A 288,358-nucleotide genomic window follows, 5' to 3' on the forward strand; every position below is an offset into this window, starting at 1 on the left:
ATTTGCATATTTTAGCATTTCTTTTTTAAAATCTTGGTAATATGGCATACATAATATGCTCATGCTGGAGTATTATAGTATCAGTGATAGTTCAGTAATTTCTGTGGTATAAGACAAACTGTATAGACATTAGCAAAGGGCCTTGGAAGGGAGTTGGGATGGGCTGGCACACCACCACACTTCATCATTTTCTATTTTCTCTTTCACAGTGGCTGAATGTTGATCTCACTGAGTGTTCAAGCAATCATCAGTTCTACCTACATCTAACGAGGTTTTAAACCAGTAGTTCTCAACCTGTGGGTCCCCAGATGTTTTGGCCTTCAACTCCCAGTAAACTGGCTGGGATTTCTGGGAGTTGTAGGCTAAAACATCTGGGGGACCCACAGGTTGAGAACCACTGTTTTAAACCAATTTGGGTTATGATAACACCTGGCATTATACACTTCTTCTGCTATTAATGAAAATCCAGACTCAACCTACAGATAAGGCAGGAAGATAAATTATTATTATTAACTTCATTTCTATCCCACTCTTCTCACCCTGCAGGGGACTCAGAGCAGCGTACAACATACATTTAGGCAAAAATTCAATGCCACATAATACAAAGCAAATAAAACATAACATAAAATCAATAGAAACAACCAACATATAAATATAATTTAAAACCATTAACATTAAGATATGAACAAATAAAAACAGCATCTAGATATACCCTACTAGCCCCCCGCCCCCACCCCATCATGATTTAAATGATGTTTGAACTGAAGGAATAGATTCAGAGGATCCTGGCATCACAGTATTCATCTGAGCATTGGTGGAGTGCAGTGATCTAGATGAGGGCTTCTTAAACTGTGGGTCCCAATCCCAAATGGAGTCCTCATTGCTCATGGTGAGGTCTTGAAAAATTTGGCATGTCACCCAGTGGCTGTTTAAGACTTTTACATAAATCTCTTCTGCAGTGTTCACAGTGGACTCTACAGAAGATGTTTCAGTCATTTCATAAAAAACAAAAACAGCCTGTTTAGCAAGCCTGGTAGATGTTGGTTCATTATCAGTAAATATTTTAATTTTTTTGACCTATTTTATATATCTATATACCCAGGGTCATGTAAAAAATTCTGGGACCAAATAGGGTTACAAGTGGAATGACATCATGCACTGAAATTGCCAACTATGGCCAGACGCAGCTGTACCTGATGAGAGAAGAATTCTCAAAACAATCACCAAAGGTGGGGAAGCAAGACAACTGAGGAGGTGAAAGTCATCCTTGTGTTGGGGATAGGTGGTGAGTTTTGATAGTGTGGCACTTCTTGTCTCCTGCCAATGTCTTGGCAGAAAGCAAAAAGTGTTGGTCTGGGAAGACCCAACAGCCAAATGGAGACAGAATGGAATAAATTATAGTGAAATTATTAAAGAATATCAAAAGCAAGCCTAAGGACAAAAAAGATAAGAATCTCTCATGTATATTCAAGATGCCTAAGAGTGAGTTCCCAATGAAGCTGCTAACATGGCAGATGGAAAAGCACTCAGGCAATTAGAAAGGATGATACCAGGAGCCTATCCGTACCCTGTAATAGAAAATATTTCTGGTAGTCAACAAGTCACACACCTCTGGTTCAAAATGTATTTACACATCAGCTAATAAACTCTATCCACGTAAGTACAACAGAAGGTTTAGTGAAAACTGATCAGTTTATTGCTTATTTAAATAATGGGCTATGTATTCATGGCTGTTTTTTTTAATATTGTTTAAAAAAACACTTATGGCTTTTAAAATTTAGCTACCAAATTGTCATGTGGACTGTCCACTATAAACTGCAAACCGTTGCCATATAGGATTCATTTCTTTGGATGCAGTGTTTGCCTCTTAAACGTACACAGAACATAACTGCCACACAGTATGAACAGGAAAAAAATAATCAAGGTAGTTGACAATCTTTATTTATTTTGTCCATATAAACCATAAGCATGTTTAAAGGTATCCTTATAATCAATCTGTCATTTCTGTGGAAAAATCTTGCTGTACCATTTGGAAATACCCGAAATGATGTACATTTTTTGAAATGATTCATTTGTACAAACTATCGAAACATGTGCAATTTATGAAATAGTCAACATTCCAAATTAGGAAAAATGTAGCCTTTTAGCTGCCACTGAAATTAGTTATAACTAACCTGAACTTGAAGAAATACCACAGTATGCCACTTCGTAGGCTAAAAACGGGCAAGGCAATGGCTGCATGAATACAGTCTCAGGTCCAATATTCAGGCAGCAAGATGGAAAATACCACTTCGCCCACTGCCTTGAAAAGTGGATGCTAGTTAAGAACATGACTGAATCAGTGCTGTAACATGCTATTCTTATCATGGTGCTTTCAGCCTCCATCAACCCAATGTGTGCAATAACTTGGATATTGGGTGGAGATTATGATAGTTGGAGGGCACCAAGTAGAGAAATGTTGCACTAGTAAATATTGACAATTGAGAGACTCTACCCCTGCTTTTGAGAACACAGGAAGAAGACAGTGTTTTAGGAGTGATGGTGATATTCTGAGATTTCTTCAATGGTGAAATAGCCTGCATAGCAGTTCCCTGTACTCTCTTAATCCTTTCCTTGAAGTTGACATGGAAATTGGTATTTCTTTCTAAAGGCTTTTTACATTTTGTGTCTGTTCTAAATCACAGGTGCTGAGGCTCAACACAAACTGGTTAAGGAGGGCATATTTCATATTCTTGAAGGCCACAGAGTTGACTCAAGTAAAAAAAGGCTTGGAATTCTGGAAATACATTAATTCTTTCAGTGGTTTAACTATTCCATTGTTCATCACATAAAATGGCAATACAGATAAATGTTGATGTGTAACAGAACAGAACAGAACATGCAGTGTACTTTATTTTAACAAACATTAGTGCTATTCTAGAATAGAAGTTTTTCTTTTAATACTTTTAGAGGGCCCCAAAATCACAAACTTCCCTTTTGTAAACTATAGCCATCAACACATTTTATGAATCAAGCAAGGTCCTGATGCATCCGTTTTAGAAAAAATGCTCATATTATTACAGAATGAATGTGGCATCCTTGATTTATTATAGCTTGATGCTACATTAGAGAAATCTTCTGAGCAAACAATAACGTACCATTATCATATAGTCTCTGATGAGATATACCGTAATAGTCTTCGTCTAACAAATCACTGCTCATTGGTTTAAAAACCTATACAGCTAAAATAGCCATCTTTTGCCTTTCCCCTGGGTTTATTAAACTCTCGTTATCTTTTGTATCCCTATCAATGAGCATTAAATAGAAACCTGGAGGACTTTTTGTTTGGAGTCCAATAAAGCATTACAGTAGGCCCTCCGCTTTCCTGGGGATCAGAAGCACGGGACTCTCTCCCAAGCCTCCAGCAACCAAAGTAGAAGAACAAGTTTTTTTTTCAAAAAAAGAAACCTTTTTAAATGTGAGACACCTCTTTGGGAATCTCTAGGTACTCCAATGCAACTCTATGGTTAATGTCCAATGGAGGTTGACAATAGAATTATACTTAGACGTGTTCTGTCTAGGAATCTCTATGTCTTTCAACACGACTGAACATATTAATCAAATCTGCAAAAGTTAAACCTGTAAATGTGGAGAGCCAGCTGTATTTTTATCCTGTCAAAACCTGGCCTTCACTTATTGCAAATAGAAAAAATACTCTTTTAGGAAAGAACCACTTTTTCCTATGGACCAAGAAAGCATTGTGATTCACCTGCAGTATGGGCATTTTCCTAAAAACTACACAGACAAGTATTGGTGGAGAAAAGGAATTGTGATTTACAGATATTTTATAAAATGTCTGTCTGTCAAAGAGCAGCTATACGGGAAAAATACTATCTACTATTGTCAATATTTCAGATACAGTATAAAATAAATCACAAAATACAAGATTTTTTGTAGAAGAAATTACCAATTTCTAAAATATTTCAGATCAGTACTATAGTAAGGCACCCACACTTTACAGCTGTTAAACAAATAGCAAATCTCTCCCAAAATATATAATTTGAATTCATGTAAACAAAGTTTACTCCTATTACTTCCTTTCATTTAGGGAAGGGGAGCAACCCCCATAAGTAGTATCCATACAGAACAAAGTGTCATCTTGGTGATCAGGTAGTTTTTAAAAAACTGGGCTATATACATATAATCTAAAACACATAGAAAATTCAAGAACATGTTGCTTTCCAGAAAGTCAGTATCTGAATTAGTTATCTTGGGCAATGCAAGGGAATGAGTTTAGAAGTACGTATAATGCTTGATTTTATTACACCAAATGGAGAAAGCATTATGTCAAACATTCATTATTCTCCCTCCCTCTCAATAATAAATACAAAGTCAGTTGTGTTGACATCCTGCAGTGAAAGAAATATTCTACCCCCTTGATCTTTAAACATTCAATCAGTAGTTTTCATACTTCATTCCTCATTGAGGCTTCTATCTTCTACCTTGTCAGCTGTCCAACAACTTTTAAGAGTGTCTTATTTTCTTGCTTTAATTGCTCATTTTCATCTTCTATATCATCTAGATCCTTTGAGAGAAAACACAAAAAGGTGTAAAATTTTGTCTGATTAAAATGACCTGAACTGTAATACATTATGTATGAGAGCCAAGTAATGGTAGGCTATACAGTCAGAAGTCTGGAAAACATGTTTGGGGTATGCAATAGTCACTGTATTTCAAATTTACACACTGTAAAATCATTTCCATTTTGACTGAGTTTTTTGACCCTATAAAACACATATGTAAATTTTGGTATATAATTAAATAGACCAGAGATAGCCAAATTTGAAAAATGTCTCTTATACTTCAAAAGAACCTGATTTCTAACTACTCCGAAGAGAGAAAATGTATGTGAAAATGATATTATTTGAGTTGCTATTGAACAATGCTTAGGACCACACACCTATTCTGTGATTGGGGGAATAACCTATTCAGTTTTATTTCACATCGAGGGGTACCTCATCTTCATTTTTGATAACACTGTTGAATATCACTGGAGTGATTTTTAGTCTTAAAAGGACTTTTTTTAAAATGCACAATAAGCTATTTGAGCCATCAGCATGCAAATGATACCTATTCCTTTCTACCTGAATCCAGGGGAACTGTTTCTGTCCTAAACTGCTATTTGTTGTCAGCCATTGACTGGATATGACTGACCAAATTGAAACTTAGTGCAAACAAAACTAAAATGTTACTGATCAGTCAAAAAGTAGATCAGGGAACAGGGAATCAGCCTGTGCAGGTTGGGGCTATGCTCTGCTTGAAGATGCAGATCTGCAGCTTGTTCTCACTCCAGGATTCAGCCTTGAGCTTGGAAGCTCAGCTGCTAGTGATGGCCAGGAGAACATTTGCTGAGTCAAAGCTTGTGCCAATAATGCCCATTCCTTTAAACATCGGACTTGATCGTGGTGACACATGCCTTAACAATATCTCATTTAGTTTACCATAATGTGATTTACACAAGGCTTCCTTTGATCAGTGGCTACAGGGAACACACAGTAATCTTGTTACAACAGCTTCATTTGCTGCCGATCTATTTTCAGGAACAATTCAAAGTGTTAATGATGCTTTATGAATCCCATGTCATTTGAAGGATTATATTCAGCCATATGAACCTGCCTGTGTTTTGAGATCTTCTGGGGAGGCCCTTTTCTCTGTTCCATCATCCTCCAATTTAGGGTAAACATCCAGAGTTCCCTTCCAAGAGTGATTAGATCAAGGTAAAGGTTTTCTCCTGACATTAAGTCTAGTCGTGTCCGACTCTGGGGTTTGGTGCTCATCTCCATTTCTTAGCCAAAGATCCAGCGTTGTTCATAGACACCTCCAAGTTCATGTGGCCAGCATGACTGCATGGAGCGCTGTTACCTTCCCGCTGGAATGGTAGTTATTGAGCTACTCACATTTGCACGCTTTCGAACTGCTAGGTTGGCAGAATCTGGGGCTAACAGTGAGAGCTCACCCCGCTCCTCGGGTTCGAACCACCAACCTTTTGGTCAGCAAGTTCAGCAGCTCAGTGGTTTGACCCACTGTGCCACTGATGGCTCCAGAGGTTAGATTAACACTCCGTTATTCCAGCAGGTTTTGGAGAATTGATTTTCTAGGGAAAACAGGTCTTATATAATGTGCTGGATTTTTATTTGTTGTTTATGTTTTCATCTGGTTTACATTTTTTTATAATTTAATTGCCTCAAACTTCTGTATGCTGAGAAGTTTTAACTTTTTAAACTATTGTAAACTGCCTTGTGTCTCAAACATAATAAATACATAAATGTATGCATACAAAAATACCTAAATAGATTTTATTCTGCTATTAGCAACAGAATAACTCCATCATATAATATGTAATGGCTTGAGGGCTGGGATGGTATAGGATAAGGGGTGTTACAAGCATGGCTTTATTTTCATCTGTAAAACACTGAGGAATACAACTTAAGGAAGCCCTGGCCATGTTGGTGACAATGATCTGCATTTTGGAGTAGGGTTTTGAAGCACCAACATAAATTAAATATTAAGTCAAAAAGATAGGTGATATCTCTTCTGAGAAACCACATTCAGTTGCAATGTTTTCTCTTGAGTCTCACAGAAAGTGGTTAGCAAAACTATTTTATAAAATAATATGAATGGCTTATATTTGAAGAACACAGTAACACTGCAAAGATGATGGCTGGGGTTAGCAACTATTTCTATGCTATATCTAGATAAAGCACAGGCTGTATTCATGACATACTTTTAAAAAGTTGTACATAGTAGGAAACAAAAAGGAATGTAATCATCTTTTCGTTATAACAAGTCTTCCCTGCCTTCTTTTTCACTGGCTAGCTTGAGTCAGACATACAGTATCAAGATGGGTGGCAGAGATACAGTTAAGAACAATAACTTTAAGGACTGCAGACAGAAATTCTTAAAATTCACCCAGAAATTATATATATAGACTCTGTGGAATGTTTATGTGTAATAATAACATTCCAAAAATGACTGGAAGCATGAGCTACTTGGATGTGGCCCAACCACAACAACTGCCTGGAATTTAAATACTCAAATCAAAAGAAAGGAAAGTAGTCAGTCATATACAGCATTTGTTTCTCACTAAATTGAAAGTGGTTATGTCTGGTTTTAAAATGAATACAGTGGGCCCTCTGGATCCATAGGATCCCGATCTGTGATTTCTAGTGAAACCTACAGGTAGAGGTTGCTGCCATGCCATTTTAATAACATGGAGTGTAATCAACCATGGTTTTTTGTATCCTTGAACTAAACCCCCTTTGCAATGGCTATTTAAAGGAACATCAGCATGGATGTAAGTTCCAGGCTCAATAAAGGAAGAATCGGCCATGTACTGCAATGGTTCCAAGCTGATCAGAAGAAACTATTACACAAAAGTTCCAAAAAAAACCCACCAACAATTGCAGCATAGGTCTTATGATTCAATGTTTTCAGAATACCATCAAGAGATTGATAGTGAGCCTCAGCTTTCAACCATCTTATTTTTTGTCAGTGATTAAATTACCTATTTTCAAAGCACATTTACTTGTTATGGTGAATTCTAAAATAAAAATGGGCTGATACAACATTTACCTGTATGCATGTGATGGTAAAAGCACCATCATTTCTATGGAGATTGAAAAAATAAGTTTGATTCCCACTGAGTGAATGGTTCAGCCAGTGTTTTAAAACGTGACCTGTGAACTCACTATACAGATAATTCTGGATTTGCCCACTGCTTCAAGTTGAACACGAGCTCTGCTGATGTTTGACTATACTCTGTTGCAGGAAGAGTAACAGTAAAATCTAGAGTGGATTTCACTTCCCCAAACTTCCAACCTGCATGATCATTAGGAAGCACCAAATAGCAACTTTCCCAAGCCCTGCTCTATTGCTATCCAAAACACATTTATGAGCTACCTTTCTGGGAATTATCCCCTGGAAAGCAGTATGATATAGAGTGGTTAGTATTGGTTTCAGTTCAGGAAAATAACATTCTTGTTTGACCAGAGAACTAATTAAGTAATATTTAATCAGTCGCATATTTGTAGGCTAGCCTAGCTCTCAGTAGTGTTGCAAGGAAAAATCACAGCTGTGGAATTTTACTTTTTAGTGGAATTTCCAAGATTCTACTGCCAATATGGCCAGTGGTTATGCTGACTGGGGGATTCAGGGAGATGTAGTCCAAAAAAGGTAACTTTCCCAAGCTCTATGTAAAACATATCATGAGCACCAAGGTCAAGATCCTATTGATGAGCATAACTGTGTACAACTATAGAGGGAAGCATCATGCCACCTGAACTTTTTGAAAGATGAGAGGGACAAAAATATAACAAAAATATATAAGTAAACATGCTGCCACTGAAATTATTCCCAGAACTATCCAATGACAGTAGGAACTGGTCCTAAAACCATAAAGCATGTTTATTTTCTCATCTTTGCACAACAAATAAGTACTTACCCTGTTTAATAAATCAATTTCTTCCTTCAGCTTCCCAATCAGCTCTTCTTTGTCTTGTGCTATTCTTACAAGCCTTAGGTTTTCTTGTCTCTCCTTTGCTAGTTCCTTCAGAGAACAGAATGTACAACACTTAATTTAAGAATAATGAACACAACACTTTGTCCTACTGAAATGAATGTGATTCCCTCTCTAATATATATGCTCAATAACCTAGTTAGGTAAAGGGAAAGGTTTTCCCCTGACATTAAGTCCAGTCATGTCTGACTCTGGGTTGTTGCTCATCTCCATTTCTAAGCTGAAGAGCCAGCATTGTCCGTAGACACCTCCAAGGTCATGTGGCTGGCATGACTGCATGGAGTGCTGTCACCTTCCCACCGGAGTGGTACCTACTGATCTACTCACATTTGCATGCTTTCGAACTGCTAGGTTGGCAGAAGCTGGAGCTAACAGTGGGCGCTCACTCCGCTCCCGGGATTTGAACCTGGGACCTTTCGGTCTGGTAGTTCAGCAGCTCAGCAGTTTAACCCGCTGTGCCACTGGGGACTCCAGTGTAACCTAGTTACATCACTGCGATACACAACATACAGGATAGCATAGGAAGACTATTTATAGAAATGAATAAATTCTATGTTAAAAATTGATCTATAATATCCAAACAATCTGGAACCTGGTTTGCTCAAGGACCAGCTCCTTCTGGACTAATGCTTTTAATGTAAGCCACTTTGAATCTCCTTGTGGATAGAAAAAGTGGTGTATAAATTAAAAACCATCATCATCATTCACCTGAGATTTTTGCTGTAGGCCTAGCTATGGTTATTTTCACTTCTTCAGGTGGATATAAAAACAAAGGACTCAGTGATAGCTTTGGTTATGCCCTTTTCTAAAAAGTCATAGAAAACATCTGAAAAAAGCATCCCTAGGTAACTATTGACAGACAGCCATTTAGGGGCAAAATGGGCAGAGGGGACACATGAGATTATAAATTGATGAATCATACTGTGATCATTACCTTTTCAAGATCTTCAATCTTCTTTTCCAAAGAGTTGTTCGGTATGATGTTCCCAGAGGAATTTGTATCTCTGTTATATCTGTTATATCCTGTTCTGTCTGCTGCCCGTGAATATCTACTAGAAACATCATCATCTGATGCGTTTGTTATGCTGTGTAAAAATACAAGTTAGAATATAAAATCCTGATGGAATGAAAATCAGCAAATATAATATTACGCTTCCTTCTCTTTTTGGTAGTGGCCATTATCCAAAGCAAAGGAAGCATAAAAACACTGACTTTAAGCCCTCTTTCTCAAACAAGATATGCAAGCAAAAGAAAAAGTCATTTCCCTGTTTCATTTTCTTTTAAAAAGAACCAACTGTGCAGAAGAGAAATTTCCCATTTTCCCAGGACCTTTTTTTTCTTGAACCTTGGAAAACTATATATAACTGCTTTTAATAGGGCAAATGAAATCTGATGTGCATACACAATAATCCCAGTCTTGAAAAAACACATTGAAAAGAAAGGGCAACAATTATACTTGATTTGTTAAGTCACATGGCTATCTCTCACATAGGTCTCAGGCCCTTGGCATTGTTATTGTGATTGCTTCTGTCTGATACTAGCCTCCATCTCTAATTTGCTTTATAACTGTTAAGGCACAGTGCTGTTGCTGAGCCAGTCTTGTCCCTCATAAAATAAGGATGGGGAACATTTCGGCCTACTAATATTACCAGACTGCAGTTCCCATCAGCCATGGCCAATATAATACAAGCTATAGGATGATAAGAGTTGTTGTTCAACAGCATCTAGAAAGCCACACATTGCACATCCCTATCCTATCAAAAAGAGGTTGCTTTAGGGCACACTCTTACCAGGGACATGGGCCACAAAAATTCATTACAATAGACTCTCAGTTGGCCAGCATCAAGGAGTTTGGTAGTAAAAATGTAGTTTCTGGTTGCTTGAGAGTTAGCTACTATTAAAAATAGGCCTAAATAATGTCTCATACCCCATATTATACCATACCATAAACTCTGTATTGATATGATTATTAAAACACAATAATTAAAAGCTAATGAAGACAAAGACAAATGTAACTTAATGTAACACAGTTATGTGGTATTATTTCTTTGACTGTTTATCTAGTTGTTTGACAATTACAGTTTTATGAGTTCTGGTTAACTAAGAGTCTATTGTATTTACAATTTTACCTAGCATATGAGGACAGAAGGAGCACCTGTTGATATTCTCCTCTGCGTCACTGCATGACAAACAGAAAACCAACAAATACATCCGCCATCCGCAAATGCTAGCAGATAAAGATCCAGACCTACTTTAAAATGAATGTGTTTTAAATCAAGAATCTATAGGGTTACTTAAATGTGGTATGCTCCCCCCCCCCTCTCTCTCTCTCTCTCTCTATATATATATATTAGGCTTGATCGATCCATGAAAAATTTGATTCTAAACTCGTTTCAAAACTAGAGGGGGCAGTTTTTTCGTTTTTGTTGCTAATAACGAATTTGGCCCCCAAAATTTTTCGAAATTAACGAAAATTCGTTATTTTCTAAATTAATTCGTTAATGGCGGACGCGCATGCGCGGTGGCCCAAAAACAGCCCGAAGGGGGGGGGACTTAGGGGGCTCTCCCGCCCTCATTTTTTGAGTGATCTTCTTCAAACTTGGTACAGTGGTAGAACACATTTAACACTGATAGCTCACCAAAATGTGGAACGTTTCCCTTATCCTCTGATTTTTGGCAAATTTTCATAGCTTTTATAATAAACCTTTTTTTAATAATTGCAGTAATCTGTTCCTGGTTTGAAAGTCTTATTTCCTGTTAAATTGGGTTGTCTTTACTGTGAAAGTCATTGTTCTACTTCAGAAACTTTGTTTTTGTGGCTGAAACTTTGTTAAATTGGTGTGTGTGTGATATATGGACAGGTTGCTCACCTGTAACCATGTTTCTTCGAGTGTACTCTGTGAATTCACACTAATGGAGAAGCTGCGCCTGCGCAGGTTCCGACGGAAACTCTTCCAAGCTGAAGTTCAAATTTTGGCGGTAACCACGCCCCCCTTCCCAAGGGGCATATAAGGCAGCCCCAGGCGCGCGCTCCCCAGTTCCTACGCCGCCAAGGCAACGAGAAAGGGAGAGGTTTGCCAGAGGGGAAGGAAGGGCGGGTTTGTGTGAATTCACAGAGTACACTCGAAGAAACATGGTTACAGGTGAGCAACCTGTCCTTTTTCTTCGTGTACTCTGTGAATGCACACTAATGGAGACTGACACGCTAAGGTCCCGGATGGTGGGACAAGGCAAAACTCAACAATTTAGTGAATGTCCAAACACATATTTATTAGGACATAATGAGATAACAGTCTCAAGAGACCAGTGCAATCAATTGTCCGAAAGGACCAGTGCAATGCAAACATGAGCATAGTAGAAGAGGAAAGCATAACATAGAAAATTTTCCAATAAACATGGTAGAAAAAAACCATTCAATTGCATAGTGCATATAAACGCTCTCCCAGGGGGAGAGGGACAAACACATCATATCCGCCTGGATAAATAAGGCGGTACCAGGTAATAGAGCGACTGCTCAACACAATCAGGGAAAAACACATCCCTAGAGGTAGGTATGGGGAAAAATGACCGGCCGAAAACTTGAAGGAGAGGTATAGAGAGTCACCTACGGGTGAATATAAGGAGAAAAAACGTTCGAGAGTCAGGAGAGGCAAGATGAGAGTACTGATCTTGCAAAGGCCGAGTCCTTTAAGGCTTTATTGTCCAGTCTGTAGTGAGAAACAAACGTAAGAGGGTTTGACCAGATAGCCGCTTTACATATGGAGTCAAGCGGAATACCCCGAAGGAAGGCGGTCGAAGCCGAGAGGCCCCTAGTCGACCTCGGGCGGATGGATGGAGGAGGAGGTCGCTTGGCTAGTTCGTAGGCCAACTCAATGGCCTGAGCAATCCAGTGGGACAGTCTTTGGGAAGAAATGGGATTACCCAACTTGTCCTGGGCATAAGCGACAAAGAGCCTTTGCGTCTTACGGATGTCTTTGGTACGGTCCCTGTAGAAGAGAAGTGCCCTTCGAACGTCGAGAAGGTGCAGTTTTTGTTCTAGAGGAGAGGAGGGGTTAGAGAAGAAAGCTGGTAGGACAATGTCTTGATTGAGGTGGAAAGCTGACACCACCTTAGGAAGAAAGGTAATGTCCGGGCGAAGAACAGCGCGGTCATGGTGAAAGCGTAGATAAGGCTCGTCGACCCTGAGAGCAGCAAGCTCGGATGGCCGTCGTGCCGACGTGATCGCCACTAGAAAGGCCAACTTCCAGGAGAGCAGACGGAGATCGGTCGAGGCAAGCGGTTCGAAGGGAGCCGAAGTGAGTTGAGAAAGTACAAGTTCGAGATTCCAACCCGGCGTAGGTGGTAGCGACGGCGGGCAGATGTTATTGTAGCCTCGGAGAAAGGTTTTGATCAAGTGATGAGAAAAGAGAGATGGCTGACCGTGGCGTTGAAACGACCAGGAAAGAGCTGCGAGATAGGCTTTAACAGAGGCGAGAGAGAGTTTCTTCTCGACGAGAGTCATCAGGAAGTCGAGGACCACCGATACCGAGGTCGGAAAGGTGTCGACGCCACGGGATCGAAGAAAAGCGTGAAAGCGAGAGAGTTTATATGAATAAGCCTTGGTAGTAGACGGCTTATGGGCTGCCCGAAGGACGTCTTGCAGGCTCTGCGGAAGGGAGGCTAGGTAAGAATCCTCCATGCAGTGAGATGAAGGGAAGGGAGGTCCGGGTGAAGAATTTTGCCGTCCTCCCTTGAGAGAAGGTGCGGCGAGGGAGGCAGAGGGCGAAACGTTCCTCTGGAGAGACGAAGAAGGGCCGGATACCACGGTTGGTGGGGCCAGGCCGGAGCTATGAGAATCGCTGTGACCGAGATCGAGAGAAGTCTTTCGAGGACTTTCGGTATGAGAGGAATCGGTGGAAAAAGATAAAGCATCTCCGCTGACCAGTCCAGCAGAAAGGCATCTCCCAGACAGCCGGGGAAGGAGTTCGGGGGAAGTCTCGCCCCGTAGCGGGGTAGCTGAGCGTTGTGGGGAGACGCGAAGAGATCCAGAGTAGGGCGTCCCCAGTGGAGGAACAGACCGTCGAGGATCTCGGGATCGAGCTTCCACTCGTGGGAGGAAGATGTCATCCTGCTGAGGGCATCTGCTAGGTCGTTTTGGGCGCCCGGCAGGTGGATTGCCGAGACCTGTACATCGTGGGCTATGCACCAAACCCAGAGACGGGAGGAGAGGAGCATTAGTTTCCTCGAACCCGTACCGCCCTGTTTGTTGATGTAGAATACTGCTACGAGGTTGTCCGATTGAATGAGAATGGACTTGTGACGGATGAGGCGGGAGAATGCTTTCAGGGCTTTGAGAATGGCGAGAAGCTCGAGAAAGTTTATGTGGTTGGCCCTCTCTGATGGGGACCAAAGATCTTGAACCGTTAGACCGTTCATGTGGGCTCCCCAAGCGTAAGTGGAGGAGTCCGTGGTTATGGTTAGCGACGGCGGGGCTGGATGAAATGGGAGGCCCCTGCACACGTTTTGGCGAGACGTCCACCAGGAGAGGGACCGGCGGACGAACATCGGTATCGACAGGTATCTGGAGTTGTGGTGGTAGGACGGCTTGAAAGTGTCTATAAACCACCTTTGTAGGACCCGAAGGCGCAGCCTGGCAAACGGGGTCGTGAGGACCGTGGAGGCCATGTGGCCCAGAAGGACTTGGATGGCACGGGCTTTGACTCTCCGGGCAGATCGACAAAGGGCGATGTGGTGGCGGAGAGCTAGGAATCTGTCGAACGGAAGTGAAACAGTCTCTGTGACGGAGTCGAAGAGGGCCCCGATGAACCGGATTCGGGTCGACGGGGAGAGATTTGACTTCTCGGAGTTGAGTTGGAGGCCGAGAGATTTTAGAAGACGCAGCGTGAAGGAGACGTGGTTTTCGAGAAGAACCGGATCTGGCCCGACGAGAAGCCAATCGTCCAGATAAGGAAAGACCGTGATGCCATGTAGCCTTAGGTGGGCCGCTACGGTGGCGACGACCTTGGTAAAGACCCTCGGGGCCGTAACGAGCCCGAAGGGTAAAACGGTAAATTGGTAGGTTTGGTTGAGCACTTTGAAACAGAGGAAGCGTCTGTGCGCCTCCCGTATCGCCACGTGGAAGTAGGCGTCTCGTAAGTCTATGGAGGCAAAGTAGTCTCCCCGCTGCAGCATCGGGAGGATAGAGGCAATAGAGACCATCCTGAATTTGGAAGGGCGAATGAATATATTGAGGGCCCTTAAGTCCAGAATGGGGCGTAGCCCGCCTCCTCTCTTCGGGACTGTAAAGTATCTGGAGAAAAAACTTAAAGGGTCCAGTTCGGGAGGGGAGGGACGGATGGCGCCCTTGGCTAGTAACGCCTCGACTTCGGCCAGTATCTCTGGGGAAGGAGTTGAGTGGAGAATGCGACCTGTAGGTGGAAGGTCCGCGAACTCTAAGGCGTAGCCGTCTTGGACAATGCGAAGAACCCATGCATCTGAAGTAATAGAGTCCCAGTGATTGTAGAAGGGGGCTAGGCGGTCTGCAAAGGCGCCGGAGGGTCGAGGCAGCGTGGGCTCTGCATCGGTAGCGGGCGAGGAGTCTTGGCAGGGGTTGGCGTCAGGTACGCCGGTTAGCCTGCGGAGGAGCGGGGGTGGTTCGACCGCGTTGCTTTTGCGGATGAGGTCCCCGACGAGGTTGGTGATGGGTTTGATTATTCGAGCCCGATGGCCGCCTGAAAGAGTGGTGTCTGAAAGATTGCGGCGGGAAGCGGCGGGAGCGGTGCGGGAACCAGCGGGTGCGCTGAGGTTGCGGTTGGTCGCCACATTTAGACGCAAGAATTTTAAAGTCATGATTAGACTTGAGTTTGTCATCGGTACCGGAGTTAAATAGTCCGAGCGCGTCAAAGGGAAGGTCTTCAATGACCTGTCTGGAAGATGAGGAGAGGCCCGAAGACCTGAGCCAGGCGTGGCGGCGGATGGATATCGCGTGGGCAATCATCTTGCCCGCAGTATCACCTGTATGCTTCGCCATTTGTATTTGGTGGTGAGCAAGCGAGTCTGCTTCCTGTTGGAGGGTAGTGAGGACGGAGCGGTCTTCGTCCGACATCTTAGCGAAGAAGGGCTGTGCCTTCTCCCAGATAATCTGCTGGTAGGCACCCATGCAGGCTCCATAGTTCGCCATGCGGCAAAGCAAAAGGGCTCCGGAGTAAAGTTTTCGACCCACAGCGTCGAAGCGCTTCCCCTCTCTGTCGGCCGGAGTGTTCGACTGACGACCTGAGGATTGAGAGGCCTTAACGACCAGGGAGTTGGGGTCGGGGTGGTGTTTGAGCCATTCCAAGGTATCATCGTCGGTACGGTACCAAGTCTCGATCCTCTTCGAGGTCGGAGGAATGGAGGAAGGGGTTTTCCAGGAGGCCTGGATAACGTCCAAGAGATAAGGTAGAAAAGGGAGTAGCGTGGCCGGCGGAGCTTGGGCCTGTACCCTTTTGAAAACTGGATCAGACACTGCTTTGGAAGTCTGCTTGATCTCCAAACCCAGGGCGTCGGCCATTCTGACCATTTGATCAGAGAAAGCACGAATATTGTCAGTAGGAGAAGGCGGGTCCGCCTCATACGCGTCGTGGGGAGGAGAGAGGTCGAGACCGAGAGAGACCACCGAGGCCGAGAGGACAGAGTCTGGGCGGTCAACATCAACCTCTTCCTCCTCAGCCCCTTGGGGGGACTGAGGGGGAGAAGAAAGCACAGTCTCGGGAGGAGGCATGGCCTCACGGGAAGAGAGGGTCGGGAGCCGAGGATCCTTGGAGGCTGAGGCCTGAGCTGCTCGAGCCAGGCGAGCCGTTTGTCTGCCACGCTCCGGTGTCGAGGTGGGAGGGAAAAGCTGTTGGCGCGACGAGTGAGGCGGCGCAAGGGGCTCCGGCAGCGGCACCCTGACCACCGTTTGGGTAGAGTGGTGGGGTGAGTCCTGCAGCTCCCCGTCAGACAGGGGGTGCAATGGAGATTGAGAAACATCTCTAGGCCTCTGTGCTGGTACAATTGGAGAGGATCTTCTCGAGGAGGTTGCCGAGGAAGATGGCTGGCCTCTCCTTGAGGAGGCCGAGGAAGAGGAGCGCTGAGTCAGCCGTTTCTTTGTCGGCGGTTGTTTGGATGCAACCCTCAAGGACTTGCCAGGTGTGGGAGGAACCACAGCTGAGTCAGATTGCGCTCGACGAGACTCCTCGTGAGCCCTCTTAAAGGCTATCTTGATAGCAGAGGAGGACGGAGGGGAGCCGATACGCGAACGGATCGAGGTCACCGAAGCCAAAGAGCTCGACGTCGAGGAAGGCCCCACCTTTCCGGAGCGGGTCGATACGGTAGCCGTCGTCACCGTACACGGTGGCTTGACCGGCTTAGCGGCCCTGGAGGTTTTGGACGCTCTGGACGAGACCGAGGAGGCTTTAGCTGACGGAGGCTTAGCTGGCGGCGCCGACATGGCTCTTAAAGCTGAAGACGACGACGCACCCGACGTCGACGGGGCCGGTTCTGGCGCGAGAGATTTCTCGTAAAGTGCCGCTCTAAGCCTAGCGGCTCTGTTCTTTCTGGCCTGAGCTGTGAGAGCTAGGCAGAAACGGCAGGTACTGACCACATGAGCCTCGCCAAGACAGAAGAGGCACTTGGCGTGGCCGTCCGAGTCAGGAATCTTAGCAGCACACTGCGTGCAACGCTTGAAGCGAGTAGTAGACATACGAAGAGTCCGAAGTGAACCTTGCGGCGGAAAAAAAGGAACTGGGGAGCGCGCGCCTGGGGCTGCCTTATATGCCCCTTGGGAAGGGGGGCGTGGTTACCGCCAAAATTTGAACTTCAGCTTGGAAGAGTTTCCGTCGGAACCTGCGCAGGCGCAGCTTCTCCATTAGTGTGCATTCACAGAGTACACGAAGAAAAAATTGTGTATATATAATATATATATAGTCCCTGCTTGTGTGTGTGTGTGTGTGTGTGTGTGTGTGTGTAGGTAAAGGTAAAGGTATCCCTTGACGTTAAGTTCAGTCATGTCTGACTCTGGGGGTTGGTGCTCATCTCCATTTCTAAGCCCAAGAGCCAGTGTTGTCCATAGACACCTCCAAGGTCATGTGGCCGGCATGACTACATGGAGTGCCATTACCTTCCCAGAAACACCCAGAAAATAGGAATTCCAGACAGGAAACAATCAGGGCCAGCTAATACCTCCCAACAAAGGATTCCCCCAGGTAGGAAGCAGCCAGGCTTTGAAGCTGCAAGGCTATTCAATGCTAATCAAGGTGACCAATTGCAACATTCACACTTGCCTCCCACAGACAAGAGTTCTTTCTCCCACCCTGGACATTATTCCACAGGTCTATAAACCCCACTTGCCTAGCTTCGCACAGACGTCAAAACCTCTATGTCTGCCACAGATATGGGTGAAACGTCAGGAGAGAATGCTTCTGGCACATGGCCATAGAGCCCGGAATACATACCACAACAGTGTGATCCCGGCCATGAAAGCTTTCGACAACACAACCACAGTATCCATTCAAGTTCATGTAGCGTGGTATGGACTGGAGACCTGTATTGGGGGGAGGGAGGGTGCGAATCTGGGCCCCTGGGAGCAGCCGAGGACGGGCCTGGCCCACGCCCCCTCGCATCCCGGGCCTCTTCCTTCCTCTTCCTTTTGTTATTTAAACTATATATTGTGAAATTATGGTGTGTTTTTTTTCATGCGTGTTCTGTGTTCAAGATAGGGAGACCAAAGAGGAAAAGCAAGGGAGGGACGGAGGCCCCAACACTTCCGGCTCCCATGCGAACTCCCCCCTTGTGTGCCTTGGAGGGTGGAGCATGCGCACTGGCTCTCCCTTTCTCTATGGCTCTTTTCAGGTCGCTTGGGAACCCGAAGTGCCTCCTCCCTTTCCCTTTGTGTCCAAGAAGGAGAGAAGGACGTTGCAAGGTTTGCATTGAGTGTGTTTCTCTGGTGGGTTTGGCTTGGAAGGGGGCTCATTAAGGCCCAATTAATTAATGCACTGAGCTGAGGCGAGGCGGCGGCGGCCATTTCCCCCCTCCGTCTTCCTCCTCCTCCTCGGCCTCCTTCCCCCTCGCCCCCTCCCATTGGCTGAGCCTCCCATTGGCTGAGGGGCAAAAGGAAAGGAGTTTGGGTGCTTTGCAAAAGCTTTTTTTTCTTTTCGAAAAAAACGAAGAAATAAGAAAAAACGGCCTCTCGCGATTCGAAACCGCGATATCCAGACGTGTGGACAACCAAGGTTCGATATTGTTTCAAAACAATTGAAAAAAACGAATCAATAACGGTAAACGGGGAAAACGAATTATTTGAGCAAGCCTAATATATATATATACACACACACACACACACACACACACACACACACACATACATACGCATACTGAAGCTGGTTGATGATGTATACACCACAATCCTTCAAGTTTTGGAAATACCTTCTTGGCAGTCATTTTTAGAATCATTATCTACTAGGCCACTCATGTCATCCTTATTATTCTGCCCAGCATCACTGCCTTTTGTATTATGATATGGTTTTAATTGTTCTAAATTGTATTTTCAATGTCTTTAACTTACTGTTTTTGGATGTCGCCTTGGGTACCACTCTGGGAGAAAGGTGCCAGATAAATTAAATAAATTATTATTGGAATATGCAGTTGTATTCCGTTTGCGTAATGTGACTAAATACAAACTCCCATGTTAAGACTGTAAATTCCAGTATGTAGATCTAATCTAACATAGGCAGTCCCTGAGTTACAAACATCTGACTTACAAATTTACTCATAGTTAAGAATGGGGGTGAGACAACAGGAAGTAAGAAAAATCTACCCCTAGGAAGGCAAATTCACTCCTGAAAGATTTATCATGGGGAAAAGGGATCTCCAATGAATCTTTAGCACCAATCCTTGTTTCCACAACAAGCCAAATCTTTCTAAATCCAATTGTCACAGGAACATAAAGCAAGGTGAAATCCTCTGAACAGGGCACAGACTGAAAAACATACACCATAGGGATGTTAGCCCTTCCCTATGATATCCAAAATGTGTATATGTGTGGCTGTGTTTGTGTGCATGTGCATACACACACATACATGTATACATACATATGGCTGGAGTTACACTGAAAAATGTACCTGTTCTGACTTACATAGAAATTTAATTTAAGTACAAACCTACAAAACCTATCGTGTCCGTAACTTGGGGACTATCTACATGTAAACATGTGCATCAAATTAAATTCAGCCAACTCTATAGCATGTTTTCATGTAGTGTTTTAACCTGAAAATATATTTAAGAATATTATATAGAATTGTATATTTCATATGAAAAGAAATCTAGGACCAATAAACCATGAGCTACAGTATAAAAGAAAAACTTTCAAGCCATAATGACATAATTGTAAGGAATTCTGCAGCTTAACACTATTACCATATTTGGCACTACCTAATCTAGTATGACTTTTGCAAAAAAGAAAAAGAAAGAAAGAAATCTTTCCAAAAAACAGGATATGCATGTTGCAACACAACAGAAACTTTGTAATGTAATCCTCTGAAGCCACTCCATTTGAACAGTGTAAAAAAAAAATAGCTCAAATTTTCATTTAAAAAAAAACTTATCCCCCTCCCCCAAAGCAATTACACATTTGCAGAATAGGAACATTCTTAATTTGTTCTGATTGGATTTGCAAGGGACATTAAACAAGCTTGAATGAAAGAGACCAGATTGTCCAAGTTTAGTATTTTTAAAGGGATAATGATATATTTTAACGGTATGTATATGGACTCATTTTAATAAGTAGTAAAAATGAATCCCTAATTCTTCCTACAAAAAATGTCTTTACTTGGCCAGGGTAAACATAAAAGAGATAACGTGAAATGTGAGGTATCCTGGTATTAAATAAGAATCAGAGAGCATTCAAACAAAAATGAAAACATCATGGTAGTTGAATTATTACAGAAAAGTAAACGATCATTCTAGTTATATACATGTGATTAATATCTCCACTGAAGACATTTGGAGATCACTAACAAAATAAGAAGTAATCAAATTAAAACAATTAGCTGTTAGTGATATGATCAAAAGGATAAGAATGGGAAAAGTTCAAAGGTCTAGATTAGTGGTTCTCAACCTATGGGTCCTCAGGTGTTTTGGCCTGATACAGATAACAGTATGTAGCACTGTTTGGATTCTGGATTTACATAGTGTGTAGATACAGCAATATAGATCAATTTATGGGATTTTACTTGACTTATCTTTCCCAATTTCTGATTAGAAAATAAGGGTACCATAAAATTAGTGGCTATCTTCATTCCAAGTTCCAAATGAACTGAAGTTCAATGTGGATTTACAGAAGACAGGGGTTAATTAGCACAAGCTGCCTGCTCATTTGTGCATAAGTTAACTGTGATCTTTCAAAACTATTTCAGCCAAATATTGAATATGCTACCCACATTTTACATGGCATTTTTATTTGAAAAAGCTCAATATGAATTATTTCTATGATGCAAGATTATAAACTTATGTGAAATATTTAGTAAGATATACTTTGAAATACTGAAACTGATCAGACAGGTCCCCCTTTTCTTATGCAATGTAAATATCAATGTTCCAATATGTATATCTAATATAGTTTAAAGACTTCACTAATACCCTAATTATTTGAATAGAAGACTTTGAGGAGACCTTCATACAATGTTTCATTAGGTATAATTGTATTTTCTTTTTAACACATGCCTGTGGCAGATCTAGAGCAATAACTATGCTTATCTAGAATTTTTGTTTTGGTCTTTTGTATATTGCATTGTAAGATAGATGAAGAATATAAATATTAGCCTGATTCAGGTGTGACTGTAAGTCATGGTATTAGAAAAGCCATTACTTTTCATTTCATTGCTTTAAAAACAGGGATGGCGATGGATTGCTGAGGGAAAGATAAAGAGGTAAAAAAACTAATTTTGGGTAAAAACACAGCTAGGAAGTATGGTTGTATGCATTAATGCTGTCCTCTCGCCCCTAATGACCTCTAAACAGAAATAATATTTATAATAGCACTCTGACATTACTGCTTTTTGGAAAAATGACCACATGTCATTTTCAGAAAAAAAAATAGCCCTCAGACCCTGCACACATTAACATCCCTGGTGTATATATTTCATTAGTAAATGATATACCAAGCAGACTTACCTTTTACATCTGTTTGAAATTGTCCTAGAGGTGTCCTATAAAATATTGTAAAAATACAAGTTAGTTTCTTATTTAATACACTCAAATGGCATTTTAAAACATTGGTAATGGGGAAATAAAACCAGAATCCAAATGGTGCAAACTAAACTTCTTCCCATTTCTATTTCTCCAGCAGAAATGGCATACATGTTTTTAGTATGCATATAAGCATTTCAATGTTCTAGCTTGGCAATCCATTCAAAAAGGTTCCAGTCTACTAATTTCTGTTGTTTATTTCTTTCAGTGAACTCAAGAACTTCTTCTCTTCTCCACTTGTATCCTCATAATAACCCTGTCACAAATGTCAAACCAGGAGAGAATGATTGATCCAATGTTGCCTAATGAGTTTAATGGTTTACTGCAGGCACGGGCAAACTTTCTAACTTGGAGGCCGCATAGCAGGCTGGAGCTGGGTGAGGGGGCCAGGAGGAAGGGAGTTCTCCCCAAGGCCCCTTCCTACCCTTTCCTCCCTTTCCTCTTCTCTTTTGGAGGCAGAAAGTGAAGGAAAGACAGGAAACGTTTTGATCCCAAAAGGGTTGGCCTTGGTCAGGATGAGATGGTGGATGGGTGGGAAAAGATGTATCAATTAATCCTCATATGGCCTACTCCCGATATAGAATCCTAGAATTGGAAGAGACCCCAAGGGACATCCAGTCCAACCCTCTCCCATGCAAGAAGACACAATCAAAGCCTCTGCAAAAAAAAAAAAGCCTCCAGAGAAGGAGACCCCACCACACTCTGAGCCAACCTATGCCAATCTTCAGAAGTTCTTCATAATATTTTCAGTTGAATCTCTTTCCCTGCCATTTGAACCAATTGCTCCCTTGTGCCCTGGTTTCTAGAGCAGCAGAAAATCAGTTTCCCCCCCCCCCCCCTCCTCAATGGGACACACTTTTAAATCTTGAAACGTGGTTCTCATGTTCCCTTTCAACCGTCTAAAAGAGATGGAAGGTGGAAAGGGTGGAAGATAATGGAGGGAGGAAATGGAGAAAGAAAGAAAGACAATAGGGAAGGAAGGAAGGAAGGAAGGAAGGAAGGAAGGAAGGAAGGAAGGAAGGAAGGAAGGAAGGAAGGAAGGAAGGAAGGAAGGAAGGAAGGAAGGACGGGAGGAGAAAGAAGGAGAGAGGGAAGGAGAAAGGAAATAGGGAAGGAAGGATGAAAAGGAAGGGAAGGAAGGATGGAAGAAGAAAAAGGTGAGATGGAGGGAAGGAGGAAGGAAAGAGAGAAGGAAGGAATAATAAGATTGGTGTGAGAGAGGAAGACCTGAGAAAGGAACTCAAGGGGCCACATTTGGCCCCCAGACCTATGTTTTCCCAGTTGTTTAGTGGGAACAAGAACCGTGTATTTCCTGGGCCCTGATCCAGCTCTTTAACCATCACACCACATGCACCTGTGATTCTTTAACAGGTGTTCCCTACAAAAGAAGCTGTATAGTCCAATGCAAATCCTCAGGGACTACACACTACAAGTTCATCTATGCCACTCTGCAGCATCTACTTGCACATAAATGAGGAATCTGCATGGTCGAATAGCGGGGGAAGGGGGCAAGCCCAGGACATGCAAGAATCTAGCATATTAAAAAATTAAAACAAAATGCCTGGAGCTGTTAGTTTCTCAATAAGAAATGGCTTCCCATTTTTAAACAAAGAAATAAGATATTTTTCAAAATGTATGTAGTGTCACCCCCTTATCTGAGCAGAAGACATTCCTGGACTTTGCATAATTATTTGGAATTACAGATAAGAGTGAACTCCATTGATATGAAGAACCTGTGGCCCACAATACCATAAAGTTATCCTGGAAGATTGAGGTCTAGCCAGGACATATTTTGTTGGGCATGGATAAATGAACCTGCGGGTACAGGTCCTGGGGGATATATATTGCCTTGGTTTTGGTATAACAAAAAGATGGGATACAGTATAATAAACTATACAGTATGATATAATATGCATATTATATTGAAAGAATAAAAGTTAAATAGTGTAAGTTAACATTACAATGTTTACCAGTGCTGCAAGAAACCTAATGAAAGTGTAAAAACAAGCCTATCCCCAAAAATGCCCACAAAACTGCATGTTCATAACCAGGAATCAAGAACACAGAGAAAGGAGAACACAAAGAATTGGGAAGTATAAAGGAAATGTTATGGCACTAGCTATTATCAATGTATAAAAAGAATAAACCAGCTTTAGAAAGCTTATTATCTCACAATGAACAAAATCTTTTGAGGGAGAGATATGTCCAATAATAGTCTACCATAGCTTCCCAATTTTAGCCCTGTCAAGCTCCACAGCATGATGAGATCATGAAGCCCAAACATTATCAGCCACTGCAACTAAGCCATGATGGTAAGACTGTCACTGTCTCTCTTTTTAGACATGCACGGACTTATTTTATGAAACAATCTTCTGAACACCTTTTATGCATCAGTAATTTGAGTTTTTAATTATTTGCCCACACACACACATACAAACTAAAGCCATATGAAAAGCAAGGCGTATATTTTGTATGTTTTATTTCACAAATGCCATTTCCTTGCAGTTTGTTTGGAAGAAACTTTTGGCAATTAGCATGCAACTACAAAGCTCCAGGGAAACTGGTGTCAGGAAGGCTTTGAGCTCTGTTTACTAATGGGAACTCATACCGATACATCAAAACTCGGCATTCCCACACAATTAAATAGTCACTGGAGGCTTTTAGATACTAAATTAGTTTTACTTACTGCCTTTCACATTGTTGGAACACTTTCTACTGAATGTTCCATTACCAACAACACACAATAGCTTCCAAATAGAGATACACACATGTTTTGTAAAGATAACTATGCCCGACTCTACTGCATCTTCAGATTTTAATAGAATTCCTATGTAAGCTGGAGGCAGTATTATAAGACTAAAGTGAAATTACAATGGACAGGATAGAGAGGGACAGCTTTTGGAAGCAATTTTCAGCACCAAACAATTAACACCATCAAACACTTATGGTATGTGGAGTAGTTCCAAGTGATGAGGTGTGAGAGCAAAGAGATAAGGCCTAGCTCAAAGGAGCTTTGATTGATTAATCAATTATTATAGTTGGGCAACAGAAGAAAGCCTAGCAGCAGGAGTTTCTATATAAGGAGGAAAACCTTCAATTTGCCCTACCCTGCTCACATGAACATTTATCTTAAATCATAGGGATTTTGAAGTACTATTGATGGTATTCCGATTCTTTAGTGTCTTCCATTTCTTTGAAAGCACAAAACAGGAAGCCCCCTCTCCACACAGAAATTGAGCCAAAATTGCCTCCTTGCCTGTATGTAAGCAGGCCTGGAGCTAGGCTGCAGGCATGCTCCCATATATACACTCTCGGAGAGTGTGGCAGAGCATGTCTGGTGGTTACTGGGGCCTACAGGCACGCTCTGGGCCTGCCTGCAGGCCCTGCCACACACGCACTCTTGGAGAGTGTGGTGGGGAATGTTTGGCAGATGGCGGGGCCTGCAGGCACGCTTCAGGCTTGTTTGCAGGCCCTGCCACCCACGCACACTCTCGGAGAATGTGGCAGGGTGTGTGTGGCAGCTGGTGAGGTGTTCAGGCAGACCCAGAGCGTGCCTTCAGCTGAGCGTCTCTTACTCCAAAGGAGCAATAGCAGGTGCCAGGTAAGGGGAGCCAGTGGGTGGGATGCCTCCCCCATAATGGTCTGAATTTTGGTGCCCCAATCCGAAAAAATTCTCCCCAATTTCGGGAGGCTCTCGAAAATGGATCAGAGCCCCAACAATTTGTGTTTTGGGACACAAAACAGGGCAAAGTTTACCCTGAAAGCACAAGATTACTATATACCATTCATTGTGGCTGGGCTTGAAAATGCATCTCTGTAAATGCTTTCTTCATCAGTAGAAAAGGCAAATATTGTTTTCACTTAAAATGCTGTAGCCTTAGCTCATATGTGGACCATGGTGTTGTCTCAATTAAGGTATGTGCCATGCATAGTTTTTTGCTGTGCTGAAGTAGAAGACTAAGTTTGTCTGTACTTCGCACTGGTATTGCTTCCAGTGAACAACCACAAAATCACAAACCCTTTCCCTCTGTGTGAACCCTGTTTTCACTCAAAACAATATGCAATTCATTCCAATCAAATGTTTATCAAACCCCCTTAAATTAAAAGTGCCTGAAGGTTTAGCATATATTCAAGCAAAAAAATCTTTCAGTGATTATTTTAAAGCTTATGACAATTGACAGTAATTCTAAGTGTTTTTTAACATCTGTTTAGAAGAGCCTATAATCTCTTCCTGCTTATTAAATAAAACTATGATGTCATATTAAGCAATATAAATATGTAATAAACTTGATTTATATACCGCCCCCTCTCCCCAAAGGGACTTGGGGCAGCTCACAAAGTAGCCCTTCACCACATTTTCCTATGAATATGCTGTGGACCTTTTCATAGACAAGAAATATTTATATATTTGTATATATTTCTCTCACACATACACATTGTGGAATACTCTTCTAGAAGTAACTATTTAAAACTAAGGCTCAACTTGGATATTTCCAAATAGTTAAAGAGGAAACAAGGAATTAATCTACGCAACATTCTGATATTATTGAATTTCTCAAGAGTTACATTCTTACACACAGGATTGCTAAAGCAGTGTAATCTAAAAAGGCAACAGAGTGGAAGAGATAAAAGCCTTTTAATTTACATGCCAAGTGACAAGTCCAAAATGTAAATTACTTATTCCTAGAAGCAACACCAAAATTGGTCTAGTAAAGTCTACCCTAATGACGGAAGAGCTCCAAAAAATTTGCTCACTATACTTTGTAAAAAGAAAAAAAAAATATGGTAGATAAATATCTGAGCCCTTCAGGGATAATAATCATTTCAAAATCTTGGAGAAGGTGTATTAAAACCGGATGGCTTGTTTTAATAATATATAAGTCATCTAATACAGAATTAAAGAAACCCAGAAGAAGAACCTCTAATTAAAATAATAACAGCTTGGGACTATGCTATCTGGAGCACTGGATCCTCATATATGATCTTGCCCAAAATTTCAGATATTCAAAAGAAACTGTCCACCACCAGGAGAAACTAGGTTGGTGAGGAGACAAGGCAGAGCTTCTGGCAAATAATATAACTATTATTCTACCAGGTCACTGGATTTTTGAAATGAGCATTTACAAATGTATTAGATCTTTTCAAAATAACTTTAACACATTCTATTGTATTAAAGTCCCCAGTAGACAGAGAAATAATAATAATAACAACAATAACATATGGAAAATTAATCTGTGGAAGTGACTTAAAATAATTTCATTGTCATGGATGGATAATTTTTGGTCAAGCTAAAATGAACATTTACCCCGACCAGACTCTGTACCCGATAGTTTTCATCAGTGCCTCGAAGCCGTTACTGGATGGTTGCGTACCAGCAGGTTGAGGGTGAATCCAGTAAAGACGGAGATCCTATGGCTGGATCAACCGGGCAGTGTGGATATCCAGTTGTCTACCCTGGATGGCGAAGCGCTATGCCCATCTTCACTGGTAAAGAGTCTGGGAGTCCTTTTGGACCCTCTGCTGACGATGGAGGCCCAGGTCTCCGCCATTAGCAAAACTGCCTTTTTTCATCTTCGGCAGACTAGACATCTGGCCCCCTATCTGTCTAGGGACGACCTAGCTATGGTGATCCAGGCTACGGTCATCTCAAGATTGGACTACTGTAACACCCTCTACATTGGCCTTCCTGTGTCGGTGATCCGGAAGCTCAAATTGGTACAAAATGCAGCTGCTCGGATTCTTGCGGGAGTCCCGATGAGATGCCACATAACACCAATCTTACTGCAGCTGCACTGGTTACCAATTGAGCACCGGATCACTTTCAAAGTGATGGTACTTACCTTTAAGATCTTACATGGTCTGGGGCCGATGTACCTGAGGGACCGCCTCACCCCCTACCAACCCTAGAGATCCCTTCGTTCTGAGGACCAAGATCTATTGGAAGTTCCCAGTTTCAAGACCTTGCATCTAACAACAACTAGATGCAGAGCCTTTACAGCAGTGGCGCCATCACTCTGGAACACTCTGCCAAGTGAAGTCTGTGCCTTACGGGACTTATCAGCCTTTCACAGGGCATGTAAGACACACCTGTTTCGGCAGGCTTTTGATTTCTGTCACTGCTATTTTTAAATTGTCTTAGATTTTAGCCTGTTCTTGTAAGCCGCTCCGAGCCCTAGGGGAGTGGCGGCATATACGTTTGAATAATAATAAATAAATAAATATTCCTTCCAGGGATAGTGGGGCAAATGTTAATTTTTCTTCTCAGAAGAATCTGGATGGTTTCTAAGCTCCTTTAGGTCAACTGCTGCTGTTTTAGATTGACATTGTGCCAAAGAAATCTCTACCTGGAATTATTTCGGTCCTTGATATGTTACCTCTTAAGTGTCCTTAATGCTAGGGGAAGGTTGTCTTAGTATTGTGAGGACCTGGGAGTTATAAAGCAGCTGAGTCAACAATCAGAGCACAGGCGGTAAAAAACAAAAAAAAAACTCACAACAAACACGATCATACAATCAAACCTTTTCAGGATCACTCTTTTTAGGTCTTACTCTAAAATAATATTTTATGATTTATGATTATGATCCTAGTATGTAAAGTGCCTGTACTGAGATGGCTAGTTGTTTCTGAATGGATTGTGTATAAATATTTAAAGAAAATGAGTGGTTATCTATATTTATACAGAAATAGAATAACTACAAATTAGTTCAAAAACATTAACATTAACAAGTTGTATGGCTATATAATAATACATGAAGGGCCAGGTGAAGACTCTTTTCATATTACTGCCCATTACTTGCAGTGGAAATATCTGAATATAATTGGCTGGAGCCTGAAATAAAGACAACTTCGCCGAAACCCCCATCTACGGTGTCATGAAAATGAACAGAGCTGAAGCCTAATCAGGAAGTTATACTAGCCTATAACTCCATTCACTGCCTCCTGAACAGAAACTGAATGTTGGAATCTGAAAAACAGGGGCAAATCTTTGTTATTTGGAAACAAATTGATTACTTAATAGAATTAGCGAACATCAGTAATGTTTGAGTTCTAACTAGTATACTCCTCAACCCTGAGTTAGCTAACTGCCAGATTAGAGAGAAGGATGACAGGCAGTACAATGAGTGGGAAGGAGAATAAATACATTATAAAGTAAATTATTGGTTGGATCCAGAGCCATACAAACCAACTGAAGTGTCATAACAAGTTACTTTTGACCAATTTTAGTCTGAACTGATTTCTATGAAACAAAGCATATAAAATGGCAGCTGGTGGTTTCCATGTTAGTGAGTTGGGGAGTCCACTCCGGGATTTCAGGGAACTATACAAGATTCTCATCCTATCCTCTCTCAGCCTATCCAAATTAGTCCAATGTCTTCAATTACCCCCAGAAACCTCAAGCTAGAAACCAGATCAGTACTAAGGTAGAAAAGTATCAGCCAACAACACAAACTCAAAAAGATGTTGCTTGACTTCAACTCCTGTCACCCCCAACCAGCATGGCCAATGGTGAGGAGAGTTGTAATCCAACAATCATAGAATCATAGAATCATAGAATAGTAGAGTTGGAAGAGACCACATGGGCCATCTAGTCCAACCCCCTGCTAAGAAGCAGGAAATCGCATTCAAAGCACCCCCGACAGATGGCCATCCAGCCTCTGCTTAAAAGCCTCCAAGGAAGGACAGCTCTCACAGTGAGGAAGTTCTTCCTGATGTTCAGGTGGAATCTCCTTTCCTGTAGTTTGAAGCCATTGTTCCGTGTCCTAGTCTGCAGGGCAGCAGAACAACTTAACAACATCTAGAAAGCCACAGGTTGCCACCTCTCTTTCATAGTCCAGCATTCAAATCACTACATGGTGATTTTTTCCCATATTGTTACAAGCCACACCCAGAGATCTATAAAACTAGTGTGATGTCTCATGGGCCTTGTAGTCCCGTTCCTAGTACTATTGTGACAGACGAGGAGGAAAACAGCTTGAATCGGAGCCTCTCCACCTGGAGGATGTTTGTCCTCAGGAAGTTAACCAAACAAGCCTTGGGCAGAATTCTCCCCCGTTTTCCCAAAAGGACAATTATAATAGAGATAGAGGAGTCAGGGAGGCTAATCGCCGGAGTCTCAGAATCGCTGCCAAACAACTAGCTGATTAGGTCTGCTTCCCTTGAGAAATTCTAAGGAGTCATGCATCTGGACAGAGTTGAGTTTCGCTCCTTGTTCTCCAGGGAAAGTGTTCTGTTGGCGGGAAAACAAGACCCTATATAGGGGTTTTGCCGCAAGGGAAACCTTGCGGAGTCAATTGTTCAGCTTGAGGAGAGAGATCGTGTGTGGACTTCGTAACCCCAGTTCCTTGTTTCCCGGATCAAGTTTCCAGCCTTGCCTTGTTTCACGGACTTCCTTGGACTTTATTCATGCTTCGTGTTTGCCTCGTTCAAGTCTTTGATCTAGCCAAGAATCAAGTTTATTTTTCAGCCTTGTTGTCAAGCTACCTTGGACTTTAAAGACTGTCATTTCCCCACACTTTGCTTGGCAAAGTGTGTGTTTCGGTCAAGTGGATTAAAACTTTGAACTCTAATATCTGATATTGGACAATACATTTCTGGACTAATTTTGACCTCATCTGAAAGGTCTGCTTCTGAACTATATTCTTCACTTGTTTTTATTGACTTTATATATTTCTATAATAAAGATATTAGATAGATTCTGGCCTCCGTGTAAGGTTATTGGTGCTCTGCAGCCTGGGTCCTGACAGTTTGACTCCGCCACCTTAAGCACCAAACAACCTAAGGCCAGAATGTCTACAGGAACCGGAGCAGAGGCTCAACCGGCCAGTTATACCATTTCCCAAGAAGAATTCAATAGAATCCGTGATACTCTCCGAACGCAGGAGGGTGTAATAATGGGCTTGAAGGAACGCGGAGTGCGTCTTCCTGCCCTAGCGCTACCAACCAAGTTTTCCGGAGAAGCTTCCAAGGTTCATGTTTTCTGTCGCCAGTGTCAGGCATACTTAGAAGCCCGCCAAGCCGAATTTGCCCAAGAAGATGTCAAGGTGGCGTGGATCTACAGTCTCCTAGATGGGCCTGCGGCCAATTGGGCGATGGCGCTGTTTGATGCGGGTTCCACACACCTAAGCTCTGCGCAAAGTTTCCTGAACCACCTTAGAAAGACCTGGGGGATCGAAGACGACGAGGAGGCGGCCGGCCATAAACTCCGGCGTCTCTTCCAAGGGGACAGGCCATTGTCCCGGTACATAGCCGAGTTCCGGGTGCTGGCTCAGAACACCGGCTGGAACGATATAGCCCTTAGAGGACAGTTTCGCGAGGGCCTCAACTTCGAGATGCAGAGATCTCTAAGGTGGATCCTCCAGGGACTCTTGAGAGACTCATCAGCCAGTGTCTACGTGCCGAAGCCCTGATAGCCAACAAAAAACAGTGGCTCCGAGGCCAGAGTGGGAGAGCCGGAGTGAAACCCCCCGCTTCTGCCAGTGTTCAGCCACGTCCAGCATGGAGAGTTGCACCGCCAGCCCCAAACCCCATGGGTAGCGAGGAGGAGCCGATGCAGTTGGGCAACGTCCGCCCCAGACTGGATGTTGGCGAAAAGGCCCGCCGCCAACGTTTGAATCTGTGTTGGTACTGCGGGAATGGGGGCCACTTCGCCAGAGAATGTCCAGCCAAAAGGAAGCCCGCCGCCCGCCTGGCGGCGGCGTCCTCCGTGGAGCCGGAAACGGCTGAGGCGGCTGGAGCCAAGCCGGCGGGGGAAGCCAGCGACCGGGCATAGAGAGGCTCGCCAACCCGGTCAAAAACCCCACTCAAGAGCCGCAAACCGGGGTCCTATTTATCCTGGTGGTCACGCTGTGGTCAGTGAAAAAAGGACCCGTCATGATCCATGCCATGATAGATTCAGGGGCAACAAACAACTTCATCGATAGAGAGTATGCCGACTCTCTGGGATTACAATATCGTGATTTCAAGAATGCCCGGGTGGTGCAAGCCAAAGACAGGTCCAGTAAACCAATGGACTGAACCCACCAGGATGTGGATAAGGGAACACATGGAAGAAATTTCCTTCTTCGTTACCGAGGTTCCCCACTTCCCTGTGATTTTGGGGATTCCATGGCTGACACTCCACGACCCAAATATCTCCTGGTCCAACAGAGAACTGCAGTTTGCCTCAAGATATTGCCAAAACCATTGTCTAGTAGCCAAGGTCTGTCATGCCACGGACGCTGAGCCCATCATCACCTTGCCTAAGAAATATTCGGACTTTTGGGATGTTTTCAATGAAAAGGAAGCCGAGAAACTACCCCCACATAGACCCTACGACTGTGCCATTGACTTGGTGGAGGGGCCCCCGATTCCGCGAGGACACCTCTACTCCCTGACTGAACCAGAGCAAGAAGCTCTCAGGGAGTTTATAGAGTCAAACCTTCGCAAGGGGTTCATCAGACCCTCTCAATCCCCAGCTGCTTCCCCAGTGATGTTTGTAAAGAAGAAGTCAGGGGACCTACGCTTGGTTGTGGACTATAGAGCATTGAACAATATCACGAAGCGGAATCGCTACCCCCTGCCTTTGATCTCAGACCTATTAGACCGGCTCCGAGGGGCCAAGGTTTACACCAAGCTGGATCTCCGGGGGGCTTATAATCTAGTTCGCATCAGAGAAGGGGACGAATGGAAAACCGCTTTCCAGGCCAAATTCGGATTATTTGAGTCCCTGGTCATGAATTACGGATTATCCGGAGCTCCCGCAACATTCCAGCATTTTGTCAACGATATCTTCCAGGATTATCTAGATCGGTTCTTGATCATATATTTGGACGATTTTTTGGTGTTTTCTAGATCACAATCGGAACACGAGCAACACGTCAGAATGGTGCTACAACGATTGCGGGATCATGGACTATATGCCAAGTTAGAAAAATGCGCCTTTGATCTACAAGAGGTAGACTTCCTGGGATACCGCGTCTCGCCACTAGGGCTCTCCATGGACCCGGCAAAGGTTTCAGCAGTATTGGAATGGCGGGCGCCAACCAACAAGAAGGAAGTGCAACGCTTCTTGGGGTTTGCAAACTACTACCGCAAATTCATCCCAGACTTCGCCCGCTGGTCTGACCCAATCACCAGCTGCATCCGTGGGAAACAGCCTTTTCGCTGGACGGAGCAAGCAGAGAAAGGGTTCCAGCAACTAAAGAAGTTATTCACGACCCAGCCAATTCTACAGCACCCTGATCCTAAAACCCCTTTTGTTGTGCAGGCTGACGCCTCTGATGTGGCAATTGGGGCTATACTCATGCAACCAGTGGGAGAACATCTTCATCCTTGTGCCTATTACTCCCGTCAACTAACAGCCCCAGAGAGAAATTACACTATTTGGGAGAAAGAACTTTTGGCCATAAAGGCAGCCTTTGAAAATTGGAGACATTGGTTAGAAGGGGCTAAATTTCCCATTGAGGTTCATACTGATCATCGAAATTTGGAACACCTAAGGACCACACGAAAGCTAAATCAAAGGCAGCAGCGCTGGGCTTTATTCTTTGAATGTTTTGACTTCCAGATCCATTATGTAACCCCGGCTCAGACCAAGCAAGCAGATGCTCTATCACGGAAACCAGAGTATGCTGCAGGACGCAGAGAGACCTCCGAATCTCGATTGCTGCAGCCCGAAAACTTTGCCACGCTCACAGTGGGAAACACCAAATCCACTTCAATTGAACCAACTCCCTCTAACCCAGAACCCCTTTGCGCTCAAGAAATTAGAGCCAGTCAGCAAGCAGATGCCTGGGCTCAAGAACAGATTCGCCAAGGACTACGTTTCCCTTTCTCATTTAAGGATGGGCTACTATGCTACAGGAATCATGTTTACATCCCTCCAGGTCCAGGCAGAGAAAAGGCACTTCATCTGTGTCATGACTGCAAGCCAGCAGGGCATTTTGGACTTTTTAAAACCATGCACTTGATCCTACGAGATTTCTGGTGGCCCAAGATCCGCAAGGATGTGGAGAAATATGTCAATACCTGCCCGGTTTGTCAGCGTTCCAAGACAAGAAGAGAGAAGCCGTCAGGGCTACTGCATCCCCTTCCTACTCCATCTCGCCTATGGGAGATAATTTCCGCGGATTTTATCACTGACCTACCACCCTCCCTTGGATTTACCACGGTACTAGTGGTGGTAGACCTTTTTACCAAGTTGGCCCATTTCATTCCCTGCGATGGTCTCCCCATGGCCAAAGAGACTGCAGATTTATTCATCCAACATGTTTTCCGACTACACGGATTGCCCATGAGTTTAGTCACTGACCGTGGATCTCAATTCACCTCTCGTTTCTGGAAAGCACTACAGAAACTATTGGGCATAGACTCTCGTTTATCTTCAGCTCACCATCCCCAAACAGATGGGCAAACTGAGCGCACCAATGCCACTTTGGAACAATACCTTCGCTGTTATGTAAACTATCAACAGGACAATTGGGCTTCCCTATTACCTCTATCGGAGTTTGCTTACAATAATGGTGTCCAGGCTTCAACTAAGGAAACCCCGTTCTTTGCAAACTACGGCTTCCATCCGCGTTTCTTCCCTTCTGTCATTGAATCTTCAGAAGTCCCTGCAGCGGAGGACTGGCTGCAAGAACTCACAGCAGTGCAACAACTCTTGCACCAACAACTGGATCAAGCCAAGGAGGACTATAAATGCCACGCTGACGGCCATCGCCAGCCAGGCCCTGAGATCAAGGTAGGAGATCGGGTTCTGTTGTCCACTCGCTTTTTGCCCTCCCACCGTCCCTGCCGGAAGTTAGATGACCGTTTCATTGGTCCCTACCCAGTGGTGGCGCAACTTAACCCCGTGACTTTCAAACTTCAACTTCCGCGCTCCATGCGCATTCATCCGGTGTTTCATCATTCCCTGCTCCTTCCGGCGGATGGGGTACGCCCCGATGTGGACCGGCCGGCCCCCGCCCGTTTTGGTGGACGGGGAGGAGGAATTCGAGGTTCAGGACATTTTGGATTCTCGCTTTCATCGCCGCCGCCTTCAATATCTCATTGACTGGGTGGGTTTTGGCCCCGAAGAACGCTCTTGGGAAGACGCTTCCACGGTCCATGCCCCCGATTTAGTTCGCCGCTTCCACCAGGCCTACCCTGCCAAGCCGCGGCCCCGCGACTCGAGGAGAGGGACCATGTTGGAGAGGGGCCTTGAGGAGGGGGATAGTGTGATGTCTCATGGGCCTTGTAGTCCCGTTCCTAGTACTATTGTGACAGACGAGGAGGAAAACATGGGTTTTCCACCATTTCAGCTTGAATCGGAGCCTCTCCACCTGGAGGATGTTTGTCCTCAGGAAGTTAACCAAACAAGCCTTGGGCAGAATTCTCCCCCGTTTTCCCAAAAGGACAATTATAATAGAGATAGAGGAGTCAGGGAGGCTAATCGCCGGAGTCTCAGAATCGCTGCCAAACAACTAGCTGATTAGGTCTGCTTCCCTTTAGAAATTCTAAGGAGTCATGCATCTGGACAGAGTTGAGTTTCACTCCTTGTTCTCCAGGGAAAGTGTTCTGTTGGTGGGAAAACAAGACCCTATATAGGGGTTTTGCCGCAAGGGAAACCTTGCGGAGTCAATTGTTCAGCTTGAGGAGAGAGATCGTGTGTGGACTTCGTAACCCCAGTTCCTTGTTTCCCGGATCAAGTTTCCAGCCTTGCCTTGTTTCACGGACTTCCTTGGACTTTATTCATGCTTCGTGTTTGCCTCGTTCAAGTCTTTGATCTAGCCAAGAATCAAGTTTATTTTCCAGCCTTGTTGTCAAGCTACCTTGGACTTTAAAGACTGTCATTTCCCCACACTTTGCTTGGCAAAGTGTGTGTTTCGGTCAAGTGGATTAAAACTTTGAACTCTAATATCTGATATTGGACAATACATTTCTGGACTAATTTTGACCTCATCTGAAAGGTCTGCTTCTGAACTATATTCTTCACTTGTTTTTATTGACTTTATATATTTCTATAATATATGGATCCTTGTCCCTCTTGGCTGGTCAAGCTGGCCAAAGATGGGTTGTTGGATTGGTTTGTGACCATAATAAATGCTTCTTTGGTTCAGGGGTCGGTGCCATCCTACTTTAAGCAGGCGGTAGTAAAACCACTACTAAAAAAGCCTTCGCTTGACCCATCTATTTGTAACAACTACAGACCAATCTCCAACCTCCCGTTTTTGGGCAAGGTTCTGGAGCGGGTGGTTGCCACGCAGCTCCAGGAATTTCTCGATGACACTGATTTTCTGGACCGCTCGCAGTCTGGCTTCAGGCCTGGGTACAGTACCGAGACGGCTCTGGTCGCCTTGGTGGATGACCTCCGCAGGGAGCTGGACAGGGGGAGTGTGACCCTGCTGGTTCTCTTGGACATCTCAGCGGCTTTCGATACCATCGACCATGGTATCCTTCTGGGGAGGCTCGCCGGGATGGGGCTCGGTGGCACGGTTCTGCAGTGGCTCCGGTCCTTCCTGGAGGGTCGTTCCCAGATGGTGAAGCTGGGGGACACCTGCTCGGACCCCTGGCCATTGACCTGTGGGGTCCCGCAAGGGTCTATTTTATCCCCCATGCTATTTAACATCTACATGAAACCGTTGGGAGAGGTCATCCGGAGTTTTGGAGGGTGTTGCCATCTCTACGCAGATGACACGCAAATCCACTACTCATTTCCATCTAACTCCAAGGAAGCCCCTCGGATTCTGAACCAGTGCCTGGCCGCTGTGGCGGACTGGATGAGGAGGAACAAGCTGAGGATCAATCCTGACAAGACAGAGGCCCTCCTGGTCAGTCGCCCATCTGATCGGGGTATTGGGTGGCAACCTGTGTTGCACTCCCCCTGAAATCACAGGTCCGCAGTTTGGGGGTCCTCCTGGATTCAGCGTTGACGCTTGAGGCTCAGGTGTCGGCGGTGGCCGGGAGGGCTTTCGCACAACTCAAACTTGTGCGCCAACTGCGACCATACCTCGTGAAGTCTGACTTGACCACGGTGGTGCATGCCTTAGTTACCTCTAGACTGGACTACTGTAATGCGCTCTACGTGGGGCTTCCCTTGAAGACGGCCCGGAAACTACAATTGGTCCAGCGCTCGGCTGCCAGATTAATAACAGGGGCGAGCTACAGGGAACGATCTACTCCCCTGTTTAAAGAGCTCCACTGGCTGCCGTTCACTTTCCGGTCCCAATTCAAGGTGCAGACCATCATCTATAAAGCCCTAAACGGTTTGGGACCCACCTACCTTAGGGACCGTATCTCCTACCATAAACCTGCTCGTTCCCTTCGTTCATCCGGGGAGGCCTTCCTTTCGCCACTGCCTCTGTCCCAGGCCCGTCTTGTGGGAACGAGGGAGAGGGCTTTTTCTGCTGTGGCCCCCCGACTGTGGAATTCATTGCCCACTGAGATTAGGCAAGCCCCCACCTTGTTAGCCTTTAAGAAAGATCTAAAAACATGGCTTTTCCGATGTGCCTTTGGGGAGTAAATGTAATATATTGCTCTGGCCATTCCCCTTGGTTTTTATCCTTTAGACTGCTCCACCATTTTATTTCCCTGTTTCCCCCTATTCCTATGTCTCTCTCTCCCGAGTTTTTAATTAAGTGTTCATGTGGCCCGCCCTGTTTTTTACTGTTTTCTCTGATTTGTGCTGTAATGTATATGATTATTTTTGCACTGTTATATTGTGTTATGATATGTTGTTTTATTTTGTTATATTGTATGGTGTCTGGGCATGGCCCCATGTAAGCCGCCCCGAGTCCCCGTTGGGGAGATGGTGGCGGGGTATAAATAAAGTTTTATTATTATTATTATTATATTAGATAGATTCTGGCCTCCGTGTAAGGTTATTGGTGCTCTGCAGCCTGGGTCCTGACAACTAGGTAGCAAGGAAAATGGAAACAAAACATTTACAAACTCAAAAGGTTATATGGGTTCATTTCATTCAACATAACTAAACATCATACACATAAAGCTATTTTACTGTATATGCACAGTTCCATTGTAGAGTCATGGAATTAATGTATTAGCATTTCAGGTATTTTCTTTTTAGTTTGAACCATTCTAACATAAGTAATGGTAACGATGATTATTGCATCATGGTAATATGTCATCAGGATCATCTCTTGATTAAGCAGAACTTTTACTTCAAAGTCTTTTCCAATGGACATGATGAGGAAAGGTAGTTACAGTTTTCAAGTTGATTTCCTAGATTAGCCTCATAATTTGTATCTCATTTAAAACATCCAAACAGGACCTCCCAGAAAAAAGAGTGGTCAAATAAATAAATTAAATCTGGAATTAATTTCGATAAGTATGTGACAAACAGAGATACACTATAGAATAAACAATATTCAAACCTACAGACTACAGTGCTGCCCCCTTCTGTATTTTAGTGTGTTACTGTTGGCTAACAATGCTGTAACCCCACAGGAAATTTTTCAGGCATGCAGTTTGCACAAACCACAGGGCTGTTTTTAAAAAGTCATTACATGATTATTACCAAGAAAACCCAAAATGGAAAACAATCATCGATACTGGATGCATAACATCTGGAAATGCAATTGTTCCTACTTTTAAAGACAGCATTACCAACTGTGCAAAATATAAAGGAAAACCTAAGCTATATCATTTGAATATTTAAATTTGAAGAGTATTTTGAAAGGTTATTGCAAACCTACTTATAAAACCCACAAAAGACATATACACCTCAAACGTGCTGGTTTTGACCTAAAAAGCCCTATATGGCTTTGGTCCAGGTTATCTGAAAAACTGTACATCTTTATATGAACCTAGTAGACATCTATGTTCTACTGGGGAGGGCCTTCTCTAGATTCCACCACCTGCTCAAGCATGTTTTGTTGGACACATGGGAGAAAACCTTTTTGGTGGCTGCTCCTAGGCTGTGGAACTCTATCCCAAGAGAGACCAGAATGGCCCCATCCCTGTTGGCTTTCTGCAAGCAGGTCAAGACTTTTTTCTGTGGGCAGGCATTCGGAGAAAGATAATGCTGGGGAGGTTGTGAGTGGGATTTTTGAGGGACAGTTTGGACAAACCTGTAGCCCTAATAAAACCCCGTTTGATAAAAAGACTTGTTGAACGGATAATACAGATTAAGTATTGTGTGTGTTGATAAATATTATAGCAACCAGCATTATGCTGTTGTGGCTACATATCTGGAAATGTACTGAAATTACTCAGATGCAAGATGTTTTTTAAAAGTCTGCAAATTTCTATACAGATTCTACAATAAGAAACAAGATTTTGAGGCTAAACAGAGAGAGAGTGGAAAAACCTCTTACCTGTAATATGTATGAGGCACTTGAGTCGGCACTGCCTGACTCATTCTGCATTGTATTCTGCTGGGTGATTGCATCTTCCCTTTTACGTTCCTTCTGTCCTGCTTCATCATCATCATATTCATCCAAGCTCTAAAATAAAAAAAAATTAAAAACGTCTTTTGCTTATCTTACTTGCACAAGTTCAAAGTATCACACACGCATCCATTGCCAAGGCCATCAAATATTTGTTTAGTGAAATAGATTGTTACATTTGGAGGCTAGAGCAGAATATTAAACATGAGCTAGATATATCAGTGATCTGGATTTGACATGAGGCAACTGGGGACTTTCAGGACAGCTCTCCTTCTGGCATTGGTGGGCAAAATGTGGCCCATAGAGTAGAAAGTGGCAAAATTGTCTTTAAGCTTACCCCATTCTAAATTGTTTTTAGATTGAAAAGGTGACATCTGAATCTACATGGCAGCTGAAACTATAGAAATTTGCAAAAAACATAACTCTCCTATAGGAGCCTTTAAAGACTATGTGAGTAAATTTGGGATTACATAGGACAGTCCCCTCTCAAACCATCTAGTGGTGATACTCTTCTTCCATCAGAACACTTGACAACATGTGAATGGGTCCTATATTCACAGGATATTCCATGGCATATATACAATGTGAAGAAAGGATCTTGGTTCAAATAGAGATTCTCCCATATGGAGAAACACTTGGACCACATGGATGTGACTGCAAAGTACATTATCATATGAGGTTAACATTCTTTCAGTGGGTGTGTGGTCATAGGCCACCCTGAACCAGCTGTCTCACAACTCCTTCCACTGATTTTCATCACAAGTAGAAGGTTAACCATTCAGTGGTTTTCTAAAATCTTTAGATTGCTTCATATTTTATCAACAGCACAATCAGCAAGTAAACAACAATTAGACATATTACTGCTGACTTCCATTATTTCATGGTGAATTCTAGTAATTTTTCAACTGCAGTATACATAAAGAAAATTAAAATGAGGAAAGCTGCCACTCTGCTACCGAGTACAATTCAAAATGCTGGCTTTAGTGTATAAAGCCCTAAACGGTTCTGGTCCAGCTTACCTGTCTGAACGTATCTCCCTCTATGATCTACCTCAGAGGCTAAAATTGTCGAAGAAGCCCTGCTCTTGATCCCACCTCCTCCTCAGGTGAGGTTGGTGAGGATGAGAGACAGTGGTGGTCCCTCGTCTATGGAACTCCCTTCCCAGTGAGATTAGATCAGCCCCCTCCCTCCTGGCCTTCAGGAAAAAGCTAAAAATGTGGTTTTGGGACCAAGTCTTTGGTCAGTAACTTTGAACAGTGCAATAAGAATTATGAAATGACACAATGATGAATAGAATGGCCCTGGAGTATGATCTGGATTGCATGATTTTAACTGATGTTTTAATATTGATATCTTTTTAACTTGGCTTGTCCTTGAAGGAACTGGGGGTGGCAACGGCTGACAGGGAGCTCTGGCCTGGACTGGTCCATGAGGTCACAAAGAATCGAAAACGACTGAACGAGTGAGATGAAGATTATCTTTTTAACTGTTTGGTTTTTAATGTGCTATTTATTTACCGATATGTATATGTGTGACATTGAATCATTGCCTTTGTAAGGCCGCTCTGAGTCCCCTTCTGGGTGAGAAGGGCGGCGTATATGTGGCAAATAAATAAATTAACAAGATCGCTTTCACTTTATGTGTGGCTTGACTAGAATGCATTGGTTGTGCTTGAATACTCTAATAACTACTATGAATCTCATTTTTGGAGCAAGGTATGATTTTTTAAAAAAAGCAAGTAAAGTAAGTAAATAAATAAATATAATAGGATTTGAAGCTAAGCTTGACATTCTAGTATAAAAGTAATGTGGGTGTGTGGGTGTAAAGAACTTAAAGAATTATGGTTTGTTAAACTATGATCTGAGAATAAGTCAGGATAATAATAATAATAATAATAATAATAATAATAATAATAATAATAATAATTTATTTATAATCTGCCCTCTCTCCTTGAAGGGACTCAGGGCAGTTACCAACATCCCATCCATGGGAAAAAGTGGGATATAAATGAATAAATAAGAATAAGAATAATAATTGTTGTTATTGTTATTATTAATATTATTATACCTAAGTTTAGACATCACAGAGAACAGTGTTTAGTTTAAATGTGAAATCCCATTGGCTATATAAAGACGTGAAGAAGGGGGAGACCATGCAAATCCAAAATTGGGTCTGCTCACTGTCACAACAGGAAACCATTGTTTTCTGTTATATCTAAATCAGGGCATGTCTTGTCATCATTGTGATGTTTCTAAGAGTTTCAATGTGTCCAAGGTTTAAGAGGTAATTTGTGTGCTATAGCCATTTAAACTACTACTTTTCCTTGAATTCCATTATATTACCTTTACTCCTTATGCTGTTTTCCAAAGTCTGAGACTCTTAAATATAAATATTGGAATTGCCATACTATGATTTTATATTTTCAAAATGCTGTTAATTTCCATAGTACTTTAACAAAATATTTAAACTACATCGGTTCTCCATATCCACAGAATTCAGTATATACAGATTAAACCATTCATTGCTTTGAACTATTCCCCCTTTTAAAAAAAATCAATTTTACTATGCTATTGTATTTGAGGGGACTGGAGCGTCCAGATTTTGGTATCCACAGATGGTTCTGGAACCAAACCCCAATAGATACCAAGGGCCCACTGTAGGTAGGTTCAGAAACAGACATATTTTATGGAGGCAGGGATACAGTTGTACATCTGGACTCAATACAAAGAACCGACTACATTCTGTTCTAGGTTTAACAAATGTTGGAAAGTGCAGTAATCATATTTTCTTTTAAATGCTGTTGTGGAAATTAGAATAATAAAAAATAGTTATATAAATCATGGTTTACAAAGATTGTTGTAAGCTCCCAGTTTAACTATATATTGCCAGTTGCATCTAACCCGCAAGAGTTACTGACAGTTTAAAATATTCAGAAGACCACAGGAATACCTTTTATTAATAAAAATATATCTTGATCTTTTCCTGGATTCAATAACTCTAAAATCTGTTGAATGCCTATTTCAAAATTCAATCACTTCAATTTGTACTTGAAAAAGGTCTTTTGAGTCTCAGCGATCTGATCCTTAATGCAGACCTGTTTGAGTCTTTACAAATCCCTTTATGATGAATTTCATTCTTTTCATAAAATACCTTGAGCAGAGTTATTCAAAGCTGAGTAGTCCAATCACTGCAGTTTTATGGGTTTCATTTATTTCATCTTATTGGATGCTTTGCCATAGGGGTTATAAAACTAAGAAGCTGAACAATGGCATACAATGTGACTTGGAAGAGCAAGATGTTCAAAAATCTTGCAACCTTTCAGGTGATAATTAGCCATTTTCCTAATGTGAGCATTCCTCACATTACTAACATTCCTCAACAGCCATTTTACTTCCGAAATACCAACACAGCCATTCAATTAGTGGCACAGTGCCAATTTCCCTTCTTAGCTCTTTCCGATCTCCTTTCCTTTCACCTTGTTCCCACTGCCCAGTCCCCCACAACATTCTTTCTTCATCTGAAGATGCTCAATACTATTCCTCCTATAAAGAAATAATGTGTCCCATGGCACTTGCTTGTAGTCTGAAAGATCAAGGTTTATGACTCATCCTTAAAAGACCACTGACAATGCCGAACCAATTCCATAACACTGCAGGAAATAACACCAAGGGAGACAATAAAAGAGAGAATGGAAAGCCTGCCCTGATCCTATTTTTCCTAGGTACTTAAGCAGTGGCAAAAGCCACTCTATCTGCTTCTAGAACAGTGACAGTAAGCACCTTCTAATTTATTAGGGAACAGAACTTTCAACATTTATTAGTGTGCCGTATATCAAGGATAAGAAACTTCCAGAAGTGCAAGGAATACATTCACCCCTGGGACCCTGAAGGATTATGTTTATCATGCTGAACTACAGGGCATCCTGTAGGGAAGTAATGTTTACATTTGACCTTTTGTTCTATCAAGAAATCCTGGGTATCTAGTTCATGTAAGGCAGTGGTTCTCAACCTGCGGGTCTCCAAGATGTTTTTGGCCTTTATCTCCCAGAAATCCTAAGAGCTGGTAAACTGGCTGGGATTTTTGGCCAAAACACCTGAGGATCCATAGGTTGAGAACCACTGATCTAAGGAATATGTGGATGAAGAGCACAATGAACAAAAAGCAACAAAATACAGTAGAGTCCCGGTTATTCGACATAAACGGGCGGGCCGAATGTCGAATAACTGGATCTGACGGATAATAGGGAGGCCCTATTATCCAGCAAGCCGGTTGAAGGAAGTGTCCCGTGCACATTGCTAGGTAGATAGGCGCTTCGCTAAGCCGAGTGCTCACCGCTCCACCCCTTGGGAAGCGCCTGTGCGCGTTGCTAGGTAGCTTGCTATCTACCTAGCAATGCGCACAGGCACCTCCCAAGGGGCAGAGCAGCGAGCACTCGGCTTAGCGAAGCGCCTGTGCGCGTTGCTAGGTAGCTTGCTATCTACCTAGCAACGCGCATGGGCGCTTCTCTGCTCGCCGCCCTGCCTCTTGGGAGGTGCCTGTGCGCGTTGCTAGGAAGATAGCAAGCTACCTACCTAGCAACGTGCATGAGCGCCTCCCAAGGGGCCTGGGACGTCGGATAATACGGAGTGTCGGTTAACCGGAAGTCGGTTAACTCTACTGTACAGGCATTTGTGGATGGCAACCCATTTCATTTGAGAAATAACTCACAAATAACTCAAGTTAGCGCTTGGTCTGCCGTGAAGCTCCTAAGATTGAGGAACACTGGTTTTAATCTTTCTAGACTTATATCAAATATTTTCTATAAAAATACTTCTAACTTTCTTTTATACAGAGTTTGTTACAGAAAACTTTTGGGTATTTCACCACACTACAAAGCTCAGAATTCCACAGGGTAAAGCAGTAACACTTAGCGGTACCACACTACCATAATATATAGTTTACATACATTTTTTTCTAATTCCAAAGTAAAGGTGTTTAAAAATGACTTTAAAGAAAGGAACTGTTTTTTGAAAGTCCGAATTTTAAAGTTTTTAATCTACCTTTTGCAAGATGGTACCTGCTGTAACACAAAACTAAACTGAGATAAAAGTAACCTTCTATGGTTGGTTGCTTGAATTTTCCCTTATCCCTTGCATGCATAGTTGTAGAAGTGTGGTTGAAGTACTTCCTACAAACCAGAATAGCGAGCTGTGCTTTGATTAGGAAACAACTCAATCACATTTCCCAATTTGGATATTAAAGGTAAACTATCTTTTAAACAAAACAGAATGTCTCTTCTGACACAGAAGGGAGAAGGAAGAAGGATGCACTTAAGTTTACCCCATTCTAGATCACAATTGTTGTTAGACTGGTAACGTTACATCTGAAACAGGCCAGAAAATGTTGCCATTCAAGTTTAATTAGGCCTTAGGATGGCTGCACATCACCATTTGTTCCAAGCATACAGCTATGACACTTCTTTGTACAATCAAACAAAGATGACTTGTTTTGTGAAAAAAAAAACCAAACAGAAACCCTCTCACCACTATTGTATGTTAAATTAAATATGTTATTTAAATCAATACACTTTTCTTCATGATTTCTAATAAGATGAATATGAAAGTAGACACTACAAAATACAGCGTTGGTAACAACAATAGGTCTTTACATAAAACTGAAAGTGTAAAATCAGACTATTTGGGTGTTTCTCAAGCTAGCTGCAATAAAAACCGTAAGGTCACCAATTTCCTCTCCACTCCCCAAGCTGTTCCTTTTGAGGACTCTGCAGCACCAGTTAAACATAGCATGCAAAAATATGCTGAGTGCCCACTATTGATACTGCTTCCATGTAGGCCTCCCCTTGAGCGAGATATGGTAAAGTGTGTTGTGGAACTGCATTATATGGCAGCATAGATGGGGTTGTGGATGGTTAAAAGTCACATATTCTGCTCTGCAAAATGCATTAAAATTGTTACTTTATTTGTACTTCTTAATCTCATAGAATCACAGAGCTGGAAGAGACCACAAGGGCCATCAGCTCCATAAGGCGTTCCTCATAGTATTTGGCTTGCAGATCTTTTACCATTTTGGTCGCCCATCTGATTAGCAAGAAAGGCTCTTCAAAAATGCTCAAGATAATGCTTGCTAAACCTTGCATCCACAGATATGTATACAAGTGAGAGATCACCATTCTCTTGCTATTGTATCTCTCTCGCCACAACATCATCTAAGCAGCCAAATTCCATGGTGTGGACAAACAGATTAAGTTGATGCTAAGGGATCATGAGAGTTGTAGTTTGGTGGCGCACCAGCACTCTTGGGCAGAAAAGGCAAAATACCTTGTAAAACGAAAACTTCCATGAGTCCATAACATGAGGGATATCACACTGCATAATTTATACTATGGAGATGGGATCCAAGTCTAACCACAAAATACACTTACCGTATAGACTCGAGTAAAAGCCGACCCAAATATAAGCCGAGGCACCTAATTTTACCACAAAAAACTAGGAAAACTTATTGACTCGAGTATAAGCCGAGGGTGGGAAATGCAGCAGCTACTGGTAAATTTCAAAATAAAAATAGATACCAATAAAATTACATTAACTGAGGCATAAGTGGGGTAAATGTTTTTTGAATATTTACCGTATTTCAAAGAAAAACAGTAAGCTAACTCTGTAAGTGCATAAGTAGGGTCAACAAAAACAATATGGTATCAACAATAACTTTATAATAATAATCATCATCATTATTATCATCAATAACAATAACAACAACTTCCTTTGTATCCTGCTCTATCTATCTCCCCATGGCGACTCAGGCCGGCTTCCAACATAGTAACAGGCAAACATTCAATGCCTATATAATCAATACAGAGCTAGATAGAGCTCTATCATTATATATACTAATTTCACATTTGCATTTCCCCACTGAAAAGTTTGCAAATCCTCTGTGCATTTCCCTCCTGCAATATTTGCAAGTCCCATTTATCTATGTTTACATCTATCTAGGGGAAAATCTATATATTGTAGGGGGAAATCTATATATTATTTACAAGCTTTGGGGCATGCATTTGCCCAAGGAAGAAATGCAAGCAAAGCCCTCCTAAAAACAACTTTGGCCTCTTTTCTCCTCCCCTTTCCCACCTCTTTTATTTATCCCTTTTCAAACTCTAAAAGTGGCCAGAAAAGGCTTTTTAAAACTTCCCTTCCTCTCCCAAAAAAACCACCCCATTTTTGTTTCCTTAGGAATAAAAAGAAATGCACACCTTCTGTTGCTCTTTTTTCCCTCCTTCCCTCCCTATTGACTCAAACGTTCTTGCAATAATAGTAATAATAATAAATCCTGCAAATTTGCAAGAGTCTCTCTTTTTCTTCCCCTTACACCCATGCAATATTTTTCTTCTTCCTGGCTTGCAAGAGGCTCTCACTCACTCTCCTTTTGCTTTTGAAAACATTCTCTTGTCTCTCTCTCTCTCTCTCAAAAAATAAGATAACTCCAGCCTGGGAGGAGAAGCGGAGAAGGGAGGTTTTGGAAAAGAAAACATACTGTAGTCTCCAGGCTCCGCTGCCTGGCTTGACCTTGACCCAATTATAAGCCGGGGGAGGCTTTTTCATCCCCCAAAAAGAGATTTAAAAACTCGGCTTATCTTCGAGTATATACGTTATGTTTCATATACACTTTGTATACATAACCTGAAGAAAATTTTATACACAATATTTTAATAGTTGTGTACACTAAACCATTAAACAGCAAAGGTGTTTCTATCTCAGCCACCCATGTGGACAATTCTGGATTTTGGAATATTTTGTTTTTTTAGATAAGGGGGACTCACCCTATACCAGTGGTTTTCAACCTGTGGGCCATGGCATAGCAGTGGGCCGCAAGAATGAAAATCTGGTCCGTGAACCTCCTTCCTCTTTTTTATTTTATTTTATTTATTTCCACTCCTTTTCTCAGAGCTGACCACTGCATTGAATAGACCACATCAGTTCTAGATTATCAAATATGGTTTTCTGTGGACGAGCAGATTGCGACTACTGGATGGCATATGTTTTGTATCAGAAACTAGAGCTGATGTGATCTATCCAATGCAATTTTCTAAATCAGCACTCCAAAAAAAAAACTTAATCTAAAGTTGACCAAAAACAGATTCGTAACCCTTTTGATACTAATGTTGGAGAGTGGTCCCTAGTCAAAGTGGGCCCTGGTCAAGTGGACCCTGATCAAAAAAGGTTGTGAACCACTGCTGTATACCTACATTTCCATAGCACTGGTTTTGGATCTTTCAGAGAAATCCCTGAATAGTCCTGGGGTTAATTTTAGCACAGAGCCCACAAAAACTTGACCTAAGTACAGAATTACACAACAGTAGTTGTGGTGTTAAGTTTCTATGAGGAAAGGATGATATAGTTCCCTGGCCAACCCTGAACCCTGGGGAATTCAGACCTTAGTCTAACTTTCATCACAGGGCTACTGAAAAGATAACATGAGATAGCTACTCTGACCTCCTTGGAGAAAGAATTCAACTTAAGCATGTATGGTGGAACACTGGGTTGCTTAATCTGTAAGAAATAATAAATTATTAATAATTTTACCCATAAAGGCATGAATATGTGTACAGAGAAATTATCCTTCTTTTGATATACAATACGTTTACAGGTTAAAAAAACAAGAAGTCCCAGGATACAAATGGTGAACTTTATATAGGCTGTGTAGGTGAGCATAAGCTACAACTCAGAGTTGATATGTTGCCCTCATGCCTATTTTGTGAAAATCGTGAACCCAATGTGCTCTGCGGACCTTTTACACTCTACAACTATAACACAATGATTCCACTTTAACAGACATGACAACATCCAATGGGATTCTAAGATGGCAGTTTAGGTAGAGGTATTTACAATTCTCAGCCAGGGATTTCTAGTGTCTCACCAAACTATAAACCCAGGATATCATAACATGCAACCATAGCAGTTAAAGTGGAATCATGGTACTATAATTATAAAATGTGGAAGGGGACCAAACCACTCTTCTACACAGCCTAGCAAATGTATGTGTGGGTAGATGGTTTCCCTGTCTCCTGAAATGTCTATTTTCTATTACTAATAACACCAAGAAAATAATGGTTTTGGTGAGATCACTGGTGACTGGAAGATAACAATGTTTTGGGAGAATCCTTCTTTCCTGAATCCTATTACCACCAGGAACCCATACCTATGACGTGTAGATTTGACTAGGCGCAACAAAGTGATGATGATTATTATATCACATTCCTCTCTTTAAACATGTCAATCTCGTTTTGACAAAGGACAACATCATATTGGTTGTAAAAATATTTAAATAACCAGACTAAACACACCCACTGTTTTGTACTGGACAATTTTTTTGACCCATTACTTTTTGATGTCCTTTTTGGGATGACACACTTGAAGTACCAGTTCTTAATCATCAATATTAAAATAAGATTGCAAAAAATGAAACTTGTTACTTTTTTTAAAAAAGTGAACATCTACCTAATTCCGAAACTCAACTTATTGACTACACAAATAATTTTTATTTTCAAGGGGTTAATCTGCATCTCTGGTTCAATACATTACAGATCAATTCACGATAAATTCAACTGTTGAGTTTGGTTCAACCTGAAGACTGGTTTGTTTTGTTAAGCATTTGCAGCACCCACACATCTGCAAAAAATGTGTGGTTTATGCAAAAAGCTTTTAGGATCAACACTGCAACAGCACTGGAGCAACAAATTCCATAGTGAGGGGGAGGAGAAGGATGGAAGTCAGATGCTATTGTCCACAATATTAAAATGTGCAGCTAATTTTTCCTACTGCATGGTAAAGCTGGTGATAGTCACTTAGACAACAGACAGCTGAATGAACATCTGAGGGTGAAAAGGAATGTTTTCACAGGCGCAGTTAGTAAATACCGTTGGTTGTAGCAGACATTCTTCCTTAAATGGAAGCTAACACTGATTTAGCGAAAACATTCTGGTACAATAGATGTGACAGCCAAGCTATTAACCTTTGCAATACCTTCAGCCAGAAAGCTTGCAAACTAAGCCCTTCAGCATAGACCAATGATGGGCAACCTTTTGCACTTGGTGTGTCAAAATTCACCAAAAAAACCTAGCATGACTTGGGTGGTGTGTCACTTTGAGGAAAAAAAAAACCATAATTTCGCAATATGTATAGTTTAAATAACAAAAATATATAATTGTAATATATAACTGTATTTAACAAATAAAAAACTATTTACTACCATTATTTACATGTACAACAATCTATGGCTTGCAGTTTCCACGCTGATTTCTCTCTATTGTAGTTTCAATGTAGTCATGAATAATGAATAATATAATAATAATATAATAGTAATAATAATAATAATATAATATATTACAATAATAATAGAATAATAGAATAAATGTAATGTGCATAATTCCCATGGAGTAAACAACAAAACCACTGGACCAAATCACACCAAATTTGGCTACAAAAGACATTAGTCATCCAATCAATCTGCATGCGGCAGCGTTTCAGCAAAAATGGCTAGGCGTGTCAGTGCTGACACGCGTGTCATAGGTTGGCCATCACTGGCATAGACTATTACTTTTAAATTCATTTGCCATTTTATTCTTTAAATCTCATAAAGTTCTCCATGTCAAATCTGATTTTTATAAAAGGATCACAAAGGGGGGAAACAACTATTTCTCTATACTTATAAAAAGTATCATGAAGAACAAAAATAATCATTGGGGCAGATTGTATAGAGGTACTATAAACTACCAAAACTAAGGAATTAAGGCATTTCCTAGGGACTAAGGACATTTGTATGGACTAAGGACATTAAGGCATTTCCTAGGGAGATGAGAAAATTTAAAGAATGCAGCTTGTCTACAAGGGCCAGATGCATTATAAAATAGGGCTTCAGAGAACTCAAACAGAATTAAAATATGAAAACACATATGGTCCTTCAGGACATTCATCTTCTAAAACTAGTCTATACATTTTACAGCAGCAGTGGGTGACTTTCGTGAATTAGGAAGCTACAGATTCCCTTTCCTTTTGGAAGGCTGTCCTGTGGAAAAAAGTACCCTCAAGGCTGAAAGGGCAAATTCCTCCACATTTTTAGTCTTTCTCAAAGTGGTCTCAAAATTGTCTCTTGTAAAGATGAAAGTCTTGGTTTTCTGATATATTTTATGTACATAGCCTGAGGCCAATTGTAAACATCATATATTTAATAATTTTCTGCATGAAACAAAGTTTGGGTACACTGAACCAGCAGAAAGTAAAAGTGTAACTATCTGAGCCAGTCATGCTTACAATTTTGGAGTATTCTGGATTTCAGAGTTCCAGATAAGAGATGCTCAACAATATACAAATGATTAGTTGTTGTTTTTAAGCCTATGCTATATAATTTTATAGATTTCTTCTTTCTTTGGATTAGTTTTAAATTTTGGCAAAGATATAAATAAAGATGACAGCTCTTCCTAGAAAATGGTCTGAAAGCAGTATCACATGGTACAGTTATTTCTGGATTTTATCCAGTGTTGTCCCTTTGCTGATAGAAAACTTCTTGTTCCAGTGTCCTTCTATGTTCCTGCTCTAAGTTGCATTTGGAACTAAATCCAAGAAGGAAGTTAGCTTCCCTGTTTTTATGTACTCTGTCTTCCAGCATGGCTATGAAGGCAGCTAAACTTCCTATTTTAGAATCACAGAGTTGAAAGGGATCTTGAAGTACATCAAGTCCAATCTCCTGCCAGTTAAGGAATCTGCCCTGTAATTGCTACTCATAACACTGCACAATGCATTGATTCAGTTGCAAGGCTTTAATTTCTTTAACTAATCTTGAAATGGGTTCACACAATCATTGTATGAGCCAAACAAACAAGGGAAATGAAGCATTACATTCTTATACTTTCCACATTGAAACTGAAAATGCTGTTTAAAAAGTGATCATGCTGGAGTTCGGTAAGAGGAACTGGCATAGCCTAGCAGCTAAGTAGCAAGATGGACATGCAAAGATGCGGAAGAAAAGACATCAACTTGTCAATTCCCAGACATCATTACAATAATGTATTTGAAAGCAGCAGTGAGTATTCATCTGTCTGCTGCCCCGCCTCTAACTTTTTCTTCCTGTGGCGGAACAGTTGTTTACAAGGACAATGTACTCTCAGCAAGAGTTAATGATTGGTACAACAAGAAAAGAAAAGCCTGACTTTGTTCTCTACGTTCCATTAAAGAAGCTTCTTCTAAAATAGGAGAAAAGGAGGAGAACAATGTCCGTTGACCCAGAAATCTAGTCATGCTACAAACCACAAATTAAAGGCTAAAAGAACAAGGAGGATGGCAATTGGTAGTCATGGCGTGTCACATTAAAAACATTATACACAACATGCATTCTATTGTGTTATCACTATTTTAACTTGGCCATCATTTTCTGCTTGAAAACTAGCATGTCTGAATACTTAATATAAATGTAAGCATTTTGAGCATTGCTTACAAATCATATATTCCTGAAAATTGAAACACGTTGATTTTCTTCAGTAACTTTGAAGAGAAAAGTGTTAATGTGTATTTTTATGGGATGAAATATAACTTATTCAGACAACAAGTTGTTCTAGCTTAGAGGAAGAGCACAACTAGGCCCATGTAGTTTATATAGTTTAATCACACCAGAAAACATCTGAAACAGACTTTTCTATTATATATTACAGCTGCAACAGAAATCCCATACCCATAAACTAAACTTAATATAATGTATGTCTTCTTGGAAATATATACAATTCTGTTTAAATGACTTTTTAAGAAGGAATCTAAGGTTATGTAGGAGCAACAGTCATGTGGCACATCTATTTGAAGTACATGAAACCCTGTGCTAAGAGGAGCTTCTCGGTCCTCAAATTAGCATTAAACTATTTTTCTTGCTGCAACAAGCTAGCATGGCCTTCTCCCTGGAAATGTTAGGTAAGAATACCTGCATTCCATACTTCTGTGACAGGCATCTATTAAGTTACAGAGCTGAAAAACAGGTTGGTGTTACAGGCTATGCTCTATTTGATTGGAAGTTCAATGAGTCCTTCTGCAGGTTCTGCAGGTGTTCTATATACACGAAATAACACAAGATAATAATGCAAAATCAACTGACAAATTAGACCATACCACAATATGGATATCCAAACAATCCAAATATAGTATCAGCCCATATTTAAGAATGTATACTTTTTATAATAAAAACCAATGAAAAAGAGCAAGCATCAGCAGGCAAAAGGGCAGGTGTGCCGACAAGCTTGTAATGACAAGACCACTAAGGATAACGCTGCATCTCTCATGCCAATGTGATGAATCCATGACAATCTTGGTGAAGGACAAAAACCAGGTAGTGGCATGTCAGAACAAGATTCTTGCCATATTATAGTTGCATAACATGTAGAGTTTAGGCACAAATGAATGGGCATAACGAAATGAAGAAAGCTACATGTTGTTTTCACTTAATTCCAGAAACTGAAATTAAATTAAATTAAAAGAAGGCAAGTTGAAAAGGTTTTAGTATTTTTTAAAAAAACCACTACTCTTATTTTGCCTTCTAGCATCAGACCAATGCATTTTGAAACAAGCAGTGTGCACTGATTACAACCATGTTTCTAACACAGTGTGTTATATGCTGCCACTGTTAATACTGCATTAAGTGGGAGGTATACAAAATAATTGTCTTCCCTTGGCAATGTGTTTTCTTTGGGAGTCTTCTCTATACCAACAGTAAGGGGTGAACTTCTCTGCTGCTTTTTTGCCTTTCAATAAAATTAAGATAGTTGCAGATTTATATTCTGAGGATCTCAGAAAAAAATATGAAATACTGGAAATAGCTTTCTAAATGGTATAACTTAGCAAGTTTGTGAAACATCTGGAAGCAAATTCCCCAGCACTAAAAATCCTATCTATAAACCTAGTCTGCTTTCTTCTTAAACTTTAGTTTTTGTTTGTTGGTGATACCCTGTTTCCCCGAAAATAAGACAGGGTCTTATATTAATTTTTGCTCCCAAAGATGCACTAGGTCTTATTTTCAGGGGATGTCTTATTTTTCCATGAAGAAGAGCTCACATTTATTGTTGAACAACAAAATGAACATTTATTATATACTGTAAAGTAGTTGTCATCACAAACCAGCATAACCAGACAAACTATGAATCCTATCAAGAATTTCTTGTTACTACCATTATTTACATGTGCAACAATCTATGGTACCTCTTGCAGTTTAGGTTTCACAAGGTTTCCATGCTGATTTCTCTCTATTCTAGTTTCAATGTAGTCATGAATGATGAATAATATAATATACTATAATAATAATATGATAATATAATAATAATAATAATATAATGATATACAATATATTAATGAGATAATATAATAATAGGATATAAAAATAACAGTATATGATAATAATATGGTATTAATAGGATAATATAATAATGGGATATAATAACAGAATAGCATAATAATATAATAATAATAGAATAATATAATAGAATAATAGAATGGAATAGAATGATATAAAATATATTAATAGGATAATATAATATGGAATATAATAATAAAACAGAATATGCTAATAATAATAAAATAATAATATGATAATATAATAGAATAATAGTATAGAATATAATGATATAAAATATATTAATAGGATAATATAAAATAGAATATAATAATAACAGAATAATATAATAATATGAAAATATAATAGAATAATAATAGAATAATAATATAATGATATAATAATAATAATAGAAAAAATATAATATAATGATATAAAATATATTAATAGGATAATATAATAATGGGATATAATAATAGTAACAGATATGATGATAATAATATGGTAATAGAATAATAGTATAAAATAATCAGTTTCATGGCATAAGATTGGAATAAGGATGAGAGGAGAATCCCTATGCGTCCTGTACCTTTAAGAAACAGAAAGAGCAGGAAAGCCCTCTTCCTTCCTTCCCTCCCACCCTCCCTTGCCCTGGCTCCAGGAGCCAATCAGAAGCCTTGGGGGCGAAGCGAGCATGGCCAGGAAGCATGGCCTTGTCTCCGGAGGAAGAAACGGCAGCGCAGCAGCAGCCACGGAGGCTGGGGGACAGGCAAGGCAAGCAAGCACTTTCTCTCCCTCCCTCCCTCCCTCCGGTGTGTATGCGGAGTGCTGCTTTAGTCCTGCAGCCATGCTTCCCAATGGAACTCTGCTGCAGCCTTAATTGCTAGGTCTTACTTTCAGGGGAGGCCTTATATTTGGCAATCCCCCCAAACCCCTGCTAGGTCTTATTCTTTGGGGAGGTCTTATTTTCGGGGAAACACGGTAGCTCCTTAGCATTCCAAGGCTCTAATTTTTTTCCAGTTGTCTCCTGTTGCCTTTTCTATTCAATATCCTTTTGATTCATTTCTTAGACTTTGTATAGGGTTCTTTAATAGCATCTAGTTCTTCAAGTGAAAGGAATGACAGGAAAAAAGCACATAGTTTCACCCATCTAAAACTCAACAAACTCAGAAGGTATTTTAGTGTGGGGAATGAAGCACAAGAAGGAACAACTCATTTGGTAAACAAAGTTTTAAACTAAGTTGGTATATGAATTTACTTCTAATAGCAGCTGGTGAACAGCTGCTGCCACAAGAGAGGTAGATCAAAACACTCAAAATCCAAACTGGATGAAAGCTATTGAATCAGGAGGAAAATTCTTTCTGACTTCCAGTTGGACACTTAGTTGACTTATGTAATACAAGTGAGAATTAAAATGGAATCAAATTTATGTACTACTAGGAGAAGGTTATCATCTGTTTCTTCTCCATTTAATTCTTTAAAAAGTTGGGAAAATTGCCTTAGAAAATAAAAATCAGTTCAAAGTATACACTGAGAGCTTGGGGAATAGTTGTCCAAGTAGCAGTTAAGTGCTACTTCCCAAATTAACACGGGATGGTCACATTGGCAGATGCAACAACACAACCTGTGGGTTTCTGAAGGATGAGTATGGTATATTTTAAGAATATCTTCAGTTTCACAGTTTTCCTGAAAATGAACAACTTTGAATACACTATAGTTTATGCCTCCTAAAAAGATTAAGCTGCAGTATTTCATGAAGTAACAGATACCATGTTTATGGTTTATTCTATGAAATTTAACTTAAAACAAATTCAGACATCAAACTTAAATGGGGGATCTCCAGTCTGCTGTAGTGGTTTCAGCACTGGACTATGACTCTGGAGACAAGAATGTAAATCCCTCCTCAGGCATGGAAATCCATCAAGTGGATGGATTTAGGTAAATTGAACCTGCCTCTTACCAAACAAACTCTGTGATAGGTTACTCTGAGAATCGCCATAAGTAGAAAACGACTTGAGGGCGTACAACAACAAACTATGTAAACCTCACTGAACAAAGAGGAACTTATTTCCAAGGAATTGTGTACAGGGTTATGAAGTACAAACAACAAACCTGACAACATCAAATACTTCCAGACATACAGTAGAGTCTCGCTTATCCAACATAAACGGGCCGGCAGAATATTGGATAAGTGAAAATGTTGGATAATAATGAGGGATTAAGGAAAAGCCTATTAAATGTCAAATTACGTTATGATTTTACAAATTTAGCACCAAAACATCATGTTTTACAACAAAATGACAGAAAAAGCAGTTGAATACATGGTAACGTTATGTAGTAATTACTGCATTTACGAATTTAGCACTAAAACATCGCAATGTATTGAAAACATTGGCTACAAAAGCATTGACTACTAAGTGGCAAATTGCATTGGATAATACAGAATGTTGGATAAGTGGAGGTTGGATAAGCGAGACTCTACTGTACTACAAGAACCATATTCGTAAAGGGATGTATTATAAAGGAAATGCAGTGAATGGTCCAAGAATACCAACTACTTAAGTCTTGTTGGATCTGTTTAATAATTTGGACAAGAAAACACTTGAAGCCTCATGAAAGAAGAGGATATAGTAACCTTAATAATTTAAAAATATGAAATATTTTTCCCCACCAGGATTTATGCCTCGCATCTCTACACACACAGATCTTCAAACAGCTTAACATACTCTGCAGCACAACATACTTTGTTCTTATTTTTTGGCTTCAAGTTGTTTCAAATTTATGACAACCCTACATTGAACGTATCCTGAGGCATTCTTGGCAAGATTGTCCAGAAGGGGTTTGTCATTGCCTTCATCTGAGGTTGAGATAGAGCTTGGGATCATTATTTCAGGGTCAAACGATTTCCTTCTTAGATATAAATGCAAGAAAGCTCTGCCACCACTGTATCATATTTCCATCCATTTTTGCCTAAGGATGAAGAAAAGATACTAGAGCAGTGTAAGCCATAACTTTTCTTCTTGAATCTTCATCCTTCTTCATCCTGATTGATGAAAGTCAATCAATAAAGGCAGGGCAGCCTTATTAGCATGGCAATTAAGGCTTCTTTCTCAGAAGGACACATTCCTGGCACCATGAAGGATTTATTCAGTGGGATTCTTTCAAGGTCTAATACTGTATAATCTCTCATGCTGTGTGAAAGAGGAAGGGCTGTAGCTTAGTGGTAGAATGTACACACTACATTAGTAGAGCACATACATACATACATACATACAAGGTTAAGGTCCTTATAACTCCAAGTTAAGTCAGAAAAGACCTTGAAGAACTATATTTAGTCAGATTAAACCAGGGCTGGAAAGTGTTGTTCTTCAGGTGTTTCTAAAATACAACTTCCATCACTTTTGTCTAATATACACAAGTTGTGAGGAAAATGGGAGCTGCAAACCCAGAGAGTCATAATGGCTACGTATGTTGAAGGTAATACAAAGTAAATACACTGTCATACTGTCCTTGAGAAAAAAAATCTGCAATTTTGAAAAAGTAAAATGTAGTCAGTTGTGGACATTGCTAGGGAACTCTTGTTGATATTCATCTTGGCTTTCAAGTTATTCTTAGATGCAAACACAATTCTGGTCAGATTTGGGTCAAATTAACAACATCATAAAGGTAAAGGTTTCCTCTGACATTAAGACTAGTCGTGCCCGACTCTGGGAGTGGTACTCATCTTCATTTCTAAGCCAAAGAGCCAGCATTGTCCGCAGACACTTCCAAGGTCATGTGGCTGGCATGACTGCATGGAGCACCGTTAGCTTCCCACAGGAGTGGTACCTACTGATCTACTCACATTTGCATGTTTTCAAACTGCTAAGTTGGCAGAAGCTGGAGCTAACAGCAGGAACTCACCCCGCTCCCTGGATTTGAACCATCAATCATTCAGTCAGCAAGTTCAGCAGCTCAGCGGTGTAACCTCCTGTGCCACCGGGGGATCAACAATATACTAACCAACAAAACACTTTGGGTGCACAAGGCAACAAACCATACTTTCTCATTTTTCGTCCATAAGCACTGAACAAACCGAGTTCTCTCCCTTCAGCTGTTCTGGAGGGGAAAATCTGGAGGGGAAAACCTTTTCTGATCACATGTGTTTCTGTGATTCACGGGATGTCAAATCAGTGATCCCCTCCCCCTTTTAACTGCCTTTATAACCATGATAGCAGAAAAATCTTGAATGAAACTGCCTTAATTAATTATCCAGGCAACTCAGATTCTTTTTATGCTCTCCTCCTTTTTCTGACATAAATCAATCAGTTACTTTTAATGTTGTTAAATTTTGTGCTCCTACATAAACTGTTAGGTCTGGATTCAACACATCACACGCACATCCTCATTTGGAAATGTAATCTGTTCTGTTTTATGCTCAAAAGTTCAATTCTTTTCCCCCTTTTTATTATTCTTTATACGATTAATCATAGACTGAAAGATTTTATTTTATTTAAATATATTTTAAATGGGACTTGATAACTTTAATGGTTCTGGGGCCAATTGTCACTTTGGAACCCACTTTGATTTGTGCTTAATGTTTCTGAATGTTGGCAGCAAACAGGAAGAGGGAAGTCCTTTTTAAAAAGCAGGATGTGTTTTCAATAGGTTTTCCTTGTTTCTACTTGCATGTCAATGGCATGGGCTGGGCTGCACCTTGCAGAAACAGCCTGGGGTGCCACCAGGAGGCTACGTGTTGCCCACTCCTACGCTTTGGTAATGGCAGTATCCTATGTTATTGAAAGACAATTAGAGATGATAATGTTAGGTCTGCTGACGAAATCCAGCTCTATGTCTCTATTTCATCACATGTAGGTGAAATTGTTAGGTCTCCACCCACAGTAAATAATGGACTAGATGAGGATGTAAAAAAAAAAAAGGTCAGAGCAAAACAGAGCTAATCCAGATGACAAGTAATTACAGAAGACTATAATCAATTAGTCTTCTAATTGGGATATGATTGTTTTTTGGATAGAGTTATGACTGCCTGAAAATATCAAACTATGAGATCTCTGGCAGCCATGCTCTTGGGACTCTTCACTGGTGTTTATGATCTGCGTGCTATTATTACAGTTTCAGATATATAGGCTGCACCTGATGCTGGGTCTTTGCATCCATAATTTGTTGATCTCCAAATTAAAGTGTTCTAAGTATGAAAGACATCTTCAAAAGACAGTATGGACATCTCATTGTAGTTGTCCACCTTTTAATAGGTGTAGCCTACAGTTTTACTTATAAGCTGTTTAGAGCAAGTGCTCTGACAGCCAATTTTCATCATCCTGAGTCTAAGGGTACTTTTTCTTCTGTAGATGGCTACTCCTCAGGTCACAAGAACTTCTTATAAGGACATGATCTAAATTTTATCTGAGAAAAACTACTTAGCATAGTCAGGATAAAAACATACCTAGTACTAAACATCTTTACAATAAAAATAAAAATATGATCCATATATAGCCCCAGTTCCTGGAGCTCAGTTAACAGAAGCTCAGTTAATAGGGGTTTTTTTTTTTTGGCATGTCAACAAGGAATGTTTTGCATGGACGTTTAATAGGATAGTTTTGAGGGGGAGACCCCCAAGTTCTGTTTCAATGCCAACTTAAGACTAATGAGTGTGAACAGTGAGGGAGCTGCTGCAGAGCATTTGAGAAAATGTGACAGAGAAGTAGCAGAACCAGGGATCATTCTGTGAGTTTGAGCTACAGAATCGATAGATGCTCTTTCCCTTATAACTGATGATGAGGAACAGGAACAAGAGGAACTGTGTCAGCCCTCAGAGAACCTACAGGTGACCTTGGAAAATACAGCTGAGGGAATGGCCCATGCCAATTCCCAGAGGAGAACATGTGTTGCAGGTAGGGACTGCTGCCTATGGAGAGAAACAGAAGCAGTGGTTTGCACAGTTGACAGGATAGGAGGTGATCTGTTAAGAGTGCTTGGATTGTCTTTTCCAAACCCTATGATTCTGATTCTACACAGCATTGGGTACCAAAGATTGTTGATCTCCCTATACACCCACAAAATCTAGAACTACATATCACAGAGTAGTTATCTATGTGTTAAAAGAGCTCATCATAGTAGCCCTTAGGAAGAGCAGGGCATCCTCTTTATATTTTTCTCAATTTTCTGAGAATTTTCAAAGATGTTGATTGGTCCTTGTCCTGCTCTAAACCAGATTTCAACTGTCGCTGTTCCATTATTGACCAGTTTTATTTTAATTTACAGTATATTGTTTTATGTTTAATTTTAATCACCTCTCCAAAATATTAGTTGTCCAGTTCTGGGGAAACAGCAGTACAGAAATAATTCAAAATAATACTTTCCAGATGTATTCTTCAAAGAATTTCCAAAAAAAAGAAATTCCACTACAAGTGGCCCTTTTCAATTAGGTGATAATACCTATTTAAGAGCACATTTCCTTATTTTTCTGCTTGAAGGAAGCTGATAATAAACCGAATCAACATTGGCACCTTTGATCTGAAGCCAGGAATGCTCAAAGATTTTGTATTCAGGCTCAGTCCAATTTTCAATAATAACCTGATACTTGGTGATCAATAGAGACATTTACTTTGCAGACCTTTTGTGCTATAGGCTGTTGAAAGCACCATTCTGTCACATTTTCAGCAACCAATTTGACATCACTGCCCTCATTAAACTGAAGGCTGTGAATTCCTGACATTCATTTTCTTCGTTATCTACTTATGTAACTTGAGAAGAGAGCAAACATTTGACCTTTTCCTCATCTGTACCTGGGATAGAAATAGCAAGGCTTGAAATGCTGGCAGCCAGAGTTTCAGACAATGGTTTTCAGGTCAAGAGCTTTCCTGTACTATATTCTAATAGCAAATGCATTTTCTAAAACACCACCATCCATACACAAGATGGAGGGAACAACAAGTTTAGGGACTCCAAAGGTCTGCAGGAATACAAAAGAAAAAAATTGATAGATGGAATTAAGTTGGGGAGTAACAAAGTAAGATGGTCATAGTGACCGTGGAATGCTGAGTAAATATTTGAGGGAAGGAGGAAACAGAAAATTGTGCTGAGAGGAAAGGGACAGCTAATGGAAAGTTGTACATAGATAATTCATGTTCTGAGAATTCATATTTATACCCTTGTCATAGTAGTATGATAAGTTTCATTAGGGCTTTGCGATCATTGATGTTTCATTTGTTCTTCTAATACAAGCCTAGGTCGTGTGATTATAGGGAAATATTCAGGTCCAAACATAATTATGAAGAAAGGGGATTTGAAATTTACTACTTTTTTGAAGCATTCATATGCTGAAAAGGGCATATTCTTTAGAGGCACTTTAAAAAGAAAAACTGACATGATGCAAAGTATGGCATGTTTTGGGAAATATGATACTGTTTGTAATATTTCTTTTATTTATTTTGTAAGCTGCTCTAAACTCAAATTGCAGGAAAAGAAGAAGACAACTTTGGTCTGGGGACCAACTTCTGGACTGGTCAAAATATAAACTGCCAAAATATAAACAACTTAAAGAATAAACCTATTAAATCAGAAGTGGTTGGAAGTCTACTTCCTGATTTGCCTATGCAGTTCCAATTAATTTTCTGTTGTCCTACTTTTGCATCTGCTTTGAAAATGTTTGTCCCCCATCCCACTTCCACTTTCCCCCATTCTGTTGAGCTTACTTCAACAGCTGCAAATTAAGTTCAAAGTGCAAAAGTAGTTTGCATCCAATTAGGTCAGCCAAGAGAAGAGGAAAGGGCAGATTCTTGCCCTTCCCTGTAGATTCAGACAAAAGCAAACTACCACAGCCTCTGCTAAGCATATCTGTTTACCCTCACTTTCCATTTTGACCACACTCTGATGTTGCTGCACCATATATATTGCAGTTTTCATCTGTAAAATATTGGTGGGTGCTCTGCTTTTAGATTAGAGGAACCTGCAACTTATTTATAGTTGTATTCTGAAGCAATTTCACCTTCTTATTTTGCCAGGAAAAGTGCTGTTGGTGGGAGCACAATAGCCTTGGGGAACACTCTTGTTTCCAAACAGAAGTATTATTAGCGGCAGCAACTTGGCCAAATGCCATAAAAAACAGAAAGAGGGAGATTTTAAAAAATGTTCTGACAAAAATGAATTTGAAATGAGATAGCTTAAAGAAACATCCTTAGATATTCCTTTGGGAATGTATTACATCAGTTTCTAAGTAGTTTTACTATTTCAATATATACACCTCTTACTGTTTTTGTTGCTACTGCCAGTAAAATAAGATGCTCCAGGCAGTCTTCCCTTATTTGCTAGTAGGGGAAGATAGGCATCCCCAGCCCAACTTCTTTGGAGGACACCAGTTTAAGAGCTTCTTACCTTGTTTCTGTTGTTGATCATTTCAACAAGATCTGAATCTCAGCTATACTTCTATGGCAGAACTACAAACACTGGGTTTTTTAAGATTGGTTGGAGTCCCTACTGTGGTTGGAAGAGCATCCAATTGTCTTGCACTTAAAATAGTAGGAGCATACTACTGCACAGAAAGAAATCTACCTAGCCTCTGAAAATGGAGCAAGACAAATGAAAGAGACAAACCAACCTAATTCTTCATCAGCTAAGCTACTGGTTCTTTTAAAATAAACTAAATACCGGTAATTATTGAGGCATTTATATATTTAAGGAAAGATGCAATTCTATATAGTGAGAAATAGAAATTAGAGTAATCATGCCACTTTGTTTGGATGTCAAATGCACTATCCATTAGGTGTTTACATTATTTTCAAAACCATTTTCGACACCATAATTTAAGTCATATTAATTCTACCATTAGAGAAACAATAATTTTTGTTCACTCTACATATAAGCTAGATGCAAAACGAAATAATTTGTTGCACTGTGAATCTGAGGGTGCTACCACTGCTATTAAATTGTTTTCATTGTGGGTGATTCACCCTTTAATCCATTTGAGGAACAAGATTTATTATACAGCAAGTCTCTTTTATTAGAGTGGGATCAGGCTATCATGTATCATTACCTCAAATGACCTTATTAGGACGTTTAGGCCTTTTCAGTCTTTCCTCATTAGGTACACAAGGGGTTCTGTCACTATCTTGCACTGCCAGATTTTTGATGGCGACACGACAGTGGCATTTAAATAAAAGACATGCAAACAAAGGTTCAGTGGTTTTGCAGACTGTTTTCCTGGCTAACTGCACTTCCCTTCTAACTTGTACATGTATTTTACATATAATTATGCTAGGACTAAACATGCAATTTTGAAAACTCAAGTTTTCAGTAGATCCTGCAGCTAAAGGAAGTGCTTTATTTTATTTAACACAGATGTAGCTCTTTTTTGCTGCTTTCCTCACCAATGGCAGGTGATAATTTGCAGCTTCTTTGTTTTGACATCTGCTAATGTAAATCAGCACCAGGTGAATTAGCCATACTAATGAAATAAGACAGGCATGGTGATTGGGGGGCATTTGTCATTCCTGGTATATTTTAAAATCTAGACAATTTTTTTGAAACCAAAAAAACCCACATTGCAGTACAGATGAAAAGAATCCAAACATATAAATAATGACTACTGAAATGCAATGACAATTAAATAAGGATTTTTAAATTTGATGAAAACTGTTTTTTGATGTGTATGTTTATATTGTAAGCCGCCCTGAGTCCCCTGATGGGTGAGAAGGGCGGGGTAGAAGTGATATAATAAATAAATAAATAAGTTAGCAAACTCTGAAAGTTTCCTTTTTTATTTGTCTCCTACTACATTAGAAGAAGGACCTGAATACGCCAAAGGCAATAGATCCCATCTGATCTTGAAAGTTATGCAGAACCAGCCCTAGTTGGTACTTAGATGGGAGTTATCAATGAATACAAGGTGTTATAGGGTATATTTCAAAGGAAGGAACAAAGCCACCTGTGTGCTTTCTCTAACAATACCCAAATGATTTTAATGTAGTCACCATATGTCAACAGGCAAATTAAAAGTACATGCAAACACACATACATACATATGCACACACTGGAAAGATATGTTCAAGGGAGAAAACCACAGCTGCCTAGCCTAGTTTAAAGCCATATAAACACAGATATACAGAAATAGCTTAATAAAGAGTTGCATAAGTTCATTCACACTGTTGCAGGTCATATTTTGCTATTCTATAGGAATTGGTTCTGAGAGTAAAAAGGACAATTTAAGTCACTGCTGATTCCTTGAGCGTTGAAATCCTCACCCAATTTGAGTAAAAACACATCATTCTATGTGAACATAAAAGCCTATATTTTTAAATTTGGAAATTTTCCTTGATTTGAATAAATAAATTGATGGAAACAAGCAAGCAATGCCTGTTTTGTCTTGACAATTTTAAGATACTTCAAATCTAAACATGAACAAAGGATAAATAAAAATCATAAACATTTGCTATAACTTTGAATGAAGGGAGCAAATCCCAATCTCCACCCCCAATCCTTTTTCTGTAAACACAGATCTAGCAGCTGGTTAAACACAAAACCTTATGAAATACAAAATACACCATTTTACATGGACTACTGTGCATTCCATCACTTTTTTGTCTTCTCCAGATCTTTATTACTGGTTTATTTCATCGTGACAGCTTGCTGAGGCCTGCTTTGTTTCAAACAGATTTGGTTTGGAGACCTTTACTAAAAATGCAGATAGTTGGACTTTCCAAAAACATGATATAGCAGAACACAATTATCTGCCTACGCTATCTCTTATTTTTATTTTTAGCATTCATGTCAGAGGCCACTTGCTTGAAAGCATATCTCTGAGAAAAGAAGGTAAATAGAAGGTCTTTCACACAATCTGAAATATTTGTTGGGGATGAGCAGAATAAATATGTGCAAAAGTTTAAATGGAGACATCGTCTGCTGTATGCCCTCCATTTGTTCTGCACTGGTGGTACTTGATACACGCTTGAGCTAATTAATTCTCTTACATTCTCTATAGTGCTGTTGATGGCTTAATTTTCATACACAAAATTAACAATTTCATGTTGTGCAGTAATGTACACAATGCTGTCAAAATTGCTAACAGCATTTCTCACCATGAAGAGACTTGCTAATGAGCTCTTAAAAGCCTAACTGCCTCTCTGCTTGTTCATCCTTTCCTTTGTCCCAAAAGCTCCCAGGACACAGGAATCATTTTGTGGGTATTTTTTGCAGGTATTCGAGACAAAACAAAGACAAAAAGACTTTACCTGGGAATTAATTATATGCTTTCTATCTTCATTATTTGAATCCATCTACCCTGACTTTTAAAGTTAGGAAAAGGGAAAATAGAGAATGAATAGATGAGTTGTTTCTGGTTTCAAGTGTCAGTTCTCATGCATTCCTTTATTTTTAAAAAAACCCTTTTCATTCCTTCTCTGTTCCAATCTGCCATTTTAATGCAATTTTTTAGACATTTCATCCCAAAATTAACCATATTAGGAAATAGAGCAGAGCTTTCCAAACGGTGTGTTGTGACACATCAGTGTGCCACCTACAGTGTGTCGGTGTGTCAGCAAACGTAGGAATTAACCTTTAAGTCTATGTGAAATAAGCAATAAATCATGTATTTCTAAAAATATAAATCAAAGGTTTTCATGAGATATGCTGTGTCCCCATACATTTTATTATTGCAATTATCAATGCCTCCATTTATAAAGGGTTGGTTTTACCACCAGTTTGCTAGCAAAACTGAATTACTATGTTGCAAAATGATGCACGTCTAAAGCATGTGTCAGCAACATGAAATGCTAGGAAAACTTTGAAATGGAAGATTAAACAGAAATGGCAATTATATCACAGCCTCCATATTCTTTGGGGCAGAAACATGTAATAATCTGTAACATATGAGTACTTAGAAAACTCATCCAGTATGTTGTTGGATTCTATGCAAGGATGCTGATAGAACAATCCACTGCACCATTTATATAGGAGCTCTGGCTATATCATTCCATTACTTTTCAGGATAAGAATGGCATGCATTTCTTCAAGATTTTTCCTTGCATTATATAAAAATAATCAAAAGGTAAATAAATGCTTACTTGATTTTAACTAAGAATGTGGAGTTGACAGTTCAATCATTGTTACTACTTTATCACTTAAACCTAAGCCTTTTCCACCATGGTACTCTCCAGATTATTTTGATTATATCTGCTAATAGACCAAGACTGGATGGCCAAATCTGAAAAAATTAGAGAACACCAGATTAGCTATTCTTCTTCAGTGACAAACATTTTGCAATCCCATGTGGATTTCCAGAATCAGAAAATACTGCTCATCTTGAGAAGTGTTTTTCAACTTGTAGCCAGTCTTTTCTCTCAAACTCGACCTCATCAGATGGGCTCCTTTCCCCGTTGTATGCCACTTGCTCTCCTCTTTTCTGATGAAGCCAATTGCACGATGCATATGTACTTCCAGCCAGGCTCCTCTGACAAAAGGGGAGAAAGCAGCGTATGCTGCCGCAGTGGCAACACAGAAGCCTTGCCATGTTGTCTTCAAGACAATTTTGGGGGGGGGGGGGGGGAGCCAGGTGGCTAGTAAGTCGTGCAATGTGGGACATGGAGCGACAGGTTCTCCACACCCACTGCCGGAACCTAATGGATTTGCCACAGTTGTGTGGAGAATCCATGGACCTTTGTGATGAGGTTCTTAGAGACTTCTTGTTCAGTAAAGGGAAGACTACAAATATGCTATAACAGGTTTGGTTCATTTAAAACAAAACAAAACAAAACAAAATCTGGAAAGAATTCTACTGCTTGGTACCAGAAATCTGACTCAAGAAACTGTTCAACATAAGAGAGTGACTGGATTGTATTATTTCCAAAATTACATGGTGCAAATTAATTAAATCCTGAGAGAGATGTCCAGAACAGAATGTCATTTTCTTGAAAAATATAAGATTTGACTTGACAAGGGAAGCTAAATTTAAGCAAACTAAATTCCACAGGCAGCTTAACTGAACAGGTGTAGGGCTCTATTTCTACAATTAAAACTAAGTCCTCAATTGGGACCGATTCTAATGACTTCAGGCACTGTGGTCGCTGATGCTGACAAAGCTTTCTAGCCACTCACAGGTGGCCATGTCCAAATAAATGAGACATAAAAAACACTATGCATGTTGCAAGTGCTGAACTGGTGATAAACATAAGTACAAGCCTTCAACCTACAGGTTTTAGCCTAAAAACAGTTCTTGTTAATCATTCTATATAATGATTCGCTCATTGTATAAAAAAAAGAAGAGGAATGTTTGCTGGGAATCAAATCTCCTATAAAAAGACTGTCTTTTTATAAGGTTAATATTTTCTGTGGAGAGTTCTGATTTGTTTTTGTTTTTTAAGTTTGATATACACAGGTTAGGTGTTGATAATTTGCATATTAGAAGTTACAGCTTTATTTTACTAAGTTCTCCCTTTTTCTCTTCACTACCTCCCCCTTGCCCCAATGATTTAAAAATTGCAGGGATATACTGAGCCTTTTTGATCTTTGGGGATTTTATTATTGCTTTCCATTAAAGTTGTGTGGGCACCGCAGTTGAAGGGAGATGTTGACAAGCTGGAAAGCATCCAGATGAGGGCGACTAAAATGATCAAGGGTCTGGAGAACAAGCCCTACGAGGAGCGGCTTAAAGAACTGGGTATGTTTAGCCTGCAGAAGAGAAGGCTGAGAGGAGACATGATAGCCATGTACAAATATGTGAGGGGAAGTCATAGAGAGGAGGGAGCAAGTTTGTTTGCTGCTGCCCATGCGGAACAATGGCTTCAAACTATAGGAAAAGAGATTCCACCTGAACATCAGGAAGAACTTCCTCACTGTGAGAGCTGTTCGGCAGTGGAACTCTCTCACCCAGACAGTGGTGGAGGCTCCTTCTTTGGAGGTTTTTAAGCAGAGGCTGGATGACCACCTGTCGGGGGTGCTTTGAATGAGATTTTCCTGCTTCTTGGCAGGGGGTTGGACTGGATAGCCCGCAAGGTCTCTTCCAACTCTACGATTCTATGATTTTATGAAGATATTTTTATTAAGGTTTAACTCTGATTACATGTGTGCATGTGAAAACGAAAGTGTCTTGCATTATTTAAACGGCAAGCCTGCCTGTTTTTAATATTATGAAACTAAATTAACAATAAGAGGAAAGTATAGGGTAAGCATTACATGCCTTATAATTGTCTTCTATAGCTGTATGTCACATCCCCTTGAAAAAGGAGTCATCTCCAAAGCATGTTGGGTCAAAAAAAAGCACTTCTTGTTATTTGAGCCAGAAGCTGAAACTAAAGCCACAGCTTTATCAGGTAACAGGACGCTCTCTGCTTGAAACCTCTCAACCTCATTTGCATTACTGCAATGCTACCTTCCAGTGAGCACAAATATTGCAGCCCCAGAAAATGACTGAAGAAAAATGGGTAAGTTTAAAATTGTGTATTTTTAAAAGCACTTTTCACATTAACAACCACAAAAGAAAAAATATGGAAAGTTATCATCTTATAAGTCTACATAAATATTTTAACCCTCCAAGATTTCTGAAATACGGCTGCATGTTATGATATATTGAGAGCTAATATGGTTTGAGGATTGGACCACAACACTGGAAAACAGGATTTGAATCCCCACTTGACTATGGAAACCCAGTGGGTGATTTTGGGCAATTCATACCATTTTAGCTTCAGATGAACTCTCTCCGAACTGCATCATCAAACTGGACCATGAATCCATTTTAAATCAGTTTTCTGCCTCCTGCAGAATTCTAGAGTTTGAAGTTTGTTGTGGCCCAGGACCTGTCTGGTTTAAAGCCCCCTTCCTAAAGTGGATTTAAAGTGGATCCAAGCTCTAGTGTGAAGAGGTCCCAAGAAAACCCTGCTTTGCTTAGGATCACCATAAGTCTCAAATAACTTGAAGGCACAGTATCAACAATATGCTATATTTTATTCCCTTTCTCCAGGATTTTTAGCATGTAGGTGGGCCTCATTTGAGGAGGACCAATCCATTAAGGGAAACAGCACCTCATGCCCAATTCTCTGCATTTGTTCCATTCTACTTTGATGCATTCTTTTATATATGCGACACTTCCGCAGTACTGCCTTATTTGGAAAAAAAGTTTTAAAGAGGCCAAATAATTTCAGCACCTTCATTCATAATTGCATTTCTGCACTGCAGAATACCATCAACACAAATAGCAATGCGTATTTTGTATGAGATGCCTGTAAGGAAAGGATTTGGAGGTACAAGCCTTCCTGACAGGTCAAGCAAGAAAACTATGTACCCTGCTGCAAAGAAAACAAAGAAACCTGACTTGTGATGTGCTGGAATTGTGGTTTTTACCAATGTCAGAGGTCAGTCTTCTCTTACAACACACTCTCACGAACTTCAGTGGAAACTGCATTCTTTCCATCTGGAATAGCAGCATTGTAATGAGGTCAGCAGATTGCGTACTTGTAGTGATTTGGTTTCAAAGTTTACTCCAAGACCGGTCAGTCATTGCAGATAGCTTCAGGTTTTGTTTCTTTAAAAAACCTATATTACCTAGTTTTCAAAGTTGTTAATGCCAGTGTTTGGAATAAGTCAAAATACCTGAATTATTTTTTTAAAAGAAGATCAAACTGGCAGGACCTTTCACACAAATATGCACAGCAATAAAATAGTTTCAAGTGAAACAAGTATGTGTCTGATGATGCTAAAAATAGAAAAGGTGATTGGTCTGCTATTTAGCAAGAAGCCTGTCTCATATCAGAACTCACTTCAATCCTTATGAAAACACTGTTTCATTACTGAAATTTCTTTCTATACAATTCATTTCATTTGGGCCATTTCTTTAGCGCCTCTCAACCAAAATGGTTGTCAGGGCATGTTTACAAACAAAATACAAAAACAAAATTTTAACACAATGTTACTATGAAAAACAGCAGCTAAAATTGTATGCTTGGATTTAGACTGGTTGAAAGCTTAAAACTTCTCTGAAGACAAGTCATATCTTATTTTGGGATGACAACTCAAAGAATGACACAGATTATGTAAATGCATTTAGAGTGTGACATGATAACAGAGAGTGGAATTGATAGATCTGTGTCTGATAAAAGTTCAGGAATATATACAGAAATAAATTGAAACATAATACACCATTCATCCAGCTTTATTGGTTTCTCTCCTTCTAGTCCAATTTTTACATGTGCTCATCTTAGGCCTTTACATCCTAAATTAAGGGGCTCTTAGGTTTTGGTTCTTCTGGTGTTTTTGACTTGGGTTTCCATAAACTCTGACCATTTACCATGCCATCTGGAGTGTCTGGGAACTGAAATCCAAAACATTCGAGTAGCCAAATTTTGGCTATCCTCTTCAAGAAGGCTCTGGGCTCAGACCAATCTTAGGGGAAATACTTTCTGGGTAGGCTAAAATGGGAAAAATCCATTTTGTTTCAAAGATCTGTTGTTGTTTTTTTACAAGAAATTTGTATGAAAATCAGCAACTATGGAATTATTTGTAAGTGGTGAACACCTTAACAATACAGCCATTTTTCTCTTAGCACACCATATTCTGAATAACATGATTAGTATCTATGTAATCAGGATTGTATTGTATTTATTTTAATGTGTTAATTACTTTTAGTTCCCAATATGGGTAAAGGTATAGTGCAAATAACAACATTAGGAATTGTTGAAGGAAAAAGTATACAAGGTCTCTTAAGTCCACACCTTGAAAACTAAGTGTAACAACAACCAAATAGTAAAGCTGATAATCTAAAGCATCAAAGAGGAAATTTAGAGCCCCAACTAAGGGGTGCACCTATACTGAAGAATTAATGCAGTTTGACACCACTTTAACTGCCATGGATCAGTGGTATGGAATCCTGGGACTTATAGTTTGGAGGAACTAGCACTCTTTAACAGAGAAGGTTAAAGACTTTGTGAAACTGAAGCTCCCATGATTCCTGAATTGAGGTTGAAGTGGCATCAAATTGCATTAATTCTACAGTGTAGATGTACCTTAGGTTGAGCATATTATAATTTATATAGCAAAGTCTACGTGAAATAAATTAAGAGAAATACAGTTCCTGGCATTTCAATGATTTAAAGTTACACTGTAAGGTTTGCATGATTAATTTGTCAATTGCCAAAGAGCAAATATCTCACAGAATGAGGAAAAGAGGAGGCTGTTTTTCAAAAAACAAAACAGTCTGCCCACAAAACATTACTATGCTGGTTCTGTGTAGAAAGTCATCAGACTAAGTAATTTTGTTTTAGCATTCTTTACAAGTGACTACAGCTTGAATATGCTTTTGTTTAAATAAACAGTCCCAACTGTAATAATAATGTCTAAGTACTCCTTTAAAGTAATGTTTTGTTTCATGTTTGAAAGATAAATATATCTAAAAAGAAAGCCACCTGACTGCTACACTCCAAATTTCATGTTTACTTTAAAATACTGGTTTTTGTAGACTGCTATTTAGATAAGCATCAACTATAAGTTAAAGTCAACTTGATGGCAGTTAACAACAAAGAGAAAAAGAAAGTCCAGATTTGGTGAGTAGATCCTTGCCCTGTTTAATTTTCTTTTCAATTTCCCTGTTTCTGTAAAAAAAAAAATACTTGTTGCATTTGAATCAACATCTTTATTGTTGCTGTTGGGTTTCTTAAAGTTGTTTTCAACTTACAATGGCTGAGAGGGTGTGATCTGCCTAAGGCCACCCATGGGGTTTCCATGACTAATGGGGAATTGAACACTGGTCTCCAAAGTAGCAGTTCAATGCTCAAACCACTGTATCTATCTATCTATTTCCTTGTTACGAAATGAAAGAAAAGGGAACAGAAGCACACCAAATTATGCCATTATGAGAAAGTTTGTTGTCGATTTATTCCAGATAGCAGTGAAAGATTGAGAAATACAAGTAAGATTTTCATGAAATATATTTTTGTTTACTAATTTTTAAAAAAATGGTCAATCACTTAATCATCACATTTACTGAAATTATTTGGAATGCATAAATCTGGTATGTAATGTATAAATCTCTTCAGTGTAATTCAGTACAATGGGTAAGAAAGTTTCACAGGTGTTCCTCTAGTTTATTGGGTAATGGGAGATCACTGGGCGTGTAAATATCTTGTTTCTATTCAATGCTCTCAGTAGGCAAAGATTCAAGTAGACTTATTTAAAATAATGCGTTTGTTTTACTCATAGCTTCATGTATTTCAATATACAGGGACATTTCTTGTCAGGCTAAACTTTTAAAACATTTCAGTTTGTATCTTTAACATATAATCTTTAACAGTCTCTTCAAAACTATATTGCTTTGTACAGCTCTCTTTAATAACAGTCTACTTCCAAAGAAACTCAAGCCTCAACTGACTTCTAATTTCTAACACTGGCTTCTGTACTCAAAGAGACTCATGCCTCAATGTCTTCTAACTCCTAACACTGGCTTCTGCACTCTTAACAGACTCAAGCCTCAACGTCTTCTAACTGTCATCTTTTAAAAACTGAACATTCCAAACAGCCACTGAACCAGTCACATGGTCTGCAGCCCCTCCCACTGCTTTAAGTACATAGAACTAAGAAAACTACAAACCAAAGAAGATATACACTTCAGGAAATAAACTGACACATTATAAACAGACAAAACATTGGATAGAGGAGGCTTGAGAAGGTTGCTATCTCCAACATTCCAGCTGAAGTGGGGGTTATGTTCCAGGATCACCCGCAATAAGTGAAAATCCGTGAAGTAGGGACACTATATTTATTTTAATATTTATACATTATTTTAGTAGTTATACACTATTTTAAGTCTTTATCAACCAATCGTGTGTTGATAAATCACCTCCTTCTCTTCCCATTGCTGCTTGGGCTCCTTTTCTCTCCCTTTGGCTTCTCCTTCCTCCCTTCCTTAGGCTGTAAATTGTAATTTTTTATGATTTATAGTATTATTTTAGAGCTTATTGAAAAACCGCAAGACAGCGAATCCGCGAAAAGCGAACCACAAAGTAGTGAGGGAACACTGTATACTCAAAATATGGGCCCCAGGGTTTCAGGTATCCATAGATGTCTTGGAGCATATCCCCTGTGGATGTGGGAGTTGTCGTGTATTACAGCCAAGGGGCACAGACTTTGGCTTGTGCATCTACTTTGCTTTTCATTAGAAGACTGAAGAATGATCCAGCTATTACAGCCAAGTATAAAACAGTGCCTCAAATTTTGAGGCATAAAAATTAGAGATTAGGTGCCTCTAAGTAAAATGTATCATCAAGGAATTCACTATCAGTGCCAGAAGAGAGCCACAGTTACTTCATACAAAAGCCATTCCTTGTACCTCCCTAACCTTTATTTCCCAAGAACCAGACTCAAGAAAACTGGGAAAGCTTTCTTGCTGATGCTAACAGAAACTCTTGACAGTGTACTGTAAATCATACAGAAAACCTTACCTATTTTGTATCAGAAGATCCTACTCTAACTGCCACCCATCCTGGTATGACAGTAGTATTATCCCGTCTTTCCATGCACATGGATAGGATACTTTAATGTGGAAAAACACGTTACCAACGGAGATTACAAAATGGTTCCCAGATGATCTGATAGTGGTTTAGTTCCCACCATTCCTTCATAATAGTTATAAAAATCCATTAGGCACGGTTAAGATTGTGTCAGTACTTAATGCCAAAGGTCTATAGTATTATCAAGAGCCAGTAAACCACAGCTCTAGATTAAAGTGGAGAGGGAGCAGGAGAAGAAAGACTGCATCAAAGTAAAATTGTTGATTCTGCCATCCTTTCGGACAGTTAGAATGGAAAACAAATGACTTCTAATGCCACTTTATCCAGGATTTGTACACGTTATAAAAAGCACGCCTACTATATTCCATTTTTAACACATATTTGCTTTGCATTTGCCTTTTTCCTTTTTTTATAAACAAGTAACCTGAAGAAGACCAGGAACACCTTCTCCACAAAGACATTACATAGATATAGTGAAAGGAAAAATTCTATTTTGGATATTTGGTCCACATGTTATTCACAAGGATGGATTTGGTATCATCTGAAAATTTAACTGACCATAGTGGAGGACAGCTATGAAAAATTCCTTTAAATAAAAATTTCCCTTGATCTGTTACATTAGCAAAAATAGGAGAATTATCGACCTGCCATCTCACTTATACTTTTTTGGCAGGGAGGAATCATGATGCAATCTGTCTTCATTTGTTTGGACTATATGTAAAATACTGAAACAAATGTTTGCCAAGGTTTTCTAAATGTTCCACTTGCCCAAAAAAGGTATTTTAAGTATTAGCAGACAGGCTATTAAACTAATAGGCTAGCAATGTTATAATTTTTGTTACAAGCCTACAGTTGGCTCAATTACCAAAGTTGTGGAAGCAGGACAGATTCATCTGATAAATGCATAATCAAATTTATTAGGAAAGCACTGCATTTAATGCATTTTATTTATTAGAAGTACTTCTGTATCGCCTGCTAGGACTCCCAAGGAGATGAACAAATAAAAACATTTTTAAACGCATTAAAATATTTTTATAAACTCCTAAAAGCAGTGTAAAAATAGTCCTAGAATCTAGTTTTAAAACAGTTTATGCAGCAATTTCAAACACTGTTTTGGCTGCCACTGGAAGCTTTAATAAAAGATGAGGCCAGTCTAGAATCCTTGGGTAGGGAGTTTCAGAGTTGACACACGGCTACATGGAAAGCCATATTATTCTGTTTCCCTGAAAATAAGACATACCCATAAAATAGCCATAGCAGGATTTCTAAACTTTTGCGCAATATAAACCAGAGCCTGAAAATAAGACATAGTGATAGGCGTGGCTATGCAGAATACAAGGTTGGCTCCCCCTGTCAGGTCCCGGTCATTCTGTGCATGCTGCAAGCTGAGGCATAGAGGGAGACATAGAAAGTGAAAGGAAAAGTCTCCTCAGTGAAGTGAGGAGCAAGGCGCTCTTCTTTAGGTATTGTTTGTACTCAGGGGGGAGAAATAAAGCTGTGGCTGCCATTTTACTCAGCACTGTGGGTCCCTCTCACCCAGTATCAACCAGCAACAGTCTGTGGGTCTCTCCCACCCCACACAAACACCAAGGGCATAGGGAAAAACTTCAGAAAGCAGTCTGCTACTGAACCCAGAGAGATTATTCCATAGATGCAGACTGTTGTACCATACTTAACAAAAATAAGGCATCACCTGAAAACAAGCCGTAGTGTGTCTTCTTGAGGAAAAATAAATATAAGACAGTGTCTTATTTTTGGAGAAACACGGTACGTGTGTATCCACCAACCTAACTTCACAAGGTATTGGAATATGAGGGCCTCATCTGAAGACAGTCAATTTCTGGCAGGAATGTATGGGAGAAGGCATCTTTCAGATATACTGGTCAAGTCATTTTGGACTTCATAGGTCAACACCAGCATCTTGAACTGAGCTTGGAAGAAAACTGGAAGCCAATGCAGTTTTTGCTAGACTATATGGTGTCTAAAATGCATACTTGACACTAGTTTAGCTGCTGCAATTTGCACCAACTGCAGTTTTTGAAAACTTTCAAAGAGCAGAGCCACATAAAGTACATTACAGTTGCCTAACTAGGAGGTAACTATGGCATGAACCACTATGGACATATCTGACATAAGCCAAAGCTAGGCAAAGGCTCTCATGTCCACCACAGTAACCTGGATTTTCAAGAGCAGCACTGAGTCCAAGAGCATCCTCAAGGTACACACTTGATTTTTCCAAAGAGATGAAGCTCCATCCCAATCTCAGGTTAGCTTTCCTATTAACCAGCAACTCTTCCATCTAGTCAAGACTGACAACAACTGACTGAATGACTTGCAGAATTACAACTGCATATGAAAAATAAACTTTCTATAAACATAGTTATTAATATAAAATAATGTCTTAAAATGACACCTACCTAAGAACAAACAAAAACAGTGAGAAAAGAAGGAGAAGAACAAATGCAGCAGAATGAGCAAAATCTAATGTAGCACTGAGCACGGAAACATTGTTATTAGCAGCATGAGGATGTTCTATACCAATGATGGGCAATCTTTTGCGCTTGGTGTGTCAAAATTCACCAAAAAACCTAGCATGGCTTGGGTGGTGTGTCACTTCGAGAGAGAAAAAAAACATAATTTCACAATATATATAGTTTAAATAACAAAAATATATAATTGTAATATATAACTGTATTTAATAAATCAAAACCTATTTACTACAATTATTTCCATGTACAACAATCTATGGTACCTCTTTCAGTTTCCATGCTGATTTCTCTCTATTGTAGTTTCAATGTAGTCATGAATAATGAATAATATAATAATAATATAATAGGAATAATATAATAATATACTACAATAATAATAGAATAATAATAGTATATATATGTAATGTGCATAATTCCCATGGAGTAAACAACAAAACCACTGGACTAAATCACACCAAATTTGACCACAAAAGACATTAGTCATCCAATCAATCTGCATGCGGCAGCGTGTCAGCAAAAATGGCTAGGCGTGTCAGTGCTGACACGCGTGTCATAGGTTGGCCATCACTGATCTATACTCTCTTGTTATTCCAGACTATGTAGATGGATTGGATCAATGAGATTTATCTATGTCAACACTGAATGACTCTATTCTAATTGAGAATACTCAACAGGATGCCAAGATGTATTCATTAATTACACCACCATCGAAAACACGAAGGAGGGATACAATCGTGCATAAACTGAGCTACATTAATGTAATATGGTTATTATCACAAATTGAGCATTTTGGGTATGATCACAGTTGTAAAAGGTTGTTAGGTGGAATTCAATAGGACAAAGCTGTAGCTAAGCAAGGAACAAAAAACCACAACCATCCAAAGATGACTTATTGCCATTCCTACCATCCTCTACCAGATATGCTGTTTACTCTTGATATAAAGAGAGGCTTCTAAAAACATCTGGAGAGCCACACATCATCTGCCACAACAGTAGGTAAAGTTTTCTTTCTGAATTATTTATTTTATATATCTAAGAAACCAAAACTATAAAACAAAATGTATTAATCAGTTACATAAAATTATTTAAAGCCATTGTACAAAACTCTTCTCAGTAAACATACTAATAAATGGGTTGTGAATCATGTAGCCTCTCAGATACTGCTGAACTACAACTCTCATCAGTGCTAGTCACTGTGAGCCATGATGAGAAAAATTTTTGGTGGGTCACCTATTCTCTGCTCTAAAAGAAGGTTCACCTCTACTCTATTACAATACAGCACCTATGAATGAAAGTGGGGAAGAAATAAACAGATTGCTGCTGTGTACCTTTAATCATTTCCAACTAACGTTGACCCTAAGGCAAACCTATCATGGGTTTTGGGTGATGAAATTGTGTGACTTGCCCAAGGTTTCGATGGTTGAGCAAGTAATTGAACCCTGATCTCCAAAATCATAGTCTAATGCTCAAACCACTATATCATGTTGGCTCTCAATAAACAGAACTTTCTCTTTAATTCCGGCTGATAACACTTTTTGGCAAAGGATTCACAGATTGGCTTTTCGTATTCATTTAACCAGGTGGAAAAACTGGCCTCATTTGTACATCACAGAAAGCTACAATTTTGTGGAAACCCTGGCCTATCATGTATAAACAGGGACTGAATGGACACAATGACTGCTGCCTGATTGCTTCTATTTTTGTTCTTCATAATCTGCAAGCAGCAAACCAGGTTTTGGCTTGTTTCCTCAACTCAGAAAAACAAGCTTTATTATGAACTCTAGATTCTATCTCTGGCTTGTTAGAAGAAAGAAGCCAGAGTACTATCACTTGCCTGGTTTGGACCTCACACTAAACAAACCACAGAATAAAGTGTGTGGTTTCTTTAGCTGATCCTTTTTCAAGTAAGAGTGTGGCTAGTGGGAGTTAGCATGCTGGCTCATCCCTGATAAGCCAGAGTTCCATACAATCCTAGGTTCTTACTACATCTGAAAACATCCTGTAAGTGTAGGCTGGATCCAAGTCATTCAAGACTCAGAAAAAGAGTCATAGTCAAGGAACTGCTCTAAAATATTCAGTGCACATGGATAGCACCATGTGTATTGTTTTTACTAGCAAGCTGCCACTTGCAACTAGAAGGTTGGTGAGCTATAAAATTTCACAGATTAGCCTTTCTGCACAGTTTAATTGTATTTGTATATTGGTTTACAAATACTGCATTTGAAATAAGCTATTACTCACCAAAAAAAGTTGCCAGAGAACACAAGAGTAAGAAAGGATTTTAGTAATCCTTTTGAAATGAATTAATAATTTAGGATTACTGTTGAAGTCACACCTGAGGGAGTGGTATAAACAGCTCAATTTGACTAAAGCTAAATTAGCCTATTAGTAGGTAACGTTTAACCTAGTTATTTCAAAATGAGGTAGTTCTGTTGTTCTTCCTGTTTCAAAATAAGATCCCATGCCTATGCAGAAGAATTAATAAAAATCAATCAGGAACTACTGCTACAAGGTTATAATCCATACATTAGCCAAATCACTAGCATGAATATGAGCTCGATATTACAGTTCTCTAAAAACATTTAATTCATCATAAGAACAGAAGCACCTTATGTGAGCTATGCAATGCTAGACACCCAATGGCAAAATAGAGGATGATGGAGAATCGATGGAGGCAATCCCCCCCACCCCCCCTTTTTCCAGGTAGCCACAAACCATCTCTGGAAGACTAGAAAACCTTTCTCAGATAGATTTTGTGACACAGAAAGGTTTTCAAAGGGGTGGGGGAGAAAATGAGAACTGCCTGCAGAACCCTGGATTTAGTCCAAAACGATTAGTCAATTGACTAAGTGAAGAAAAGTGGTGGTAGTGGAATGCAGTACAGATGAACATGAAATATAGTTGAACTGAGTACATTTCGCTCACTTATATATGAAAAGGATGAAGACAAACACAGATTGCCTTCTAGTTGTGGCCAATTCAAACTAGTATCATTTCTGGGATTATACAATCTTGTAATCTGGTCTGTAATAAACATTAGATTTAGCTAGAAATATGTCTCAATTGTATCACAAGAATGCTATATAGAAGATTAATGACTCTGAACATAAGGAGTGGAAATCAATATTTTTACCAATTTGTAAATGCCAATGTACGCAGTATTTTAGCCAACCTGTTATGAGATTTATTCCAGTAGAGACAAGTTCACTAGTACTTCTCAATGGAGCCGGAGCAGCAAAATCATAGATCTCTCCTTTTAAAAAGAACAATTTAAAAATGTATACAAGAAATAGAATAGAAGTTGAAAGAAGAGCAATCTTTCCCATATGCTTCCTGAAACATCGAGCATTAACCTTAACCAGAAAGTGTCCATAATGAACTCTCTACACATTTTGCATACCAGTGGTATCAATCTTTTCATGAACATACATACACCTCAGTTCTATAGGAAGCAAGAGCTGCTCATACATCCAGATGTGAATGTAAAGATAAATGCATCTTCAACCACATAATAAGTTGCATCCGTATCCTATTTGGCTTACTATGTGTGTATTATTCCACTAAAAATAGTACTGATTCCAGCATTACTACCTGATGACACGTATAGAAACTCAAAAACTACATATTGTTTTAGGATCTGGAAAGGAAAGGACAGCAAAAAGGGTGTCAGTTGTTTTCCTTGACTTCTAATTCTAAAACAAGGGTCTTGATAATAAATCACACTTTAATCCTGGCTCTTCGCAATAAACCATTGTTGTTATTGTTTATTCATTCAGTCCTTCCAACTCATGGACCAGCCCTGTCGGCCATCCCACCCCCAGCTCCTTCAAGGTCAAGTCAGTCTCTTCAAGGATACCATCCATCCATCTTGCCCTTGGTCAGCCCCTCTTCCTATTTCCTTCTACCGTGTTTCCCCGAAAATAAGACAGTGTCTTATATTAATTTTTGCTCCCAAAGATGTGCTAGGTCTTATTTTCAGGGGATGTCTTATTTTTCCAGGAAGAAGAATTCACATTTATTGTTGAACAAAAAAATGAACATTTATTATATACTGTACAGTAGTTGTAATCATAAACCAGCATAACCAGACAAACTGAATCCTATCAAGAATTTCTTGTTACTGCCACTATTTCCATGTACAACAATCTATGGTACTTACATTTACTGATCCTGCATGCCCTGGTGTTCTGTTCATTGGGCATGCTTCCAAACAAAAACTTTGCTAGGTATTACTTTCAGGGGAGGCCTTATATTTAGCAATTCAGCAAAATCTCTACTAGGTCTTATTTTCCAGGGATGTCTTATTTTCGGGGAAACAGGGTATTTTCCCCAGCATCATTATCTTCTCCAAACTTTCCTGTCTTCTTATTATGTGGTCAACGTATTTCATCTTTGCCCCTAATATCCTTCTCTCCAGTGAGAAGTAGGGCATTAACCATTGTAAACCATATACCATTGTATAACATACTAATTAAAAATGAATCTTCAATTCAACTGTTAAGTCTTTTTAAAGACACCTACAGAATTAAAGTTAAAAAAGAAAGGATACCTCTCTCATCTGCCCTTGAATTATTCCGAAGCTATAAAAACAGATTGTGCAGATTCATGCAAATATATTCTCACACATTCTTCTAATTGTCCTAAGAACAATAATACATTAATATGGACTTTGAAATGCAGCCCTTCTATAGGCAGAGTTAATATTTATGAAGCTACTAGGCTGGACAAGCTATCATTGTCTTATTAAGCTACTTTAAAAAAAGAAAATATGGATAATATCACATAGATGAATCTGTCAACACCTATTAACCACATGTTATATGAAACAGATTTACAGTAGAGTCTCACTTATCCAACATAAATGGGCCGGCAGAACACTGGATAAGCGAATATGTTGGATAATAAGGAGGGATTAAGGAAAAGCTTATTAAACATCAAATTAGGTTATGATTTTACAAATTCAGCATCAAAACATCATGTTATACAACACATTTGACAGAAAAAGTAGTTCAATACGCAGTAATGCTATGTAGTAATTACTGTATTTACGAATTTAGCACCAAAATATCACGATGTATTGAAAACATGGACTACAAAAATGCGTTGGATAATCCAGAATGTTGGATAAACGAGACTCTACTGTACTAAAGAAATGTACATTTATGTGCCAAATTTTGAGAGATATGGAGAAATAGGCAGATACACTTTCCAAAAGTATCCAGAATAATGAATAAAATGACATCTTAGCTAGTAGGTCAGTTATAGTTTAACTATGCCTCTGAAGAAGCTCTACTAAAATATTCTGCTTTCTGACCATTGCTAAAATATAACCTTGTAACTGAAAAAATGGGAACAGCTCACTCACGTCCAATACTTATTACTGGGGAAATAGTGTGTTTTAATAAGTAGGATCAGGAATACAAAGCTCTTAACAAGAATACTTGGTATTAAAGAAGTTTTATGAAAATTTTAATAACAGGTCTCAATGTTTATCATTACTGTTTATTGACTTGAAATATTCAGACTGAATAGAGAGGTAATATTCCTGGTATGATACAGGGCACAAGTGGTTTTGTTTTTTATAAACAGCATAAAAATGTGGTGGGGAAAGTCATAATTATTTTACTTAAAGTAAGTCTGGAAAAACCTGTTCCTTAAAGGTAAAGGAAAGTTTTGCTTCAGTCAGTGAGTTCAACTGAGTTCATGATCTGGAGATGAGAATGAAAATATGAATCTGATGAAACAGCTAAGAATCCGGAACTTTGAATGTATATTTTCCTGTATGAGCCTGTCTGTAAAATTTGGGATCTTCATGAAGTGATCTTGCATTATCTCCGCACCCCAAGGGGGTACTTTGGTGAGTATACAAAACAGATATTTCTTTATATCTGCAACTCTATTGTGGACCTCCCTCTCAAAAGAGTCAGGCTAGTCCCACCCTTGTTCAGCTTCCAGTAGACAGTCAAAACTTTATTATTCCATATGTTTGGCTTTTTAAATTATTTTTTATGTTCTTAAAGATTGCATGTATATACCATACTGTACATCAGTTTGGGAACCCTAACAAAAAACCCAATAAATATACATTTTTATAATAAATGAAGTATGGCACTGTTCACAAAGTTTTATACTTTGTCCTTTATCCTTATTTTCTGCAATAAATTGAGAGTGGTACCATGAAGGAGAGGCATTAGCATACCTGCCTTTTAGTTTCCATATCAGTACATGAAAAACAGAAGCAGTAACACAATATAGAAAGACCCAGGTGATATTCTGGAAGATGCATATAAAAAAGAAAAGAGGTAGCATAAGAATGTAATTTTTTCATAGGATGGAAAGTCAAAGTACCATCACAATAATATTGGCATTCCAGAATCTGAAACATTAGGACTGAGAGAGTTGTGGAAACACATTAATGCCCTTTTGGGTTTGTCATCCAGAAGCTCAAAGTCATAACAGCAACAGTGGTAGCCAGGGTAATAAAACCACACCCTGGGAGGTAAAAAGACCTGGCTGTTTCAGCAGGCACTCCCTGGATAGGGATATTTACTTCAGAACTTGCTCTGGGTCTGACATTCAACAGCAGAGCAAAAGCTATAAGACTGGAGAACTAGGGTGGATATGTTGTATGATTTGCACACAACTTTGTCTTCTCCAATTGACACTTGCCCATTGTATTGCATTTAAAATATCATATAAATGACACTGTGAACTTTTGTTAACAGGCCAGGTACTCAAAATAAATAAAATAAAAGACCCCCTAGCTAGCTCTTCCTTCTCTTACAGAGGATTAATTTTCCTTAGCACTTTTAATATACATTGGGTTTCTTAATTTAAAATGATTTAGATTTATTTATTTATTTCATATCAAAAGCATTGCATAAATTAGTATGAAACTGACAGAAGGAGCACAAGTGGCTAAAAGTGGCCAAAAGCATTACTTTTAAATTATTTATAAAGAACACTACATTTGAAGATAAAGACTCATTTTAAAACAGTATATATCCACTACAGCAGGCATCCTAAAACTGCGGCCCTCCAGCTGTTTGGGCATGCTGACTAGGGATTCTGGGAGTTGAAGGCTCAAACAGCTTGAGGGCAGTAGTTTGAGGGTGCCTGTACTAAAGGCTTAAATACATTATGCTTGCTCCATGATTTCATACAAGAAGCAAGTATATATACTTGCAATATAGTTTATTCTAATGGGGTTTTCTTTGTGCTGCAGGAATACAATTTCATGGTGCAAAAAATAAAACAAAACAAAAGAATATGTGGGAGAAAAAGTGTTGCAAGGGCAAATCTGGTGCATACCGATTTGACTGAGTGTTATATTCACTATTGAGACATCAGATAATGCAAGAAACCTCCCTCCTCACTTTCGTAACCTGATCTGCCCCTCTTCTCCCACCTCCAAAATATCTCACAAAGATTGGAGGTTCTTATGGGGCTGCCGTGAGTAGAGTGGAATTGCCTGAAATCAGGTTTAAAAACCTTGCATAAAGAGAACTTGCCCTGGTAGAAGGTTCCTCACTTGGAAATGAAGGATTCTCCTTCCCACATTCTCATATGACTGGCTGCATCCTGCAATGTTGGATACAACCCATTTGAACTGTGGAGCTGTAGGCCCAGAACTGTGTCAAAGCACACTGTAAATTGGATTTGTTAGTCTTTCTGTCAACAAGCACTTCCTGCTGTTGTCTCACTGTTTTTACTCCAAATAAACACTGCTATAAAATCCAGCTCCCTATAGCCCTTGCCCCAGTGTTTGGAAAATCGTGCCTTATACTATTGGACTTTATTATCTTTTGCTGGCTAAGGCTGATGGGAATGTGCAGTTACACCATAAAATATCTAGCCATGTTCTGCTCTATGTCCCATTGCTGAGATCACATTGAAGCAATTTGCAAGATATAGGAAGATAGTAAGCAGAAACTGTGGATTTCCCTATACATTTCCTTTTGATTCTCTTAGTAGAAATTCTACAAGCAAATAAACAGAATTGATTTTTCTTCAAAGTTGACAATTTTCCTGTATGACAAAAAGTGAAGGCAACAGGGGTTATGGAAAAACAGGTTAAACTTCTACTAAAAATAGGCTATACAGCAAGAAGATACATGCAAGTGCATTCAAGATTTTGTAGGAATCCACTTTACCCAGGATCTTGTAGAGTAAGCTGTAAGTCAAACTAGATAATATTGGGCTGACTGTACAAATCGCCTCAAACAAGAAACCATTCCTCTCCTGAGCATGACTCTAACACTGCAGAAATGTAAAATGTTTACACAACCACGAAAGGAAATATTAGGTGGGTTAAAGTTAGGATGAATGCTTCAAGCTTTCTTATACTACAAAGGAAGATAAAATGATTGATTTAGTAGTCCCTTTTGTCATATTTTATTGGACTCCTGAAAGGAAGTCTCGTGATGACCTGTACTAGATTTTTTTTCCAAAATATTCCTCTCTCAGCTTGAAAACACCAAAGATATTATTATCATGCTTTTACATTCCTTTAAGAGCCTTTTAAACCAATGCCAGATTTTTATGCTAGGAGAAAACCACAGAAGACAGCTGTATTGGCTAACAAAAATATCTTCCTCTCCCTTCTTCAAACCACTGCATTTTTCCAATGGAGGAAGGGGGAGAGCATGCTTTGGATTTAGAAGCAGATTACATTGACACCTAAAGGGACACCTCAGTTTCCTTTCTTTGCTATTTTAATCCAATAAGACCTTAAGGAATCTTTTTAACGGATAGCAGAAGTATCTCCAACACACATGGGAAAGGAAGAAATTTTAAGACCCATTCCAGTATTCATACAGATGTAATTTTTGCCCTGATCATATTACTCATATTACTTTTATTTCCCTTAGGCTTCTCCTTGCATTTTGGTTTCAGTCAAGTGATCCATAAAACGAGAAGACAAGTGTGTGACAGGCTGTCATTACATCCATGCTTTCTCAGAATAAATCCATTTAGTTTCATGGAAACTTACTCCTCTATACAAGGACAGATAGGGCCATTTTTGCAAGAAATATTACAATTGCTTTTATTTAGCAGTATTAAAATCCCACAGAACTATAACCTTGTTTTCAATTTTCAAAAAAAAACCCCACATAGTTAGCTTATATGAGTCAGGAGGTGCATCTACACTGAATTAATGCAGACCACTTTGACTGGAATGGGCCAATGCTATGGGATTTATAGTTTAGTAAGGCATCAGAACTCTTGGGCAGAGAGAGCTTAAAATCTTGTAAAACTACAATTCCTAGGATTCCATAACATTGCACCATGGCAGTTCAAGTGATGTCAAACTTCATTAATTCTACAGTGCAGAACCATCCAGGATCTCAAATATCAGAAGTGATGCTTGCCTCTCTGAAAGCACCTGTGTAAGAACTGTACATGATTATTTATTGTATTGTTTAATTGTATTATAATATGTTGTTTTTATATTTTGCTATATTGTACTGTTCTGGGCATGGCCCCATGTAAGCCGCCCGAGTCCCCGTTGGGGAGATGGTGGCGGGGTATAAATAAAGTTTTATTATTATTATTATGATTATAACCTGCAGAAGTCATGTGTTAGAACTACCAGCATAATTTCCCTATAATATATATAAATCAATGACCATTTCAATAACTGGTGACTTTCATAACCAAAAAGATTACCTCAAACACACATGGTTTTGGGCTGTGGTTCATAAGCCACTGGCTCTGGAGCAGCCCTGGATGGGAGTGACTTGTGGTTGGTGACTTTAGGGCATATCTGCACTGACCACTGAATGCAAAACATTGGTAGTATATTCAGGGGGACCTTCAGGTACATTTAACAGGTGAGCCAATCAGGGGGAGCTTCAGGTGAAGCTGAGGAGACATGGAAAACCCCATCCTTCTTCCTCTCACTTTGAGATGGGGTGGAATACAAGAATAAAGTTATTATTATTATTATTCCTCCCTTCTAACTTTTGTCTTCCCACCATTTGCTGGCCTCTTCCTCCTCCTCTCACTTTGGTGGTGTGTTGTTTAGGGGGATCTTCAGGTAAACCATGGGGTGAATGTATCATGCGGCCCTTCAGATGAAGCTGAGGAGGCATGAAAACCCTTTCTTTTCTTTCTTTCTTTCTTTCTTTCTTTCTTTCTTTCTTTCTTTCTTTCTTTCTTTCTTTCTTTCTTTCTTTCTTTCTTTCTTTCTTTCTTCCTCCCTTCCTCTCCAGCCTCTCCTTTGCCATCCCACCCTTTGTGCATCTTCTCTCTCTGCTCACATCATTGGTAGGATATTCAAGGATATTCGAGGTACATTTCCCTGGTGAGCCAACCAGGGGGACCTTCAGCTGAAGCGGAGGGGGCATGGGAAAGCCAATCCTTCTTCCTCCCTTCTAATTTTTGCCTTCCTGCCCTTTGTATGTCTCCACTTCCTTTCACTTTGGTGGTGAGATGTTCAGGGAGACCTTCTGGTAAACTTATCAGGTGAACCTATTGGGAGACCATCAGGTGAAGCTAAGGAGGGAAACCCCTCTCCTTCCTTCTCCCATCTCTCCTTTGCCTTCGGGCCCTTGACAGGCTTTCAGATGAAACCGCAAGTCTCTTCTGGTTGTGAAATAATATAATACAAAAGCTAACTGGCACAACCTGGGGATCACAATCAGACACAGTGAAGACATCTGCCCTTGTGGTTTGCTACTCTACTACTGAATACGAATGCCCAGTGTGGAACACATCTCACCACGTTAAAACAGTGGATGTGGACATGAGACATGCAGCATTATCTCAGGATGCCTATGCCCCACACCACTGAAGAAATTAATAAATAAATAAAGTTTTGTATACTGTTCCATGTGTATTAATGCTTAATGTAAATTGTTTTTTTAACTTTATATTTTTACTGTATTGTTGCTTTTATCAGCATTGAATTTTTGCCAGATCTTAAGCCACCTTGAGTCCCTTCGGGTGAGAAAGGCAGGATAGAAATGACGTAAATAAATTATACTGTTTAGCCACATGATATCCACCAGGAAGTAGCAGCCAACAATGAAAGGACCAAGGCAATGACATCTCTGGCCCATCCTCTGTTCAGATATCAGCCAGCCCGCCCGCCAATGCCTTAAATCAAGAAATAGTTTTCTAAGATCTACAGAGATACACGCAGGAACACTTCAGCAAGCAGGAGTCCAAAAGTGGCAGGTTAAAACTCGGAACCTCAAGCCACAGCTGATACCGAATGAGACATTCCCTTCCTGCGAACACAGAAGATTGGGTGACTTGGAAAGCACTTAACAGACTGCACTCTGGCACCATGAGATGCAGAGCCAACCTGAAGAAATGGGGCCACAAAGTGGAGCCCACAACATGCAAGTGTGGAGAAGAGAAAACCCCAGAACACTTACTACAATGCAGTCTGAGCCCTGCCACATGCACAATGGAGGACCTTTTTTATAGCAACACCATACGCACCCAAGTGGCCTTTTACCAGTCAAAGGACATTTGCTGTAATGCCAAATTTTTACCTATGTGTTTTTAAATACATTACATCTGTACCCTTGGTTCACTTCTTACATCTATCTATACACATAATAAAAGTGAAAAATGTGTAAGTGTAGTACCTTCACTGATACTGTTAACCCCACCAACAATGGACTGGGGCCACACTTGGCACAGAGAGGCCCCATGACCAACCAAACATACTGCAGGGGTTAGTGAGAATGGACTTTGATTTTGGGAGTTATAGTTCACCTGCATCCAGATAAACTTGTGACCCCCACCAACAATGGACTGGGACCAAACTTGACACAGCTAAGTCCCTTGACCAACTGAACATACTGCAGGGATTAGTTTGAACAGACCTTGATTTTGGGAGTTACAGTTCACCTGCATCCAGAAAGCACTGAACCCAGGTGACGTCAGATCTGGACCAAACTTGGCACACAGACCCAATATGGCCAACTGTGCATGCAGGCCTGGTTTGGGGGTGATCGACCCCAGATCTGGGAGTTGTAATTCACCCTTATCCAGAGAGCCCTGAACCCTGCCAACAATGGATCTGGACAAAACTTAGCAAACAGACCTAACATGGCCAACTGCAAATACTGACAGAGTTTGGAAGTGACTGCCCTGGGAATTTGGGAGTTGTAGTTCACCCTTATCCAGAGAGCACTGCACCCAGACAAGGACGGATCTGTACCAAACTTCAGTGATACAGTAGTCTCACTTATCCAATGTTCTGGATTATCCAACACATTTTTGTAGTCAATGTTTTCAATGCATTGTGATATTTTGGTGCTAAATTCATAAATACAGTAATTACTACATACCATTAATGTGTAATGAACTACTTTTTCTGTCAAATGTGTTGTATAACATGATGTTTTGGTGCTTAATTTGTAAAATCATAACCTATTTTGATGTGTAATAGGCTTTTCCTTAATCTCTCCTTATTATCCAACATATTCGCTTATCCAACGTTCTGCCGGCCCGTTTATGTTGGAGAAGTGAGACTCTACTGTATTACCTAACACCCCAAAACAAACAATGCTTCCTTCTAATAACCTGAGGTCCCCAAGCTAGTGACAAATAAATATGATGAAGCTGAGGCGACATGGAAACCCTTCCTTCTCCGCTTTGTGTGGCTCTTCCTCTCAGTGGTGGGGTGCTGAGGTAAACTTAATCAGGTGACTGTGTCAAGGGGCCCTTTAGGTGAAGTTGAGGTGCCCTGGAAACCCCTTCCTTCTTTCTCCCTCTTCCCAGCCTTGCCTTGGCCTTCCCGCCCAGGCGTGCGCTCACCTCAGTGGCGGGGATGTTGACCACACCTGTGGAGCGCCTCTTCTCCCGCAGCTTCCTCTTCTCGATCTGCCCTTTCCCTTTGCGGGCGCTGGGACCGGAGGGGCCCTTGCCTTTGGCGGCTTTCTCCTCCTCCTTCTTCTCCTCCTTCTCCTCGGGGGGCGCGCTTTTGCCCGCGGGGGGCTCTAGGGGCGCTCCGCCTGCTCCACTGTTATTGTTCACCTCGGCAGCCGGGGCTGAGGCGGGGGCGCCCGGGGCTTTGGGCTCCGGCGGCGGGGGAGCCTGCTTGGCCCGCATCTTCTCCCGCTTGGCTTTCCACTCCTCCAAGAAGTCCGTGGTGGTGGAGGTGGGGTTCGGGGTGGAGGAGGCGGCCCGGTAGCCCCCGGTGGCCATCTTCCCCGGCTTGCCTCGCCAAGAGTACACACACACTGCTCGAGAGAAAGAGAGAGGCGCCGAAGGGAAGAAGAAGGGAGGCTGTGGGGACAAAAGGCGGCCAGTGAGGCGGGCGCTCCGTCGCCAAGGAGCCCTCCTTTTCTTCTCTTCTTCTTCCCATGCTCTCAATCCCCCCCCCCCCTTAATTCTCTCCGCACTCAGCTCCCGCTTCCAACCCGCCTCGAAAACTCCAGCCAGGAATCCCACAGATAAATAAGTTTGCTGAGTTTTCCAATATAATACCTCACAGCCTCTGGTGATACCTGCCACAGATGTGGGCGAAACGTCAGGAGAGAATGCTTCTGGAACATGGCCATACAGACCAGAAAATGCACAACAATCCTGCGACCAGTGTGTCGAAGGCTCACTGGGTTGGTGTGAATTTGTCCGGGCTGTATGGCCATGTTCCAGAAGCATTCTCTCCTGACGTTTCGCCCACACCTATGGCAGGCATCCTCAGAGGTTGTGAGGTCTTCTGGAAACTAGGCAAGGGAGGTTTATATATCTGTGGAAGGTCCAGGGTGGGAGAAAGAACTCTTGTCTGTTTAAGGCCAGTGTGAACGTTGCAATTAATCATCTTGATTAGCATTTGATAGCCTTGCAGCTTCAAGGCCTGGCTGATTCCTGCCATTGTTGGGATGTGTTCGCTGGCCCTGGTTGTTTCCTGTCCGGAATGCCCCTGTTTTCAGAGTGTTGTTCTTTATTTACTGTCCTGATTTTAGAGTTTTTCAAATACTGGTAGCCAGATTCTGTTCATTTTCATGGTTTCCTCCTTTCTGTTGAAATTGCTCACATGCTCGTGGATTTCAATGTCTTCTCCATGTAGTCTGACTGGGTGGTTGTTAGAGTGGTCCAGCATTTCTCAAATAACATGCTGTGTCCAGATAGGTTCATCAAGTGCTCTGCTAAGGCTGATTCCTCTGGTTGAAGTAGTCTGCAGTAGTCAACCAAAGAAGTCAGCCATAGCTGAGCACTTGATGAACCAACCTGGACACAGCGTATTATCTGAGAACACAGAAATGCTGGACCACTCCAACAACCCCCATGTCAGACAGACACAGAGAAGCCATTAAAATCCACAAGCATGTGGACAATATCAACAGAAAGGAGAAAACCATAAAAACGATAAAATCTGGCTACCAGTATTTAAAAAAAACCTCTAAATAAAGAACAACACTCAGAAAACAGGAGAATTCCAGTCATGGGCCAGCTAACACCTCCCAACAAAGGATTTTCCCCAGACAGGAAGCAGCCAGGCCTTGAGGCTGCAAGGCTATTCAATGCTAATCAAGGTGATTAATTGCCATCATTCACACTTCCCTCTAAGAGGCAAGAGTTCTTTCTCCCACCCTTGGACCTTGTATATAATCCTCACTAGCCTAGTTTCCAATATATCTCACAATCTCTGGGGATGCCTGCCATAGATGTAGGCGAAACGTCAGGAGAGAATGCTTCCGGACCGCTTCCTCCACCCTCCGCCGCCTCTTCCCAGGCACTTTGACCCGCATTGGGCATCTACACTGTAGAAGCGACGTAGTCTGACACCACTTGCTATGGAGAGCTTTCTCTGCCAACAAACCCTAGGATTTCATAGCAAACTTCATGGGCAAAGTTGGGACCTTCGGGTGTTTTGGACTTCAACTCCCACCATTCCTCACAGCCTCAGGCCCCTTCCTTTTCACCCTCAGCCGCTTAAGCGGCTGAGGGTGAAAAGGAAAGGGCCTGAGGCTGTGAGGAATGGTGGGAGTTGAAGTCCAAAACACCCGAAGGTCCCAACTTGGCACGCAAACGGGGGAGAAAGGAGATCAGCAATAGCAACAACCCCTTGGCTTCTTCTTTGGCGCGATGGTGGCGCATCCAATCCCGCTTCTGCGTGGATGTCCCCACTCCCGTGAGGTGGCTCTTACCCTGAAGCCGAAGTGGAGGGCTGCGCTTCTCCTCTTCCTTCCTCCAGGTGAGACGCGCGGAATTCCCGGAAGACTCAGCGGCGAAGCTCCCGGAGCTCTCTCTTCCCCAGTTGCCTTCTCCCGAGGGGGCGGAGGGAGGGCCCGGCGGAAGGAGCCGAGGCGGGGCGGAAAGTGCCGAGTGACCCTGACAATGGGCCAGGGGCGGGGAGGATCCTCCCAGGGAAACCCGATCCCGGCAGCGCTCCTCGCGGCCGCCCAGGTGATAGGGACGCAGGCGCGCCTACCTGGCCTCCCTCCGCCCCTCCCTCCCTCCGCCCCTCGGACGCACTCAGGGCTACGCAGGAAGCCAGGGAGCCTTGGCAGGTTTGTGGTGCAGAGGTCTGAGCGTCGGACTACACTTAGATTTAAGTAAAGGTAAAGGTTTCCCCTGACGTTAAGCCCAGTCGTGACCGACTCTAGGGGTTGGTGCTCATCTCCATTTCTAAACCGAAGAGCCGGCGTTGTCCGTAGACACCTCCAAGGTCATTTGGCCGGCATGACCGCATGGAGCGCCGTTACCTTCCCGCCGGAGCGGTACCTATTGATCTACCCACATTGGCATGTTTTCGAACTGCTAGGTTGGCAGGAGCTGGAGCTAACAGCGGGCGCTCACTCCGCTCCCCGGATTTGAACCTGGGACCTTTTCAGTCTGGTAGTTCAGCAGCTCAGTGCTTTAACACACTTCGCCACCGGGGCTCCGTGTATTAAAGTTAAGAAGGCAGCCTTGTATTTAAGTTAAGGGTGGGTCACACTACAACCTAAATATAGGGGTGTCCCTCTTAACCTAACTACAAGGGTGTCCCCCCCTAACCTAAATACAAGGGTGAACCTCTTAACTTAAATGTAAGTGTTACCCCATTAACTTTAATACAAGGCTGACCTCTTAACCTAACTACACTACACTACTATTTAAACATAGTTATAACTATTACAATCCTTTTGAAAATACATTATTATTATTATTATTGTTGTTGTTGTTTATGCTGCCTTTTCTCTCTAAACACAATATAAAACCTAAAGACTATACACTAAAATAGAATTAAACCATGCACTATTCAGACATAGTTATAACCATTACTTTGGTAATGGTAATGGGCCGCAGTGGCACATTGTGTTAAACTCTTAAGCTGCAGACTTGATTGGAAGGTTGACAATTTGAATCCACAAATGGGGTGAGCTCCCATTGTTAGCCCCAGCTTCTGCCAACCTAGCAGTTCAAATCAAGCAAATGTGAGTAGATCAATAGGTGGGAAGGTTTTTTTTCCGTGTCAGGAGCAACTGGAGTTGCTTCTGGAGTGAGAGAATTGGCCGTCTGCAAGGACGTTGCCCAGGGGACGCCCGGATGTTTTGATGTTTTGACCATCCTTGTGGGAGGCTTCTCTCATGTCCCCGCATGGAGCTGGAGCTGATAGATTGAGCTCATCCGTGCTCTCCCCGGGTGGGATTCGAACCTGGCAGCTTTCAGGTCAGCAACCCAACCCTCAAGTCACAAGGCTTTTATCCCCTAGGCCACCGGAGGCTCCAGGTGGGAAGGTAACGGCACTCCATGCAGTCATGCCAACCACATGACCTTGGAGACGTCTACGGACAACACCGACTCTTCGGTTTAGAAATGGAGATGAGCACCACCCCCTGGAGCCAGACTTGACTAGACTTAATGTCAAGGGGAAACCTTTACCTTTTTACAACCATTACAACATTAAAACTTCTTGTAAATACATTATTGTTGTTGTTGTTGTTGTTGTATATGCCACTTTTTCTCTCTTAATCGAGACTCAAAAGCAGCAAACAGTGCTAAACATAATACAATATAAAACCTAAAGACTGTAAACACTAAAATAGAATTAAACCAAGCACTATTTAAATTGTCACAACTATTAAAACCATTAAAATACATAAAACACCACACAACCCCTCTTGACTTGGTTCTTTAAAAACCCCTTTAAAAACCTGTCTACAAAGAAAGGTTTTAGCCTACCATGGGAAGAAAACCCCGTTTTAGGTTATAGCACTCAAGAAGGCATTATCTTTCTGTGATCAAAACTATTTCATATTTATAATTTATAAATTTATAAAATTTATAAATTTATAGAAGGCTCGGGCAGCCTTCTCTGGGGCAAAAAAATCTAGTACCAATATATAAAATAGTCATTTCTGTCCTGCTTCTGTTGTTGTCATCATTTCTGACCTAAAGTCATTTCTGACCTAAGATTACCCTAAAATGAACCTATCACAGGTTTTTGTTGTCAAAACTGGCCCAGACAGGGTTTGTCACTGTGTTTCTGAAAAAGATATCAGCAGTCCTGGATAATAGAAAAGCTTGAATTTAAAAACCTTTGGTGGAGGACCCTTCCCCACTCACCAAAGTGTAATGTTATGATATGCTTAATAACTGTAGCACTGACTTAATCTATACGAAGATGGAATTAATGCCTTCAAAGAAAGTGGCTGGAGCCCTAACGAGAGACATTCGATATGCAACATTTCTTGTAGGAATCACTTGTTCATAGTAACTACAGTAGAGTCTTGCTTATCCAACATAAACGGGCCAGCAGAAGGTTGGATAAGCGAAAATGTTGGATAATAAGGAGGGATTAAGGAAAAGACTATTAAATATCAAATTACATTATGATTTTACAAATTAAGCACCAAAACTTCATGTTTTACAACAAATCGACAGAAAAAGCAGTTCAATACATGGTAGGTAACGTTATGTAGTAATTACTTATTTACTAATTTAGCACCAAAACATTGCAATTTATTGAAAACATTGACTCCAAAAACATTGACTACTAAAAGGCAGACTGCGTTGGCTATTCCAGAACGCTGGATAAGCGAAGGTTGGATAAGTGAGACTACTGTAGTAATTTCAATAGACTTCAATGGAGTCAGGTTATTATCCATTCTACATCGTGTTTTCTACAGAGTGCCTGATTTTGTTTAAAAATAAGACGTGTTATTTGTTGTATATTGAGATATATTTGTTGATATTGCGATATATTGGCAACAATGCTGGACCAAGATTGTGGAGATGCTACAAAGCTAATAGAGACTAACATATCTCAGTTTTGTTGCAGTAGGTAGAAATCGAAGGTACACCACTGAGGAAAAATCCTTGGAAAAATGGTGCCATAAAAACATAATTAATTGTAATTCCTGGCTCATCTTCTACTAAAATTAGAGTAGCAAAGCATTTGAAGACAGAAATAACAAATGTACACCTCATGTCCCGCCTCTTAATTATGCCGATGGGTGAGATTAATTTCAGAAAAAATAGCTAGACAGCTGTTTATCACATGTAATTAGGATTAAGGTATTTTCTTGAAACGGAGCCAGATTAAAAAGTGCTAAACATTTTGGATTTTGTATAACTTTAGAGACCTGTCCTTACATGACTTTGTGCAAGGGATCTGTATTTTATCTCTATAACCAAGTCTTTAATAGGAGTAAATAATCTTTTATCTGAAAAGAACCACATTTCACAGTGAGCAGGGCTGAAACCTATGATGGAAGGGTCCAGAACCAAAGGAACATGAATCCCATTTCGTTCTCTTTCTCCTCCCATGTCTTTCTCACTCTCTTCTTTCACTTTCTCCTCACTTGTGGTCTGTTAAGGATGGGACAGGCTGCTTTTGGAAAAGCCTGAGCTGATCAGTTGGAGGGGCTGAAGGCTGGTTAGACAAAGGGATCTCTCCCCAGTTAATACTTACACGGTCCAACAACAAAAATTCTCCTTGGCATCTTGGTTTTTAGGCCTGTTCCTGGAAAACTGCATTGGATAGACCAGATCAGCTCAACTTTCTTAGATCTGGTGATCATGATGTTCTATGGCAGTGGTTGTCAACCTGGGGCCCCCAAATGTTTTTGGCCTTCAACACCCAGAAATCCTACCAGCTGGTAAACTGGCTGGGATTTCTGGGAGTTGTAGGCCAAACACATCGGGGGACCCCAGACTGAGAACCACTGTTCCATGGGCAAGCAGGTGGCAACTGGTAGATAGCATATGTTCTGTATTTCAAAAACTAGAGCTGGTAAGGTAAAACGGACGTCGTTTTTGGAATCAGCAAGTCAAATATACTCCGAAACAGGCCTAATGTTTGAGGCACCAAAATGAGTGTTGAACAGTGTAATTAAAGAGGGTGTGTCTCTTAAAATTATAGAATCAGAATTGGAAGAGACCTCATGCAACATCCAGTCCAACCCTCTCCCAAGAAGCAGGAAATCGCATTCAAAGCACCCCCGAGAGATGGCCATCCAGCCTCTGCTTAAAAGTCTCCAAAGAAGGAGCTTCCACCTTGGCAGAGAGTTCCACTGCTGAACAGCTCTCACAGTTAGGAAGTTCTTCTTAATGTTCAGGTGGAATCTCCTTTCCTGTAGTTTGAAGCCATTGTTCTGTGTCCTACTCTCCAGGTCAGCAGAAAACAAGCTTTTCAGAAGGATAGCTCCCAAATTGTGATGCTTAGCAAACATTCTAAGCATATCCAGGAAATGTCCATCTGAGGGGGTGGGTGGTTTTAAAAATAAAATATCCAGATGTTCAAAGTCTACAGTACTAACTTTGTATACCAGCCTGTAGTTTTTCATTGAAGGTGCAGAATCTCTAGATACTCTAGTATGACACTATGGTCTGCTTCTTCAAGTCATGCTGGAGGGCCTAAAGATTTCTAAAGAAAACGTCTCTCTAGGAATCTTTGTCTTCCAGTGCAATACTGTGCTCAACTACCAATGGAAGTTAGTTATAGAGTCATTCTGGAAGGCCTAGAAACTCCTAGAGAGGCATTCTCTTAAGTTAAAAAAATAACAATTTTCTTATTTGTATTTTTTCATGTTCCTGGGGCTCCTGTGCCCCTAATTCCAATAAATGTGAAGGGATGACTATTTCTTTTTATCTGTATCTGATGTGAGCTGATCCCAGTTCTGGAAGAAAGATTCAAATAAGTAGCAATGTTTATTTAGGCATAGCTAAGATGAATAATGAAAGTGTTGAAATGTATAGCGGATGGGATGATTCCTTCCAGGTGCAAAAACTGATGCACAGACATGCACACACATACTCAGAGAGCTATGTTGTTTGGAATGAATTTCTAAAACGTTTCATTTGAAGTTGTTCATTTGCCCATGTATTCCTTTGCGTGTGTTGAAATTAATGAGCAGGATGGTACTGTCTACACCGAAATTAATTTTATATCAGACAGCTGCCTCATTTTAATGCAGTCGTGAAGGAGACTTGTTTCCTTATAATAACTAGAATCCCTACAACAAAGGAATTATGAGGTAGCCAGAGGTTTTTGAGTCAAGAAAATCTAATGTTATTAGTTTGACGATGTTGTATTAGACTAGCTAAGAGGAAGAACTTGGCTGAACACTTTTTAGGCTCTTTGGAAAGGAAACTTGTGGTCACTGCTTAAGAAAACAAGATGAAAAAATAAATATAATAGCTATGTACTATATGCTAATGTTATAACTGAAGACAGATTTATGACAAACCAGTGGATTCTGCTAGCAATTAAGTGTCCACATTCTGAAACCTTTTGAGTGAGCCTTTTTTGAAGGGATCACATTTTCACAGTCACTTAGCACTTAGATGGGGTCCTCTTCATCCAGAACTAGCTAGTGCGTTCCCACTACTACAATTAGGATGGATTGATTTCGGGAAGCAAGAACACATTTGCACATTGTGTAATTAATATAATTCCTGAGCAAGCATGCATACCAGTTGGTTAGTATAACTATTGAAACATTGCTTTGGTGCTACATTGTGCTCTATACAATTGAGGAGAATTGTACTGGGTTGCGGTGAGTATTTTGGGCTGTATAGCCATATTCCAGAAGCATTGTCTCCTGACGTTTTGCCCACATCAATGGCAGGCATCCACAGAAGCTGTGAGGTATGTTGGAAACTAGGCAAGGGAGCTTTATATATCTGTGGAAATCTTTAGATCCAAAATCTTTAGACATGTAATCAGAGGCGGTTCAACCACCAGGCCAACTAGGCAGTTGCCTGTGGTGCCATCTTGTTGGGGGCACCATCGAGGCAACTCCTGTCTCCTGCGACCTGCCTCCGCAAGGTATTGAACTGCTTTTTCTGTTGATTTGTTGTAAAACATGATGTTTTAGTGATTAATTTGTAAAATCTTAATGTAATTTGATGTTTAATAGGCTTTTCCTTAATCCCTCCTTATTATCAAATATTTTTGCTTATCCAACGCTTTTATTTTTCAGTGATTGGTTTTGGGGGGGGGGCGCCAAAATTCTGTTCGCCTACACTTGAAAAATACCTAGGGCCGGCTCTGCATGTAATCCACATACCTTTTGCAGAATAGCATTGTCTATTTACAGATGAGTCAGACCATTGTAAAATTATCATATTTCTGCTCGGTTCTCTCTGTACCCACACAAGAACACAAGATGGTTTAGCCCATAATTAAATGCCCATAAATAGGAACGTATTGGACAGAGCAGTGTTTATATGATTTGGAAAGCAAGGATATAATCTTGCTTAGGTTCACCATTTTAACACCCACTGCTATTTATTGGGAAAGTGAAATACAGGCCTAATTCTTTCTCTTTGAAGTTAACAAGTCTCAAGATTGCTTAATTGTGCTCTATATGTAAGTGATGTTTCATTATAAATACTCGTAATTGACCACAGCCTCAGAAGAATGAGATTCTACTAGAGCAGTGGTTCTCAATCTGGGGTTCCCAGATGTTTTTGGCCTTCAACTCCCAGAAATCGTAACAGCTGGAAATCTGGCTCAGTTTTCTGGGAGTTGTAGGCCAAAAACATCTGGGGACCCCCAGGTTGAGAACCACTGTATTAGAGGAACAGTAGACTTGCAGGGAACTGAACATTTAACAATCTCTGAATGCAGCCACTCCTCCATACATGTCTAACACTATCTTTGGGAAGTTGGGACTTTTTTCAGAGACAACTTTGGGGCCATGTAGAGGGCTGCAGTAGGAGAAAGACCTGCAAATAGTTTCTTTAGTTATTATCTGCAGGCCCTTTTCTTCCTTTGCAGCCCTATATATTGTCCCCAATAGTTGGATTTAGCTCATTGTGCTCTATTTTAAATACAACCATTAAGTACAACCTTTAAGTCACATTTTCCCATTATTTTGTTTTGACATAGGAAAGTGTATAGTCCTTCACTGTAGTCCTTCAAGGAGCAGCATGAAATCAAGTTTAAAAGGTCAAGTATAGACTTCAAAGGGTGGGAATTGAATTATGCATATTCCTTCTTTCTTTTGTGGCTCCCAATCTTTTACAAATTTATTCACAAGTCTCTCTTTAATCAATGTAGACAGTTTATCCATCTCTGCAATCTCAGGGATTTTTACAATTTATTCTTCTTTTGGGTTTTTGTGTGTTTTCTAGGCTGTATGGCCATGTTCCAGAAGCATTCTCACAACCTCAGAGGATGCCTGCCATAGATGTGGGCGAAGCGTCAGGAGAGAATGCTTCTGGAACATGGCCATACAGCTCGGAAAACAAACAACCCTATGATTCCAGCCATGAAAACCTTCAACAAACAACACATTCTTCTTTTGTTGGGAGACCAGCTTTTTCCCATTTTTGTCGCTGCCAAAAAGTACAATAGTTCATCTCTTAATTTGGTCATTTGCAAGTTGCAATAGAAATAGTTCTGGATGCAAATTAATTCTAGTTTTAAAAATATCTTGCATCAGTGTCTGTATCAGCTTCTAATACTTCTACGCTTTTTTTGCAGGTTGACCAATTTAAACAATTTTTAACATCAAGGAAGAGCTCAATATTTTTAAATGTGCTTAAAACTGCAATCTTTTGTACACCTTTTTTTAGTGTTAGGCCAGTTCAGTTGTATTTTCTTCCTCATAATTAAGAGTAGGATTAAGTTGTACGATTTGTATATTGAATTAGAACTGTAGCTCCATCCATTATTGTTAGTAGATGTTTCCCAATCTTTACAAAGTTATATTTTAAATACCAAAAATGTTCAGTGACCCCATGATCTGTCGTTGATTAACTCCAGTTGTGTTGTGGTGAAGTTGGTTTAGTGCCCAATGCAAAAAATGCTGACTTAAGATGTTAGCATCTTAATAGTGGTATCTTTCATTGGGAGCTTTTTAGGGATAAAGTTCTAAATAAATGCTAAGTATCATTTTGCATGTTTTCTCCACCCACATTTGGGAACAGACTGGGTTTTTCTAATACAGTAGAGTCTCACTTATCCAAGCTAAACGGGCCGGCAGAAGCTTGGATAAGCAAATATCTTGGATAACAAGGAGGGATTAAGGAAAAGCCTATTACACATCAAATAAGGTTATGATTTTACAAATTAAGCACCCAAACATCATGTTATACAACAAATTTGACAGAAAAAGTAGTTCAATGCGCAGTAATGTTATGTTGTAATTACTGTATTTACGAATTTAGCATCAAAATATCATGATATTTTGAAAACATTGACTACAAAAATGGCTTGGATAATACAGAAGCTTGGATAAGCGAGGCTTGGATAAGTGAGACTCTACTGTAGTTCTGTTTATTTTATGTCTTCTAATATTTAAACAAAGGGGTTTGTTATTTTTCCCCAACATTTCCTGTTACCCTAGCTTATGGCAGTTTCACTTTACATGTTTTCTGCAGGGAGAGAAACTGTGTAGAAGAGAAGAAAAGTGTCTGAAATGAACTTGCTTTCCCTGTTGACATGAGTTTGAACGTCAGTGATGCTGTTATGGTAACATACACATATATTTTCAAACAGAATGATGGATCCAGTTCCCTTTCCAGAAAAAAGGAAGTCATGTAAGAAAAATGCTACATGTTAACTTCTCTATTTAAATTGAAATGCCACCCTTCCAAATGTTTCTAAACATTAAAGGCTGTGCCATCAAAACAGAAGCCCATCAAGGATTTTGCAAGGGTTCAGTTACATAAATTCATAACAAAGCACACAATGCTCTCATGGATTGACAGTAGACTCTCAGTTAACTGGCACCCAAGAGGAATGGTAGAAGCTGGATAAATATAGTTTCAGGTTGCTTGAGAGTAACTATTAAAATAGGTCTCACTAATACTATACCTCCTACTATTTTGTACCATAAACTCTTTATTGACTTGATATTGATATTGAAATGCAGTAATTCAAAGCAAATAATGACAAATTTAACTCAACATAACACGGTAGGCTGTGTTACTGTTTAATAAAAACAGGATTTTTTTATTTAAAGTGTTATTTCTTCGATTTTTTGCTGGTTGCTTGAGTGTTCAGGAAGTGACACTGGTTGCCTGCGTTCCTGACAGTCTACTACAGAGCTTTCCAAACTTTTCATGTTGGTGAAACTTTTTAGACATGTATCATTTTGCAACACAGTAATTCAGTTTAACTAGCAAACCAGAGGTTAAACAAACGCCTATAACAGTGGGTCTCAACCTGTAAGGTCCCCAAATGTTTTGGCCTTCAACTCCCAGAAATCTTAACAGCTAGTAAACTGGCTGGGATTTCTGGGAGTTGTAGGCCAAAACACCCGAGGACCCATAGGTTAAGAACCACTGCTCTATAAGAAATGTGGACACATACTGGACACATTCTTATGTTGTAATAACAAAATTTAAGTTGTAATAACAAAATGTATGGGAATACAACATATCTCATGAAAACCTTTCATTTATATTTTTAAAACAGGTAGACTCAGAGGTTTCTACTTATGTTCACACCTACACACTGTAGACAACACAGTAATATGTTGCGACACAAATTGGAAAGCTTTGGCCTACTGTATATGGTTAATGCAGATGGCAGATTTCACCTAGGAATATTTCAGAAAACTCTGTGAAATATGGTAGCTCATCTGTTCAGATTCCACTTCCCATGCCTATACTCAGAAACCCCTTTGGACAGAATCCACTTGCTACACTAAATTAGCAGTTTGACTTTTTCCAGGGTTGCCCAGCATTGGAAGGGAATGCAGATAAAAATCTAATTCCAAGTAGGCTAATTTTCCATTGTCTTATTTCCTGCATGTCTGCTGCCTTCTTCCTCTACTACAGCTTACACTGGCCTACTTAGGCCAATGTAGTACACCCACAGAACTCTGCTTACAATTTATAATTTCTCCTAGAAAAGCATTTTCCTCTCTTTTATCTTTTTCTGTGGTTAGGAAGTAATCTGTGATTGTAATCCATTAACTGTTGGTTAAAATTGATCTTTTCCCACTAATAAAATAAGAAGGCAACACTTTTTGGAAGTAGGTTTCATTGACACTGTAGGATTTACTGTTACATGAAAGTTTATTCATTGATCTATCTATTAAAGCTGATTAAAGGCTGCAGCTCTGTAATTAATAGAAGCAACCAAAATAAACCGAACAAGTAATTTAATCTACCAGTTTAAGAACTTCTGTTTTTAAAAGTAAACATTATCACCTGCATTTTTATTCTCCTATATGTGATCTTTCCCCACTTTTATGACAATAGTCTTTAAGACTGGGTCAAAAAAAACTGCCCCAAGTGAAATTCATAGTTGAAAGGACAAAGGAAACAAAATCAGGAAATAAAATAAATGTGAATTTGTGAAATTAAACTTGGGGTGGAGGTTAGGCTGGAAAATTTATTTTACTGATGCATTACAGATTCATATATACTATCTAGGCCTGTTTGTGGTGCAATAAGGAAGGGAAAGCCTAGATACTGCAACGTTTGTGCAGCCAATATAATTATGAGCTTTGACTGTACATAAAAGGAATACACTATCGTAATTCAGTGCGGGGAAAATATGACTTTTAATTTGTAGATTGGAATAGGTTTAAAATGCAAACTACCTTGCTCTCTAAACCTCTCAGACAATATGGCCCCAAAAGAGTATGACTTCTGTATTGCAATCGTCAAAAGAAATTGAGAGAAATACTAAATAAAGGTAAAGGTTTTTCCCTGACATTAAGTCTAATTGTGTCTGACTTTGGAGGTTGGTGCTCATCTTAATTTCTTAGCCAAATAGCCGGCGTTGTCTATAGACACCTCCAAGGTCATGTGGCCGGCATGATCGCATGAAACACCGTTACCTTCCTGCTGGAACGATGCCTATTAATCTATTTACATTTGCATGTTTTTGAACTGCTAGGTTGGCAGAAGCTGGGGCTAACAGTGGGAGCTCACCCTGCTCCCTGGATTCGAACCGCCGACCTTTTGGTCAGAAAGTTCAGCATGCACCACCGGGGGCTCCAATACTTTAAAATAGTAGTTTAAATAAACGAATTTGGATAATACAGTAAAACAAGTTTTATAATACAGTAAAATGTGGTACATCAAGTTGAATTTGTCTTTGTTTTAATTCACTTTTAATTACTGTATTTCAATATTAATCAGTACATAGTTAATGGTATGGTATAGTACATGTACCAATTCCCATAGGTGCCGGTCAACTGAGAGTTTTGTGTATTTCTAAATGACTGGGAGCATGAGTTCCTCATGCACAGTTATAATAATAATAATTTCATTTTTGTACCCCACCTCCATATCCCCAAAGGGACTCGGGGCAGCTTACACGGGGATGAGCCCAATCAACATAGTTCAAATATCAAATATGAACATACTAAGTACACACATAGTACATAGAAGTGCATAAACAATAACATAAAAACAGAAAACAGGAACATTAGAACAAAAATAAATCAACCCTCAAACAACCACTAAAGTTGAAATAGCTGTCAGTTCCTAGGCATGGATGAATAGGCTAGTGCTAATCAATTTTGAAGATAAGGCTGACGGATAAAGTGCAAAATCAGACAACAGGGATTAGGGGTGGAAAACAATGTAAAGTAGAGCATAATAGAGAATACTAGCAAAGTGCAAGAGTGAGATTTTATGTCCTAGTTGGGGTCGAGGCACAGTGGAACATCCACGTTTTTAGATTTTTCCGGAAAATTGATAAGGTGGGTGCTAGCCTAATTTCCCTGGGGACGGAGTTCCAGAGGCGAGGGGCAACCTCCGAGAAGGCCTTCTCTCTCATCCCCAGCAACCTCCCCAGAGGATCTTAGGGACTGTGCAGGTTCATGCGGTCACGAAGGTAGGCAGGTCCCGAACCATTCAGGTCTTTATAGGTGATAACTTGCACCTTGAATTGGTTAATTTTTTAATTTTATATTGTGATGGCCATGGCATTACTGTGAATCTAATAATGTATGATATTTGCTTCTGTAACTTATAATGCTCAGTCAGTCTGCATATTTGTAAATTAAATAGATCATTGTCCAATATGCTTATCAGAAAGAAATGTACTGTACTGTATAAAATCTGAACAGCAAATCATTCCAGAACATTTGGCCATTCAGGAAATTCATAACAAAGGCCTTAGCACTAGAAGCTTATTTCAAATTCCTAATATTAATGACAGTATTTTAGAAAGCAAGCCCTGCAGACTGGATATATTTAAAAATAAATATTCATCAGTATCAACAGTATCTCTATGCAGGGAAAATCAGGTGTCGACAGATTAATTTATCTGTTAGGGAGATCTTGCACTATGTAGTGTAATGAGTTTGCATCTCATGATAATTTTGCTCAGACAGTGAGATTTTACAGACAAGAAAACTTGATCCACCTGGTCTCTTCCCCCAAAACATTAATGCCCTGCACTTTCCTTGGGGTGACACGGCTAGAACTATATGAAGAATCTCCCAGACTGTCTGCCACGAGAGAGATTGGAATGCAGCGGTCACAGTTTGAAGAGCAGACATTCCTAGAACAAGGCAAAGGAAACATTTGATTGCACATTTTGTTTTTTTACTAGCTGCTGCTTTGGAGGTCCTTTTAGGGCAGAAAAGTGACCTTCTGATATGAAAAATACATATAACATGCATTATAAAATGTCAATATAAACAAAAGAAGATAAATTCCAGTTCCTAGATATTTCAGTAAAACAGTCAGTTTGTGATAATAGTGTGATTATCAGCAAATTTCAATTCATATAGATCCTGATCAGTCAGATAGATCTGAGCAAGGGTGCATCTGCATTGCAGAATTAATGCAGTTTGACAGCACTTTAACAGCCATGTCTACATGCTATGTAATGGGAGTTGTAGTTTTACAAGGTCTTTAGTCATTTCTGCCAAAAGTGGGTTGATGCCTCACCAAACTACAGATCTTAGGATTCCAGAGTATTGAGCCATGACACTTAAAGTGGTGCCAAGCTGCATTCATTCTACAGTGCAGATGCAGCTCAAGAGCCGTTTACCATTGCATTATGTGCCTCCACAGGAGGAACACAGCCTTAAATATACAAATAAAAGGTAGGTTGGGAAAATATCTTAAAAGCACTCAATCTCATCAGATCTTATGAGCTAAGCAGAGTAAACTCAGGTTAGTGCTTGGATGGGAGACTACCAATGAATACCTAGTGCTCTAGGTTATATTTCAGAGGAAGAATTTGCCAAAATCACCTCTGGATACTTCTTGTCTAAGAAAACCCTATGAAATTCATGGACTTGTCATAGGTCAACAGATAATTTGAAGGTACACACACCTTGCACTGCCAGCATGTTTCCCAAGCTGGTAAATGCCTGATATATTAGCAATGAAACATAGGACCAAGGGTAAGAAGATGCATAAACAAGAAGAAATGTACACATTTGTTGGAAACTATGTAAGATCAGAATGTTAAAAAAAACTTAACCTCTAGGAAAGGAAATTTATTTCCACATATAAAAGTGTAGAAAGGGATGCATTACTAATCTGGCAGCAAACTATTATTTTGTAGAACAAAGGTGCCTTGATTGGTTTTATTGGGCCTCCATGTCAGCATCTTGTACATTGTCTTCCTTGCTGCTCAGTGCCAATTCTTAGTACAGGGCCCAACAAAATACCATTGGAATTGGACAGCTGTAGACTTTTCGTATTTGTCATAAAGACTGTGCCTTATGGAAGAGTTCATTTGCATCTGTTGCAAACATACGAGCCATTATTGGTCTGTGTTCTAACTTGTTTTAATTGACTCAATCATAGACACAGCATTCCAGCTGTTGCCACCTTACGGCTTCAAAGGGGAAAATATTCAGGATATTAATGTCCAATCTAACAGTTACTGGCTCATTGTCAGCTTCAATCTAAATCATGTTTTTACTAGTTGCCATACTCGCTTTTACTTTTCTCTCTTCTTCTGTTTTTTTCTTTACTTGGCTGCTTTGTAGTAATCTGTTGGGAGGGTTGCTGAGACCATTTTTTTGCTCTGTGCTGCAAACATGTAATGCTCATTTGACTTCAGCTACTACTTAAAACCTAATCTATTCTCTCATGCTTAAATGCTTGACATTTCAAGCAAGATATGGCTAAAAATAAAACCAGGTTAAACTTTTAAGAATAATCTTAGCAATCCAATGTGATGAAGAAGTTTCTGTGCAGTAAGCTTTAGAAATTTGCTATGATCAAGTCTACAGATCATTAACAAATAAAAAGCTTCTCGAGAGATTTGGAAGCTGATTATTAGTTGATAGGAAATTTTGTTCTAATTTACAAAAATCATGGAAGGCCTAATTAGATTAGGAGCTGGCTTCTGTAGTACCTGCAATTGTGGCAATATTGAGAGATGGAAAATGCAACATTCTGGTTAGGTGTGTGGAGGATGGTTTTGCCAACACATTTTTTTGTTTTATTTTCAACCAGAGATTATACGTAACACATATCAGTCACTGCCCCTTTTCAGTCCCTGAAAACTCTAGTTTAGTGCCACTGCTTGATATAAACACAGAGTTAAATTTTTCAGCTTCACCAAGAATAGGGAGCTTAGCAGGAAGAAAGTGTTCCTGGGCTTGTGATGTAAATTGAATCTGATGTAAATGGGGTGAGCAAGTTCCATAGGCAATCATTAGAGATCAAGGGAACATGTTCTGACAGATCTGAAGTAGCCCCAAAGTTAGTGACTTTACTCAACCCACCACAAATTTTAAATAACCACTGACTTTAAAGTATAAAACATCAGAGCTTACAGCTAGAACCTAAAGAAATGAGTGGATGCTCTCGAGAAGTGGCAACATCTCCTGATTCCAAGGGGATTTATAGTGAGCAAACAGAGGTGCAAACAAAGCAATCGGTAAGAGCCGTATTATTTTGCTGGGCCTTTTCCAAAGTGAGGGGAAAAGGTCGGCTGTGCTTCTCAAGCAGTCTCCAGTTACTCACCTGAACAAGCAGAAGAAACCTATTTGAGAAGTACCTAAACTCCGAGATTCCAGTTTCTTCCTTCCCCACTTCCAAAGCAGGCAAAGGAAGCTCCTTCCTTCACACAATAGCAAAAGTTTTCTTCCCCTTCCAAACAAGCAAAGGAAGCTTTTTCTTCATAGTAAGATGATTGCTGTTGCTTTTTCATTTTTCTAACACCTTAAGCCTAGGTGGATAAAAGCAAACCAGTCGTCACCATTTCTTACCACTCAAAATTCCGCACCACAACTAAAGTAACTCCTGTCTCTCAACTTACCCTCCTTGCTCTCCTGTCTCAATCAAATTGCACAGGCATGCTGGGAGAATATGTATTTATTTCTGGAGAAAACTTAAAATGTTATAAACTGGGGATTACACAAATTGACTCACATGTACTCACTCATACTTCTTAGAGAAAAAAAGAAAAAAAAACTCCCTAGGATTTATGTATCATTTTGAATAAGGGGCAGGAATGTGTGAGGCCTCTTCTATTGGTAATATGGAAACCAGTAGCACCTTTCAGCCTTGGCTATATTGACTAGGGGTGATGGGATTTACAATGTAAGAAAATTAGAAGGGCCATGTTTCCTCACAGATTTCAGCATACCTCCTTACTAATAATGAATAGTTTTCTATTACGTTTTCCTTTTAATTAGCTTGACTATTCATCAGCTACCAAGCTGTTGCTTTTCACTGGTGACTGACCCTGTATGTAATGCAAATCCTTTTCTGTTTTTTCTTTGACATCACTATTTACTTTAAAATCATTGCCACGGTCGTATAATTTTTAATTATGATGTAAAATTGGCTTAATATTGCTTTTTTTTTTTAGATCTTTGTTAAATGAGATGGAGAAATATTCCTGCAAAGGATATGTTTTGAGCTAACAGCAGATCCAATTGTATTGTAGAGGGCAGGCTTTGCACAGAAGCAACCCAAGGTTCAAAACATAACATCGGTCCTCAGGCTAATGACCCACCTGAAACCCTGTGATCCACTACGAATTAGGGTAACCCCAGATGGGAAGCGTTAGCTGTTCATATGTTAACTTATCACCCTTTTATTTGGAGTGATTCCATCCTGGTAAAGGCAGCAGAGAGCTAAACAGAGCAATGGTCTAACTCAGTGCAATGCAGTTGCTTTTGGGGAGAAGCAAAACAGAACAGTGACATTGCCTTTCAACCATTAGCAGGATCATAAAGAAAGGGCAAGGAGGAGATTTCTAAGCTTCTGTGATTACCTTGATAAGAAATAAGACCAGAGAGCTAGTGAAAATGGAAGGATTGAGTATGTTACTTTGGAGAGCTTCAAATGAAAACAGTAATGGAAGTTGTGCAAGTAGTGAAACTGGAATGTTAACTATGTAAAGAAGGCATTAAGAGGTTGGAGACCCTCAACTAATTAGTGACCTGGGAGGAAAAGAGCCACTCCTCCAAAGGAGAGATGCAAGGATAACTGGCCACAAGCAACAAAACTCTTACGAAGCCTCTTGGCAGACATGATATAAAAGAAGAAATACAAAGTACTATATTGAATCTATATTTAGTGTTCAGTAAATTAATGTATTATCACATATTCCTATAACTGCTTTGAAAGCCTAAATGCTCTAAAATGGAAATCTATCCCTAAAATAAGCTATTAAAATACTACCGTGTTTCCCCGAAAATAAGACAGTGTCTTATATTATTTTTTACTCCCAAAGATGCACTAGGTCTTATTTTCAGGGGATGTCTTATTTTTCCATGAAGAAAAATTCACATTTATTGTTGAACAAAAAAATGAATATTTATTCTATACTGTACAGTAGTTGTCATCACAAACCAACATAACCAAATCAGACAAAATGTGACTTCTGTCAAGAATTTCTTGTTACTACCATTATTTCCATATATAACTGGTATGTACATTTACCAATCCTGCATGCTATGGTGTATTGTTTGGTGGGCGCTGGGCATGCTTCCAAACAAAACTTTGCTAGGTCTTACTTTTGGGGGAGGCCTTATATTTAGCAATTCAGCAAAACCTCTACTAGGTCTTTTTTTTTGGGGATGTCTTATTTTAGGGGAAACAGGGTAGATGATAATATTTGCTTTAAGTAGCACTTAGTATCACTGCTTTTAGTGATATAAAACTATTTGGCCAGAAAAAGCTCATTCATGCCATCTGCTGGCAAAAATTAGAATTTATTTCAAAGCTTACCGGAAGCCTGGTCTAACAAAATATCTTTTGCAATATTTGTGCTCCATCTGTCCTAAAGTTTGAAGCTAAAATAGGTTTTTCCTTCACTAAGAACTACCAGGAGCTGTTATCTTTTCACATACATTTAAAAGTATATAGTTGTAGGATGTACACATACCAGAAGTCAAAGTTAATAGGAAAAATGCAAGGTCTCCTATTCCACAGAAAACAACTCTGAGATATATTGGTCCAGTCAAAACTGAACCAAGCACAACTGTCTATTTAAAGCTGAGTGCCCTCCTATGTGACGGAGTAGCACAAAAAGACAAGGATACTCCAGTCAGTGTAACTTGACAGAATATTAAACACCCCATATTTTAAAACAGTGATACTTGGAACATAGGGAAAGTGGGCACCAGAACTTGGAGAAATATATCACATCAGGAGCGATTTCTTTTAAAGAAATACACAATCAGGATGCACAGCAGGTTAAGGTAAGGAAGAAATTCCACATCACAAAGTGAGATAAAAGCAGCATCCTAGGCTTCCTATAGAACTAGAAGTGGGCGATCTACATAGATCCTGAGATGGCGGCATACAGGAAAGAAGTCAATTTTCTCCTTTATACAGAAAGGAATATAACTCTTTTAGTTCAGGAAGGCAAAAACTGATACTTCAATCCTGACTAGGCCCATTTAAACCAGTAGAATTTCAATGTTATGGCAGGATGCTGTTCAAACACAAACTCAATTGAAAGCCAACCATTTACAACTGATGTCTATGGGATTAAAAAGAATTATACTACAGTAGAGTCTCACTTATCCAATATAAGCGGGCCGGTTGGATAAGTGAAAATGTTGGATAATAAGGAGGGATTAAGGAAAAGCCTATTAAACATTAAATTACATTATGATTTTACAAATTAAGCAACAAAACATGTTTTACAACAAATCAACAGAAAAAGCAGTTCAATACACTGTAACGTAATGTAGTAATTACTGTATTTACGAATTTAGCACCAAAATATCGTAATGTATTGAAAACGCGAACTACAAAAACATTGACTACTAAGACCGACTACGTTGGATAATACAGAACGTTGGATAAGTAGAGGTTGGATAAGCGAAACTCTACTGTACCTTATTTTTCCCATGTGCAAGGAATTTAAATGATCATTTTCTGAATGGTAGAGAGATTCCACATTATGATTATTACTCATTAAGTGCAATTTATGACTGTCCTGTCAAACACAGTTGAATTGTAGAAGATACAAAAGTAGTAGTATGATATGTTAATACTTTAGTTTATGGCCTTTTCACAGCAACAAGGGGCTCCAGCTTCTTAGACTCTAGTTTCTATAATCTTTTATTAATGGCAATACTGGCTATGAAGAGCTAAAGGTTTCATACCTGTGATTTAGTCTAACTTACTTCAAGACATAACTGATTTGAAATTCTATTCCCTTGTTTGTATTTAAGATTTTTTTACCATATTTAATAAATAATGTCAGTAATCAGAACTTAGTTGTGAAAGGAATTGATTACAGTATATTCAGCAATCTGTTCATTTAGTTGTTTTCAATATATTCCAATATATCGAAAATAATTTATCTTAAGCAAGTGGCCTTGCTTATCTATACTTTAATGAGAAAAAGTACAATGGATAGTATTTATTTTGTTCAGCCTTTCCTCATAAGTCTGACATCTGGAAGACTGGCATTAACTTAGGAATGTCATTCCTTTTCCTACTTAGAATTAGCTATACAACAAATGTACTAAAACAATCCAACATGTGGCAAGACAAAAGTAGGAAATGAATGCTTTTTCTAAAGAATGTACTATTTTCTTATCAGCACTTAAAATGCAGGTATAATTAGCTTAAAATGCAGAAATGACTACATAATCAGTTGATTCAGCAGTTGACTAGCAATTTGGTTTTTTAACATACATAGAAATAGCTTGAATTTCTGTGTGTGTCTCTACATATTCCTACATTATGCATGTAGTATGAGTTCAATGCTACTTTATTGTGAAGTCAGACTGCCTCTGCTCCAGAAAAAGTTAAAGGCGAACTCTCTCCACAAATGTTAACAAAAAAAACCCTTGAAGTCAGAAATGTCTTAAAGGCACACCATATTATGACAGTGCAAATGAGTGTAAACAGAACTACTGAGAAAAACTGAGCTTTTAAAAGACATTTGAAATGCAAGTGAAGTTGCTTTCCTTGAGAATGACAGTGCAAATACTATTTTGTATCTCTATTGTGATGGTTTTAAAAGCATAATTTTTACCACACAAGTGTTGCTATACTGGTTTTAATTTATCCAGTGCTCACAGCTCTGCACTGTGTTTTCTTTCCTACATAAGGGCAAGAGCTTTCCTCCCAAGGAACAGTTTATGACCTTATGTTCTGAGCATTACATTTATCAGCAGGCAAACTGCCCAACACAACATTTCCACACCACACAGCGCTTCAAGAGATTTCTTGTCCACTTCTGTTCCACTTGAATATGTGTTTCAGTTTGCAAGAAAATCTGGCCCTTTCCAATGCTGAAGAATGTGGCTCTAGCTCTACAAACTAATGTAGCACATTATGAAAGGGCACTTCCTTCAAGCAAATCAGCCTCAAATGTATTTGAATATTTCCATTGTTTCAGTGTTCTGTTTATTCACATACAGTAACATCCCAACTATTTTTATGTTTATTATTGTTGAGCTCCAGGAAAAGATAACAGTTGTCCATTATAGGACCACACTATTTATGAATAAGGTTTCTCTTGTTTAACTAAATCTCTTGTCTAATTTTTCACTCACATTCTGGCAAAGAGAGAAAAAGTTTATTTTCAGCAGAGAACTTGATAAACATCTGTATTTAATATAAAAAGATCTTCTGGGGGTGTAGGGAGGAATTGTTAATATAGCTAAGGAAATTTATATATAAATCTCTGGTATATTCAGCTACAAAATATTCTAGTGGCTTCAGCAACCATTTAAGATTAAACATTTTTACCATGGCAAAACACATAAAAAACTGGTTCCCATATAATTTCTACGTGCAGACAAGTTTATGTAAAATATATAAACATTTTTTCAGTTTGTTACAGATTGCATAAATACGGCATTTTACTCTTGCATTTACAGATGTGCAAACACAATTCGATTACAATCTCTGAAAAGTACTTTCCATCCAAAATGAAAAAAATGCCCAAGGAATTTAAATACCAAACTCACAGGTTTAAAATGTCTTTTTTTCAGTAAAATCCACACATTTAAAATAGTTTTATTCATTTTATTTGTATATGTCAAAATACATTTTTTGCAAAATAGTGGGTTTTGCAAGTAGTTTCATGCAGATGCAAGGTCTGCTCAATACTACCAATGAAATCAACGCAACACAGTAGCCAGTTTTAAAGAATAAATAACCTATATATAAAACACTAAAATATTAGATACACATTTAATCATTCACAGGCATCCAAAACTTTTACCAAATATAATCCACAGTATGCCTAACCATCTTACAACACAACTTGGTGTGTTGCAGCCATTCAGATGGATCAATTCTCTGCTTGGTTTCTGTAGTAGCTAAAGCGCATGAAAGCTGTCCATCTTAATTAAATATTTTGACTCATACAGACCTACTGCAACAAGAGATCCCAGAACTATCCTTGTACCTTTAGAATCAAGAATCCTGAGCTTGGTAGTAAGAGCAAAACCTTACATCTTCAAAAAACCTCCCCGCTCAAAGGGAAACTGTGAACATCTTCTCCCAGCGAGTCCTTCTCCATTTCCCTTCCCAAAATGAAGCAAGTCCCACTCCCCAAGAATTAGGCAGTAGAACACAATGACCTTTTTAAAATGAAGGGGTACAAATTCACATTTAATATAGTATACAACATCATCAATAATACAATAGCTACTACAAGCTTTACAATGTACAATCTGTTTTAATGGCTGAACTGTCCAGTGGTTTTTATAGGCAATCTTCTGTAGGCCAGTAAGATGGTTATATTTAGTAGGTTTTAGTGAAAATAGAAAAGCCATTTTTGTTTTTTGTTTTTTCTAACAAAAGCTATCTTCACTGGAGTACTTTTTAAAAGGCCACTGAAATGTATAAAATGGTCAGATGGGATGGTGTTATCGGTGTAGATGCCTCTTCACATGGCAATAGCAATACACGAATATGAAAAACAGGTTAGGGCTTTCAAATGACTTAAAGATTACTTTGGCTAGCACAACAGTTTTGGACAGCACTCAAATATAGATATGTGAAATGCAGTGAAGTTATACTTAATTTTTTCATATGGGTGAATACTACTCAAATGAAATATGGGAGAGAATGACTAAGGGCTGTTTTAAAAAATAGTTTGTAGACATTCTGTGGCTCCATAAAATTTTTAATTTAAACCATTAAAAAGTAATGGATTTTATTAAACATTTATTTTGGAGCAGCCTAATTTGCTTTAACACACATTTGCCATAGGGAAATATATTCAAGCATGTCATGTGGGGCTGAAAAAATCCAAACAAATATACACGAATATATACAGTTTCACTCAGTACCGGCTAAAATGAAGGTGAAGGTTACAGGATCTAACATCTTGCACTACAACCCTTGTTCTTTTCTTTTTAAAAAGTGACCAATAAAGGCAAAAGAGAGAAGTTTAATATAATTAATCTACTTTCAACTGACTTTTAAAGCATCTTTTATAGGAAATTAATGCATATTGCACAACAGTGAAAGCAAAGGTCTCACAAAATGTTTCTGTTTTGCGGCAGTGGGCTGGAAAATAAAAGCTTAGTTAGCTACCTGTTGTATTTTTAAAGGGCGTGAACATCTCTGTAAATGTAAAGCTGTGAAAATACTGTACAAGGAAAAATTCTGGTACAAGAATAATTAGAAGGTCACACACACAAATTCAAACTGGAAAAATTGGCAGGATAAGAAAAAAAAAAAACCCAGGAACTGTGACACAACAACAAAATAAAGTAATTGTCTGTGAGAGCCGAAAGCTTTTTCGATGCATGTGTTTATGTACAACTAAGGCTTACTGGTTAAATATCTGAGGCTTATCTGGCCTTAAACACTTTCCTTATAGCAGTAGCTGTAAACAAGATTTCTCAGTCATTATGTCTTCTCAGCAGCTGCTTTTACACATGAAACAATGATCTTTGTTTAAAAAACACACACACCCAGGTAAGGGCATTTGGCAGAATATCTGAAAATGACAGTCTCCAAGAAATCTTCCCAGGCTTCCAGTGACTTCCATGCTGTGGTCCACTGGAGTTACTAATTATGTGCAATCTGATGACTTGCAGCTGGAGTAAACAATTTTATTTGGAAAGCTTGCTGATAACTCTGATCAAGGCCCCATTTTCATCTTTTAACCTCTGGTTGTCTGCCTTCAGGTCTGGTAGCATCTGCCAGATAGGGGAAAAAGTATAGATATGTGATATCTGAAAAAGAACAGAATTATAAATACCAGTCCAAAGACAATTAGCCTCCTTTTCCTGCAAATACCACCCAACATCCAACTAATAGCTCAGAAGGCAAGGCTTATCTGCACTAGCAAATTATTGAATTTGCAATATACATGTATACTAAGAATATTACTGCAAACTAGAGCTTTAAATAAAATAATCCTCTACAGATTTAGCCAGTCCTGCTCAAGCATGCAGAAAGCTGTTTACATGGAGCAATGGGAGGAATTTCAGGGAATTCATAGCATGCTATCCATTTCAATCCTAAAAAGAACAGAATTGCACACAAAACATAATGCTTCATAAATTGAGATACGTTACACGATATACCTGTTAATGTCATTTCCTATCCACTTAAGTAAACCAGTCTTGAACATTCACTTAATCATCTTTCTTCAATTATATGGCCACTGCTTTGTTCTAAGTAACATAACAATCCCATACAGGTTTAATCAAGTTTCCATACTCTCAAAAGCAGGGGAAAATGAAAGTTTAACGAGTTTTAGAAGGAAATCATCATCAACATTTCACCATTTCAGCAGGCATCTGACATAAACACGCAGAAAAAAACCCTGTCTTTCAAGAACACAACAGCTCTACTATTATATTCTTCTTGGCTTTATATTCATCCAGAGAGTTTTACCGAAACAGAAGAAGCACAAACCTGGGCCAAATATAGAATTTCCTAGCCCTGACATTACAGCATAGATTCTGCTACAAGTACCTGTCCTGGACAAGCAGTGTCTAGCAAGAGAAAGCCATCCTAAGATGGAAGGTCACCTTTGCCTAACTAAACTTCTGTCCACCTAATATTTGCCAGGAAGTCAAAGGTAGATATTTTCAGCACATCTAACAAGAGCTCATTTATTATGTATGTGTTTAAAACCTGCTACAGCAATGTTCAATACAACATCAAAAGGCTCTCAATGTGATTTTTAAAAACTTTTAAATATTTATTAAAATAGACATACATTTGTAAGTGTTTGTTGATTTTAAAAAGATCAATGGTTAAACTTTACCAACTCACAGAATTATATGGTTTTAAGTATGTACTAATATAAATAGGCAGGCTTCCCATTAACCATTTAAAATTATTGGAATCACACACTAATTTGGCTTCTTCTGAAAACAGAAAAAAACTCACATACATTTGAGATGCTAGTGTTATGACAAAATCTATTGAGATAGTAATATTGAGGCTCCATCAAGTCAATATCCTGAAGATACTTCAGAGACTGTACAATATGAAAATGGTTGTACTCCTAGAAGGAATGAGGCCCACTATATGTGTAAACAATATTCTTTCAGCAAAAGATAAGGCATGGAGGTGATAAATGCCTCACTGAGTGTCCTCACTCAAGCGGTAAGCCTCTCCTAAAGAAACCACCTTTGGCATCTTATGTTACAGAGTGTGATCAAACAGTGTTAGATTTTCTTGAATAATTACCAGTTTTCCAATTTTGCTACTTGGTTGAAACTGTCTTTGTCAACTGAACCATGACCCTGTTGATTCTTCTGAACCTCTTAGTGGCTTTCAGCACTATCAACTACTACAACTTTCTGGCTTTGAGAGTACTTTTCCAACAATGGCTCTGATCTTTCCTGGAGAACAGGGCCCAGATGGTGCTAGGGGACTGCTGATCCATGCAGGGGGCTTTGATTTCCAAAATTTCAAAAGCCTACATCTTGTTTTCCATGCTTTGGTCATAAAACCTTATGTTTTTCCAGGGCTGATTACTGGAACACATTTTGTTTTTATTCTTTTTTATCTCAAAGCCATCTTTTACTGTGTTGCTTTTTTTTTAAAAGAATGGAGGATATGCATTGTAAACGAAATAAATAAAATAAAAACGGAGTTCTTGCCAGCCCTTAAAAAACATTACAACACATTTAACAATATATTACACTAGCTGATAATCTGACAATGTACTGGGTATCAAAAATGATCTAACATCTTTATCTTAAATAAAAGTTTAATTTAAAATATGCTATTATATCTGTGTGTTCATTCCGGATTAGATGCTGAAATAGCTATAGACTTTGCTAAACTAGAGACTGCTTGACATGAAGCAAATGCATAGAAGCAGTTTTCTCATTTGGTATTTTAGAGCATACATGCACAACCACAGAGTATTAGCATAGCAAAGTAGCTGTATCCACCCCATCTAATTTATGACTTCTGCGTATGTACACAGTGGAGCGGTTTACATATGAACACCACAACTTGACCACATGACTGATTTTACAACCTGTGTACAAACATACTTTTTATTCACGTTTGCTAACCTCCTGGGAGAACTATGGTAACCTGGATATCAAAATCCTACACTCTATGGAAGAGAGACAAAGGTACATTCCTATGTTCCATATCTCTTGGTTCCATATCTCTTGAAATTATCTGAGGAAATGCATGAGGTTTCTCCAATGAAGAGACAGACAAAACATCTAAGACCTTCCTACTCAAGAAGACAGAGGTGTAAATTGGAAGAACTAACTGAAATAATTCATGTAAAACACAAAATGCTTCTGGTATTGAAACCATCACAAGTCTTTACGACTACCAAATTTAACTCAAGTCAGGCATATATCTATATAGTTATAGTGACAAAAGGACAGATTCCACTTAATGCATTTACAGTCAATGTAAGATAATAGGATTGAAGCATTTCCTATCACTAGTCTTTTCTTCTTACATGCATTGCCTCCAGTGAAAGGACAATTGAGAACACACGATCAAGATTAAAAGTTCAGTTCCTCACTGTTTTTATGTACATCTGAAGGAAAGAATATTACTAGATTATATTAACTCCCATTTTCAAATTAACCTCCCTAGTACCTGTAGGCTGATGTTCACAAAATTTAATATAAAGACAAACTGCCAATATAAGATGTACTAGCTATAACTTAACAAATCTAAAAGACCAATTTCCTAAACTAAACTCTAGTATCAAGATGTTTGGAATCAGGCAGGTCTAAAATGCTGGAAACCAAGAATGAAAGACAAAGTTTCTTATTTCTTAAGCAATAAGCCAGTCTTCAGTCACATAAGCATAATTAGCAAGAGCTGTAAGCCATGACACTAGCAGAAGTTTAACATGTGCCTGGCTACAAAAAGAAAGGAAAAGGAAAATTACAAGTCCACAGAATGTAGGTGCCTGCAGCTTGATAACCACTCTGGTCAAGGCCCTATTCTCAGTCAGCAGTCGGTCATTTAAATGCCCCAAAGTCTGAACTTGCTTTACTTGATATTGTTTCTGTAGAAATCAAAGAAACAGGAACCAAGATGAGAGGAATTCAATGAGCATACTGAAAATGTATCAGTGGTGAAGATAACTAAAAGAAAAAAGAAAAAGATGTAAAGAGAACTCTTTTTTTAGCTGAAAGTAATTCCATGTAAAACATAGATAAGATACTCAAAGGATACTTTAAGAACAACTAGGGATGACACACAGTTTTCCAAGGAATTTCATTGCACCACTGAACTGGTTTATTTCTGTATGAGGTCATACAATTATGTGTTCTTAGTTAACCAACCAAACAAAAACCAACCAAACAAAAAATGAAAGTGGACATTAATATATCACACTTGAAGAGCCATATAATGCAAATTATCTAACTTGAATACATGTTCATTCTCCACTTGTCCACTCAAAAAGGATCAGGTCTACAGTTCTCCAAGTATTCCAAGATGCTCAAGGAACATTCATTGTCAGATGTGGACCAACTACCTTTGTTCTATTGAACTGTGGCCTGATTGTTGTATGTTTTGGAAATATTTTTATTTAAATTACTTTTGAAAAGAAATGTATTACACTTATCATATCTATATTGGGACCCAGTTAGTTACTAGATATTACCCTAAGTGCTGTTGCTAGACTTTAAAGCCCTGAACAGTCTTCACCCTGGCACCTATTCTGCTATGATGGCTTACTTACTTAGGTGATCCCTCGTAGGTCGAGGACGATTGTCTTCCATTTCTGGTGTCTTGGGGGTGTGTCCATAGGTGGCTGAAGAGACCTATTCTTGACCCGCATGTTCTCCCGCAGTGAGGACATTGGTTTCCAGGTGGAAGGTGGTCCCAGTCAGGGTTGGCTTGACGCTCCTTCCTCTTGACATGTTTCTTCCTTAAGCCCTCCATTCATGCCTCTTCAAACTCCGCAGCACTGCTGGTCACAGCTGACCCCCAATTAGAGCGCTCAAGGGCCAGGGCTTCCCAGTTCTCAGTGTCTATGCCACAGTTTTAAAGGTTGGCTTTAAGCCCATCTTTAAATCTCTTTTCCTGCCCACCAACATTCCATTTTCCATTCTTGAGTTGGGAGTAGAGTAACTGCTTTGGGAGACGGTGATCGGGCATTCGGACAACGTGGCCAGTCCAGTTGAGTTGATGGCGTAGGAGCGCTTCAATGCTGGTGGTCTTTGCTTCTTCCAGCACGCTGACATTTGTCTGCCTGTCTTCCCAAGAGATTTGCAAGATTTTTCTGAGGCAATGCTGATGGAAACACTCCAGGAGTTGAGTGTGACATCTGTAGACCATTCACGTTTCGCAGGCGTAGAGCAGGGCTGGGAGGACAATGGCTTTATAAATGAGCACCTTGGTATCTCTACGGATGTCCCGATCATCAAACACTCTCTGCTTCATTCGGAAAAATGCTGCACTCGCAGAGCTCAGGCGGTGTTGTATTTCGGTGTCGATGTTGACTTTTGTGGAGAGGTGGCTGCCAAGGTAGCGGAAGTGGTCAATGTTTTCTAACGTTACACCATTAAGCTGTATTTCTGGCATTGCAGCGGGGTTAGCTGGTGCCTGTTGGAAGAGCACTTTGGTTTTCTCGATGTTCAGTGAGAGGCCGAGCTTCTCGTATGCTTCTGCGAAGGTGTTTAGAGTGGCTTGTAGGTCTTCTTCTGAATGCACACAGACTATGTTGTCATCGGCATATTGGAGTTCTATAACAGATGTTGTGGTGACCTTGGATTTGGCTTTCAGTCTGCTGAGGTTAAATAGCTTGCCATCTGTCCAATAGATGATTTCCACACCAGTGGGAAGCTTCCCATCAACAAGGTGAAGTATCATAGCAATGAAGATGGAAAATAAGGTAGAGGCAATAACACATCCCTGCTTGACATCCGATTCCACCTTAAATGGGTCACTTTGGGAGCCGTTGCTGTCCAAGACTGTTGCCATCATGTCATCAAGGCATGGTGAGATCTCCAAAGAGCTGCCTTCTCCACACACCAGAGATCTCTGAGGTTAATGCAATGGCCATGAAGAACACAGCTTTGAGGTAACAACATTCTCATTATAGATTTGAACAGATTGTTTTAATTTTTGGTGGACTGCTAACTCATGGGGGAATTAGTAAACTTATTTGCTGCAGCTACTTTATTGTAGCTGTTGATCGCTGTGTTTTTTTAATGGATTTAAAACTACCATGTTTATTGTCCTCAAAGATCCTGTTGAGCAGAAAATCGAAAATGGACCCGATGAACCAGATGGAGCAGGTTGGCATCATTGGATTTCTCTGGATTTAACAGAAGGTGAAGTGTGAAGTAAATGTTCTCCTGGAGGCATACCAAAGACCGAGAAACTAGGAGCCAGTTGTCGAGGTAGGAGTACACAATGACATTGTTGGTTCTGAGGTAGGCTGCTACCTCTGCCATTATCTTTATGAAAACCATCAGGGCAGTTGACAGTCTAAATGGTAAGGCACGGAACCAGTATAGGTAGCTCCTGATGCAGAAGGCCAGAAATCTTTGGTAGGTGGGATGTATATATGTCTTAATTGTTTAAAGTCTTATATTTATATAACTGATGTCTATAAGTTGTAAGTTTATTGGATTTTATCTTTATTTATTGTGATCTGTCTTTGATTTGTTCGTTTGTTTTAATTTTATGAGTGTAACTGTGATTGATAACATGTATCTTGTTTTCTCATGTTGTAAGCTGTCCCGAGTCCCTTTGGGGAGAGGGGGTGGGATATAAATAAAGCATTATTATTATTATTATTATCATCATCATCATCATCCCAAAGTGGAAGTACGCGTCTTTTAAGCCCAACATTGCGAACCAATTGCTATATCGGAGCAGGGGTAATGTGGATGGTATCAATACCATTCCAAACCGCTTTGCCTTTATTAAAGTGTCCACAAAGCATAGATCTGAGATCGGACCAAGGTCTGTCCCTCTTTGGCATGATAAAGTAATGGGAAAAACAAGCCTGTGTGAAGTCCTTTTTGTGGAGTGATGCTATGGATCCTCCAGCACCGGTGGGGAAGGTGGAGTTCGGAGGATCGTTCCCATTGGGGGTAAAGAATCAAACTTGACAGTATAGCCAAATTTGAGCATGTTGAGCACCCAGCAGTTGCTGGTGATGCTGGATCAGGTAGGAAGGAATTGGGAGAGATGATCTCTGAAAACGTGTCACATTGAGACTTTGAGACAGCAGCGAAGGGTTGGCTACCACAGCGAGGATGGTATCCTCTAGGGACCAATGAGAGTCAGTCCTTTCAAAGCTGAGGGTTTGCCAACTGTAACGCTGCTGGTACCACTGGTTAGGGACTAACTATTTGCACTGATTGAAGGGTTGTTTGCAAAAGGAAGAATGACTCTTTGACTCTGAAAGGGAGGTGCTGAGCGGCTCTGGGCTTGCTGGGAACCATGCCATTAGTTTCGAAAGGAGGAGTATGATAGAGGATTGAAGCCATAATTTTCTGGCCAATGACCTCATTACTTGGTTGTTCTTCAGCTTAGAATCTGGATTCGTTGAACAGACCAGCATTATTAAAAGGAAAGTCTTCAATGACGGTCATAGCAGCCAAGGTGAGGCTTCAGGAGCGAAGCCAAGTATGGTGATGAATTGCCACGGTGTGGGCCAGCATTTTACCAGCAGTGTGTTTTGACAGTTGCCTTTTCAATACTCTTCCCCTCCTCTGCAACTTACAACATGAGAAAACAACATGCAATATACATGATATCAATATACATAAAAATGTTGTCTCAAACACGACCGAGTCTCGTCCACTATGATGGAATTTGGCGTCAGGTGGTGAGACAGCCAAGGCAAGTTGGAGTAATCAATTCAGTACCCAGTTTCCACTTTTCTTGAGGTAGGTGGCTAGGACAGGGAGTTGGACCAGGGGGATTTCATTACTTGCAACAAATAGGGAAGAAAAGATAAGTACATGGCAGAGGAGGCAGCCCACTGGGTATCTTGGAACAAAAGATCATCAACAAGCTGTGTTGACTGTTTGACTCTGAAGCCCAAAGCTGTGGCTGTCTACAGGAACTGGCCAGTAAACAGCCTTAAATCATTGGTAGGAGATGGGGCATCAATGATTGAGACCCTCAGTTCCGGTGAGCGATCAGGTAAGCAGTGGCCCAACAAAGTGCAAGAATCAATCCCAGACCATAGAAGTGAATGGGGTTCATAATTGTAATTGGAAAAATTCCCATTGATGGAATGGACTGATCTTGCTGGGAAATTGTACCCACTGGAAGCATATAGAGACGTCTGCCTGAGAGGAAGCATTGGGGGCTTTGGAGGTCTAGGCTCTCAAGCACTTTTTTCATGGTGTCAAGGAACCGTCAAAGACTCCTGGCACATCAGCGGCACCAAGGGGCTTCTGCTTGAACAGGCTGGTCTGCCGAAACAGAATGCAACCTTGGTTGAGACATGGACCCGATTTGTACCAGCCCAATCTCATAGTCAGAGGCGTAGGTGGGTGATCTTCAATCAATTCCACGGGAGCTTCAACCACCCTCAGAGTGTGGGTCACCAGTGTCAGGCCTTCTTTCCAGAGACAAGGTGGGAGGAATCGCTTCAGGGGTAACCCTTTCAGCATAATTCAGCGGTTAGGACTGGTGGTTAGGCATGAGATACCTGAGGTTTGCCTTTTTTCATCATTTTCTTGCCCTTTTTTCTTTCTGGCCTCCTTGTAAGACTCCCCCGGTGTTGGGGGTTTCTCTGGTGAAGGGGTGGGGTCCATGGACTTTGCCTTTTTTAAATGAAAAGCAGTTGCTTCTGCCAAATATTCTATGACATAATTCATTGAAGATGTTGAAAGAGGAACAGGTTTTCCCAAAGTGGATGCGGGTACCGATTTAGAGAAGCCCACGCCTGACTGCTTAAACCAAGGAGGAATGAAGCTTCACCTCCCAATTCTTCCTTGTTTGAGGCGTAAAGGCCTGGCAATGAATGCACGAGTCGACGGAATGTCCTTCACCTAAGCAAAGAAGGCACTTAGAATGCCCATCTGTGTCAGGGAGTTAACCCAAACACTGCTCACACTGCTTGAAGTGACTAGTAGAGGCCATACTGAACTAGGCCGTAAGCACCATACTCTTGGAGTGAAATGGCTCGAAAGCGGAAGCTGTCGCAACCCAAGGTTGAAATGGAAGCTCTTGTCAGAAAATAAAGCAGTTCAAATAGTAGAACAACTGGCAAAGTCCGAAGAACAAATGAGCTCAAGTAGTCAAGGTTCCTGAACTAGCTGTAGTGCAGACAAAAGGAACTGAGGGGTTTTGGCAGCTACTGGGCCTTATATTTTCTCAGGATAGTGGGAGGAGTTACCACCAAAACTTTTTCTGCTTAGTGATTCTAGAAAGCTTCAAACAATACTCTGGGCCTGCACAGATTACCCAATTGTGTGATTCACAGAGACCATGAAGAAAGAATTAACTTCAGCTGAACTGTCTGAAAAATCTCTTTACAGAAGCAGCCATCGTGCTCCAGCTAAACTCACAAAGTGCTGAAAAATCAGTGTATTGTTAGAACCCCTTTTCTCTCCCTTGCCTTATTTAATCTCTTTCAGAAGTTGTTGAACCCTATGCCCTGGGGCCTTCCCAAGTAAATGAAACCAACCTATTACAGTCCATTTCGATCATACATGACTGAAACCTTGTTTCTTAAGCCCCACAGCAAACCAACTCTATACAGACGTCTGAATCACAGATTTTAATTCTATCCTTTTAATTCTGTTTTGTGCTCCTGCTGAGCATAGGACTGCCCAATGTACAAGAGCTAATTAATTCATTACAATCTTACCTAATTCCTGACATTTGACCACTGTGGTATTTTCACTCCTCTAGGCTAAATAAAGCATTCATGAGAAACATTCTGTCATTGAGTTGGAATTACTGGGACAAGTAAAATAAGGTATGTTGCCAAGATTGAAAAATAATCTACCTATGTGTACATCAGAACACCACAGGTTTATATACATGTCTAGAGAGGACTCTCATCAATCGGTGGTGGATAACTTACTTTGAGTTCCTCTTCCATTTCAGATATTCGCCTTTCTAGAGCTCTTCGTTCCTATAGAAAAGTAGTTGCATTAAAAACAAAACAGTACAAAGTAGGTATATAGATAAAATAAAGTGAACATAGTGCACTCTCAGATTTAGAGATCAAACATTCATAAGCACAGTGAGGACAAGGACTTGCGAGGCCAGTGATGTGTAAAACAATACTTTCAATTTAAAAAAAGACAACAAAACTACAATTGGTCAAATTCTACAAATTCAAACCATCATTCATATAAACCTGAACAGGCAACAGGTTTTTGTCACTTCTGCCTGATACTACTCTCTTAGTTAGATTTGGTGGAAGTTCAATGTAACATAGGTAAGGTAAAGGTTTTCCCCTGACGTTAAGTCCAGTCATGTCTGACTCTGGGGCTTGGTGCCCATCTCCATTTCTAAGCCGAAGAGACGGCGTTGTCTGTAGACACCTCCAAGGTCATGTGGCCGGCATGACTGCATGGAGCGCCGTTACCTTCCCGCCTATTGATCTACTCACATTGGCATGTTTTCGAACTGCTAGGTTGGCAGGAGCTGGAGCTAACAGCGACCGCTCATGCCGCTCCCGGGGATTGAACCTGGGACCTTTCGGTCTCCAGCTCAGTGCTATAACGCATTTCGCCACCGGGGCTCCTTCAATGTAACATACAAGGAAATCAAGTAAAATATCCTAGCTCTTTTTAAAAAGAAGCACAAAGCATGTGTTACCACAGACAAGCAAATGTTAGTTTGCGTTCTGTACTATACCCAAGTAGTGCTAATATTGCACATATTCTGTTATCAGTCATACAATGGACAAGGTTGGGTTTTTTCACAGCTTGAGTTTTGCCTCAGGTTAAGAAAATGCAGTGAGTCTCATTTTTTAAAGAAAGCTTCTCTACCCAGGATTTAACATTAAAGTATTTCCAATACGTGAAAGACAAAAGCAGATTACTGCAAAGTGTATGTGAACATCTGCATTCAAGTGTTATGCAAAAGAAGAGCATCAGCTGAGGTGTGTAAAACTCTGGTTAGATCATACCGCCCCGTTGATACTGACTCTTGTCGGTCACCTTTCAGATACAAACCATTTGAATTCAGTTTAATCATACTTAAGTGAATCACTAGGCAAAAATTCTTGAATGTAAGCAATTAAGTTTAGTAAAGTAACAGTTTACTGTGGTCAACTTCTAATTTATTTAATTCTCTCTGACAATAACTGAGTTTCTGATAAATTTTTCACTTGTAGCAGTGCTCAGTTAAGTAACCGTGAGTTGTTAACTGACAATAAGCCTTTTAAAAGTTGAAAGATAGTTTTGGGAAACAAAACATATATTCCATTAGTACACTGAATACACCCATTCTGCTGAAACTGCCACAGAACTACAGTGTAATGGGAAAGCAAGATACAAGTAGTCTCTAAACTAGTTTCATATACAAAAAAGCACCACCAGTCAGCTGTACTGTACTTTACACACTTTGTAGGTCTTTTGACGTCTTCAAATTAAAACTGGTACATGCTGTATCATTCTTATGCAACTGATATGACTACACAAAACATAACAACCACATTCACATCCCTATGTGGAGATGTCATTTGAGGCCCTGTACGGTGTATCCTAACTTTAAGTGTGGTTCCTGGGTGCCTACCACTTGGTAGGAGTGGTGTTCTTCAATCAACATCCACTATAAAATGAGTTGTCTAACACTTGAGAATGTGTGCAAACATAAGATTCTGAACCAATCAGGAACTCTACCATGTAAGAAGATACTTCAGAAGATACACAAGGAATCTTTTCCAGATTAGTCCACAATCTAAAGTTTTAAGACAAGACATCCCCAACTCCTATACAGCCCAACATTAGTTATAACTAACCATGGCTTTGGGGACTGAAGTCCAAAACATCTGGATGGAGAAACCTAGCTTAAACTATGCTTACTTAGAACTCTGAAAAATGAGAAACAGGCCAGAGCTTGCCAGGACTGACCTATTCTTGCTACATTTACATAAACAGGATAGGCATATTCTTTTATTGTTTTCACTTTTAACAACTTATTAACTTAAACTTTTCTGGAACCAAAGGAGGAACACTTACCCTTTTTTCCATTTCTAGTAGAGACCTATCAGTAAATCTTTCCTGCCGCTGAAACAGATAAGTAATATCATGCAGAGTCATCCACAACAGAGACATAGTGGGAAAATATAATCCAGATAAATGCATTTGCTCTGTTAATAATATTTATTCATTTTCTGTACATAATGCCAGAATTCCAAAAACTTCTGGAACCTCTGATGCTAATGGCCACTTTTCTATCTGTTTCACTGACAGCCAGTATGCTGGAATTGTAAAGAATGATGGACTGGGACTTGGGAAATCTGAGTTTTAGCCTCAGTTGACCCATGAAACTCATTTGTGGATGCCTTGAGCACTCTCTTTCATCTGTCCTATCTCAAGGGGCTACTGGAAAGGGGAGAGGAGGCCTTGACGGGATACAAATGCAATCCAACAATCAGTCAATGGAAAATGGGAAATGGAAAAATGGAAAAGATACAGAAAACTATGTGACAAACACCAGATGCTTAACTAAAGCTGCTTAACAATACAAGCCACTGTTTTGCCAGATTCTTTCTAATAAAATATGGCATGACAAATATAGAATTGTATTTTTAATCCTTTCATTTCACATTTACAACAAAAAAACACTAAATTGCTGAATGAGAAGATCCCATGAAATACGACATTACTACAAGTACATGCCAAACAAATTCTTACATCCTTAGTGCTGCACATTTGATCAAAAGTATGGAAATACAAACCTGAGTTGCCTTTTCTAACTGCAGCTTAAGATCCGTCAGTTCCATGTTGGTATCATGCAACTGTGCTTTCAATTTTTCATTTTCAGCTACAATCTGTTCATAAAGCTGGCAAACATGAAAGACATTTTTGAGAATCATTCAGTTACCCAAATCTGCAATATGGTTAAGCCTAAACTATAAATCCCAATCCAAAACCTTTGTCATGTGAATTCAAATATCACATTGTAGTGTGCAAACTGTGAATGTTTTGAACTCTACAAAGGTCTGAGGTAAATATGACAAAAAGGCATTTATTATTTCTTTTTAACTTTAAAAAAATATTTACAAAGAATTAAGGACTTTGTTTTGAGAAAAAAATATCAAGTTCACCATATCTTCTATGCTGTTCCTCAAAGCAGCCAGACAAAAGCCTTGAGAATATGTATCAACATGAAAGCATTAATCATCTTTTTCTTTTTTTTGTCCAATAACATACACTTTGTAAAATAATGCTTCTGAATATACAAGTTTCATATGACAAGATTAAGTGAAAGCCAAATGATAGATCTATTATTTGGTCAAAGACAGCATCTGTAGCATAGATAACGAATTTCTGGAACATGAAGCAAAAATTATTTTGCTATGCTAACCTACCTGGCAATGTGAGGCCTAAGGCAAATCAACCTTTCTTCAAAGCCCTGTCCCTTCAAAAGTGAGAGGGAGCAAGGAAAAACCCAGAAGGAAGAGGAACAATGTTGGCTCAGGACTCACACAAAGTCTTGAAAAGTACTCTCCAAGGCTGTGGGTGAGCCTATTTTGCTCCTCTATACTGCCTTCCCTTATCAAAAGCACATAATTAATCTATCTGGCTCAGGAATCAGTTGGCATTTAAGGAGTGGCTCCTCCAGGTGCTACCCCTTAGCTCACCCCTTGTTGTCCCAAATGGGGACAGCAAGTTCCAAGTAAATTTGTTAGCTGCCTACAGGAAATGCTTCTCTGAACACCAGCAGAGTGTCTTACTGTAAGAAGGGCAAAATAAAACAGTGTTAGATGACATCAGGAGCAGGGTTTCTGGTGAAAGGTTATTCTATGACTCTATCCAACTCATAGGATTGATCTTCCAGCTCCTGAGACCTATCTGATTTCCCAACTCTTGTACAGACCATTGTGACTTAAGTCAGTTCACTATACTCTACGTTACTATGGGTTACACAGTTCTTCAGAGTTTCCTATGATATAATTGGCATTAATGAGTGGAATGTAGAGAGGGGCAGTGAAAGTAGCATGGTAATGGGAAAGAAGAGACATGCACCAACACTAGAAAGGAGTGAATAAATAAAATATCATATGAAGAGACCTAAGCACAATAGAAGAAGCTAACAGATGAAAGTGATATTTAAGATTTGAGGGAATGTCAGTCTATATGTGATTAACTGAAAACAGCTGCAGGCAATGGCAAAGCTACAGCCTAAATGACAGAATGCATGAAATTGATAAACACCAAAGTATAACACATTTTGGATCATGAAAAAAAAAAACAGAAGACACAGACAGTTTTGGAAGAATCAGAATCAGCAACTGAGAGAACAATCTAGACTCTATCTAGGGAAGTATATTGCTGAGCAGGAGGCCAAGGACAAAAGCAAGAAGCTTAGCAAAAAGCTTTACTCTATTTATGCATTTTGTGGGCTAAATTATCTCAGTCCTGCACAAGGTATATACTGAGAAAACACAGTCACTGATAATTATGTGACAGAAATAATAAGTTATAATATAAAACTTATAGTTAATGACAGTTACCTTTTTAAAATCTGCTGTATCTTCTTTTTCTGATTTACTGGAATACGATTTACGGTCTTCCAAGTAACTGTAACCAGTCCGTCCTAGTATAGAATCATAGCGATCTCCTGAGGACCCCGTCTCATATCTTTAACAAACAAATATATTGTAAAAAATTGAAAGTATTTTCACAATTCAGTTCAGACATTATGCCCTGGATTAATGAAACTAATTTAGGAACTAAGCAATCATATTTCCAGGACATAGTTGACACTGCTTCCTCACCTACCTCCCACACTATGAATATTAAAATGACATCCCAAGATACTTTTGGTTATTTGACTGCGAGTAAGAAAAAACATAGCTGCTCTACTGTTGTCAAGCAATGACTCTAATAGCTGAAGATTTTCTTCCTTTGTCCTGAATTGTCCAGCACATTCTTTTATCTATGCACATTGTGCTAAGGAGTTCCTCTGCTGGGGAGTACTTTTAAAAGTAAAATGGCAGAACACACTTCCAATTTAAAAAGGTATATGAGAGAAGAACACATTGCAGAGCATTTGAAAGAAATGAGGGACCATGGTACTGGATGAAAAGATTTGCAGGTTGTATCTGTGCACAACCTCCCTCATAATGTTTCAAGAATAATCCAATCCAAGATCTCCATTGTCCTTGTCTTAACTGGTGTGGGGATAATGTGTAGAATTTAAAATGTTGTTCAGTTACTACACTCATAATCCCTCATCACTACCCACAAATAATACAGGTGAAGGCAACTCTAGTTCAAAAACATATGGTGGACCACACATTCCATAGTTGCAGTTGGGAAATATTTCTCCTAATTTGGATGAGGAACGTATTTCATAGCCAGGGACAGAGTGATCCTGCCTGTGGTTTGGCAGGATTGAACCACAAGGTATACTGGCTGAAGCATGAGCAACAGGTCTTTATTTTTGTTTCTGCCCATTCTGAACTTTCATATTGTGGCACATTGGCTTCAAGAGGCAGAGCAACAGCTATAATCATGATTTCTCAATCTTAACATCAATATAGCATATGCTGACTCAAATCTTTTTGAAATCATGGTCATCACTCTCAAACCATGTTTTGTCAATTTGTACATAATAACAAATCAATGTCAAGTATAAAAAGTTGTTTAGCATGGTATCTGATGATAGAATTTCAGCAATACTGAAAATGCTATGCAAAAGCAAACAACAAAATAACACAATGTTCACCTCCCCTCAATATGAAGATAGCTAAAAATGAATTAAAATAATTGTGTCTGATCAATTATCTCCAATATTAAGCAATTGGTGAAAAGTTTAATATTTTATAAAGTTTGCCAGTTTCATAAAACATTGATTTTAGTTTATAGTGATACTTTTACTTTCCATTTATAGCTAGTGGATCATATTGATTGGAACAAATTGAATGTGTATTTTTGTATTCCCATAAAGGATTATGGTGGTGCTCTGTAGATTTGATAACATAAAAGTACTGGCATTGGAAAATTACAAAAAATTATAAACTTCTACAGGTTTTGTAATGATTGAGGGCTATCCTATATACTTTCCCAAATCTTTCAAATCATTGTAAGTATTGTACAATTAAGAACTGTATACTAATAAACAGAACAAAGCAGACAAAACACACATACCTTGAAAGGCTATCACTCTGGAAAAAAAAAGAGACGGCGCCATTTTAGAAGACTTGGACAAACAAATGATTCAGAATACAACAGTAATAAAAGTTAGAAAATGAAACTATTCTATGGATTCTGGTTGTCATGTACTTCTTGCTTACGAGCAAGAATAAAATGGATAAATAAATGTACTTAGGCATCAATCAACTAATTAATTAGCATCAGCGACTTAAAGATGCCAGTGGGATTTTCAACTCCTCTCTATGAATAACAACAGGAAGTGGTTTTCAGAGATGTCTCATTTTCTGAACCAGCTTGCTATAGAACTGGGCTGAAGCCACTATTAGAGCTATGCAGGACAAAATTCTCCCCGAGCACACAATTTACAAAATCTTTGTATGACCTCAGAGACAAAATGCAAGTTGATTCAAATGAAAGTTTAATATAAAGTAAACAAAGCATAAATAGCTTAATGTGACATGACCATGATAGAATGTACTATTTCACTATTCATAACTATTCATAGCAATACAGAGAATAAAGAGGGTATACTTCTACAATATTTAAATTTCAAAGTCATAATCTAATTAAATGGCTATTTATAAGTAATTTATTTCACTGTGGTCACTTGGAACAATGGGGACAATGAAGAGAATCATATTGGTCAGATTATGGTGATTACATTAAATTCAGAATGAATTGCCATGCATTTTCTGTCCATGAACACATTTTGTGTTTAGGCTATATAGCAGAGGACAGTTTTTCCTTCACAGAAACTCAAAGCATAGTCTTGCAGAAAATCAAAATTACCTGTACTTCTTTTTTATTTGTTCCTTCTTCTGAATCAGATTGATGATCCTGTTCATTTTCATCACTCTGAGGGGAGAAACCTCATTTAAATTAGTGTTGTATCCGTCAGATTTACAAAAACAGTTTTTAAAATCTGCCTTTAAAATTTGCCTGTACTGTTCAGGCAATATTGTATTTATAATTAGTAAAAATACTTTGTTTCATCTAGGTTAAAACCTCTTGTTCTCACCTTACCTGGTGACCTAATGCCCTTTCTTATTTCCCCAACTACCCATTCCTTTTCTTTTCATGCTTTTCTCTCTCTCTTCAGTCTGGTATTAGTTTGGCCTGTGCCAGCTTTACCTTAGACTGCAAAATCATGTGGCATCATCGCCAAAGCTCAGTATTCACTGAGCCTTCTATCTCCTAACCTTTTTCTACACTCTTAGCAAATATGCCATTTTCTAGTCACCAAAATCTAGACAATTAGACTTCCATAGGACTGATTTTTGAGTCAATTTGGAGTTTTTTAAACCTCAAATCGCCTGTCATGCTGACATAGTCCAAAATGAAGTGAGAGATACTGCTAGAAGAAGAAACACTCAATCGCCAACTAGGTAAGAAAATGGAAAGTACGAATAACACTGTTTAATTACACAATTGGATTGGAGCCCAAATGACGTTTCATTTCTGGCATACTCAGATGTACAGGAAAAGTCTTAAGCTGCACAATTAATGTAGTAGGAACACAGAAGAGAAAATGCAGTGACATCAATTGAAGCAAAGCAGTCAGGGCAAAGATCACCAGCATTGAAGCAATGCTCCTTTGCCATCAATTCCGCTGGACTGGCCACATTGTCCGAATGCCCAATCACCATCTCCCAATGCAGTCACTCTACTCCCAACTCAAGAATGGAAAACGTAATGTTGGTGGACAGAAGAGATTTAAAGATGGGCTTAAAGCCAACCTTAAAAACTGTGGCATAGACACTGAGAACTGGGAAGCCCTGGCCCTTGAGCACTCTAGCTGGAGGTCAGCTGTGATCAGCAGTGCAGTGGAATTTGAAGAGGCACAAATGGAGGGCAAAAGGGAGAAACGTGCCAAGAGGAAGGCGCGTCAAGCCAACCCTGATCAGGACTGTGTTCCATCTGGAAGCCGATGCCCTCACTGTGGAAGAACATGTGGGTCAAGAATAGGACTCCACAGTCACCTACGTATCCGCCGCCAAGACACTACACTTGGAGGACCGTCATACTTGGATAACAAGGGATTGTCTAAGTAAGAATTTCAATTTTATGTTCCAACTACAGAGGTAGAAGAGAAAGAAACCAAAAGATTTTATGGTGGCATTCAGAAGAAGGTTGATTATAGATCTGAACAGGGTTTTTCGATAATCATAGGCAATAGGAATGGAAAAGGAAGAAAATGAGCTAAATGAAATCCTCTTAGAGAATTTGGCCTAGGATCAAGAAAAAAAGAAGTGAAATAATTTTTTCACTGTAAACACATTCTGCAAGCAACAAAACAAATGTATATTTCATATCATTGGTGGCCATGTCAAATCGGATTTCACTTAGTCTCAGGAAGTACAGTCTACAAAAGTTAATGCCACTTCTTTCTCTGAAAAGTGCTGAAAAGAATGATGATAATTTCTAAAGGACTCTTTAATTATTAACTGTATCAGAAATATGAATTGGCAATATGAAAGTTACAATCAAATTTACAGCTTGTTCAGTCAACGAAGCTGAATAATTTAATAATTCACTACCATGCCCATGCATAGTTGACTGAATTAGTCCTAAACTGTTTCCAACCACAGATCTATGGATAACTTTAATGGGTTTTTTACTTACATCTTGAGTCCAATAAGACACTCCAGTAGATCTTCGTTTTTCTCTTGGCCGTCGTCTTTCTCTTATTGATTTTGACTGGGATTTATCTTCTTCTTTTTCTTCTTCTTTCTTTCCTGATTCTATTTAAATAGTAATGGTTTAATATTTAAATCAAGTTCACAACTGATTCTGATAGTATAACACGCAACACTACTACTGTGGCTTCTGAAAAGACACTCTCACCACTGAATATTGCAAAACAGGATCTTGACATGTTTGAGAATATGGAACATGATATACTCTAATGCACCATAATTCTCTTTATACACCATTCTTAGCTGTAACTCAGTCAAACAAGAGTATTTCAACATAGTATTATACAGACTTTAACCTTAAGAATCAAAGCCTAACTTATCTGCATACATTGTAACACATTTACAAACACATATTGATCAAAGCATTCAGAGCACATATATTCAGATAAGTATTTGTTTAGCCAGAAGCATCAAGAATTCAACGTGCAACAGATCCTTTTGGAGAGAGCTTGATGTTCAAACTAGCTAGATTTATTTTTCTTTGTATTGTAATACATTTAATACAATCCAGCAATTTTCAGATCATAAAGACCTCTTACTGTAACTTTAAAGTATCATGTCAGCAAGATCAATTTGATGTTCAGCTCCAAAATGCTTATTATTAACTTTTACAAGATTAAGGCTGTACAAGCATATAACATTCCTTTGCTATCATGCACTTAATCTGTGTGTTTACCCTTGAATTTACATAAGAAATCACAAACATCCGGGTACTTGTTTATTGCACTGCTCCAGTCTTCAGGGCTGAAAAATGAATCTATATTAAGGTGACACAATACTCAGCTATGCTTCAAATAGCATTTTTTAAAACAGTAAATCCATCACAATGCAACAGCAAAATGTAGAGCCTAAATCCAATGTCAACTTAGACTTCTCTCCACATATGGAACATGTGCAGAGGGTTGTAAAAGTAGCTAGAATTACTCCATCTTCCCATTTTGCAAAGAGAAGCTGTTCCTTTAGGGAAGAGGACAACTGGGCATAACTCATGGGCACTGTGCAAAGTCAAGTTCTGGTTTAGGCTTGCCATATGGAAGGGACTTTAGCAATACGACTCCTAAAAAAACTCAGAAAATATGGATCCAAAGGAGTGATGCTGCAGGGCATTCCGTATCTGTTCTACCAATTACTCATTCAGAACTCCCGTATTCTCTTGACAGGGCAATGGTTTCATAGATACTGAAAGCAAAAGAGAGTGAAGGATAACACAGAAGACCTACCTCTCTCAGTTTCCTTTGCTCCACTTCTGGAATAAGCAGAGGTTATACCTATAATGCTATTTGGTCTGTTTAACTGGCCTGAAGAACTAGAAGACGTGGCGACTGAAGAAGCTGTAGAAGTAGTTGAAGATGTAGTTCTATAGCGATGATATGGCTAGTCAATAAGAAAAAGTTCAAATCAATTTTGAAATATTAAGATGTACACAAATGCAGGTTAAAATAGATCAGATAAGCTTTTTCCTACATTTTCTGATCCACCACCTAAGAAATCCAAGTCCATGTCATTAAAAAAAGAAAATCACAAAATACCTCATCTATGGTTCGTGCATATCTTTGCCTATAATCATCATCTTTACTTTCTGATTCCTTCTTTTCCTCCTGTTTTTCCTTATCTTGTTTTTCCTTTTCCTCTTTCTCTTTTTCTTCATTTTCTTGTTCTCTGGTTCGTGTTGGTCGACTTCTACCAATAGTTTTTTCAGCTTCTTGGAGATCAGTTAATGTTACACCCTGTAGAATATTATTAAATAATTATTTTTGGACTTGAATAGTATTTTAAATGTTCAGAGTACTAATTAAGAGTTCTGAGACAACTGAAATCAGGAACACATTGTTTTGCAATCAGGTCAAGATATGGAGGGTGATAGTAGCTACAGCAGTCCAGAACATATGTGTAAAAACACAAAGGAGGATCAGATTAAGCCATTATTTGTGTATTAAGCATAACAAAATTATTAAACTATTCTATCTCAGTTTCATGCTAATTATATATTTTATACCTGAGCCTTCGGAAATCATAATAAAATTAAATGTACTTTTTTGCCCAGTTTAATTGAAAACAACACAACTTGAATACTCAATTGTATTTAGTTGTACCTCATGAATAATAATAATAATCATCATCATCATCATCATCATCATCCCCCCGCAGGTGCCACCTTGACGTGGTGGGGGGGCTTAACCATTCCGAGGACGCTGAGGGCTGTGCTGGCGGTAGTGTAACTACCGGCAGGTCCAACCAAGCCAGAGAGGCCTCAGCTGAGGAATGGAACCAAGAGCACCTAACCCACTAGCATTATGGAGAATCAAACCAAAACGGAGGCTATACTGGCTCAATCGTCGCCCAGGATAAAAAGGACCACGGTGGATGCTGCTGATTCTGGACATCCATCGACAAGTGGGCTACGGAATCATCAAAATCCAAATGAACAGTCACAGAAGCGGCAGAAATATACAATGCTAGAAAACCGCAGAGTTATGAAATGCTATTACAACTCTGAACCTGAAAAGCGCGGCTACCAAAAGAGGATGCATCAACTATGGAAACAAGAGTACCCTGACTCACAGATAACAGAAACCCGACTGGCTGACCAACGAAGATTCATAATCAGAAACAAAGTATTCAGTGAAGTTGAACTCGAAGAAATCCAGAAAATCTGCAAAGCAAATTACCATCAGACCACAGCACAGACAGCAGCAGAGACTCCAGCAACACTTGGAATGGTGGAACAGATAGAACCAGAAGAAAGTGTGGCACTTTTGCAAGAATTTGATGAACCAGCACTTGAAACACCTGTTGAACCACCAGGAACCTTGACAGCAAGACAACAAGAGCTCAAGGATAAGATCATGGCTCTTGCTCCAGCAAATGCAATAAGAAAGCGGCTCCCAACTCTAAAAGCAGTGCCCAAGAGACACCTGGTGCCTCTCATGAAAGATGTGAATACAGTACTCTCCACTGTCCAAATAACATCAATTGAACAAATAAACCAGTATGCCTACAGTGCAGCAGTGATAGTAACAGAAGAGCTTGGGCTCCTACAACCAAGGCAGCCCCAAAGAAAATCGACTGGAAAACCAAAGTGGAAGGTCAGACTAGAGCTGAAAATCAAGAAACTTAGATCAGATGCAAGTAACCTCAAAAATATGAAAGAGAAGAAACTGAAGAATGACAAAATCAAGCAATACCTGATCAGAAAGTACTGGCTGAACACCAGAAAAATTGAAGAAGCTTTGGAGATCGTGAAAGAACAAGCAACAGCCAGAAAAATTGAAAGATATGAAGCCAGAATCATCCAGTACAGACAAAATCAACTGTTTCAATTAGACCAAAGACAGTTCTACCAGAGTCTGAATCAAACAACAGACACAGTAACCATAAAGCCAGAGAAAACTGCAACAACAAAGTTCTGGACAGAGCTTTGGGAAAATAATAAGAACTACAACAAAAACGCTGGGTGGATAAAGGAGTTTAAAGGAAACAAAATGGGACAGATGGAAATAACAACTGAAATGATCAGCAAACGAGTGCAAAAAGTCAAGAACTGGACATCGCCTGGTAGTGATCAACTTCATGGATTTTGGCTCAAACATCTGATTAGTTTACATGGAAAAATGGCCCAACAATTCAATGAGATGCTGCAGAAAGGAAGTATCAGTGAATAGCTAACAACTGGAAGAACATACCTGATACAAAAGGATCCAGCAAAAGGAGCAGCACCAGGAAACTATAGGCCAATAACGTGTCTGCCCACTATGTTTAAACTACTGACTGGCATCATAGCTGACAGAATTCAAGACTATCTTGAAGAAAAAAAACATCTTGCCAGATGAACAGAAAGGCAACAAATGGAAAAGCAGGGGCACAAAAGACCAGTTATTAATTGACAAAATGATTCTGGAGAACTGTAAAAGCCGAAAAGCTAATCTTCACATGACGTGGATTGACTACAAAAAGGCCTTGACTCACTCCCACACAGCTGGATCATCAAGTGCCTGGACACCATTGGGATTAGTAAAAACGTTGGCACCTTTATTGAAAACATGATGGGGCACTGGAAAACTGAACTGTTTGTTGGAAATGAAAGCTATGGACTTGTCAACATCAGAAGAGGAATTTTCCAGGGAGACTCATTGTCCCCTCTGCTTTTCATTACTGCCATGATCCCTCTGTCAACAATCTTACAAAAAACAAATCTCGGCTATCAAACATCTAAGAAATCTCACAAAATTTCACATCTGATGTACATGGATGATCTGAAGCTGTATGGGAAAACGGAAACTGAAATCCAGTCTCTGACTAACACTGTCCGAATTTTTAGCACTGATATCAGCATGGAGTTTGGCTTGGACAAATGTTCGACAGTGGCATTGAAGAAGGGAAAAATCATTGAAAGTGAGGGCGTAAATATGCCTAATGGCCAAACAATAAAGTGTCACCAGCCAGAGGCCTATAAATATCTAGGCATATTACAGCAGGACAACACCAAGCATGAACATGTTTAAACTCTGTTCAGCAAAGAATACAAACAAAGGGTCAGAAAAAATCTCAAAAGCAAGCTCAATGGAGGCAACACCATCAAGGCCATAAACACCTGGGCCATACCTGTCATAAGATACACTGCTGGCATCATAAACTGGACCCAGATGGAACTGGACAATTTGGACAGAAAAACAAGAAAACTCATGACCATTCATCATTCACTGCACCCTCACAGTGATGTTGACCGGCTATATCTGCCTAGAAGATCAGGGGGCAGAGGACTCTTACAAGTAAAACAAGCAGTCAAAGAAGAAGAACATGCCCTGGCAGAATATGTAAAGCAAAGTGAAGAACCTGCTTTGATTGAAGTCAAAAATCAGAAACTCCTCAAAGCACAGCAGACAAAAAACCAGTACAAGAAAACCACACTACAAACTAGAGCTGACAGCTGGCACAACATTGCAGCTTTCCACATTGCATGGAAAGTTCCTTGAAGGAAAAGCTGACAAGGAAACGACCTGGCTCTGGCTCACAAATGGGACACTGAAGGAGGAGACAGAAGGCCTGATCCTTGCAGCCCAGGAGCAAGCCATGAGGACAAATGTAATTAAGGCCAAGATCGACAAATCAGCTGATGACCCAAAATGCAGACTGTGCAAGGAAACCAACGAAACCATCTTCCTCAGCTGCTGTAAGAAAATCGCACAGACAGACTACAAACAGAGGCACAACTATGAGGCCCAAATGATTCATGGAACTTATGCCTTAAGTACCACCTCCCAGCAGCAAAGAATTGGTGGGATCACAAACCTGCAAAAGTATTGGAAAATGAGCATGCAAAGATACTGTGGGACTTTTGAATCCAGATTGTCAAAGTTCTGGAACACAACACACCAGACATCACAGTTATGGAAAAAAAAAAGGTTTGGATCATTGATGTCGCCATCCCAAGTGACAGTCGCATTGATGAAAAACAACAGGAAAAACTCAGCCGCTATCAGGACCTCAAAATTGAACTTCAAAGACTCTGGCAGAAACCAGTGCAGGTGGTCCCGGTGGTGATCGGCACACTGGGTGCCGTGCCAAAAGATCTCAGCCGGTATTTGGAAACAATAGACATTGACAAAATTACGATCTACCAACTGCAAAAGGCCACCCTACTGAGATCTGCACACATCATCTGAAAATACATCACACAGTCCTAGACACTTAGGAAGTGTTCAACTTGTGATTTTGTGATATGAAATCCAGCATATCTATCTTGTTTGCTGTGTCATAATAAATAATAATAATTATAATTATTATATTTCTTGTCCACCTCTCCTCATGGCGGGTTACATCACTAAAAACACACAATCATCTAAAAACATTCTACAAAATACACATATCAAAACATATTTCTACAAATACATATTAGATTAAAGATTAAACAAAATGCAGTTTAAAATTTATGATTAACACTGGCTGGGTAGGCCTGCCGAAAGCCATAGATTTTTACATGGTTTTTAAAATTCTGACAACTTGTTTAACTTTCAACTGGATTATATTGTGTGTTTATTAAATTAGCACCCCACTATTTACTAAGAAGACTAAATGTAGATAATAGGAAAATACAGATAAAATTATCATGAAAGCATTTTTAAAAATCATCAAGTGGACTTCAATTAAAATGAATAGTGAATGTGGACCACTGTCTATCGGATGGACAAATGTTTATCCTATCCAACAAGAACAACATTCAGTACAACAGATTTAAATTACATAAATTACAGAGGATTCTTCTAGGCATAGAAGAGGGTAACTTTTAGTCCAAGGGCACAATTCATTTTCAGACTAATTCATTTCAGACAAATTCAAAACCACAGACAATATATGTGCTTCTTGATGAGTCACCAGCTATACCAATACAATGTCCTCTCCTTTAGTCTCTCAAATGCACTGTGATTATTCACTAAAGTAATGGCGGTGGTTATGTTCCATCTTCAGACCAAGGTCCAGATCTTTCCCTATCTCAACAACTGACTGGCCAAAACCTTAACAGACAACTCCCACTGACCCATACTTCTGACACAATCCTTCCTTCAGCTGAATGCCAAAAAATCCTAACTCACCCCCTTCCTAAACACCTTGTTTATTGGAGCCATCAATTCCACCTCTGCTTGAGCATTCGATTTAGAATTGGTCCCAGATCCCAGAAAGGCTTTAATAAGAATTAATAAAAACATGCAACACCTCTGGAATCCCTGCAAGAACACCCAATACTCTCCTCTCAGATTTATAATATAAGGAGTTAATGAAATCAGAGTACCTCTTTTCTTTTAATAAAGGCTAGTCAGCTAGTCCGTTCATAGTTATCCGATCACATTTGATATCTGAAATGTCCTACACGTTTTAGTGTGTAGGACTAAAATATGATACACTGCCTTAATGGGAACTTAGTAAGTCAACCCTTAAGTAAATTCTGTTGATTCAATAGTCCCTGCTCAGGGGAGACTATGCCCTTGTGAGTCTGGCCATATCGAAACAATCAAGCACGTGCTCCTCCAGTGTATGTTTTATAGATATTAGAATCAATTTCATCACTCCTTGGCTTTTAAAACATCCAGGTCGCACTGAAAGATACTACACCTCTCTGCTGCTCTCGGACTTCTGTTCTGCAATAACCTATAGTGTCACCAGGTTCTGTGCGGCAGCAAACTCCATCAGACAGAAGATGACTGACCCTGCAGGGCTTGTAGCCAGAGCAATTTGTTATAACTGAAATTCTGCAAATGCTCCCTCTGTCCCCCTCCAGAGCCTCTTAGTGATCAATATTTACTATTAGCCAACCCTGCTAATAGTCTGCTTTTAATTTGTTTTATTATAACATGTTTTTAATTTGTCCTTCTATTTGACTTTTATGGGAACTGCAATTCCCCTTTTCGGGCACCTGTGCCCATTTTCAGATATGCTGGTCATAGACTATAATAAATTGTTGAATTGAACTGAATAGTCCTATTCTTCATGGAATTGACAATCTGATTTAGTCAATGTTGTCTAAACACAGAACCACTGTACCTGTGTTGATCTTCTAGACTGCCTTGCTTGCCTTGATCTGGCTTTTCTTTGGGATTCAGATTCTTCATCCCGAACTGGGGTGAGGTATGACCTGGAGTTAAGATTATCAGACAGGAATAACTGTTAAATTGAACTTTCTGTAAATATTATAAAAATTATAAGCTAAGGCTTCCCAATGCTGTCACTGATTGAAAAAAAGGCAACTGATAATTCAACTTAATGGCAGACAAAAAGGTTTTATCACAACAACATGGTTTACAATGGTTACAAGATTGCAACTCATATTTTGCCATACTATACCTACAAGTATATTCAAACTTGCTATATTTTGATTATCTACAATAGAGCCTAGAATCTTTGTTCGAGCTATGAAAATGTAAAGTATCAGGGAAAAGTGGACCTAATTATTAAATTATCTTATATTATCCCTAAGCAGTTAACAAACTCAAATGATCGGCGACCTTCCAGTACCAAATAATTTGAAATTAATGTGATTTTATATGAGTGTGATTATCAAGGTCAAATTGGGTGATGTAAGGACAACACGATTCAATAATTAAGATGATTCAGATGGGTATAAATGCAAATGTGATACTTCATCTTGTGCAACACACATACAACTTCTTTAAACACGGGTGAGAGTGAATGACAAATTCAGTGCCTGCATTCTAAATGTAACTTGCTTTTTTTTCAATATCCTCTTGGTATCTGGATATAAATGAGCTTCATCTACCTTATACTATGTGGAAAGCTACTGCCATACTGCTTTGTAAATCAAATTGTTTTGAAAATGTTTTAAAACCTGATGAATTCTTTACTGTCCAGTTTCACACCTTACTTTTTCATATTGTAAGGTATGATACCTTTCATGTATCATCAATCTTAAATAACAGAATTAAGAACCCAGCCTTCATATCAAGCCTCTTCCAGTTCTACAGCATCAATTAAATAGGTTTGTGGAATACATTTTCAGTTACCCACATCTTCTCGTGTAAGAAAGAGGTCAACATGTATATAAACTTTTGATAGGAATCAAAGTGGGGGAATTCGCAGATTCCTTCCAACTTTAGAATCTTCTCCTTTCCTTCCTATCACCTTCTGTCACTGGAATTTTTTAGGGAGTGGAATCTGCAAACAGGCATGATATTGTTGGTTTTTTGGCAAATCTATTTACAGCAGGATCACCACTTTTGCAGGTGCTAGAGCTGCATTATCTCTGTGAAAATGGGAAACCTGTGAAGCTTGTTCCATCATCCTCCCAATGCAGATGTTACTAAAACATCCAGCTAGAGAAAGGATTAGGAGGAAAGAGGGACTGAGTGGAGTGGAAATAAAAAACATTTGCAAAAAAGGACCTTCTCCATCAGAGGCCTTGTTAATTGAGATATGACTGTATTTTCTAACACACTTTGTGTATACTTGCTACTTTCTTTAGCCATCTCATATGTCTAATGAAATCAGTCTTTCAAGATATCCTAACAGTTTTTGTCTCAGTGCTCAAGCTGCCATGTTAATTTGGAGGTTTATGAACAATCTAAATTTGTTTTAAAGTATGTTTATAATATATTTCAATATACAACACATTGCTGTTATTCTGTTACAAGAATTTTTGAAAACTGATGTTCACATTTGTAGCTGAGAGATGAGATAAAACAGCAAATTAAAACCATGACACTTTCCTTCAGACACAAAATCATCTGGGAGGCAAGATGACAGCAGGAAGTTGTCAACAGGAAACAAGCACGTTTCCACAGGAAAACATATACATAACATATATGGCAAAGCAGAAGAAAAGGTGATTGTAAGCATTCACCATTCACCATTTAAAGTGTGACTCTGAAATGTGTGTTTAAAGATATATCATGGTTTAACAATGACTCTGTTTGAAAACGCTTCAACCGCTGTAATAGCTAATTTTTGTTTTTGTTTGCTCAATTAAGAACAATAAAAAAAATCCTCAGATCTATAAGATAGTAAGGGCTGGAAATATGGAGCTAACTGAATATGTACAAAATCCTGTACCTGGCATTTTTTTTAAAAAAATCAAGAGTATCCACAATGGGAAACAGATACTTGCTACTTATAAGCTTTTCATCTCCTCCATCTCTTAACACGCACACACACAAAAGAGCAAAGCTTTAATGCATTTACCCCTGCATCAGTGCACATTTCATGAACAAGAAATGTGTTCACCTCATACTAACTGATATGCAGAAAAACAAATATTAATCTCAGAACTTTACACACCTGCGTCTCTCCCTGACCTCTGAAGTTGAGGACACAGTGCCAGAAGTAGTTGTAGTCAAGGTTGTGGTAGTGGTTGCGGTATTTACAACTGATGGCGCAACAGGAACAGTCACTGCTGTGGGAACATTGTCTTTGTCTCTCTCAGTACTATCCTCAGCCCATAAACGATTTGAGGTACTATGGCATCATAGGAGCAACACAAAAAGAGAAAAGGAAATAGCTAAACAACAACAGCACTTTACTAAACAGTGTGATACAAAGGGATGGATTTTTTTAAACATGTGAATTTGAGGTCTACATTACAGAAATATCTATACAGCTTCAGATGAGCTTTGTTAGAAATGATATGCTTATTAAGCCAGAACTATGTTTTATTTTTAAGTATTGGTTTTACTGCCATGCACAGCTATTATCGTATAGTGCATCTTCATTTTGAGCCAAATTACATACAGACTAATGTAATGGAAAAATGGAAAAAAAATCCAGAACCCAGTACCGTCTACACAAAAAGGCATGCACATACATAAAGCAGACAATGGACTCAATTATAAAACACACTAATGTTCTCACCTGCTTGGTATGCCTGCTGTTGATGAACCCGTTGTAACCTTTGTAGCGGAGCTTGCACTAGAAAGCAGGCTTTTTTGAAGACCAGCTGGGGAGGTAACTGTTGTTACGGATGTAACACTTGGAATACTACAACTAATCAGATCATCTTGTCTTCTACCGAAGGACCCACTGAAAAATCATTTGAATTATGAAAATAAACACCGTATTTATCAAGCAGTTAAGGTGATGTTGCTACTCATATTACCAAACCCCAATTTCTATCCACCAAATAGCTCCACAAACTACATTTATTCAAACAGCATCCTTACTGAAACTTAATATTCTCCTTTCCACAAATAACTACCCAAATTTGAAACTTAACTTTAAGACGAAATGTAGGCATATCTGCCTTTTTCACATTATGTTGTTAATGGAAATAAATTTTATTGCCATTGTTACCACTTAATATACATATGTGAAGGTGCAAAATTTCCATTGTGACACAAAATCTTCCTGAACAAAACCAAACTGGCACTTGTGGGTTGCAATCCCCTCCAAGTCAATATTCGGTAGTACCTTTGGCATCAATTACAGATATAAGTCTTCTTGGGTAAGTCTCTATCAGCATTACCTAATGTTTTTGCCCAGTCCTGACAGAATTGCTTCAGCTGGATGCAGATCACTGGCAAATATTAAAAATCTTGTCATACATTCTCTGTTGAATCAAGACTGCAATAGGTTTTCTTTTACAATTGCCCTTTATTTGGCTCCACCCACTCATCCACCCATCTCTGATCATTTTCCCACACTCTCTTAAGGAAAAGCAATCACACTTTAATGTGCTGGTTCACTGTGTGAGTGGTCTTAGATTTCTGCAACATACAGAATTTACAGGCAAGGCCAAAAAGTCCAGTTCTTTTCCCATACGTCTCTTCCATGTCTTTTTATAAAATTCAGAATATCCTCATATTGGTTTCACCAATGACTTTCATGCTGCCATTTTTTCTACCAAGCCTACTTTGTGGAATGTATGAGTGATAGATGTCTCACACATTATTTAGCTCATCTCACTGTGGCAACCACTGTCCACTCCTTTACTTCTTGAATGTCCTCCTTACTTAGTCACTGAGTTCTGAAGGACATTTTTCTTCTTTCACAAGTGCATATGTTCTGCACACAGATGAACTCTATTCAACTACCCATATGACTTCTGGAAGAGGGGGACTGTTTATTTAGGTAAGTCAAAGGGGAGGGCGGGGCTAAATATTTGGACAATCAACTGCCAATTACTAAACTTTTGAACAACTATACAAATATTTTTGTAGTATCACAGTGTTCAGTATTTTGTGTATTTCAAATGGTAACAGTGCCAATTAAACCCATTGCAATTGAAGATTGTAACACGACAACATGTGTAAAGGTTAGGAGAGAAAGATGGAATACTTCTGCAAGGCACCATATCACAATGTATTGCTTTTGCACCAAAATACTAAGTCTAAGTGCTGATGTAAATTTCCTTAAACATCACACAATGGTCATAAATGAAATCTTTAATAATGCACATTTCATTAGTTTAAATCCCAAGTTGCCATATTTTGACTGCCAAGCAACAGCATAAGGAACAAGACCAAAAATTCAAAAGTATCTTCCTGCTTCTATAGATGTAATAGTATAACATGTATTAGATATAACTCCCATCATGGAAAAGCTTCAATGATGACTCTACTAATATGCTTGTTTAGCCGTAATTCAAAAACAAAAACAATGAAATGTAACCAACTGCAACAGAAACTGTGTTGGTCCTTACAATGGAAGGAGAAACCCTTTGACACAACTTGGCCTTCAGAGATAATCATGAATTGTTGCTGTTGCCCTTGTCAGCATAACTGCACTTTCTGAAAATCAGATGCTAAAGCCGATGTAGCAGTGACTGAGATGGAGAAAGAGGCATCTTCTCCCTTTGGCCCTCCCCAAAGCCACAGCTATTTAGCCATCAATGAATTTAAGCAACACAAATAGTGAAATATAATATTTTCATTATCAGACAACTGATAAGCTACACCTAACATTCCAGTAGAATAATGCTTTAAAAATAATTTACTTGAAAATGTTTATATTCCTTAAACTACACATACACTATATAGCTCAATGAAAACAGGCGAATTTTTCCTTTACATTTTTGCTATCTACTAATAAATTTCAAAATATAATCTTCCGATTAAAATTTATTTACCTTCTCTGATAGCTCGTATTTAGTGATGAAGATCCTTCATTTGATATATTCTTCTTTGCGTCTTCTTCCCATTTTCGTCTGGTATAAGAACCACTACCACGTATTAAACTAGCTGATGTATCCCTGTTCTCTTTCTCCTCGATGTCAGATGTACTGGCCAGCCGTCTTGGTATGGTAGGTGCAACATATGCAAGTCTAGTTGATTTTGTATCTTTCTCCTAAAAACAAACAAATGAACAGGGATGGTTTCAATTTGTGTTTCAGAATAGCTAGCTTAAATTTCAATTATTAGGAAAGATAACTCTATAATGTATAAGGGCTAAACATGATCCTAATTATTATTATGTTTCTTCCTGTTATCTTTTGTGTAAAGCCTTGCAATTTGATTCAATTAATTCAAGCACAGCATAACATTAAAATCAGTGCACCATTGAAAAGGGACACATTTAACATTTTTTCATCTATTTTTTATATTTTGGCTTAGGATGAAAGACTATTTTTGCTTTTGTTGTTTTTCAGTGCCAGATTCCCTTGGTTCCCCATACTGACAGTGAGCAAAGCCAGAACAAAAGCAGGTGGTACTATTTCTTTCTGCCATCTGTTCTTTTCTATGAATTACAATTGATTCTCTGCACCCTTTTCTTTCCTGCTCATTCGATTAGCAGGGAAGGGACAGAGTACTGTTGCCAAAGGCTCAAACTATTTGGACATCCGAAATTAGTATAGGGTCAATAAATTGCCCACCCCCGTTTTAGAATTTCTGGTTGATGTTAGAATCATCCAGCAATGGTGCTGATGCTGTGCACATTTCACTGTAAAGAAAATCAAACAAAACTTCTGGTATTCAAGTAAATAAGTAGGTAGTTATCAAATGTGAACCAAATTATACAGAGACCAATCAACATGCTTGGTAATTGTACAGAATTATGCTTCCAAGACAAGGTGTTAGGGAAATCAGGATGTGCCATGTTCCCACTGTTGACCCCAAAAAGACAAAGAAAGCCATAAAAGTCTAGTATTTATAGTAGCCACACTAAAAAGATTATCCAATGTGGTAAATGGGGAAAATGCACCATTCTTGATTCTTAAGAACTAGGATAAGGACAGAAAGATACATACAGGTCACTGAAATTTTGTCCGATTCCTGAAGTCTCTCATCTGCACATTTCTAAAAACAGCGTGAGCCTCTAAGACTTCATCAAGCTGTAGGTGTATCTGTTCAAGACTGCCCTAATAGCTTTCAAAGATAGAGACTTTATTTCATGATCTGCGACAATTTGACATTGAATTCAGTACATTTTAAAATGTAATCCTATTCTTAACCCTCCACCAACCATAACTTGGTATTGTATGTTGTGTGCTTTGAAAAAAAATTACCTTGTCTTTGTTGTCTAATGAAGAGGACAATCTAGGGCTTGAAGCTGAACGCATAACTCCTGTTGAGTCCTTCTCTTTCTGAGTTTCTTTGCTAGCTGTAATCTCTGCCAGTGCCCCATAACTGCCAGTCTTTCGAAGACCTAATCTCCATGAAGCAGGAGACTCATCCTTTCTCTCTTCTTCTTTGGGAGAAACCTTAGTTGAACTTGGGAACTGTAAAACACAGGGTTGCTTTTCTGTAAGTCTTATTCTCCACGTGTCCTCTGTGCAGTCAAACCTTTGGGAGTGTGCATGCACAGGTCACAATCTGAAAAATCCTAAAACCTTGAAAGGAGTTGCCTTTGCCCTTCTCATTGACATGTGTGCATGAAACAGGGGGATTGTGTCTTTATTCTGTTTCCTTAATGCCATCACTAGTCACTAACCAAAGAGTTTTCAGAACAAATTGCATTTCTCTGGCAGATAAAGGCAGCAGGATGTGTAACTGCACAGAGGACACTTGGAGAACAGCAGTTACAGGCAAGCAACCTGTTTTCTCCTTCGTGGTCTTTGTGAAGTCCCACATTTGGGAGGCTAGCATATTAATTTATCTAACTTCTTCATCCAACACCGACTCTAGATATAGGGAGCACATGATGGGTCTAGGCATTGTGCAAGCCCTTCACATTAAATCCTTCCAGTACCCCGGATTCATTGCCATATTTAATGTTTTAGGTGCTGGCAAACAATGCAAGTCATTACAAGTTACCTCTTTCTATCTAACTTAATTTGTAGACCCAACACAGTGGCTATTGTGGAGCATGTTTCAAAGCTGATTTCTGTGTCTCCCTCTACATAGCCACTGTAGTGAAATCTTACATAGCTACAAATCTTCCTGCTTAGCTGCCATATGGCCTATTCAGGAATAGTTAATGCTCTTTTGCAGAGTTGCACTCTGACCCATTAAGCTCAATTCTAGCAAGCCTCTTTAATGAATTCCCTTCAAAACATGTCAGTTCCCACATTATGATCTCCCCAAAAATTTATGTATGAAAAAACTCCCAAAGGTATTTTTTAATGTACATCCCAAAGGTCATGTTTCCTAAAAGAGAGGGGGACTGAAAAGTTACCAGAAATAATATGTATGCACAACCCAAACAATTTAAACTGTTGCATGAAGACAGCTGGGTACCTCAATTCTGGGGACCAGAATTGTGAAGATAATATTGATATATACAGTCTCTGAGAAAGCGAAGAATAACTAGCCTACAACTGCACTTTGTGGAAGTAAAAGACATTGACCCAGTCTCAAATTCTGCATGTAAGGGCAACCATGGCTGCCAAGGAGGGGGCACAAGCAAACACTGCTCCTGTAAAACACAAGAGTTTCTATATGGTGATATATTCTTCTTCATATCTGAATGCGAAACTACACAAAGATCACAGAATGATGTTTATCATGTTTATTCTAGAATTCCATGCACCACGGAATATTTCTGAATTCTTTTTCTATAGATTTTTTTTGTACATCTGGAAAAGGAAGCAAAATCTCACACAATTTCCTTAGCAAGTTAATGACCTTATTCTAAAAAAATCCCATATTGGTAAAAATAATAAAATTTTCAAAGGTTAGCTTTAAACATTGCACTACACAAAGACAATGAGATGCAAAAAAAGGCACACTGTTGAAAATCATGCAATAGCGGTGTTAACTTCTGAATTCACTTGTTATTTAGCAGTTGTAAGGGAGGGGAAATCACACATACAAAGCCCTCACCAGAGACTTTTCACCTTTACTGGGCACTAGAACAATCCCAGTTTTACGTAAGCCCTGCCTCCATGATGTAGGGTTTACAGAGTCCGCCACAGGCATGATAGGAGGAAGAAAGTCATACTAAAGCCAGTTGGGACAAGACATATAAAAAAGATACAAAGATTGAAAGGAAGCAAACACTAGTCTTTTGTTGTCAGTTCAATTCACAAACGTCACATGTTCACAGAATTAAAAACATATGTATGTGGAGATGTGAATTGAATGTGGTGCTAACCTTCAGGATTGAAGCAGGAAGTTAACATGGGATTCAGCTCATTTTTTTCATGAGGCAACACCACCATATCCAGGCACCAAATGAAAGAGGGGAGGGGACACAACAAAAATGGAAAGCCAGAATTTAAAAGATGTGGGAAGAAAGAGTCAAGTGACAGATACTTGGTTTCACTTTCACACACACTGCAGGCATTAGCAACTTTAGATTATCAAATTTAAGGGGGAATGGGCAATTAAAATATGAAAATAGTGGAATGGTGCAGCTTGATTCAGTGCTTGAAAGATGTGAAAAAAGTGTTTATGTTGGAACAGAATAGCACAAATCTGTTCAGATACTGCTTATCTTGTTGCCTATCTAGAAAAAAAATTGTATGAAATTGGAGAGTCGGTTGTGCAATTATTTTGTTGCATATTTCTAATGGATTTTCTCTTTAGTTCTTTTTAAGGCTGCAGATAGGTCAATGAAGGCTAAATATGATAGTAATTTTGTGCAAGTGATAACAATTTTGTATATAAGCCACTTACCTCTTCTCTGATCTTAATAGTTATGCTTTGTTCATCTGCACACAGGACAGAGTAGCTCAGATAACAGCACAATTTGTAACACATCAAGCTAAGTGCAGCCAATCAGCCACATACATACAGGCCTTGACAAAACCACCAGCAAAAGTAATATGGTAGCAAGGCTGCTGTTTTTGATGAAGGAATGCCATTTTAGTGAGACTTTAACATTTTTTTGTTCTAATGACAAATTAACTGTACATTAAAAGGTGGAAAGACAAGGAAACAGAAGAAATTACACTGTAACTTTCTCTGTTGATAAGCCATTGGAAGAAGAGAATCTGGAGCACTTGGCTCTTATTTTTCAGCCCCCTTGGATCCCATATTTGGAAAAAGTTGGGATATAAATTTAATAATTCATCAGATAAATAAGAGATAGGCCTTGTGGAGAGCAGCATTTTCTCTCTTGGCTTGGAATCCTTTGCACTCACTGAGAAATGTTAAAACTAGAATTGCCCCCCACCCAAACTTATGGAAGCAAAACACACAAAAATGAACTAATAGAAATAAAAGAGCAAGTGGGATAAGTATAACATTTATGACACTGATATTTGGAAACCCATTTAGGCAAAAAGTGGAATCTAGAGAAAAACTAATTCAAATTGACACAAATCAGGACGAGTTGATAGTGCATCCAGTTCTGAAACTATTCTGGCTAATAATACAGGCACAAGGAAAACCATTTTATATGTCATAAATGTCAAATTCCCTCAATGGCACAAATAGAGACGTGGTAAGTCTATTCAGGACAGAAAGCTATGCACAGTACAAGAAGATGCCAACGTTGCGCCTCTAAAAAAAATCTTCTCATGTGCAGATGAGCTGATAATGAGCTTTTGTGACTCTTTAACACCACAGATAATTCTGAACCTGACATTTAAACGTATTTGGGTTTAGTCCTTTCCTTAAAACATTCTGTAAAACATGTAGTATATGTCCACAATCTCCAAATTCACATCTCTAAACCAGATTTCAAATACTTTCCATGTTTTTTCATAAATATTTTTTGTTGATTCCTTCCTGGATGACATTATTGTGTCTATAACCACAAACATGTAAAGTTGTAAATTTAGTGCTATCCTATCAAATTTCATGTTCTTAAATTTAATCAAGTTGGGTTCTGATGTTGAAAGGCCCTTGACTCAATAGATCCTCTCTGCTGAAATAATCTCTTTGGTGGGAACAATACTAATTTTAGTAGTGAATGAAACCATGGTCATCTTGGCCAATACAGTGTTATTAACAACACATGTGTTCCCTCCTGTTGCAACTTTTGAACTATTTTCTGGAATATTTGTATCAGGGAAAGGTATACAAAGATCCAGCCAACCAGAGCATTGCCAAAGCATCAAATTCTTTTGCATCTTTGCTGTCATCAATAGAACAGTATCTTTTTAACTTTAAATTTCTATTGCAAAGGGACCATAAATTTGATCTAATAAGCAGAAACATATCCCCATTCAACATTCACTCCCCAGAATGAGCCATATTCTTGTTCAAATAGTCCATTTTTTTTTTAATTTCCTCTTCAAATAGGTAAAAGGAAAAGGTTTTCTTCGACATTAAGTCTTGACGTGTCCAACTCTGGGGGTTGGTGCTTATTTCCATTTCTAAGCTGAAGAGCCGGTGTTGTCTGTAGACACCTTCAAGGTCATGTGGCCAGCATGACTGCATGGAGTGCCATTACTTTCCCGCTGGAGCAGTACCAACTGATCTCCTCACATTTACATGTTTTCGAATTTCTAGGTTGGCAGAAGCTGGGGCTAACAGCAGGAGCTCACTCCGCTCCCAGGATTCGAACCGCCGACCTTTTCATCAGCAAATTCAGCAGCTCAGCGGTTTAACCCACTACGCCACCGGGGGCTCCTCTTTAAATACACTACTGATATTGATCTTAGAATTTTTTTGACCCAGCAAAACAACTTTTCGGATTCACAGATTAAACTATGTAACACGATTTTTGTTCCTGGTATATAAGTGTCATTTCCTAATTGGTTCTATCATAAAAACATTTATTAAATTCCAAAAACTTTGTTTTTGCAGGACATCCTACAGCACATTTTGCTATAGTTTTTCAATGAATATCTCACACAGTCGCAACCAATTCAACATAGCTTGTGGCCACAAAAACGACGTTTCTGGGTGTATAACAACTACTTTCAAAGTAAGTACTTCACAATTAAACAGGAAATAACATTTTCCAACCAGGAACAGAATTTATTTCAAATTTTGTTGTAGTATTATCAGTGGGATTGATCTCAAACTTCTTTGACTTGACACACATGCTCTCACTGTCATGTTGTATGTTCTTAATTGGACATGGCTCCCTTTCACTATTGTTAATAATCTCATAACTGCTAGTCTTACTGCCTTCAATACAAGAACGTTGATATTGTAACTCCTGTCTTTGTTGTTCCAACTCACTTGTACCTTTACTTGGCCAAAGTGAGACTTAACAGGTTAGATTTCCATCCATAGTTATTGTTATCTGTTCCTTTCATGAGAGCTGATATCAAAATTCTTGTCAACCAACCACTACCTTAGATCCTTTATCAACTGTTGTAGAATACATATTAAATGGTTCTTCTTTCCTTTTACTGGTATTTGATAAGGATATAGTGGTCTCTTGAATAAAAGCATCCCCAGGATACTACCTGTACGGCTGATATTAGCAGGCCTATCATCCTAACCAATTTCACTAAATGTGCTGATTCTGATATCAGTATGGATATTTGTCTACAATTTCTCTTTCCTCTCCTTTGAAAAAGTTAAGTTTCCCTTCATGGTGTTGATCTGAGCTCGCTTCTAAATGTGTTAAATAAATATGATAATAATAAATTAAGCACCTAGTTGGAGTCAAACAGCTCTTTTTGTAATTTATCAAAATTCCATAATTCTTAAAAACTTCTGTGTGTCTATAGTTTTGATTTTGACTCCTATTTCACTAGAATGTCTAAATATGGAAACATCTGTATCCCTTTCTGACTTAGCAATACTATCGATGGGTTTGATAGTGTTATTATCAATATTTTCATGAATATCATTGGCACCAATTAGAAGCTGCAACATCAAACACTGAACTGGTAGTTAGCTTGCTGATAACTGAATCTGAGTCTCTGGCAGTCTTTTGCCAGTGGTATATAGAGATAAGTTTCCTTCAAGTCTATAGAGATCATGAAATATTCTTCTCACATGTTCCCCTTTACTGTTTCCATTTTGAATTTGAGATACCTCAAAAACACTGAAGTATCTCAGATTTGACACTGGACGATATGTCCCATTGCTTTTGGCACTGTGAAGAACACACAGATAGATACCTCCTATCTGTTTTAGATGTTGAATTTCCTGTACCTCACAAAAACATTGAGGCAACTCAGATTCAACGCTAGATTATGTCCAGGCGATTAAATGGGAAATCTTGTATCCAGATTGGGACAAGATAGTGATTACACAATCCACTGAGGCTAGCGTCAAACCAGTTTCAGGATATAGTATAATATATGGTAGAGTAATAATACCAGATTCCTGGCACTGGTATACCTATTCCTCTGACTTTTGGTTTACTATTCCCACTTCTCAACCTGCTTTGGTTTTGTAAATAATGTTTTTTCTCAAATACTAAAGCAGTTTCAAAAACTTAAGTTCGGTGAGTTTTAAAATTTTTGTTGTTGTTAAGTGATGAAAATAAAGTTACTGCACTCCAAAAAGTAAGCTAGTACAGCTAAAGTGCCATCTCTCAGCTCCATGCTGCTTGAACCTTCCCCAACAACCAGTGTGGTGCAAACGTTGGGGCTGTACAAAATGAAAGTTATCATATACATTTAAACACAGCCTCCTTCCATTCCATACAGATAACTTACAAAGCACAGTATCAGTATCTACTTTGCATTGTTTCTTTAGCACTTTAAAAGAAGGGTATGTATAGCAGCTAACACAGTTGTCCCTGTAAAGAACATCTTGGGAAAACACATTTTAAGGGTCTTTCCTGAACAAATCATTTCAATACACTTTCTGAGCACTGGTATGACTTGTTTCTCTGTAGAACACATACATTTGCCTCTCAGTTTACATACAGGAAAGAGATTGAAATAGTCCAGAGAATTCATGACAATGGACTTAAATCCAAACCTTCCATCTATTAGACAAGGTTGGTTGATGCAAATCCATTTGGTACATTGAAGCACAAGCTTGGAAAGAGTGCTATTCCTTCTCAGAACAACTTAAAGTCTTTTATCAATTCACTGGAGAGCTGTTTAACCAGATTTACAAACATTCAAAGAAGCATGAAATAATTGTATTAAAATGGCATAAAATTGACCATATGGCATTGCTTTCAATAGTACAAGAGATATAATGGTAATACACATATAACTAACCCCTTACACTGTAAAAATGGAAACAAGCTATATCTTACCTTTTTAACAGGAGATGTAGGTGTCACTTGACCAGTAGGAACAGATGCCGTTGTCACAGCTATAGGAGCAGCTTGCACATTGGTGATATTGGTATTATTTGTTGTAGGTTTATTTTTTTCTGTAAATAAGCCACACAGATGTTAAACTAATTTATAATTTCTTTCTGAAAACAACATAAAGGCATCAGCTCTCATTTGATCTTCGAACCTAAGCAGGAATATCTCATGCTATAGGCTATATTCAGAGGAATGTAATGGCAAGTGTATTCCTTGCATATGAAAAAAATTATAACATTCATGGGTTCAGCATAAGTCAACATGTAACTTTAGTATTACATACACTGCCTGTATCAAACTGCACACAAAACATAATCAATGTTTAACAGCACATTAAAATGTTTACTATTGTTCTACTATTAGAAACAACTCTGTATAACTTAAACATCAAAGAGAAATCACTGGGATACTAAAACTGTATTATACTATCCATATTTTAAAATACAAAGGATGGACAACACGTAAAACGCCATGTACACTGATGAACTATATAAATAAATAGATATTGAAGAGAATGAAAATGTAATATCTACTACCAGTGTATAGCCCAACTACAGTGTGTGGCTCTCTTGTTTCTCCATCTAGTGTAATGAAGAAAAGGCTGAAACAGGGCTTTGAACATACAGTAGAGTCTCACTTATCCAAGCTAAACGGATTGGCAGAACCTTGGATAAGCAAATATCTTGGATAATAAGGAGGGATTAAGGAAAAGCCTATTAAACATCAAATTAGGTTATGATTTTACAAATTAAGCACCAAAACATCATGTTATACAACAAATTTGACAGAAAAAGTAGTTCAATACGCAGTAATGTTATGTTGTAATTACTGTATTTACAAATTTAGCACCAAAATATCATGATATATTGAAAACATTGACTACAAAAATGCCTTGGATAATCCAGAACCTTGGCTAAGCGAGTCTTGGATAAGTGAGACTCCACTGTACTTATTAACATGATTAAAAGTTCATTTTCTCATCTGAATATGATTCACGCACTGCACATGGTGTGAAATCTCTTGTTTTTAAAAGTTGCATTAAATAAAGTGCACTGGCTGGGCTGAAAGATGAGAGTAAATTACAATCAGCAAATATTCTATCATTTGTTACTCATCTCCAAAAGGCTAAAGAGTAGTAAATGTTCAAATCTAGACTCAGTTAACTGTAAAACAACAGTAAGGCAGGATATTATGACCTAAATTACATTTTTAGCCCCCAAAACAGTTTATATCAACTGAATCAATCAGAATGTGGTTAAGACAATTCAAGTTCAATTAATTCAATAGATCCACTCTAGTTAGTAGACTTGTGTATGGATTCGTTTTAGCCATTTTCCTTTGGCTTCTTCAGACTCCCATAACGGCAAAGGCTCTGTTACCATGTTTTTTTCAACATAGCCGGACCATGTGGCTGCCTGTTGCAGCACCTTATGCTCTATTTGGGAACATGTGGCAGGCAGAGAGGCTGCCGAGTGCTTACACGGGGTTTCCCTGTGAGTCCTGCCTGTTGGGCCAATCAGAATAGAAGAAAGCCATGACATGTCTTACGCAAGCTGTGTCTATTTAATGGTTGCATCTTGACTCTAGAGAGACACCTCTCTCTTCAGTCTGATTGCCTTGTCACTAGCTCTCTCTTCTAACATTGAATCTTTTTGATTTTCCTTTATTTTCTTGTTTCTTTATTTAGTGGCACTGGGAGTTGGAAAGTGCGGGTAGGTGGATGCGTAGTGTTTGGGGACTTATGGGTGGGTGTGCTTTTCTTATAGGGTGGCTTTGAGCTTTGAGTCACCCTTTAGCATCTACTAAAGCCTTTAGCTTTTTTCTTCTCTCTCCTCCCTCCTATCTTTCATCAAAGTAGTACTTTTAAAATATTATTGTTATTTATAATTATAGGAATCCAGAAAACCACAAAACTATTTACAGATAAACTACCTATCTACCTAAACTTACCACTAATACCAAATAATTTCTGGATCATACAGGAGTGTTTTTCTAAGCAGGGACATGCTGCTTCCTTGCTTATGGATGGTGGTGGGCTGCTGGCCTCTTCCAGGATGTTGTGAGAACAAGAAATGCAAATTGAAGAAGCTTTGGAAGAAGTTGCTGTTGTTTTTTTATTAGTAAAGAAAGTATAATCGTGGGTGGGCTGTGGAGTGTGGAAGTGCATCTTTGACATTTGGGAGTAAGGAATGGTGACTTGCTGCTGTTCTGGAAAAGTCACAGGCCAGTGGGAGATACCTTTTTTGGGAATTTTCTAAAGGAGATATTATTTCTAAAAAGAAAAAAAATCCTAAAAATCAGGGGACAACCCAAACACTATGAAACTTGGTGGGCTAGCAGTGGTAGAAGTGTCTTTCAAGTGTGGTCATTTTAATCCCAATAGCCCTGAAAATAAATGGAAGAGGTGCCGATAAAGCCCCCCCCCTCTCCAACTGCTGCCAATGGGCTAGATCTAGCCACATTTTCCAGCTATGGCCCCAAAACGCCCAAGCATGATATCATAGTGTAAGAACATGAGCCCTATAAAAAACAAGTTTTTGTCTTGGATTTATCCACTGTATTGGACACCTGGGTAAGAGTTACAGATGATGTTCATTGAGTTTTTAGGAACACAAAATCTGCTTACAAAATCCCGTGTCACCTTCAAACGTGATATGCATTGAATAGCCAGTCTGTAAACCTACACACTGTTCTGCATATGTATTTTGATCAAATGCTATTTACCCTACCTTTCTATTAAATAGGGGAGAAGATGAAAATGGAGAGTGATGAATCATCTCCACTGTATACTTGAAAAGGATGTTCTGAGGTGCACTTTAATAACTGTACTAACACAACTTTCAAAGAAACTAAACAATGAGCTGTAGGCTCCTTGACATTTCTTCTCTGGGAAAAGGAAAATAAATGAAGCCTCAAGTATTTCTCAATTCACTCAAACTTGCTTTCACTAAAATCTGAAACTTTATGCTGCACTAGCATGCACCACAGCAAGCCTAACTAAGTTAGAATCTTTTTTCCCGAAGTGTCAAATATTTAATTGTGAATCCACCTTAAAACAAGCAGTGGGAAAATTTGGAACACTGAGATTCAGCTCTAGGGAAAAGCCTATGTTCCCTAGCATGCCAAATAAAGTATGATGAAAGCCTTGTTGATATTTAAAAACCTCCAAGTTTACATAAATTAATTCTTGTGTCACAGTCATATTTTCCTGGCGCAAGACTACATAGTAGCAACAAAGGAAACACAGTAACAGGAGTCATGTAACTCAAGACATTCTGAAATGAAAAGTCTGAAACTTTAAGCCATTAGTGGAAATCACTGGGATATAATAAAGCATGACCCTCCGGCTTACTGTATGCTCTTTTAAGTAAGATCAGTGTACATCCTTTTGAGTCATTATTTTAAAATTAACATTCAATGTGTACTACTATCAAAAGATAAGAGTGTGCAATTTCCTTGTTGCTACCAAATCAGTTTCCCAGTGAAGAATTTCAGAATTCTCCAGGGTCAATTCAATTACTATATTTTCTTCTTGAGTATCTTCCAGATATGAACACATACATACACACATATATACGTGATTTATATGTATTGTAATAAATGTCATACATCTACAGTAGAGTCTCACTTATTCAACCTTCGCTTATCCAACATTCTGTATTATCCAACACAGTCTGCCTTTTAGTAGTCAGTATTTTTGTAGTCAATGATTTCAATACATTGCACTATTTTAGTGCTAAATTCATAAATACAGTAATTACTACATAATGTTACTGTGTATTGAACTGCTTTTTCTGTCGATTTGTTATAAAACATGATGTTTGGGTGCTTAATTTGTAAAATCATAACATAATTTCAAGTTTAATAGGCTTTTCCTTAATCCCCTCTTATTATCCAACATTTTTGCTTATCCAACTTTCTGCTGGCCCGTTTATGTAGGATAAGCGAGACTCTACTATATTTCTTTCACAGTGGATTAAAAATCCCTTCCAAGCACATATGCCCCTTCTCTGATCAACCTCATCAATACATTCAACACAAGAATTTCTAAAGCAGCACCATCACTGAATTTCTATATTGGACTCTTAAGTGATTATGATTTAAATCCTAAGAAAATTACACAAATTAAGCATAAGGAAGGAGAAAACAAGTGAGAAGTAGTTAATTAAATGAACAATTTAATTAACTATGGTTAATTAAACTAAGAGCGGTAAACTGAAATACACGTTCTACATTACCTGTTTCTGCTTCAGATTCTGAGTCCTCCTCATCTTCTTCTTCACTAGAACAGCTGGATTCATCTTTCTTTCCTTCCTCCTCTTCATCAGCCTTTTCTTCTTCTAGACACTCAATGTTTGATGCATTCTTCTCTTGCTCAATGATTAAAGTTTCCTTGCTGTAACAATATGTTTTTTAAAACATTAGATATTTAATTACTAACTTTCGAAAATGAAGAGGTATCTAAGCAGACTGAAGTAGTGGCAACAAATATGGACTCAGGTGTGGTTATACCTCTATCTTCTCCTTTCTAGTATTTCCACAAGAGCACACCAATTCGACTTTTTACAATTTCAGACCAGCCCATCAACTCATACCATGTTTATGTTAGCTCCTCTACTCACTTTTTAAATGGTTTTTGAGACTGATTATTATCCATGTTGGCTGTTGATTCAATCAGGGGAGATTTCTTCTCTTTTTTTTCACTATGAAGCTTTAAGAGAAATTAAAAGATTCATTTAATGCAAGCACCAGACACATCCAAAACAAGAAAAATTTAGAGTCCTTGCAATTCAGAACTTGTCCCTATATATATATATATTAAAAAAAGCTTTCAGCTTTCAACACTGATATTACTTTTAAGGCATGACCAACAAGAATGTGGTTCAGTTGGTGAACATTTCTACATTAAAAGGATTACAGATCAAGTGAAGCATAATTAGTACTGCACAAATGCCACAGGTGAGACTCAAGCCCAAGGCAAACATTCCCATTTCAATCATCTCAATATATATGGCAACTCAGAAGCAAAACAGAGGAGGACAATTTCATATACCAGACTTACAATCAAGAGTTATTGTGGCTCTAATTTGGTACATATTTCAGGCTCCCACAAGTTTCCTATAAGTGGAAATGTCTAATGAGGAAGAGGGTGTGAGAGAGGAAAGAGTAGATTTTTTTTGTGACTGGGCAGCTTTAGGTTTCAACCACGAATTACACTTAGTTGTTTTGTGGAAATGCCTTGAGAGAATATATGAGAGCCTAATGTTAGTTTGCTTTGGCATCAGGAGCAACTCTTAAGGTCTCTATGGCTCCAAAAACTGATAAATACCACTAAATGGAACATGGTAGTTCAGTACCAGTTGCACAGTGGGTTACAGATATCAAATTCCTATCCATTACATGCAGCTGCACTGAGTCTCTCATGACATGAATCAAAGTGTTCTATCATTTTCTTTCTTGTGTAGCTGGTATAAAATGAACTCAACCCCCTTATTCGCAATCCACAATAAAAGGTTACAAGTTCTCCCAAGTAGCCAAGCAAGACAGATGGGGAAGAGGGCTGATCTCGTTGACAGTATTGCCACTTTTCTCCTCCCGAAACAGAAGGGAATGCATGTCTCCCCAGATGTTGCTATGACTCTCATCAGCCGTTTGCCAACTCATCAGCTTAGTTGGCAAAGATGACACAACTCTGGACAATTGGTCCAAAGAGTCCTATCATCTAAGTCCAACATCCCTTCTCTATCTGAAAGAATAGGGCACTAGTTTATAAATAGGAAAGGTTTAATGGCGTGCCTAAAGCACTACTCAAACAAAGAGAAAAAGAGGGGGGATGTTAAAAATTACTGGAAGACTTCTGTTATGGTTGAGCCTTATGGCTCCGATACTGGGAGACGTGGTCGTAAGACTCCTCGGGAGTCAGACTCTCTTGAGGAGCGAGAAAGGAAGCGGCTGCGGGACTTATTTGCAGAACCAACAGACGAAGACTCCTTTGAGGGTTTTACCGAGGGTATGGAGGAAGAGATGGTTAGCTCAGAGGAGGATGACATGGAATGGACTCGTGTGAGGGAGGATTTGGGTACCACCGGCAATAATAGTGTGGAAGGCAACTGGGGGATTTCAGGATTAGACCCGTGGACGAGCTGGAGGGATGGAACGGGATCCACAGCTGGGGATGCTGTGGGGCGTAGTCAAAGGTGTGTTAGCTCTGATGAGGAGGATGATGATGAGGCACCTGGAATTAGGGTAACAGCTGACAGCGATGAGGAGTTGTAAACTGGCATAAAATGGGGTTTGGAATCCAGGGCTAATTGCGTTGGGCAAGGTAATCTGGACGGACGCTTGGGATCTTGTTGGGAAATTCCTGAAGACGGGTGTGTTTCGTTTGCTGAATACCTTGGACCTCCGTCGTCTTCTTGACGGACACTAATTGTCGACTCTGGACTGACTGACTGACTGACTGACTGACTACGACTTCGGACTACTCTTCCTGTGGCTATCGTTGGAACTGGTGAATTAAAGGCATCTGCACCTGGCTTTCGACCTTCGGACCGGATTGAGACCCCGCTGACCGCTGCTGCCCTGTTTGAAGTGTTTGAACCCGGAGTTCGCTTGCTGCTTGGAGGAGTAACTTCTTAGTTACTCAATTACAGCTTTTGGTAGCAGAGAAGTATCTGCTGCCAGTTACTTGTGTTTCTTTGAACCTTGTTTACCAGCTTTTGTTTGTTTATAATGCCAGGCTGAAGTAAGCATTTTTGGTTTAACCCGGATTAAACTCCGGTTTAATCCGGTTTATCTTTTGAACGTTTTTTAGTATCTTTTTTCCTTGAAGGCCAGTGTTTGCCTAGCCCTTTGTCTTTTACGGGCATTTTTGGTTCTGTATCTTTAATAAACTGTGTTGAATCTTATCTGGTGGCGTTCTGTCTGTGACAACTTCTCCATAACTTTGGAACTCATATTTGTGGTTTCACTTCCTTGCAATCAGGGGAAAATGGTCCTAGGAATCTGCTAGGTTTTCTACACAGTTCTATGGTATGCTTCCTCCACAAGTGGGCACAAAGCTGCCCTGGTGGTCCTAGCAATTTCCTAGAGGGAATGCCTCTCTAGGAATTCCTTACTGAGAAAGACAGAAAAAAATGAACCTGGCCAAAATGCCAAGTTGGGAAGTGTATTACTTTAATAAACCTCAAAAATGTCTACAAATACACATGTACTTCTTTGCTTGCAATGCAGCAGGTTTCATCCTCTTACTGCATTTATTTGTACTGTGTTGATAAACTGATTAATTTGGGTTGAATTTTCTATCACAGTTAGAAGGAAAATATCCAAAGCCTCAAAAAAGTGAGATTCTACTTTTATTCTGAGATGAAATTTGGTATTAGTCCAAACATGCAAGCTACAGCAACCCATAATTTGAAAAACAACTTGGAGTTACTAAGCTACAACTTTCATAACTGGAACATCTGAGATGTTGTAATCTATAAAATTAACAGATTCTGATCTGAAATGATGATATGGTGGGGGATGGATTGCAGAGTTTTGTAATAACATTAGTGCAACTTCAAAATCATTGTAGGATATTGTAAGAAGCCAACATTTTGGCTGAAAATCCATTTCCAAGAAGATTTCTGATATACTGGGCTTCATTCATCATAACACAGCAACAAAATTATTAAATGTCTAAATAAGTAAATAGCAATCATAACATGCTGTCAAATAAGAATTACTTAAAATATTTATTGATCATTTTTCAGACTACCAGAGCCCTCAAAATAATGTACTTTTGTGTAATTTTTTTTAAAATTAAAAAGTCAATTGTTAAAAGCCAAAGGTCAGACCAATTAGTATAGAATTCTGAATTAACATAGAACTGTATGAACATTTTACAAGATGCAACTTGTGAACTCCAAAAAAATATCTCTGGAAGGAGACTCAGCATGTATGTGTCCCACTTTTATGAATGAAAGCATATGAAGGGTTCAATCGAGCATTGTACTGAGTCACCACCAGACTTTCCACACAGGGACTGTTTCAGAAATGGCCATTCAAGTGTATTGTAATTGCTGTATACACTGGAAATATCCCTAGAAATCTGAGTAAAAAAAACAAAGCCCAAAAAAATCTGGGAGAAAGGATCCACATGTTAATGTATTTTCCTTAACTCTATAAAACCATCCTCTTCTTTGAATACAGTGGTGGAAGGTAGCACTTAGTCTGTCCTAAGAAGCACTAGCCAATCCAACCTCTACTCTCTTTGCTGCAGCACTGCTTCTGACCTTTCTGAATGCTGGGAAAATGTCAGCAACCATAGAAGTGGCTCTTTGGTACTTCCCCTCAAAGGAATGTCAAGAAAGTACAAAGGATCGGTGCCTCTTTTATATCCGTTCATCATTCTGCTCAGAGAAGACAGTGATTGCTGTTTTTGATAAAGAGTTAATAATATCCCTTAACTTTAATAATAAAAAGCAACCACACCCTTCTCTGAACTGAGTGACAGAAAGCCTTTTTGAATGTCCAGGGAGGGGAATCAGGCAGCCCTGGAACTTTCTCCGCTCCACAGAATGACTCTTGACTAATCAGAGATCATATCAAAATTCGTAACTCAAACTTATTCTCAACTTTTATGCGAGGCCAACTTATACATGAGAATACATGACAACAGCTTGTGTAAGGGTTTGTCTTCGAGGGAAACCAACTGCTAGATTTGGAAAATGTAGAGCTCTTTGCCATTATTTTTCAATGTGTTGTTTTTATGCAAGCAATGAAATTCTACAATACTAGTTACTGTATCACATAATACAATGTAGCAGAAACTGAGATAATGTTTTGCATGCAGAGGATTCAAGCTGCAATTCCTAATATTTCCCATTGAAGAGCTATAGCTTGTAATGCTACATAGCTAATGTGAGTAAGGAACAAATACAGTCAGGTCCCTTCATTGTAAGTTTAGGAGCCCAGGACTCCTGGGAAAGTTGAAAAATGTAAATGTGATAATGTACACCCTACAGACTTTTTTTCACACCAACAGCACTGCCTGCACTTCCTTTCCTACCTTTCTAACACGAAGCCTCAGATAACATTTTAAATGCTTTTCCCGACTGCTTCATACTTCCTTGCTTCACACATCCACAGCCAAAATTTAAATACCTTTCCTAAGGATCAACTTCTTCACCTCATACCTTCCACTGCCAGTGTAAACATCTTTCCTGACATCCCACTTCCTCACCTCACACCTTTTGCTGCTATGGTTTGCCCAGAAAGGGGATTAAAATCTGGCAGTAGAAGATGTAAAGCAAGAAGGTCAAGCAGTAGCTAAAACTTGTACAAAATCAAATCTGCGAAAGAGAACCCCCAAATGTGAAGAGGTGACTATACTAAGCCAGTAGACTAATACTGTTATTTAGCTTAAGGAACTTTCATAAATTAACTCAAAGAAGCTTTTTTTGTGCTGAAAAGCCTTACCATATTTTGCTTCTTTTGAAGTTCTTCTAAATATCCTAAAATGTCTTCATCAGCTACATCAAATGCAGTCTGACCCTGAAGAAGTAATAAACAACAAATTAGGCTATGGCAGAGTTAACCTGATCATACAATCATAAAGGGAATAAATATCTCCAACGGATTATTTAATGGCCAGATCTAATGCTGTGAATACAGCATCATCATTTTGTAAATGTACATTGTTCATGGGAAGGGGACATTGAAATGTAAGCTGTCTTGTATTACACCATTGCAAAGTTTAACAAAACTAAATGATTTCTGAACATTCTCCTGGCACTTACTGTAGGTTAAGTGATCTCACTACATGGAACTAATATAAACATAATGGCTTCTGTTTTCAAAAACCTTCATTTTCTCATGGTCTTACACTACAGTTTCAAGGTTAAACTAAACATTTTATTCTAAATTATTCAGAATAGGCAATCCCTTTATACATGTTGGATAGATCTATATGGGTGCTATCTATTAAACTATAGTTTCCCTCTGAGTGTACTTAAATGAACACTAAGAATAAAAACAGTATTGAGTTCTTTAGATTTATAAGGACTTATTTAAGTAAACACACACACATTAATCATTCCTTATAAAAAATTAAAAAGTCTTAACTACCTTCATAATTCATACTCAACTCCTTACATGCTTTCTTTCAAAATAAAGGGAGTTCACTAATTATGGATTGCAATATTGGATTGTTGTGACTTTTCTGGGCTGTATGGCCACGTTCCAGAAGCATTCACTCCTGACATTTCACTCACATCTATGGAAGGAATCCTCAGAGGTTGAGGGGTCTGCTAAAAACTAAGTAAGTGAGGTTTATATATCTGTGGAATATCCAGGGTGGGGAAAAGAACTCGTCTGCTTGAGGTACGTGTGAATGTTGCAATTTGCCACCTTGATTAGCATTTTATTTATTTATTTATTTACAACATTTTTACCCCGCCTTTCTCACCCGAGGGGACTCAAAGTGGCTTACAACACCCGGCAAACTTCAATGCCAAACAAATCAGTAAAAAATTAACAGCACATTAAAAACCATTAACAATAATCGATAAGAATACATTATACAAGCATTAAAAACATATAAATTACTTAATTCCATCCGTCTAAGAACCGTGCACATAGACCTTAGTTCAGACCGTGTCAATATAATGCTTACTCTTTGAATGCTTACACACAAAGCCATGTCTTTACGTTCTTCCTGAAGCCTAGAAGGGTCGGGGCCTGCCGGATGTCAAAATTCTTAAAGGAGCAAATTACCCTAACTACATTAGTCAACGTGGTAAAATCGCCTTTACCCATCACATATGTCTTGGGTAATAATTTTCAATGATTTATATAACTCATCATTGCTCTGGGATTGGTAATTAGAATGTGAAAACTGGTCATTTTCATTGCCTTCTCAAGATCCTACTGGCATCTTTTCCTACTTTACATTCACATCAAGCTGCTAGATCTGTCCTCCCACTAAGGACATAATACTTATTTTGGCACGCTTTTTAAAAAGTACTTATATCATGTTTTCTTAATTTTTCACTGCTTTCAGTATACATTTACAAGAGTTCTTATATAGGGATACCTAATATTTCAATTTCTTAGACATATTCTATTATAACTTCTCTCTCATGTCTCTCTCATGTATTCTCTCTCTCATACGTGCTATTATATAGTTTTTAATTTGGTCTTCTCAAAAAACAATTTGTAGATGGATGCACACAGTTGACTGTATCATTAGATAAATTTGAAAAACCAGCTACCACAAATAACCATGGAAAGAATCCTCAGCTGGCAATGGCAACAATCAGCAAACATAATTTTTTTCCCAGTGGGTATTCATTTGGATGAACTGCTTAAGTGGTTTTAGACTGCTGAGTATTTTTTTCAAGACAAAACACCCATTGCAAACTGCACAAAGAAATAGTTACAAAATCACAGATATGGCACATAAGATATCTGCGCAAAACAAATATATTTTTAAAAACTAGGTGTATACAAACACCCAGTCTGGTTTCTTAGCATTTATAAGTAAATTTAACTATATGGTTGGAGCTTTCAGATTAAAGTAATATCCTAAATGAAAAGATTAAGCAATCCAAAGACTCAGAGTAGCACACTTTCCACGGAATCCAACTCCTCTCAGTGCAATGAGACTATTTTAAGTTTGTTGCAGGATAAGCAATCAACTTTTAATATCTTTCAAAATGTTTAAGACGTGAATGTTTATTAGCAGCTCAAAAATACTCATTTCCAAAGACATCCTTAGGATTTGGAAATGAGAAAGCATACGTGCCAATGGAGTCAGAATGGTTAAACAGAAGAGACAGAGGACAGAGAACTCTGGGAATGATAACTGCCATGATTGGACATGTTACCTTAACTGCGTCAAACTCTAGCTCCACTATAGGACTTCAGCCAATAAGTATTTTCCTTTAACAATATTAGCCCTTCTTCTGTGATCTAAATCATGATTTGAATATAAAACAAGCAAAAAAAGTGTGTGTATTATCTTTTTAAAAACTTAAAATTTGCAAGAAAACCAATTTTTTTCTTTTATCTTTTTTCCTAATTTTCTTTACCTAAAATGTTCCCCCACTCTTTATGTAGTGAATTTTTTCTTTATAATAAAAATATACATAAAAAAGAAAAGAAAACCAAATCAAGAGAATACAAAGAATATTACCTGATTTATGCAGTTATTTTCTGATTAACAATATGTGTAATAGAGCATTAGAGGAACTATGTTTTAATGAAGGAAGGAGAAGTGCAGTCCAGAAGCCCTCCCACCATTTCCAAAAAAAAATCAGCACCCACAAGTCTGTGAAAAAGTGTAATTTTCCCATTTAAATGCTCTGGAGACATTTTGGTACCCAAAATGGTAACCCTTTTCTTCTTCCAAAACTAGCATTAACCAAAAAATCACTTCCAGGTTGGATTTTAAAAATGACCAGAATTGGCCCACAGTAGTCTGAAAGGATGGAAAATGGGGCAAGTATTTATTTATTTATTTCTGATATTTCTACCCCGCCCTTGTCCCTGAGGGGACTCAGGGTGGCTTACACAACTGGCAGGATCACATGTACAAACCCAAGGTACTGCTACATTAGTGTCTGTGTGTGTGTCTTTTATGTCTTCAAATCTTGTGGCCTTTCTTAAGGAAATTTCAGAGGGTGATTTGTCAGTTCCTTCATCTGAAATATAGCCTATAGTGTCTGGTATCTCTTACCCACTACTAACTAGAGCTGTTTCTGCTTATCTTCCAAGATCATAGAGGACGTAATGCCTTTAGAATATTTAGTAGTTGTGCTTAAATGACTTGGGTACTTGTCTTCAAAGTGCAATTGCATTCAATCATGCTGATCTGCTCACAGAAGCAGAAATGGTAGTATCACCTGAAAAGGCAAGTTGTGCCCTGAGAGAGACACTGTGGATATTGTTTATGACTTGCCGAAATATCTGAGGACATCTGGCCATGATCAAGTGTTACAGTTAAGAGCAGTTAGCTAACTCCTTCACACAATATTATGTGCTATTTAAATATATGAAATACAACCAGCTGTTCTGTAGGGATTCTGAGCACTGCATCCTATATACATTTCCCTACACTGATTCAGATAAAAGGATATACCGTATATGGTGTGTGCATCTCACAATACATATATGCATTAGGAAGCAGCTACAGGTTCCTGACACACATAGCTAAAGACATACATATGGTGAAGTAGCAATATTATCCTAATATCTCAAGAAAAAAATAGTGCTACCAAAGTTGCTCTCTCAGGTGTTCCTAAAAGCTTTATGACCATGATGAACACAATTCTGCCATGACTAAAACAGGATAGAGTACAAATGCGAACCAAATGAAGTAATTACAAAGATATCACTATATCAAATTACAGGATGATTTAGCCATGTTATTAAACAAGTAAATAGTAGCAAACCAAAGAGTTGGTTTGGTGAATAGGTGAAATTATTATAAATTGTAATGCAAACTGGTTCAAATGTCTATGCCAGTATTGTGTTTTAGACATAGAGATGAGAAAATATGAAATTACAAGATTCTGTAATAAGCAATCCGACAGCTAAGATTACTCTAGCTGTTTTATTTATATGATAAATCTGTGGTTAACATTTAAAACAGTGTGCCAAGGCATCAATTACAAATTTGGCACATTTATTTCCTAATGTTTTTCAGCCCATACACAATTTATTTTACATTTTGACAATAATTCCACAAAATTCCTACCACTTTGTTGACCGTCTCCATATCACACAGATTTTCCACTAATATTCGACAGGCTTCTTCTTTACCCCAATGAGCTGCTGCATGAAGTGGTGTCCAGCCATCATAATCTTTAATATTTACATCATAGCCAGCCTGTATTAAAAGCCTGAAGAAATTAGATCAGTGAGATTAATTAGTTTTTAAACAAAAATAAAGAGCTGTGGAACTGTATATTGTACGTTTTGAAACCTTGCTTACAGACAAGCATGTTTAGAGCTTACTAAGCTTAGAAACTGAACTGCTTCATCACATCAATTACTATTATTTATACTGCTAAATGTTACCAGAAGAACTATGTTTTTACTTTCAGGTGATGTTTGAAACTACCCTGTTTCCCCAAAAATAAGACATCCCCCGAAAGTAAGACCTAGTAAAGTTTTTGTTTGGAAGCAGACCCGCCAAACAAACACCAGAGCATATAGGATTGGTAAATGTACGTACCATAGATTGTTGTACATGGAAATAATGGTAGTAACAAGACATTCTTGATAGGATTCACAGTTTGTCTGATTATGCTGGTTTGTGATGACAACATTTTTTGTTCAACAATAAATGTGAATTCTTCTTCATGCAAAAATAAGACATCCCCTGAAAATAAGACCTAGCGCATCTTTGGGAGCAAAAATTAATGTAAGACACTGTCTTATTTTCAGGGAAACTCGGTAGCAGAAAATGTTTTATCAATTTCTACATCTTTTTTTAAGAAAAAACATTTTCACCAGCTTTCTATAGAAAATAGTATTTGTATAGCATACAACTGTATTAGAAACTGATGTGAAATTAGAAAAAAAATCTCCTGCACGTTAATCAGGCTGCTCATCCCTCCATTTCCAATTTTGAAAGACTCAATTAATAATATGAACAGTTTGGGTTAAGCATGGGTCAGTTCTGTTAGGCTCCAACAAATTATACACTTTAATCCTTCTATCATGATTAGAAGGTCTCAAACATTTGAAACTCACAAAATTTACATGGCATCAGTAAGTAAATCAAAGACCTATGGATTGCACAGCTTTCTAAAACCATATTTCAAATCTGCATTAAAATATATATTTACTTTAAGACTTCTGTATATCCTTTGGCAGCAGCTACATGGAGTGCAGTACCACCAGATTTTGCATGTCGAACATCATTTATATGACCGCTGTTAAGCCACTGTCTTGCATCTCTAAGCATTATTCTTTCTTCTTCTTTCCGAGCTGCCTCGATATCAACCCCTGAAAAAGAAAAGAAGCTTGTATTTTAAATTCCTCATATTATTAATGATGCTCTTGCAAGTATCTTTACAAAGCATAAGAAGAATCAACTATTTGAAGTAGAATACAGAATCAGAATTTGTTAGCGTGCATCAGCATGAATTTCAACATGGCAGGATGCTGGTGTAATATTACAAAAGAAACTCAGGTCAAATCAACCAACTACTTCCCTACACTGTGAGTATTGTGTCAGAGGTAGAGATATTCCAATGGCAACAATAGTTCATACTATGTACTGATGAAAACAGCATTATTCTCAAAGGGGTAGATCTCTGTGTACTAGGATCTGGACCTCTGACTGAAATGCAAGAATGTCAACAGCTACAAGAAAATGTCTGATCCAAATTTCATATAGTTAAGGGTGCATCAAAGTGTGTTTTAAATATAGTCACATTTAAAGCTGCTTGGAATTGAAAAGCTACATTCAAAGTAATTTGAAGTACATGATAATTAAATTGTAGGATACAGATTAAAGGTGGATAGAGAAAGATAAATGAAATTCAATGCCTCACTGTAACATTAATTCCATAGGAAAATGTATAAAATAAGAAACATTCTTGTGATGTTCTCTTCTTTAAAAAATAGATTAAAATCTTATAAACAAACATTGATATTAACCAAGAGAGAAAGAACCGGTCCACAGGTAGCAATGAAATAACTGTAGTTTGATATTTCAACTCCTTTCAAAAAAGTTATTTAAAGTTTATTTTGTTAAAATGCTTTTGGAAATACTCTTTTAAAATAATAAGAAATGTTTGAGTATCCACACAGAGACCGACTGGTTACATTATAAGGTAATCAGCAGAAAGGTTTCAGTTTAACATTAAAACAGTATGCTAAGCAGCCATTTTATAACATTTTAAACAAACCTAATTCTCAGCATTTTGGCACGCATACACTTCTAGCTATGTCAAAGTTATGCATTGGGTAATTAACAAATTAAAGACAACTCCTCCTTACTGCTAAAGAATTATGGAAGCAATCTGGATACTAGCCAATGCCCTCTAATTGTTTCAATTGCAGCAAAATGTTGTGATGACTTATCAGTCAAAATATAACAAGTAGTCACAATGGTATTTAATTTAAAATGAATCTTAAATCTCATTATCTCTAATTTTCAATTGCCCAGATAATCACTCAATGTTTGCTCCTTCCTTTTCTAAGTATGACACTCTCTCACACTCTCTCATTGCACAAGGAATTTTTAGTTACAAAACTACCAGATATTTCCTTGGCAAATAGTACTTACACCTCTAGCAAACCACATCTGTCTGCAGATGGCATGTTTTATCATTCAGTTTAAAGCTTGGGACTATTCCAGTAAAGTTATCATTTCTTTTTTGAAAAGGCTTTTGAAAGAAAATCACAAACTTACAAGTGGGTCCTGCCATCCTGTTGTGGACAGCTTGGAAAGCAAGGATGAGAACATGCTCATTGAGCTGGAGCCCAGCAGGACTCAGCAGCTCCCTCAGCCAAGCTTTGAAGCATCACCCATGGACAAAGCTACTACTTCTCAGCCTGCAGAACAAATACAGGCAAGTACTCTGAGCAGGCTGAGGAAGAGTTAACTGTTCCAGCTTTTATGGACCAGTATGGGTTTCAAAGACCAGCAGTGTAGATTCTTGAGATTAGCTAAGAAGTGAGCCAGCAACAGGTAACACACCTATGGTTTTAGGATTTAAGTAACTCAATGATGGTACCTTGTTGCTCAGTGCAGCATCAGCTGTAGAAGCTACAAATTCTGGCCTGACTCCTGGAACTTGGCTTACAGATTCTGATTCAACCTTGTACTCTGTACTCTCTGATATACAGCTTACGACCCTGGAACAGACACTCGGACAGACACTCGGTTACTCTGCTGTCTTATCCTGCTGTTGGTTGCCTCTTTGTTGGACTATCAGCTTGACCTTGGGACTGCGTATTAATGCTCTGCTGGTATTTGAGGGTCAAGGCTTCTGACACATCCTTACAAAGTAGCACGTGTGATGGAACATTTCAATTTGTCACTTAAACATAATTCTATTGGATATTTACACATTCCACTTCTTTAATATTTCATTGTAGAATAAGTCTTCCTATTTCAGATTCACATCTTATAAAGATACGACTTGATCTATGCACCCTTCTCCTTTCCTTTGGGATATGGATGGTGGGCAACTGAATTTAGTCAAATATTTTTAAACTTCAGAAAGTGGTCCACTGCTTAGGCAGCAACCTTGCTCTCATCTGACTGAATCTTGATCTCATGGGATAAGCCTAACAGGATGATGTCCTTATTCTTCAAGGCTTGATGCTTAAAATGATGCACACTTTCAGTGTAATTCTGTCCTTGTGTCCACTAGCCAGATTAAGACTGTGGTTTGGGTGTTGGACTAAGACTTTGGGAGACCTGGCTTCAAATTCCCACTTATCCATGGAAGCCCACTGAGTGACCTTGTGCAAATTATATTTTCTTAGTCTCAAGGGAAGGCAATGGCAAATCCTCTCTGAACAAATCTTGTCAAGTAAACCCCATGACGAGTTCAGTGTAAGATTGTCATAAGTCAAAAATAACTTGAAGACACACACCAACAGCAAATTTCTTGTGCTCAGGGATAGATAAATATGGAAAAGGATGATTTATCTCTGTTCCAAGATTTTGGAGCTCTAACTGCACAGCATGCAGAGAAGAAGGCTGCCTCCCTGCAGGACTAGGAAGAAGGAGAAGAAACAGATTGGCTGGCCTCTAAATTATTCCTCTTCTGTCCAAGTATTTAATAAGTGGCATTAATGTTATGAGAGGCTAGAATAGCAGAATCAGGCACCTTGGCCTTCTCCAAGAACCAGAGATGCACAAGTGCTAAGATGACATTCCAAATGGATAGATTGAGAAACTGAGAAATTACTTAAGAAAAGCACTGTCAGGGGACTTGTTATTATAGAAAAAGATGGAAATTTCAGAAAAAAGAAAGGCTTTGCTCACTTCTGCTTCTGTTCGATGATATGATGAGGCACTTGGCAAAAGATGATGATGATGAGGATGATGATGATGATGATGATGATGATAATAATAATAATAATAATAACAATTTTATTTCTTATCCGCCTATCCTCATGGCTCAAGGAGGGTAAAAGAATAATTACGCTGCAAAAACGCTACAAATACACATATTAAAATATATTTCTATAAAAACTACATATTAAAATGTATCTCTCATATATATATATATATATATATATATATATATATATATATATATATATATGAGTGATGGCATCACGGCAATTCACAAAACAACAAAAGTACAGGCCCCCCAACCTCAAAATTTGACAACACAACCCATCATCCACGCCTCAAGGTTGATATAACAAAAAGAAAAGAAAAATAAAGTCCTAATTAGAGGGAGAGCAATAATTTTTTTATCCAATTGCTGCCAGTTTAGAGGGCTAATCTCTGCCCACTTGGTTGCCTAGCAACCAAGGGACAGCCAGGTTTCAGTTAGGCTACAGGCAGATTTAGGCCTCACTTAGGTCTCTTCCACGGATTATCTAATTTGCACTGGATTAAATGGCAGTGTAGACTCAAGGCCCTTCCACACAGCTATATTACCCATTTATAATCTTATATTATCTGCTTTGCACTGGATTATCTTGACTCCACACTGCCATATAATCCACTTCAGTGTGCATTTTATACAGCTGTGAAGAAGGGGCCTCATATAATCCAGTTCTAAGCAGATAATTTAAGATTATCAATATACAGTAGAGTCTCACTTATCCAACGTAAACAGGCCGGCAGGATAAGTGAATATGTTGGATAATAAGAAGGGATTCAGGAAAAGCCAATTAAACATCAAATTAGGTAATCGTTATACAAATTAAGCACCAAAACATCATATTATACAACAAATTTGACAGAAAAGGTAGTTTCATGCGCAGTAATTATATGTAGTATTTACAGTAGAGTCTCACTTATCCAACACTCGCTTATCCAACGTTCTGGATTATCCAACGCATTTTTGTAGTCAATGCTTTCAATATATCGTGATATTTTTGTGCTAAATTCATAAATACAGTAATTACTATATAGCATTACTGCGTGTTGAACTACTTTTTCTGACAAATTTGTTGTCTAACATGATGTTTTGGTGCTTAATTTGTAAAATCATAACTTAATTTGATGTTTAATAGGGTTATCCTTAATTCCTCATTATCCAACATATTCGCTTATCCAACGTTCTGCCGGCCCGTTTATGTTGGATAAGTGAGACTCTACTGTACTGTATTTACAAATTTACCACTAAAATATCACAATGAATTTAAAACACTGACTACAAAAACATTGATTATGAAAAGGCAGACTGCGTTGGATAATCCAGAACATTGTATAAGCGAATGTTGGATAAGTGAGATTCTTCTTTAATATGAAATAATTACTGGGATAGAATAATGCAGAAAAATATAATCTCTAAAACCAGGACAGTAAATAAACAGGGGAATGCCACACAGGAAACAATCAGGGCCAGCTAACACCTCCCAACAAAGTATTCCCATCATCAAAGTCTGGCAAATCCTGTTTTCTCAGGGCCACAGACAGTAGAAGCACATAAAATATCGCAAACAACATCACTCTGAAAACAAGGGTATTCCAGACAGGAAACAATCAGGACCAGCTAACACCTCCCAACAAAGAATTCACTCAGGGAGGAAACAGCCAGGCTTTAAAGCTGCAAGGCTATTACATCCTAATCATTTTTCCTAATTGCAGCATTCATACTTGCCTCCAACAAACAAAAAAAACCAATCAGAAATATTGTATATTCACAACCTTTAGGAAATAATATCCCCTGATGGTGCAGCGTGTTAAAGCGCTGAGCTGCTGAACTTCTGGACCGAAAGGCCACAGGTTTGAATTGGGGGAGCGGAGAGAGCCCCCACTGTTAGCCCCAGCTTCTGCCAACCCAGAAGTTCGAAAACATGCAAATGTGAGTGCATCAAGAGGTACTGCTCCGGCGGGAAGGTAACACCGCTCCATGTAGTCATCCCACATGACCTTGGAGGAGTCTACGGACAACGCTGGCTCTTCGGCTTAGAAATGGAGATGAGCACCAACCTCCAGAGTCATTGGACACGACTGGACTTAATGTCTGAGGAAAATCTTTTCCCTTGACCTTAACTACCACCAATTCCTCAATACTTTATTTCCCATACCACCAGACTTCGCCACAGCAACGCGTGGCCGGGCACAGCTAGTATATATATAAATAAAAGAGTGATGGCATCAGGGCAGCGGACAAAACAACAAAACTACAGGCCCCCCAACCTCGAAATTTGACAACACAACCCATCATTCATGGCTCTAGGTTGATACAACAAAAAGAAAAGAAAAATAAAGTCCTACCCTGTTTCCCCTAAAATAAGACATCCCCAGAAAATAAGACCTAGTAGAGGTTTTGCTGAATTGCTAAATATAAGGCCTCCCCCGAAAGTAAGACCTAGCAAAGTTTTTGTTTGGAAGCATGCCCAACGAACAGAACACCAGAGCATGCACAATTGGTAAATGTACATACCATAGAGTATTGTACATGGAAATAATGGTAGTAACATTATAGGATTCACAGTTGTCTGATTATGCTGGTTTGTGATGACAACTACTGTAGAGTATATAATAAATGTTCATTTTTTGTTCAACAATAAATGTGAATTCTTCTTCATGGAAAAATAAGACATCCCCTGAAAATAAGACCTAAAGCATCTTTGGGAGCAAAAATTAATATAAGACACTGCCTTATTTTCGGGGAAACACGGTAATTACAGGGAGAGGAATAATAGTTTTTATCCAATTGCTGCCAGTTTGAAGGCTAAGCTCTACCCACCTGGTCTCCTAGCAACTTACTCAGTCCAGGGGACAGGCACAGTTAGGCCTCACTTATGCCTCTTCCACAGATTATCAGATTTTAACTGGATTATATGGCAGTGTAGACTCAAGGCCCTTCCACACAGCTATATAACCCATTTAGAATCTTATATTATCTGAACTGGATTATCTTGACTCCACACTGCCATAAACTTCAGTGTGTATACTAAACACAAAGACAACCATACAACAGCTCACCACTACCTCAACAATTTCTCACCAACACCACCAGACGACGCCACAGCAACGCGTGGCCGGGCACAGCTAGTATCTATCTATCTATCTATCTATCTATCTATCTATCTATCTATCTATCTATCTATCTCCATAATAAAAGTGAAAACCCGTATGTGTGTATGTGGCACGGGTGTCCGTTCACACAGACAGCCTCCGGCCTCCACAAACAGGCTACAGTTCCCAGTGCTGAGGAGACAGCAAGTCACTCTTTTCCACTGACATTGCGGTTATAGAGAGCTCCATGAACTTTAGCCCAAACCCTGCCAATGTCCTCCCCAAACACTACGGCCCACCACCCAAGGAATGCTTTCCTTTGGGGCCATTTCATCCTAGATTTTGCATTGTCCTCCACCACAGGCAGGCATCCCAGGGTTCTCCATTGCTGTAAAATTTGCATGACCCTGCCTACTGCCCTTCCCTTTCAAATCTGTCTGCAGAACAAACACAACACAACTACACTTCCTGGAGGAGTTTGGGGGATTGACTCCACATGGTGGAAGTTGTAGTTCACCCTGCATCAAGTCAAGAGTGCTGTGACTCCTACTGGGGAATGTAGAGGAGTTGTAGTTCACCTACACCCAGAATGCTATGAACCCAAACAATGATGGCTCTGGGCCAAACTTGCCATGCATACCTGATATGCCCAGATTTGAATACTGGTGGGTTTTGAGTGGAATTGGCCTGGACATTTGGGAGTAGCAGGTACTGGGATTTATAGTTCACCCGGAATGAATGACCACTCCAGACCCCTCCAACGATGGACCAGGACCAAACTTGGCACACAGAGTCCCCATAACCAAAAGAATATGTTGGACAAGTTTGGGGCAAAGGGAGTTATAGTTCACCAGCATCCAGAGAAACAGTGACCCCCCCCCCCCCACCGACAATGGACCGGGACCAAACTTTGCACAGAGATGCCTCATGACCAACTGAACAGACTGCAGGGGTTTGTGGGAATGGGCTTTGATTTTGGGAGTTGTAGTTCACCTGCATACAAAAAGCACTGAACCCAGCAACGACGGATCTGGATCACACTTGGCACACAGACTCAACATAGCCTGCTGTGGATACTGACAGATGTTTTGGGACAACTGCCCCTGGAATCTGGGAGTTGTAGCAGTTCACCCCCATGGAGAGAGCACTGCAGCCAGGCGATGACCAGCCAACGACAGATCTGGATCACACTTGGTACACAGACCCAAAATGGCCAACTTTGAATACTGCCAGGGTTTGGGGAGGATTGACCCACGATTCTGGGAATTGTAGTTCACCCACTCCAAACTGAGAATACCTAACAATCAAAGACAAATAATGCCTTTATCAAATAACCCAGGTTCCCAAGCTAGTATTAAAATACACAAAATAGAGATTAAACAATGGACACACATTTAACATTCATGCTTAGAGACTGTCTGGGTAAGATTCGCCATACACTGGTCTAATCAAATCAGAATCAAATGCCTGTTGCCCTCAATATGAGTACTACCTTTATTTTTTTGGAACAGTATCCATACCAGTGTAGTGAAATATTTAGAATACTCCAGACAGGAAGCAAAATGTTGTAATACATATTTTTGTTTTCAAAATGGCTTTAACCTTAAAAGGCTTGTAGAAAACTCTGGACTATGTATATAAGGAAGCATTATTTTATTATTGGGTTGTTATTTTATCAGCCTAGTCGGGGGTTAGCCTTCAAACTGGCTTTGGGGGGTTTTATTTACAATAGGCAAGGTTGCCTTTGCTTTGAGAATAAAGTTACCCTTTCCATTATTACATACTAAGTACTACTCATCATGTTTAAAAATTGGGGAGGAATTGAACATTTCAGTTCCTTCTGCCCCACTTGAAGGTCTTGAGTGTGTCTGTCTTAGAGTGAATTGCCGGCACAGATTAGGGATCATCTTAGTGTACCAGCCACCTCACTGCCCAACAACCTCCCTACTTGAGCTAGCAAGGTTAATCTCAGGGCTTATGCCGGGGGTTGTCAACATTCACACTGAGGGCTCCCTGGTAGGCACAACTCAAGACTTCATGACCGCCATGACTACCATGGGACTGGCCTTATTCATAGAGCAGGTCACGCTCTTGACCTCTTTGTCATAAAGGGCGGGGGGGGGGGATCATGATCTGATGGTGGAGGAACTAGACTACCCTCTGTGGAGGGTAGGAGTCTGGGTGAGTCTAAACCTGACCAAGAAATGATCTGACCATAACACAGGAACTAGACATAGTTCCTGTGTTATGGTCAGATCATTTCTTGGTCAGGTTTAGACTCACCCGGACTCCTACCCTCCACAGAGGTAGTGGACCCATTAAGATGGTCTACCCCAGGAGACTTATGGATTCAAATGGATTCCTATAAAGGAATGGTGCTGACACCAAATATAAAGGAAATGAATGAGCGGGGAGCCCAGAGAGGCTCCTTCAGGCAGGGGAGAATCTTTTTATCCTACCGCTACCATCAATATAAAGGAATGAGGCAGGGCGGAAATCTTTTAATCCCACTGCTGCCACCAATATAATAGAATGAGCGGAGAGGCTAATATAACAGATTGCGCAGACACCTAATATAATGGACACCTCTCCACTCTACACTCTCACACGCAAGCACATGTATGTGAGAGGCGAGGGAATACCGTTTGATTTTAGATTTTCTTTTAAAATGGTAGCTGCCACCAACCTAAAATGTCTTTAGGATTTTTGTTGTTAAATGTGTCTGAGATAAGTTTATCCCATTCCCTGCCCACACTGCTTCTACCCCTGGCTCCCAAACTGATGTTCACTATGAGGCTTTTCTGTGGTATGTTTATTGTTGTTTTGCTGGAACTTTTATAAAGGTTTCTTAACAGAAATATTCACCGTGGAGGCTTTTGAAAGTTGAAAATAGAATAAAAATTTATTTTCTTAAAACAGGCAAATGATTACTTCAGAGAGGTACATTAGCGTAAACGGTTACAGACATTCTTCAACTTAACTTAGTTGTATGTTTCGGATTACTTCACTTAGTTTCAAACATTTTCAACCAACCAATCTATCTATTGGTCACAAAAACCCTCGCTCTATTTGCTAAGAATAGTCACGAGTTCCCCTGTGTTGTTAATTAATTCTAACCTAGAGTCTTTCTATTAACCAGCTCAGTAGTGAGAGTCAATCCCTTGAGTTATCTTCCTCCCAAGAGATCCAAACTGCCTGACCTAGCCTGTCAGTTTTCACAGCTTTCAGTTCTCTCACACACACCCTCCAAACTCCAAACTGCTCTTTCCTTTCCAAACTCCAAAACCGAACTCCCTGGAACTCTTTTTTTTCTCTGCACTCTAAGACTTGGCTCCTCCCATCTGCTCTGGTTGGCCAATCCTAGGAGTCTCTCTCTAAGCTCCTCCCCCTTTCTAACCACATTCAAAATGGCTGCCTGGCATTTCCTCTAAAAAATGGAGGTCTGCCTCACTCACTGTTACCCAGGCTTCATTCCCGGCCTAAGGTTCACTACAATTCCTAATGTCCCTTGTGGAATTTTCAGCCACCAGGAAAGGTGATCCTATTGACACCCTGATGAAACTCTGGAATACGGAGGCAGCCAAGGCTATCAATACGATTGCTCCGAAGCATCTGTTCCCTGATGTGGAGCTAAACTGGCTCTCTGGTTTTCCAGCGAGCTGTTAGCAATGAAACAAGAAAGGAGACTAGAGCACAAGTGGCGAAAAACTCAGATCGAATCCAATTTGAAGAAAATCAACGACCACTGCAGACTGTATGAACTGGCTACAGAGGCAGCAAAAAAAAATATCTATATATTCTGGTTCGATAGATGCTGAGAAGAATAGAGCTGCAGAGTTGTTCAGAGTAGTTTGAAGTTTGGTAAAAACCAACATAGATGATCTTCCATTCCACCCAACAGCTCACTGCTAAGACTTCACATCCTACTTCACCACCAAAATTAGTCGGATTCACTCTTTGGACACCACGATTGCTACAGCTCCTGTGAATGTAACCAAAGCACCATCTGGTCCCCTTTTTATGGATAATTTTTAGTGATCCTCTTTTTATGGATCACTTTCAAGGATGCTGCCAAGATCCTTGGAGAAGTCAGGGCCACTACTTGTATCCTGTACCCATGTCCACCCTGTCTTGTTAAACAAGCTAAGGGGTATATGCCTTGGATAAGGGAACTCATCAATGCCTCACTCCAATAAGGCAAGGTTCCCACAGCTCTAAAAGTAGTGGTGAGACCGACATTGAAAAAACAATCACTTAATCCGACCATGCTTGAGAACTATAGACTGGCGTCCAATTTGCCATACATCAGCAACATTCTGGAACAGGTAGTGGCCAGACAACTCCAGGGGTTCTTGGATGAAGCTGATTTTCTAGATCCATTTCAATCTGGCTTCAGGTCGGTGACCTTGGTGGATGATCTACATGGAGAACTAGATAAGGGGAGTGTGACCTATTTGGTTCTCCTTGACCTCTCAGTGGCTTTTGATATCATCGACATAGTATCCTTCTGAAGCGACTGATGGGAATAGGGCCGAGAGGCACTGTTCTGCAGTGGTTCCAGTACTTTCTCTCAGATCGCAGCCAGGTGGTGGTGTTGGGGGGGGGGGTCCTGCTCGACTCCATGGCAATTTGACTGTGCAGTCCCACAGGGCTCATCACGTTCCCTGATGTTATTTAACATCTACATGAAACAGCTAGAAGATATCATCTGGAGTTTTGGATTCGGTATCACCTGTACGAAGATGATGCCCAACTCTACTACTCCTCTTCACCAGATAATGTCAATGAATCCATGCTGCGCCTGAACCAATGTCTGGAGGCAGTAATGGGCTGGGTGACAGTAAACAAATTGAAACAGAATCCAGATAAGATGGAAGTACTACTGGTCTCACATAGGATGGATCTGGGAATAGGGGTACAACTGTAGCTGGATGGGATTACACTCCCCTGAACGCTCAGGTTCACAGTTTGGGGGTGATTCTTGATTCCTCTTTAAACCTGGAAGTCCAGGTGGTGGAGGTTTGCACAATTTAAACTGCTGCGCGTACTGTGACCGTTCCTGGGAAAATCTGACCTGGTACATGCCTTGGTTACATCCCGCCTGGACTACTGTAATGTGCTCTATGTGGGGCTGCATTTGAAAACAAATTGCAAACTTCAATTTGCTCAAAGATTGGCAGCTAGACTATTAAAGGGAGTGGATATAAGGGAACATACTATTCCGCTCCTGAAACAGCTGCATTGTCTCCCAATTGGTTTCCAGGCCCAATTCAAAGTGCTGGTTTTGACCTTTAAAGCCCTTCACGGCATTGGTCCAGATTACCTGAGACATCAGGTTCCTTTGTACACACCAGGTGGGGAAATGCTGGTGTCTTCAAGGATTCGTGACATTTGAAGATCATTAGAGAGGAGTTCTTCTCGGGAGTGGCTCCCTCTTTTTTGAATGTCCTCCCAGGGGAGGTTAGATCTGCACCCTCTTTGTTGGCATTCAGGAAGAGCCTAAAAACCTTCCTTTTCAAAGAAGTCTTCAGAAAAAACTGATGATATTGGAAGGCTAGAAAGGCCCTTTGACTTTGTTACGTATTATCAGGGTGGTTTTTAATGTATTTTATTGGGGTTTTAATTAGTGTTTCACAGCATTTGCTAATATTTATGGTATTAACTTGTTTTTAATTTTATATTGTATGTTTTTACTGGCTGTAAGCCACCTTGAGCCCTTGACTAGGGAAAGGCAGGGTATAAATTTAATAAATAAATAAATAATAAGCTTTGTTTTTTTCATTCACCCCCTTTTCCTTCACACCCTATCCACAAACATACCTAGTATTCTTAAGATAAGGAATGTATACTAGCATACCCTTAATTACTAACTGCACAAAAGGCTTTAAAAACACCTGACAGTAGGTGAAAGTAGGTTCAGTGGTGAACGGAATAAGGCAGAAGGCTCTAACAATTTGTATGACCTCCAGAGTCACACTGATGGTCTTGTGAGTTTCAATTACAATGAAGAAAATCAAATAACTACAAAGGTTTTCACGCCAAAATGCAGATAATGTGTTTAAAATTTGCAATCACACTTAAAAGTGGCACACTTAAAAGTTCATTCAACTCCACTACAGAGTTTTATGTCCACCACTTAGTGTTTTTTAAAAAATTAATACAATTGTTAATTGTGTGATTCCTATTGTATCTACTTTGGCGTTCAATCAAGTAATGCAGAGTAATGCAAAGTAACATGCAGTTAGCCACGCAGTACTTCCACGCTGCAAAAATACTAACAACATAGTTAATCCCATTGGAGGAATTAATACTTAGAGATAAATTAAATACTAAATTGAATTTGGCTGAAGTATCCCAACAATACAGAGGAATATCAGCCTTTATAAATATTAATCCAAAAAAGCTTAGAATTTGCATTTTATAATTATATTTTATCTACTTGGGGAATTTTTACAATATTTTTGCTCATTTTGTGATAATTTTAATGTCCTACAAGGAAGATTATGTAACCTATTTGGGGTTAATTTTTATGGTTTATTTTATATTGTATGTTTTACTGCTATTGTAAACTGCCTTGAGTTTATGGGAGAAAAGTGATATAGAAATTTCCCAAATAAATAAATAACAAAATCTGAAAACTGAGATCAAGAAAATTTGTTTAAAAGGGGAGCAGTTTGTAAGCTTATGCCCACTTTCCACTAAGTCCAATACAATAGTATGACCAACTGAATTTCCATGTTGACAAGCTAAATCTTGCTTTCTTATATGCAGAATGAGACTGTTGCTTTTTACATTGTAAAATGTAGCATTTTAAACCTTAAAAATTACCTTGTCGATTCACTTCATTTTGAAGCAGTTCTTCCATTGCCTCTTCTTCAGCAATATCTAATGGTGTATCTCCTTCACTATTTACAGCTCCTACATGTGCTCCTTGACTAATTAAATATCTGTGGACAAAAGAAAAATACAATTAATGTTGTTTTGCTCCAATTACTTTATTAATTATTATTATTAATTCAGTGAAAAAGACTAAGAAGCACATATATTCCGAGCATATACTTATACTCTTTGACATCTAATCAACAAGAAATGTGTAGTTCCTTTCAGATTATAAGATGAGTATCTCTGTTCCTTGAAGCACCTCTGGCTTGTATAAATTACACTTTAATTTGTTCACTCTCGGCCAGTCTATTACTGACAGCAGACGTTGGCATCAAAATAGCTTCCTTGGATTTAGATGGAAAACCTAATTAAGTATCATTGGCATACTGATGGCACTGAACAACAAAAGTGCAAACAGCTTCAACAGCCTCATTTGTATGTTGAACAGCATGAAGTACAAAACCAAGTGCTGTAGAACCCCACAGGTCCACTAGCAGGGAGTTGAATAGGAATCTTCCAGTATTAATATCTGAGTTCACTCCTCCAAGGACTGGCATCAGTATTGAACAGTGTCAGACAGGTCCAGAAAACTAATTGGGGCACATTCCTCTTGTCCAGCTCCCAGCATAGGTTATACCCCATGTCTCTATCCCATAAACAAAAACTACATCAAAATGTATCGAGATTACTTATCTCATCTAGGAACATGAACTGAATGCTACAGGATGTTACCTTAAACAGGAATATTGGAGGCTGGCTGGTAGTAGACAATATATCTTCAGGAAGAACTTTTACAGGAAACAAAAAACTTATCACAATCTCTTTTAGGCAAACTGGTGTTGTGTCTTGACACGTTAATCAAACCATTTATCCACTTGGATATCTACTTTTATAACCCACGAAAAGCACAGTTCCAACAAACATGCGGTGGCTCTCACCTCTTCTGAGACACTGATCACATCCTTAGGTTGCACAGACTGAAATGTACCCAATAACACAAGACAAGCAGGAGCAAGACCACTCTAGCATTGACTAATTATTATTTTTCTGCATCATTTATCTTTGGAGATGCACTACGCAAGGATGTCCACTTTCCCCTTTGGAATATGATTTATGTTTGGGTTTGCAATACTGGACAAAATATTCATTATTACATTGTGATTAACATGCTTTGATTGTGCTTTTCCTGCATTGCAGGGGCTTTGGACTAGATGGTCCATGTGGTCTTTTCCAACTCTATTATTCTATGACTCTAACATTGCAGATGTTCTTTATTATCATTAAGTTTTAGTTCTCTGATCTTGCATCAATGAAGATAGCAATGCTAATGCAGAACGAGTTAGGTATTCAATTAACTGGCCAAAATCTATATGATTTCTCTGAGATAGAGTACTATAGAGTTTAATCTGCTGATCACTTATGTGGTGCTTCCATGAATCTATGAATACTAATTCTCAAAAGACATTTCTCATATGATTGTACTAATTTAAATAAAATGATTTGTGGGGTAATGTTGAATGTGGGTAGATGGGCAGCCTTTGATACCTCTTTCTAGATGATAAAGATCGAAGTTGTATTCTCTCCTCGACAAGTTTAGCATCAACTCTCATTTGACTGTGCAACCCTTAAATGTCAACTTTGTTTTCAGGATACTTGGTCATCTTTTTAAGGATTTTTTTGCATGCATGGCTTCTTGCTGAAGTATTTTTAGGTTTAATTTTGGTGGCTTGTCCATTAATATAGTTTCCATCTTTAAAAAAAAAATCTCGTATTACTTGTTTACCTCCTTGATTTCTGCATACTAAAAATAAATGGCAATTATTCAACTCCTCAATCCAGGAAACAGAAACACACACAAGCATCATTTAGTCCTTTTTCATATTTACTAGAATACAAAGCTACTTCATTGCAGAATTTATGATCTTACACATGTATATCATATTCATAGTACACCCCACTTTTAAAATCAGAATCTCTCTTGCACACTATTCTGTCACAAAAATTTTGATATCAACATCCAAATGTTTCAATGGAAGTAGGAAAATTTGTAACAATGGGAAAAACTAATTTCTTGATGTTACAAATATGGTAGCATTTGTTGTTCAGCCTCATTTTTTACTGCTAGCCTTGGCACAGGCACCAGGGTGGAACTGCATTTTGGCATGTGAGCAGGATAAAACACTCTACTTCTCGTTCAGCAGCCCACTGCTATTCCATGTTGACTATGGAAGAACTTAGATGGTCCTTCTATGCTACACATAAATATAACACAGAGAAGAAATGTACTTTCTCCCTATGCAGGACACTTTAAAAGCATGTCCAACATGGATTGCTCAGTAGAAATATCTGTTATGAAGTACTTTTAAGGAGCACTGTCCCAAATGGTAAATTCACACCGCCTGAATGGAATGTCTGACATAGCAACTGAATAAATTGTACAGCCAACACATACTTCACAAAACTTCCAATATCACAAATCAGCATTTTCATAATCAGTACAGGCAGTCCCCAAGTTACAAACATCTGACTTACAAATAATTCATTGTTAAGAACGGGGGTGAGATAACAGGAAGTGAGAGAAATCTACCGACTGGAAGGGAAATTCACTCCTAAGAGTGTTATCATGGAGGAAAGGGGTCTCCACTGAACTTTTACCACCAATCCTTGTTAACATGACAAGCCATTTTTTTCCCAAATCTAATTATCATAGGGACAGAAAGTGAGGTGAAATCTTCTGAACAGGGGCACAAACAGCAAAAGAAACACCACATGAGTGGTGATATCCAAAGCTAAGACATGTATATAGAAGGCTGGAGTTACACTGAAAAAATGTCCCTGTTCTGACTTGCATACAAATTCAACTTAAGAACAAACCTACAGAACTTATTTTGTTCATAACTTGGGATCTGCCTGTACACTAAAAATTGAGGTATGCTACAAAATTTAAAAGGCTGTGCTATGTTTCAAGATGGAAGATTGCCTGTTTATTTTACAAGATTCCCAATCCAAGTTCTAATAAAGTTTTATCTATAATTCTCTAATTATTCCTCTGTGCGTTTCCAAAATGAAAGAAAAGCACAACATAGAATTAATTACATCTTTCTTGGGGGAGGCATTATACATTATTCCCACCCACCCTTTTCACAACAATCCTATGAAATAGGAATGTATATTTCCAGAAGAACAATATATAATTAGAGTGTGAAAATGTAAGGACTAATATTTGCTTAGGTTTGGTCAGTAAGGGGAAAATGTGTAGTAAAAATAAAAAAAGCTTAAATCAGGAGGTCTTTATTGGAATGGATTATGGGTCCTCCTTTTTCTAGCCGTAAGGTTGCTGTTCCTGATATCCTGGTTACCCATTTGGAGTGGGGAAATGATTTGGGGCTACTTAAAGATAAAACATTGAGTTTACAAGCTACAGGTATCCTTGATATCCAAGCTCATTGGCCAATAGTCACTTTGGTTTGAGTAGCTATTTTACCTAGGCAGGTAATTGATACCATGTGATTGATAAAAGCATGAAAAAAGGTCAATCGAGCCATGAAGTTATCTGGGAATTACATACCACATCCAGAAATACTTCCCACTAACATTAGTGTTTACAGGCCTATTGTAGTTAAATTATCTGATACAGGAAATGACATTTTTCTAGAGGACCTACAATGTGGTCTAGGTGCCATTTCGCTTTCTGTGGGGAAGATACTAGGAGGACACCAGAGTGATTTTTGTGGTCAAAATTGAAGGGGGGAAAACAGTTTGGTGTTTACCTTGGCACCCAATTAGGGTGAAGGGACAGTCCCTGAAAAGATCCTTCAAGATTGCATGTTCTGGGAAGACTGAAAAGGGGGCTTGATCTTTGGGCTTGGGTGGGTGGTTGTCTTCCTATCTGAAGTTGTATGGCCAGAAGCCCCAATAATGGCCTACCAGCACAATAGTGCCAGAGTGCAACCCAGATAAGTAGGGTATGCACTTAGGATTTAGTGATTCGCCTTGGGTGGTGAGGAGATGCTTATTGTAGTTGCATCTTGTTCTCAACAGTATACCCACTTTGGTTACTCCTCCCCAATAATCAGACGGAATTCACATTAGACTGCAAGTGAACTTAATAAATGACCCATTAATTAACCAGATGTATGTATCAGGCCTCTTTATTTCATGGTTGTGCTTCAACTACTACTATGCACCAGAGAAAAGATCTGCAAAGCCACTTACCTGTATTCTTTCTCCAATTTTTGTAGGAACCAGAATGTTACAGAACAGCAATCTAAAAAATGGTTTGTGGCTGGATTCTGTAGTAACAGAAGCCAGTGCTCCCCTGCCATGGACCGTCTTACACTATAGATGGTGATAAGCCAGATTTCTAAAAAGAGAGGTGGCATAATAACTTTCAACTATGTTCCCTGGAACCGAAATTTGAAGCAATGCTAAATTATAGATATAGAAGACTAAACAATAATACTGTATTTCTTCTACTGTATTCAAAATTTCAATTGATAAGATGCACACTAAATTTAACACCAACAAAAAAGGCTCTCTCTCTCTCTCTCTCTCTCTCTCTCTCTCTCTCTCTCTCTCTCTATATATATATATATATATATATATATATATATATATATATATGAATAAAAGCACACAATTCTAATATACGCTCCATTTTTTAAAATGTTTATATGGAGGAAAGTTTGTCTTAAAATCAAAGAAATACAGTATACACTTTCTTAGTACAGTAGAGTCTCACTTACCCAAGCTAAACAGGCCAGCAGAACCTTGCATAAGCTAATATCTTGGATAATAAGGAGGGATTAAGGAAAAGCCTATTGAACATCAAATTAGGTTATGATTTTACAAATTAAGCACCAAAACATCATGTTATACAACAAATTTAAAGTAGTTCAATACGCAGTAATGTTATGTTGTAATTACTGAATTTACGAATTTAGCACCAAACTATCATGATATATTGAAAACATTGACTACAAAAATGCCTTGGATAATCCAGGACCTTGGATAAGCAAGTCTTGGATAAGTGAGACTCTACTGTATTTACATATACTAACATTTACTGATATTGTTACAACTAAACCAATTCTTTCTGGTTTCACAAACTGGGTGGAACTGAGGAGTCTGGGGATGAGTCCGTTATCTTTTTTCCCTTTCTTTTCATTTTTATTTGCTTACCTTCTATATTTCAACTTTACTATGATTCCATTGGAAGTCTTTGTACCCAAAAGGAATATTGCTAAGATGGAAAAGGAGGAGAAAGGAACAACAAAAATAATGATAGAACTGAAATAAGAAAACCACGAAATAATAAGGGTTTGGGTTATTTATGGTACTTTAGAAAAAAGGAGATATGATAGAGGTTATAAAATAATATGTAGTGTGAACATGAGACATCTCTTCTCTCTATCTCTTTAAGAAAGTGGGATCATTTTATAAAGATGAATGACATAATGCACAGAGCAGAAAAAAAACAACTCTTCATATAGTGTATGGTGAAACTACAAGGTTATTCTGTGACAAACCATGATAGCTGCAAGCTTGACTGGCTTGAAGGGAGGCATGAAATAGTCACTAGGCAAATTCATGGAAGGTAAAGCTATTAATGGCAATTAGACATGAAAGTTAATGACAATCAAAAGAACCTATCTCATAATAACCAAGTAGTTTTTGGGATCCTGGCTGGGAGTCAAAGAAAGGGTGTCTCCTCTGTGGAGCCCTGAAGTTCACATGGAGCAGTCTGTAGACAGGAATCTATTTCAGAAAGTTAACATAGTAGCCTTTCTTCTTCCCTCTCTACTAAGAAGCATTGAGGATTTTCTCCTGATCCAGAAGAGAACATCTTCCTCTGCCCCCGCCCCCAATAGTCATAAACAGACAACAAAGAGGAAAACACACAACACATTTCTGCTGGGCACACATACATTTTGAGAACTTTCTCACAGGTTCCCTTCCCCGCCTTTTTTCCTTCAGTTCCCATTCTTATCAGATTCCATTTTTGCTGAGATACTAAGTTTTCCACCTGCAGTCCCTTATGAGGCTGAAATATGTATTTCCAATTTGTTTCCTTATCGGGTCCAGAGAAATCTTTAGGGTGGTCACTCTTTCCACCAAGGAACTGGAACCATTTTGTAGACCCCCAACACCTGTCTCCCTAGGAATAGCCAATTACAAGTGAAAGGATGTAGGAGGTGAAGACATGGTGTTGACTGGGTTCTCCTTGCAGCCAGCCTCACAAGAAGTCCCAGAACAGCTAAGATCAGTCTTTCACACACATGATGAGTTGCAACGCCACTTCAACCCTCACTTCTGCAGATGAGGAAAAACAAGCTCACACACTCTTTCAAATACAGGAAACTTTTTATTAAAAAAACCCACATGAGAAAATACTGCAGCCTTTCACTGAAGCACACAATCTTTTTTCTGCTAAAACTTCTCAAAAAAGCTTAGGACTGCAACTGATTCCTTTCTGATCTAGATCTTTATAGGAGGGATGCACATCACTTTCTCCTACAACACTGCTGAAAAGGGAGGTGGGTGCTATATACATGTCTAGTTTGTTTAACATCATGTTAAAACTTATTATTTAATCTGATGTCAGGGCAGAGACCACAAAATTGGGGCTGCCTCCTCCTGCAATAAGCCAGGTGAACTGCTCAAAAGTAAATCAAGGGCCTGTAGGCTGTTAGCCACTTCAGATGCATCAGCATACTTGTAGCATTTGCCTGTCATGACAAACGAACTGGATGACAGTATGGCAGATGGCTGTGGTGCAGACTGGTGAGCAGCCAGCTGCAGCCAGCTGCAACAAATCACTCTGACCAAGCGGTCATGAGTTTGAGGCTAGCTCGGAGCCTGAATTTGTTTCTGTCTTTGCTCTATGTTAAGGCATTGAATGTTTGCCTTATATGTGTAATGTGATCCGCCCTGAGTCCCCTTCGGGGTGAGAGGGGGGAATATAAACACTGTAAATAAATAAATAAATGGACGAACAGACGCATTAACAAAGTACTGATTGGGAAGGATACAACACAAGGATCTTCAATACTTTTGTATGCATCCTAAATGTTATTTCATACTAAAGAATGAATAACTTAAGTTTTCACAGACATCTGCCTACCCAAAACTAAGTCTACATAATTTGAAAATATATGCATTGCATTTGAAATGAATAACCTTATGAATTTTAAGTATTACATCTATCTGCATGCATGGACTCAAGAATTAAACCCTAGCCCTGGAACATAGCATTCTCCTTACATAATATAAAAGCAAACCCCAAAATTTCTAGTTCTAGAAGAATGAATAATATCCATATCCTTTTATTTTGTGCATTATGTAGTACGAATAGAAGCACAAACAATCTTGTTCAATTACTATCGGTTTATCTACCATGTTTGAGAGTTTAATTTGAGACAAACTGGAAAAAATAGTTTGAAAAAAAAACAATGTTATCATTTTTAATGCAAGAATTTCAAGCTTGACTTCAGCTATGATCATATGGTCCATCTAAGGGGGTCAAATGATTTTTTTTAGCTAATTCTCAAAGGGCACAGGGAGTAATCTGTTTTTAGTAAAAATAAGCTCAAACTTATTCCATAAGGCTGTTTCCCAAATGGAACACAAAAATAAGATGTTTCAGATGATTCTGCATGCATCTTAAGAGAAACGGTGATCCTATAGGATTCAGGCCTCTGCTCTGTACAATACCTTCTCAAAACAAGGAATTATGCTACCAAAGAATAACAAAGATGCCAAAATCTGAAGAAAATCAAAGGTATCCATTCAGTAACTGAATAGATTTGAAAAACAACTCCAAAGACACTGATGCTTGCATAGCAAATAGAAAAGAAGAGAAGCAAGCAGGGGCGAGGCTGATATGCTCAAGGATATCCTGTGGAGAGGGGGCAGTGTTGCCACTAAACAATCTATACAATTTTCCATGGGAGACTGTGCAGGAATTAGGATTATCTGTGAGATTCAGAAAGACACACAGAACAGAGAAAGAATTACGCTATTTGTGCTAAATATAAACATAGTTGCAATTAATGGTAAAGAAATTGCAAAACATAGGCTATGAGGTAAGCAAAAATCATATACTGTGCTGCAGAAGAGAAGGCTGAGAGGAGACATGACAGCCATATACAAATATGTGAGGGGAAGTCATAGGGAGGAGGGAGTAAGCTTGTCTTCTGCTGCCCTGGAGACTAGGACGCGGAACAATGGCTTCAAACTACAGGAAAGGAGATTGCACCTGAACATCAGGAAGAACTTCATGACTGTGAGAGCTGTTCGGCAGTGGAACTCTCTGCCCCGGACTGTGGTGGAGGTTCCTTCTTTGGAGGCTTTTAAGCAGAGGCTGGATGGCTACGTGTCGGGGGTGCTTTGAATGAGATTTTCCTGCTTCTTGCAGGGGGTTGGACTGGATGGCCCGCAAGGTCTCTTCCAACTCTACGATTCTATGATTCTAACTACAGTGCGGTTCTAAAGAAAATAGGTTCACTGACTTCATCTTTATCTGTCCTCGCTAGTAAAATTGCTCATTCATATCTTACACTTTCATAGTAAGATAGAATTATATTAATATGTTAATTACATTAATGTTACACACAAGCCGGATTAATAAATAAGCATTACTCTGGAAGATGGGTTCAGAAAAGGTGGGTTCAGAAAAGGCAGAGGAACCAGAGACCAAATTGCCAATATCCGCTGGATAATGGAGGAAGCCAGGGAGTTTCAGAAAAACATCTACTTCTGCTTTATTGACTACTCTAAAGCCTTCGACTGTGTGGACCATAACAAACTGTGGCAAGTCCTTGGTGGTATGGGGATCCCAAGTCACCTTGTCTGTCTCCTGAGAAATCTGTATAAAGACCAAGTAGCCACAGTCAGAACAGACCACGGAACAACAGACTGGTTCAAGATTGGGAAAGGAGTGCGGCAGGGCTGTATACTATCGCCCTACTTATTCAACTTGTACGCAGAACACATCATGCGACATGCAGGGCTTGACGAATCCAAGGCTGGAGTTAAAATTTCTGGAAGAAACATTAACAACCTTAGGTATGCAGATGATACCACTCTGATGGCTGAAAGTGAGGAAGAGCTGAGGAGCCTTATCACCAAGGTGAAAGAAGAAAGTGCAAAAGCCGGGCTGCAGTTAAACGTCAAGAAAACCAAAATCATGGCAACCAGACCGATTGGCAACTGGCAAATAGAGGGAGAAAACGTGGAGGCAGTGACAGACTTTATATTTCTAGGTGCGAAGATCACCGCAGAAGCAGACTGCAGCCAGGAAATCAGAAGACGTTTACTTCTTGGGAGGAGAGCAATGGCCAACCTCGATAAAATACTGAAAAGCAGAGACATCACACTGGCAACGAAGGTCCACATAGTCAAAGCCATGGTATTCCCCATAGTAACCTATGGATGCGAGAGCTGGACCATAAGGAAGGCTGAGCGAAGGAAGATAGACGCTTTTGAACTCTGGTGCTGGAGGAAAATCCTGAGAGTGCCTTGGACCGCAAGAAGATCCAACCAGTCCATCCTCCAGGAAATAATGCCTGACTGTTCACTGGAGGGAAGGATATTAGAGGCAAAGTTGAAGTATTTTGGCCACATCATGAGAAGACAGGAAAGCTTGGAGAAGAGCATGATGCTGGGAAAAATGGAAGGAAAAAGGAAGAGAGGCCGACCAAGGGCGAGATGGTATCCTTGAAGTGACTGGCTTGACCTTGAAGGAACTGGGGACGGTGATGGCCGACAGGGAGCTCTGGCGTGGACTGGTCCATGAGGTCACGAAGAGTCGAAAACGACTGAACGACTGAGACGACAACGACTCTGGAAGATATGTCCTAAAAGACATTTCCAACTGTGCAACAAAGCAATGTGCACTGGTATACATTATACAGTATATATATTGGTAAATCTGCACTCGCACCAATATGATCCTTAAATGGCATCTAAATACTCAGAAAACAAATAATATCACACAATTCTGTCTTTTATACTCTATTTATTCAAATCTAATTTTCACCTTTTTTGGCTAAATTACCTCTCCAAATTTAGATTCGCGTCATACAGTAATCTGGATGCTGTTCTTCAGATTTCCAAATGGGAAACTTGTTTTAATCTGTTCATCTTGTTAACTTGAGTCAACAAAATTTAATGTTTTTACGACATTCAGAAATAGTAAGGGGTTTTTGCTGGAATGCTGGGACAGAAAGACTACGATTTATTAATCATATTTAAAATATCTATGATAGATATGTCATAATCCAGTTCCAACTTCAAGTATGCATGATATGTCAGAACCAAGAAGGAATGACAATGCTATCTTCTGGTGACGAGAGCACTGGAGAATATCCTCTTCAAGTGATTTTATAGCCATCTGAAATTTGGCAGCAACTTTAGAACTGGGGAAAGAAAAATCTACAATCAAATAATCAAATACCTGGGAGACAAGTGACTACTGGAAACAGGAACCAGACTTCATCAAGGTAACAATAACGATAATTATTTTAATTACAAACACAGAAGGGAAAACTGCTGATCTAGCCCAGAGAAAAGATGTAACTAAGATGAACATGAAAATGAACAGAGGAAATAAAGTCCCAAAGTGAAATATTAATTAGAATTAAAGGCCTTTGCTAATCATCATGCTTTGAACATTTGGATCCATCAATACAGAAAACCATTAGAATCAAAAAAATTCTAGGTTTATTACAGTTATCACACACAAGCTGAACAATGTTAAGGTAGTAGGGAGGCAGAAAACATGCATTATTTTATGGCTTTTAGGAAGAAAGTATCTGATGTCATTATAGCCTCTAGGCTACTTCACCTTACATAAAAGACAGCCAGAGCTGTTGCTTCCATCTCACTCATACCTGAAGGCTTTATTCTGCAACACTCACATGCCATTAGTTCTCATAATCTTAGCATTTTAAAGAAAACCAATCAAAGTATGGTCTTTACAAACTTAAAAGCATGGATGGATGCAGATTAGCAATTTCAACAAGAAAATAGATGGACCCCAGTGACATAGATCAGGCAGACAGATTCGCAAACATTTCTGAGAAGCCTTCAGAACATAGGGACACTTAAGCAATACCATGCTACAAAATAAACCTGTGGAAGTACATTCCACATCTCTGGACAACCTCAAGTACTGATTAGACCCTGCATCTAATCCTTTGCCAAAGATTCCCACCTGCAATATCTAAGGGATGCATTCAGTCATAAACAAAGATTTGCTTAAAGCTCAGTAAGTCTACTGCTGTTTCAACCATTCCTTGTTTTTGTTTTTTTCCTAACACAAATGACCATATCACATGAACATACCAAATCTGATTTGATTTCATAAGATAAGCATTTAGGCCTGGTTAGTACATGGTTGGTAAACCCCAAGAAAATACTAAGGCTACCCAACTATGGGCAGGAAAGAATCATACCTGAAGTTCTGGAGAGGACCTTACCATCAAATCACAGTGGACAACACTGGGTTAGACAGGCTTATATCCCTGAAGTGGCTTACAGCTAAGATGGTCTGGGTCAGTCAGCTCACTTATAATTCCAATAAAAAGCATGATGGCATAGGAAATAAAGAGCCTTCAACTATAAAAATCTTATTGGAAATTTAATCAGCATGAGCTGTTTAACAGACTGAAAAAATAAAAACACAAGGCAAGACCTGTAGTACTGGATATATACTAAATTATATAGTGTGTGTGTGTGCGTGTGCGTGTGTGTATATATATATATATATACACACACACATACATACACACACACACACACACACACCTCATAACAAAACTATTCTCTGTCTCCTCCAAGTCAACTCAAAACATCAGATGATTTAGAAAATTTATCATTTTTAATGATAGCAGGATAAAAAATTTCCTTTGTTTTCACATAACAGAATCTTAAATAAATGGTTCTAAATTAAGAGTGAAAAATCAATAAATTGAAGCAACAAGTAAAATGTGCTTCTGCTCTGATGATTTACATGAAGTTTACATAAAAAACTTCTTTTGCACTACTTCAGCTGAAAGACAGCACACGTTCTAAAAGAAAAACATAATCTTTTAGTTGACTATATGTTGTATTCTTAATCTCCTAAAAAGCATTTGAGATGTTACATACATGTAGATTTACTTGGGAGGTAATATCTAAACTTAGTAACACTTCAAATTAATTTAATCATAAATCTGAAGTTTCCCACTGCATTATGTAGTTAGGTAATTCTATAAAACATTTCTTCTGAAAATAAGATTCAACTTAACAATTTCCCATATCTGAGTGTATACTAAAAATATGAGCAGCTTTCATTATTACTGAAAGAGATAGCTCTTCCCCCAAGATATTTGTACAAGGATGAATTTTTTTTTTGTATTTCGGAATGCATCCCCCTTAGCAAATATGCTTTAAATTAAGAATCTTTTCAAATGCATATATGTGAAGGAAACCACAGAAGCACTGCAAATAGCCAATATCAAAGGAGGGGTGTATATGAGAGAATTTTACACATTTCAGCACTTTAAAACAGTGGAAATAGGTTTGAGTTGAAAAATAAAAATATACATTTTATCACCCATGAAACTTCATCCACCAACCTCAAACTATCAGTATCCTCTGCACAAGCATTCTCTCTAGAACTGAACTCACAAGTCAGGAATTTCCTTGCCAGAAACATTACACTGAAAAATTTAACTATGCAAATGGACATACCCAAAATAGTATACCATTAAGCTCTGGGTTCATCCTACTTCAATACAATGAAGGCACTTTGAGTTATGAAGGAAACATATCCAAATTTCAAAGATCCTGAGAAATGAATATTAAGGACAGGGGTACAAAATAGCAATCAGTTTTGTTTTATCCAAAGACACACTAGCAAATTAGAAACCTGTCTGCATGGTTCTGTTCCAATGCTACAAGAACTACACTGCAGCATGAAGTACATGGATGGATCTTTGTTTTATTTTTTAATCCATATTTGTATGCATACCTACAAGTTGCCCAGGATTAATGCCAAAACCTCCCAGCTATAGGTGGCCTTGTTTCGCTGCCTTAATAGTGAGCATGGAACAACCCATTTTCCTCTTACAGGAAATTATTACACTCAAAGTACCTCAGGCACACAGCTCAGAAAACACAGGTCTGCCTGGTTTGTAGAGCACCCAACAAACTATCTGATAATGCATTGTTTCTCTAGACTGCAGTGTGACAGGTTTCTAACCTGAACTTAAAAGCTAAGGTTTGTACCTTTATTTGGCCCTTTCTACTCCTAGTGTGGCACACTTACCAAGTTAGGTTCAGTCCAACCTTGGTTGTCAATTTTGTAGGGGAAGTGCTTCCAATGGTTGCAGTCACACCTAGAAAATAGGAGTCAATTGGTGGCAGAGGACATTTGTATGTCAGCACCAGAAAAGTTGAACTCCTCCTTATAGGGTGAGGATATCTGCTCAAGAGAAGGAAAAAATCTGTACAGAATCCTGACATAAACTTCTGCATTTTAGATTCCCCAAAGCCTGGTCTTTACAGCTCAAGGTGCTTTACATTTCTTGTGTCATCAAAATAACTAATTCAACCCTAACAATGGTATAAACAAAATTTGAATATAACTACTAAAATATAAGAACAACTAAAATCAAAATGGATTGTGTTATTAACAGAACATTGATAACAGTCTGGCATAAAGGGTTTTGTGTTCATTTTTAATGTTGCCTACTGTGCTAATTATAACATCACACTGTCATATGCTCATTAAAGAGGCTAGTCGTTTTCCAATCTTCTGCATACCTGGTTGCCTTGTCCTCTCAAAGGATGGACATCAAATCATCTCAACATTTTTGATATTTAATATGTAATCTACTTATAATGCAATCTGTTATTCAAAGACAAAATGTTGGAAATGCATTGTAAGATTTTTTCCTCCCCAGCGCATGGACACTAAAGCAAAGCAGAATGCCAGAGGAGAGGTGGAGTCTTCCCCTCTGCCATCTCTGGTGCCTACTTAGTCAGCTGGCTGTGATTACTTGCTGTGCAGAGCATTAAAAGAAATGAGAAAAAGTGAAAATATAGAGTAATAAATATCTTCCTAGCACAGTGGTTCTCAGCCTGGGGTCCCCAGATGTTTTTGGCCTTCAACTTCCAGAAAACCTAACAGCTGGTAAACTGGCTGAGATTTCTGGAAGTTGTAGGCCAAAAATGTCTGGGGACCCCAGGTTAAGAACCACTGTCCTAGTGGTATATTGCCGCCCACATAAGACCATAATGGATTTACTCAGAACTTCCCTCAACCCCACACAAACTTTCCTTAAACCACCCAATCCACCAAAAACTGGCCCAAAATAGAGTGGTTTATTCCCCACACTCCAAAAAGCTAGGGAAAATGTAACTAAAGATCAGCCAGAAGTAATATGATGCCTTTACCAGCTCACCAAAAGGATGCAGGCCCTTTAGGAGACACAATACCTTCCTTCACCCCTGAAAGATCAGAATATTCAACCACAAAAACAGTGATAATGTCAATCTTGTCTGTTTCATACTAAAGTGTATCTCAGAAAATGTCAACACTGGTAAACTAGATTCAAAACTTTATCTTATAACCATTTTCATTTTCCCCATCCTATTCAAATTCAGATCAGAAAGACCAGAACCATCAATAAATTCAGTACGGGTTTTAGATACTGATATGAAACATCCTGCTGTTATACATTTTACCTCTACTATTGAACCCTGTGTATCTTTTATTTTTCACTTTGCCAAACCTACATTGTACTATATACCAGTAAATAACTTGCATATTTTTTAATTATAAATGAGTAAAGATGCATCTGAATCTGGTTCATAAACCATCCCAAAAGAAATATCTAGTGCTTAATAAAAATTAGGTTAATGAGAAAAAAATTTTTTGTTCTCATTGCAATTTAAGTTAGGAAAATATGCATCTAAATATACATCAAAGTAAAAGCTGACCAGGCAAGTGAAAGTCCAGCATCACTGCTTAATTGAATTATGAAGTTGCACTGGCTACTCCTTGTACATTATGAACACTAACTCCTGAATAGAGGGGAGCCACTTCCCAAATGTTACCTTGATGTTAACTAACTACAGAGTTAGGTCACCAAAAATTGATGAGAATTTCAAGTCTTAACAGTCCAAATGCTGAATCTAGAAAGAAGAGATAAAACTGTGGTATTCCTATTCCCTAGTTTCCCATCTAATTCCAAAGAAAGGCAAACTAGAAATATGACTTCTCCAATTTTGTAAATCTAAAAATGTTTTCAAGAGAAGATGGTAGGAAGTGGTTCCTTATAGGGCTTCTGTTGATAATGGATAGACCTCCAGTACCACGGGGCTTCTGCTGATAATGGATAGACCTCCAGTGCCAATGTGCCCATGCTTTTGATCTACTGCAATAGTGTTTGAAGGGCAATGTTTTTTCACTTTCCCACATGAATAAACATAAATAATTTACTGATACAGGAGAAAGTAAATCTATACATACAAGGAGCACATAGGGCGGCATTTAAAACCTACTTTTGGTATTCCTTGAGCCTAGACTAAATTTTGTTCCTCTCAACTACAGCCACCACTGTAAGCCATGTGCTTATGCTGTACACTCACTGTGAGCTACTAACATCAGAGCTTGACATCGCTCTAAAGAGAGTACTACTTAGTCATGCTAAAATGTGATAAAAGTTGGGGAAAGGATGTGGGAGGCCAAAGATGGGAGTTACTTCACAAATGTACAAGAATATACACAGCAATCTTGCTGTCAATGAAGTTAATTCTTGTCAACAATTAACAAAATCCTATGTATGCCATTTAAGAGGAAAGACATAACTGAATGAAGTATATTTTTTAAAACAGTATGTTGTCATCATTTGTACTTCTGGTTTTAATGCTGACTTTTGGAAGACAGCTAGGCTACACAACAACTTCATAATCTTTGCATTACACAACTGCAAGAACAAATGATGCCCTGAAGAAACATATACATCCTCTGGTCTTTCAAAAATTGTATTTTCCCAAAAAACCTAAGTAACCATAGCCTAAGTATGGTAATAAAAATATTTCTACCATGATGGGTCAATTTTTATATATCATGTAATAAACCTCCAATATTTTAAAGTACTTAAAAAGTAACTTATATACACGAAAAGATTTACAAATTTAAGCTCTTTGTGACATGACATAAGGTATGAGCAACAGCATCCAAGTAGAGTTCCTGAGCGGCTTCAGTTACATTTATTTCAACTCCAGATATTTTTTATAAGGTGAACTCTGAATGAAACTTCTTAGACACTTAGACAATGACACAGAGAGATGCTTCTGACTTGCACAACTGCAACTGTACATTTTAACTTAAAAGGGGTATCAATTTGACTGCACAAAGTTATTAGGAACAAACACTTTAGGAGAAACTGCAAAAAAAATCTTCCAGTATATGCATATGGGATGCCTCTATAAAGAACTGCTTTAGTAATAAGGAAAACTATAATAAAATGAATGGAAATTGTCTTTAAAAACTGCAACAATTTTAATCATTCCCTAGTTAAAAAAAAGACAGCTGAAATAAATGACTTAATTACACACTTTTAGACAATTATAGCAACAGATGAAAATAATGTGACATATGCTATTGAAGTATTGTACCATCTTGACTGACAAAAAAGGCAAACTTTTAGTTAATACATGTCATAAGCAGTATGCATGAATTAAGAACCCCAATTCTTATACAGCAATATACATACAGTAGAGTCCCACTTATCCAACGTTCTGGATTATCCAACGCATTTTTGTAGTCAATGTTTTCAATGTACTGTGATATTTTGGTGCTAAATTTGTAAATACAGTAATTACTACATAGCATTACTGTGTAATTAACTACTTTTTCTGTCAAATTTGTTGCATAACATGATGTTTTGGTGCTTAATTTGTAAAATCATAACCTATTTTGATGTTTAATAGGCTTTTTCTTAATCTCTCCTTGTTATCCAACATATTCACTTATCCAACGTTCTGCCGGTCCATTTATGTTGGATAAGTGAGACTCTACTGTACATGCTTTTCTTCAATAATGGGCACTATGTCTTATTTGTTTATGGCTTTGATAATTTCCGAAGCTTCAGACCTGCAGGACTGTAGTCAAAATAATACTGATCTATGTGACAGGGAGATTAATAGAGATTTGAAAGTTATTTATAATAAATTATACTTGTTCTTATAAAAAAGTGGGTTCCAAAAAATTATTGAAATTTCCAGCTGCTAAAATGGCAGCTGGCAGTTGAAGTAGTGGTTCTAATAATGCTGTGACATATACTACAGAGTCAAAATTAATGCACCTAGTATCACTTCCTTTTAAGGACAAACACTATACTGTGTGGAATGCAAAAGGTGTCAACGTACAGATTAAGGTCTCTCAAACCAACAGTTATTCTGAACTAGGGCATCTAATACAGAAAGAAACTTTAAAAGATCAAAAGATACAGGAAACTTAAAATATTTTAGAGAACTCACATGAAAACAATGGAAATTTCACCAGAAATTTCTGTCTCTAAATAATAAGAAAAACGTGACCCATTGAGCACTTGTTCCTTGATTCTAGTTGAAATTTGATTTTATCTACGAAGAGACTAGTACAGAAATACTTGTTATCTCACAAAGAAATATAAAGCACAGGCCTCAAATTAAGGTTCAAAAATCCATTCTGGTGTTCACCATGATAGAAGACTCTCTTACATTAATACTGTAAATATGAACCACCTCGATCAACATTTTCCTGAATATCTAGAAAGGAAAGCTGCATTCCCACTACTCTTTCCACAAACCCCACATTTACTTCATTCATAAAATGGAATACATTAACTCGGAGTTAAACAACACCCTGTTAGAAATAGAAGCATTAATTTTCTACCAAACATTAATAAATGTTACCATAAATATAGGGAGGAAATCCTTACTCTGCTATATCAAGATATCCACAGGAAGAAGCTGCATGTAGAGGTATCCAGCCTTCATTATCAGGTTGATTAATACTGGCTCCATTTTCCACCAGAAATTTCACCATATCTATGTTATCATCTATGCAAGCCTGTAAACAGAAGAAAGAATGGTTAAAGTTTTACAGGTAATTTGCTAGTTGTCACTGTATGATAATATACCAAAAGGGATTATTATGTTACCAAATAAACACTCCTTGTTCCCATGTATTTATAATGCATTAAGTAGTCTATAATTCCCTTTTATTTGTGCTGCATCTATATAAGAATTACCATTTTCAGGTCTATTTTGTTACTTGGCCCTCCCTTCATAATATTCTTTTATGCAGTAGTTTGATGCGTTTCTGAACCAGCTCACAGGATAGAGTAGAATACAGAACATCACTGCTTTGTGTTATATACAGAAGATAATAAGAATAACATATCCAAACATATATGGCTATGGATTTAGAATCTCCTATGATTATTCTTTCATGATGAATCTGTCATACATAAGCTTAAGTACTTTTTATTGTTAGATAATCTGTAAGGAACTGAACAGATCCAGTAGACAATATCAGAAGGAGAAGGGCTCTAGGTTAATCAGAACATGCTTCCAGAAATGACAAAGACATTTAGTATCTCTGGTATTGCACACATTTGTGCTCTGTTTCACTTTCCTTAAAGGTGCAATTCAAAATCTTAAGTTCATTCAATTAAATAATGTATGCTTAAAGACTAGGTTCACTCATGTTCTCTCCACATGATTTAGAAATGTAGTGTCCTTGCTTTAAAATATCACTGTGCCATCTCTGAAAATCAACTGCACTCAACCAACTTCATGTCCACTTCTTCAAGCAGACTTTTTTCTACTCTTCATGTGTCTAGCAGATGGTTTTCATAATTTAGATTTGCATTATATAATGCAAATGTATCTATTTATCCATAGGAAAAAATTTCACGCAGGAAAGCTTTGGAATTCCTCCAACACTATCACAACAGCTAGTGTGATGACCCATGGGCAATGTAGTCCCATTCCTGGCACTGTGGTGCCAGATGAAGAGGAAAACTTGGGTTTTTCGCCGTTTCAGTCAGAATTGGAACTTTCCCAGCCAGATTTGGAAACCTTGCACCTGCAAGAGATTTGTCTTCCAGAAGTCTGTCAAACAAGCCCTGAGCCTAAATCTCCTACGTTTTCTCGCCATGATTTTTGTAAACAACAGAGAGGAGTCGATCAGGCGTCTCGCAGGAGTGCTAGGATAGCTGCTAAGCATTCAGCTGATTAAGCCTGCTTCCCATGGGAAACTTTAGGGAGTCATGCATCTGGACTCAGAAAATAGCTTTCGTTTCTGGTTCTCCAGAGAACTGCTCTTGGGCAGGAAAACGGGACCCTATTTAGGTGTTTTACCCACAAAGGGATCTTGCGGAGTCAATTCGTCAGCAACCGGAGTAGCGTGTGTGGACAGCTACTCCGCTTCCAAGCCTCCGTTCCTGTCGCCAAGCCTTCGTTCCCAGCTTTGTTTACTCCACGAATCCTGCCTTGCTTTCTAAGACTCAGCCTCGTCTTGTTTCCCGGATTTTGCCAAGAAATTACCACGGATCTTGTTCTTGTTCCTTGTTTCCTTGTTGCCTTGAATCAAGCCTCGTTTTCCCAAGAATCAAGTTACTTCCTAGCCTCGCTCAAGTTTCACGGACTAAAAGACCTTGTCATCTCCCCTCACTTTGCCTGGCAAAGTGAGTGTTTCGGTTATTGGATTACAACTTTGGACCTTAATATTTCATATTGGACATTGTTTCTTTGGACTAATTTTGACCTTTCCTGAAAGGTCTATTTCTGGACTATTTCATACACTTGCTTTTATTAACTTTATATATTCCTTCAATAAAGATATTAGTTAGATTCTGGCCTCTGTGTATGGTTATTGGTGCTCTGCAGCCTGGGTCGTGACAGCTAGAAAACATTAGGCTATAGAAGTCTAGTCCCTTCACTCAAGGCCTACAGCCTCAGACAGATCACATTGTTTTGTCCTTTCAAGCCTGAATGCTTACTTTTATGGAAAATAAAACATTCTATGTGCAGAACTGTGGCCTTCTGATCCTAATCATTTGCAACACTCTGACCTGAGCAACAAAGCATGTCACTTGCAACTATGGTCTCAACTTCTGACTTGGGAGGGAGTTAGCAGTGGTTGATGTTTTCTTTGGTGCACAAAATGGCCTCAGCTTTTGGAAGGTATTTGGCAGGAGCAATTCTTCGTCTCCCCCCCCCCCTTTCTGAAAAACAAGGCTGTTGGGTGAGAAGGTAGTCAAAGGCAGTGGTGAACACAGGAGTCCTGCTCCTCAGGGACTTAGTAGTAGCAATTCTTCATGCTTCCCCGGCCACCCCAAAGTTCAAGGCTGTGAACAGCAGATAAATGATGCCATAGATATGTGATCTGCAGATATTGAGATCTTACTATATTTTCTTCCTTCTTACCCCTGTAGCTCAAGTATTGTGGGATTTTTGGTTTTTTTAAGCTATGTGCATGTTTATACATATTCTTAACATCATGCTTTCATGGATACTATAACTACCTGAAATGTCTTAACAGGCGAATCCCTTCCCTGACCTCCAGGAGAACCCTAATTTTCCTTTAAAAAGAACACCCAACTTTCAAAGTTTGTGTTAGGGTCTTATGAAAGGGGTTTTCTTAAAGCAATGTATAAAAAATTAAAATGATGTTCTAAAATGTATTTTTACAACATTAAATAACAATTCTCTAAGTACATAAAAACACTATTTTATCTGGCAGTGGCTCCTTTGGCACAAAACCAATAAGGTTAGTAATACAGACAAAATAATGTAAAAACAACTTTTAAAATATATATTCTTAATAATCATACCATTTTATAACCTCTTAAAGATGTGTTATGCTCTTATGTTCAGTGTCAACTGCTATCTAGGAATTTCCCTTCCTAGCTATGTATAGAGCTGCATTTTAAATATTAGTATGCTAGCTACTGAGCTACTGCAGGAGGCCAAGGAAAGGGTATTAGACAGTTAAAAACATTTGGAATTTTTTCCCTTTTGGATGGGTGCCTTCAGTTCACTGCAGCACAAAGTAAGTTGACCATAAAAGGCTCTGGGATTCCCATGCAAAATGCTCAAATGCATTAACTATATGTATGCTAAAAGCAAGCTAGTGCCTCACAAGAAGCCTGGAGTGTCTATTAGTAGAACAGGGACTTGTTCCCTTAACTTTTGTCTCCAGCTAGTTAAGCTGTTCTGTACTTCTTAAATACAAAAACAAATGATAGCTTCCGAAAACAGCATTAGTAATTGTCATGTCTTCTAGTGCACATTTACCTGATTATTATTATTATTATTATTATTATTATTATTATTATTTATTATTATTCTCTTCGCAAAAAGATTGCCTAATAGTTAGGGAAAACAAATTAATCAAGAGATATTAGTTGTGACAGCTAACTATCTGGTTTCTCAATACTGTACATGAGGGTTTCCCAAAAGCACCTATTTGGACAAAATTGGAAACAGAAGGCTGGATCAGATAGGAGTTAAGCTGATCCAGAAGAAGTTCTTGTGTCATGAGACCTGAAGTCTCTACAAATAGTAATAGTTAATAGAAATGTACTACATGCAAGGATAACAGAAGTGAAGAATATACAAAAAGAAAAAATGATTGACAAATTAATAGCATGTGCACAAATTGTTTTAGTGAGCGGTTGGAAAGATAAAACAAAATGGACTCTGACGAATTGGTATAAGTATATAATTGATATGTTAAATGTAGAAATCACAAATTGCAAATGGAATAATATAGATAAAATTGAAAATATTGCAATAATCAAGGGGATGTGGGAACCAGTTAAGAACTATTTAGAGAATGTACTAAGATGTGGAGTGGAAAAATTAAGATTGAGATTGATATTTCAAATGTAACTTCTGTAGTTTGTTGTATAAAGTGTATGTACAAGGAGGGGAGGGTGGGAGGGTGGGAGTGGGATAAGATGACAAAACAACAATAAAAAAAATTAAAAAAAAAATGAGACCTGAAGTCCACTTATTAAAAATTACTCAGACAAATTCTCCTTATTACAATTCTGTGCTTTATTTTCCTGATTTCCCAGAAAAACTATAGAAATCCCAATCAATCTTTTTCTCTTACGAAAATAATGTAATAAATTCAACTTGTTTGTTGAAATAAAACATTACATTAGAGCTTCATCTTGTAAAAGGGTCTGTTATAAATTAATTTTGGAATTATGCAGGGCACTAGAATAAAAATGTCTTCAAAATGGGAATATTTTTATGTTTTCATAATCATTGTGGGTGCATGTTACAAGGAAGAAAGGAACTTTCACACTAGGTTTTCTACGATTCTCTAAAATTAGTACAGTCTATTTTGCATTTCCATATTGATAAAGATTTAATCAAGAATAATAAATCTAATGCCCATACTGCCAAACAAGAGACAGAAGATAACATGAATACTCCTATTTGCAAGTTTTTGCGAAGTGTCTGTGTGGAATGAGGCAAAACACTAAATACAAAAAAGCAAATGCCTATCACTTTGGATAAAGATAGTCAAGGAATAAGACAAACAGAATGAAGGTAACTGGGCCTCCATTATACTAGAAGAAGAGAACAAACAGTTTTAGAGGCTCAAAGAACAAAGGGAAAGTAGGTTTAACCTATTAACTGAATGCCTAGGAGCACAAATGCATCAGATATAATTAAGACAATATTATTGCATTAAATCAGGAAATTAAGATAATCTACTTGTAAACAAAAAGTAAGGTTATATTTAACGTCACATGTAATTGTATTTAATATATGTATCACACCTAGCTTGTAATGTAGTCCACAATGGACAAAGTGTCAAAAGATTTATTGAGGGGGGAGGGGGGAGAGACAGAATATATGTTCAGCTATTGACTGTTTACAAAGGAACAGAAGGAAATAAAAATGGCCCAAACAGCTTGCCCCGGAAGTATCTAAAAGTATAATTAGCCATTCAATTTTGTAATCAATTACAAAAAAAATTGGGGATGTAGGGAACACATGTGAATGTCCATGAGTGTTCTAAGTGACTACTTTCTACTTAGGGAAAATAATACAAGACACCCCCACCCTGAACACTGTCCATAAAAGGCAGGGATGGGCACACTATGGTATTCTGTGGGCTGCATTAGCGTACCCCCAGAAGAGACCTAGTTTAACTTCATACATAGCATGAAAGCCAAAGCATAGATTATAACTTCTCTGAAGTTATGTTAATAAAGACATAAAAACTGGATACAAATGGTGGCAACTGGAAGTAAATTATAGGCTAATAGTATCAAAGGAGCCAATGTTTAAAATTAACGTGCCGTTTAAACCTGATATTATTTTGTTGTATCAGTACACAAAAATTTTCTGCCAAGCATTCTTTCAATGCAAAACCAGCTCAATGGATCTATTTGCACCACTTCACCTTGTTCACATTACAGGAAACTATTATTCACTCTTCATGTGAATAAAACAAAGCTAAAGCATAAGACCATGTAGATAGAGGTGAAATACATCTATTAACAAAGTAAAAAGCATATTTGTTCAATTGGATGATGATGGAAATATGCTTATTCACAAGCTTGATTCTTGATTATTATTTGTCAGCACTGAACTTGTGTGTATCTCTTGCCTTCAAGTTGCCTGTCAACCTGTGGCAACTCCATATAATTTCATAATTTTCTTAGGCAAAGAAAACTCTGAAATTCAACCTAAAACACTTGGCATTCTCCCATCTAAGTACAGTAGAGTCTCACTTATCCAAGCTAAACGGGCCAGCAGAAGCTTGGATAAGCGAATATCTTGGATAATGAGGGATTAAGGAAAAGCCTATTAAACATCAAATTAGGTTATGATTTTACAAATTAAGCACCAAAACATCATGTTATACAACAAATTTGACAGAAAAAGCAGTTCAATACACAGTAATGTTATGTTGTAATTACTGTATTTACAACTTTAGCACCAAAATATCATGATATATTGAAAACATTGACTACAAAAATGGCTTGGATTATCCAGAGGCTTGGATAAGCGAGGCTTGGATGAGTGAGACTCTACTGTACTAACTAATGCTGACACTACTTAGCTTCCAAGATCAGAAGAGAGTATTTAGGCCTTTTTCTATTGACAGAAACTGCCAACCTAAAATTCAACCTCAGATGAATCTTCTTACTAATAAATCTCCAACTTTGTACTCTCATTTGGTGATATACCAGAACTATGCCTCAACATTTCAGTATTATTTCAGAGAGAATGAAGTCAGGGGAACATTTTTAAAAATGTCTCCTGAACAGAATACATACATAATTTAATTACAAAATAAAAGAGACTATCCTATTCTAACCAAAACACAAATCATTTTGTATTGGGGATAACTGTAACAGTTTAGTAATCAATACCATATGTTCATATTAGTTTTCATGACAGAATATAGAACTTCAATTTTCTCCAAAAACTATTTTGTTGTTGTGTGCCTTCAAGTCATTTCTGACTTATGTTGGCCCTAAGGTGAATCTCTTACAAGGTTTACTGAGGTTAAGACAGTATGACTTGATCCAGGTCACCCAATGGGTTTTCACAGCCAAGCAGAATTCAAACCCTGTACTCAGAATATGTAGTCCAATGTTCAAACCACTATAGCACACTGACTCCACTATGCAACTTTACACATTGCTTAGACTTCGTATTATAAATTTTATTGGTCTATGTGTACACAGATACTGATCTCTCCATGTGCACATGCATAGTAAGATGAAAAGAAATAGCTTCATTCTAAGACCGTGCACTCAGATTATGTTACCATAATTCTCAAGGCTCTGTAAAGAACTTCTCTCAGCGATGATCTAATACATGTAGAATACTAAAAACAAAGACTTCAAAGAGAATCACTATCTACAATACAACCTGTTTTCACAGTTTCAGTACCCCTACATACATTAAGACTTTTTATAGAATGGAATAGAGCTTTTCAATAACTTTTGACTATAACTTCAGTTAGTCCCAAGCTGCAATGCTAATGGTAAAATTATGTGAGAGTCACAAGTTGCCTACCCCAGCATTTAGCTTAAAGTAATATCTCAAATGAGACATATTCAAAAGACACATGGCCACTATTAGAAATGATATATTAATGACTACAGAACTGTCATTAATATAACCTCAAAGGGAAACAAGTACAGCATCTAAATGCTATGGTGTCAATGGAACAATCTGTCAATTGCGTATCCAATACAGCATTATAATAGAAATAAGATACTAACAACAATTCTTTTCCTCTTCTTAAGTAATTACAGCTCTTAATATTTGCCCTGACAGGATGTACCGAAAGGGCTCAGGAAAAAAAGCCCTGCATCCAGAGGAAAGGATGTAGGAAAGGAAAGGGAAGAATGAAGCTTGGTGCACTTATTCAGAATGTGCAAGTTAACTATAAGAACCCATTGGTACCTAAGATTCCTATAAATGAAACAGCGTTTCTGACATACGATGCAAGAGGGTCGTGCAGTTCTATGATTCCAACAGAACTAAAGTCAATTAAGCTACATATTCCAAACCCAGATGAACATTAAGATAATGAATACCTCTCTACAAAACTCCAAACACAAATTCGTAAAAACAGAGCTAGACTTCTAAACATGGTCTATGTGCACAGATGATTAGAAATCACACAGAGACAATTCTAAGAGTCTGGCACACCAGCCGGAAGACCTTCTGGAAGAGGCAATCTGTTTATGCAGGAGCAACCACTGCTTGTTGCATCAATCAAAGCTGCAAAGGTAAACCTAAGAACCCTTGTTATCTTCAAAAGAATTATAAAAAAAGAAGAATATATTGAGTGTTCCCCATTTTTCCATATCCTTAAACAGCTTTAAAATACACTGCTATCACTCAAAACTATCACATTTTCTGATCTGACTATTTTTTCCACCAATCATCAAATACTCTCTGCTTCATTCAGAAAAATGCTGCACTCGCATGCTGATCGGGGCATCCATAGAGATACCAAGGTGCTCGTTTAATAAAGCCATTGTCCTCCCAACCCTGCTATACGCCTGCGAAACGTGGACGGTCTACAGACGTCACACTCAACTCCTAGAGCGTTTCCATCAGCGTTGCCTCAGGAAAATCCTGCAAATCTCTTGGGAAGACAGGCGGACAAATGTCAGCGTGCTTGCAGAAACAAAGGCCACCAGAACTAAAGCAATGCTCCTACGCCATCAACTCTGCTGGACTGGCCACGTTGTCCGAATGCCCAATCACCGTCTCCCAAAGCAGTTGCTCTACTCTGAACTCAAGAACGGGAAACGTAATGTTGGTGGGCAGGAAAAGATTTAAAGATGGGCTTAAAGCCAACCTTAAAAACTGTGGCATAAACACTGAGAACTGGGAAGCCCTGGCCCTTGAGCGCTCTAATTGGAGGTCAGCTGTGACCAGCAGTGCTGCAGAGTTCGAAGAGGCATGAATGGAGGGCTTAAGGGAGAAACGTGCCAAGAGGAAGGCCCGTCAAGCCAACCCTGACTGAGACCACCTTCCACCTGGAAACCGATGTCCTCACTGAGATAGAACATGAAGATCAAGAATAGGTCTCTTCAACCACATAAGAACCCACCCTCATACCCCACAACTGGAAGACCATCATCCTCGAACTATGAGGGATCGAAGAAGAAGAAGAAGAAGAATCATCTTTCCATCTCCCTCAATCGATAAAATCTTTTCTTCAGTCTGCCTATCAACCTTTTTTACATTTCTACCCTTAAAGAGACTCTGTTAAACTTGAATTTGTGTTCCATCAGTGATAATGCATGGATAATAATAAACTCTGTTAGTTACTATCTCACCTTAGTTGGATATATGTGTCAACTGGATACAGAACTACCATGTTCTGGTACATTTCATGGTCTAGTTCTCTTTTTTTAGCCAATACGTCAGCACATAAAAGAAAGCACTCTCCACTAGCAATACATGTTTCCATACAATTTCCAAAAAGACAATACATAAATGTAACTTTTTCTGAAACCAACTATACAAAAATTGGACAAGACCCACAAAGAAAATCCAACTAATGTTACATTCAGGAAAGGATAAAAGCGATCCTCTAACCACTGCAAGGAGTCTACCATATACTATACAGCTATGGACAAATCTACATAGGGACCACCAAACACAGCACCAAGATACGAATCAAACAACACAAATGGCACTGCAGACTAATTCAACCAGATAAGTCAGCTATAGCAAAGGCACTTGATGAACCAACATGGACACAGAATATTATTTGAGAACACAGAAATGGTGGACCACTCAGACAACCATCATGTCAGGCAGGCAGGTAGGCAGACGAATGAACAGCAGCAAAGAGTACACAGAGAAGCCATTGTAATCCACAAGCATGTGAACAAATTCAACAGAAAACCATGAAAATGAACAGAAATCTGGTTACCAGTATTTAAAAAACACCAGAATCAAAACAGTAAATAATAGAGTAGGGCCCGGTATTTGTTTCATTCGTGCTTTTGTACCATACCGTTCATTTGGATTGCACAGTATGGCAGACCTCTCTCCACACGGATGAAGCAGTGAAACGAAAGTGAAAGCAGCACAAAACCGTCTGCTTTGCTGCTGTTTATTCTTCTGCCTGCCTGCCAAGTGTTGCCTCTTGCCTGCCTCAGTGCCTGCCTTGCAGCCTGCTTATTGTTTAAGCTCAGGTCTCCTCACAGATCGAGAAGGAGATGTCTCAGAATGAGTGGTGCCTTAAGCTCCTGCCTTTAACCTCAGGTCTCCTCTGCAGATTGAGAGTAAAACGTCTCAGAATCATTGGTATCTTAATCCCTTAGGTTAGAGGGCAGGTCCAGCAGGGAGAGAGGGAATGATTTTACGGAGATTTTATTTATAGAAAGAAAAAAAATCCTAAAATTTGAGGGATGACCCAAACATTGTAAGAGTTAGGCAATTACAGACCAATCTCTAACCTCCCATTTTTGAGCAAGGTCTTGGAGCGGGTGGTTGCCTCGCAGCTACAGGGATTCTTGGAGGATGCGGATTTTCTGGACCAATCACAGTCTGGCTTCAGGCCTGGGTTCAGTACCGAGATGGCTTTGGTCGCCTTGGTGGATGACCTCCACAGGGAACTGGACAGGGGGAGTGTGACCCTGCTGGTTCTCTTGGACATCTCAGCGGCTTTCGATACCATCGACCATGGTATCCTTCTGGGACGGCTCTCTGGGATGGGCCTTGGGGGTACTGCACTCCAGTGGCACCAGTCCTTCCTGGAGGGGCGTTCCCAGATGGTGAAGCTGGGGGACACCTGCTCGGACCCCTGGCCTTTGACCTGTGGGGTCCCGCAAGGTTCTATTTTGTCCCCCATGCTTTTTAACATCTACATGAAACCGCTGAGAGAGGTCATCCGGAGTTTTGGAGTGAGGTGCCATCTCTACGCGGATGACACCCAACTTTACTACTCTTTTCCACCTAAATCCAAGGAAGCCCCTCGGATTCTGGACCAGTGCCTGGCCGCTGTGTTGGCCTGGATGAGGGTGAACAAGCTGAGACTTAATCCTGACAAGACAGAGGTCCTCCAAGTCAGTCGTATGTCTGATCGGGGTATTGGGTGGCAACCTGTGCTTGACGGGGTTGCACTCCCCCTGAAGGCGCAGGTCCGCAGCTTGGGGGTCCTCCTGGATTCGGGGTGACACTTGAGGCCCAGGTGTCGGCTGTGGCCGGGAGGGCCTTTGCACAATTAAAACTTGTGCGCCAGCTGCGACCATACCTCGAGAAGTCTGATCTGACTACAGTGGTCCACGCCTTAGTTACCTCTAGACTGGATTATTGCAATGCGCTCTACGTGGGGCTGCCTTTGAAGACGGCCCGGAAATTGCAATTAGTTCAGCGCTCGGCAGCCAGGCTTCTAACAGGAGCAAACTACAGGGCGCGTTCTACGCCTCTGTTTAAGGAGCTCCATTGGCTGCCGTTTGTTTTCCGGGCCCAATTCAAGGTGCAGGTTATCACCTACAAAGCCCTAAACGGTTTGGGACCCACCTACCTTAGAGACCGCATCACCCCCTATGAACCTGCACGATCTCTTCGCTCTTCGGGGGAGGCCCTCCTCTCGCTCCCACCACCTTCGCAGTTGCAGCTGGTGGGGACGAGAAAGAGGGCCTTCTCCGCTGTGGCCCCCCACCTCTGGAACTCACTCCCGAGGGAGATTAGACAGGCCCCCACCCTCCTTGCCTTTCGAAAAAGCCTTAAAACCTGGCTTTTCCAGAGGGCCTTCGATTTTGGGGGTTGATTTGTCTGCCCATTTAATTTAATTAGAGAGTGTTCTGCCATGATTATTGATACCTTGCTGAGTACTTCTGCCACGAAGCTACAGAAGCCCTCTATTTCGGCCTAGAACTGTTTTATCTCCTTGTTTTTAACATGTGATGTATGTATTGATTGTATGACTGCTTTTCATGTTTGATTTTACAATGTGTAATTTGTCACTGTTTTTATTATTGTTGTGAGCCGCCCCGAGTCCCCTCGGGGAGATGGGGCGGGATATAAGAATAAATTTATTATTATTATTATTATTAGTTGGAAGGCTAAAAGTGGTAGATATGCCTTCCATGTGTGGTGATTTTCACCCTTCTAGCCCTAAAACTGAGAGGAAGGGGAGCCTGGGCAGCCCACCCATTGTTACCAATGGGATGAATGCATTTGTATATTCGGATGGTGAAACGAAAGAGCTGCCAGTTTCGGAAGCGGCAGACAGGCACGTAAACATGGTCATACGAATGGAACAAACAGAAATGGGTAGCAAATTTATACAAATGCACAAGATTAGTAAATAAAGAAGACCGCTTGAAAACAGGAGAACTCCGGTCATCGAACAATCAAGTGCTAGTAAACATCTCCCAAGCAGAGGATGCCTTCAGGCATCAGAGGCAAGGCTACCTCTATGCAGATACTCTCACTTTGTAGCTTCATGGCTACTTAATGTTATTCAAGTTTGCTAACTGCAACATTCAAACTTGCTTTGGACAAAGGTTCTTTCTCCCACCCAGGACATTCACAGATATATATATACTTCACTTGCCTCACCTCCAACAGACCTCTGAAGAAGCCAGTCACAGATGCAAGCGAAACGTCAGGAGAGAATGCTACTGGAACATGACCATACAGCTCAAAAAGCTCACAGCAACCCAATGATTCCAGTCATGAAAGCCTTCGACAACTAATTGAATCCTACCATGTTTTGAGGAGTCTGTGACATGTTTTAACTCAAAGAGAAGGTGCCCCCTCAAACCAACTTTGTTGGTTTTTCCTCTTTTGAAAAAAAAAGGCTTCTTATAAAACAGTGCAGGGAGGTCTGCAAACCTAGAAGAATTCTTTACATGATCATTTTAGGAATGTGCTATGCCAATTTACATTGGGGGGGGGGGGGGGGAGAGGGCTGAAAAAGTTTTAACCCCATACGTAGCCAATGTACCCTTTTGAATTCAGGCAGTTTCTCAGGCTTGCATTAACGTAAAATATACATGTTAAACCGCACTATACAAGAAGACTGGCTTTAAAAAAAAAGCTTAATTCTAGAAATGCAGTTAAAACACAACTGCCTGATGACAAATAAAATTGTATTTCTGAATATTTTAAAGTAAAAACAAGTTATATTGCAAACATTGAATTATTGGGCCTCAAATTCAACATATATTGAAAAAAGCAAGGATTCAATGAGCCTAATTCATACACTACGATAAGTCATAGTTTTTATGAAAAAAGTTGGACCTTCTCCCCCAAAAGACGAAGTCATATGGCAACAATAAGCTATAGGTTACCCTGGGTAGACACAAGTTGCACAGCAAGCTGCACATCATGCTAAACAAACAGTGGATGGAGAGTTCATACATTTAGCCAATTCAGCTAATAAGTGCAGCACAACAGATCACTAATGTTGATCTGGGAATGAAGGAACTGTTTGTAACTCTCTTGTCACAGAGAGTTACAGACAGAGCGCTTCCAGACAGTGCTAAAACCCAGATAAAAATAGCCTGCTTCTGTGCAGGTTCTAGTCCTCACCTCCAACCCAAACTCTAGGCTTTCCTTTGGGGAGGGGGGGTTGATTACATACCATTGTGAGCCAAATCGGGATGGCATGAAGCCACCCTGAAGCCCCCAATTTCGCTCTTAAAACTTACCCAAAAGAGGCTGTTTGCCACTGAGCCTCTCCGGGGAGTCCTCCTAATGGAGGAAATGGTGTGTCAAGGGGTGGGGGAAAGGGGGGGGGATTTCCCGTTTCCCCTCCCACCTCCTGAGGTGCCATTTTCTCCATTAGGGGGACTCTCCCAAAAGGTTCTGTGGGAGATTCAGCCCCTTTTGGGTAAGTTTTAGGAACAAAATCAGGGTGTGGAGGCTGGGCATCCTCTCGCACCTTTGGGCTCCAGAAGCCCAAAAGTGTGAGATGGCTGTAGAGATTGACCCCCAGTATTGCAGAACAAGATACCAAAAGTCAATCCCCACAGGCCCAATACCTCATCAGACCCGGATCTTTCATTAAGGTCTGAATCTGATAAGGTATTTAATTAACTAACTGGGAAACCCCAGTTTACTGCACATTAATTCATTTTTACCAGATGCCTCATTTAGGTCTTGGATTAAAGGCCTGTCTGGAAGAGCTCAGAGAACTACTAATGAGTTTAAAACTTGTGAAAAATTGGGTCATATATGCATATGTGGTGGGAATGTGACCAAGTACAAAAATTCTGTAACAAGGTAAAGAAGGAAATGGAAAATTGGTACTGAATAATAAAGAATTCTTCATCCGGAAATTAAACAAGAATAAAAACATTAAGGATTTAGGGGAAAATTATAAAATACATGATAGTTGCTGCTCAAGCAACTGTTGCCTTCGGTTGGAAAGAGCAAAGAAAGTGGGAAGTTAAAAAATGGTATGGATACCTAGCTGACTTTATGCTCCAGGATTACATCCTTGAAAGGAGAACCAAATATACATCAGGCCGAATAAAAAAGAACTGGGATCTGAAATGGGAAAGATTAATAGATAAGGTCAAAGAAAAAAGAAAATGTAAAGAACTGAACCATTCTCTTTTTACAATCGATCAATTAAAATAATATCTAAAGGAAAGTACTGTTCCCAGAGGGTGGGGGGAGGGGTGAAATACCAATAGACACAAGTGGGAGATAAAGGTGGAATAAGCAAGGTTAATGTTACTAAGAAAATATCATTTGATATGTATATTGAAATGGTGATGGGTTTTGATATTATTCTACCTGTGTTTACAATAGAACATATATTTTTTAAAAGGGTTTAAAACTTGCTGGGACTCAAACTCCTATAAGGGTGGGAGATACATTAAGAGGGTCCACTACTGATGTAGCTGGCTTCTTCGTGGCTATTAATGATCATTCCTGAACTTTGGAACTCTCCTGCTAGAGAGGCTAAACTGCTGACCGATTGCTTAAGAGAGGCTAGATGTTTGGCTATCCATCTCCTCATAGGTGAACCTTTTTTGCTTGTTTTGGAGGGCTGGTTGAAGAAGAGGGAAAAAAACTTTCATAATGTGCTGTACAGTGCTGACTATATTTGATTTCTTCATTTTTATTAACATTATTTTAACTATTTATGGCAGTTTCTCAAGTCACTCCTGACATGAAAAAACTATAATTCTATTAATAGTTATTTGGTTTATTTATGTGAATTATGCCACCAGAGGTGGTTTCCAAGAACAGTATATAAAAATATAAGATTAAAAACATTTTAAAATGAATTAAACATACGAAGTTTTAAAAGATAAAACATTTCTCATAAGCCCGCAATACACATTAGTTTAGTTTAACTTTTGTATGATGTCAGCTTTTTTATTACTTGTAACTGTTTTTACCTTTTGTAAGTTGCCTTGAGTTGACAGGTAGAATATAAAGGAGTGTCATTATAATTAGCAACAGCATTAACAAATGCTATTTTTAATAAACAGAAAGTTAGTGTAAGAACCCTATTCTACAGGTCCTTAACTCCTAATCCAGTAATATGAAGCCCACCCAAAATGTCCCATCCTACGTCCAGATCATTAGGATTTCATACCATGGGTTTTATCCTAGAAGACTTAAAAAATCCACTGGTTTTTGCTTTATTTATGCAAAATTGGGTTGTAAAGTAACATTTTTAATCTACCTTATTTACAAATTTTGAACAAGGATTCTATAATACTATTCTTTCGCAATATGAGAAGCTACTGAATGTTGATCTATTCAGGAATGCACATATGCAAGAAAAAGGAGAACATGAACAAAGCTTGATGATGCAGAGCAAAAGTGAGGCAATTATTTCCGGTTATATTTTAACTGCTAACAGAAACACACTTTGCTGGTTGCTCAAGTACTGGTAGAAAATAAGAACACAAGAATAGAGCCACTCTGTATCAATAGTACAAATATTAAGAAACTGAATCATTTGTTAATAACAGATACAGTAATACTTGCAGAATGCAGAGAAACTGGCAATGTAATTTTACTTCTGTCCACTCAGAAATAAGTACAACTACCAGTAGTTTTACTGGGATGTACTCAATAGATACATATAGGATTTTGGCTTGTTGATATTATTTCTCAAAAACAGTATTAAAGTATTAAATTCCAGTTTCCACAAAAACTTTGGCTATTGAAAGCTGAGTTTCATGTTTCTGCCTAGACAGACTGAAGGATGAAATGTATGCAGAAGCTTACAGGCAGTCAAAAAGTTATGAACAAGTTAAGTTCTGAAGGTTTGTTCTTAAGTTGAATTTGTATGCAAGATGGAATAGGTACTTTTAAAGTGTAACTCCAGCCATATAAATAGGAAGGGGGGGGGGGGGAGAGAGAGAGAGAGAGAGAGAGAGAGAGAGAGAGAGAGAGAGCTTTGAATAGCATAGGGAAGGGTTAACACCCCTGTCTGTGCTGTCTGTGCCTCTGTTCAGAAGATTTCACCCCACTTTCTGTTTCTGTGATAATTGGATTTTGAGGGGTAAAATGGCTTGTTGTGAAAACAGGGATTGGTGATAAAGCTTAAGTGGAGCCCCCTTTTCCTCATGATAATGCTTCAGTGAGTGAATTTCCCTTTCTTGGGGTAGATTTCTCTCACTTCCTGTTGTCTCACCCCTGTTCTTAACTATGAGTCAGGTGTTCGTAACCCAGGGACTGCATGTACAATATAAGAGATAGCTTCTTTTTCAAAACCTCATTCCAATTAAGAACATATTTACATTTGAATACTATTAAATACACCTGCATTTCACTAACATATACTTATGTGTCACATGATACTGGGTCTAGTAAGCTAATTATCTAGGAGCAATTGTACTTGCCCCAGCTGAAAAAGTAATTGCAAGGTTATAATTAGCACCTAAAAGCATTCATACAATAAGCATCAACTAAATGGGCATGCGGCTACAGGACAAACAAGCTCAGTTGTGATTACTCAGTATGTTTAGGCTGTACTCCTATATATATTTTCTTGGGAGTAAGATCCCACTGCACTCAATGGAACGAACCCTTTTTCACTATAATGAACCCTTATATTAAGGCGCCTATTCTAATAAAATATGACAGTATAGCTGATTTTTGGTCTGCTCCTATCAGACAGGCATGCAACAGAAACTTTTTTGAATATTACGTACAATATTTCAAAATGTTATTTTGCAACCCTAACATGGCAATATTTTTGTTACAAATACAAACCGTCATATTTCCTTATTGTTTTAGTACACTAATAGATTGCTAAGACAGTGACAGCTGAAGGAAGTCTCTATTCTATGCCACGGTTTCCACTGACTGCCATTTCAGGAATGTATCTAGTAGTACTTGACAACTTGGAATGTCTTTGCCTACCAGATAGCATCAGAACACGCACTGCTTACTTGAAGCCCCAGTGCTTTGCAGCTCTACTGGAGTTTGCCTTTTTATGGTTAGCAAGATCAACAAAGCAAAGATAAACAGAGCTATGCTAATATGGATTTCAGGTATTTGCATGCAATGATGTGGCCTTTTATGTAAACAATACAAAGAGAATTGTGAACATTTCAATTAGCATTTATCTGCCTCCTTTAAATTTCCTAAAATATCCCTGAACAATATCATATGCCAAGCTAACCATGTAACACAGATGGCAAACTAAATTGTTTAACAATGAATATTACTGAAGCGTGAATGAATCCATGGATATACCTATGGATATACCTATTTTGTTCAAGGAAAATATTTCCATTTTAAAGCTTTTCATAACATACAAGGTTTCAGCATTTCTGAGACTTACTTTTTCTCTAATGTATTCAATCATTCTGAGCTACAACTGGATTTGGCTTACCACACTAAAACCTAAGAGTGAAGAAGGGATGAAACCACATTTCTAAAACAATTCAGGGCCTATTACATATACATAGGATGGAAATGCGCAGACATGCATACTGTGTATTGCAACAGTGCTCACAAGGAAGCTGAAATCAGGAGCAGTATTACTGTGAACAAAAACAGGTGAGCGATTTTCAAACAATAGTAGGACAAACACCTATGCATACTTCCACCCCGATGTCAAGGTCATGAGCAAAATTTGTTTGGTTGACCAGGTCTCCTAATTGGTTGAAAATAGCTCCATTGGCACAAGAGAAAATTAATGAGTACCTTTAAAATACAATCAAATATTCCACTCTTAATGCCTGTTACCTAGAAATACCAATAATTACCTTTTCTAAAAATTTGCAGCTAGATACAATGAAAAGTTCAGTAGTGAGCATGTAAATTCACTTCTTGTTTTTTTAACCTCAACATAAAATTATTTCAGAGATGCTTAATACACATTTAAAGACATGTATTGATATCAGATTCCCTTAACAGGGTTTACTTATATCTAAAATTTACTTCAGAGGTTCTTCCAACCCTGGTAGGAGTTCAATATCACATGTCCCATCACCTGATTCTACTGAAAGAGGTATTTTGCCAATAGAAAATTGCTATTGGGTTTCACCCAAAGAACGTGTAAAAGTATCCCAGAGATAATGTACGTGAAACAAAGAGAAAAAGATGGCCAAATATGTCTTCTGGCAACAGCAGTATTGGTCAAAGGGGGAGGGGGTGTCTAGATGAACAAAAAGCACCATAATCCGATTAATAGTGTTGGGACTAGAAATCCTTATGCAATCTTGGAATTGCAATTCCAAGATTTTGAAAGGCACTTCTAAAATTACTGAGCATAAAAAAAGCATCACCCAATAATTGGTGAGAAAAAAGGTTTGAATTTTAAAATTACTGTTTTTTACCCAAGGGAGCACTTCTTTAGAATCTCTAAAGTCCTACAACATGTCTCTATAGTCAACTTCCACCTGGAAGACCTAGACATTTCCAGAAAGAATCCATAAAAGCAAAATCCACTGTAACTTTTTGGGTATAAATCAAGAATTTTTTAAAATTACTGGAAGAAACATTAACAACCTTAGATATGCAGATGATACCACTTTGATGGCTGAAAGCGAGGAGGTTTTGTGAAGGAAGGTAGATGCTTTTGAACTGTGGTGTTGGAGGAAACTTCCGAGAGTGCTTTGGACCGCAAGATCAAACCAGTCCATATCCCAGTAAATAATGCCCGATTGCTTACTGGAGGAAAGAATATTTGAGGCAAAGATGAAGTTCTTTGGCCACATAATAAGAAAACAGGAAAGCTTAGAGAAGATAATGGTGCTGGGGAAAATAGAAGGAAGACCAAGGGCAAGATGGATGGATGGAATCCATGAAGTGACTGGCTTGAGTTTGAAGGAGCTGGGAGTGGCAACGGCCAATAGGGAGCTCTAGTATGGGCTGGTCCATGAGGTCACGAAGATTTGGAAGCAACTAAACAAACAACAACAACTTAACTTGTAAAACCTGAAGCATTAGGCATATCCAAGATTAAGTACTTTTAAGTCTCACTGTTCACCACATTCTTAGATTTTGTACTGAAATTTACTGGACTTGTAAGTAATTACAGTAGAGTCTCACTTATCCAACATTAACGGGCCAACAGAACGTTGGATAAGCGAATATGTTGAATAATAAGGAGAGATTAAGAAAAAGCCTATTAAACATCAATTTAGGTTATGATTTTACAAATTAAGCACCAAAACATCATGTTATATAACAAATTTGACAGAAAAAGTAGTTCATTACACATTAATGCTATGTAGTAATTACTGTTTTTACGAATTTATCACCAAAATATCACAATGCATTGAAAATCTTGGCTACAAAAATGTGTTGGATAATCCAGAACGTTGGAGTGTTGGATAAGTGAGACTCTACTGTAATTACTTTTGCTTAGCGCCTACCACTTTTTAAAGAAATTTTAAAAGGAAACTTATTGTTGTACTAAAATACTAATTAAAATAGGATACATCCATGGGTTAATTTCTTATTTTCAGCATGTACTTTCAAAACATAACATTCAAGTATGGATTATCAAAGCTATTATTTTCTTCAAGCTGTGTTTATAGCTGATCATTAAAACTGCATTAAGATGACAACCAAATGTAGTGAATGCATACCCCATCACTTGCCCCAAATCATTGTGGATTGATTCAAGCTTATTATTGTCATCCTTATTTTAAAGATATGTCACCGGAAGATTAAAATACTTTCAACAATACAGACTCATACAACTGCAATATGCTATGAGTACCTCGGAAAATGCTGAATACTTGTCACATTCTCACCCTTGCTGCTCTGTAGCATTATGAATAAACCCTGTCTAGCAAAGAAGAATCCAAATCTTTCTATGCTACACAATCTATGCACTCTTCTAATTCTAGGCCCCCTCTCATTTCCCAACATTTGTGACTTTAAAAAATTCCTTTCAACAACACAAGGAGTCATTTCTGACAAATACCCAGAGTCTCCCTCTTTATTGCATTGGAAACCTCAAAATATGGTCTGGAGCAGCATTTGTTGTAGCTCTGTAATCGTGTTGGACAGAGAGGCAAGAAACTTTTTTTAGAGTCAGGTCTGCTTTAGGCATCACAACACTTTTCTTATTAACAGAGTGTTTTTCTTCAAACACCTGGAGTACATACTTTTCTCAAGCTTTCGGAATTCAGGAGGATACAAAGATCTAAGTCTTCTGCTTTACTGCAGAATGAAAGGAGGGATAACTAGGGATCTGTTGCAGTTTGTCAGATTCCGAGGTCGTGTTTCTATCCTCCCTCTCTCTGAATAAATTAGGGTATTGGCTTCCTTGGACAGAAGGAAAAGAAGATAATCAGCAGGCAGTAATGCTGACATTAGGAAGAGAAGTAGTGGTGACGGTAACAGGAAGTCATTGTTTGTACCATTTCATTTACATTACTTTTTTCACTAAACCACGATGGAAATTCGCCAACCTTCTACAAACCTACACAGTGGGACAATCATGACACAAAGATGTAATTTAGAAACTAATTCTGAAAAATTGGCAGTAACAACTATTATTATTATTATTATTATTATTATTACCAATATAATTATCAGCATCAATTTATATAGAAATACCACTGTACAATGGCGCTCCATGCAATCATGCCAGCCACATGACCTTGGAGGCATCTAGGGACAACACCGGCTCTTTGGCTTAAAAATGGAGGTGAGCACCACCACCCAGAGTCGGACACAACTAGACTTAATGTCAAAGGGAAACCTTTACCTATCACTGTACATAACACATTACAAATAAAAGAACAATAAAATAGTTCCCTGTCCTTAAGGCTTACAATCTAACTGAGATATGATAAAAAAGGAAAAGAGGATGTATCCGATCTGACTTAGACAGGAGACTGTTTCAGAATAACGTGGAGATGGTGAATAAACCTTGTGGACTGCTCTCATAGGTGTATCAATCTGATGTCTCTGGATAATTTTCCAGCAAAACTGAATGTCACTCCAGCAAACCCTTGGTCAGCCAATGCTGTCAGTGAACTACTTCTCATATATCTTCACCAAGACAAAGTGACAATGCCAGCATTTAAAACATATAGTGTGGAGGAGTCAAATGGATACAGGTTAGAATACAGGCCTATTCTATGATGGTGATAGAATGAACAAAATTTTCATTTCTCCATTCAGGTCCCATCTACCCTGCCATATACAATCCAAATTATCTGCTTTGAACTGGATTATATAGCAGTGTAGATCCAACCTGAGTTAACCAGATCTCATTTGATTTTGGCAGCTAGGCACAGTAAGCACTGAATAGTACTTGGATGGGAGATCATCACCATCATCATAGCCGATCCCGCATGGCTAACCACCAACCAATGTTGTAAGGTATATTTTGGAAGAAATAATTAGCAAAACACCGCTGAATATTTTACTTTATAAATCATGGAGTTTCTGTAAATCAACAGGTGTCTTGAAGACAGATACACAAACACAAATACATTGAAACCTCAAATGCAGTTATAACCTATTTGCACTACATTTAGCCAATAAAATTGCTCATATCCATTCTGACCTGGATGTCATAGCATAACTAAATCACATATGTTTACAGCCAGTGTACAGTCCAATTATGGACACTTTTAATCTGATAAATTGCTTCAAGAGCCTGAACTGCACACCTGCTCTTTGGTGAGGAATCTGAATCTGTCAGAGAAGGATTCACTGGGCAGATACTAAAAATTATAAAGGAGTAGGTTTGTTCCAACTATTTTAGAAGAGGGAGTGGGGTAACTACTTCTGGAAAGTCAAATAACATCCTATTACTTTGAAAAACTATCACCCTGCCACCAATATAACCACCATCCTTATGAATGTACAGAGATGGTGGTGATGCATCAACCCCAGTTTCCTAGGAAAACAAAACTTTTTTCAGTACAACATTATTGTGATTATTGCACCTGTCAGTTTGCATGGACCTTTCAGCAGGTTCCTCAACTACTTCTAACATTATTCACCACTGTCCTGGAAGCCCCGCATAGTCACTGGCATTTTTTTTATTATAAAAAGTCAACTATGGAATGACTTTGATTGGCTGGCACTAACTGAAGGTTTCCCAAGCATCTTCAAAAACCATCAGTCTGCCAGTATTTATTACTCCAGAGCTGAAAACTAATCAAGTATGTGTGTATTAGTTTTACTTAGTCCCCAGTCCACAAAAACAGAGTTTTGGAGAGGGAGGGATTATTACTCTGTAGCATCAATAGCAGAAGTAAGGCTGGCTGCTGATTATTTATTTACCAACCCCACTTTTCAGCCAAATGCACACCCAGAATGGCTGTTGCACCCCAAGGGCACGAGAGCACTCTGAGAACCACACGGAAGCCAGGTATTCAAGCAACACAGTTTATTGCAGGTTATATATACAGTAGAGTCTCGCTTATCCAACGTTCTGGATTATCCAACGCATTTTTGGAGTCAATGTTTTCAATATATCGTGATATTTTGGTGCTAAATTTGTAAATACAGTAATTACTACATAACATTCCAGCGTATTGAACTACTTTTTCTGTCAAATTTGTTGTATAACATGATGTTTTGCTGCTTAATTTGTAAAATCATAACGTAATTTGATGTTTAATAGGCTTTTCCTTAATGCCTCCTTATTATCCAACATATTTGCTTATCCAACATTCTGCCGGCCCGTTTATGTTGGATAAGTGAGATTCTACTGTATGTATATATGCAAGTAAATAGCAGTAAGAGTAATCAGAGTCAGTAGACCATAATATAATGTTCACAATAGTTCAAAAGATGGTTCTTCAAAGTCTTTCAAAGTTGTAATCCGCAAACAGAATACAAAGAGTTCCAGCAAAGAGTCAAAGTCAAGAAACAGCCAGTAGTTGCAGGAATCAGGGACAAGACACAGCAAAAATGCCAACGGTAATCCACATGGAAGGTATCCCTTGGAGAGCAGGGAAAAACAGGAGTAACAAGGAGAGGTAAACTTGAGAGTCACAAAGCACGAACTACGACTGGATATCCTGGAAACAGCATGGGGACAAGGCAAGGAGCAAGAGACAGGATCGGAGATGCTTCTCCCAAGAAGGCAATGTTGACACCACAAAGAAAACAAGGCACGAGATTCCTTTAAGGAAAACCTCAGGGCTACCGTTCATGAGATCCAGGACAATCACAGTTTCCCATAGAAAAGTTTATTAACTGAAGCGTTTGAGAGTCAAACGTTTACTTCTTCTCAGCACTTCTCTTTGACTCCTATCCTGTGAGATAGATTGCCTCTGATCAAAAGACTCATCCTCCCCTACAACAACTCCATCTGGTGAATTTAGCTTTGAGTTAACATTGGAATGTTCTCCAATTAGCTGTTCCTCTGTAACCACAACTTCAGGCACCTGCAAAGCCATTGGGCTCTGATCCAAATCCCGGAGAGGCTCAAAATCTAAATCAGCTTCTGAGTCTCACTCTAACTCCTGTGGAGGGCCAGATCCTGATGGCTGAGCTATAACAATGGCTTACGGAAATATTAATTTCACTATTCCCAGCCCTCATGTCAACAATCTAAGCAAGAAAGGGTTCATCTGGCTGCTCCCTTCTTCCTCAGAGGCCAAAGTAGGAGCAGCTGGAAAAAAGGAGGAGGAGGCCCTCACTAGCTGCTAGGGTCAAAGCATTGTGGATTTGTGCCTAGCTGATCTCTTCCCCTCTCAAATGCCACAGTAATGTCGGTTAGAAAGTTGAGGGAGGGACCTTCAACTTTCAATATGTTGAAAAGATGTGCTGAAATCCGGGCATATGTGATGTGTAAAATAGTCAAAAGTATGACAAAATGTTTTAGTACAGTAGAGTCTCGCTTATCCAACCTTCTGATTATCCAATGCTGTCTGCCTCCTGCCCGGATCCACAGCTGTTTCCCTAGGCAGCAAGGTCTGAACTTTTTACGGATTTAACTTCCAACAATGTTGTTACTGTAAGTTCATTTTATGCAATTCTATCTTTATTGGTAGTCAATTTGTTAGTAGCCACTGTTTTGTAGTCAATGTTTTCAATACATTGTGATGTTTTGGTGCTAAATTTGTAAATACAGTAATTACTATGGTACATAACGTTACAGTGTATTAAATTGCCTTTTCTGTCGATTTGTTGTAAAACATGTTTTGGTGCTTAATTTGTAAAATCATAACGTAATTTGATGTATAATAAGCTTTTCCTTAATCCCTCCTTATTATCCAACATTTTCACTTATCCAACGTTCTGCCAGCCTGTTTATATTGGATAAGTGAGACTGCTGTACTTGCATTAGCTTAAGAGATGGGAATGTTTTGTAAATTAATGCAAAGGCTATTACTTCAGTTGCTCTCGTTCAAATATGTCATACCACTACCATTACATTATGGGTAAATTAAAGAAGTAGAAAACTTCACAACTTTAATTTCTACCTCTACAGTGCTATATTCATGTGTGTCAATAATAAAAATAGACAACATTTGCCAGTGACCAAAATAGTTATTTGTTAAGAATTAACAGTACCAAAATAGACAACCAAGATTATTCATCCAGCAGCTACTCAAATTATTTGTAACTTAAATAGTCTTGTTATATGCACCAACTCCACATTCTGGGACTTACATAAGGATCAAGTCTCAAATCTATGACAAAATATAGACTGCTTACAAGACTTATGACCAGCCTCTGTATTTTATTTAAAAGTAAATAAAACATACCTCTAAAAGTACCCAAAGTGCATTGGCAGCTTAGATAACTTTCTTCACTATACCGCTAATGTGCTCTATCTAAATTCAGCTTTCCATGCTTTACATTGAAGTTTTTGGGATGTAATTTTTTGTTGTAGATAACCAGCAGTTATCTAAGGTGAGCTGACAGGAGGTTAGTTTGTGATAGTGATTTCAAAACCAGCAATCACAAAACAGCTTATTCCATACCTCATTAGTACAGTATTAGCTTAGTGATTTACACAGGAGATAAACATTTATGAAATTATTATACTTTAAGTATAATAATTACTTTTATATGTCTGAATAGCAAATATGTTACCCTAAACTTCTGGAAGGGGAAAATATATTTGCAATTACTACTTAAAATCAGTAAAAGCAAATAATTTAGCATTACTTAACAATGTATTTTCGTCAATTAAATAAAGGACTGATAGTCTCCTCTACAAATACAGTTGTCCCCACACTTTTTGAAAGGTTAGGAACCAGAGCACTATCAATAAGCAGAAATCATCAACATATGGAAGCATTATGTGCTCTTATGAGTATTACTTTTAAGTATTCTGGTCCTAACCTATCAAAAATGGGTGCTGCCTGTATTTGCCTCCTCCTATAAAAATGGAGTCAGTAAATGTACCTTTTAATGGGAGATAAAGTCAGCTCAGCACTGAGCATGAACCTCTCAGTAGTTATATGGCTGAGTCCTGCTCCTAGGCTAAGATTGAGGGAAACTGAGAAGAAGATACATATGCTAGACTATGCCTATATGGTGCTAACCCAGCCCATAAACATGGAAAGAGTGTGCCATGTGATGGGGACATGAGGAGAAAGAAGCAGTTCCCGCACCTGACCTGAAGCCTCCTGTTAATGAATAAGGACCAAATCACAGGGGTCTTTTTCTTTTCTTCCTTCAGGCATTGTTCCTTGGCCTCAGCTAGGCCAGTAATGCCGACTGATAGTGTCAGAGGCCAAAGTGAGAACTGGATCAGGAGCAGGCTGTAAAGTGGTGCTAAAATGAAACACAAAGTAATTTAGTGTCTTCCTATCACTATTAAGATATTCAATACTCATCATCATCATGCTATTGATCTTCAGGGTAGTAATTTAACTGAAGGCTGACTTTACCTAGTGAAGCAAATGGGATGTAAAAAAAACCTCCTTACTTTTCCAAATCCCACCAGACACATTGTTCTTGAGCAGGGGTCCCCAAACTACGGCCCGCGGGCCAGATGCGGCCCACCGGAGCCATTTATCTGGCCCCCGCGGCGGTGGCTCCTTCCTCCTCCGTCAAGAAAGGTGTGTGTGGTGTGAAGGAGGAGGAAAAGGCGCATGCCTTTCTCGTCTCCCTCGCCCCACGGGCACTTTTCCCACCGCCGCCAAGGAAGGGCCGTACAGGGTAAGGAAAAGGCGCGTGGCTTTGCTCCCTCACCCCGTGGGCAGCTTTCCCCCCCGCCGTCACCGAGGAAGGGCCGCACAGGGCGAGGAAAAGGCGTGCGCCTTTCCTCCCTCGCCCCGCGACAGCTTTCCTGCCGCCGCCGCCGAGGGAGGCAGTGAGAAAGTGAGGTGAGGGAGGAAAGAAAGGTGCACGACTTTTCCTCGTCCTGTGCACACCTTTCCCGCTGTTGCCGCCGAGGAAGGGCTGCATGGGGCGAGGGAAAGGCGTGCACCTTTCCTCCCTTGCCTCGCAGACAGCTTTCCCGCCGCTGCCACCAAGGAAGGCAGCAGGAAAGGTGTGCGCAGGGTGAGAGAAAGGCGCACGCCTTTTCCTTGTCCCACATGCACCTTTCCCGCTGCCACCGCCGAGGAAGGGCTGCACGGGGCGAGAAAAAGGCGTGCACCTTTCCTTCCTCTCCCCACCGGCAGCTTTCCTGTCTCCGCCACCGAGGAAAGCCTGCATGGGGTGAGGGAGGAGGGAAAGGTTCATGCCTTTCCTGCCTCCTCGCTCGCCTCGCACGCTCCTTTTCCGCCTCCTCCCTCACCTGGTGTGTGCCTTATTCAGCAATGGAGGGGGCAAAACAACAATGGAAGCATGCCTGTGGCAAAAGGTAGAGCCCTCCCATTTTATCTTGCCATGCAGATTCCCTTCTTTGTAGCCCTGTTGTGGATTCATTTTTCTTGAAGGCTAGCAATCCCTTCCAACCCTGATTATTACAGTATTATTGTTGTTGTTGTTGGTGGTGGTGGTGAGGGGTGCTTTATATTTTGGTTCACAAAGGGAGAATGGGGTTGGACTATATGGCCCAAGGGGTCTCTTCCAACCATGTTTATTATGGTGGTATTATTATTATTATTATTATTATTATTATTATTATTATTATTATTATTGGGTGGCTATCTGTCAGGGGTGCTTTGATTATGGTGTGGTGCACAAAAGCAGAAGGAGGTTGGAGTAGATGTCCTAAGGGGTCTCTTCCAACCTTCTTTATTATTTTGATGATGATAATTAACATTGAGGTTGTATTTATTCCCTTTTTGTTTTGTTTTTTTTTTTACTTCAAAATAAGATATGTGCAGTGTGCATAGGAATTTGTTCATACTTTAAAAAAAACAAACTATAATCCGGCCCTCCAACGGTCTGAAGGACCGTGAACTGGCCCCCTGTTTAAAAAGTTTGGGGACCTCTGTTCTTGAGGTTCTACTGAAATAGCCATAAGTAAAACCTTGCAATTTTTTTTGTTTATTCAGTTAAAAAATCTAAATTTTATCTACCCAATTAAACACTCTACATTTTAAATTCACTATAGAATTACAGAATCTGGCACAATAATTAATATAAATTGAGCTATTATTTATCGTATTAATAAAGAGACTGCAGTCTATTTGGGAAAGCAACTCGTGTGTTGTTTGCAGGATATTGGACAAAAACAGAAATGATCCTGTTGGGCTGGATAACCTTTTTTTTCTAAACAGCAGGCTTCATAGGTGCATTTCTGAATTCAAACTGGCTTTTGTAGAAGGTGACCACAAGTGATATAGATTTTACAAGCCATCTGCACTTGTTGCATAGCCTCCCTTTCTTTCCTCTTAGACATGGCTGAACATACAATGTTGACCTGTGCTTTTGTAGCTTCCAGCCCAGTGATTACAGGAATGGAAGTTTTCTAGAAAATGAAATGTAAATTTCAGTTGATGAAAAATATAGTTGCTCATTTTTCAACAAGCACTGCAAGGCAAAGTCACATAAAAACAGTGCTGTGTTACATGCAAAAGCTACTTGTTCCTCATACTTCTGGGAACAATGTGCAGTCAACTAGTTTGACAATGGAAACCCCTGAACAACACAGGATCAAAATACCAAAAAGAATCCTTCCCTTAAGTTAGTTACATTCAGATTTTAATACCATATGCATGGTATGCTGTATATACCTTGGACTAAATATCCCAGGAGTCCCTACCAGAAAGATAAATGGATGTGATAATGAGAATTTTATCCCACAATAGCTGAAATACACTAAGCTGTTGATTTATGCTCTAGGCTCTGGAATGCTCAGTCAACTGAAACGAAGAACTACTCTTCGTTATCCATATTCTGCAAAAGGTTTTTACTTATCTTTGAACAAATCATGCTTATTTGTTTTTACTTGTTAGGTTTTATTCTCTGATGTCCTCAATAGTTAATTTTGATCGTTCAATCAAACACTAAATTCATTTTGAAAAGCTGTCCTCAGTACACAACGTTGAAACTAATTTGTAAGCACCCATTTTTAGTTTTAAGTCACTGTGCTGCTTTTTTATCGTGTCAGAAGTGAATTGAGAATATACTGCAAATCGCTTCTGATGACAATTGGCTATCTACAGAGACATTGCCCAGGGGATGCCTGGATGTGTTACCACCCTGTGGGAGGCTTCTCTCATGTTCCTGCATGGAAGCTGGGGCTGACTCCATCCCGCAGATTCAAACCACCAACCTTCAGGTCAGCAGTTCAGCTGGCACAAGGGTTTAACCCATTGCACCACCACGGCTCCCTATGCGTGCAGCTGTAGACAAAAATGCATTTCAGTATGTATGTAAGTAACTTCCCAAAAACACAGCCATTACTACTGAGGCCTCAAATATATACTGGCATAATCTTTAAAGAACAGATAGAGAAGGAATAAAAAGCAGGGCTCAAATGCCATTTCTCTATACAAACTTAAGATATGAACCAACTTTCCATGATAACAAGACAATTGCTAATCTCATGACCCATGAAAAACGTTTATTTCAACTCTGAAACTGCTTTCACATTCATACATTTTTGCTATTTCTGTTTAACAGTGAAATCCTGTCCAAGAGTCCCATTTGCAAACTATTTGGGGATTCATTTTTAATTAGAAAAGGGATATCCTCTCAATATCTTTATTTCATTTATATTCTAGTAGACTAACATGGATACAAAGATCCAACTTTAAGTCTTTATTTTGGCAGCCCATTTCATAGTAAAGTAACAAATTGCACAACCTCCCATTTTGTCAAGTTGCTTTGAACTTCATACTCAAAAAGATGCCTAAGTGGTTTATAAATGTTCATTCCCCATTGCAGAATGTCTGAAAATTTGATGCGCGTCTTTCACCTTCAGCCAGTTACTGATATTGTGCAAAAGGTGGTGCTATATATACTTCACTAAAAATTGTTGTAATTTTCTTTGAAATGTTAATGTACAGTAATAATAATTAAAAGATAATTCATATTTTCTTCCAAAAGTAGATCTGAAGGCTTGTGTTTCATCTATGATCTCTTATTATTGAATGGAATATAAAACAAATGCTATTGCTTTCTCTGACTCTGTACTCTCATGTGCAGATTATGCTTTCCAAACATTCTTAGAAAATGAGTGAAGTGGACATTTCCTCAAGGGACTGTAAAACCTACCAGAAGCAGCACTTCTTCCTGCTGTCTTATGGTGTTTTGATTTGCTTTTCCAAGATATCCTTTCCTGCCGCTACTGTACAAGGAACTCTGGGACTTGCAGTTCTTGATACAACAGATCATGTCAAGTAGAAGAAAGGAAATCTGTCCCTTATTTTCACACAGTGCTAGCTTAACTGCAGAAGAATACAGTCTCTATTCTACAGAAAGGTCTCAGGCTAGAGGTCGGCCAGGAGGCCCAGCCGTTCAGATGGTTGCTTGAGACTGCTTTATTACTACTTCTGATTACTGAGATTTGCTGGAGCTAATCTGCACAATAGACACATAGATATGAGGCAATCAGTTACTATAAATACACTCAGACATGATTTACAGCTTTCCTCATTTTTTTCTTTATAATAATTTTGACCTCACTCATTTTAGGCATCAGTAAGCTGCAAGCTCTCTTTCCATATGGGGGCTCTGATAACAAGATACACCAAGAAGTTTATTTTTCTTGGGCATGAATGGCAGGTGTTTGTTTCAAAACACAATCCACAACTCTGGGCCATCTTTGCTTGGTTTGGCTCAAAAAGACTGGCAAGTCACACATTGAGCATAACTTGTTCACAAGAACCTTCTACTTCAGAAACACCAAAATTCAAAAACATAACTGCCACCAGTCTTCTTCCAATCATACTTTACATCAACTATGTGAAAGAAGTACTTTGTGTTTTTCCATTTAGATAATAATTAAAGTTATCTCTAAAAACAGAACCATATTGTTAGTATAGGCAGGGGGGAAAATAAATCATTCCCAATTAAAAGCCACATTTCTGCTTTCACTTAAAGTGCCAATTCACATACTGCAGTTTACTCTATAAAAATATGGCTCTTTTTCCCTAAGAAAATTAAATATTTTAATGTATCCATTTATTGTTTATTGTACTGTCCATACAGAACTCAATTTGATATGCACAAACATCAAGTGGCCCACCCCTTCATATATATATTTGGCTAGCAGCTGCAGCAACTAAATTTCAGTTTTCATTAAAAGCAGTAATTAACAGTATTAAGGGTTCGAGCACTAGTTAAATGCCATATCCTTGCATTAAGTATATTTTAGCTTTATGTATCTGAAGGAGTAAACTCAAAATTCACAGAACAATATCCTGTACAGGTTGGGTGTGAACTGTAACATTCTCTTTTGCTTGTGTCATATCTTATTTAGACTGTAACCCTGAGGGCAGGGAACTGTCAAATTAATAATTTGTAAGCAGCTCGGAGAGCCTTTGTGGCTGAAAAGCAGTGTATAAATAATCTAAATAAATAAAGCACAGGAGCCACCTCACCCAAAGCCCTGCCAGACTCACACCAGCAGGACAAAAATGACGTAGAAATAGCATTTCCCTCCCACTATCAGAGTTAAATTAGATGCATACTAGGACTGATATATACCTCTTTCAATTGTGGCGCTTGTAAAGAAAAAAACCCACTATGACCTAACCAACTGAAAGTTTAATTTACTGTAACCCATTAAATAAATTGCTGGATCGTAACACTTAAGAAAACCTCACTGGGCCCACAAGACTGCAGGTGTTAATATTATTTTGTAGATATTAAATGGCATGACATTAGATGCCTCCAATATTTTGGAAAACTGTGACTATTTTAATTCATTTTACATAATATCCATAGCTTCAAGCCTCCTCCTCCTCCACTGTGCCATGTATTTCCCCATAGTCAAATCCTTGTTACCCAAGAAGTTTAACCAAGCAACCTTAAGATTATTAGTTTCAAAGTTTGAAACAATTCTATGCAGCTTTAAATTACCTTCCCCACCCTGACCATGATGACTACTATTTTAGTTCAAAAACATGGATATGACACCAAGATAGTGAAAAGTGGTATACAGAACTACAATCTGAATAGTCACCATTCATTTACTACACTTTAAAAACAGACACACACAAGATATACCACGTTTCCCTGAAAATAAGACAGTGTTTTATATTAATTTTTGCTCCCAAAAATGCTCTAGGTCTTATTTTCAGGGGATGTCTTATTTTTCCATGAAGAAGAATTCACATTTATTGTTGAACAAAATAATGAAAATTTATGATATACTGTACAGTAGTTATCATAAACCAGCATAACCAGACAAACTGTGAATCCTATCAAGAATTTCTTGTTACTACCAATATTTCCATGTACAACACTTTATGGTACGTACATTTACCATCCTGCATGCTCTGGTGTTCTGTTCGGTGGGCATGCTTCCAAACAAACATTTTCTAGGTCTTACTTTCAGGGGAGGCTTTATATTTAGCAATTCAGCAAAACCTCCATTAGGTCTTATTTTAGGGGAAACAAGGTAGTAGCAAATTCATTCTTTACTGGCCCAATTTACTTATCCGAACGTATCTCCTCATATGTGTTCTTGGCACTGAATGTTGCCAACTGTGTAAGCCACCCTGAGTCCCCCCGGGTGAGAAGAGCGGGGTATAAATTCTGGAAATAAATAAATAAATAAATACTAACCCTACGGTGTAAGCAAATCTCGGTTTTCAAAAATTATAATCTTACACATTAGGTGCCTTGGCTTATATCCGGGTCGGCTTATACTCGAGTATATACGGTAAGTCATCCAAGCTTTGGGTTGTCCTTTCCAGTCATCTGCATGCTAGTAAGAATCGCCATTATTTTATAGTGATATCAAAGCCAAATGTATTGCTGTTATACTTGTACCCTGCTTTTTCCCAGTTGGGACACAAAACTGCTAACAGCTTAAAAAACAATACAGTTAAACAGACATTACGCCAATGGTACCAAAAAGAGAACTGACACATTAAAATCTGACACTTTGAAATTTTATTACCAAAAGTTGCTGGCTAGAGATTTTCATCATGACAGCAGCATCTTCTGACTGTCATAACGAGAAATTCTATAAATGTTGGTTCTTCAGATTAACATGTAGCCTGGTAAAGCATGGTCTCAGCAGTAAAACCCTTCTCTAGGGCAATGAAACAGAGTTGAGGTTTGCCAATCAGTCTTTACCACATTTTACCATAACAAAGGCAGTTTTAATTATTCTTTGGTTTCTTCTTAGTAAAATTCATCCTATAAATAGGATATGTTTGATGTCTATAACAATGTGTCATCTAGTATATTTCATTCAGGAGACTACATTGATTATACATCTTACACAACAATGAAAACAAAATATACATAACTTGTAAGCCAACTTTGCTATCTTGAACAAACACAAACAGGAACGCTTCCCTCATGCTTGTTTCATCATCTCAAATTTTTAATAAATACTAAAATGAAATCTATGCTTAAGAGATTACTAAAGAACTTAAGTATTCAGTCTACTCGGAAGAGAACTTCTACCTGATTCAAAAAGACATTCTAATTACTTTGCCTTTGTTGAACTACCAGGACATCTGCCGTTCAAAACAAAAATCAAACTGTCAAAGTGATTATACTTGCTTTTCTGATACTCAGTGAGCTTAACATTGTTATTGCTCCTGGCCTATTAGCAGAACCTAGATCCATCCAAGCAAACCCGTATTATCTTCGGATTGCCCAGCCCTTCCTTATTTGGCTAACATTCGGAGATTCCAATCAGATGCTTATAAAAGTTTAACATGCCCAAAACATCCATTTTGAGAAAAACGTCACAACTATTTTACCTTCCCCGAAACAGCAGTTTTCACCGATTTACCAAAGAAAGCAATCTCATCCACACAAATATATTTTACAGCCACTTTTCACCTTTGAAGCAGTCATGAATGCTGAGCAGAAAGACTGGGTTCGAGTTCAAGCCTCAAAAGCAGAGTAAACTTTTATCAAAAAGCTTTTTCAAAAAGTAAAAACACAGGGGGGTTGGGGGAGGGGAAAGTGGAGAAATTACAGAAATTATCTTGAAACAACGAGGCAGCCTCCACACTGCCAAAAGTCCCAAAGGGGTTTCAATATTTAATAACTTTTGGATTGCTTTGGGTTTTCAGGGCTGTATAGCCATGTTCCAGAAGCATTTTCTCCTGACATTTCGCCCACATCTATGGCAGGCATCCTCAGAGGTTGTGAGGTATATTGGAAACTAGCCAAGGGAGGTTTATATACCTATGGAAGGTCCAGGGTGGGAGAAAGAATTCTTGTCTGTTGAAGGCAAGTGTAAATGTTGCAATTAATCACTTTAATTAGCATTGCAAAACCTTGTACTTCAAGGCCTGGCTGATCCCTGCCTGGGGGAATCCTTTGTTGGGAGGTGTTAGCTGGCCCTGATTATTTCATGTCTAGAATATTAGTGTTGTTAGTGTTGCTCTTTGCTGTCCTGATTTTAGAGTTTTTTTAATACTGATACCCAGATTTTGTTCATTTTCATGGTTTCCTCCTTTCTGTTGAAATTTCCCACATGTTTGTGGATTTCAATGGCCTCTCTATGTTGCCTGACATAAAACAACTTTGTTGTTGTTTTTTAGCTTACAATGCCATACCACTGGACACGATAGAGATACAAGAAACCCAATGATATTAAATCAGGTGTAAAATCTTTTTTCCAAAAGTTATTAAAACATCAGGCGACTTTTGGCCAAACCCTGTACTGATTTGGGAAAACTAAGGGCAGGAAGAGGCAACCATTCAGAAGCCTGGATGTTTGTGTGGGTGTAAAAACAACTGACTCCCCTTCATGAAAAGTTGGGGCCCTTCCAGACAGCCCTATATCCCAGAATATCAAGGCAGAAAAATCCCACAATACCTGCTTTGAACTGGGTTATCTGAGTCCACACTGCCATATATTCCAGTTCAAAGCTTGAACTGGCCTGATATCTGCCTTGATATTCTGTGTGGAAGAGCCCTTGAAGACAGTCTCTCTCCCTCCTGGGTGGGTGGGTGGGTGAGTGATGGAGGCCCCTCCAACCTTTCCCCCACATTCCATTCCTTGGAAAACAAGCCTCATTTCCTCCAGGGCGCTGAGGAAAAAGGCAAGGGAGATGGGAGGAAAAGGTGGGAAGGCCTAGCCGCCCACCACCTTTCAGCAGACCCAGCCTTCCCTCAGCGAAGGCCACTTCGCCTCCAGGGAAGGAAGAATGTCCGCTCTCGGGAGTAGGCCCGGCCAGGCGAGGCCGAGGGGTAACTGACTGGCTGACTGACCTGGTGCAGGGCGGTGAGCCCGTCCACATTGGCGTAGTTGATGTCGGCGCCTCGCTCCAGGAGCCGCAGCACCTCCTCGGTGTCCCCGCTGGAGCAGGCCGCCAGGAAGACGGCGCCGTCGTCGAACTTCACCTTGGTCTTCTTGCGCTTGACCACGGGCGGCTCCTGGTCGGTCTCGGAGCCGATCCAGCGCTTCAGCTGCTCGTTCCGCTTCTGCTTGGCGTCCGCCATCTTCATGCCCTGCCCGCTCGGTACTCGGTCCCCTTCTCAGCCTCCTTCCTTCCTTCCTTCTCCCTCTCGCTCTCTCTCTCTTTCCGCACCCAAGACCAGAAAGAGGAGGAGGAGGCGGAGAAGCCAGGGAGCACCGCCTGTATCCCACAAAGCACCGCGGCGCCCTCTCAGCCGGCGCCCTCTTGCTTCGCCTCTTCCCACTACAGCCCGGGTTCCCACCTCCTGCCTCGCGCGTCTGCGCATGCGCCCCGGCCGGCCGCCTGCCTGAGTGGCTCATCCAGTCGCCTCAGACGGAGGCGGGCGAGCGTGACTTTGCCCGGCTTCCTCGACGTAGCCTCGCGAGATCTTCCCTCAGCTATATAAAGGCCGGCCAGTCAAGTTAACTTTTTGACGAGATTGAGACTGAAAGGAAAGGGGGGGGGGGGAAAGGGGGGGGGGGGGAAAAGGGGGGGGGAAAGGGGGGGGCGCCCCCTCAGTTTAGAATTAGGAGCCCGCCTCCCAGTACTTGAAAGAAGCGGGAATTCACTGCCCTGTCAAAGCCTAAGTATGTTGTCGAAGGCTTCCATGACCGGAATCACTGGGTTGCTGTGAGTTTTCCGAGCTGTATGACTATGTTCCAGAAGCATTCTCTCCTGACCTTTCGCCCACATCTGTGGCAGACATCCTCAGAGGTTGTGAGGTATATTGGAAAATAGGGCAGGAAGTATGTTGTCGAAGGCTTTCCTGGCCGGAATCACTGGGTTGCTGTGCATTTTCCGCGCTGTGTGGTCATGTTCCAAAAGCATTCTCTCCTGACGTTTCGCCCACATCTGTGGCAGGCATCCTCGGAGGTTGTGAGGTATATTGGAAAATAGGGCAGGAAGTATGTTGTCGAAGGCTTTCCTGGCCGGAATCACTGGGTTGCTGTGCATTTTCCGCGCTGTGTGGTCATGTTCCAAAAGCATTCTCTCCTGACGTTTCGCCCACATCTATGGCAGGCATCCTCAGGGATTTTGAGGTATATTGGAAAACTAAGCAAGTGAGTTTTTATTTATCTGTGGAAGTTCCAGGGTGGAAAAGAGAACTCTTGTCTTATGGAGGCCAGTGTAAATGTTGTAATTAATTAATCACCTTGATTAGAATTAATGGCCTTGCAAGCTTCATTCCTGCCTGGGGGAATCCTTTGTTCTGAGGTGCTAGCTGCCCCATTGAATCTGTCTACCAGTATTAAAAAACTCTAAAATCAGAGCAGGAAATAAAGAACAACACTATGAAAATAGAGGAATTCCAGGCATGAATCAATCAGGGCCAGCTAACACCTCCCAACAAAGGATTCTCCCAGGAGGAATGAAGCCTGCAAGGCTATTAATGCTAATCAAGGTGATTAATTACAACATTCATACAGGCCTCCAACAGACAAGAGTTTTTCTCCCATCCTGGACCTTCTACAGATATATAAACCTCCCTTGCCTAGTTTCCACAATACCTCACAACCTCTGAGGATGCCTGCAATAGATGTGGGCGAAACGTCAGGAGAGAATGCTTCTGGAACATGGCCATAGAGCCTAGAAAATGCAGAACAACCTAGATCAGTAAGGTTTATATATCTGTGGAGCGTCCAGGATGGGAGAAAGAACACTTGTCTGTTGGAGGCAAATGTGAATGTTGCATTTTTAAAAATCGTGTCAGAAGCGACTTGAGAACATACTGGAAGTTGCTTCTGGTGTGAGAGAATTGACCGTCCACAGAAACGTTACCCAGGGGACTAATTCATCACCTTCATTAGCATTGCAAATCCTTGTAGCTTTAATGACTGGCTGATTCCTGCCTGGGGAATCCTTTGTTGGGAGGTATTAGCTGGACCTGATTGATTGATTGATTATTTCTTGTCTGGAGTTCCCCCGTTTTCAGAGTTGTTCTTTATGTACTGTCTTGATTTTAGAGTTTTTTAAATACTGATAGCCAGATTTTGTTCATTTTTAAGGTTTCCTCCTTTCTGTTGAAATTGTCCACAAGCTTGTGGATTTCAATGGCTTCTCTGTGTAGTTTGACATAGTGGTTGTTGGAGTGATCCAGCATTTCTGTGTTCTCAAATAATATGCAATCATTCATACTTGCCTCCAACAAACCAGAGTTCTTTCTCCCATCCTGGACTTCCACAGGTATATAAACCTCCTTGCCTAGTTTCACAATCTCTGATGATGCCTGCCATAGATGTGGGCGAAATGTCAGGAGAGAATGCTTCTGGCACATGGCCATACAGCCCAGGAAACTCACAGCAACCCTACCTAAGTGTTATGTAGTTTAATGGGGCTCGGAGTTGATATATTATTTCCCCTCAGGCTTTGTGGGAAGGTAAGGCTGCAAGCTCCGAATTAAGGGCATATGAAAATGGAGCCTCTCCTCGCCTGCTTCCTGGGTTCTTTGAGGGGGGTGATGACTTCCTCTGTGAGAAAATCGAGACAAAAAGCTCAATTGCCACAAAAAAGCAGATTTAGAGATTTTATGTCTTCCTAATAGTTAGAAAATTCCACTTAAACAGAAAGAAGAACTTAACTATAAGAACTGTTCAACAGTGGAACTCCGCCTTGGAGAGGAGGAGGCTCCTTCTTTGAAGGCTTTTAAACAGGCTGGATGGCCGTCTGTTGGGGTTGTTTTGATTGTGCTGTTCCTGCATGGCAGGAGATAGGACTACATGGCCCATGTCTCTTCCAACGATAAGCACGGTTTGGATTTTATCCTCAGGATTTTCATAGTATGGCTTAAGCACCTCTCAGCCAAAATCTATTCCAAATGCTGAAATTGCCCACATGTGTGGCTGAGATAGTGACACTAAGTTTCATGTGCAAACTTATTTTAAAATGTGTATACAATTACCTTTAAGCTATGTATGTAAGGTATTGTTGTAATGATAATAATTTTGGGATGTTGTATGATTTATGGGCTGCATGGCCATGTTCTAGCAGCATTTTCTCCTGACATTTTACCTGCATCTGTGGCTACCCTCTTCAGAGACTGGGTTAGACACTGGTCTGTTGCTATTAAGGTTAAGGGTGTCCAAGGAGAGCTTTTTCAGCATAATAATAATAATTTTATTCTTATACCCCACTACCATCTCCCCAAAGGGACTTGGGGCAACTTATATATGGGGCAAAATGCCCACAAAACACTAAAAACAATACAAACAATCCATTAAAGCAAAAACAGAATTAAAATAAGAACATGATAAAATATAACAATCTAGATAAAACACAATCAAAGCTTAATCAAAATACTCGAAACAAACCAATTACCAGTAGTACAATGGGCGTGACCAGGTTATAAAAAGGGCCGGGCATGGGATAGTGTAAATAGCATATCATAGGGCTGGGTATTGGATGAAGTGCAGAGAGTCAAATAATATTAGGAAACAATGAGACTGGGTATTTATAACTAGGGACTAAGCGTTCTCAGATACAAGCTGACACATCCAAATTTTTAGCTCCTTGCGAAAGGAGGACAATGTGGGGGCTTGCCTAATATGCTTTGGGAGGGAGTTCTTGTGTTCAGCAGTGGTCTAACTACTGCTTCTTTAAAACAGGACTGAAAAGTCACATCTCTGAGAGATGCATTGATAATTTGTTGCACTTGAGATTGAATTGCATCTCTTCCCCGGACAACCAGCTAAGAAGGGCAGGGATCAAGAAAGCAGGTTGTCATCCTTACTTGCCTCAGCAGCTTGGCCATATCTGCAGTATTCACCAATTGAAACTGATCCAGTATGGTTACACTCAGTGTTGCTGGGCACCTAGTTACTACGTTCTGCTCCAATAACAGCATCTAATTAACCGTCTGCATCACTGGGGCTGGTGTTTGTGAAAAATGGGGAAACCACAAATAGCTTTTTTCTAAAATCAAAGAACACCCCTCTAAGATTTTCTAGCTTCTCCAGTGCAACTCTATGGTGAACTTCCAACAGAAATTGACCACAGCCATGCTAGACAACCTGGATTCCTAGATGATATAATCTAATCAAAAATTACACTTGTTGATGTGGTGGGCAGATTATATGAAACATAATTGAATTTTATCACCAGATTTTAGTCTCTACTATATATAGAGAGCGAGAGAGAGAGATGTAAGGATTCCAAATTCTGAAATACAGAACACTTCTGGGGCCAGGCATTTTGTACAAGCAACCTGTAAAAGGCATTCAGATGTAGTTTCCTGGTGCCTCCATTGGTATACGAATATTTCAGTTTGACAAGGTGGTGAGTTGTTCCTTAAACAGCTATTTTGGTATCGAGGGCAGGGGGATAGGTTTCAGTACTACAAAAAGTAGCAGTTAAATAGGCATCAATAAATTTTTCATTAATAATATGCACATGTAAATTGAAACACCAATATATTAGTTTTGAGTATGAAAATAACACTTTGAATCCTTTTGAGACTACTTGAAGGCTTCCTACTGCAATTGTCTGCATACACAATTAAAAAATATTGGCAAGAAATTTAAAATTAAACCTTCAGCTGTGATTGAGCCTATTTTCTGAGGGAATTATCTCATGAGCTCCTGGACTTATTTGGATCTTCAGAATGTATGGTAAAAGGCAAAAAAACGTATTTTTTTAAAAAAAGTGATTTAAGAGCCAAAGGACTATTTGAACATTTTTCCTGTGCATATTATCATTACCTATGCTTGTTCGAATAGGCTATTTCCAATACTATAGACAAAAATGTTACAAATCCCCACCCCCCTACAATCCCACGGCTGCTTTTCATATTGGTGAGCATACATCCCTAGGTATTGCACTAACATTTATTAGAAATTATGTCCTTGAATGTCTTTTTACAGTGGGGCCTTGGTATCCATTGAGTTGGTTCCAGGACCCCCTATGGACACCAACATCGATGGATAGTCAAGTCTCATTACATACAACAGAATAGTAAAATAGTATCCCTTATATAAAATGGGAAAACCAAGGTTTTCTTTTTGGATTTTTAAAATAGTTTCCAATTGTTGATGGTTGAATCTGTGGATCAAGAGGGCTTACCATATATGCCAGTAGAAAAAATAGTATATGAAGTCCAATGTCACTTATAATGCTGTATGCGTGAGACTATAATTCTAATCTGAACACTCTAATCATAGGAATGGATGGCTAAACAACATTATAACGGCATAATTTATTGTGTTATAGGACTTCTTAGTCTTTGAAAATTGTTTGTTTATTTATGGACATTATTTTGTTATTTTGTTATTAGTTAATATGATTATTTTTCTACATCGTTTATCGTATCTGTTGTTTTGTAAGCTGCCCCTAGTTCCCCCAGGGAACTTTCACAGCCATGAAAGTTTAGTGGAAATGACCTGGCATACTCCGGAAAGAGTCTGCCTAATAGCTGAGGTAGGCATGTGAGGATCTTTTCTGAGTACAGTAAAGTCTCGCTTATCCAACCTTCGCTTATCCAATGTTCTGTATTATCCAATGCAGTCTGTCAGTGTTTTTGTAGTTAAAAGTTTTCAATACATTGCGATGTTTTGGTGCTATATTCGTAAATACAGTAGTTACTACATAACGTTACCGAGTATTGAACTGCTTTCTGTCTATTTGTTGTAAAACATGATGTTTTGGTGCTTCATTTGTAAAATCATAATGTAATTTGATGTTTAATAGACTTTTCCTTAATCCCTCCTTATTATCCAACATTTTTGCTTATCCACTGTTCTGCCGGCCCGTTTATGTTGGATAAGCGAGACTCTACTGTACCTTCATCTTCAGAGCTTACAGTGGCAGTGACTGAACAAAATTCCTCCCAGCTTAACAGTTCCTAAGGAATACTTACCGGACACTTCCATTACTGTTGTTCAGCATTAGGGGATGACTACTTCATGGGAAAGTGATCAACCCACAACAGATATTGCACAATATGCCAGTTTACTACCTCTGTGAGTTAAAGACCAAAATGCTGTTATGAGACAGTTTGTTATTGTTTCTACAAACTGACAGTTGTATATAATAGTGTGATTTGTTTTGTTTCTAAAAGCATTTTATTGTGATTTAATGATGTACTATTAATTTCTTTAAATCATATCAGGGCAAAGGTTATATGGAGATGCTTTAAATAAGTAATATTACCATGACAGTTGTTCACAGAACTAGGATTTGTTTATTTATTTATTTATTTATTTACAACATTTATACCCCGCCCTTCTCACCCGAGGGCAATGAAAGCAAGAATGTAGTGCTATTTCAACAGATGTTTTCCAAATAATGGACTCATTGGATTCGTTAAAAGCCAATTAAGCACAGGCTCCTTTACCAAGTAGCTGGTGAGGTTTGCATCCAACAACTACAATCAATCCAAACTCCCTTGGGTTGAGGAAACATTCTCCTAAGATCCCTGAGGCAAGAAATGTCTTAATTTGTATCCTCCGCCAGGCATAATCAGTGCTTAAAAATTAAGAATAGAACCTGTAAATGACCAAGCATTCTATTATAGACATTCTTCCCATGTATATAAATAATAAAGAAATGCAGCTTCATTATCAGGGTATTCAGTACTTTACTCCCACTCTGAACAACAGATATACTTGTACCCTCTTATTAAATGCATACTCATTTTCAATCTGAAGCTTAATCATGTCTAAAAGAGGATTAGAAGTGAGTTCTTGCCCATCAAGGGAAAAGCAGACTAAAAAGTTATACCCATGTAGATGTCAAACTATTGTTGACAAAAATCTGGATCAATTTATACATAGGTCAATGAGGTGACAGGACCCAACATGAAAACAGAAGAGACAGAGGCAAGAAGCCCTCCTATCCCGTTGTCACTCTCTTACTCAAACAAAAGAAAGAAAGGCAGATCTCTCCTTCTCTCATCTTTATATTTATTTTTGTTTGAGTGTCACTCAGTAGTAACATGAGTGTGAAGAATAAAGTATGCCTGCCATTTTATAGGCTTGAGGCGGATTGGAAGAAGGGTAACCATTTCTAATACAGGCTTATGTAAAGTTATCTGCAGATTATGGTGGCCATTTTTAATAACGGCACCCCTGTTAAAGGGGGGGGGGGGCACCACAATCTATGTGCAGATAAACCTATGCTGAAAAGTCCTTCTTTAAAATAGCAACCACTCCTGTGCACCATCTCAAAAACCCAAAATGCTTCCCACGTGTGGTTCAGAATTCTTCAGCTTCTTTACTTTCCTATATTTTTAACCAACAAATGGTACAATGCTAATGTAAAGGTTTGGTAGCAGAGGGAGCAAGTTATGATGATGAAGAGACTTCTCATCTGTGCTGATATAAAACACCCTCTGCTAGACTCCACCCCACACTCCGCATCACCCAGCCCCCCCCCCCCCCCACACCTCATCCTATGCGGGGAAGCATCTGCTGCCCAGCTTCCCCTCGTTGACTCAAATTGAACACGGGAAGCCTCCAGTGTTGCTGTCTCTGTGGCAAGCGCTGGTTCCTCTATAGTTTTATGACAGAGCCTCACTAGAAGTAGTCCTACGTCATGGGATGGGAGTTGGTCGGCTCCGTCATAAAAGTATAAGGGAACCAATGCATGCCACTGAAAAATACCCCCTCTGATGAGGTCATAAGATGCAAGTAGATTGCTGCAGCCTTGAAAAAGACTGAAATAAGCCTACATTCTGGCAACAGTGAAAACACATGCATCCAGAATTGGTGAATTACAGAAAAGGAAAGAAGCAAAATTGGAGAGAACCCAATAAAATATACAAGAAAAAATAGTGATATGTCATGAGATGTTCAAAAGATGCTTCATTTATTGGTTTAAAAAAGCTTTCCTTAAAGCTGTATCTGTGGTCCAATGTACCACATATTTAGGGCTCAGAAAATGAAATATCCACTCCAGAACTTGGGATGGCCTGCTCACACAGCACACTATCTGGTTAAACAGGGAATGAAACTGCAGATAGTGTAACTGCTGAACTCAGGCCCCATCTACCCTGCCATATAAAATCCAGATTATTTGCTTTGAACTGTATTATATGTCAGTGTAGACTCATATAATCCAGTTAAAAGCAGATAATGTAGATTATCTGCTTTCATAATCTGGATTATATGGCAGGGTAGAAGGGGCCTCAGCGGAGTTTGAATTTGGATAAATATGTATTGGACTACATTATTTCATCCATCTGAGCTCTAAAGCATATCAAAACTCGGCATGTTCCTGCCATTCCTCCAATACATTCATCTCAATATCATAAATCAAGTGTATTATTATCCTTCTGAAAAAAAAATTTGCTCACATATTAGTAGTAGGGATTCTTTAATAAAAGGACAGCATGAAATAATTATGGTAATGTTAACAATAAAAATAAAACCAGGTATATAAAAATAAAGCCAGTCACAGAATAACAAAGAGCTACAGTTTAGGAGAGTCTTATCATTGGTTTCCTTGAATGCAAGTCCAAAAAACAATGAATTACAGAGTGGTCTCACTCTAGTTTGATAATCGCACAGATTTTGACTTTAACATTATGTAGCCATGATACTTAAGCGAGGCTAAGATTAAAAGTAACTGCGGGCTGCCTGACGTGGGAGTTACCTTGTAGATGCTGCATAAAAATGAGTCATCAAAACTGTAACTTGTTTCATAGCAACAGTTTCATGAATTATCAACCTTTGAAACAGTCCAACATCAGGCTATACTCAAATTTGCCAAACCAGTTACTCTGGAGTAACCTTATTGAAGTATCTTGTCTAAAGATTTTTGTCATAATTTCAAGACGTTTGGGTGGGAAAAGTGTGGTCCATGGCTGCAGATGTCCCTCACCTCATTTTTGTAGCCCTCACCCACCCCAGTGTCCCCCATATATCTCAAATGTCCTCTGTGTTGACTTTTGAGTTATGTCCTATTGTACAAAGACCTCTCACGACTTTAAAATGGCCAAGAAGATCAAAACATAGAAGAAATGCCTACTAGAAAGAATGTAGCTGCTGAGGTCTTTTAGGGGTGGCAATGCAAATTCCTAGCTCCCAACAGTTACTCGCTTCTGCTTTAATTATTGCTAATATTGTAAACCTTTTAAATAATTTAAGATTAAGTCTAAAATGCTGATGATCATCCTACAATGACCGGGTTTTTTTTTAAATGTTATGGTTGCCAGATCAATAAACACTTTCTGAATCTAATCACACTTTTGCTTTGTTTTATAATATTACTATTTTGGCATACAAATGTAACTTACCACATTATAAGCAAGAAGTTAGGTTGTACCATACACCCTTTCTTGGAAATTGCACATATGATGTAGCTCTTCCCCCAGGCATTTTTGCATGTAGCATATCAGATGAGAGGCTTACTTACACATAGCTATTATATGAATAGTATCCATAGAATTTCCAGTACCATGCTATAAGATATTATGGAAGCCTTATTGCATGTAAAACCCACTCCCATATTGAGGATAAGTGGGTTTTGCTCATCCGAATAGGGTGATAAACATTCTACTCTTGCTGACAATTGCTGTTTGCTGTTTTGTTGGCCATTTCTAAGAAAGTCAGCTCTTCGGTGATGCACTAGCAGGATTTGTTCTAAGAAAAAAAAGGCACTTAAATATTTAAATGTACCAGGTTCTATGTGTTTAATTTCATTGTTTAACTATTGCATAGTTTCCCAACTATGTAGCTGTTGGCAAAAAGCAATGGGCTGCTCTGTATTTATATGCTCTAGCTTTCAGGAGCTTTTTGTTCTGTTTATGTTGCTGAAGATGTGTGTCAAAATGCATATGACACTAACAAACCTTCCTTTTATGGATCACAGAAGCTGAGGAGGGGTAGAAGGAGAAAGAAAAAAAATCTAGAATATTGACATGAATCTGTTTTAAATGTATTTCAAGTAGCAGAATAATAATGGCATAACATCTTGATACTTTTATGTGGTGGTGAGGTTTCATGTTTCTGGGAGGCACAAAGCAATGCTGTAAGGCCCTATAAAGAAGATAGGTTTTTTGTTGAAGAACCAGAGTAAACATGCAAAGCACCTTCATGCAGTATGGAGAAGTTTGTTGTAGAAAAATATTGTTATGATCAAATTTGAGTGAAGTAGACAGTCTTTGGTGTCAGAAATTCATAGTACCCTTTTTGTCTCTCTCTGTGCCCTGGACTAAATATACTGTCTGAACCTCACTGTTATGAGCACTGTATACAATATATTTGGTAACAGAGGATGGAGAAGATCCATTCTCTTGGTCAAAACAAGAACAGGAGTGAGTTCCCTTGGGGAGATAGGGTGGAATACAAATAAAGTTTATTATTATTATTATTATTATTATTATTATTATTATTATTATTATTATTAACATTATTATTATTAGTAGTAGCAGCAGCAGCAGCAGCAGCAGTAGCAGTATTAAGACACAGACAATGAACTACTGTACTAATATCAAAAATTACAGTAACATAGTGCCAATATTTAAAGACCATGTAAAGAAGAGATTTGCAGTACTAAGCCTGATTGAACAGAGGCCAGAAGAATTCTGGACTGAGGACAGGAATGCCACCAAGGAAGAATGTGTCTCTTGTTTAAAAAAAAACACACAACAACATTATATGTAGCCAAAAGAAAGAAAAGCTTCATTGGATGACAGATAGAACTTTTCAAACAGTAAGTACAAATGAGGAGCAAAAGTAATGTGACAGAGAAAAAGGTCAGAATCCTAACTCAGATGTTCATCAACGAATAGTCATTTGGACAATCATGAAACAAAATGACTCATTGGAAAATATGAGAATGCTTAGTGAAAGGGAAAGCAATAAGAAAAGGGGAAAACCATAATACAGGTGGATTGAGTCAATAAATAAAACCATAGCCCTGAGTTGGCAAGACTTGAACAGATCAGTAGAAGACCAGGCTCCTTAGTTTTTTCTTATTCGTAGGGTCATCAAATGTCAAAGCCAGCATGACAGCAAATACCAAACATAAAGATGGGCCTACAGTTTTCCAGCATCTTTTTTAATGTGTTCTCTGAAGTTTGGATGTCACAATTATCTGTTTGCAAGTGAAACAAAATTTATAATGTGAAATTGATGACAACCAAGATAGCAATAACAGTAGTCATGACAACTAGAACATACCAAAAATGTACTTGAAATTACAGAGTACAAAAAGACATGTTCCTTCCCTCAGGGACGTATAATCTAAAATTCATAATTAACAACAAAACAACAGAAGAGAAGGAAAATAGGAGTGATTTCTTTGCAGGATAATGGGAAAAGCCATTGTAACCACACCTAGGATTCTCATCCCATCTTATGTTTACTTCTGTGTTATATATATTTGATGGTGTAGCCTCTAGACCACAAAAGCTTGTGCTATTATAAATGTAGTAGTCTCTTGTTGTTTTATGGCCATAGGCTAATATTACAATAGATCACGCAGTCTAGGAATGTAATCTAGGAAATTATACCATGTCTAGATAGATTGTGTGATTATACTGGTAATAATGTTGGAGCCCCTGGTGGTGCAATGGGTTAAACCCTTGTGCTGGCAGGACTGCTGACTTGAAGGTTGGGTTGCTGGCCTGAAGGTTGCTGGTTCGAATTCAACCTGGGGAGAGTGTGGATGAGCTCTTTCTGTCAGCTCCAGCCCTATGTTGGGACATGAGAGAAGCCTCCCACAAGTATGGTAAAACATCAAATATCTGGGCATCCCCTGGGCAACATCCTTGCATTTGGCCAATTCTCTCACCAGAAGTGACTTGCAGTTTCTCAAGTCACTCCTGACACGAAAAAAACCTGGTAATAATGCCTACTGTATTGCCTACAGGAATTCTAATGTTGTGTTTAATGCTCTTATATACAAGTCTTCAGTATCCAGTTGAAGGCATTCACTTAAAGAACCCTATTTTCTCTCTTGTTACTGTGAAGCACACTGAAAGTAGCATGAGCTGAAGTCCCACCTCCCAAGTTAAAAGCTCTGTAAGATATCAGATAACAAGGTACATAGATGAGCTGCCAAAAAGCATGAGCTGTGTAGCATAGTTGCTTGCTGCCCTAAGAAACAGCCAAGAAAAAGGAGTGCACTATAGATAGCTACTAGACAGCTTGCAGGTGCACATGACTTTCATAGTGTTTTTGTGTATTCTATAGAAGGGTGGAGGTTGGACATGTAATTCTAAACCTAGGCTTTGGAAATGAGGGAACATTTGCAAACTATTCTATTAAAGGGTATGTTCAGAAAAGGGACATAAATAGAGGCTGGAATGTCATCTCTGAAGTTCTCATGGCTTATGTCAGCAACAGAGCCCCTACATGGAACTATTGCCTTTTTATGTACAGTTCATACAAGGACAAGCAGCAGCGTCTGTTCCCCAGGGGAGTCCCAATTGCTAGTCCATTGCAGAGTTTCTAAGGGCTCCATGAAAACAAGCGAAAACTTTAAACATTTGAATGAGACAGAGCAAATGAAACTACACATTTGGAGGAAAAGTTCCAGCTGAACTCTTGTAAAGTCCAAATCATTTTATAGTCAACTTCTGTCAGTGTAGATGAATGAGCAGTTTTCCTTGATGATTTAAGGACAAATGAATACCAGTGAGGGTGGAGTGTATGTTTGTGCTATCAGCCACTTCATCACACTAGAGAAAAAATCCACTTAAAATCCGGTTTCTGCCTCCTGTAGAATTCTGGGGTTTGTAGCTTAGGGAAGAGCCATAGAATCATAGAGCTGGAAGAGACCTCATGGGCCATCCAGTCCAACCCCCTGCCAAGAAGCAGGAAAATCACATTCAAAGCACACACACCCCCGACAAATGGCCATCCAGCCTCCGCTTAAAAGCCACCAAAGAAGGAGCCTCCATGACACTCTAAGGCAAAGAATTCCAGTGCTGAACAACTCTCACAGTGTGAAGTTCTTCCTAATGTTCAGGTGGAATCTTTTCCTGTAGTTTGAAGCCATTGTTCCACATCCTAATCTCCAGGGCAGCAGAAAATAAGCATGCTCCCTCCTCCCTATGACTTCCCCTCACATATTTATACATGGCTATCATGTCTCCTCTCAGCCTTCTCTTCTGCAGGCTAAACATGCCCAGCTCTTTAAGCCGCTCTGCATCGAGCTTGTTCTCCAAACCTAATGCAATCTAAGACAAGGCGTTCCTAAAGCAAAGGAGCAAAGCTGACTTCTTGCTTCCTCACTTCTGTGGGAACCCAATTGCCTTTAACAGCTTCACTAAATTACAAACCCCAGAATTCTGCAGGAGACAGAAACTGGATTTAAGTGGATTTTTTCTCTAGTGTGATGAAGTGGCTGATAACACAAACATACACTCCACCCTCACTGGTATTCATTTGTCCTTAAATCATCAAGGAAAACTGCTCATTCAGCTACACTGACAGAAGTTGACTATAAAATGATTTGGACTATACAAGAGTTCAGCTGGAACTTTTCCTCCAAATGTGTAGTTTCATTTGCTCTGTCTCATCCAAATGTCCACATTTTAAGTGGATTTTTTCTCTAGTGTGATGAGGCACTTACTATGTATAGCCACCCCTTTAACTGCTTAATATGAATGTGCAATGTGCATGTAGAAAACTAGCAGTGTGCTTGAATCTCCCATACTCACAACATACCGATAGGGATCTTCACAATCCACGTTGAGGGGAAACCACTGAATTATTCTTGGGTGAAGCTGAGATGTGGCAGTAGTTTGCTATGCATGAATCAACCTAGTAAATAGCATGCAAACCTGGCTATATAAAAAAAATAGCTAGTGATGTTAAGGGAAAAGATATGTAGCAGAGATGGGATTTCATAAAGAAGGAATTGCAAAAAGCACAGTCAAAAACTATTCCATGGAAGAAGAAAAATGGGGGGAAACTGAAAAGGCCAATATGGCTTAACAGTAAACTTGAAGAAGCAATAAAAAGAAGGAAAAAAGATAACAGATAAAAACAAAAAAAAAGAAATTGTAAAGGAAGAATACAAATGTCTTGCTGAAGTTTGCAGGAATAGTGTAAGAAATAGTTTAGAAGGAACTCAGACTACACAGGAAAGGATGAAGAAAAAAAAGTAGTTTTTAAAATGTTTGAAGCAAGAGAATGACTAAGGACCCTTCCACACTGCTGCATAAAATCCACATTGAACAGGATTATATGGCAGTGTGGATTCAAAGAACCCTGTTCAAGGCAGATATTGAGGATTATCTGCCTTGATATTCTGGGTTATAAGGCTGCGAGGAAGGGCCCTAAAGAAGTGGAGGAATTGTTGCTCAGGAAACTTAATTTTTAACGTCCTTGCGAAGATCACAGTGAAATGCTCAATAGGTTAAATGTCTATTTTGTATCACTTTCTCCCAAAAAAAGAAGACTTCTGCTCTTCAGCACAGACCTTGGCAAGGAGTCCGGTCTGAAAACCAAAACTGAAAAGTCTGGGGTCACCTAGGCCCCTTCCACACAGCTGTATAAAATCCACATTGAACTGGATTATATGGCAGTGTGGACTCAGATAACCCAGTTCAAAATAGATTTTGTGGATTATCTGCCTTGATATTCTGGATTATATGGCTGTGTGGAAGTGCCCTAAGTAAAAAAAAAAGACTGATACAGAGAGATGTTTTGTGGGGCTTGCTCACAATCTATAAAATACCTTTTTCAAAATGCTTCTGGTAGTTAGTCACAGAATTGCTAAGGTGGTAACAAAGCAGAACTTGGAATTTTACTTTAAAAGTGAATGAATATGGTGGCATGTTGTACACTCACGAACACTTTATCATGTCATTGCACTCATTCATTGTAAATATAACATTTCCCTATTGTGGGTTGTAGAATCTGGGCAAGGAGAAATAAATGGGTTGCTATTCCAAATAAAATCCAGCCCATAGCCATTCATATGTTCTCCCACTATGCAGACGTGGGAGAATAATAATAATAATAATAATAATAATAATAATAATAATAATAATAATAATCATCATCATCATCATCAGTGGTGATCGGCACACTGGGTACAGTGCCTAAGACCTTGGCCTGCACTTAAACACAATCGGCGCTGACAAAATTACCACCTGCCAGCTGCAGAAGGCCACCTTATTGGGATCTGCATGCATTATTCGCCGATACATCACACAGTCCTGGACACTTGGGAAGTGTCCGACGTGTGATCCAATACAACAGCCAGCAGAGTGTCTGCTGTGGACTCATCTTGTTGTGTTTCAAATAATAATAATAATAAGACCTGGCTCTGGCTCACGAATGGGACCCTGAAGAAGGAGACAGAAGGCCTGATCCTTGCAGCCCAGGAGCAAGCCATCAGAACAAATGCAATTAAGGCCAAGATCGAAAAATCAGCTGATGACCCAAAATGCAGACTGTGCAAGGAAGCCGACGAAACCATTGATCATATCCTCAGCTGCTGTAAGAAAATTGCACAGACAGACTACAAACAGAGGCACAACTGTGTGGCCCAAATGATTCATTGGAACTTATGCCTCAAGTATCACCTCCCTGCAGTTAAGAACTGGTGGGATCACAAACCTGCAAAGGTTGTGGAAAATGAACACGCAAAGATACTGTGGGACTTCTGAATCCAGACTGACAAAGTTCTGGAACACAACACACCAGACATCACAGTTGTGGAAAAGAACAAGGTTTGGATCATTGATGTTGCCATCCCAGGTGTCAGTCGCATTGATGAAAAACAACAGGAAAAACTCAGCCGCTATCAGGACCTCAAGATTGAACTGCAAAGACTATGGCAGAAACCAGTACAGGTGGTCCCGGTGGTGATGGGCACACTGGGTGCTGTGCCAAAAGATCTCAGCCGGCATTTGGAAACAATAGACATTGACAAAATTACGATCTGCCAACTGCAAAAGGCCACCCTGCTGGGATCTGCACGCATCATCCGAAAATACATCACACAGTCCTAGACGCTTGGGAAGTGTTCGACTTGTGATTTTGTGATATGAAATCCAGCATATCTATCTTGTTTGCTGTGTCATACAACATCGTTGTGTCAATAATAATAATAATATAAAATAATAACATGCAAGTGGCAGTAAAATTGCATTAAACAATGTTAGGCATTCATATTTATAGCTAGTTAACATTAAGTGCTGGTACATGGGTTTAATATACAGTAAAACATGAGTATCTGCTGGGGTTTGGTTCCTCATGGATATCAAAACTCATGGATACTCATGTCCAATTACAATATATAAAGTGGTGTAGCAAAATGGTGTCAGTTATATGTTTTGGCCAACTCCAGGTTGGCCTTCTGGAATTTTTAAAAAATTCCAAGCTGTGAATGATTGAGTCTGTGGCTATGGACAGCTGAATGTAAATATCTCTTTTTTCTAGATACCAAATATAACAAATGCTGCCAAAAGACAAAGAATGCTTGAGTAGCAGTACTAGAAGGCTGTTCTGGAAATCTTTCCTCACCAAAGCAGGTATGTTTTATCCTCCTCTGGACCAACTTAAAACATGTTGCTGCTGGGGATGGTAGGGAGGGGAAGAGGAAATTGCACCCCATTGTTCCCCCTCAAACTGCACAATGCCTAAGGTCGATCAAGTTAAGACCTGAGGCAAATAATTCCCCTTCCTCCTCCCCTTTCAAGAAGCTGTAACAAATTAATAAGTAACAATTAGCTATCCTATCATGATACCAAAATGCTCTCTATGGCAGTCATCTCACCCTGTTTAATAGCAGGGCTGGCCCTGGTCCTACCCAAAGCACTTCAAAACTTGCATTTATAAGCAACATAATTCTCCTAGCCAAGTAGTCGTCAAGAGACTTATATGTTAATAAGAAAGATATTGTCTTGTTTTCTTTAATACCTCTTGATCTGATAGTGTTTTTAAATGATTGGAAACTAAATTAAAGCAAATGCGTTGTCTAGCAACACAGAGCAACAAACACTCTACTGTTCTCTTGTGTGTGCTGACAGTCTCTTACTTCTTGCAAGAAAAATAAGCCTACTACAAAAATTAAGTTAATTGTCCCTTTGAAACATGCTTTAGGATTTGATTTTGAATAAGAGCCATCTCATTGCTTCCGAAAACCACCTGAGACTCATTAATTCCTTGCAACCCAGTTGATCCGCACCTTCCCCATGGCTTAGCCTTCCCCATAAACTAACCCACTTGCTGGAGAAGATTTTGTTGTTTTCTTCATTTGACTTCGCAATTGGAACTACAATAGATTAGAATGCCTTTAAAGCAAAAACTAACCTGTGGGCAAGAGAAAGACTTGCCTAGTTACTGAATCTTGGACTTTTAGATCATTGCAGTTGTCACTATCTCCCAGCTCTAGAAGTTTTAACCAAGTTTTTGTGTTGAAAATGTAAGATTAATATTGGCCTAAGCCCATAGTCCTTTGGTTTGTGCTGGTTGTTCCTGCTAGCATCCATATTCCCCTTCCTTCTTGCAGTCTTGCAGATTCCTACAAATCTGTAATGGAGGGCTGGGCACACACACACACACACACCCAAACAGGTTTTCAGTGCAGGGGGTTTCAGTAGAAGTGAGAGGTATTCCCGCCAACATTTTATACATAAAAACTGGGACACATGCCACCAAACAGGAGAGGCTTCAGAAAGTTGCTTTTTCCTGCTTCTACTGGGAAGGACAAGATACCACCCCCCTGAGCCTATAGTGTCCTTTTGTTGGGGCTTGTTGTCCCTTCTATTGAGTTAACTTAAGTGCAAACTACTTCTAAACTTTGAACTGTTTGCAGTAACTGAAGTAAAGCTAAGACCAAGGTGAAAAGTGGGAAAAGGAGAGAGAAACTGGAACATTTTTTTTAAAGCTGAAGGAGGGATAGAGACGATTAATTGGGATTGTTCTTGCCAAATTCGGATAGTTGTGGGAGGATGAAGTGACATTGGAGAAAGGCCTAATACCACAAATATTAGGTATCAAAAAACAACACTGGATATGGAAGTACACCTTTGATCTTGACATATATTTATAAAAAGCCCTATACTATTTCATAACAGTCCTTTTGCCAAATGAAAGCTTGCATCTTGGACTTGAATGAGTTTCTCAGTGTGTAAGTCTTTTACTTTCTGGTAAGATCTGATTAGTCTCTGGAATTTACATGCTAGAAGGAAAGTGTTAAACATCACTTTTGTAAATATCAGGTAGGCCTTAAAGGGCCTTTTGAGTTGCTTTTAATAATAATAATAATAATAAAACTTTATTTATACCCCGCCACCATCTCCCCAACGGGGACTCGGGGCGGCTCACATGGGGCCATGCCCAAGACAATACAATAGACAAAGTATAAAAACAACATATCAGAATGCAATTAAACAATGCAACAATAACACTACACAATACAGAACAAAAAAGCAGAACGTAGCATAACATAACAAGGGCGGGCCGCATGGACACAAGGTTAAAAACTCGGGGTAAGAAGAGATAAGAATAAAACCATGGGGAACAGGGTCTACAGAATACATGTTGGGGAGAGAAACACAGGAGGTATATACAATTACTCTCCGAAAGCACACCGGAAGAGCCATGTTTTTAAAACTTTCCTAAAGGCTAAAAGAGTGGGGGCTAGCCTGATCTCAATGGGCAGTGAGTTCCACAAACGGGGGGCCACAGCAGAAAAGGCCCTCTCCCTTGTTCCCACAAGGCGGGCCTGTGATAAAGGCAGTGGAGACAGGAGGGCCTCCCCAGATGAACGAAGGGCTCGGGCAGGTTTATAGTAGGAGATGCGGTCACGAAGGTAGGCGGGTCCCAAACCGTTTAGGGCTTTATAAATGATGGTCTGCACCTTGAATTGGGACCGGAAAATGAACGGCAGCCAGTGGAGCTCCTTAAACAAGGGAGTGGATCTCTCCCTGAAACTCGCTCCTGTTATTAATCTGGCCGCCGAGCGTTGGACTAGTTGTAATTTCCGGGCCGTCTTCAAGGGAAGCCCCACGTAGAGTGCATTACAGTAGTCCAGTCTAGAGGTAACTAAGGCGTGCACCACCGTGGTCAAGTCAGACTTCACGAGGTATGGTCGCAGTTGGCGCACAAGTTTGAGTTGTGCAAAAGCCCTCCCGGCCACCGCCGACACCTGAGCCTCAAGCGTCAACGCTGAATCCAGGAGGACCCCCAAACTGCGGACCTGTGATTTCAGGGGGAGTGCAACCCCGTCCAGCACAGGTTGCCACCCAATACCCCGATCCGACGAACGACTGACCAGGAGGGCCTCTGTCTTGTCGGGATTGATCCTCAGCTTGTTCCTCCTCATCCAGTCCGCCACAGCGGCCAGGCACTGGTTCAGCATCCGAGGGGCTTCCTTGGAGTCAGATGGGAACGAGTAGTGGATTTGCGTGTCATCTGCGTAGAGATGGCAACGCCCTCCAAAACTCCGGATGACCTCTCCCAGCGGTTTCATGTAGATGTTGAAAAGCATGGGGGAAAGAATAGACCCTTGCGGGACCCCACAGGTCAAAGGCCAGGGGTCCGAGCAGGTGTCCCCCAGCTTCACCATCTGGGAACGGCCCTCCAGGAAGGACCGGAGCCACTGCAAAACAGTGCCACCAAGCCCCATCCCAGACAGCCGTCCCAGAAGGATACCATGGTCGATGGTATCGAAAGCCGCTGAGATGTCCAGGAGAACCAGCAGGGTCACACTCCCCCCATCCAGTTCCCTGCGGAGGTCATCCACCAAGGCGACCAAAGCCGTCTCGGTACTGTGCCCAGGCCTGAAGCCAGACTGCGAGCGGTCCAGAAAATCAGTGTCATCGAGGAACCCCTGGAGCTGCGTGGCAACCACCCGCTCCAGAACCTTGCCCAAAAATGGGAGGTTGGAAATTGGTCTGTAGTTGTTACATACGGATGGGTCTAACGAGGACTTTTTAAGTAGCGGTTTTACTACCGCCTGCTTAAAGCAGGATGGAACTGACCCCTGGCACAAAGTACTTTTAAGTACTTGTAGAGAGCAAACTTTGCACCAGATATGGTGCTCATTGAAATAATTATTTCCTTTTCATCAGCCAAATTGCTTGAGTTTTTATCAGAACATGCTTCTTGCATTGCCTATTGGTATCCATTTTTTTCCTTTTGAGATGAGCACCTTGGGAGAAATACAAGTCTCATCTTTTATTTTGCATGAAGGCTGGGATGGCACCTACTAGAGAATTACTACATTTTAATATTGCTTCAAATCTCGGTGTGTTATCTGAGAAATGGACACTGATAATGCATTGATCATTGCAAATTGTAGCCCTTTGTTTTTAGATTTTACCCTGGGGGGAGCTTGTCCCAATTAGCGCTTCAGCAGGCAATTATTGCTATACAGAACTCTGATTGTTAATCCTGCCTGGTGCAGCTGACTCAGAATGATACAATCCCATGAACACTGGATCATGTATAGGAGTCTGGTCCCCTTTCTGTAAAGATCTATTGTTAAGGCTCATTTTCCAGTCTGTTTTTTAAATAGTCATTTTCCCCTTTTCATCTGCCCTGAACAAGTGGCCATGATTTTTAACAGCAGTGTGTCCCTTGTTGAAATTAATGTCCGCACACCAGAGTTGATTCAATACATTTCAGCTGAAGGGACTATAAAGTGTGGCACATGACACATCCTGATGAAGATGAAAGAAAAAGAATGGTAGGAGTCATTAAAATAGGAGGCCAGGGGTGGTGGCTGATCACAATATAATAACATAAGAATAGGTATTTTCCACAGACTTCCAGTTTGGGCCAGGGTCCATTTTAAACTTTTGGTACATATTTATTAGGGCTTTGTTCTCAACCACCTTATCACACTGGGGCATTCTGGCCCCTTGCAAAACTTTGAGGACATGGTCTGCTGTGCGCCATCACATGAGGCTCGGTAGGCCCCACCCCATTTATCCTCAAAGTGCTGAGGAGGCGTCATAATGGCTACAATGCCTTGGTAAGTGTTTTTCAGCCATTACCCCATCTGATGGGAAAAAGGGCAACTTGGAGGACAGGGCATCAATTCACCTTGTCTCATTTCCCCTGTCTGATGGGGAAAATGGCACCAATTCACCTTGTCCCATTTCCCCCATCTGATGGGGACAGGGCACCAATTCACCTTGTCCCATTTCCCCCATCTGATGGGGACAGGGCACCAATTCGCCTTGTCCCATTTCCCCCATCTGATGGGAGGAGGAGGGAGGGCACGTGAAGCATTGAGAGGTGCCCTGTGTGCCTGCCATTGTACTGGCAACTGCTGGCAAAATGGTACAGTGTGGAGAGATATGGGAAGAGGTTCCTAATCTCACCCGCTACCTTATAGTTCGCCTAGTCTGGTATGTACCATCTAAAATTCCTAGATACACGGACAAAAGAATATTATGTGTTCCACTGAAGTACATAGCTGTATCAAATCTAACTCTGCATCTGTGGAACTGCATTCATTTGGCCTTCCAGCTAAAGGGGGGTCTCAGATGTTTTTGTAAGTGGTGGAACGCCTTGAGGTTGCTTGTGATGGATTGTTTTCACTGAAGAAGAGTCCACTACCTTCCGGATTAATTTATTCCACTTTTGGGTAGCTCTTACTGTTAGAAAGGTCTTCCTCATATATAACCAGATTCCCTTTCTTATCATTTGAATTCATTCATATTGGACAAACAGAAAACTTGATTATGTCCATTATACCCATGACAGGTAAGAGATCTAGAAGGTATGAGGGTGCTGTTTTTTTTATGATCGACTCATAAAATCATAGAATAATAGAGTTGGAAGAGACTACGTGGGTCATCTAATCCAGCCCCCTTCCATGCAGTTTATTCCCTGCTTTTCTTCCAACAGGAGTCTCAAAACATTTTACAGTAATTTAGAACTTAACTAAAATCTTATTTTATAAAAGGTAAAAAACAATTAAACAGCAATCGTTTTTAAAAGTACATAGGTTAGAAGGAGTTTAAAATACAGTTTAAAAAAAAAGAAATGTTTTGCTTCTGTTTGGATCTTATAGTTGTATCATAAGACACCTCACTTTGGAGATCTTGCTTGACAGAGAAGTGAGTATTAAATGCTTTAATAAATATATAATAACAGACCAAAAGTCTCATTGACAGATATAGAACATTTTACGATGCAAAATGCCTTACAGCTCTATATTCAGCCTCATGAGGACTAAAAACACGTTTTTTTACACATAAAGTGACAGCATGAGGGACTTGCCCACGCCACCCAGGACGAATAAATGGCTGAGGTCTCCCAGGTTTAACTCCCATTATTCATTTGACTAGGGATGTAAATCCTTGCTTATCTTGTTCTCCCACAGGAGAAGAAATGCTAAAACATTTCTGCTTGTCTGTACAAAGGTGATGTATTTTCTGGTTTTCTCAACTGGAGTCTTGACATTTGCAAAAAATATTTTTGGACACATTTCAAGAATAGCGTCAGTACAGTCTGCCTGGTACTGTTACCTTTTACAAATTAAAAGTATTGGATAGGTTACTGCCATCTTTTTCATATCAGATTTTTTTTTTCTATGCTGAGGTGTCTGTTTTGTTTACCAAAAGGGGAAAATGGTCATAATGTACAGAAACTTTCTTTGCTAATTACAGAAACTTGATGGTACACTGTATGAGTGTGGCTTTAAGTTGCCTGTCAACTTATATGATCCTATGGATCCCAATCTGGTGGCATCTGGTGCCTCCAGGGCATTTAGGCAGCTGCTGAAGCACTACCCCTCCTCCCCATCCTTGTCTTGTTCACCGACTAGAGGCACTAGTCTTGTGGAGATTGGTGGTTTCTTGACAGGCAGTTTCAGTGAGCCAAGATTGCTTCTCTCGGCCAGAAAGTTAAATTTTGTGAATGTTCTTCATATTTAATACAGAGCATGGAAAGTGTGTTTGAAATGCCAACTCCCATAAATCTTAGACAGCATGGCCAGCATACACTGGAGATGTCTAATAGTAGTTTTTCCCGTTTTTGTTTTTATATTATGCAGAATAAAAAAAAACACCCATGTAATTGGCCCTTGATCATATTTAGAAATAAAACTGTAACACTGAAAGAAACATGTTACTGGTGGGGGGCAGTGATGGAAGGCAGCTTCTGAATATAAAACTATAATGAGGATATGTTTAGGGGGAAATAATCTCTTTGGAACCCTTTTTAAGCATTTCATTTTGATGACAGCAGGCAGCCACTTAAGTCAAAGGCAATGTGATTTACTGCAGTGCTAACTAGTATTATGACTTCCATACATCTTTTTTTTTTGGTCATGCAAATAGTTAGACAAACCAGAACACAGAAAGGTTGCTTCACTTCTTATAACGCCTGAAATGGAATGCAACAATGAGACGTAAATTTAGAAGGTGTCATCTGTCTCTTTTCTTCCCGTGTCTTTGTCATCTCCAGAGCCAGCATCTTCACAGTATTAAAGAAAAACAAAACTCAGTTTCACAACTGGAAAACCAGTTGCTGCAAACCTAAATTCTCTACCATTATACAACATAGCAGGGGAAGACTTCAGGGGGAAAATGAACCTCATTTCATAAGTTACATGTTCCGATTTTTAATTACAATTTAGAATTATAATCTCCAGGTGAGAATGGAAGGATAAACTATGTTTTACCCGAACTAGTCCTGAGAGCACAGTATTGATTCCATAATTTTCTGAAATCTCAGCACATGATACATGGCCATGCCTTCAAATCAGAGCAGTGATGCAAGCAGTCTAGTCACCCATAAGTGAGAATTATGCAGCTCTCCAGATTTTGTTGCCCTGTCTTGGTCAGCACAGGCAATGGTGAACAGTGCTGAGAGATGCCCAACAATATCTGGAGGGATGCATGATGCCCTCCTATTATGATGTGAATTAAGCAGCTACTTGCATTGAACCTTAGTGGGACTAGCTTGGAGCCACTACTATTCTTTTTTCAAAAATGAATAGCCCATAACAACTGTTGGAGCTTGCAACATTTGCATGTCTATATTTGGGTAGATTGCATGCCACTCTCTAGTAATTTAGGCACATCATATATATGATAACTTCCTGTTAATTCACACCCACTCTTTTCCTGCATCTTGTAGTTCTTTGTTCTTTGAAGTCCCATCTGTTTTCATGCCTTTCTCTTCTCTCTTCCCCCTTCTGTCTTCCATAAAGTACGTCTGAGTGAAATGCTCCAACTCTCCTGATGCCATGTAGTACCATACATTTTCTTTTCTTACCTGTCACCAAAAATATGAATTTTAATGTTCTTTATGAAGAAAATTAAGTTTGATTTCTTTCTCTGCTAGATTTTGTGTGTGGAGTGGAGTGGGCTGGTGAGCTTTTCAAACTTCTGCCTAGTGCATCAAAGGCTCTGCTTGAGAAATCCACTACAGTCTCTCATATTAACCACTAAAACCCAAGTGTCATATAAATTAATAAGAGGCCCAACCATTAATGTCAAGGTAAAATATAGAACCTGTAAAATATAGTTTTGATGACAGTTCTCAGAACAACATATGGGAGGTGTGCTTAAAAGGTAACTTTTCTAGTTCTATAAAATAGAGAAATAATATATATTAACACTATTTGAATGTAGGGGCTTTGGGTTGGTTTGTAGTGATTTCACCTAGGACTGCGGATAGAGAGCCTTCGCTAAACCAGATCAGCCCAGATTGAGAATAAGCCCTCCGGGTTGAAGGCAGAGGTTTATTAAGATTTGACCAAAGAGGATGCAAGTACAAGCAAGATGCTTCAAAAGGTACTAGTGTAAATTCTCCAAAAGAAAAATACATGACATCTTATACAGTTCTGACAACTATTCAGATGGTACCCTCCTCTGATGTCACAGCCTACAGGAGGATATTCCCGTGGTGGGATGAAAAATAGCTGGTGGTTGGATGGTTTAAATAGCCAATCCGTTCTTTCATTGGAAGGGCACAATCCAGGAGGAAATGTTGACATAGATATACTGATAACTCACTGATTAACCCAAAGGTCCAGTTCCATGTGAAACAAAGGGTGCAAGACTCAAAAGATGAAGGTGAAGATTCCAGACAATAATGGACTTGGCTACCTGAATAGAGGGGCAATGAATTCATATTTGCTGAGCCCCCTCTTCTGCAGGCATGGGCAAACTAAGGACCATGGGCCACCTGCATCCCCTTGGGTTCTCTCTTTCGGCCTGGGGTCAGCCGCATGTCATACCCTCCTCTTGGCACACCCACATGTCACACCCTCCTCTTGCTGAGAGGAGGATCCTGCAGCCATATGTCAAACCCTCATTTCTACAGGAAGATCCCCCTGCCCCTCCCAGTCCAGCCCCACTCAATATCTGCTGTCCCTCAAAGTCAGCTGGAAGGAGCTGTCAAAGTCAAAAAATGAAGAAAATAAGATTTTCCAAGCTATGGAAAGCAAGGAAAGGCTGTAAAGAAGTACAGAACCGGCACAAAACTGACAAAACCGACTAGAGCGTGCTGGTATCAGGAGCTGTTGAGTTCTGGGAGGGTCCCGGGGTGGCTGGGCACCACGTCATCTGGGATGTATCCAGAACAGGATTTTAAGGTCCTCTCCCAACTCTGCAGTCCAGTCCGCCTTGGCCATAGGTTGCTGGTGTGTCTTTGGAGACTTTGCCACTTTCAACCTGGTATGGTGGATGCACAGCTTGAGGTACTGTAGTTTGGCAACAGTGTAGCTGGTGAGGAGGATTTGGTATGGCCCTTGCCACTTCTCCTTTAGTGTTACTTTAGGGACCAGGCTGTGGCGCAGCTGGTTAGTAGCCAGCTGCAAGAAATCACTACTGATCGAGAGGTCATGAGTTCAAAGCCAGTCTGGGTCAAGGTAAGCTCCTGACTATTAATAGTCCAGCTGGCAGTTGACCTATGCAGCCGAAAGACAGTTGGATCTATCAAGTAGAATTTTAAGTACCGCTTATGCGGGGAGGCTAATTTAACTAATTTACGGCATCATAAAAATCTCCAGCGGCGTGTGGAAGTATGAGGAAGCATTCCATCAAGGACTCAGTATCACAAGTGGATGGTGAAGCAGTAGCTCCCCCTGTGGCCGGATTTGAGCATACCCTCATGAAGCCAGAAGCTGGAATGTTAAATTGCCTCTGTGTTTGTCTATATGTGTTTGTCTATATATGTCGTGTGTTTAATGGCATTGAATGTTTGCCATGTATATGTGCATTGTGATCCGCCCTGAGTCCCCTTCGAGGTGAGAAGGGCGGAATATAAATACTTTGAATAAATAAATAAATAGTCCTTTCCACAATTTCAGCCAGGCCCAGTCTCCGCAGGCAAAGGAGTGTACAGGAGAATCCAAAGGGATCAAAGATCAGGATAGAAAGTACCTATTTTTTTTTAAATTTTATTTATGATTTTCACAAACAGTGCACAGTTAAAGAAAGACAGCTACAGGTGTGAAAGATACAGAATCCCATACCCAAAAAAGAAAAAGAAAAAGAAAAAAACACAAGACGCGCATAGTAAAAACAGTAAGATAACATGTTTCCGGGAACAATCATTTTAACATTATCGTAAGCATTATATATATATATAATAGACTATCATTCTCCTACAGAGTTCAATTCATTTCTTACAATATTCTTCTAGTTTACTCCAGTTCGTCTTCCTAGTATATTTCCCATTAGATTCTTTCAGAAGGAACGTGAGTTTATCCATGTTTTTTATTTCTTCCAGTTTATGTATCCACATTTCTTTTCTCGGAATGTCCTCCGTTTTCCAAAGTTTCGCAAAAGATATCCTGGCCGCTGTGGTACAATATGTAAATAATATATCATCATTTTTATCCGTTTTAGCTTCATTATCTAAGATTCCTAATAGATAGTATTCTGGTTTTAATGGAAATTTCAGCTGTAAAATTAATTGTGTTTCCTGATGAATCATTTTCCAATATTTTTTTGATTTTTCACAAGACCACCAAAGATGATAAAACGAGCCCTCCTGGGTTTTGCATTTCCAGCATCTCTTATCATAGTTTTTATACATCAAACCTAATTTTTTTGGTGTCATGTACCATCTATGAAATAGTTTTAGCCAATTTTCTTTTAAGTCAGAGGCATAAGTATACTTCAACTTCCTGTTCCAGATCTCTTCCCATTCAGCTAATTTAATAGGATGGCCTATATTTCTAGCCCATTTTATCATACATCCTTTTATTTCTTCTGTTTCTGTTGCCCATTCTAATAATTTTATATAAATTTTTGAGATTGCTTTCTTTTTACTAATTATTATTTTATTCCAACTGTTGTCGGGTCTACCAAAACCAATTTTACTATCTTTGTTAAATTGTTCTTTTATTTGAGCATACTGAAACCACGAAATACCAGGGAATTTCTTTTTAATTTCCTCTTGTGATTTTAATATATATCCGTCCTTCTTTGCAATTATAATGTCGCAGTATCTTGGCCATTTAGTCCAACCCAATATATTTCTTTGTTCAGCTTCCAAGGGTGATATCCAGAGAGGAATCTTATTACCATAAAAGCGGTATCTGTATTTTTCCCAAACCCCTATTAAAGCCGATCTTATAAAATGATTACCGAAGTTTTTCTCTATTTTTATTTTATCATATCCAATATACGCATGCCACCCACGGCGTAGGTCCATTCCCTCAAGTGCTAAAAGACTTTCATTTTCCAAAACTGTCCAGTTCTTAACCCAAAGTAGCACACTTGCCTCGAAATATAATTGTAAATTTGGTAGACCAAAGCCTCCTCTTTTAGTCAAATCTGTCATGACAACCTGTTTAATTCTTGGTTTTTTGTTTTTCCAAATAACTTTTTGTATCTCTTTATTCCATTCTTTAAAAATCTTATTACTCCTAATTATCGGTAAGTTTTGAAATAGGTACAGCAATTTGGGGAGGACATTCATCTTTATAATTGCAATACGACCAAGCAATGAGATATTCAAAAATTGCCACTGTTGAAGATCTTTTTTTATCTCTTTCCATTTCTCCAAGTAATTATTTTCGAATAGTTTAGCGTTTTTCGTTGTAATCCAGATTCCCAAGTATTTCAATTTCGGTACCACTTTTATTTCTGTTAATTCTTGTAATTTCTCCTGATTTTTCTTACTTATGTTTTTAGCAAGCATTTTTGTTTTATCTTTATTTATATAAAACCCGCTAATTGTCCAAATTCTTCAACTTTCTGGATCCATTTACTTATTTGAGTTCTTGGTTCTTCAATTATACAAATTATATCATCCGCGAAAGCACGGATTTTAAAATCATGATTTCTTATTCTTAGTCCTTTCAGTTGGTCATCTTGCCTTATATTTCTGATTAGTACTTCTATAGCAAAAATAAAAATCAAAGGTGATAAGGGACACCCTTGCCTCGTGCCTTTACCAATAGTAATTGCCTTTGATTGCTGACCATTTATCAATATTCTAGCGGAAGGTTTGTCATAAATTGCATCTAGCGCATTCAGAAAATAATATCCTAAATCTAATTCTTTGCCCAATAATTTAAAAAAATTCCAATTAAATTTATCGAAGGCTTTTTCTGCATCAACAGCAAGCATTACTACTTCTTTTTGATGATGTAAATCGTAAAATTCAATGGCATCAATCACACATCTAACATTTTCCTTTATGCTTCTTTCTGGTAAAAAACCGTTTTGTTCTTTTCCAATCCACTCATTCAAAAACAATTTAAATCTATTTGCCATTATTGCTGTAAATAGTTTATAGTCCGTGTTTAGGAGGGAAATAGGCCTATAGTTACAAACGTTCATTTCTTCTCGATTTCCTTTAGGTATCGTTATTATATCCGCCTGCGTCCAGGAATCCGGTAATATTTTCTCTTTCAAAACCGCATTCATTATTCTCTTTAACCACGGCATTAGGTCATCTTCTAAAATTTTGTAGAAATAAATGGGTAGACCATCTGGTCCTGGCGCTTTATTGGGTTTCATTGTTTTCATAGTTTTCCTAATTTCTTCTTCTGTTATCTCCTTGTTTAGTTGTTCTCTCTCTTTATCAGTAATTTTTTGTAATTTTTGTATGCCCAAATAATCTTGGATTTTTTCTAAGTTGATGTCCTCTTCTTTATAAAGTTCCGTATAGAATTCTTCAAATGCCTTAAGTATATCAATGTCTTTCACAAGAAGCCGATCATCTTTTTTAATTTTTATGATTGGTTGTTGTTGTTTTTTCTTTCTTATCTTTCTCGCAAGCCATGCTCCCGGTTTATTCGCATTTTCAAAATTATACTGCTTAATATACTTCAATTGGGATGCAGTCTGCTCTAATTCCAGATTTCTCTTATTATTGTGTAAGGATCTCAAATGTTCTACTAAAGCTGTATTTTGTGGTTTTTCTTTTAAGTTTTTCTCTTTTTTATTTATCTCTTCATTAATCTTGTTTAATTTTTGAAATTTCAATTTATTTTTCACTGCTTTTTGTTGGATTAGGTAACCTCTAATTACCGCCTTATACGCGTCCCAAAGTAATTGGTCTTTAATTTCAGGTAAGGAGTTTAGTTCAAAATATTCTCTCGTCAGTTTTTTATTTTTAATAATATCTTCCTCTTTTTTAAGCAAGTTGATATCAAGTCTCCATTTATAACTAATTTTTTTGTTATTAATTCTCATAGTAATTGGATTGTGGTCTGATTTGTCTCTTGGTAAAATATTTATTTCCTCCACTTTGGAACATAATGATTTTGAAAGCCATATATCAATCCTCGACCAAGTTTTGTGTCTATGAGAATAAAAAGTGTAATCTTTTACTTCCGGATTATAAAAGCGCCAAATATCATATAAATCAAATTCTTCTTTCAATTTTCTAAAGTTTTGTGGAATCAACCTAGCTTTCTCATTCTTCCTTGTCTTAGCCAGCTTGCTGGAATCCATTTCAGGTCCATTATACCATTGAAATCACCAGCTATAATTAAATGATCAAAATCTGCTTCTGATAACCAATTCCTTACATCTTTTATGAATTTAGTTTGTGGCCCGTTAGGCGCATAAATGTTGCAAACTAGTATCTTTTGTTGGTCGAGAATAATTTGAACTGCTATAATTCTGCCTTCTTGATCTCTAAATTGCAATGACGCCGAAATATTGTCCAATACATATATTACCACCCCTCTTTTTTTTATGTCAGACGAGTAAAATTCTTTACCTAACTTTTTATTAACCAGATGGGAGCCATGTTTTTGAGATATATGAGTTTCTTGAAGTACAATAATATCAAATTTTCCCTTTTGTAATTGAAACATTAATTCTTTCCTCTTGATTGGTGAGTTTAAACCATTTACATTGTTCGAATAAAACTTTAATTGTCTACTAAAGTTACCTCTATCCATCTGTAGTTCCATCCTCTTCCTTATCTACCTGTGGGTCTTCTCTTCTTTCTTGCTTTCCTTCCTCTTCCGTAGCCAGATCCTCTTCCTCTTCCTCCATACTCTCTTCCTCTTCATCATCTCCTACATCAGACGGATCTGATGTGATTAAAGGAATTACTTCTTTATTACCCTTTCCAGTTTTAGGTGATTGATGTCTAGCTCTTTTTGGTTTCTTCCTTTTAACCGAAGGGGGTGTTGTTTCCGGAGGATTCATTTTCTTTTCTTTCATTATTTTCTGATAAAAATCTTTGGCTTTGTCCTCCGACGTTAGCCAGTGCTTTTCACCATACCATGTCGCCATCACCCCTTCATTCCTCTCCCACCTAAATTTAATTTTTTGTCTTTTCAATTCATCCGTTAAGAAAAAATATTTTCTTCTTCTATTTAGAATTGTTTGCGGAAATTCTTTTAACACAATTTTTTTTTTCCATGAAGTAGATTGGTTTTCTATTATTATTCATCAGCACTTCGTCTCGAGTTTTTTTCTTCACAAAGTGTACTATAGTGTCTTTAGTTGCCCGATTTCTCCTGGAAAAGTTTGTTTGTATTCTAAACACTTTGTCCACTTCGTTTTCTATATAACCTTCTTCTTTTTGGAGAGTCTCTGCAATCAATTTTATTACAATCTTCCTTATATTTTCACCTGCTTCTTCTTGTATATTTCGAAATCTTAATTGGAAATCTTTTTCATTTAATTCTAATTTTTCCTATAACTTTTCCAACTTAATGTTTTTGTCCTCTAATCCATCTACTTTCTTTTGTAATTTGTGGTACGATTTAGATATTCTTGAATTTTCAGATTTCAAGTCATTTATATCTTCATGTGTTTTTGCCAATTCCTTTTTCAAAAATCCAATTTCCTCTTTTATTTCCTTCTTCATTTCTATTAACTCCTGACAAATTTCTCTTTGCTGTAAAGATTGTTTATCTAATTTCAGTTGTGATTCTTTCTGAAAATCTACCTGTTGCATTGCCAATTTCTGAATTTCCCGTAGTATATCCTTCAGATTCACCTCCTCCACTTGTGAAGCTCTTCTTCCCATTCCCATTCCTCTGGCATCTCTGTCTTTATCCATTTTCTGTTTAGTTCCCGCCATCCTTTTAGCTCAGAGCAGGTTATTGCCCCCTTTATACTCCAAATCAGTTACTTGTATAGCTCCAATTAATTAAATAGTTGTTAAGTTGATTAGCTGAATAGTTCTTTAATTAATTCTGGGTCCTTTAATACTATTCTCCCTACTAAATAAGACCTCTAACCTAGATTCTTAGAATAAATTGAATTGATTCTCCAGTCAATTTAATCAGTTAATTAATTGCTGGGTCTAACTTCTTTAAATTTCAATCGTAATAGTTTTGAAGCTGGGTTAAATTGTCCTTTTTTGACTCACTACGATTCTCACTTACTGCTTGGTGTTCCTGCTGTTAATCTCCTCCTATCGTTTCTCCTTCCTTTTGGCCCTTCTTCTGATCAATACTTCCACAATTCGCCCTCTCAATCACTCTTCCGCTCTTCTGCCATTTCCCCTAGTCTGGATAGGAAGATCTCTCCTCTTTACCCCTCCGTGTCTTTCACTAGTTCCCCCGGGTTTCTGTTCCGCTACGGACCAGATTAGCTGAAACACCTCCCTGGGCGTTGCACATTCAAAGCTTCTTCCGCCTTTTCTATTGCCTTCCTGGAGGTTTTTGAGCCCAGACTCTTTCCGTAGCTTTTCAGACTCTAGGCTGTTTACAAGGAGGAGCCGTAGTCATAACATTTCCCCAGCCAAGGTCAGTGGGAATGTCTCGTTCGTCTGTTTACTCTGGTTTGCTTCACCTTCAAATTATATCAATTTTCCATTATACTGCCATATTTTACTTAGTCAGTTCCAATTTACCGAGGGTTATTTCCAAAAGCCAAAATTCCAATGTTTTAAATAAGTCCAATTGTCTTAATCAGAGCCCACAGCTCGTCCTTCTTCCCCTTCAGACACTTCCCAGTATATGGTTTAAATTCTTTATCTTCTTTTGTATCCAATATTTATAAGGTTTCCTCTTACAGTCCACCATCCACCTCTATCTTTGCCTTTGCCTTTTCTCTTCAGGGCGCCTGCGGCTACCGGAACCGTTCCCCTCACTCTTTCTCTTGAGGGTCGGCTCTACGGAGCTCTCCGGGCTAGCCCTTTGTATATAGAGTTATTTTAGTCCAAGAGTTATTTAGTTCCAGGAGATCATTTAATTCCAAAAGTTCATTTGGTTATGTACTCACAGTTCCCGTCCAATCTTTTATGTTCTTATTTTGTTCCTCAAAATAGTTAAAACAGAGCAGGCTGGCAGTTGGTGCAGGCAAATCGGTTTGTGCCGACAAGCCCGCTGCTGCTATCGCGACCCGCGCTCCCTCGGCTACCGGATCCGTACCTCTCGGCTCCCCTCGAGGTCGGATCAACGGTGCTTTCTGGGCCTTGCATCCCTTCTCACATCAATCCGTGAGAAGAGGGGAGCCCCAGGCTCTACCCGGTCGCTAGGTAACAGAGGCTTGCTGAGAGCTCTCAGCAAGTCCGTCCTGCCGCCATGAAAGCTCCACCGGAAGAGAGAGTACCTATTAAGAGAAGACGAAACAGAGGTTAGTGCAGCCAGGTGATCTCTTACCCGACTTGCACCCACCTCATGTAGGTGTTCTGCTTTCAGGGGCACTAGAGAAGGAAAAAGTCTACCATAGCAAAATTAAAAAGGGCTAATTTTCAATGTCTCCCCTGGCAATCTGGTGCTTCAGGGTGTGATTCATCCTTTTAACCTTGCCACTGGATTTAGGGTACCTATTGGAACAGAATCCGTGGATCTGTAGAGCCTTAGCAACTTTTTTTGAGCTACAAAATCTTTGGTGTGGGCGGTGTGTGTGTGTGTGTGTGGCTTGACAACAGATTCACAACAGCTGAGTCAATTTAAGCAATTGGCACTTAACAAAGGAAGCTGTGCATCTACACTGCAGAATGAATGCAATTAGACAATATTTTAACTACAGCTTTGTAATCATGGGAGTTATAGTTGCACAAGGTCTTCAACCTTCTCTGCCAAAGCCTCACCATACTACAACTTTCATAGCATTTTTTTCGTGTCAGGAGTGACTTGAGAAACTGCAAGTCACTTCTGGTGTCATTCAACTGCCATAGCATTGACCCATGGCAGTTGAATCATTGTCAAACTTCATTAATTCTACACCAAGCACAAAGTAGCGGCATGCAACATCATCCTGCGGAACTTACTGGCAGTGCATGGGGTGCAGACCCACAATTAATAAGAACATCAGCCCTGCCCTTGTCTTACTCAACTGCTGAGTACGCCTGTCCTGTCTGGCACAAATCTGCCCATTCGAAGCAGGTGGACATAGCACTGAATGAAACATGCAGAATAATCACAGGATGCCTTAAACCTACACCTGTCGATAAACTCTACAAGTTAGCTAGCACTACCCCTCCTGACGTGCGACGGGAAGTTGCTGCTAACTGTGAGAGAAATAAGGTCGAACATTGTGAAAGCCACCCACTGCATGACTATCAGCCTCCTCCCAGTAGACTCAAATCAAGGAAGGGCTTCATGAGAACCACCACTCCTCTTGATGTGCCTCCAGCAACAGCAAGAGTGTCCCTCTGGGCAGCTAAATCAGGCAATTCCAACTGGATGCCCCCCCCCCATGAGGGTCTTCCTTCAGGGGCAGCCAAGAATGGGCAACTTGGAAGTCCCTAAACAGACTCAGAAGCGGAGTGGGCAGATCAAAAGACAACTTGGCAAGGTGGCACTACCTGGAGGAACCCTCCACCTTATGTGACTGCGGAGCAGAACAAACAACTCCGCATATGTATGCTTGCCCACAATGTCCTGCCTCATGTATGAAGGAGGAGTTGTTTAAAGCTACGGACAATGCAGTCGCTGTTGCTCGCTTTTGGTCTAAAACTATTTAGCTGCTTGTGATTTCCTTTATTTCATCACTTTTAAATTTATTTATTATGCAATGTTTTTGACACAAAATAAATAAATAAAATAAATTAATTCTACAATGTAGATGCAAATATTTCAGTGTTTTATAGCATGGCTGTATTAAAAAATGCTAGTAATCACTTTTTATACAAGTAAAAATAACATACATGCAGTGCAAATCTATGTGTGTTTAGTGAAATATATGTCCATTTTCATTCAGTGAGACTTTCTTCAAAGTAAGTATACAGAGGATATGAGTTTTATCTCTGTTGCATTTCATTGGCCTCAAGTGGAAACTTTCATGGTGGGAACTCTGCAGAAAACAAGTATTTAACTTAAAATGGTAAGGGACAGATGACTCATGCTCATTTTCTCTGAACTTCAAAGCATCGGTGGAGAAACCCCACTCCCATGCTGTAAAAAAAGTATTTGTAGAGCTATGGCTGCAGTGTCGACTACTTCACTTTGCAAATTCGGGCAGATAAGAAGAGAGATGCTGCCTTTGTTGCATAGAGGACATAGGTAAAGTCTCAGTAGTGATCATGATGCTATTTATTTGATGATACTGCTGAGAATGCATATGATACCAAGTAGTTACAATTGTTCAAGCTGTGGGAATAATTATGATAGTGGAGGTTCTATAAATAGCACATTCCTAACGCCTAGACATATTTAAATTAAATTGCATTCTCAGTATAATTTAAAATACCTACAACAGGCTTGACTAGAAATCCTTGCTACATTTTTCTTGGCTAAGTTTGATCACAAGTTGTATATCAAACTGATAACTTCTCAAACTGATTATTGATCACAGCAAATTATAGCATTATATATATTGGTTGAGGATTTATTTTGTTTCAAAAATTGGATACAAAATTACTCTAAGAAGGTCTACCATTTTATATATTTCATCCCATTGTTAGTTATCTGTATTTAATAGCTTAAATGGTTTAAAGCATATGTAGACTACTATATAGTACTGTATTTTATGGCATGTTGCATTTTTAAAATAAACATGTTTATTTTATACATCTTTTACAGACATTTTCCCATTTAAGTATAAGCAATATATTTTGCCCAGATGTGGAACAAATTGTTGCTTGAGTCATGGGATCCACAGTATTTCCCCTGTAGACCCTAACTCTGAAGAAATGTTTTCAATGAATACTGTTGGAGGAAGCAAAAAGCCTGCAAGAGCCCTTAATAATTTTCACAGAGAAAACACTTTTCCTGTCATTTTCACAGGGGGGAAGAAATTTTCTGAAGTGGTTCCCCTATTTTCTCTTCCCACACACCGGTTAAAGAATTTCAAAAGGCCTTTTCCCTCAAGGACATGCTTTTCTTGATCTGAAAAGTACATTGCAAAAAGATACCTTTGCCATATGGAGCTGACTTCTTCACATAATCCCACATACTAGAATTAGAACCAGTCAATCTTGTATTATTATTTATTTGTTATTTATTTACAGTATTTATATTCCGCCCTTCTCACCCCGAAGGGGACCCAGGGTGGATCACATTACACATATAAGGCAAACATTCAATGCCTTAACATAGAACAAAGACAAAGACAAACGCGGGGCTCCGAGCTGGCCTCGAACTCATGACCTCTTGGTCAGAGTGATTAGTTGCAGCTGGATTAAATAAAATACTTAAATGTAGTGAATTTACTAAGAGATATTTTCTTCTGTAACTCATAATAATCCGTTTTTATGCAGCCATTTTAGAAAAAGATGAAATATGGCAATTTCAGTGAGCCTTGAAATCCAAACAAAATATCCTTTATCTTATGGATAGACTTTACCATTGTGAATCTGATTTGAGACTGCACACACTCTCCAGCTGAAACCACATCCTAGCTCCAGTGTACAGTATTCTATCGTGTTTTGACCCTGTTAATGCCACACCTATTTTAATCTACACTTGTAATGGAACTGTATAAGTCTCAGCTCCTTTTGTTAGGCTGCCTCACCCACAGTTTGAGAATAGTCACTTTTCTGTCAGTTTTATGAAGGTGAAGCTTAAAGAAACTCAACTAGTTTGGATCAACAAGTTTGCCTGCCCCCTTTTGGCCCGGGGAAAGAAAACAATCTTTAGTTTAGGGTTATTACCACCAGGGAATCATGGAAGCAAGACATGACTGTAGTTGGTCCCGGCGAGATCCAGACTTGGACAAGCCATTTTTAGCCAATAATTAATTAATTAGTTAGCTAACTAACCTGGGAACTCATCCGGCTATATTGGTCTACCGCTGGTCAGTGACAATCTGTGGAGTTTCCAGCGCCTTCAGCAAGGTGCCAGGCTTCAGTAGGAGGGACCTGCTCAAATGGGAAGGCAATCCAGCATCACCCAAGCTGATAAAAAGTTGGGACACATTAACGCTAAAGACATTTAAAGCAGCTTGGGTGCGACAGCACAACACTCAATTGGTCTTGAAAGTCACATAGTTCCACCACCCTGATGTCACCTTGGTACAAAAGGGCATTGCTAACATTATCACAGTATTCGATTATTTTAGGTCACATGACCATAGCAACTGTGATTTCTTTTCTTCCCACCATAATAATAATAATAAAATAATAATAATAATAATTCTTTATTTTTGTATCCCACCACCATCTCCCCGAAGGGACTCGGGGCGGCTAACATGGGGCCAAGCCCAGAAGAAGACAAAATGTAAACAAGTTAAAATATAAAACAAAACAATAAGATAACAAAACAGTATAAAATCAAAAACAAGTTCAAGCACAAATATACAAATACAACCATAAAACAAGATAAAAAGTTATAAAATAGTTTCAATTCCACCACCAAAGAAATAAAAGGAATAAAATGAGGGGTCAGAACAAAGTGCGTAATAACTAGGTTATTCGATAAAGTTCCTGGATGAGTGTCCCAAGGTTTCCTGAGGTGACGTTAGGGGTAGGATGGAGTGGGACGGGATAAAGTGCAGGATAGCAGCATAGTTGTCAAGGGTATATAGTGTCATGTTTAATTGAAAGCACACTGAAAGAACCATGTTTAAGTTGTTTAATGAAGGCAGACAGGGTCGGGGCCAGCCTGATCTCCCTAGGGAGGGAGTTCCAGAGCCGGGGGGGCACCACAGAGAAGGCTCTCTCCCTCGTTCCCATCAACCGAACCTGTGAGGATGGTGGGAACGAGAGAAGAGCCTCCTATGCCTGTAGATCTTTTTTTTGTTCAGTCTTTGCATGTATACACAGACCCCATATTTAATGCATCATCGAATCTAATGAATACCTCAATTTTCAAAACATTGAAACTAAAAAAGGATTTGCAGGTGAATGTAAGGCACAGTGGGAAAAAATGCACTCCTTGTAATTTAGACAAAAAAGGGTGTGCATTACAGTGGATGCATGTTTATAATTTCTTCTTTAAAAACAAAAGTGTTAGAACCCCAAAGCTTTCAGCAATGGAAAAGAAAACCTTGGATGCATCTATTCTGTAGAATGCATCCACTTTAACCACCTTGTTTCAATGCTATAGAGTCATGGGGGCTGCAATTTTACAAGGACTTGAGACTTCTCTGCCAAAGAACATTGATGCCTTATCAAACTACAAATCCCAGGATCACATAGTATTGACCCAGGGAAATTAAATTAGAGATAGTATCCTTCAAATAAGAGCTCCAGGTGCTCCTGAAGTAGCTTCCCCTTTTGCTTTGTCTCAGCACTAAGATTACCAAATTACGTGAATCTAGTGCGCACCCTAATTTTGAGAAGGTAATTTAGCCAAAAAAGGTGAGCATTAGATTTGAGTAAATACAGTATTAGAATGTCCAAATGGACACCTTCATTTCTAAGCTCTGCAAGCCCTTTGATATTCTAATATATGGATATCTATATACTTACATGCTCAAAAATAAAAAATGTTGACACCATTCTTTGTGGCTGTGGATGCCAAGGATGCCCTTTAGAAGCCTTCCCACCATTAACTTTACTCCCACCTCCTACTCATACATGCATTGAATGTTCATTCTGAAAGTGACATCTACATTAAAGATGCCATGCAAGCCTTTAGTTATTCAGATATGCAGATATATGCAAGCATGCATTGAACCTAACAAAAAATGGCAACACCCTCCTTGCTGTACCTAGGTAACCACCTACCAATACATTTTAGAAATTCATTTCCCTAGAAACTGAAGAGTAAAAAGGCTTTTAAAAAAGAACCAAAGCCCCCAGGCACCTAAAATAAGTGCTTTCACTTCCAAAGCAGAGGAACGTTGTGCGTTCAAACAGCCCTGGGACTGAGGTAATGATGGATTATTTTGCTTCCACCACAATAACAACTAATGTCATTTACATGAGAGAAGAATTGCAAACTGCAGCTCTACAGTCTAATGTACTTGAAATCTTGATCTGGCAGTGCTTGATACTTCATAATTTTGTACCATGAAAGTTGAGTGGTATTGCAAACAAGATTACATAGAAAACCAAAACAAAGCCCTTGTAGGCTTTTAGAGGCCAAGTGGAGGGGAGTTTGATCCTAGCTTTAAAAACAACCCCATGCCCAGATTTGACAAATTGTATTTAAAATCAAGACTGTTCAGTAAATGAAACCTAAGTCTAACATTGTTTATTTGAATGGTTAAGTACTTTAGCTTTTATCAATAAATTAACTTATTTAGATGTCATTTCAGATGATGCGAATGAAAGCTGAAGTAGTTACATTTCTGACATAAGCATATTAAGGATTCTTAAACAGAGTCATTGCAAGCTCATCCAATCAAAAATAAGCCTGTTTATATTCTCCAAATGAAATTAAAATGCTTTTCATACTGCACTTTGACAACGTTGTAAGTCTCATGGCAGCAACTAATGAGACTTGTAATTTTGTAAGGTGCTAGAACAGAGGATTCTATATACTTCATATATCCACAGAATACAGCTATTGCACTTAAAGTGGGAATAAACAGTCGCACCCATCTCCAGCAGATTGAAGATGTATATGGGATTGGCTAAACTGATCTGTGGAGATCAATGGAACCTTGACAGCCATAATATGCCATGTAGCTAGCAATATCTTAGTTTAAAATTCTTCATTCAAAATCAGGTATATTTTGTGATTCCACTTGATCTATAGTTTACACCTTTCTCTGAATGTCTTGTAAGCAAGCATCCAAATGCAACAGTTTTCTAGCTGTCAGTTAGGAAGCATTCCAGATGTGTGTTCGCAGGGTAAACTTCTGTAAACATATTCTGTTCTTTGTCAAAGGGATAAATGTCAGTATAAGCTTGGAAAGATCATACAATCTAATTCCAAACATACTATTGTCACCTTCCTTTGTACTTTCATCAAGGATCCCCAACACTTTTAGTCTGAAGCTGTGTTAACATGCTTCTGGTAAAAAACATACAGTATGGTTATATATACTGTGGGAATGTTCTCTGAAACCTTTCATTAAAAAGTGTAATATCTGTAGAGGTCAATTCCTGAAAAACTGGAATTGACTTCTATAGATAGAGGATCTTATAAAATAGGGATGCAGAATGTGTGCTCTCCTATACATTGTTGGACTGTAGCTCCCATCAGCCCCACCCAGCACTGGAAATAGGGAAGATTGGGCCAATTTAGGGAAAACAAAAAAGCTGTGTTTACCAGAGGGAATGATGTCTTGAATAAACAGCCTAGTGCCTACTGTACCTGGTTCAAGCACCTACCAGTTGAAGTATTTGCATAAGTTTGCTTAATGATAGGGACAACAAGTCTTAAGTACTCTTAGTACCCTTTCAGTCTATATAATGATGGTGCTATGGTTTCATTTAAGTGCCATGGTTGACTTCTATGGAATCCTGGAGCTTGTATTTTTACTGAGGCACTATAACTGTCTGGTTAAGAATTTAAATACAGTGTTCCCTCACTACTTCGAGGTTCACTTTTCGCGGATTTGCTGTTTCGCGGTTTTTCAATAAACTCTAAAAGAATATTATAAATCATAAAAAATTACAATTTACAGCCTAAGGAAGGGAGGAAGGAGAAGCCAAAGGCAGAGAAAAGGAGCCCAAGTGGCAACGGGAGGAGAAGGAGGTGATTTATCAATACACGATTGGTTGATAAAGACTTAAAATAGTGTATAACTACTAAAATAATGTATAAATATTAAAATAAATATAGTATCCCTACTTCATGGATTTTCACTTATTGCAGGTTGTCCTGGAACCTAACCCCCGTGATAAGTGAGGGAACACTGTACTCCATCCAAAATCGCAAATCACAGAATTCCATATGATGGAGCCATGCAGTTAAAGTAGAATCATAGCATTATAGCTGTGTAGTGTAGTCAGTTCAAAACTAATGATGGCAACAAACATATCCAGATAACTTAATCCAGATAAAACAGATGTGCTTCTAAACAGTAAAAGGTAGATCGGGGAATAAGGATTCAATCTATGTAAGATGGGATTGTACTTCTGAAATTTCAGATTCACAACTTGGGTGTACTTCTGGACTAAATACCCAGGTTTCAATAGTGGTCAAGATAGCATTTTTGCACAGTTAAAATTAATGTTCCAACTACACCTGTTTCTGGAGATGTCAGAATTTACTGCAGTGTCACATAACTTGATTATATCCTGTTTGGATTGCTGTAATACACTCTATGTGTAAACTGCTTGGAAACATCAACAGATCCAAAATAATGTGCCTAGACTGCTGACCAGAGCTGTTTACAAAGAACATATAATTCACTTGTTGAAACAACCTTACTGGTGGCTACCAGTTCATTTCCCAACTCACAGGAATATTTGGTGAGGGCCTGGGTGGCTGCACCCAGGTCATCAAGCTCATCTAATACCCTACAAGTTTCCTGTCTCCCAGCTTTTCCTTCAACAAATGAGTAAATATAATTTCTCCTATGCTACAGTTCTTTTCATTCTGCAAAAAATATATAATGAACCTTCTTGAATCCTTCCAACAACAAATCCTAAATTAGCAGTGGGAGACATTCCAAGGCTTTGCGTCATAATAACATCACAGTGTTCTGAACTTTATTGTTTTGGAAATCTCTCAAGATGGATCTTTTAAAGAAAAAGACTGAGTGAATAAGAGGGAGATTTGCCGTACTTCCTGGTTTGAAAGACCCCCCCCCCCACACACACACACATACACACAAAAAATAATTTTACTGTGAGCTATTTTACATTTCTCTACCCTCCAGGCAGAATATAGTCACTGATGTATCAGTCACCAAAGCAGATGCACTCCAGAAATGGAAGAATAGGCAAATGGCAACAACCAAGTGCTAAAAACCTTTTCAAGTGTACATTTCTGTACTGTACTTGTATTTTGAAAATATTTTAAGGGAAGAGGACAGGGGGGATTAAGACATGAGTTTTAGAATGTGTTTGATAGCAGTGCTTATGCTACTTTTATAAGCATAGGATCAAAAATCTAAGTGGTTTTGTAAATCCATTGAAGATAATACTCTATTTTCATTTGAAAGTACAATCCTATATCCACTTACTTCAAATTCGGTAAGAGCACACATCTAGCAAGCATGTATTCTGTCAGTTAGCCCCAGAGCATGTTGCATTGTGGCTTCTATTAAAGCATTGTTGTGGAGAATAAACTGGTCATCAAGTAGGATGAAGTATTTTTTAAAAAAGGGGTATCTGTTATAGACACCTCAAATAATAATAATGAGTGAAATAATCAGTTTCCCAGATACTAAATGTTGGTCTACAGTGTAATCAGTAAAACAGCCAGTGTGGTATAGTGGTTTGAGTATTGGACTAGGACTCTGAGAGACCAGTGTTCAAATTTCACTCAGTCACGGAAACTCACTGGATGCCTATGGGCAAACCATACTCACTCATCCTCAGAAGAATGCAATGGCAAACTTCTTCAAACAATTCCTGCCAAGAAAAGCCCTTAAGTCGAAAATGGCTTGAAAGCACAAAACGACAGCAATTAGCAATGGAGGCCCATGTCCGCATACTATCTAGAAGTAAGAAGTTCAAAATCCTTAACAAGAACACTACAGAGATGCAGAGAATTAATCTTTCAAAATGGTAGCAGGGTTCATCCTACAATGGGCTGCAATGCTGGTGTAATTATTTTAAAAGAGGCTTGCTAAAATTATTCCATTTTTCACTCTTCTGCAATAAAGTGACTTTATCATACCAGGAAATGAAAAGGATGAGCTTCAGTAGCCACTAATAATAATGACTGCCTAGCAATCTATTCCTTTGCATGAAAAAGTCCTATACTGGAAGTTCCCAAGTTGCGAATAAGATAGATTCTGGTTTGTTCTTAAATTGAATTTGTATGCAAATTCAAGATTGGTCATTGCTCTCCTCCCAAGAAGTAAATGTCTTCTGATATCCTGGCTGCAGTCTGCATCTGTAGTAATTTTTGTGCCTAGAAATACAAAGTCTGTCACTGACTCCATGTTTTCTCCCTCTATTTGCCAGTTATCAATCAGTCTGGTTGCCATAATCTTGGTTTTAAAAAAAAATATTTAACTGCAACCCAGCTTTTGCACTTTTTTCTTTCACCTTGGTTATAAGGCTCCTCAGCTCCTCATCACTTTCAGCCATCAATGTGCTGTAGTTTAAAGGCCGCCCAAAGGAGGGTAAAGTGTTATAACTAAGACCTTCCACAATGTTCAGGATGAAAGCATGTAATTTTCTGGATTTGAGGCCTGAAAGAGATGTTCTGTAACTGTATGACTCTGAAGTACTGAGAGTTGTACCCTGCTACAAACAACTTGATAGTTAATAAATTTCAACAACTAAAAACCTGAGTGATTGACCCATGGAAGGGCGTTTCAAAGTATGAGTGCCACCATTGGGAAAAAAACCTATTTTTGGTCATCATTATAGTTTTGAAGGCTATGAATTCAGATCAGAAGATCATTCAGAACTGAGCCTTTCCATAGAATGTGGTAGACATTAAAAGAAAGAATGAGTATTTCAAATTATGTACAAAGCTTAACTAAAAATATTTAAAATGATTTAATACGGGATGATCTTCCTAGTGGGTAATTCCATTCATCCAAGGACTGAAAGCTTGGAAACTTAACTTATCTGGATACTAAAATGAGATAGTTCTGTGCTGCAGGCTAACTTTCTGATAGAAAGAATTAGAACCATTGCAAATTGTTTTCCAGATTCTTGGATGATATTGGTCAGACTTCAAGCTAATCAACTTGGGTAGGAGTCAACCAAAGGCTCCATCAGCATACAGTAATGACAAAAGAGGCTTTTCAACCAAGCAAATGCAATGATGGGTGGCATTTATATAATTCTAAAATAGAAATAAGCCCATAGTCCCTCTTCTTCCTTTAATCCACTTCCCAAGCCTCTCCAGAAAATTAAATGGGACCTCATGAACAAAATTGGAAGGTGAATAATGGGCTTCAGTCACCAAAATTGAGCACTTCCTTTTAGAAGAACAGAATTAGCAATCATATTAACATTCAAGTCAATTTCATATTCAATAGTTCAATGAAGGCAGAGTAACATTGTATCAATATTTAAATCCTTCTGTGGGCATTTTGGAAACTACAGTAGAGTCTCTCTTATCCAAGCTAAACGGGCCGGCAGAAGCTTGGATAAGCGAATATCTTGGATAATAAGAAAGGATTAAGGAAAAGCCTATTAAACATCAAATTAGGTTATGATTTTACAAATTAAGCATCAAAACTTCATGTTATACAACAAATTTGACAGAAAAAGTAGTTCAATACGCAGCAATGTTATGTTGTAATTACTGTATTTACGAATTTAGCACCAAAATATCACGATATATTGAAAACTTTGACTACAAAAATGGCTTGGATTATCCAGAGGCTTGGATAAGTGAGGCTTGGATAAGTGAGACTCTACTTCAACAGAAATCACATTTCATCCAAATGAGAGTCCAAAAGACCAGGCTAATGTCAAGTAATAGAACTACTAGCCATATCTCTTGTTTATCTGAACACTGAAGTATTTGCTTCTGTAATAGTATTATTCATTTTAGCTCTAATGACTAATAGTGCCTGGCAGGCCATGCATTTTATTTAATCTTCTGTTCAAGCTATCTAGAGGTCCCAGTTTTCAGAAGGTATGGTTCGCTTCTTGCTTTAAGAGTTTCATGCTGCTTGCCAGATAAACCAGGTGTGCTTCTTTGGAGCCTTTGAAGAAGGATCAAGTTCCATTTCACACTCATTCGAATACACTTTAATTATCCCTTACATATACCTATCCAAGGTGTATCTGCAAAGACAAGTATCAAATAATTCTGACCTATTAATCAATAAACTGAACCCAATATAAAACCATGCATAGGTGCATATTTTGCAGCATTAGAAGTATAACCAGGATAGATTTAGATCTTATAACAACTTTCTCTTTGGGGGGGGGGGCAATCTTTAGTAACTTGAATAGCTTGGAGGGAAGATACATTTTTAAACAACTCCAAGAATCTTTCTAGTTATAGTCCAAACTTTGCCAAGGTGTGGATGAATCATTTAAAGCAAAATGTAGTAAATCAGATCTATTGTGCTATTCTATGGGTCATTCTTCTCAGTCTGTTGTTTGGAGCCTGCACAATTGCCCATAATCTTGCTCTGATGGCATTATTGAGTAGAGTAAAAAGAAAAAAATTAAAAATTATATAGTTTTAGAAGGGAAACCCATCTTTCTCATTTGCTTTTTTGTTGCTTAATATGCAAATACACTAGAATCATACTCCTCAGAAAATAAAGATGTATGGCCTTAATGCTGAATCTCATTAATTAAAATTGTTTCCAATTATTAAAACCTCCCCCAGCCCTAGCATCTCATATTTCAGCCAATTAGCTGGTCAAATAAAACAACAACAACAACAATAATTTTATTTCTTACCCACCTCTCCTCGTAACTCAAGGCGGATTACAACATTGCTAAAACACACAATCAAAACATCATTTACAAACACTCTGTAAAATACACATATTAAAACCTATTTCCATCCAAAACATATTAAAATACACAAAACAAAAATTAGACATAGAATTGAAGTTTAAAATTCATCATTAAAACTGTCTGGGTAGCCTGTTGGAAGAGATAGGTCTTCACTTGTGTCTTAAATTCCAACAGGCTGATTTAGCTGTTGGAGCTCTACCAGTGATCCACAGTCATGGGGAGGCCAATGAAAAGGTTCTCTGGGTTGCCAGTCGGGTTCTGGCAGGCTGGAGCAGATGGCCTCCAGAGGACCTTAGTGTTCGGGGTTCCAAATCTAAAAATGTATGTGTGTGTTTGTGTGTGTTTGCATATCATGCAACAGCTGCATTACATAAAGCTGAAATTCCTTAATATCACAAGTTGATCATGTGATTACCATCTTTTCATTTTGCCTGCTTTACGTTACCTGCCAACTTGTGACCAGAATTCTATGCTCTCCAACATTTCACAGATAAAATCTAGGAATATGGCCAAGTGACATCATAGTGTGGTCAAGACAGCAAAACTGCAAATGTGTTCTAATTCAAAGAAGGTGCAATTGTGACTTTACTAGCAAGAGCCATTCCCCAGGAGGCCTAACCAAAATAGAGCTGATTCGCCACTTTCAGGCCCATGGCCACACACCTGGACCGCCAAAGCGACCTCCTTGCTGACATCTGCTTGATGACCTCCAAAATGGCCCTAGGCAGTTCTTGGGCCACTTCCTGGGCTGCTTTCTGCAGTGTTGGTTCTCCTGGGTTCCTTGAGAGCTTCTGCCCAAAGCTCCTTGTTTTCCAAAAAGGCTGCCTCCATATCCACTAGATATTGGCCCTTGTCCTCCAACACAAATGTCTCCTTCAGGGGCTGTATACTTCCAGCAAGTATACAAGGTAAAAGCCTTGTATACTTGCTGGAAGCAGCTGCTCTACTCCTCAATGGGCCCCAGGGCTTCCAGTTGTCAGTTGTTGCTGAGCTGCCATTCCCTGACCCTCTTTGCTAAGAAGCCTCTCTTGCAAAGGGCTCCATTCTGGAGCTGGTCTCTCTTCTCCAAGTAGATGGCCAGCTTCTTCTTGCCTTCCTGCTCCAAAAGGGTCAGGTTCTTCTCCATCTAAACAGCCACAAAGGTCAAGAGCAGTGACTGAGAATCCTGGATCTGAGTCAAGAGCTCGACCAAGGCTTGTTTCATCTTGGTGGAGGTTTACTTCTTCTTGGCCTTTGAGGCTTTGAAAGCATCCCTCCAGACCAGGAGAAATACTTTCATGGCCTCCCAGCAGTGTAGACTGCATTGCTGCTGGAGTTTTGCCATTCTCTACAAAGCCTCTGTCACAAACACGTTAAATGGTAAAATTATTAATGAGAAAGTACATACAAGGCAGGTGTAAGAAGCCTCGTCGCCAGATAGTAGCAGAGCATTAATCAACAGTCTGAGGTCAAGCCATTAGTCCAACAGAGGTTCGAACATTAGCAGGATAAAACAATAGAGAAGCTGAATGTCCATTTCAGGGCTGTAAGCCAATTATCAGTGTGTCCAGAGTACAAGGTTGAATCAAAATCCCTAAGCCAAGTCCAGGGTAAGTTCAGGAACATGAGATAGCAGGAGTCCAAGGCCATAGCTTCTGGAACTGACATTGCAGCCAGCAGCAAGGTGCCAGCCCTGAAGTCCTTAAATCCTAAATTCATAGGTATTACCTGTTGCTAGCTCGCTTCTCAGCTAATCTCAAGGACCTGTGTAGCTGGGACCTCTCTCTTCTCAGGTCAATGAAAGCTGGATCAGTGAACTCTTCCTCAGTCTGCTCAGAAGAACTTACTTGCACTTACTCTGCAGGCTTAGAAGTAACAGCTGCTTCCATGGGTGCTGCTTCAAAGTTATTGAGCACTGCTGGGCTCTAGTTCGACCATGGAGCCTTCCACCACTGTCTCCTCATCCTCGCTTTCTAAGCTATCTATGACACTAGGGGAGACTACATCCCTTTGCCTCCAGATACTGCGAAGGGTGAGATTCATGCTGAGTTAAGTCAGTGCAAACTACTTTGCACTTTGAACTTAGTTTGCAATAACTGAAATAAGCTGAGGACAAAGGAGGAAAGTGGGAGGAAGAGAGAGAAACACATTTTAAAAACAGCTGAAAAATAGTGAAGGACAAATTATCCCTGCCAAATTAGGACAGTTAGAAAACATGGATTTTTTTTGGTACATTTTGATTTAATTTGTAGTCTTCCTCTGTTTTTTAACAAGAGTGCACCCTGTATCTTTTCAAGAGCTGGTGAAAATGCTACTTTGGGACAAATTGATGGGTTGAAATGTGGATGCTAGAAATCTGTTTGTCACCAAGGAACTGTTTCCATGGTAACAAAAGCATGTCATTGCTTTTGTCTCTTTCTAAAGGAATGGGTGATGGATCATAAAACTGGTATGTAGGAAAAGTCCTTCCCTTTGTCGCAAATCCTCCAGGGTCCTAGTTTAAGAATACACATTCATACCTAGTGTTTACACACACATGTGTGTATGTGTGCAACTTGTGCTACCCCGTCTCCTAACAAGCAACTACCATTCTCAGCGCCTAGCACAGAGGCAGGTTTCTTGTGATTCTCCAGATGTTGTTGAATTGCAACTCTCAGCAGCCCTAAGGGGTTGGGCTGTAGCATTCCTTGTCATTGGGCCAAACAATTCCTGCCTTGCCCTTGCATGCCCAAATTGAAAATTTGGACCTATCAAATGAAGAGACAATGTTTGAGAAAGAAAAAGTCGGAGTCTGGTTGGGCCTTGGGGTCTAGAAGGTGGATTCACCAGAAACCAGTGTATGTGTGCTTATGTTGTAGGTGCAGGCTTCCCACAGGTATGCACTCTATGAAATAGATTCTCAGTCTGGTCCACCATAGTTCTTCTTGTGTCAGGCTGCCCACTATGAGAGGACACAGTCATTTGGTACCTGCATCTAGGGAGTCACCTGCTAACAAAAATTATATAATTAAGGCATCCAGGCATCTATCAAATGTATGGAAGTCTCATCTCCAGTCATTCGTCTTCCTGGCTTCGATCCTGCAAAAAAGAATACAGTATAAGTGATTGGATGCTGATGTTAATAAATGGTGGAGTGGCTTAGTATTTCCCAGGGAAGATAGCTGTGTTTTTGCTGAAAAAGCACACAGGAAGAGCACTGAAGGCTTGAATCTGGAGATTTGTGAAAATGGAAGACTCTGCCGTCTTGCCTTCCAAACTGTGCAAGCCTATCCTTAGTATTGCTTGTAGAAGACATTGTTCAAATAAAATCTTAGCAGTGGGAAGCCAGACTTCACTATATATGAGCATATGCAAGAATAACCTGCAGCACTGACACATTCACAGGAAGAAAAAAAACAGTTGCGACTAATAGTGACTGCCGCACAGAGCTTAGAAAGTTCCTTTTAAGAAGAATGAATGTAATGACATGCTGAAGCCATCCATAACTGAGCAATGGGTAATAATTAGGGATGGCTTCAGCATGTCATTGTATCTATTCTTCTTAAAAGGATTTTTCTAAGCTTTACTGATGTGCCATGTTGGAATTGGCCGCTGTTGATCATCTCTCATCACAAACAAAAACTACACAAATTTTACCATTATATTGTTAAATACTGATTCTGCTAGCTCATGTTACCAAGCCACATTTTTAGGCCACTGAAAAGATGACCTCAGAGTCTGAAAAAGTTGCAGTTGTCTACGGATGACAGCTGAATGCACTCCACAAACCAGCAAGAGCCATGTATTTGTTACTAGAGTCAACAACCAAGGCTAAATGTACAATGCTTAAACTATCTTAAAAGTAATCAAAATTTGAAATTACAGTAGAGTCTCACAAATCCAAGCTAAACGGGCCGGCAGAAGCTTGGATAAGCGAATATCTTGGATTATAAGGACTGATCAAGGAAAAGCCTATTAAACATCAAATTAGGTTATGATTTTACAAATTAAGCACCAAAACTTCATGTTATACAACAAATTTGACAGAAAAGGTAGTTCAATATGCAGTAATGTTATGTTGTAATTACTGTATTTACGAATTTAGCACCAAAATATCACGATATATTGGAAACATTGACTACAAAAATGGCTTGGATTATCCAGAGGCTTGGATAAGCGAGGCTTGGATTAGTGAGACTCTACTGTATATACATTTGAAATATGTCTTCACTAGAGCATAAATATAATTTTAAAAATTTTAAAATTTTATTTTTATTTATTAAAATTAGCAGACGATGTAAATTTTTGTTGCATATAGTAATAATATTGGGGCTTCTATTATAATTTCAAGCTGCTAATAGTTTATTAACATTTCTAACATATTGTCAATATTTAAGGACTCTGGCATTTGTTTGAGTAAAACATATAAGAGAATTAGAGATTCTAAGTTAATATCAGTTTAATAATGACATAATTTATTTATATTTATATATAATAGTTGGTAAACTGTCTGGGATTTCTGGGAGTTGTAGGCCAGTCTAGAACACATACATGGAAATAAAGTTGTAGGTTTCGGAGAGATAAGCCGTCTCTATCATTATTAAGTATCTTCATTTCTACTCTTGGTTTTTTCCTAGCCCAGATAAATTTAGAGATGTCTTTTTGCCAAACTTTGAAAATCTTTTTGTTCTTAAAAATTGGTATGTTTTGGAACAAAAATAACATTCCTGGTAATGTCAACATCTTAATAGATCAGTGGTTCTCAACCTGTGGGTCCCCAGGTGTTTTGTCCTACAACTCCCAGAAATCTCAAACAGTTTACCACCTGTTAGGATTTCTGGGAGTTGAAGGCCAAAACATCAACATTTTTACTTTTCCTAGTTTCTTTTATGCAAAATACAAAGATAGAATTTCTTTTGTTTTGTTGACTATTTTTGGCTCTTGTAACAGATTTTTATTTAATTTCCAGGAAAAATCAATTATCTTAAAAAAAAAAAAACAGAATCACATTATGGTCTAAAAGGATTCTTGGCAGGATTTCCATTTTTCTTATCTGTGGGTTTTTGATGTAAGGGACATATCCATTATTGACAGATGAATGTACCTCTGAGTGAATTCCTTTTGGTTCCCATATAAATGTCTCCGAACATTTACCACTCCTGTTGTTTGCATTAAAGTATTGAAGGCTATAGGCAAGTTCCCTTGATCTTGTTTAAATGTTTTTCCTAAATATCTAGGTAATTGTGGGTTCAAGACTCCATTCCAGTCCTCCATCAGGATAATTTATTCATAAACATTGTGTAGTATTAGTTTTCCAATCTTTTATATATTTTTTTCTTTGGCACTATGCAGTCTATACACTCCAACCATTTTTTTTTTGAGTTTTCCAAATTCCCTCATGAATTGCTTTGCCTCTTCTATTGAGTTAATTACAAACAGCTTGGCCTGGTATTGGAAGATTAATCCCTCAAGTCTCGCCCATCTATACTGTATTTCTTGTTTTTGAAGAAAAGAAATTGTACTCTCTCTTCTTTTGCAAAATTCTTGTAGGTATATCTCTGTCAATTGTTACCCTATGTCCATTTATTGTTATTTTATTCCTCACACTGTGTTGTAGTATGGCATCCTTTGTCCATTTTTTCACACAGGTTAATATGATATCTCTCGATAAAGTTGATCTCCTTTTCATTGTGGAGCCTACACAATTTATCTTATCTATTTTCCAGTCCATTTTCAGGTTGTATATGTTTACTATTTTCACAAAAATCCGGAACATGTGATTTTTTAAATCTGTATTTTCTCATAGAAACATTGATCTTGGAATCAGTGGCAGAGATAAATTCAGAGGGACTCCTGCATGTCTTAGCTTAGTGGCATAACATGTGGCATAACATTCGGTCCCTGGCATCTCCAGGTAAGACTGAAAAACAAATCTTTTAATGCTGTGTGATGCTGTTTTGGCCATTTATAAGGGCTTTTATTGTTGATTTTTATATTTTTAATATTTTGTGTTTTAATTTACAAATTGTTAAATTTTAAATCATTAATCATTATTTATATCTTTATTTTGATTTTTGTTTTTAGTTTGTATCATTTTAATATGCTTTGAATCCCATTTTCAAGAGAAAGGCAGGATATAAATGAATATAACAACAATTCGCCTAGATCCAACTGACAGCTGGAGTCAGAAAGGGCAACTGTTGTGATTTGGGAGCCTCTGGGAACTCTGAACTATCTGAAATGTCAACTAACAAACAGAATAATAAGTTGCCAGAAGTCTGGTTTTAATATTTGTTTGTTTTTAAAGCTAAACAGTACAGGAGTCTACTTGTATTAAAAATCAGCTGCTGATCTTGAAGCTATCACGAAATACATTTCCTCCTTTTCTGGAAGAGTAGAAAGGGGCCAGTATGGCGAGTCTGGGTGGATCAAGGGCACAAATATTATCTTCAGGGACATATGGGCTACACTTTGCCCAACCCTGATATAGTGTTCTCTGCAGTACAACACAGTGTCGCATATATATACATATGAGTATGTGTGACAGTGAATCAGCAGGTGTACTGCTTTGAGCATTAAACTACGATGGGAATTCCTGCACAGCCATGGAAACCCACTCGGTCACTGGGCAAATCACACTATCTTACCTTCAGTGGTGTATGTGAATGTGAATGGTCTTCATTGTTCCTCTTTGTTGTTCAAATTGTATTTTTTCCTTTTGTTACTCCCTCACTTCATGTAACCTGTCTACTGTCAACAATTTTGTCTTTGTGTCTTTTCTCATTAAGGCTTCGATACCTGGAATGTTTATTAAATCATCTGTGTCTTATACCTTAAGTCATTTCTCAAGATCAAAGTCTTTCATGAGTTAGCCTTACCTTATATTGCTTGACTTTTCTCCCGTCAGTGACTTTTCCAGCCAGTTCACACAGATAATTAACAGTCCTCGTCTTTCCTCATTCCATTTCATGTATAATATAAATTGAAAAATGTCTTAGTGGTTCTATGTAAACACTGAACAGTACCGACAAAAGCAATTGCATATATTCCATGTAAAAACAAGTACGCTGATATTTTGGTGCCAAAAGGAATCTTTGACATCCATGCTATAGAATTGTTCACCATGTATTATCGCAGATGGGGACTTCAACAGCTTATGAAATAAGGTATTCTTCTTTGGATAGTCTACGGCTTTAAAGCAAAATGTTCCTCCAACCCCTGAAGCATTGTACTAGCAAAATTGCAGTGTGCCTTGTTTTGTGAGGTGTGTATGTCTATGTAATGAAGTCTATAAATCTTTCAAATTGTTTTGCCTGTGGGAAAGGAAGATGGCAACATAGGACAGTGGAGAAAAATAAGATGGATCAGCAATCATTTAATCTTCAAGGGCCACTTGGAGAAGGGAGGTGGCTGGCCAAGTGCTTTTATTAGTTTCCCAGAAAGTTTTGGCCTTGCCCAGAGTAGTGTGCGTCCCAGCTACTGTCTTAATACATGTCTATAAGGAGAAAAACAAGGGGAAATGTATACATATATACAATTATTTCTTTTAGCCACTGCAGAGAAATTTCTTTTATCTGTCTATATCTAGCAACACTAGTTTTGCCTGGACTACTCTCCAATCCAGTCCCATCTTTCACTGTTTTTACTTGCTTTTTACTGTTGCTTCTCTCTCTTCATAGCTTTGTTGGATGTCCTTCTCTTTTCCAAATGGCCTCCACTCTTGTCGTTAGGGTAGATTGGAGACACCTAGTGTATAAAGATGGTGCTGCATTGCCCAGGTATATTTTAATTAACAAAAAAAGCATTGAACAATATTTAAAAAATATTTTTTTAAAAAAATCAAAATCAAATAACTCTCAAGATGCACCACCCCATTTTCAACATTGACAAATTACAATCCAAGGAAAAAGAAATAATGATTTATGCAGGGAGAGATTGGTACAAAGTGTGTTCTTCACTGCTTGCATAAAGATGTTAATACACTCCTTTAGCTATGATTTAGGAAGAGACAGAGAAAGAAGGAGGATCTAAGAGATCCAGGTTTGCCCATTACAGCTCCCATTCAACCACAATTTTCCTTTCTACAGCTCTACATGGTAGTACAGCCAGCTGCGCTCACCAAAGATTTGAGCTCCTTGTAAATAATAAACATCCGATGGATGTATCATTTCCTCTTCTACTAAGATTGCAAAGCTCTTTTTGCAGGCTTTTAATGCTTACAAAATCCTTGCTGTTAAGAGGCTACTCTGCCCACGCAACTCTGTCAGTGTCAGAGGAATAATATGTTCCCTGCTGTATAGTGGTGTATGCGTGTGTACTCTTCTCCAGCAAAAGCCAGAAGGAAAGCTATCCCAAATTGTCCTCTTGATCAATCTGGAAAGAACAAGAAAAAATATGAAGCAACGATGAGATTAAATGCCTATTCTGATTCACTGGCCATGCTCATCTGGAAATGTTATATTGTCTCCAGGTGTACAATACAGGCAGTTTCTAAGCTCCTCATCAAATACAATGAAGTGTATAAAGCAGAGCTGAGGGATACATGGCTCTCCAGATGTCAAACTGCAGCTCTTCATCATCCTCCGCTTGGGTCATCCTGTTGGGGGTGAATCCAGTCACATCTGGAAGGTTCAGAAGGTCCCCAGCACTGTCATAAAATGGTCTGGAAATGTTAAATAGCCAGCACACTGCTGAAATGAAGAAACAATTCAAAAAGAAAAAAAACCATTAAAAATAATTTGAGGCCTGTCCAGGTGTGAGGAATGAGCATCGGAACAATTTCCTATTTCTTATGCTTTGTCTTCACCTATTGCAAATGACCATCATGCAGGGAACAGGCATGCATCTCTTGTTGAGGGCTTTCCACTGATGAGATGCTACAGCTTTCTTATATCCATCAATTTCATTTGCCAAAGGCACCTCAATTAAGGGCCTTTGAGTCCTAGCATTACTGTTCTGCTCTGACCTCTTGGGGCTGGGCTTAGCACAGTGGGCTAAGCTGCTGTGCTGCAGAAAATCCTGCCAATTGAAAGGTCAGCAGTTCGAGCCCGGGTTGGGATGAGCACCCGCCGTCAGTCCCAGCTCACCTGCCAACCTAGCAGGTTGAAAGCAGAAATGTGAGTAGATAAATAGGTACCGCTTTTAGCAGGGAGGTAATAAAAACGCCCTTAAGGACATCGATCGGGAGGTTGTCTAAGAACGACAAAAAGCTAATTGGCATTTAAGATGGAGTGACAGCACCCCACAGTGGCCGGAGTCAAGCACAGACTTGAAGATGCCGGAAATAAGATGGGGAAAATGCCTTTACCTCTGCTTGTGCTGTCTGTCCCTGTTAATTGTATAATGGCATTGAACGTTTGCCATATGTGTGTTTTGTAAGCCATTCTGAGTCCCCTTTGGGGTGAGAAGAGTGGGGTATAAATACTATAAATAAATAATAAGACAATTGTGTACACACAGCAACTGGAATCAATTTTTCAAAGCAAGAGGAAAGGGTAAATTATTCATTTAAAAGTTTGATTAGAGCCATTGATGTTTCATATGATTGTTTAGCACGGAATAAAGTCAATTGTTGGACTGCAACTCCCAGCATTCCTCACCATATACTAGGCTGGCAAGGGCTGAAAGTTATGTTCTTACAGTGCCCAGCAAGATGCATGATTCTACTTCATGGCA

General features: G+C 39.1%; 2 protein-coding genes and 1 long non-coding RNA gene across 16 annotated transcripts; 1 reads left to right on the forward strand and 2 right to left on the reverse strand.

The window, feature by feature from the left end:
- Positions 1-1,919: 1,919 nt before the first annotated feature.
- Positions 1,920-90,732, reverse strand: pawr (pro-apoptotic WT1 regulator). The gene is made up of 7 exons (XM_003221144.4): positions 90,601-90,732; positions 88,265-88,735; positions 39,088-39,216; positions 21,719-21,753; positions 9,489-9,639; positions 8,480-8,584; positions 1,920-4,564 (listed from the first exon to the last, which is right to left on the reverse strand). The coding sequence occupies exons 2-7, from the start codon at positions 88,652-88,654 to the stop codon at positions 4,478-4,480; spliced, it is 897 nt and encodes a 298-aa protein (XP_003221192.2). The 5' UTR covers positions 88,655-88,735; positions 90,601-90,732; the 3' UTR covers positions 1,920-4,477.
- A 47-nt stretch (positions 90,733-90,779) lies between these two features.
- LOC103278883 (uncharacterized) lies at positions 90,780-99,851 on the forward strand. The gene is made up of 3 exons (XR_001730299.2): positions 90,780-90,963; positions 97,773-97,832; positions 99,269-99,851. It is a non-coding gene; the product is annotated as an uncharacterized LOC103278883 (long non-coding RNA).
- Positions 99,852-111,260: 11,409 nt separating this feature from the next.
- ppp1r12a (protein phosphatase 1 regulatory subunit 12A) lies at positions 111,261-233,868 on the reverse strand. Of its 14 annotated transcripts, none has more exons than XM_008110935.3 (26): positions 233,404-233,867; positions 198,699-198,829; positions 180,667-180,785; positions 167,513-167,672; positions 166,417-166,561; positions 162,138-162,212; positions 157,298-157,386; positions 156,914-157,071; positions 152,619-152,737; positions 147,374-147,490; positions 145,618-145,830; positions 144,241-144,458; positions 142,029-142,196; positions 141,459-141,635; positions 139,212-139,302; positions 133,205-133,402; positions 132,896-133,049; positions 131,602-131,720; positions 129,769-129,834; positions 128,974-128,990; positions 127,335-127,461; positions 125,556-125,660; positions 124,834-124,881; positions 123,780-123,810; positions 122,724-122,774; positions 111,261-113,406 (listed from the first exon to the last, which is right to left on the reverse strand). In XM_008110935.3, the coding sequence occupies exons 1-25, from the start codon at positions 233,638-233,640 to the stop codon at positions 122,743-122,745; spliced, it is 3,114 nt and encodes a 1,037-aa protein (XP_008109142.1). In that variant the 5' UTR covers positions 233,641-233,867; the 3' UTR covers positions 111,261-113,406; positions 122,724-122,742. The 14 variants fall into 14 exon arrangements, with proteins under 14 accessions (XP_008109142.1, XP_062838730.1, XP_008109139.1 ...); XM_062982660.1 differs by having other exon boundaries at positions 111,261-113,442; XM_008110932.3 differs by lacking the exon at positions 123,780-123,810.
- Between the last annotated feature and the right edge of the window lie 54,490 nt (positions 233,869-288,358).

Source organism: Anolis carolinensis, chromosome 5, assembly GCF_035594765.1.
Source record: "Anolis carolinensis isolate JA03-04 chromosome 5, rAnoCar3.1.pri, whole genome shotgun sequence".
NCBI lineage: Eukaryota > Metazoa > Chordata > Lepidosauria > Squamata > Dactyloidae > Anolis > Anolis carolinensis.

Coding starts and splice junctions, on each gene's coding strand:
- pawr (XM_003221144.4), bottom strand. CDS start 88,654: ATGGCCACCGGGGGCTACCGGGCCGCCTCCTCCACCCCGAACCCCACC. Junction 21,754..39,087: donor GTGCCTCATACATATTACAG/GTAAGAGGTTTT, acceptor AATATTTTATAG/GACACCTCTAGGACAATTTC. Junction 9,640..21,718: donor ATTTCAAACAGATGTAAAAG/GTAAGTCTGCTT, acceptor ATTTTTACACAG/CATAACAAACGCATCAGATG.
- ppp1r12a (XM_062982656.1), bottom strand. CDS start 233,640: ATGAAGATGGCGGACGCCAAGCAGAAGCGGAACGAGCAGCTGAAGCGC. Junction 198,830..233,403: donor GGCTCACCGCCCTGCACCAG/GTCAGTCAGCCA, acceptor TTCTGTTTACAG/GCTTGCATAGATGATAACAT. Junction 147,491..152,618: donor CTACATCTCCTGTTAAAAAG/GTAAGATATAGC, acceptor AACTGGCTTTAG/TATGACTTTCTTCCTCCTAT.